The sequence below is a fragment of the Megalopta genalis genome, chromosome 8 (genome assembly GCF_051020955.1).
Source record: "Megalopta genalis isolate 19385.01 chromosome 8, iyMegGena1_principal, whole genome shotgun sequence".
Classification (NCBI taxonomy): Eukaryota; Metazoa; Arthropoda; class Insecta; order Hymenoptera; family Halictidae; genus Megalopta; species Megalopta genalis.
In genome coordinates this window covers 9415580-9702358 of record NC_135020.1, presented here as the reverse complement: position 1 = coordinate 9702358, position 286779 = coordinate 9415580, and the positions used below count along the sequence as shown (strand labels likewise).

Sequence of the window (286779 nt, the reverse complement as noted above, 5' to 3'; positions counted from 1 at the left end):
TTTTTACAAGTTTCCACCCTATCGGGGCGCGCAGTCACGGTTCGCTTCTCTCTCCGCTCGGCATCGGCCGCCGCGGCAAAGAATTACCGGTTCGGACCTCTCTTCCCGTCTTTTATCGATCTCCCTCGGCCGGATGGGATGCATAGGAAGAGAGGCCTGCGGGCTGCGATCGTGAGCGGGTCGCGATCCTTTTCACGCGGCCTGTTTTTCTCTTCCCTCCGCTGCTCCGCCCCGCCGCACCCCTCCGCCCCACCGGATCCGAGTCCCTGTGCTCTCCCTCGGCGCCCCTCGGGCCACGGCCTCGTCCGCTCGCTCGCTCGCTGCGGCCGCCGCCACGGTCCAAGAACAAAACGGACGTGGCTCTCTGGCACGGACACGGACACGGGAACACGGGGGAACACGGCCGGCGCGACCGTGTCTGTATAGTTTGGTGATCGGTCGCTCGGCCGGTCGTTCGCTCTCCTCTTCCCGTCAATAGGGTGGATAGATAGACGGATAGATAGATGTTGGGTTGGAAGGTAGGTAGGTAGGTAGGTAGGTAGGTAGGTAGGTAGGTGGGTTAGGTAGGTAGGTAGGTAGGTAGGTAGGTAGGTAGGTATCCCGCTTTCTCCGTCGCGCGAGTTAACTCCTCGGGTCGTCCGAGGCCCGCGGTCGTGGCATGGCGTGGCGTGGCGTGGCATAGCGTGGCGTGCAGCTATGTATTTACACCGTCCAGGGTAGCTCTCCTCTCTCTCTCTCTCTCTCTCTCTCTCTCTCTCTGCTCTGCCGTATTCTCTTCTGTCAGTCCCTGCACCCCCGATGGTCACCTCCTCGCCCGGTTTCCGTTGGTTCGCTCGCTAGCACGCTTGCTCGCCGCTATCTAGTACATAGGGCCGAAGTAGTCGGTCGGTCGGTCGGTCGTTCGCGTTCTCGCTGGCTGCCCTTCCAACACGCGGTTTCGCCTCTCTCCTTCTCGGGCCGGTTGCCGGTTCGCGCACGTGGTCTCTGTCTCCCGTGGGTCGTGTGTAGGGTGGCTCTCTCGCCAGAGGAGAACGCGATGGGAACGCGGCGGCGAACGAAGAGGACAGGAGAGGCAAGGGTGCGCGCGGGGGTATCGGCAGAGGAGAGAGAGAGAGAGAGAGAGAGAGCAGCACAGAGCACAAGCCGAGCCGAGGCGAGGCGAAGCGAACCGCGGCGCGCTAGCGAGGCGAGGCGAGCGAACCGGCGCAGGGATGGTGAGATAGAGGTTGGGGGAGAGGGGTTTAGGAGACAGCTGCAGGCCATGCGAGGGTCCGTCGACCAGGCCTGGCCGTTTACCGCGGAACACACAGCGAAGCGAGAGAAACCGGCGACGAGAGAGGGACGGGGCGATCGGTCGGCGAAACGAGGGGGAGCGAGACGACCTACTTCGCCGTTCCCCGCGACCCGCGACCCGTCGCCGCTACTCGCCCCCCGGTCGCCTCCGGTCTCCCTCCCTGCGCCGCTACCCGCGAACCCTCGTCCACGGTTCTCTTCGCTCACCCTGCCTCCCCCCCGCGCCTCTCCTCGCCGACAAGCTTCTCTCTCGCCACGATCCCTCGAGCGACCCTCGCCGCGCGCGTACACCGCCGCGCTCGCTCTCTCTCTCTCTCTCTCTCTCTCTCTCTCTCTCTCGCCCCCCTTGCCAACGACCGCACCACACCACCCGCCGTTTCGCCCCGCTCTTCTCCGCGCTCTTCGCCTTCTCGCTCTGTCCTCTCTCTCTCTCTTTCGCGCTCTCTGTCTCCGTCGACCCGCAGTCTCGATCCTCCGTCTTCATCCCTCGGCCGTTTCTGTCTCCCTCCATCGCGCCTCATCCCTCTCACCCCAGGATACCTCCGCCATCCGGCGACGGACCCGAACCCTTGGCGCCCCTTTGCTCTTAGCCGCGGATGCGAAAGCCGCGGTGTATATATACGGGGGCGAACGAGCGAGCCAGCGAACGAACCGACGATGCTATAGCGTGCCGCTGCTACGTAGCTTGAAGCAGCTACGGCCAAGTTCCCGTAACTCGCGCTCCGGTAAATTTCCACGGAGACCCTCCCCCTCCCCCTCCTCCTCCACTTCGTCCTCCTCCCGCCGCCGCCGCCTCCTCTGCCCCGTCCTCTCCTCCTCTTCCTTCCTCCACCTTCCTCCGCACCTTTGGTCTTGCTCGCTCGCCCGTGTCCGTTCTAATATCTCCTCTCCTCGCTCTCTCCCGAGGCCGTTCTCTCTTTCTCTCTCTCTCCCTTTCCGTCTATCCGTCTTGCATCACCCGCCACCCTCTTTATTCCACCTTGCCCCCTCCTCCCGCCCGCTTTTGTGCCGACACGGGGTGAAACCACCACCGGCACCGATCTTCGCGATTCTCTGCTGTTCTCGATGGTCTCTTCGACGTCTTCTTCGCTTCTCTCTGCTTCCTCTGCTTCGTATTCTGCTTCATATTCCGCTTCTTCTGCCTCGTATTTTGCTTCATATTCTGCTTCGTATTCTTCTTCGTATTCTGCTTCGTATTCTGCGTCCTCTTTCGCTTCATATTCTGCTTCTTCTTCCTCTTCTTCTGCTCCATATTCTGCTTCTTCCTCCGCATCCTCTCCCTCTTCTCCTGCTTCATATTCTGCTTCTTCCTCCTCTTCTTCTGCTTCATATTCTGCTTCATCTTCCTCTTTTTCCGCTCCATATTCTGCTTCTTCCTCCGCATATTCTTCCTCTTCTCCTGCTTCATATTCTGCTTCTTCCTCCTCCTCCTCCTCTTTTGCCTCCTTTTCTGCTTCTTCTTCCTCTTCTTCTGCTTTGTTACGGCGACTTGAAACTGCCCCGTTGCAAGCAACTCCTTGAAAAATAGTGGAAGATAGGGGTTGCCAAGGAAGCGTGTTACCAACAGACAAAATCGAGCAGTCGAGATCGGACACCGTCGAACGAGCAACATTTCAAATTGAAAGATCCGAAATATAATTGTACTGAGTTGTATTATACTGTATAGATATGTATTATACTGTATTAGATTATATTATATATTCTATTACTGTAAATAAAATGCCGCGACGCGAGACAAACGGACCGATTCGCAACAGCTTCATATTCTGCTTCTTCTTCCTCTTCTTCTGCCTCCTTTTCTGCTTCATATTCTGCTCCTTCTTCTGCTGCTTCTTCTTCCTCTCCCTCGTCTTCTTCTTCCCCGATTTTCGATCGCTCGCTGATTCGCTCCGCCGTTCGCTGCGCCGTTCGCTCGGCCATTCGTCCGTTCGTTCGTTCGTTCGTCCGACAACCCCTTTCCCTGTCTTCCTTTTCCAGCAGGCGTCCTCGAGCAGCCGCTACCAGGATTTCCACTTCGTTGGCGATTACGTGGGTGTCCAGGTAGGTGTGAGATCGCAAAGATACGCGCGCGGGTGGAGTGCACGCGGCAACAGCCGCGTGGGTGTTCGCCAGAAGGGTGGCTCTCTCTCTCTCTCTCCCTCTTTCGCTTTTTCCGTCCCGGTCCCCATAGGCTTGCTCCCTTTCGCCCCCCCCTCTCTCTCTCTTATTCTCTGTGGGGCTATCGATTTTCCTTTTTGAGCAAAAATTTCGAAGGCCCGCGTTTCACGCGGACAAAAGGGGTGGCCGGCGGCGATCGTTGCAGGCCGCCGCTCCGCGCCGTAGAGAAAAGGGACCCAGGTATGCGGGCCCAGGTAGCCGCGCGGCGGCCCAACGGTCGCGCCGCAACCCCGGGGCCCGCTAATTCGGCGCGCAAACACGCCCCTACCGTTCCACGGCGCGACCCTCCGCAACGGGGCGGCGATGTATCTTTCGTGTTACCGTGGAGTTGCCGCGGCGAAACCGATTCGAAGTTTTCAAGAACACCACCGGAACAAAGTTCACGGGAAGTATGCGGGACGCCGGGATACAGCAGCGGCTGCGGGGGAGGGGGAAGCGGCGAGAAGGGTGGCGAGGGTGCGACGCGGAACGGCAGAGCGAGGGGCGCAAGAAGAAGCAGCAGGACGTTCCCGGGATTACTTTCCTGTCCGATTCGAGGAATCCGGTCGCAATTAAAACGCTCCGAACCCCGGCCCACAGTAATTAATACGATTTCGCGCGGGCGGAGGGGGATGGAAATGCGCGCCGGAGGCGTCGGCGCGCGAAAAATTGCGAAAACCCGTGCCCTCGGCACGTTCCTACCCCCCTCCCTCCCCGCTGGTCGTCTATTAGCGAGTCCGGGAAGAAGTCCCGGCCGAAATCGCGGCGACTCCGTCGACGTCGACGACGACGGCGTTCTCGCCCCGCGGCGGGATCCGTTCGCTCGATGACAATTTATTTAAATTAAGCTCCTCGGCGCGGGCTTCCGATCGTAAATCTACTCACGGCGAACCCTTGGCAACGTATTAAGCACCGGCACTCTCGAGGAACACGGTTAAATGGAAACTCGTGACAACGGAACCATCCACACACCACGTGGGGTAAAGGTGGCAAGGGCGTGCGCGCGGGCGCGGGCGCGCGCGCTTCCGCGCGCATTCGCGTGGGAGAGCGAGAGGGAACGGCGAACGAAAGAGAGACATCGGGGGAGAGATACATTTATGAATTGCCCCATTCACGGAATGCGAATTCTCGCTCGGCAAACTTTAGGGGTCAACGGGTCGGGAACTGTTAGGTAGTTCTCTCCCCCATTGGCCGTACATGCGCTCTCCCGGCCTCGTGCCTCCGTCTCGCTCCCGCCCCGATACAGCTCTCCTCGCCGACCCCCCGCGCCCCACCCCCTCTGCCACCCGCCGCCGCGCCGCAGCCGATATATCGACACTCTTTCGAAACTTCCGCCCACACGGCCTGTGCAATAACCCCCGGATCGTATTAAACGAGCGAGTTAAGAACTCTCCGGCTCGACTTTCCCCCGTCGGAACTTTCACCCCCGTCCGATTCGTGTTCGCCACCCGTCCTCCTCACGGATCCCCCCCGGTGCACCCGAGAGATGACCCTCGACCGCGCGTGGGAGGGTTGGAAGTTTATCACGGCGGATCTTTTACGGTTGCACCGGCGATAAGGAGGCCACCGAGAGGGAGGGGGTGGGCGAGGGGGCAGGGGATAATCGTCGTTCAGAAGTCGCAGAGAACGCCGGCTGGGCCGGCCAGCCACGCTCTGCCATGCGGCGCGGGGGAGGGAGGGAGAGAGAGAGAGAGAAACGCGGGCATTATTCACTTTGCGGGAGCCGAGTCGCTTCTCGCGGCTGTAATAATTTTCTTTTTTATGAATGAACTTCGCTCGCCGCTCCGCGCTGTCTCTTTTTCTCTCTACGGTACTCGTTGTTTCTACCTCCCCCCTATTTCTCTCTCCCTTTTCTCTCGCTCTCTCTGCTTCTAGCATTTTTCTTCGTCTCTCTTTCCGCTCGCATCGTTCTCCTCTCTGTGCTCGTGCTACGCGTCTCGCGGCGCGCCGCACAATGGCCTGCCGGAGCAGCGATCCACGGTCAAAAGTCAATTTTGCCTATTTCGTGTTTCTGCTTTCGCATTAACGATTTTATGCGAGTTTCATTCTGACGGGTTTGCGAGCACCAAGGAGGAGCTTTGAAATCATATATAATTATATATAATTATATTATATATATATATAATTATAAAAATAATTATATTATATATATATATATATAATTATAAAAATAATTATATATTCGTTCACCGAGACACAGTTCTGTAGTAAGATGTAACGTTTGGGAAAAACAGGTGACGAAAATTTAAATTGAGGATTGGAAAGTTAAATTGAACATTTCATTGAAAATTTAGATTGTAAATTGAAAATTAAGTTGAACATTTCGTTGAAAGTACAAAATTGAAGATTGAAAATTGAATCGAACATTTCATTGAAAATTCAAAATTTAAACTGAGAAACTGAAATTCAAAATGTGGAACTAATTTTTCGAATTATTTATCGGACAGTATCGCGGTGTTTGTTAAGTTCGTATCGTGTTATTATGGTAGCGAGTCGGTTATATTTTTGTTATTTATGTATTGTGTATACATTTTTTTTATTGTACGTACAAACATTGCGACGCGCAAAACGGTTTAAATTTTGGAAAGGCGTACGGGGAAACCGTTGAAACCGCTTTTGTAAAATTAGATTTATTTTATATGAAAACTGATTCAATTTTTATTAAGGACGCGTCGATTTCAAGCGCAGCCCCCCCCCCCCTCTTCACCCCGCACTCCACGGCTCAATGGTATTTGAAAAATAAAGCTCGAGGTGGGCAGAATATTCTTCTTAATTGGCGCTCAGCTTGTGCACACAAAAATGAACAATTTGGGAAGAGGAGATACGATTTTACTATTTATTGTTATTTTATAATAGATTTAATATTTATTGTTATTTTATAGTAGATTTACTGTTTATTGTTATTTTATAATAGATTTACTATTTATAGTTATTTTACAGTAGATGTACTATCTATAGTTATTTTATATTCGATTCACTATTTATAGTTATTTTATAGTAGACTTACTATCTATAGTTATTTTATAATAGATTTACTATCTATAGTTATTTTATAATAGATTTACTATTTATAGTTATTTTACAGTAGATGTACTATTTATAGTTATTTTATATTAGATTCACTATCTATACTTATTTTATAATAGATTTACTATCCATAGTTATTTTATAATAGATTTACTATTTATAATCATTTTACAGTAGACTTACCATTTATAGTCACCAATTGTCGACAACTACAAAAACGAGCCGCAAGGCTCGAACAATCGTTACATAACCTAAGTTCACTGAATTTCGACGCCTGGGCAAGTAGTCAAGCGATAAACGCGCTCGTCACGCAATGCTCGTATCCGTTCGAAAGCGAAGCACGATTTTTCAGACGTTTCCGATAACCATGCAAAAAAATGTCGCCCGTGAAAATTCCTCGGTATTCATTTGTCTACAAATTAAAATATAAAAACTTACAGAAAGTTCTCTTTTCATAAAAAACGCCGATCGCCTCGACTTTTCGAATATCAACCCATATTTTTGACTCGGTAATATCCTAACTGGTGTCGCGACGAATTCGACGAGCTGCTACGCCATAACCTTAAGCGTTGAAAAAGAAATGTCGCCCGCGAAAGTTGCTCCATATTCATTTTTCTACGAATTAAAATAGAAAAACTTACGGAAAATTCTCTTTTCATAAAAGACGCCGATCGCCTCTATTTTACGAATATCAACCCATATATTTGTCTCGAGAATATTCTAGCCGGTGTCGCGACGAACTCGACGACTATACCATAACCTTAGACGTTGAAACAACGCTCGAACAATTTTGGCCGCGGATCGCTGCTTCGCCGGGCCGCGCCGTGCGCCGCATCGACTGCGCGGGACGCGAACATTCGTCTTCGTCAAAGCTAGAGGTCCGGGGGTCTCTCTAACGGCTGGCGTGCGCGTTCTTGCCCCGCGATTTCTTTTCCACGATTTTCCGACGGTCGATTCGATCGCACGCCCGGGATGAGTCACGCCTTAATTTCGGCGCTGTTCGTCGGAAGCCGATCGGGAACAATGTCCCCCCACAGCGAAGGGGTTCGCTGCGCAGAAATTGATCCGATTCTGCCCGGAAAAGAGTCCCACGATTCTGCGGCTCTCGCTGCAGCATGATCGCATAGCAGCATGTCTGTTAATTATTTCTTTCGTACCGTTGTAATTTGATTTCTTTACTGTCACGTTCAATGGGATATTCCGATGCGGAACCGACAATTTTAAGCGACTTTTACGGTAACGAATGGTTTGGATTTTATTCGTCGAGCGTTTTAACATTTTGAATCTGTACGTTTGGTTATATTTCAAGAGTTTGACCTTTTTTTTGGAAAATCAGACAACTTCATAGTTGTCTTTAAAAGTCTTTGAGTTGTGAAGAAGTTGTCTTTGCTATTGTTAACGTTTATGTGTAATTATCTTGTGAACTAGGCTGATGCGGAAAAAAATGTTTAACTGAGGCTTTTGCAGAAAAACTAGTCGCATAAAAATTATGCCACTTAATCTTTAAAAAATAGCCAAATATCTACACAGAATTTTGGAAATATTTGACCAATGAAAACTAAAGTATACTTTATCTCGAAGATCGTTCGAAATGGACGGCAATAATTATCCAATAATTATCAAATAATTATCCAATAATTATCCAATAATTATCAAATAATTTGGCAATAATTATCAAATAATTAGGCAATAATTATCCAATAAATAGGCAATAATTATCCAATAAATAGGCAATAATTATCCAATAATTATCCAATAATTAGACAATAATTAGACAATAATTATCCAATTAGCCAATAATTATCACTGAAATCGATACAACTCGAACAACAATAAAGGTTTCATGCTGAAATTTTTACTAGTTTTCGTTCACGGTGTTTAAGAGAATTGGATACGGTTTTTTTCGATCCGATTCTTTTTTCAAGATAAGACAAATTTTCTATTAACAAAACAATTAGTTGGCAAAATAATTTTCTCATCATTCGATGAGAATGATCGTCCATTATTAAGGCCATTCCGAGTCCATTTTTCAATTAGGGAGAATTTATTGTATATATAATGTCGCTAACCGTCCGCTTGCGACGATTATTCAACAACCCCCCAAAAAATTGCACCGCTCGATCGCCGCGTCCGCGGCGCAATAACGGAGTCAGCAACGACCTCGACAATAAATAAACGCTATTTTTTCTCTCCTTTCCGTATCTTCGATTCCAAATTTCCCTCGCGCCCTCTCAGGAAACCGAAAAACTATGCCACCCCCGCGAACAAAATATCACGAAGCTCGAATCATATCAGCCCGTGATTCGCCAAAAAGACCAACACCTGTTGACATCCTCCCGAAACAATACAAACCGCCTTAAAGCTCAGAGTAATCGGTGCAAGAAGCCGCGCGGGGTTAAAAACGCGCTGGAAAGCTGCGTCGATAGAACGCCGCGAAGTTTCCGCGAGAAATGCGACCGGTTGCCGGATTCCGTGGATTATAAACGCAGCCGAACGGGAATCGCGGATCTCCGCGACTGACACCGAGAGAGGATAATCGAATGCGTGTCCGAGTGGCGGATTCCACGAGCTTCAGCTCTGTTTGTCCCCGGGTTCATATATAGTATTGGGTTGGCAACTAAGTAATTGCCGATTTGTTCAATGAAATAAAAAATTCTTTTTCACTTGGAACGAAGTTTAATCTGTATTGTAGGCGTAGCACTAGCACAGCTAAATTCGCAGCGACCCGAAATTTCGCATTTCCGGGAGAGATTACTGGCTTCGAAAATTTAAATAATAGCAATTAAATGATATTTAAATAACTCTGAACGATCGAATACATGATAATATACGATAAACATTATAGCAACTTGCGCAGATTCAACGAGAATTGTTAAATTTCCTCGCGAAATTTCCGCTTCTCTTCCGCCCTTCGACAAACGTTCAAACAAACAATATTAAATTCAATTCCAAATACGATAATGTCTCCCTTACTGACGCTCAGATTGTCCACTGAAATGGACAATTTGAAGGAGACACGATTGTTCGTGCTTTACGGCTCGTTCTTATAATTGTGGACAATTTACAACAATAAAAATAAACCGCAAAGCTCGAACAATCGCATCTCCTCTCCCCAAATTGTCCATTTCTCTGGTCAATCTGGTCGTCAATTAGAGAGACATTACCGTAGAGACTCCACCGATACGAGAAACTATTGGGTTGGCAACTAAGTAATTGCCGATTTGTTCAATGAAATAAAAAATTCTTTTTCACTTGGAACGAAGTTTAATCTGTAATGTATTTTCCATTTTGTTCGATGACCTTTTGCCATCTCTCTGACAGCTTGAAAATTCCACGCTCGTAGAAAGTCTGATCGTTTTCGGCCAAAAACTGAGTTAAGTGAGATTTTACAGCGTCGTCATCGTTAAAAGTTTTACCACGAAGGGAGTTGTCCAGGGATCGAAATAAGTGGTAATCCGATGGCGCGAGATCAGGGCTATACGGTGGGTGTAACATTAATTCCCAACCAATATCCATCAATTTTTGCCGAGTGGACAAAGACGTGTGCGGCCTAGCATTGTCCTGCTGGAAAATGACACCTTTACGATTGACCAATTCTGGTCGCTTTTCCTTGACCGCTGCATTCAATTTGTCCAGTTGCTAACATTCACGGATAATAAAAAATAACATAATAATAATAATAATAATAATAATTTTATAACATAATATTTACGGATATCATAAAAATGTGGAGTGAGAGACATCTATAACTGAAATCGGTAATTAGTTAGTTGCCAACCCAATATATATAATACTATATAATACTATACTATATAATACTATACTGTACAATACTATATATAATATATCTCTCTCTGAGCAGCGGTGTTGTCGTCATTGTCGTTGTTGTTATTATAAACGCGGCTTCTCGTTTGCATTCGGTGCGCGACCGGCCGCGCCGATTAGGACAATGGGGGACGGGGGACACCTGCGAATGCGGCGCAAGGTAGCTCCGTGCCGGCCGGGGCATTGTAAATTTTTCTATGGAGACTTGGCCCAGGTCAAAAACACCTTTCAATTCGTTCACGAAGCCGGCCAGCGTTGTTCGCCGTTCGACGGACAAGTTAATCCCGCACCTTCGCCGGCCCACACACACAACGTCGGTCCCCTTCCCCCGCCCCTACGCGGGCTGCTGCATCTACCGGCCACCCTAACCGATCGTAGGGTCGTAAAGCGAAACAAAGAAAGCGAACGGTACTCGAGCGAATGATTTAAGAGCTCTATGGAATTATTAATTGCGCCCTCGGCCCGCCCAGTCGCAAAATGCCATAAAACGGCCGCGTAATCGTACACCGTTCCTCTCGCCCTCTCTCTCTTTCTCTCGCTCTTATACATACATACAAATTCACCGGCCCTATCTTTGTCTCTATTTCTCCGGTTCTCCGTGTAATGACACGGCCTATTAGCATTTTACAGTAATGTCTTCTTAAGTGACGCTCAGATTGCCATTTACTAAAATGGATAATTTGGGAAGAGGAGAAACGATTGTTCGAGCCTCGCGGCTCGTTTTTATATTTCTTGACGATTCGTAACTGTGAAAACGAACCGCAAGCTTCGAATTAATCGCATCATCTTTTCCCAAATTGTCCATTTTTCTGGACAATCTGAGCGTCAATTAGAGAGACATTACTGCACAGTAATGTCTCCCTTACTGACGCTCGGATTGTCAGATACGATTACTCGAGCCTTGCGGTTTATTTTTAGAATTATAAATTGTCCACAATTATAATCGTATCTCCTCTTCCCAAATTATCCATTTGACAATTTGAGCGACAATTATCGATACAATAATGTCTCCCTTACTGACGCTCAGATTGTCAGATGCGATTATTCGAGCCTCGCGGCTCACTTTTATAATCGATGACAATTTATAACTATAAAAACAAACCGAAAGGCTCGAATAATCGTATCTTCTCTTCCCAAATTGTCCAGTCGACAATCTGAGCGTCAATTATCGATGCAATAATGTCTCCCTTACTGACGCTCAGATTGTCAGATGCGATTATTCGAGCCTCGCGGCTCACTTTTATAATCGTTGACAATTTATAACTATAAAAACAAACCGCAAGTCTCGAGTAATCGCATCTCCTCTTACCAAATTGTCCATTTGACAATCTGAGCGTCAATTATCGATACAATAATGTCTCCCTTACTGACGCTCAGATTGTCAGATGCGATTATTCGAGCCTCGCGGCTCACTTTTATAATCGTGGACAATTTATAACTATAAAAACAAACCGAAAGGCTCGAACAATCGTATCTCCTCTTCCCAAATTGTCCATTCGACAATCCGGGCGTCGATTAGAGGGACATTACCATAGCCGGTGTCTTTTCACCCTCTTAACCAGTGAAATCCATCACTGGGGCCACCTAACCGTATCGCCTCCGGGCAAACAAATTATTCGTACAATTAGAGGGGGAGGGTGGTGGTGGGGGTTGTGGGGGGAGCTCCCGTGCTGGCTGTTTATTTGTTCCGAATTCCCGATTCCCCGTTCCATTGTTTACGCGCATTGCCACGTGCGTTAAACAGCGGATATCGGGAAAGGGTTGAACGAAATCACGCGGTAATTCGGCGGCGCGTATATCGAGCCGAACTATCCGGAACACCTGTTAGTTCGGCGGAATATAAATTTGCCGTAGGTATAATTATTAGAGTCGCCGCCGCCGCCGCCGTCCGGCTCGCTCGTCCGCGCCGGTCCCCGCGCCCTTCCTGGGCCCCCCGCGGAGAGGGGGCGGGGGAGCGAGAGAGAGGGACGGGGCCGCGGAGTGGAAACGCGGGGCGGGAGGGTGGGGGGTTGACCCGCGGTGTCGCCGGCCAAATCCTGGCCGCCGTCGTCTCGCTGTTCGCAAAGTCTCTCGGACAACGGAAAATCCGGGCGCGCGATTCCCGTCGTAAATAACCGGGCCGGAGCCCGTGTTCCCTCGGCGGAGACCTCGTTCCACGCTCGCAAATGAGTCCGAACAGGATCGTTGAACGTTTCGCGCCGGGGGACGATTGCGAAGTTGGCGCCAACTTCTACGGGCTTCGCTTCGGGAGACGCGGCGTAACCCCTTAGCCGGCTCCTCGCTAACAAGTACACACAACCGTCGCCAGGCCCCCTCCCGCCTTCGAGTTACAACCACCTTTGATATAGCACAGCCGATGCCATTTAACTAATTACAATGCCCGGCGACTCGCGATCGCTACAGTTAGTGGACGAACGTCTTGGGGTGGATCGATGATCGAGCGAAGCTACGAGCGAATCGCGATGCTTTTTTCAGTCGGTTTTGTCGAGGTTTGTTTTTGTTGTTCTTTTTTGGCTCGTTTCTGCTGTTTTATAGTCGATGCCTGTTAACAATTTAATAATAATTCAACTCTTTGGGGCCAAAAATGACCCACGGCACCGTTTGAGTCCCAGTCTATGACAATAAATTGAATTGAATTGAATTGTTATTTTGTTGTTGTTGTTGTTAATTATTATTTTTATGTTCATGCGATTGCTTCGTTAATAATAATGTAGCAATTTCGTTTAATTTAAAACGAGATACAATTTCTGTGCACCCGAGCCTATTTTATTTTGTGAAATCCTGCGCCCCGAAGAGTTGAATATGTAATACGATATAATCGATATAAATCAGAGTTGAATAATACGATATAATCGATATAAATGTAAATACAAATCTAAATAAAAATACGATATATATTTCTCCAATGTGATATGAACCGTTTATTTTGAAAGTGAGTCTATTTTCAAAGAAAAGTGAGATATCGCATAATTTGCGATTAATTCGGTGTAACCTTTTTATTTGTAACTAGAAATTGCGCAGCGATCGATTATTAGTGCAAGACATATTTCGATACTTAATTTTTCCTAATTGGAATTAAACGATTTTTACAATCGATATAATTATGAAAATGATGTAAGTCTATTTACAGCCCGCGAATGTATGTTATTTTAGTTAAATTCGCCTAAAAGAAATTTGCACGATCACATGTGCACAATTGCATATCGATAAATTAGTAGAAACATTTGCCAGACTCGACACAATTAATTTGTATCTCTAAACTGGCCGATATGCTAACCTTAAATGTTCTCGAAGCGACAAAATATGTACTTTGCACCACCGAAATAAACGGTCCGTATAAAAACTAGAATCTCGCGGGCAGACAGTTCGGCAGCCGAAAGGATTGCGGGCGATATAAAAATTCCGTTAAATCCGTAACGAGATGTTCATTGCATAAAAGCAGAAAATCAGCGGTTCGGCGGCGCGAATCGATGCGATGCCCAGACGATTAAATTGGAAACTTGGGATAAGATAAAATTAACTGACAAACGTCTAAAACCGAACGAGTTCAATGGCCGGACTATTTTGTGGCCATCGGAGTCCAAATAAATATCAATCCAGAGTATTTATACGATAGAGTAAGAGAGAGAGAGAGAGAGAGAGAGAGAGAGAGAATGAGAGAGAGAGAGAGAATGAGAGAGAGAGAGAGAGAATGAGAGAGAGAGAGAGAGAGAGAGAGAGTAAAAAAGCGCGAGTGTAAAAGCGCGAGAGTAAAAAAGCGCGAGAGAGAGAGGAGAGAGAGAGAGAGAGAGAGAGAGAATGAGAGAGAGAGAGAGAGAGAATGAGAGAGAGAGAGAGAGAGAGAGAGAGAGAGAGTAAAAAAGCGCGAGTGTAAAAGCGCGAGAGTAAAAAAGCGCGAGAGAGAGAGGAGAGAGAGAGAGAGAGAGAGAATGAGAGAGAGAGAGAGAGCGAGAGTAAAAAAGCGCGAGTGTAAAAGCACGAGAGAGAGAGGAGAGAGAGAGAGGAGAGAGAGAGAGAGAGAGAGAGAGAGAGAGAGAGAGAGAGAGCATCCATGCAAAACTACAAACAACCGCATTCGCAGGTACGCGTTCAAGTAATTTGTGCAAACGTGAATCATTGAACGGCGACAATTTTTGACAACTGTACAATCGTCGATGCTTCGGATCGCTCTCGGCTTTCAATAGCAATCTTTTGGGTTTAGGGTAGTAAAGATAAAAAAAGGAAGGGTAACAATAGAATAGAGTAGTGAAAAGATTTTCGGATTTTAAGCAATAAATACTGAATCATTACCAATCGAACAAACAAGTTTGTACCGCTAATCATTCTATTTTTTTCACCCTCTTTACAGGATACATCATTTCGTTAACATCATCAACGATGAGTCAGACGTATTTGCAGCCGACGTTTCAAAATTAATGTCTTCGGAAATTGATTGCATAATTTACTGATTCTTCGTCATTAGAAGTAGGCTACATTTTTGTTCTGTTGTTATCAAAATGAGCGGTTAACCGTATATTTAAATTAATTAAATTGAATAAAATTGAATTGAACTGAATAAAATTGAATTGAACTGAATTGAACTGAATTGAACTGAATTGAACTGAATTGAATTTAACCGTATATTTAAATTAATTAAACTGAATAAAATTGAATTGAATTGAACTGAACTGAACTGAATTGAAGTGAACTGAATAGAACTGAATTGAACTAAATTGAACTAAATTGAACTAAATTGAATTGAATTGAATTAAACTGAACTGAACGGAATTTAATTTAATTAAATTAAATTAAATTGAACTGAACGGAATTTAATTTAATTAAATTAAATTAAATTGAACTGAACTGAATTGAACTGAATTGAACTGAATTGAACTAAATTGAACTGAATTGAACTGAATTGAACTAAATTGAACTGAATTGAACTGAATATAACCTGAATTGAATCGAATCGAATTAAACTGACCTAAACTGAACTGAATAAAATTGAATTCAATATTAAATCGAACAGAACTGAATTCAATCGAATTAACCCCTAACCATACTGCAACGAGTACATCGACATCGAGAATACATATTATTCTATCCTTTAAAATTCTAATAAAATTCTAATCTCTGAATATTTAAACATTCAAGTAAATCTAGTCGCACAACAAGCACATCGATTTTCTTTCCCTTCTAAAAAAATCGTCGCGATCGAAAAATCTCTAATCACAGTAAAACTGCGAAGAAAAATCATTTACCAAGCGGGGTTAAATTAAAATAATATAATAATAATAATAATTTATATACATTTATATTTTATTTATATTTTTATAATAATTTTCAATATAATTAAAATTTTTTATTTTATCAAAAATCACAACAATATATCCTCCCTCCCCGCGATAACAACTACCCCCGCTCTGCGTGATATTCGATTAAACATCGACGAATCTACAGAAAGTACAGACATATATATATATATATAATATATATAATAATAATATAATTATTATATAATATACATATTATATAATAATAATAATAATTTATATATATATTTATATTTTATTTATATTTTTATAATAATTTTCAATACAATTAAAATTTTTTATTTTATCAAAAATCACAACAATATATCCCCCCTCCCCGCGGTAACAACTATCCCCGCTCTGCGTGACATTCGATTAAACATCGACGAATCTACAGAAAGTACAGACACAACGTCGAGAGAAACTGCGAGTGAAAAATCGTTTACGCGGAGACGTTAACTTCGAAAGGTTCAAGGGTCCGAGGGATCGGAGACCTACCCCCTAGTTTAACGGTACACGGCGCGGCCGGTCCCGGCGCGGTTTTTACAACCGTGGAGAAATTGAAAGATGTCTCGGGTTTCCCGGACGCTAACGACGCGACGGGACTAGTTCGAACGTCGGGTCGGGTCTAGCGGGGTCCGGGGACCCCGCGGGCCCGAAAGAAGCGTCGTAAAAGCCGCCGGCCGATAATAAGCCGCGCAGAGAGGACGGTCGCCCGGGTAAATCCGTGCACGGATAAACCGATAGTCGATTCCGTTCGGCTAATCCCTCGGAACACGGCGGTCTAAGACCGCGGCGAACGGTACTCGTCATTTCCCTCTGTCCGGTAAACACAACCGTTCCCGAAGGTCTACTCCGGTGTCCATTGTTCCATCGAACTGTCCCGACAATTATGCCCGGGTATAATCCCCGGCAATTAATAGACCCGCGATAATGTACCCCACGGTGTGCCCACGGGCTCCGTACGTTTATTGCCTCCTTTCGCCGGAATCGGCCGAGTTAGAGTGCGAATTTTACAACCTCTTCCCTACACTCGCCCCTTCCCCACGCCCCTACAAGGCCCTATTGTCGCGCTACGGAATTGACATCGACGACTGTCGGCTTTCTATTATGCACAAGCAGCCGGGCCCGGTCCACTCGGCGGGCGAGAAAAAGAACGCGCAGCCCCTTCCCCTCTCCCCCACTTTGTCACGTTTCTCCCTTTGGTTCTATGAAAGTTGAACCGGCACTTTCACGGTGTACCTTTAAGCCGGAAAGTTCGTGTTAAAGGAAACGAGCTGGAATCGAATCCAACTGTACTTCGACTCACCCCCACTCACCCCACTCCCCCTTCGACCGCTGTCTGCTTGCTTCATCTCTGCTCGCAGTTCTCGATCGCATGATAGCGATCCGTTAGAGTTGCCGAAAATCTGCCTGTGGATTTTGTTCTTTGTTTAAACAAGAAAATTAATGGGATTCTAATTAAGCTTCGGCGCTCTAGTGATGACTCCGAGGCGACGATAAAAATTGGTATATTATTTGTATACTGTTGGTATATTATTTAGCATCAGGCTCTTTTATATTTTTTAAAAATTGTTAAAATTGCATTGTAATCGCCGCTAGGCGATTAATTATTGCGCATAAATCGCAATAAAATGGACGAATAAAATAGCAATTAGTATACTATTTGCATACTATTGGTATATACTATTTAGCATCAGGCTCGTTCATATTTTTAAAAAATTATTAAAATTGCATTGTAATCGCCGCTAGGCGATTAATTATTGCGCATAAATCGCAATAAAATAGATAAATAAAATAGCAATACTGTAGATCAGAGATCACGTTTTGCATTTCGAATTCGAACAGCTTCGACTGCAAAGGATTTTATCTTATAGGGTGATCTTGCAGAATTCTTGCAGAATTTAACCCCTTGGGCACATTTGACTGAGACTCGTCGTGCACTTATTTTGTCTAAGTTACGGAGGACTAGCCTAATTTATTTATTCTGATTATAATTCAAACTGATCATTCGAACTTCTAATTATTATGTATATATATAATATTATAAATCATAAATATAATATTATAATAATATTATAAATCATAAATATAATATTATAATAATATTATATATATAATGTATATATATATATATATATATATATATATATATATATATATATTATATCGCTCAAGTAAATTAATTCTCACACAAAAGCGACTGTTTTTACATGCTAATCAGCGCGTCAGAAAATTGAATCCGTTCCAAAAGCAATGATTTTTCGAATAAATCTGTACCCAAGCGGTTAACGCATGCGTCTAAGGCGAGGCTTTCCGGATAATTTGTTCCGTTCTTCGATAAAGTTGTGCCGCGTGACGCAATTTCTATTTCGACGCTGATATTCGACCATGATCGAAGCAGCTACCGAACAATTTGTTAGGCGCGAACGACAACGCGATACCAATATATTAGCGAGACAGCAGAAACTTTCATGCGTGACGTCGATAATATTCGCGAAAGATCGATCCCAGCTGCCCTAAGATTTTGTTTATCGCATCTGCTTGTCGCCGAAATTATCTGAATGTATTTAAGCTGTTGGATCGCTGAATGGAACCTAAAGATAAACGAAACGAAATCCAGGTAGCCCGGTCGTGCTACCTTCACGCTTAAAAAAGGTCCGTTGTCCTTTAAATTTTCTCTACGGCATCGATATTCGGAAGCAATCGACGGTGCAATTAAACAATAAACTAATTTGAAAGCCCCGCGACCCTAAAAAGAAAGAGGCGGATGCATTAAAAATTCGAAATTGCAAAATTCAGAAGTATTGGTTTCCCGGCAAGATAAACTATCGGCATATAAACTATATCTAGAGAACAAATTATTATTATGCAAAACAATAATAATTCCGATTTGGATCTATATTTGGAGCTGTGCAGCTTTTTTTATACTATAATATTATTATATAATATATATATATAATAATATAATAATATTATTAGTATAATATCATATAATATAATAATATTATTAATACAATATTATATGATATAATAATATTATTAATACAATATTATATAATAGAATAATATTATTAATACACAATATATTATATACTATAATAATATTATTAATACAATATTATGTACTATGATAATATTATTAATACAATATTATATAATATAATAATATTATTAATTACTATTACTACTAAATATTATCCAATAACGTTTAAACTTAATATCATCCGCGACAGCAGCAGGAAGCAATTCGCCAAACTCGTCGGCCCCATAAATCCGCACACTAAATCGCTTACCAAGTAAGTGGGCAACAGGAGACTAAAAGGAAAATGGCCAATTGGCCTTGAAAAAGGTTTCAAGGGTTCTTAACGGGGAAAACCTCATTACGCTCTATGCATCTGGGCTACAGGTAAAAGCCTATGTACATCGTTTAGCCCATTGAACTCATGGTTAAGCCTGCAGATTTATACAAAGAGCAAAAAGAAATAAATAAAGAAAGAAAGATCGACCGTGTAATATCGAAAATTTCAAGAAAAATCAGACCGACGTACGGTGCGCTGGCTGGTCGGCGACTTATCGCCGGTATCGATCAAAGCGGAGACCGGAGCGCTCGATTCCGGGCGATACGTCGCGAAATTAGTCCAGGCCGTTTTCTCCGGTCTCATCCGGCACACGCGTGTCTTTTTCGCGGAACGACGGCGACCGTTAAGTCCGAGACTGCGAGCGTCACGTAGCGAACGCACGCACGCACGCACGCACGCACGCACACGCGCGCATACGCGGCCGCGTCCGCGGCGGTGTGCGTGCACACGTAGGCACGGACACACGCGGCGGCTCGCGCGCCTCGCGCATGAAACGCGCGCTCGCGCGTGCACGGTCTCCCGTCCTCGTCGGTGTTCCGCCGGTCGTGTTCGCTCGGTCGCGCACATCCTTCCGCGAAAGGCCGAGCCGCGAGGGAAGCAGGTGAAAATTAATTGTACGGGTTACCGGCTCGAGTGGCGAAGGAGCACACGGCTCTGGCTTCGTCTTGTCGGTGCGCGGCGCGCAAAGTGCGCCTCGCCGCGTACCGGAGGACGTGTCGATCGATTTTGCCCTCTCTCTCTCTCCCCCCCGGCCGCCGCCGCCACCGCGTCCTTTACCGTCCTCTTCGCCGCTCGCCTCGCTCCCTCTATCTCTCTCTCTCGCTCGCTCCTTTCTCTTTCACGCCTTCGTCCTTTCCCCTTTGCGCGACTCTCCGTTCGTTAATCGGCCGCCGTACGTCCGACCGCGTCTCGAGTCTCGAGCAGCGGCAGAGGCAGCAGCCGCACCGATATCGAGATCGATAAGGTGTATCCGGTGACGTCCGCGCTCCTCCGCCCCGCTATCTTCTCGATCTCGTGCGCGCTCGAAATATTTTCGTAACGTTGTTCCTCCGATAATACGCCGGCGATGCTCTCTCTTTCCCTCTCCATCTCTCTCTCTCTCTCTCTTTCTTCCTCGCTCTTTCTTCCTCTCTCTCTCTTTCTCTCTCTCTCTCTGGTCCTCCGCCGCGGTCTATCTCCTATCGCCGGGTACGAATTTATCGATAAACAGCCGATTCCAGTAATAACGGCGCGCAAACATACGCGGACCAAAATCACCCGACTCGGTTATTCAGTAATAACAACGGCGAGCGATAACCGTGCAACACCGCGGCGCGTCGCCCTTCCCCACGATCGACTCGTCATCGATGCCGAGTCAATCCCGAAAGTCGGAGTGCCAGGCGGCCGGTGGCCGCGGCCCGATCGATTCGAAGTCGATCGCCGCACGGAGCGGCGGACGTTCGTCGTTGCCCCCCCCCCCCCCCCGGTTACATAAAACCACGAGCGCGCCCGGCTTTTTCCCGTACGGTGGTTCTACCGGCCCCGGTATACGACGTACTCTCTCTCGTTCGTTCGTTCGGCTCGTTCCCCTTTAACCGTTCGGTTAGAAACCAGGGAGAGCCCGATATTTCGGGGCACGATTATTTCTGGAACGACCGAAAAATCCGTAGCATTCGTGGCATTCGTCCGCGTCCCCGTGGGCCGCGCGCAGGTAATATAATGTCGCCCGTTGTCGTCGTCGTCGCCGCCGCTACGCGCCGCGCCGCGCCGCGTCGCGCGCCACGGTGTTCGAAGCTTCTCGCGTAGCCCCGTCTATATCGCCGACGTCGCCGCCGTCGTCGTTCCGGTAAAGTGGGACTCCCGAGAAGGCCGAAGGCTGGCGCTCACGGCCGACCAACCGAACGAGCGATAATTATCGGGCCAGGGTAGGGCGAGAGACTCGACCGTCCGTCCGTCCGTTCGTTCGTACGCTGGCTAGCTAGCCGATGCGACCGTTCGCCACGGGAAAAAGAAATCGACGATTATAGGCGACGTCGGTCGCGGCTGCGGTGTCCGCGCGCGTATTTACGAGAGTAAATACGCTCGGTCGCCGTTGCCGCCGCCGCCGCCGGCGACGGTAGTCGCTGCCGCCCAGCGGCCTGGTAAATTTATCCGCGAATTACCGCGACGTTCCTTACTCCGCAACTTCGTACGGCCGCGTTCGCTCGCGTACGGATTTTAGGCCGCGCTCATAAATCCAGCTCTCCCCCTTGGGGCCGCGCGCGACGTTGCCGGGGGTAGGAGGGTCGGATTTAAGGGTTTTGCCACGGGTTCGCCGTCCCTCCCCCCCGTCGCCCGTCCCACCGCCGCCCACCCCACCCACCCCCGGTCCACCCTCCGTGCAGCTCCCGGCGCGGCTCCTCTATATTTCAGAGGAGAGAGAGCAGAGGTTGGAAAAACGGCGAGCCCCGGAGAGAGATCCCGGAATCGCGGGGAAATTAAACGAGCGTTCGGGTACGCGCGAAAAAATCGCGTCGCTCGTAAATTTCCGACGACCGGCTTTCCTCTCCTCTTCCATCCCATCGTTTCCTGTGTCCGATTCTATCTCGTTCCTTCTCGCTTCCTTTCTCTCTCTCGCTCTCGCTCGCTCGCTCTCGCGCGCGCGTCTTTTCTGGCTCTATCATCGGCCGTCGCTCTCGTCGTCACGGTCGCGGACCGGAAACTCGGACACGGAGGCGTCCCTCGGAACTATCGCCGAGGGAAAGGACAAAGAAACCGACGCCGCTGGCGACGGCGGCGGTGGCAACTTTCGGGATAGAAAGAAGGAGAGCCGACCGGAGAGGCTCGCGGACCAAGGATATACAATTCTGTTATAGGGATCCTATGGAGGAAGGGTATGCCGCGCGAAGGGTTGCCTCGTGTGCTCCGGTGTCACCTTGGTAAGGACGAGAAGCGGAAGACGACCGGTAGCGGACGACGTCGACGTCAACGTCATCGTCGGTGTCTAGCGACGTGAACAAGGAGGAGATGGAGGAGGACGACGACGTCGACGAGGACGACGAGGAGGAGGACGAGGACGAGGAGGAGGACGACGACGACGACGACGACGACGACGGTTGAGAAGAGAGAAGAGGCCGAGAGAGGGTCGTGGACTGAAGAGGGGTTTTAGTGGATAAGGGCGCAGAGGGGTAAAGAACGAGAGAAGCGCGCGTTCGACAGCGCGAAGGAAGACCGAGGGACAGGAACGGAAGAGGACGAGGTGAACCTGTGGGGAAAGGCTAGGGGCGGAGGAGGGTTGGGTCAGGGAGGGACGGATAGGTAGCGTAGAATAGCCGGGGGTATAGGCAAGACGAGGCGGGGACGAGGTAAAGCAAGACGCGCGGCGCGGCGCGGTTCGGCTCCGCGCGGCATGGCAAAGCATGGCAAGGCAAGCCAAGGCATGGCATGGCAAGGCGAGGCGCAAGCTGGGCTGCGGCGGAGGATCGGCGAGGGAGAGGGGGAGGGGAGGGCCGAATGGCGCGGTGCCGCATGGCAAGGGGAAGTCCGGGCGGTGGGAAGCCGGAGAGGGAAGGGGGGGCCGGGCTAACGACGGTGGGGCGAAACGGAGAAAGAGAGGGAGAGAGTGGGAGAAAGAGCGAGCCATCGCGACAGAGAGTGGGGGGGAGAAAACGGCGTCGCGAGTCCGCGGAAAGCCGGCGACCACCGCCGCAGTTGAGCGTCGCGATTCGTCGCGAGAACATCGTGCGTTGGTAGCCGTGCGCTGGTAGTCGTGCGCCCCGACGTGTAGTACCGCCGTGTGCGCGCACACAACGGAACAGTTAGCTGCGAGACGTAGAACCGGGCGGATCAACTGATCGCCGATCAGGTTCGACGGTCGAGAGGGAAGCGAACGAACCAGCAACGGGGTGCGGTACGGTGCGGTGCGGTGCGGTTCGGTGTAGTGTGCAGCGCGACTCTCGAGGCGACACAACACGCGCCCCGAAACCAGTAAACGCGGTGAACGCATACACCGCCGGTTCAGTCGAGGTCGATCCACCGTCAGGTGATGATCGCCGGTGTCACGGTCTCGTTTGTACCGTAAGCTGTACGCGTCTCTGTTAAATCGCGATTGACTGTCGTTCATATATTTCGTGCATGTATACACACATTCGGGCTGTTTGTATATATACTGAAATATATATATAGTGTTACGATACGCGCATATATATATACATATATATATATATATATATGTATATATATATATATATATAAAATCGAGCCGATGTTCAACGAGTTCACAATCACAATCTAGTCGGTTTAGTCGCGGGCTTATTTATCGCCGAGTGAAGGAAATAGTGAAGACTTGTGATTGTTGTGTGCTGTAACCACCGGCGATCGATGATCGTTGTTCTCTGGTGATATATGGAACGGGATACGTCGAGCGACACGATCCACTGATATACCCACACGTTCGCGTGAACCTGGAAGATTCGCCGTTTCCCGTGAATTGGTGCGCGCTGCAGCCCGCGTTTGTCCTTGACGGACGTCCTTTCGTCGAGCCGTTGCGTCGAGAGACACACACTGTGCGTGCTTTTTTTTTGCCCTTTCGGTCTGGCAACGGGCTCTGTCGCTCGGTTGTCTCGATTGTCGCTGGCTGGGAACGCGACCGCCGCCTAAGCAGCCGCACAGAAAGAGATAGATAGAGAGAGCAAGCACAACGGTCGGTTGTTAGTCGGACGAACATCATCGGATCGGCGGCCAGCAGTGTGTCGGTGTAACGGAGAAGAAGGAACAGCCGAGAGAAGAATTAATCGAACCGCGACGACCGGGGACGACGCATCGTCGGGAAGCGCGGCGGGACCCCCGAAGCGGATAACGCGACGGCGAGAACCGATCTGACTGGGAAGCCGGCGGCGCGACCTCAACGGCCGAACCCGTGTGTGTCTATCACCGTCTTTGTTTCGCCCGATTCTATATCTTTCCCCGGACGGTCTCCTTCCAACCAGAGTCGCCGCTATTCCTCGTGGTACAGCAATAATATCGTTTCCCGCGCGGACTGCGGATTGGCTGATATACCAACGAACGAAGAGCACCGGTGCAGCGAAGCAACGTGCCCCGTTTTACTCGCGCTAGCGCCGAGGACGTGTACAAAGGAGAGACGAAAGGAAGATAGAGAGAGAAAGATAGAGAGAGAGAGACAGAAAGAAAGAGAAGCCACGAGAGCGCGGAGTGCGCCAGAGTGGCAAAACTGTGGCAGACAGACAGAGAGAGGGAGAGAGAGAGAAAAAGACAGAGAGAACGAGAGTAGCAAAGGAGGGGAGTGGGCGGCAGACGAGGAGGGGAACCGCCCGACCGAGTTGTTTCATTCATAAAAAAGTTCTTTATTACTCTCTGTGAGCGCATGTGCTATTCCACGGAGGAGGACCTCCCCCGACCGGCGTAACCACGTTTACACACGGTATTATTTACTACTGCGCGAGATACGAATCGCTGCCACACGCCGTGGCAACGGTACGGCGTACGGATCTCTCTGGTGGCTCGCGCGTCGCGCGCGTTTACGTGTTCCGATTTTGTTCACCGATCGGTCGGCTTTTCGGTATTCGTTGCCCAGTGTGACATCGTGGGCCCTGACGTGTGTTTATCCGCGCGTGTGTTTACTAAACTACTGGTGTATCAAATATATATATACATACACATATATATATATATAATACGTGTGTGACCACCGCTGTCGTCGACGACTACGCGCGCCTAATTAGGAACAGTTTCTTATCGGACGTTCATCGAATCGGTCTCTCGCCGATTCGCCGAAGAGGAGGACAGACGTGAAAAAGAAGAGAAGAAGGACTCTGTTCGGTGTGCCATCGAGTGGGGTGTCCCGCGAAGAAGACCAGCTCTCTGCCTGCCACCGTTCGCTCCCGTCTCTCTCTTGCTCCCGTTTTCTTTCGCCGGAGCAAGGAACACCGCCACCGCGTACGCGCGCCTCTGTCCCATCGGAACAGACACTCGTCTCGATTGCGGACGAGCAATTGGAATTCCTCGCGTGTCCACACGCAGGCCCGATATAGTCGGATGGTGCGATCTGGAACGTGAACGTCGATCGATCGCCTTCTCGCGCGCGTCACAAGACCCGCTCGAGGCTCGACCGAAGGTTCGCGCGCGCTAACACACAGGGACTACCAACCGCCAGGAGGAGTTCACCGGTGGAGAGAGACAGAGACAGAGATAGAGAGTGTGTACATGTGCGTGTATTCAGTGTCTGTCGGCTGTGCGTGAACAAAGAGGAACAACAGGGGGGACGAACCGTTGAAAAAAACGAAGACGGTCCTCTCGTCTCTTCTCGCTCGAAGCGATCGGCAAGTGCGACGAGAAAGTGAGAACAAGATTGCAACGGCGTTGCCGAATCGGGCGACGGGCCCCCGCGCGGCACCAGAGAAGAAGAGGGTGGTTCGGTTGTACAGACAGTTGCCATTGAAATCGTTCAACCTGGATCTAAGAACGACGAACCTGGACGTTTACGTCGACGACCCTGATCGGTTGTTGGACGTCCGCGACAAATCGCGGGCCCGCGACCGCAGCAAAGCGGCCAAGATAGATCAGAAGACGCTGATCATAGACGAGACGATCGCGACGACGGAGGACAACGGTTACGAGGATCGTTTGCGTGAAGGCGCGAAGGACCGTCTCGCCGGGATGAGGGGCGAGTCGGCGAGGCCGGGGAAGCGGCCCTTAAGGGCGCTCTCCGCGTCGGAGAAGATGGACGCTATACAGAGGGTGCACGAGGGCGAGAGCAAGGCCTCGGTGGCCCGTGACATCGGCGTGCCCGAGTCGACGCTACGCGGCTGGTGCAAGTCCGAGCACAAGATCCGCGGCATGGCGAGAAACTCGTCGACGCCGGACAGCGAGGCGCATTCGCCGGCGTCGTCGTCGGGCGCCAACATGACCGGCACGGGCAATTTGGCCGGCGGCTCGGCGAATCTGTCCAGCGAGGACGAGGGCGGTCCTTGCTCGAAGAAGTCGAAGATGGATCAGCAAACGTCGGTGGTGGTGACCAGCGCCGGTACATCGTTCGTGGGCGACGTGTGCACCGACGTGGACGGCAAGCAGGTCGACAACCAGGCGCAGATCGATTACGTTAGTTTGATGACCAGCATGGCGGGCATGAGACCCGAGAACAGTTCGTTGCTGTTGCAGCAGTTGGGCCTGCTGACCGGCGCCACCGGAAACCTGGCCAAGAATCTGTTGAGCATGGCGCCGGCGTTGACGCACGGCAGCGCTGTCGGGCTCGTCGAGAACGGACTGCAGTACACGAAGAGCAGCACCGGCAATCCCGGTTGCCTGGTGAACGCAACGTTGAACGGCGGCAGCGGGAAACGGCACAGCATCTCGGTGATCGCGCCCGCGCAAATGGACTCGGTGGTCGCGAAATCCTGCACGAGGAAGAGCCTGCCGGCCGCCGCGGAAGCGCCGTCGACGCCGGTCCCGGCGTCGCCGCGGAAGACCAACGAGAACCCCGGGATCCAACGGTCCGGCAAGTCGAAGAAAGACGGAAACGTGAGCGGGACCAACAAGAAGGTGGACGAGGCGCTCTGGCTATGGCTGACGCAGCAGCAACAGATGCTCGGCCAACAGTCGGCCACCTTCAATCCGAGCATCAATCAGCAGGACGGCTCGTGGTTCTGGCAATGGTACAAGCAGTGCAGCTTCCCGCTGATAACGTCGACGCCGACGCCGGCCCAGCTATCGCACGCGCCGGTCGCCAAGAGGTCGCCCAGCAAGGCGAGAGCGATGCTCGACAACGTTCTCTGCAACAACAACAACGAGAATGTGAAACGGGCCCTGAACATGATCGAGGTCGTCCAGGACGACGAGGACATGGACGCGGCGGCCGCGGACGTGCCCTGCACATCGGAGGAGGCGATCGAGCACGGCGAGAAGTTCTTCAAATGGTTGGACAAATGCTCGGACCCGGCGGTCACCCGGCTCCAGATCATACAGTTCAAATACCTATTGGACAATCTGAAGGCGTGTAGGAAGAAGTCGTCGTCCAGCTCGAAACAGAGCAGAAAGTAGGCGAGAGATAGAGACAGAAGAGCTGCTGTGATGCTAAATATATATCTTAGGAAAGAGTGCGGTTCGAGCGCGTGCCGCGTCGAACGCCGAGGACAGTGGATTGAAAACGAGAGATAGGTAGAGCGAGAGAGAGAGAGAGAGAGAGAGAGTATGTATGTATGCATGGGAATTTAACGTGCGCGTGTACATGAGGGAGAGATAGAATGATGACGGACGGTAGTAGTAAATCAGAGGCTCGTCTTCTCGTGCTAACGCGACATGGAGTCATACGATCTCCTTAATTTTTCTTTTATTTTTCGTTTCTTTTATTTGTCGATTCGCGACCGTAATCATTTCGCCCGTCGCGAAACGCGTTTTTCCTAGAACGTTCGCGATTTTCTTCTTTTTTTTCCTTAGTGTTTTTAATTTTAAGCCTCGCGCACCTCGTTTGTATATATATATATATATATATGAGAGTTTTGTCGCACAGGGAGAGAAATTAGACAGGCGGGGGGGGGGGGGAGGGGGGATAGAGAGGGGGGAGGATGAAAGAGATAGAGAGAAGGAAAAAGCGAGAGAGAGAGAGACAAAGAATATGAACGAACAAACGATCGTATCATGACCCATCCACTCACTATAACACCGGCTCCTCGAGTTTTAGTAATCTTTTGAGAAACGTGTTTCCTTTTCTTTTTTTTTTTATTGTTCGATATTTGTCTCCGATCACAATTCGGTTGGTTCAATTCTTATTTCGAAACGGTTTTACCCCGAAGAGAGTCGGATCGAATCAAAAAAAGAAAAAAGAATAAAAAGGATAGAGAGAGAAGTGTTGGCAAGCGCGATCTTTTGCTTGTCAATAAAGCTTGTGCGTGAAGAGGATATACCAAATTCGTGAGTGGACCGTTGTAATTATAATGCGAGCGAGAGAGAGAGTTGAGATATCTTTAGGAGAGTTAATTAATTAATATCGACTACTCAATCATTCGTTAGCATTTAAGGTTCGCGCGGGAAGAGGAACGTCCACGGGCCGATTCGGGCGACGCCGCGATAGCGTCACCGATTAACTAAACATCCGACCGATGGAGAAACCGCGATTTAACCAAGAAGACATCGCGAAGATCCGCGTTTTTTCATCCACGGTCGGGGGAAAAAGGGGGTGTGGGGGAATATCTACCATCTTTTTAATTCTTTAATTCCTTTTTTTTTCCTTCTTCTTTTTTCGTTTCGTGTTTAGTTAGGCATACGTTATCACGGTTTAGTTATTCGCGCGACGTATTACATATAGATATATAGATATATAGATATATTATTATATTTAATGAAACGAAAGAATGTCGTTCCGTTCATTCTGGACTGCGCTTTTTCCCCAAACAGTTCTACCTCTCGTGTTCTGTTAGTGAGTTATTTACGTAAGGTAAATAAGTAGTAAGGTTGTGTGTGTGTCGTGTGTGTGTGTGTCCGCGCGCGCGCGCGCGTGCGTGTGTGATTGCGTATACGGGTGGACGCGCGCGCGCGCGCGCGCCTGATAATATGTATGTGTGTGCGCGTGTATGTATCGACACCGCGACTCGCATGAAACTAAATGGTCCAAAAAACGAAGAACACAACAAAAAATGAAATAGATCCAATAGAACGGTGTAAAGACGCGCGCGATGGTTTGTTATATATCGATGAGAAGATACAAATTTAAGGACCTTCGTCGCTTAGCTTTACAAAGAGAGAGACAGACGCTCGAACGAGACACGTTTGTTCGATCGAGTGTAACACGCGTTCGTTCGTTCGCGGGACTACTCACTATGCTGAATGGCTTGTCCAACGGCACATAGTCGATATAGTCGCTGACGAATTTTCCGCACCCCTGCCATGTGTACAGTTCTGGATACGGCAGCGTACTTCGTCTGATAGTCGTAGACACAAACTTCTGCACACCACACACCACGTGACACATACAACAAACAAAAAGAGCGATTATAGCGATTGTTCAAAAAGAACACACGGATGTACACACATACGCGCGCGCGCTCGCGCACATCAGACACACACGCATACACGCATATCCTTTTCTATCTCGCGTTTTTCTGTTTTCTTTTTTTTCCATCGCCCTTTGACACGACGCTTTGCTATCGTAAGAGATCCGTTCCGCGAAGTGTTAGCATTCTTCGTCGAATAATTTATTCTCCTTGGTCCCTGCGATCGTTTTCTTTTCGGTGTTCCGAAACGAATCAGGTTTTCCGTTCGAGCAAACGTCCACGCCAGCAAACCGTGTGTGTTGATCAATGATACCCTGTCGAAGCATTTAAAAGCCATTATTTTTCATGTTCTCTCGCCGTTGATTCATCAAGTGTGTTTGTATGTGTGTGCGTGTATATATATATAATTATATTATTATTATTATTATTATTAAATATAATTATATATAATTATATAATTATATTTATATATATAAGAACCTTTATCATATTATCGTTATATTTAATAATATAATTATATAATTATATATATATATATATATATATATATATAATATGTACGTGTAAATATATGGGAGCTCGTTGGGCCCCGAGTGTGAAAAACGTTTGTCGTCGAGTCTCGTCGTTCCTAATCCATGCCCGAATTGTACTTCGAAGGGAAGCCGCCCCCTCCTTCATCTTGACGGTAGCAAAGCGTATTTATATAAAAACGGACACACCATTGACACCATAGAGATACAGAGATATACAGACACATTACATAAATACACACGCGCGCGCGTGCGCGCGCGCACACACAACAGAAAACCAAAGTGAAGAAAGTGCTGTCGAGTGTTTGACAGCGCGTGTAAATAAGACTGTGAACCCGCGCACTTGCACGCGAAATGTGCATACCATGTATTGTAGAATGTTTGAAGCATGTACGAATAAATGTATAGCGAAGTTTATTTTTATTATTTAGATCGTAGAAGAGGGACGGTTCGAGTGCATTAGAAAAATTCCTATTATGCAATTATATTTCCATTAGTCGTGATTTTAATGGAAAGAGAAAGATGGCGGCGGAGAAGAAGTTTTAGAATTTATTCGCAAGACGACATTCCTCGTTACCTTTTAGATAAACAACAACAAAAACGATAAGGGAGAGAGAGAGAGAGAGAGAGAGAGAGAGAGAAAGAAAGAGAGAGAGCGAGCGAGAGAGAAATTGAGAGAGAGTGAGAAACACACATACATACACACGTGAACCTTTAACGAAAGGAACGACTCAAGAAAAGAAAAAAAAATTTTTAACGATATAATATGTCGACATAATTTTATTTATAACACGGTTTAATTTTTATATGAGAGACGAATAACAAACATGCCTTTGTATATTGAGTCGAAAGTATTTATCGAGAGAATACACTGGAAAAAAATAATAAAACACGAACTTATTCGTATATTTCTTCACACTCTTATTCCTTTTTAACGAACACTGATTTCATCGTAGGAGCGACCAAATAATTAAGGGAGTAACGAGAAATGTGGATGTAACATATTTCCTTTTTTTCTTTTGCGAGAAAAAAAATTCGGCGGTGCAACAGAGGTGTGGGGAGACGGTTGCGAAATTCAAAAATCCGCTCGCCGCATCGAATTATCCGGGAGGAACTGCGAGTCCGAACGTGTGTTTGTTTCTTTTCGAATCGATCGGTGTCCGTTGTTCCGATTTTTCGTGAAGGTTAGCTTTTTTTTTCGTTCCGACGTTTTAGGCAAAGGGACGAGCGCGGCGGCTCGCCTTGTCCGATTGTGCGGAGAAAAAAGTGTGTAAATATAAATATCCAAATGTTACGTACAAAAAGTTCAAAGAACCACTTGAGAACCGTTACGAACGCCGCATTCGAGTTCGATAGCACGCGAAAAAGTTTCCACCGTTCTAAGCTCTCTCGACATCTTGAACGACCAACGAAAAATGATCGGCGGCGGCGGTGGCGGTGGTGGGAGGTTGGAGAACTCTTGATGCGGTACTACGTAACTAAACAACTACTGTCGGTAACCGATTCGAACGACACGACACCTTTGATTGTTCGGACAGTTGTTATATGAAAATCGAGAAATTTCTATGCGTTTCATCGGAGAGCGAGAGAGATAACCTGCTCTCCTCGACTTCGCAAATTAGACACGGAGGAAGAGATATGCGAGATTCTGTAAAGTTGATTAGTGAAACTAGGTAGAGCGCGAAAGAAACGATAAATCGGGCTTCATTGTCCGAGTCTTTCGATTCTGATATCTCTAATTTAATATTTAAAAAGGTTCGTTTGAAAGGAAAGCAGAAATAAATAAAAAGTATTATTTAAACTGAACTTGCAGTCTTGCAGTTACGTGTGTGTGTGTCTCTCTATGCATCACCATTATCCACATCTTATTTTTCCAGTTAATTATCTGACTTACTAGCTTCGCGCATGCAACGATTGCTCGATCATCGGGGACAACACGTCCTGGGTGACACAACAACAACAACAACGACAACAACACGGAACAGAGAGAGAGAAAACGCGATTCGTTTATGACACGGAACACATATTTGCATCGATTCGTCGTTTGGTTAGCGCGCGGTAGATTCGCGCGTTTAAACTTACTTGCACGCCGCACTCGTTCTCGCATACAAGCAGAAGCGGCTTTCGATCCGGATATCTCGTGTGAAATTGTCGTCGAAAGTTTTCGGCGTACCACGCGGCCACCTTCTCCTTATCGCTGACGGTACGGTAACCGCGCGGAAGCGTTCTCAGGTAAACATCTTCCCTCGGGTCGGTCTCCGGCCAGCACAATTTAATCATACCAAGTTCTTGTTGGGCCTCTTTTATAAGTCCAGGCGTAATTTCAGTGTAACTGATAACAGTTCTGGACAGTTTATCGGTGTCATGCTCCGCGTCCGTCTCCGTGAAAGTTGTTCGACTCTCGCCGCTGCCAAATTCAACTTCTTCATTGTTGTTGGACATGCTTGATCGCGACGATTAATTAAATAACTCTGCACGCGTGGGAAGCCGGCGGAACGCGACTTTGCTCGATACGGGTAGCTCGTCGGTGCGACAGGATGTCAGAATTTAAATCGAAGTACTTCGATGAACGATTGTTTGTTGTCATAGCGATCGCATGTACTTGGTATTTAAAATGCTGGCCAGAGGGCAGCACCGATCGAGCGAATCGATCGCCCGTTGTTTCGTCTTTGTTATTTCGATATACATTAATTGAGAACAGCTTTTGACGCGATATTAGTACTAAGAATAATTAATGAATTACCTTTAGAAACGACTTTTCATGATTGCGATATTTTCGAAACAGTGTTTACATCGATCTCGTGTAATTATGTAACAAAACGGTTGATAGCATGCGAGCTATCAAACATTTTCAAACAACTTCATCGAACGGCTCAAGATGGCGTATTATAACGGAATTTCTTGTTGCGCCACCTTTTATCGCGGACGGAAATTGCAGGCGAGATACGATTAACAACGACAGGTAAGTTCTTACTTATTATCAAGTATAAATTTAGTAACATAAACACTATTCAAAATCGGTAGTTCTGTGTGCTAGAAGTATATCGAATGAAACAATAAAAATTGATCAAGTAGTAAATGCGCAAAATAAATATCTACAGAGATTGAACTTCGTAAAGCGAAACCATATAAATCGGTACCTAACGAACAAGCCTGTACTTACACCTTGTCGATAAGTACACGCTATACAGGGTGTCCCAAAAATGTCTTGCAACCCGAAAGTGGCGGGTTCCTCAGGTCATTTGAAGCAACTTCTTCCTTTACAAAAATGCAATCCGCGGCTTCGTTTACGAGTTATTAACGAAAAACCGTGACCAATCAGAGGCGAGATCATTTGGCGCGATACGGCCGAGCCAATGAACGGAACTGGGCTCCGCGCACTCGTTGGCTGGGCCGCCGCGCGCCAACCGAGCTCGCCTCTTATTGGTCAGTGTTTTTCGTTAATAACTCGTAAACGAAGCCTCGGAGAAAATTTTCGCAAAGAAAAAAGTTGCTAATGAGAGGCGAACTCAGCTGGCGCGAGGCGACCGAGCGGAACTGGGCGTCGTGCGCTGGATGGCTGAGCCGTACTCGATTCTTATTTGTCACTGTTTTTCATTAATAACTCGTTAACGGCGCCTCGGAGAAAATTTTTGTAAACGAAGAAGTTGCTTCAAATGATCCGAGGAACCCGCCATTTCCGGATTACGAGACATTTTTTGGACACCCTGTATTTACAGTTTTATGTAGAAAGTGGCACATCATAATAAGCGTTATAATTTTATTAATAAAAGTCTTCAGATACATATCACTGGTATAAAACATACGCATCGTCGGAACAAATATACATACAAGCTGCGAGAATAACATTTCACGATAATATATAGTTTTATTCATAAACTATATATAACAAATCGAGTTGATCTCTTCGTAATATATTATATGTATAATATAAAACAAAAATTAATGGAACTGAAAGATAGTTACACGAATCTTGCATTGCTTATTTGCATAATCTTGCAAAAATCTCTTAATAAAATTTATGCGTTTAGGTCTAAGGTTCATTTTATTCGCGTGTCATCATGTCAATTGACTTTCCCGTATTGTATGTTTCATGTTTCGCGGATTCACACTCGCGTTTCCTTGTGATTTCACGTCATGGATTCAATATATTACAGAGGTCATGAAAAACAACTGCCCGGGCACTTGGCGCAGACCGGCAAACATCAATTCTCCTCGTTCGAATCTTGCCGCCATTTCTGAGCCGCTTCCCATCTCGCGTCAGGTACCAGTTGCGACTGCATACCACCTAAAACGTTACTAGTGGCTTCGGTGGCCAAAATAATCGGCTTCACGACCGTCGATGGTATTTGCCGTAGAACACCGCCAACGGCGCCAGAAACACCCTTCTGTTCGTGTTCTTCGCTGGCTACACGGACTAACTGATTTGCTGTTTCTCCCAAACCCTAAAAAAAATACACCTTCAATGTTAGCGATTAGCATGACAAAATATTCGTTCTGTTTACAACATTAATCGGATGATTTTGTAATCGTCAATATGCACTGCACACCAATTAAAGATCTACAACAATTTATCTTACAAGCGATAGAATTAACATTTAATTTATTTTGCTACCAATGCTATGACATAGTTTAATGCAAGATTTTATAGATGAATAAATAGAGACTAAGAATCGGTTGAAGATACAGCGAAAAAGTATATCCGACATTCTGAGTGAAAGATTCATGTTAAATTATTTTTTTTTTTTTAGTAAATTCCTTTTGTATGTCAGCAAATCTCTATTAAAATTTGTACTGTGGGACCCAAAAAGATTTGACCATTTTCAAGATTCACCTCTTTCACTAGCATATAGGCGTTATTCATTCCTTCTCGAATGTCCAACGGTTGACTATATCTCTTCCGACGTCCTTTCTGCCCTTTCGGTTTTCGTCTAACACTGGGCCCAGGACTGACCATGTCGTAAGCTGTTTCAGCGGTGCTTTGTATAGCATGTATTAATCTAGAAGTTAATTCTAATGCTGCCATTGTCGTGGACGTGGTGAAACTGTTTGCACCCCGTTGCAGGCCCCTAATGATTCTTCCATCTTTCTGGTACTGTTCAATGGGCAACCAAAAGAGATCTCTTATCCCTTGAACTACAACACCATAAGGAGCATTCAATTTGAATATTTAATGTAGTGTATTATGCAGTGAATATAGTATAATATCTAAACTGATATTTTTGCTCACATAATTGTACCAGCGAGTGTATAGGACCTACACCGCCAAGCAAACTTGGGAGTTGATTTTTTTTAATATCCTGCAACCACTCGGAGAGTAAAAATGTGATGAGTTTATCGAATCCCAGAAGTCCATGTCGATGTGTCAATCTTTTCAGTCTTAATTCAGAACAGTTCAACTGAGCCAGTCCCATTAGGAGGCCCGCTAATGATCCGTGAGTGAGATCTACACGCTTCCCATGATAATCTAATCTAACAAGGACTTCGGGGGAAAATATTACACTCCTGGCGCAAAAAAGAGACAACAACTTAATTATATTATAGGATAAATCTTACTGTCACAGTATCGTTACCTAAAATATATCGGTTGACAATCTTCGTGAACTTCTTGCGTTGCTTTCGCTTTCGTCTTCTTCTCTTTGATCATCAGCTCGTCTTCCAGCAATATCAACAGATTCGGATTTAGAGTATCATTTTCCGACGTATTCGTTGGTGATGGAGCATTAGGCGCAGTGTCGTTCACGCTCATGACCGGTGGGTGGTGAGTTAGCGACCCTTGCTTGGACACCGGAGGAGTTTGAGGATTGCTAGATGCATTAGAATTCTCGGTTGTCTGCTTTGATTCACCGCTCAATTCGTTGAAGAACTCTATCAAGAACAATAGGCTGTCTTGGTCTATGTTTAGACGCAATGGCAGTAGGCTGAGCTTTAAACAACATTCTTGAGCACTTAATCTTGGATCCGGCCTGACGTGGACCGCTTTCATAGCAAACATGTTCGCATGGGACTGTTTGGGTTTCGATTCGCTACTATATTGGTATAAGAATTTGTTGATCTGCGAAGATGCTAGCCTGTCCCGAATTTCAATATCACTTATTAGCAATATTTGTCTGGCCGCTTCAACAGTATTGTCCGGATAGACCTCGTGTTGAAAGCGCACTTTATTCAACTGGAGTTCCATCAGGACATCGTGCTGCCGACCCGGGCCTCCTACTGCTTGCCATTCTGTAACTTCTTTAACCTTTCCTCGCGGCGAATTTGGCACGCTACCGAAATGTACCTCGTTAGGATTGGATTTATTGAAAGTGACACCGTCGCACCAAGGAGATCTGCATATATATATATATGATCATAATTTTATGATATATTCAAGATTTTCGTTGATATATAATATACATACCGTTCTTGAGTCGCTGTGTTCGGGCGAATTATATTATCATTAATAGTAACTTGTTTTTTGATCGGTGGCGAGGTATCGAAATCCTTTCCTCCGTACATGTGCCAAACCAGCGTCATTTCACAGAGGGTATACCTTAAAATGGGAACAGGAAAATGCCTAGGCGCTTTCAGTAAATCCGTTTTACCGAGCGGAACCGAAAAGTGGTTGTCTATTATCCTTAGAGATTCTAAACACAGCCACCGAACTTCCGGCACGCCGTGCCTAGGCATGATTCCTGTGCCAGCCTCTTCTCCTAATATACAAAAATCCTCGTTAGAGTCATCAGCCTCCATATTACATTCCGGCTTGACACATTGCTCGGGGCCTTTACACATTTCAGGTACTATTTGCGACGTTGCGTGGGGTTCGTCGGGAAAAAAGAACACCTCTACACGATTTTCGGCTACCATCGTGTTATCGTCCACATTTATATCCTTTCCTAAATGGTAACGATACCATTACTCGTGAGAAGATGAAAAATAAGAATTGAGTTTAAAATGTTCCACCGTATCGTTTAAAATTACCTTTCACGGTCTCCTCCATCGCTTCCTCCATTAAACTATTTATACGTTCTTCTTGACTCTTAGTTAACATATTTATACTTTCGTCCCCGAGAAGACTCTCCTCGTCTCCAGAACTTGGTACCGTGATACTCTCCATGCTTTCTGTATTCGATGCTAAGTCCCCATCACTGGCAAAGTATTTCAACAGTTGAATAAGAGCACGACCGGAATCCGAACACGTTCGAATATGGAGAACATTATTGCTAGCTCTCAGATCTATTCTGGGCCCTCCGCCGCACATTTTATCATTTAATCTCAAAGACAGCTCGAACAGGCCTACATCCATAACGCACACATAATCCCGCTTTATGTCGATCGTTTTCCCTAATTTGTTGGAGATAAATAAAGCAATATCCTCCGCTATAAAGCGTAACGTCGAGGTGTTCGTCTGTCCGGCTATGTTACTAGAGACGCTGAAATTGCCGAGGGTCACCATTGCTCTGAGTGGCAAATATAATGGCCTAAAATTGAGGAAACGTTCCATTAGCTGTTCATTGTGTGAACTTTGTCTTTTGAATTGATCTGAGTAAAAACCTATAATCGATTGCACAATTCCAAAGATGCAAATGCAGCTCCGTTAATATCCCGGGAGGACAATATCCAGCGACCGGATGATCAGCTACATCCAAGCAATCTTTCAGCTGCGAGAACCATGACGTAGCACTAGTGCACACTCTATGCCTGAGTGTTGCATTCGATATGCCTACTGCCACTCTGAATGTCTGTAAAAAAGAAACACGAAGAATATACAAACAATCGGACTGACTACAATAATTCGTTGCATTTAAGAAAAAACATACTTTTATACGATGAGTCTGATGAGCCGTTTGTATCCGAATAGCGAGCATCACCATATCTTTATCATTATTGCTTGTTTCTGTTACATTCGCGCCTGGCACAGTTTTATATATAACCTTCTGACAATGTCGCGGTGTAACGCTGCTAATGGGTCTCAGTGGAGGTGGTTCCGATGGAGTGGTCATTAATCCGTAATGATCCAAAGACACTTCTTTTATCATGGCACACACGTAACCCAAATTTGAATTCCCTTTGTAGGTAGGTACTGAAAATATCGTCGCATCTTCCACCCTTATTATCAATTCCCCCTGTTGCCCGGGTATTACATTGCGCAACGAATCGCGAACCGGGGTAAACATACAGAGGAGACCTTGATCTATACTCAAAATTAGTGCTAAGTTACTCTGACCGTTTCTTGACGACTTATTCTGATGTTGTCTGTAACTTTTATCGGCTGCAGATTGAAATATGCCGTCCGAGTCCGACTCAGTGTCGGAATTGTATTGAATACCACTTTTACACGTGCTGAATCTAAAACGCGCAAACATATTTTACGGTTATCGCTAAACAACTATTTTATTCTTGTTGAAACCCGTTACCTGGGATAAGCTGACTCCTGCAACAGGGTGGATGCCAAATTAAGTCCAATATAACTCTCCATATGTGTACCATACTTCGGCCTCGGTGCTGATGGTTCCCATAAAAACAGGTCAGTATTTAACCTATTAAACAACAATTCATAAAGATGCTTAGATGGTATCTGAACAGAAACACATGGAAAGTTGATCTCCACTTGAATCCTAGAACCTCGAATGCCTTCATCCATAAATTCTAGCATTTCTTCACGACTACCTGGTATGATTAACTCCTCCCCTTCTCTATTAACAAAATTTGAAATCTTTTATTCTATAGGAATTCGAAATCTCTCCAAACATTCTGATAGACCAACCTTTGTTCTGTATCGTCTCTGTCGCCTTGTCCATGGGGTCTAGAATGGGGTGTATCGGATTCATGAATCACCCGTTTGGAACTGAATGGCGATGGTTGGTGCTTAGGAGTCTTCTTTAAAGTTTCGTCCAGGCTGGAATCCGTTTCACCATCGGAACTGTCCTCTAGTTGGCTGCTCAAGCGTTGCGGATATATCGTAATAACCACTCTGGCCCAGTCGAAGCCTTCGTTGACTTGATCACAGGATCCATTGTCTTTGTCGTCAGTTGTAACTTTGCCTATATTTATTGGATTGTCCGTCTCCGTTTCCGCGTACGAAAGAAGCATCTTTTGGAATTGAACCTCGTACTTCACCACAGACTGAGGATGATTCTTCATGGTGCAAATTATTTGCGCATCTTTCAGTTTCAAAACCATGTAATCCATTCTTACTGATCGTTTCCACCATGGCGCCCGATTCATGTCGTGCAGTGGTCTTAAATCTGGTATTGGAAACCTATTTTTAAATTATTGACCATTTAAATGTGTAACGTGTAAAAGATACTCATATGCTTTCACTTTTGTACTCGCATATTACCTTAGTTTTATTGCACACTGTGTTGCAGACACATTTATAGCAGCTGCAAAGTTTGATAAAGTTGAATGTTCTACAGCTTGGTAAAATAACGTTTGTTGAGTCTGGAAAAGACATAATTTGAATAATAAAAAGAGCTTAAATTATAATAGAGTGCAATATTTCCTCCGTAGCGTCGCCACTCTTTTCACGTCACGTTTCCATTGCTAACATCTCGTAGCACAACTAATTGTAAGAGAAAATAGTTTTCTTTGTTCGCGAATGTGTCACTTGATTTCGAGTTACGCGACATTATAAAGGAAATGTTATACATCGATATGAAATAATGCTAGTAAAACTCACGGTATTCTTGTTTTTCGAGGCTGCATTACAAACGCATATTGGCTGTGGATTAAGTAAAGCACATATCCTATCTACAATAGTTATATCCACTTCGCTGTTGCATGGCCCCAATTCAATGCTACGCAAACATTGACGTAGGTTTAATTACAGCAGCTCAAGTTTATTTTATAAATATAGATTAAAATTTGCTCAACTTACTCGATTTCTGTACAAGGATGCGTGGATTTCATTAATTGGGCATGCCGAGCACTATGAGCGTCTTCCACATACTTAAATTTCATTTTAAAATTTGTTTTATTACTAATACCGTGTTTCGTCGAATTCTTCTTTACGAAAGCAAGCAGTTCTACAAATTCCACTGGCGGTGTTCCATTCACATTGGAACTGTTCGAATCGATTAAACATTCTACAATTTCTAAGCTGGCTAAAGTCAACGTTCCAGATATTACTGAAGACAATGTAATAGTCTTTTCCCTCCCTTCCATCACTAAAGGTGCAGCAAGCAACCTGCAATAAATTCAAAACGATTGATTATAAAATTTAGATTGTTTTAATTCAATGTAGTAATTTATTTGCGCACACCTAATGTGACTCAAGTGGCAAGCATCTAAAAGCAATTTAGACGCCTTGTCAAAATCTTTATTTCCATATCCGCCAACTGCAAACAATCCCAATTGCTTAAAAAATTCATCTGCTGAATTTTTCATTTGCTGTATACTGGAGCATGTTAGACCACCACCATCCACACATGTCGTCAATATATCTTCGTGTAACAAGATTACAGCTATAGAAGACACTCTCACGCGAAAATGAAACGTATCGGCAGAGGAACCATTGTCCACGCTATGTCTGTGTTTGCGCTGTTTCGTTATATTTGTAATCGAAGATTTCAAGTTAATACTACTGGCGGATATACTTTCATCCATGCTAGTATTATTGCTTATAATAGAATCGCTCATCGAAGAAGATCCCGGTAATTGCATTGGTAAAAACTCATCTTCATTATCTGACTCATCCAAAGATGCTGTAGACCAACCTTGTGTGTGCCTTAAATCCTACAATTTTATATTTATGACTTATTTATTGAAGACTTTTAAATATTTAATGATATATTTATACCGTTGTACGCATTCCTTGTATTGGACGTATTTGATGAATAAGTTCTCGTTCTACGCGATTAAAGTCGCTACCGGCCATTGGTTTCTCAGTGCATGTTCTTGGTACAACGTTACTAATGTCTTCCAAATCTGGAGATGCTAGTCCATGTTCCAGTTCCATTAAAACATGCACTTGCCGAGGGCTCAAGAACGAAGTAAAAGAGCCCAAAGTTACTTCTAATTCTACCTAAAGTAATTAATTCCTCCTTTATTTCGGGCGACGTTCATTAAAATATGGTGTCAGCATGTAAAGAAATTTGTTATTTAATTTCAATCACTTGACTTTACCTTTGGCCCTGAAACACCTTCTCCTTGTTTCAACATCAATCTTATTTCTTGTCTGCCTGCCAACTTAGCAAACATTATAGGATTCGATCCATTTAAATTATTAAGAATATTTCCCTCTGGAGGAGTTTGGATATTTTGAACAGAAGATATTTGTGCTGAAGAAAATTGACCGTCTGAATTCTGGAGCAAAAATATTCCACAAAATTTTTCTCTAGATTTCTAATTTTATTCATTTTCTCACTAAATCTCAGAAAAAAATATTACTTTAGAATCTGGCGTGGAACCCCTACTCGTTGTTATTAAACTCCTAGAGAAAGTTCTTGCTCGAGATGGAAATTCATCTGTATAAAACGTCACACCCTCTAGATAGAAGCGTTTTGTAGTGAACGCTGACACAATGTAACTCTTTGTTGCCTGGTTCGGATCTAATGATGTACTACTCGGATCCAAGCCTGCTTCGTCTGAATATTCCAGGTTTTTTATACACATCTCTATTGCAACTCCAGTGGAAGAGTCTAGCGGCACATGTTCCAAACGTATTATGGTATCTATGAATCTCACTTTTACCCTGCATAAAACTGAAAATAAATTTTTTGCATTACAACACATTTATTCCTAAACTTTATATGTTACATCCAAATTCATACTTGAGTCTATTGTTTGTGCAAACAGTTCTATTCCTTCCAACGGCTGATTATTCCCAGCATTACTAGCATCTTCTTGTAAACATTCTTGTGCAAGCTGCATACTAGATGTCATGGAACTCCACATAGACTCGAACATTGACGTCCCGCTTTGTGTTCTCTGTCTAGGTTGAACGGTCAATCTGAGACGGGTTACTTCCACGTACGTGGCTTCGCTCAACAAAGCAGACCAAGGTATACTAATGGACATCTCCGCTATAAAACCATCAACGAATTCCAATGGGAGATTTTGTTGTTCTCCCATTTCGTTGAGCGCCTATTAAAAAGAAAACAATAAAATCTTTCTCTCTCCTTAAATGTCATATTCGATAAAAGAGGATCCCTTCGGACAAACAAGGTGAATCACACCTGTCAATTCTTTTATCTTTGTCATTACTAAACAAAGACCAACAAAGATGAATGAAACAAAGAAAATGACAATACCTGCACATCAAGGCTGACATTGGTTACACGACCAGTTCCATTATAAAGATCTACAGTAAGCTGATCCAATGTCAACTTCTCCTCGAAAAATTGACCAAGATATCGTTGTAGGAGATATCTGCAGGCCCGTTTTTTGATCCCCTGTGACCAGGGTAAACATCCCAACCAGGACATTGTGTCTTTACGTTTGACAGTCCAAATCTAAGAAAGACAGGATTTTCGAAGGTCTGTCTCCCGTCATACGTCTTATGTTAGGCCTGTTATTCGGGCACGGTGCATAAAAAAAACAATTTATCTATGTGAATTACATCTTTCTAGCACGTGTCCAACTTGGTACAATGATCCTTAACATAATACGACAATTCGGATGTAACACGGGGGTTCTAGCTGCGTAATGTTTTCCTTCGGACACACTACAAACATTTACACACACACATGCTGACGCGCGGGTACAGTCGCGCCTGACTATCGGACAACACTGTGAAACGATACACTCATTGACTAAAATCATCTGACTTTCGAGAGAGACGCGCACCGATACTCGGATTTTCTAATATGTATTGCTCCGTCACATTTGTATTAATGCCATTTCAACATCATTTCAATAACGCATACATCGTTTCTATCACGAGTGATACAGCAGTTCCGTTACGCTCGCTTATGAATCTATTCTTTTCTGTTTATCGTTGAGAATTATTCATTCTGTTTCTCTGACGAGCAAAACCAGCACGGAAACTTATAACTTGTAACTTCAAACGAATTTATTTGTATCGTACCGCATCATTGGTTATCAGTTTTCTTGTAATTTAATAACAAATTTATTCTTCTATGTATTGCTTTTCCATGAAAAATGTAGCGATATGGATAGATAGTGTGATAGCAATTAATTTTATTATACCCTATCATTTGTTCCATATATGTGCGTATTGTATATGTATATGTAAAATACGTATTTGAATCAGTGTAAAGAGTATAAATGATTCATATTACGTATGTATCTGTAGAAATATTAAATGTGTTCCTTATTCGAATACGATTTGCATGTCAATACGAAAAAAGTTAGTGTGTACACAATGTCACATTTATAATATTCTTTGCATTGCATATCATTTTTTGCATAAATACATATGCGTAATTGTTGCATACTTAATGCATATTGTGAAAGAATAATTTATCACTCTAGGATTTTCATATTGAACCGATAATGACGTTTCGATATTTGTTTCAAGTTTTAATCTATTCGCCCTTATGCAATTATTTGGCGTTCAGTAATTTCAAATTTATTTAATAAACATGTAAATGAAGAAGATGTTTTGCAAAGTTTACCAGACTGATCGCGCCCTCGTTCATACTAGATTTTTGATAAGTTCCGATTTCCGATGCATGTGTCATGTATTTACATACATACATACATACATATTGGATTGGATCGCGCTGTCATAGAAATTATTCGGAAGTTTACCAGAAGTTCATTAAAACGCAATTTATTTTTACAAACGTGTTACAGACGAACAATTATTTCTACCGATTAAGAAAATGGCTCTAACCAATATTTTGCTGCTTAGTCAAATATCTGGATATATTGTAGCCTTCATTTTATCACTTTGCATTATCATACCTATGGGTTTGCATCAAGATGAATTTAGGTATTTACAGCATCAAGTGAAACAATTAACAATTAATTATAATTTTTATGTGTGACATGCTGTCACTGTAATTTTCTTTTTCAGGGGTCATTGTCTACTATTCTCGACAGGAACATGGCAAGAATCAGATGGGCAATTTGTTGTAAATTGGGCCTCGCAGGCTTATTGTAATTATACAATATTTGTTGGTTTGCTGTTGCTTTTAACATCTGCTGTACAAATCTATAGATTATCTGTATTGATGTATCACGGTGAAGACAGCTCTTTCTTATCAGCATTCATAGATGTTGTTAGTTCAATAGTATTTACAGCAATAACTTTAATTGCTGCAATTATTGTCACGCTTGGATTTATGACTTGGTGTCAAAATATGACAAAGAGATTTCCTTCGTGTGAATTGGCAGCTGGAAATGACATTGATAAAGCTGATGGAATAGACACATCTGGTTTTCACATAGAGTTAGGTGCTGCTCAGTTTGGAACATGGACTAGTTTATCTATTTGGGTTGGTTTGTCAGTTTTTGCAGTCTTAAAGTTGCTACGATATCATCAATTGGAAAATATGAAAGTTTCGATGTACAGAGAAAGGCAAAGATTGATAGAAGCAGCTAGAAGTAACGAAATACAAGAAGTAAATTAGGAGAATATATATATATTGTAAGAATCTAAAAAATGCCAATGTTTCAATTATATTATTGAAACTCTGTAAAGAAATGTTTGTACACTAAAAAAAATCAGTTTTGCAAGCATGCAGTTTCCATTTCATATAATTAAAACAATATAAATTGATTCGAAACGATTTTCTATCAAAAGGTATGGAACAAGAAAGAAAAGTTATGAACTTATGAAGTTTTTCGAGATTAAAGGGCAGAATCTTAAAATAAGTTTTTCTTTGTTCAAATTTTAATATGTTATATAGTTTTTAAATTTTACACATATCACAAGACTGGATAAAATAGTTACTTATATGCTTTATAATTAATACATACTCTATTAATATATACTCTAATAGAAGATTTGTGATTTTTATTTTAACTAATTTTCTTTACCTTAAACAAGTGTTACATGTAAAGAATTTTTATTGTATTATAATCTGCCATTTGTATATACAGTACATAAGAGTAGGAAAGACATAATACAACATAGTTATGTATTGCAATTAATATAGTCATCTTTAATAGAGAAAGTTAGTATTACATATTTTATAAGTATATATATATTCAATGTATATAATGTACGTTATGTTAAAATAACACCACTTAAATATATTTTGTAAGTATATATGTAACATATTGTAATAATATATGAGTAATATATAAACGTGCATAGAAATTTATTATTCTAAGAAATGTGTAAATGACAATTCAAGAAATAATACGTTAAGGCTTCAATACATCTCTACATATTCCAAGAGTATTTCTACGTGTTCCTATAGGACACCGTCTTGGAGGTGGATCCACTATTATAAATTGTTCAACATCTGCTGGTGCACATTCTATCTCAAAAGTAGTTTCATTTATAGTCAATACTCCTTTGGGAGCACATGGACCACCTATAGTTCGCAGAGGATAACACTCATTATTATACTGTACCAAACCATCTTCGGAGCATGGATTTTTTACACATTGTGGTGTTGCCTCATTTTTAGGCAATACTACATAATTTTTAGGGGGACAAGGTCCTTGTCTATAAGCTGCATAACAACTGTCATTCAAAGGAAAATATAAAAATGTAGGTTTGCAATCACATATCCATGCACTTTTATTTCCATATCCGGGATAAATATACATATTTTCAGGGCATTGACCTGTTGCATCTAATGGTACCCGTTCTGTTACCTAAAAAAAAACAATTATATCAATTACTTTTTATTATTACGTAATGTCATTAAATTATTGTTCAAATATTAAGTAATTACCATTCCTATGCTGCTACTAATAGGAGGTATATCATCTTCTGTTGGAAATACAATGTCTTGACCAGATATTATATGATTCCATATAACCAATGTAGCACAAAAAATAGTCCACTTCATTTTATGTATACAATGTTATTTAACTGTTCAAATATTAAATTTTTAACAATGTTTTACAATAAGTGCAAATACTAGATTGTGAAAAATATTTATCTCTGATAAAAGCTGATTATGTAAGCTTTAATTTAATATGAATATCAACTTACATTATTGAATATGACTATCTTGCTGGAGATGCACAGAACCTATGTATGTACATATATATATATATATATATATATGTAGTATATATATATACATATATACTTTTCATTGAATGACCTGACTGCCCCTGAGATTTCAAGGTCAGCCATAATTCAAAATAAGAGAAATAAAAACATTAACCAATCACTAGTGAGTATTAAAATCATTAGCCAATCACTGTTTCCAACTACTGTTGCATGTATTATTACATATAATTAAATGTAAGAGATTCCACAAATATAAAAATACTTTTCTAGATTTATAATAACAAATTATATTTTTTACATAATTAAAGTTCATATTAATATATTTTCAATAAAAAACAACAAGTTTTCCAGTCTCAGAATCAATTATTTAGTAATGATGGTTTTGTGATTTTCTTCTTCTGCTGCTAAATAATTATCATACATGGACTTAACATCAGCTACATTTGATGTATATATGCTTTCTTTAAATTCTGGCCAAGAACGAAATTCTAAATAAAGATCTTGTATTTGTTTAATGCTCAAATCATTGTACTGAGTAAACACATTCATATTTAAAGCTATTAGTCGCACACCACAACCTCGTATTAATTTCCTGAAAAAATTAATTAGTTTTACATTTAATAATTTAATATGTACCTAATATTTATCGCAATTGTGGACACATAATTACTTACTCCATTGAAGGTATCACTCGCATACTTGGTTTATATAAATTATGTCGAACAAAATACCAAAAATATAACAAATCCTCTTTTCCATAGTGAAATACTGGAATTTCACGTTTTGGTTCAATTTTGACGACATATAGATAGGGTAGTACATCTTTATTACATTTACTATTTATCAATGTCATGGGTGGATCTTTTTGTACAAGTTGAGCTAATTTTTTTCTTAATTCTGCTCTGGTCCATTGTACATATGCTTTTCTATCTACTTCTCCAAAAACATGATAATCAAATATTGTTTGAAACATAATATTACTCGATGTTATTGCTGTACCAGTGAATTTCTAAAAATTAAGCATTATTAGTTAAAAATATCATATCTATACAATATGATGCATCACAGTGTATATGGAATAATATACTTTTGAAATTTTTTTAACAAGCATTTATACTAACATCCCATATAGATGGTGGTACAACCAGATAAAATATTGGTCGTCCATATGCCATAAAACATGTTCGAAATACTGCGCTTAATATTAAATGTCTTAGAAATGAATCCTTATTTGTTGCACCAATTATTTGCATACAACTTTCCTCATTCCATTGTTTTTGTTGCACATGTTTCAATAGATTATATGCATTCTGAATGCTTTTGTTGGTAGTATTTATATGCATCGATTTTGATAAATTAAAAAGATTTGAATTTTGCAGACTTAATTTATTAGGAAATTTATTATGTAACTTGGTTAATATATCGATGAATTTAATTTCCCTTTCATACATATGAACAAATGGGATACCTATCTCGAGCAACTGCTGAGTTATAAAACCCAGACCAGGATTTAATTCTATTACATGTGATGCATTTTTTTTTATATCAACTTGAATTAACGAGATAAATTGCTTAGCTACAACCTCATTTATAAGATACATGTCTGTTACATTTGTACTCACTAATTTATACCATCGTGGAATGTTATGTTTCAGTTTTATGTTGATCTTTCCCATATCTTTCTGGAGATTATTTTGTTTATATACGACATTTGCACTCATATAACGTACTACTTGTTTTACATTTGCTTTTAAAGTAAATCTAGTTAAATTAAATAAATTAAATAAATTACCATTATTAAATTTTTGTAATTCTAACGTAAAATTAAGTCTAAATAATAAATTTTTCCACATCATCCTCGTTACGAAGATTCTTTTTCTATACTAGACATACATAGTATTTACTTAGTACAACTGATAAATGAATTTAAGGTTAGATTAGTAAACGTTTGGTAGCAAGTAATTTAACAAGTGTATTTCGAACGGATTTTTAGTAAGTATCTCACTATGTATATCATTTAAACATTTTCATTAGCCGATTGTTTTTTAACATGTACTCTACGCGTATATATGTATAATATCTTTTACATGAAATTGTGTCACTACCACAGATAACGTACATATGTATGAATGAAACATTAATATTGTTCTTGAAATATTATTTCATTATATTTCATTGATCGTATGGAATGAAACAATCTCCATAATAAATTACGTGGGACGTGTATACTTCACCTATGTATTTTTTTTTCCTATAACAATGTACGTACTTATGTACTTTATATACTTATTGATACGTTGAGCGTGATTACATTACTATGTATATATGTACTTTGAAGTATTCTCTCTTCTATGTGTACATATTTTTGTTGAACAATTTTTAGTACATAAATGGTTTGTACATAAAATATTTTACTTTCATGAACAATTATTTAAATTAATAAATACTTTTGGTACTACATATTTAGTAGTACATTGATAATGTTAATGCTACAATCATAAAAATATGACATAACGTTTTAAAAAAATTGTTTAATTGCAATACATTTTTTGTGTGTGTATGATTTTTTCTTTATTTGAAATATGTATTAATTATACAGATTATAATGCATGAAGATGAAATCATTTTTAATTGTGCTTCATTTACAATTTTCAATAAATAATCTATTTAAACTAGAATTACAGACACTAGTAATTAATCTTTATCATTTTACTTATTGCAATAATAAATCATTAAAATAATACTATGGAACTTGGAAAGTATTTATATACATAGGCACTAAAAATCATATTGCAAACTTGTAAAACTTTCTTGCATGCGTTACTTAATATAGCCTTGAGAAATGATTGTATCATTTTTAACCTTTTTATTACAATGTTTTTGTACCTAGAACCAGAATGACTATGTATGCAACAAATTGAAAGTATTCACACAAGGTATAGTTTCTCTGATCTCTAAACATCGGTGTCGATATCTGCTGCTATTAACAGTTAAATTTTAGATATGGCTCAGACTGCATCCATAGTATCACGCATAGTGGCATCTTCTATATCTGCTACTGTGAGAGCAGGTAAAATTATAAGAGATGTTATGAGTTATGGAGATCTAAATATAGTAGAAAAAGGCAAGAATGATTTACAAACTGAAGCTGATCGTTGTGCTCAACGGTGTATTATTGCTTCGCTAAGTTCTCAATTTCCAAATATTACTATTATTGGTGAAGAAGGATCGACAAACTGTGATGTACCACCTGATTGGATGGTGACAGAGCTAGATCAAGAAATATTAAAATTAAAATTACCAGCACATCTGGAAAATATTGATCCTAAGGATGTATGTGTTTGGATAGATCCATTAGATGGTACGTATTTATTTCAATTGACATAAATAAAAGTAAAAATACTTTCGTTTGTTACATATATAAAAAAGAAAATATATTGTTTCAGGAACATCAGAATATACGCAAGGACTTGTAGAACATGTTACAGTTTTAGTAGGAGTGGCAGTTGGGCAAAGAGCAGTTGGAGGAGTAATACATCAACCATATTATAAAAATATTGATAGTGGTATATTGGGACGAACTATTTGGGGCATAAGTGGTGTAGGATTTGGTGGTTTCTCACCAACAATACCTGTGGGTGGAAAAAGAATAATCACAACTACACGGTAAATTTTGATTTCACTATCGTTACAGTTATAATTCGTTGTGTTTAATATTAAGAAATATTACCCACCTTTTCAGTTCACATTCAGATAGTAATGTTCAAGCAGCTATAAATGCTTTACATCCTGATGAAATTTTACGCGTTGGTGGTGCAGGGTATAAGGTAATTATACTTGCAATTAATAGATTCAAATTCATCAGAATGGTTACTTTAACTTTAATAGTTACTTTTATCGTAGGTAATACTTTTATTGGAGGGAAAAGCCCATGCTTATGTATTTGCTAGTAAAGGTTCCAAAAGATGGGACACCTGTGCACCTGAGGCTATTCTTAGCGCTGTTGGTGGCACTTTAACCGATTTCTATGGAGAATTTTATTCATATAATGCAAAAACTTCATTTGCAAATGTAAAGGGTGTATTAGCTACTGCTCCTGGTGAAAATCATCAATGGTATTTAAATCAAATACCAGACAAAGTAAAAGAAAAGTTGAAACAGTAATGTATATAGTCCGTTTTCAATTGAAAGATTTATCTTATGCATTTATGCTCTTTTTCTCAATACAAAATATTTCAAACACGAGATTAGGGGAGAATGATTCTGAAATTGTGTTTTAAAATCTTTTAAGTTCTACATAATTGAAGACAAATTAAAGTCTTTCACGTTTCAATGTTTTAAAATGAATACAAAAATAAAGCAACAAAAGATTTAAAGCTTGTAATATTTCTACTAAATATCGAAATTTTACAGTTTTGATTTAAATGTATCTCGTAATGCTCGGCGTAGAATTTTTCCCGATGCTGTTTTAGGTATACTATCAACAAATTTGATGCCACCCCGAAGTCGTTTGTGACTCGATACACGATCTGTAATAATTTTTATTAACAGATAATAAATATATTAATTTGTCTGATTTTCAAGACTCACCATTTACAAATTTAACAATGTCCTCTATTGTTATGTCAAATCCATCTTGTTTAACTATAAAAGCAGCTGGTAATTCACCTGCTTCTTCATGTGGTATTCCAATAACTGCTACATCTTTAACTCCAGGACATGTTAACAATAATGCTTCTAATTCAGCTGGTGGAACTTGATATCCTTTGTACTTAATAAGTTCTTTTAAACGATCTACTATATAGAAATAATACTGTTCGTCATAATATCCTATATCTCCTGAATGTAACCAGCTATCTTTATCGATTGTGGCTGTTGTAGCTTTCTCATCATTGTAGTATCCTTTCATTATTAAATCTCCCTTGAAACATAATTCTCCAATCTCGTTTGGTCCTAGAGGTTCACTCGATTCATTCCCATTTATTGGTATTACCTTTGCTGAATAGAAATACAATAGTATCAAAACGATATTATGAAAAGAGCATATCGATTGTGTTACCTGAAATTCCAGGGACTAGTATGCCTACACTTCCATAATTTGTACTATTACTTGGTGATATAAGTACAGCCAGAGCAGTTTCTGTTAATCCATACCCTTGTTTAATATTTGTTATGTTTAATCTTTTCGCAACTATTTTTGCAATATTTTCTGACAAATGTGCTGCACCACACCTAATCGAACAAAAGTAATTAAGTCATTATTGAAATTTAATGATGGAACTTAATGTTAGAAACAGAGGCTTACCAAATATCCTTCACACTGGATAAGTTGTATTTATCTACAATAGGGTGCTTCGCCAAAAATACCATAAGAGGTGGTACAAGAGTTATGTATTCAATTCTATACTTTTCTATAGTTCGTAGAAACATATTTTCTTCAAAACGTGGCAAAATGACACTCTTATTTCCAAATGCAAGTCTTACAAGAAGTACAGAGAAAGAATATGCATGGAAAAATGGTAACAAAGCTAATGTTGTTACATTAGTATTCAAAATTTCAGGTGTTAAAACTGCAAGACCCCTTATTACTGCTAATAAATTTTTATTCGTTAACATCACTCCTTTTGGTAGACCTGTTGTGCCACTGGAGTATGGAATGACTGCTATATGATCATTATCCACAGAACAAGCGTTGAAGGTACTACCAACAATTACATCTAACATCAAATCCTTCATACTGGGAAACTTATTATTTTCTGATTCTCTTAACATTATCAGCTGTGGCGACCAGAATAACTGAGGATGAATTTTGAGCATGTTAATCGCTCCAACTGTTGATACAAAAATGTATTTTGGTTTTGTGATGTTTAAAGCATATGTTAATTCCCTCTCTGAATAGAGTGGATTTAACGGACTAAGGGTAACACCTAGATAAAATGCAGCACACATTGGTATACAAAATTCTGCATTATTCTCACTGCATATAGCGATACAATCATGTTTCTTTAATCCCTGTTTTTTAAGTGAAATTGCTAGCTTCCGACTGTCATCCAAAATTTCTTTAAATGTTTGTTCCTTTCCCGTATAAGCATCTATCTAAAAACATTTCCATTGTTTAATAAAAATATGAAATTACTTGTACGAACAGTAGAGAGGATATTTAAATTATTTACTTGTGCAACCCAATATTTATGAATGTTTAGTTGTTGTAAAAGTAATTGTCCAATGGACAAATTTTTAAATTGTGGAATAGTATCAGCTGGACCATGTAAAATATTTTTCTGTTGCATTTTAAAAATATTTTATTGCACAGCTCACTGGAAAAAAAACACGTAATTTTCCATCTTTGGTGTAGAAGGTACTAAATATATAAATAATATATTAAACTAACTGTTATTTTCTGTATAGAATTAGTTATTAATTAGTACAATAGTTATTAGAGTAAAAGGGTGGCAGTTCTGAAAAATTATTGGTGTATTTACGTAAACACAATTCTGTTTCTTTTTTAAAATGGATAAAAATAAATTATTCTTTTAAAACCAACGTACCGTATCAACTTACTCTTAATTATGGGTGCGGTATAATAATACAGTGGAATACACGCATGCTACTCACATGTGTACATGCGTATAGCATGTATGGAAGACCGGCAAATTAATGGGGGAGTGTTTCATAAAGTACACAACGTAAATTTTGTCAACTTATAATTATATCTAACACTGTCTTTACAGTAGCCAGTACAAAATATATCTTTTCCAATTTATTGGTAATGCTATATTTACTTTTATCTTACACCATCATGATTTATATAATTTTTTATTCAAAAATTTCAAATGTCGATATGTTAGTTATACATGAAACACTACAAAAGCCAATGGTGGCAGCACCATGCCAGACGTTTCATATTCCGTCAGAGTTTGTACAATCTGAGTTTATGTTGTTGTAGATCAGGTCTAATGTGCAACGTTGGCCAGTCGCTGAAGCTGAAGCTCTGAAGTTGTAAATTTGCTACCAGCAATCTATTATTCTATAGAGTGTCATTCTCGCAAGCTGAGGTTCGTCTCTCTACCGTCGACGGCGCTGGGTTAGAAATTCTTTAAATCTTACAACACTGGCCTAGGTTTGTCGTTGTTCTGTGTAGGCGTATATGTGATGTGAGTAAACGGTGGAAACAGTTCGAGATCACTTAATTTACAAACAAATATTTTGGGAAACGATCAACAAAATAACTGTAAACTGCATCAAAAGAGAACGACGAGGTGTGAAAGATGGGTGTACCGGCTTTTTTTCGATGGTTGAGTAAAAAGTACCCTTCTGTGATTGTCAAATGCACCGAACAAAAGGTAGGTTAGATTGTTTGTTTGTGCGATGAATGATTAATTATACAGATATCGGTTGCATAGGCAAAGTTTATGATTCTTACAAAGTGTTCGTGATTTTTTTCTATATTATGTAATAACTTCAATGGCTTGTGACGTGTTTTTCATGTTTTTGGATACGTTTATTGACAGTTGTATTTGCACTACTGTGCTGTGATAAAAATGTAGTAATGATATGAAGAGTTGTCATTATATAATTCAGTGTTGAGCTTGAAAATAAGTATACACTGATTTTTGAAATAGTATGTTTGTGTTGTAACTAATAGGAATTAATGATTTGCAGGGACCTATAAATTCAGAAGATCCAAACCCGAATGGCGTAGAATTTGATAATCTATATCTTGACATGAATGGTATTATTCATCCTTGTACACATCCAGAGGATAAGTAAATATTCATTTAATTAATTAGCAATGTAAAGTTTTCTGTGCTTGAAAATGTTTTACATGATCAGTAATATTATCGCAGACCAGCTCCAAAAAATGAAGAGGAAATGATGGAAGCTATCTTTGAATGCATCGACCGTCTATTTTGTATTGTGAGACCTCGGAAGTTGCTTTACATGGCCATTGATGGAGTTGTAAGTTTTACATTTAAGAGAAAACGTTAGTAACTTTATGTCAACAATATGTTTGTACATTAAAATAATATTCATAGGCACCTAGAGCCAAAATGAATCAACAGAGATCAAGAAGATTCAGAGCGTCGAAGGAGACAGTTGAGAGAATTAATGAAATTAAAAGGTTACGCGATATATTGATATCAAGAGGTGCAATATTGCCACCAGAAAAGCCAAAGGAGGAACATTTTGACAGCAATTGTATTACACCGGTTAGTAGAATCGGTTTATTTTGTATTAAGGTGTTCAAGGAAACAGTTTTCAAGTGACTATATTGATTATAGGGTACACCTTTCATGGCTAGATTATCGAAATGTTTGCATTACTATATTCATGCTCGTATGAATAATGACCCTGGTTGGAGTAAGATAAAAGTAATTTTAAGTGATGCAAATGTACCAGGCGAAGGAGAACACAAGATAATGGATTTTATACGTAAACAGAGAGGTAAATAAATATTTAGTTTCCAAAGTTATTATACAAAAATACAATTTTCATCCTTCCGCACATATATTAAATGGTTTTTTTTTTTATATAACAGCACAACCCGATCATGATCCCAATACGCAACACGTTTTGTGCGGAGCAGATGCTGATTTAATTATGTTAGGACTTGCAACGCATGAAATGAATTTTACAATTATTCGTGAAGAGTTCAAACCAAATAAACCGAGACCGTGTGACATATGCGGTCAATTAGGTCATGATATGAAGGAATGTACGGGTGCGGAAGCAGACGACGAAGAAGAAGAGATTCCTTTGGAAACTGAAACCTTGTTTATATTTGTGCGTTTAAACGTACTCAGGGAATACTTAGCGAGAGAATTGGAAATGCCTGATCTACCATTTAAGTACGATTTTGAACGAGCCATCGACGACTGGGTATTCATGTGTTTTTTCGTAGGAAATGATTTCTTACCACACCTCCCATCATTAGAGATTAGAGAGGGGGCAATCGATAGGCTCGTTAAGTTGTATAAATCAGCAGTGTATAAAACAGGAGTGCGTAATATTTATTCAACGCAACCATATTATTTGAGGACAATACTTGTTAAATAATAATATTATCGATGATAATAATTGTTATTACAGGGTTTTTTGACAGAGAGCGGAGATGTGAATTTAGATAGAGTTCAACTGATCATGTCCGAGCTCGGCGATGTTGAGGACGTAATTTTTAAGAAGAGGCAGGAGAATGAATTATTATTCATAGAGCGTGAAAAGCAAAAGAAGAAAAATCGAATGCACGGAATCGGTAATAGCAAGCCGAAGTGGATTCCTACTGGACAATTTGCTCCTATGGTATACATTATCGTAGCAAGCTATTAGCAATAATGTTCTTTTAATATCAGTGATCATGTTAACAAAATATCTATTTGATAACAGCCATTAGGTGAACGAGTTAAGCCGGTACAAAACGCCCGTTACGAAGCTTATCAGATGCGTGTCCAAGGTAGAAATTATAACACAGGAGGAGGTCATAATAAAGCTCTAGAGAGCATGATGCAACCAGAGGTATGACTGTGTAGTTCAATCTACATTTATTAGTGATTTTATATTCTACAAGTGTGTTTCAAATATGTTGTAGGAATCAACTGATAAGAAGAGGAAACTATCCCCCGAAGAAGATATAGTGGATGAACAAGCGCATGACGAAGTACGATTGTGGGAAGATGGTTTTAAAGATCGTTATTATGAATCGAAATTTGATATTACATCTGATAACTTGCAATTTAGGTAATAACATTGTAATGCGTTATGATTTACAAACAACATGATCAGTCATTTATAGGTAAAAAATTTTGCATTGTTTATACAGAAACAATATAGCTTTGCAATACGTACGTGGTCTGTGTTGGGTTCTACGTTATTATTATCAAGGTTGCGCGTCGTGGAAATGGTATTTTCCTTATCACTATGCTCCCTTCGCTAGTGATTTCATTAATATTGGCGGTTTATCGACAGAATTTGAAAAAGGAACAGAACCTGTAAGCTAAAATAAATCTACTAAACGTGTACAGGAGCAATTCATATTTAATAGACAATTAATATTTCAATTGTTGCAGTTCCGTCCGTTAGAGCAGTTGATGAGCGTATTTCCAGCTGCTAGTAGCAGTCACGTTCCTGCTCCGTGGGCGAAGTTAATGAGCGATCCTGTAAGTTTAATAGAGTGTTATATTTAAAAAAGAAGAATTGAACATTTATTGCGATATTTAATTAATTCTCATAAAATCATTTGCAGAGGTCGCTAATTATAGATTTTTATCCTGAAGACTTTAAAATAGACCTGAATGGCAGAAGGTTGGCTTGGCAAGGAGTTGCTTTGCTTCCATTCGTGGATGAGAAAAGACTTTTCAAGACATTGAAACCATATTACGAGCTTCTAACAGAAGCAGAGAGTATGAAATTAATTTTGCCAATCTTTCTAAACGTACAGTTTTCCTCCGTGTTACGCAATTAGTGATATAACACGACACGGTAGAAAAACAATTGCAAATTCGTCGTCGGAGGCAAAGTAGAGTAGTATATTCGATGGATGAGAAAATTTTCGCACGAAATTTTCCCGTTTTTCTCGTTCATCGCCTCTTCTTTCGGAGGTCTACATATTGGCGGACGTGTCATGAGATAATAGCGAGGATAATAATATGCCTTCAGAAGACCGCCAAAATGTGATGCTAGAGGGAAACTGTATGTTATATTCGATTCCAAGAGCACAATTGCATCCGTTATAATTTTTTTTCGTAGTAAAACGAAATACCAAGGGGAACGACCGATTGTATGTTGGAATGGAAAACAGCGGTTACAATTTTATCAAAGGATTGTACATGAACAATGTTGAATCGGACGTAGAAACTTCTATATCTATAGATGGGATGCGCGGCGCTGTGATGCTGTCAGAAGATTGTGTTGGGGATGGTGCCACTTTATCCTCCCCTATATACGGGCGTCCCGTTAAAAATAATAAAATATATTGGTACGCACGATCGGTATACATTTTTAATCGTGTGTTCATTGTAACTCGGCTTATATTTATTTTCGTTTCGTATTCTTGTTATAGCATTCGATTCAAAGATCCGCAATACAGCAGTAATTTTATTTTCCCCGCAAAGAGGTTGAAGGACGCCAGAGAACCACCGAAAGTATTAAAACCGGTAGATTTTGAACGGATGAAGCGTAGCAATGACAAGGTCTTTAAACCTCAGATCGGTTTCACCCCTGCAACTCAAACTGCGTCTTTGACCGACGCTGGACGTAGGATGCTTGGGTAATTTATGTCAATATTGTGTATTTTCTTTATTTAGATATACTATTTAGGTTTTCTTAATTTCTAAATAATAATTTTCTCAATAACTTCTCTTAGATCTTTTCCAATTTGTTGCAAGCACATTTTTGTGCTAATAGAATCAGCTGCTAACTTGAACTAACTATCACGAGCCTTAAGTATAGACTTAAACTCTATCGTCTCATGATTAATACAGTCATTAATATTTACCAAATCTGTTTGCTCGCAGGCATTATACAAACCATAATAGAGCACAATCTCCGTATACTTCCGTGTCTGGACCACCAAGTCTATATCCAGATAATCAGCACGGTGAGTTATTGCATGCATTTTATTTTATTGAAACCGTGCGATCATTTAAATTTAAAAGAAAAACGATTTGGAAGTTGAAAAAGAGATTGGGACTCGAATTGAAAGGGGAAAGAAGTTCTTATCTTTAAATCAGCTCGGTACTCTCCGTTTTTCAAACAATAACATAGTTTACGAGAGCCAAATTAGAGCGCACGCGACTCTTCGCCATCAACGGCAGTACCGAAAAAAAAATCACGCAGGGGTGTTTATTGTTTTTCCCATCACGATGGAGGTCGCGTGGCCGACCCACCCCATGGTTCGCATACTTGTTTCGTATTTTGCTCGTCGATCGGTTGAAGGCGTTTTCAGAGTGCCCTTTAGTTTATCGATTGTACGCATTACAATCCATTCTTACATTTATCTTCTGCTTTATTGTAACTACGTATCTGTACAAATTCCATTGAGAGATCTCGCTTCGAACAAGCGCCGAATTTCTTATAAACATGAATACCTGCAGCGTGCAAAGGAAATTGCGGTCTGATACCGACGGATTATACGCTTTCTCATTGGCGAAAATATGTTACAAAATTTCATGCGATTAAAAAGCATGTGGCACCTTTTAAAATGGTATGACTTCTTTAAAACTGGTCGAAGTGACTTGAATTTTTTGGTAAATGTTAGAGGCACTAGTTCACTGTACAATGATTAAAATACTTTCTTCCTTTTCTTTTTTTAAATTTTGCTATTACTTGGAATAGAAAAAATGTAAGAATTGATAATTGATGTAACTTATATAACTGAAAATTTCATTGAAAAATTCTAGTCACTTCGATTAATTTTAAAAAGTTATACTCTTTTAAAAGATGCGTGGACACTTTTGCTCCTCGCTCTATACATCGTTTATGATGCAATATAAAATTTATTTAAGTCATTCAATAAGACTAAATATACCACTGCAGAATTATAAAATATATCAGCTTCGAATGGAGTTAAAATATTCCAAGCCAACAAAAAGTAATGTGATACAGTCGAAAAAAAAGTTTTGATAGATTTCGTATAATTGTTTTCTTTCAACATACATGATCTGCATGTGCTGTTATTTATTTTTATTAATTACCCCAACTGCAAGTACCGTTACTTACATCCAGTACACTGCGGATTGCCTAAGGTACAACCAATAATTCCAGCCTCGTTACAACAGTCTGTTTAACAAACTCTTCTAAGCAATTTACTTTATGCTGGAACAGAATAAATCTCGCAATAGGGCTAAACAAATCTTCGTTCGATTCACGTGACCAGAAATGAAGCTACGATTAAGCCAGATGCGATTTTCAATCTTGATTTAAAAAAATAACACCTACACGTTTACACGTGTGATCATCCGAGGCCCCGTTTATCAACGATTCCGTCTAATTCGATCAGGCTCGACAGCGTCAAAAATTGATTCCGCTTTCCTAGAATCTTGGCGGTGCTTGTCCGAGTAGGGTGTGGATGAAGGGGCGTGAAGGGGGGCAGAGTCGGGTCTCGTGGGGGTCAGAGACAGTGACGGGAGCCACGAGCCCGTCGCGGCAGGGGGCGGGCGAGCTGCTAGAACCGAGGGGTTCCGGTGTTCGGATTAGCTGCGAGGGTAGTTCGTCACGTAGAGCGTGACTCCGGCCGTTTCGTTGTTTGGCACGTCGAGGCTAGGAACTGTTCCACGGGCTTCGCCCAATTATAAAACAAACGCGGCGCACTCCGTAATTATCCAATTAGCGGATGTTCCACCTCCCGAGCTTTCACGTATATCGTCTGTCTGTCTGCCTGTCCCACACCCCTGCGCGATCTCCGGCGTGTCTGCTCTGAATCACAAAGGCGAACGGCGCGCGACTCTATCGCTTTGTGCCAGCGCGATTCTCGTTACACCGTCGTTGCGCCGTTGTTTTTTTTAACCCCTCCCGCCGGCGTGCGGCCGTCAAACCGAACAAACTCGTCTCTCGTTTTACGGAACGCCGTCGAACGACCGCCGGATGATTTCGAAACTCTCTCGGAGGTCAGCCGCCCCCGAACCGTCCCGACATCCGGAAAGATGAATTACGGTTTCAGACGGACGCGACGCCGTAGTAAACGACGCCTTTCGCTCCGCTGCGGGAGGCGTGACCGGCGTACGCGACCAAGGAGCCCGGACACGACGCGACGGACCCGTAAAAACAACGCGTCCGCGCGCACGGACCGTGGCGTGTGATTGATTTACCGAGGGGCGTAAACGCCAGGCACACACGCGTTGCACCACACGACTACCGAGATCCGCTTGCGACGATCGACGTCGCCGACCGTTGCCCGACGTTTTATCGGTCGATGTGGTGATCCACGCGAGAATTTCTAACCGATGAGTCTATCGGTAAGGATATACAGTATCGTTCGCTTAAGTGTCGCTAGATGGTGTCACCGCGACACTCATCCGGAGAGGTAATAGGTACTCTAGACAATCGCTCGAATTGCTTCTCGTCGCTTTGTTCACTGGTTTTGCGCAACGAAGGCTGGTGAAATACAGTAAATTCTCGCTAATTCACGTTCTGAGTGTGCACAGAAATGGACGATTTGGGAAGAGGAGATACGATTATTTATATATATTAATATATACAGGGTGTCCCGAAAATGTCTCGCAATCCGGAAATGGCGGGTTCCTCGGATCATTTGAAGCAGCTTCTTCCTTTACAAAAATGTTCTCCGAGACACCGTTAACGAGTTATTAACGAGAAACAGTGATCAATAAGAATCGAGCACGGCTGATGCGAGGCGGCCCAGCCAACCAGCGCGCGAAGCCCAGTTCCGCTCATTGGCTCGGTCGCCTCGCGCCAGCTGAGCTCGTCTCTCATTGGTCACTGTTTTTCGTTAATAACTCGTTAACGGTGGCTCGGAGAAAATTTTTGTAAAGGAAAAAGTTGCTTCAAATGACCCGAGGAGTATTTATTTATAGTTGTCGACAGTCCGGTAACTACCGAAACGAGCCGTAAGGCTTGAACAATCGTGTTTCCTCTCGCCGAATTGTCCATTTTCGTGCACAATCTTCGATTAGGGAGAAGTTACTGTACACTGTTTCCTGTTTCGAAGCATCGAAGCATCGAAGCGGTTCCACTTATCGGCGAGGATAATTCTGCGACATTCGAGCGGGAGAAGAACTGTGACGCTCGAGTGGACGATACTGTATAAGGTTATCTGGGTCCAGTTAAGTATGACGTGGGCCCGGTCAAGCCTTGATCGGAATCGGTGAAAATCGAAGGCAACAGTTCGAGTTGAACCGCGTCGACGTTCGTGTACGAAGATTCTAATGAATTCTGACAATGTGCAAACGAAGCAAAGCAAACTGTTTTCGCGTTTTACCGCGTCCACAATCGCACCGCTTATGCAAGAGTTTTAGAATAGAGGTTACCTCGATCGCCCGCGCTACGATTTCCTTCACGACTGCGCTGATCGATACAATTTTCGTTTTTGTCGCGTCTTCGTTTATTTTCGTCCTCGGACATCGACGACGGAATGATCAAATTTTGTTTCCATTTACTGGAAATCTACTAAACATAAATGTTAATTATTAGTAAATTATGTGTGAAATATTTCATACGACGGAATCCGTACCTTTCGGTTTTGGATGACTTCCGGCCACAACTGTCGTTTAACAATTAACGATACTAAAACTTAATATGGACCAGCTGTTGTAGTGCATTAATTTCGGTTTAATCACGAAATGATCGAATTTTGTTTCCATTTACTGGAAATCTACTAAACATTAATGTTAATTATTAGTAAATCATGTGTAAAATATTTCATACGGCGGAATCCGTACCTTCCGGTTTTGGATGACATCCGGCCGCAACATAACCTTAACGATTAGCAATACTAAAATTTAACACTACGCCGTCCGGTGGCACCACGCTGGTGCCATGCAGAAACTGAGCCGTTTATTTTGAAAGTGGCATAAGTCACTTTACCGTAATGAAAAGTGGTGATTTTTTAATGTTTATCCGAAATTATTTATACTGAGAAAAATATCAGTATCCTGAGATAACAAATACAAGTAAATCTTCTCGAAAGTTAGCATCCATATTTTTAAACGTGTTAAAACGCAAACTCTTAAATATATCGACTTGAAAATAAAGTGACTTATGCCACTTTCAAAATAAACGTCTCAACTATCTGTTGTATGCCGGTGGTACCACTTTGGTGGCATTTTAAAAAACTGAAATAACATTTGAACTATATTTCATCGGCGTTAAAAGGCAGCAAACTAACTATAGCATTGCGCTTATTTAACTAAGAATTAAGTACGAAAATTCTTGGACGACCCATCTTAATTTTAGGAATTTATATTACCACCATCTTCGAATTTTTCTTTTAAATCCAAAATTTCCAAGCTATTGTGCCAGCGTCAAACAAAAGAATCATATCTAAGATCTGCGGACGGCATAGCGTTAACATAACCTAGACTAGCTGTCGTAGTGCATTAATTTCGTCGCAACCATGACGGGGGGGAGGGGGGCTACTCGTGGCGGCGCGTATAGTATAGAGTTAATGTAACCTAGACTAGCTGTCGTAGTGCATTAATTTCGTCGCTACTCGTGGCGGCGCGTAAAAACAACGGGCGTGGACAAGAGTGAAAACTGACCCAGCTTTTTCGACACGCTGTTGACAACGTTGAATCGCGAGCCGGTCCTAGACCCGATCTCTGTTGACTGGAATCTCGCGAAGGCTCCCCTAGGAACGGGTCAAACACACGTCATAGGGGAAAGCTAACCTGTCGATCGGCGAGTAAGCAAGCAAACGTTCCTCGGACCGAAGGGGGTTGAAGCCGGGGAGGAAGAGGAAGAGGAGGGCGAAGGAAGGAGGACTGCGAGAGCGGAAAGAGGAGAGAGAGAGAGAGAGAGGGTTTGGCCTACGTCTGTTCGTATCTCCGTCCAGATGACAGGTGCAGAGGCCCCTCGTTAGACAAATTAAGCTTCGTTCCTGGCCTCCCGCCTCGACCGATGTCTCTCCGGCCGTCTCTCCACGGCTTTGTCCAGCCGTCTCTGTTCCCGGGCCGGCTCTCCCTCTTCCTCGTGCTTGCGAGCTCGTTCGGGACTGGTTTCGAGTGGACTGCAAACACTCGTGCAGCGGTAGCAACGCCGACGGAGGCTCGAATCGTGCAGAAACCGGGCGCAAGACGAATGGAGGCTGCTCGAATCGCTATCTAACCCGGCTACCGGTGATACCGAGATATCTCCTACGCTCTCTGTCCGTCCGGCGCGCTTTCGCGATCATGGGTGCCGCAAATTAGAGCCGGCCAACGCGACCGCTTTTTTTTGTTGTTTCGCGACGAAATCGGACGAACTTTCTTGCAGTACAGTGACCCACAAAAGTGTTCGTTCGCGTTCTAAAACGTTGTAAGCTTTTTAAAACTCAATTAAATGAGTGCATTTCTTTTTTTTGATGATTTAGACTAGTTTGCTGGACGATTACTAAGGTGCCTTTTTTAATTTTGCTAGCACTTGGGATGACATAAAAATGTAAACTCTCGTTTCTTAGGTCTTTTTATCTGGGAATACAACAAAAATTTAGAAAATACCTTTCGTAGAACCCGGTGACTTATATATTATACAGTATTATATTATTATTATACATTATATATTATACTATAAATTTGATTGAAAATAGATTATTATCGAAATATATTATACTAAATTTAATCGAATTCGGTTAACGCAGAGTCGAGCTCTACAGGCGTCGAAAGATTTAAAAAACTGAAGGTTATGTCAAGGTTATGTCAAAATTAAAAAAAAAAATGGTTATCGTCCAGTAGACTAATCCCAGTATCGTCTAAACAAAAATTCAAGTCACTCGGTCCAGCCTTGACAAAGTTATTGCGCTTGAAATATCACTTTTATAAAGAATAATTTCATTACATTTTTATAAGTCAATAAATAATTTTATAGTGGTGTACGAACACTTTTGTGGGCCATTGTTGACGACTTGACGGATTTGTCTCCCGGATTCGCTTATCGGCGCAGAGATCCGACTTTTGTTAAATTGTTTAGGCTATTTAGTTAAGTTGTTTAAACTATTTATCCAGCGAACGGCGAAGTTTAACGCAACAACGCGGTTGAGTAAATTTCGAAACGGACTTCGCTGTTTCTTATTTCTCGTGCAGGATCGTTAGACATCTCATTGCCCGATGCTCTAACCTCAAATCACATTGTTCAAAATATGAACTATAAACAAATGCGTCAACTCGGAACACCTGTCTAAATGATTGCAGACATCTTCCTTGGAAACCGTAGCGTTTCGTTCGAGCAGATCCCGCTATACAACGGGCCGAAAATCGTCGGCAGGACGCGTAGTTTCGCGAGCGCAACGAACGATAGAATTCTCTATACAGGGTGTCCCGAAAATGTCTCGCAATCCGGAAATGGGAGGTTCCTGAGATCATTTGAAGCAACTTTTTCCTTTGCGAAAATTTTCTCCGAGGCTTCGTTTACGAGTTATTAACGTAAAACACTGACCAATGAGAGGCGAGCTCGGCTGGCGCGCGGCGGCCCAGCCGACGAGCGCACGGAGCCCGGTTCCGCTCATTGGCACGGCCGTCTCGTGCCAAATGATCTCGCCTCTGATTGGCGCACTGTTTTTCGTTAATAACTCGTAAACGAAGCCGCGGATCGCATTTTCGCTAAGGAAAAAGTTGCTTCAAATCACCTCAGGAATCCCCTACTTTCGGATTGCGAGACATTTTTGGGACACCCTGTAGAATTGTGCGCGAGTGCCTTGAGAACAAGATGACCGCAGAAGAGAATGTCGAGGCTTGCCGGGGGAAGGCCGTTGAAGGATCCTAGAAGAGACCGATCCGGCCGGCAGAAGAAGCGGATTGCGATAATAAAATAGTTTTTTTTCCTCTCTCTCTCTCTCTCTCTCTCTCTCTCTCTCTCTCTCCCCTCGGGTCCGTTTGGTGGACGCTTTGAAGTTCCAGGGCGAAAAGGAATCCACCGCGAGCCATCGAGAGTGCCTGAAGAGATCGCGAGGACAAACTCACCTACGCTCTCGAAGATGAATGGGATCCTATGGATTAATGGGGGTGGAGGCTGTATCGCAGGTAGACATACGCGGGATGAATAGGCGAGGGTGAACGAGCATTTAAAGAAGAGAATCCTCTGTCCGTTCTTCTGTCTCTCCCCTCCTACCGCGACCGCTTTGTTCCGGCTCGTCTTCGGGATCGAAGGTTTTTCCATGGAAAACACGTGTCCTCGTTACCCGTTCCGATCGTAATTACCGGGACGACGGGACTCCTGTCTTCCACGGGGATAGAGCCACGGATCGCGCTTCCGGCCGTTCCGACGAAAACGACGACAACGAATTTAAACCTTTTCGAGCGGACATTTTGCGGATACTCGAGCACCGTTGGGAACAGAGTGCGCCGACAAAGCTTGGGCAATCTATTGCAATGATTGCATAAATAATGCGGATTAGCGATTTCTTCTCTCTGACTGTAGGTGGCGAGAACGGTGGTATAGCACTGCAATTTATAATAATTAATTTTAAAATGCTGTTTCAGTCTAACGCGATAAGAATATTGCGAATACTTTTGTACGATATTGTACTTCTACAGCACTGGCTAGCGTGATCTTTGTTTAATATATTTGAACGCTAAAGTGTCTTGAAATAACGACGGGAAGGAACAACGAACTATAATTATTATAATTATATAAATATAATTATTATAATATTATAATATTATATATATATTATTACATATTAATATAATAATATTATACATATTATAATATATAAATATATAATTATAATTATTATGTAATTATTATAATTAAGCGTATACAGGATGTCCCAAAATTATGGTACACCCGGGAAATTAGAGATTCCTGAGGTGATTCGAAGCAACTTTTTCCTTTGCAAAAATTTTCCCCGAGACATCGTTAACGAGTTATTAACGAAAAACGCTGGCCAATGAGAGGCGAGCTCGGCGGCCAAGCCAACGAGCGCGCGAGGCCCAGTTCCGCTTATTCGCTCGGACGTCTAGCGTTAAGCATGCTCGCCTCTCATTGGTCAGCGTTTTTCGTTAATAATTCGTTAACGAAGCGTCGGAGAACATTTTTGTAAAGGAAAAAGTTGCTTCGAATCGCCTCAGGAATCTAACATTACCCGGAAATACCATAATTTTGGGACACTTTGGGACACTTCCGCTGCGAAAAGCCGAAGATTCAAAAGGGAGCCGCGAAATTGTCTGTCGTCGTACCGTGAAATCTATGATGACCCTGTAAGAGCCAGAAAACAAACCAAAATAACAGATCTTTTTTGAAGAGGATGGAAGGTGCAAAAAATCTGAACGAAGAAGAAGGTTCAGAAAGTGAAAGTGATATCGTTTCACCGAAAAAAAACGTTCTCGTTTGATTGCACTGAGCAGTGACGAGGGAGAAATTTATTGAATTTTAAGGTTACACTAGATGAAAATAATATTTTTTGTTTTCCTTTTTTTTTCGTTTTATGTTATACGTATGTTTATATCTTTAATAAAAGTTAACTTGCTTGTATAGAATTACAAAAAATATTTGTTTTTAATATTATTACTCTGGGTCTCATATAACACGGTACTATTATTATTATTATTATTACTCTTATTATTACTATTATTATTATTACTATTATTATTACTATTATTATTACTCTTATTATTACTATTATTACTATTATTATTATTACTATTAATATTACTATTATTATTACTATTACTATTACTATTATTATTATTATTACTATTGTTACTACTATTATTATTACTATTATTATTATTATTACTATAATTACCGTATTATAGGAGGGCTACCCATATTCCTTTTAACGATATCGTCTAGTTCGAAACATTCGCGCGCCTCGAACGCGCGAAAATTGCAAGCTAAACGTCCCCACTCGAAGCACCGCGAAAACGAAGCGAAAATTCGTGCCGCTCGGGTGTCATCGGCATTTCAAAGCGCGACGCCGAACGCCGTCTGCGCGACATATTGCTCGCGGGTAGCACCGAGGGACGGCAAGAAAGCAATAGAGAACGAAGTTGCCAGCGATCCGAGAGCAGAAACGGCGCACAAAGAGCCCTGTGCAAGCACGGAGAGGAGAGATCTATTATTCCCCTGGATTTTATTGAAATCAGCCGTGGAACGGGTCTGCGGCGCGGCGTCCTTCGCCTGTTGTATCGGGCTGTGTCTCGCTTCTCGAATGTCTCTCCGTCGTCACCAGAAAGTCGAAGGTTTTCGCGAGGCGAGGCGAGGCGAGGTTTCCCGTTCGCCCCTTTCTCGAAACGGCCGACGAAGAAGAGGATGAAGAGGATGAGAAGGGCGAAGGAGGGAGGTGGGGGGGACCCGCGCAGGCCGTTCCGCGGTGGCGAACCGTGCAACCGTTCTTCTTTCGAGGCGTCCACGGACCCGTGGAAAACGACTAATGGATGGATAATGACCCGTAATGGATGCGCCGCGGACATTACAGGTAATATCTCGTGAAAGCGGCTGGAATTTCTCGCGGTGGCAGCGTGGGATGGCCCGGCAGGAAAAAAGAAGAAGACCGTGGAGAAAGGGGGGGAGGAGGGGGGAGAGTACCCGCGGCACCGTAAATAGGCGCACACCTCGGTGACGATGGATGGCGGATGGGACGAGAGGTAATTTCTAACGGCGGATCCATACCGACGAAGAAGCACCGCCGCAGCAGCCTTTCAGCGGACAACACGTTTCCGTGTGTGCACTCTTGCCACGCGGAATCCGGGAAACCGTTTTCTGGACTGACATTCGGATTCCTTTGCTCGGTCATCGCCGACCCGACGTTTCTATCGCGAGAAATCGGATTTTAATTAACGGTCTGTCGCGAGTCCGAGAACGCTCGCTTTTGGCGCCGAGTGTACATATAAGATGCGTAGCTTTCTAGCTTTTTGTTTTGGTACATGATCTTTTTCGATTAACGATATTGTAAACTCGATTAAGCGCGATTCGAGGCTGTCGTTATTATTGACGACTATAAGGACGAGTTGCGAGGCGTCTCTTCTTCCCAAACTGTTCGTTTTTGGGCATAATCCGAGCGTCAGTATGGGAGACGCTACTGAATTTACAAATACGGCAATGTCTCCCTTACCGACGCGCCGAGATCGCGCAGAAAAATGGGCAATTTGGGAAAAGGAGATACGATTATAATACGATTATTCGAGCTTCAAGGTGTACATATTCCGTAAGATGCGTAGCTTACTAGCTTTTTGTTTGGTACATGATCTTTTTCGATTAACGATATTGTAAACTCGATTAAGCGCGATTCGAGGCTGTCGTTATTATTGACGACTATAAGGACGAGTTGCGAGGCGTCTCTTCTTCCCAAACTGTTCGTTTTTGGGCATAATCCGAGCGTCAGTATGGGAGACGCTACTGAATTTACAAATACGGCAATGTCTCCCTTACCGACGCGCCGAGATCGCGCAGAAAAATTGGCAATTTGGGAAAAGGAGATACGATTATAATACGATTATTCGAGCTTCAAGGTGTACATATTCCGTAAGATGCGTAGCTTACTAGCTTTTTGTTTGGTACATGATCTTTTTCGATTAACGATATTGTAAACTCGATTAAGCGCGATTCGAGGCTGTCGTTATTATTGACGACTGTAAGGACGAGTTGCGAGGCTCGAATAATCGCGTCTCTTCTTCCCAAACTGTTCGTTTTTGGGCATAATCCGAGCGTCAGTATGGGAGACGCTACTGAATTTACAAATACGGCAATGTCTCCCTTACCGACGCGCCGAGATCGCGCAGAAAAATGGGCAATTTGGGAAGAGGAGATGCGATTATTCGAGCTTCACGGTTTGTTTTTACAGTCAGGAATTGTCAATGATTGTAAAAACGTGGTACAAGCCTCGAATAACAAAGCCGAAGACAACAAAAGATTCTAACTTTAACAAAAGAATGACAATGCGAACATAACGCTGTCTATTGTTACAAGCCGAAGTTACTTACTCGCTAATCCAATACAATCTGCAATGACGGACGTCATCGGAAGAAGCTTCGTGAATAATAATATTACTTATAATAATATTTATATAATAATAAGATATAATAATAATATTTCTCGATCGTTCACGACGTGAATTAGGAATTAATGGCCATTAACACGTTCCCTGCCGCGTGGGGCGTATACGCCCCACGCTGAACTTTCCGTTCAAGCCATTTGGTATTATCATTGTAAAATGAAGAATTTTTTAAAAATTCATTATGCAGTTAATTATGGACATCTTAATACTATTGCTGATGCCCTCATTTAATCGTGGGGCGTATACGCCCCACGCGGCGTGATGGGCAATTTTTCTTTACTGTAACTTGTTTTAACTGCATTTCTCTTATTCCGATCAGTCATTTATTCGCGTGTCGTTGACACAATACTTACTGCTTCACTGAAGCTGGGATTGATTTATAGTTCTATAGTACTGTAAAAGTTGTTACATTCTGCGATAGTTGTGTGGATAAACCACACTTATGTTTGCCATGTTTTAACAAAGTTCATCGTAACATCCCTTTGTAATCGCATACAAACTTGAATTTAACTAAAATGTTATATTTTAAACTAATATAGGCATGATAAAAAAAATTATATGTGAGGATGCAACTCGCTTGGCATAACAATGATCAGCCAGGTATTTGTTAAAGTAATTCCTAGAAAAATAAACTTATTGGTTTGCTGTGTTATGCATGTTAAACTATACAACCTTTCCTTGATAATTATGATTTTTGCACTATTTTAATTATTGTAAAGCATACGCCAGAAACAAAATAATACAAATGTAAAGCGTGGGGCGCATACGCCCCACGCGGCTTGAACGGAAAGTCTTCAAAAAACGGTCTGGCAGGGAACGTGTTAAAAGCGGGAGGAGTCCTCTGTCTCTGATTCGATTTAACGGGTAATAATAAAATGATGACAAATTAAGGGTCAATCAGTTCGGCTGGACAGAAAGTTATAGAGTGAACGAGGGGCGGGGGAGTGGGGGGAGTGGGAGTTAGGGACCAATTCGAACGTTATAGAACCCGATGCCCTACGGGCACGTTAAATGGGTTTCGATCGGCGTACAGAGAGCGATCTGGTGTAGGTTGCCGGTTGCGGTTTCAGGGGGGTGGGTTTCCGAAGGCGGGAAGGCCGATTTAGAGTACAATGCGGCTCAATGCCGAGGAAATTAGCCACGGCGCTGTCGGTGACGCCCGTCAGCCCCACACCATGGAAAACAGACCGTATCTATCCCAGCGGCGAACCATGGGAGCATTATCGTTTCGGTTCTCGACTGGCCGCTCCTCTCTCTCTCTCTCTCTCTCTCTCTCTCTCTCTCTCTCTCTCTCTCTCTCTCTCTCTCTCTGTATTCTCGTCGACCGTCCCCGAAAACTTGCGAAACATTTACCTTGTTCGCGAAATTTCAAGGGCAACGTGCGAGCGAACTGTTTCGCAATTGAATAGTATAATTTTACATTTTTAACGCTAGATTTACGGACCCCCAAAAAACAGCTGTTTCATGTGAGTTTGCAAAGGCAACGATAAGACATTTATTCTGATTTTGAACAAGTGTTATTGTAACATCTGCTGCAAGGAGACATATAAATTGAATAAATAACTCGTGGATGCATCTTTACGATGTGGATAATATTGAATTAAAAAATTAGTGACCCGTTGTTCTGACGGGTTCCGTAAATCTAGTGTTAAGAATATTTATGGTGTATTATATTAACACGTTATATAGTATATTAACGTAGTATATTAACACGTTATATCCAAATTGTCCATTTTCATTCGCAATCCAAGCGCGAATTAGGGAAAATTTAACCATAGTCCGTTTACGGTAATCAGTAGACCGCGGATCTTCGTGCAAAGTAAAAATGATCCTAGTAAACTGCAACGAACATGATTCAAAAACAGTGTTCTTTAACCTATTGCTCTATAATTTACAATTTCATAATTGCCGACAATCGGCGACTATAAAAACTGACCGCAACGCTCGAACAATCGTATCTCCTCTTCCCAAAATTATCCATTTTCGTGCGCAATCTGAGCGCGAATTAGGGAGACATTACGCTCGTCCTATTCGAAGAGTTATTATCGAGCGTCGTACATATTTGACACACACACACACGCGCACACACACCGCGAGAAAAACTTGTCTTTCGCGGCCGGTTTCCGAAAAGAAAAGGATCTTCAAAAGTCCGCGGAAACGGTTCATCGTTCCGAGCTGTTATTTTTCTTATTCTCGCTTCGAATAAAATCTGCGCCGCGACTTGGTCTTGATGCGTCGAGTATCCGCGTCCGCCGGACGCGGTTTTCTTCGAGGAAGAAAGCGTGAAAACCGCTGCGCGGAGAAAAAAGACGCGGCGAATCGGAAGAAAGCAGAGGAAGACGACGACGTCGACGACGACGACGAAGAAGAAGAAGAAAGAGAGGAAGAAGAAGAAGAAGGAAGAAAGGAAAGAAGGAAGGAAGAAAGGAAGGAATTAAGAAGAAGGAGAAGAAGAAAAAGAAGAGGGAGAAGAAGAATAAAGAAGGAAGGAAAAAAGTAAGGAAAGAAGGAAGGAAGGAAGGAATTAAGAAGAAGGAGAAGAAGAAAAAGAAGAAGGAAGGAAGGAAAAAAGGAAGGAAAGAAGGAAGAAAGGAAGGAAGGAAGGAATTAAGAAGAAGGAGAAGAAGAAAAAGAAGAAGAAGGAAGGAAAAAAGGAAGGAAAGAAGGAAGGAAGGAAGGAAGGAATTAAGAAGAAGGAGAAGAAGAAAAAGAAGAAGAAGGAAGGAAGGAATTAAAAAGAAGGAGAAGAAGAAAAAGATGAAGAGGGAGAAGAAGAAGGAAGGAAGGAAAGAAGGAAGGAAGGAAGGAATTAAGGTTCTCGCGAGCGCTAGATTTAATCGCGGTATTTTTTTCGCGGAGAGTCACGGACCGGGAGAGCCAGCCTCCACCCGGCTGAGAGTCGTGAATTTCCGAGGTGTCAGCGAGGCACGGCTCCTTCTCCGCGCCGCGCCGGTAAGAAATCGTGAAACGGGTTGAGGATGCGTAGAGTGGCGAGGGTGAGAGGGCGACTCGACGTCGAGAGGGATCCGCCCTCCTGGTGAAGGGTCCAGCCGGGTAGACAGTCTCACTAATTACGCCGCGCCTCATTAGCGTGGAAGCCTGGCAGTCGCTTAAGGACACGTACGACGACTCTTCTTCGGCTTCGTCAAAGATACGAATTTTTCTTTCCTCCTCTTTTTGTCAGCGCGCGTCTCTCTTGCCTCCTCTCTCGGCCGCTCGTTCCTTCGTCCCCCTCTCTCTCTCTCTCTCTCTCTCTCTCTCTCTTTCTCTCTCTTTTCTCCTTTCTTTCTCTCTTCGTCGCTTTCTCTCTTGTCCGAAGAACACGGAGCGAAATAAGGGGTGGCCTTTGCGCGACTCCTCTCGCTGCGCGGAATAGAAAAAAGAAAATATTAGCAATGAGGAGGAATCCTCTTCTGGCGTACGAGAGCACCGCGAGGAGTGCCAGCGTGTACAGCCCGTTGATACACCCTTAAAACCGGGGACGTTTTTTCGGGCAACGGATTCTGGCGCGGGGCGATCGGCTCGCCGACGAAATCCTGGCCGACGGTGGAACTTTTCTGGACGGAAATGTAACTCCGAGAGTGGTCGATCGGTTAGCTGCGTTCGACGAGTATACTCGTCACGGAGAAATGGCAATATTTTATGTGAAGACGAGTATACTCGTCGCGCGGAAAAAGTAGCGATTTCCTTTCAAGATTGGGAGTTCGCTTAACCAGTTAGCTGTGTTCGACGAGTATACTCGTCAAGGAGAAATGACAGTATTTTATATCACGACGAGTATACTCGTCACGGAGAAGCAGCAGTATTTTATGTCACGACGAATATACTCGTCGCGCTTGAAAAGCATACTCGTCACGGAGAAGCGGCAGTTTTTTTGTGTCACGACGAGTATACTCGTCGCGCGGAAAATGTAACGAGCTCCCTTCAAAATAGGGAGTTCCCTTTAACCAGTCAGCTGTGTTCGACGAGTATACTCGTCAAAAGCTTGATATCCGAGCAACAATTTTTGGTATCTCCGGGTCCGATTGATAAAAAAAATATCATTAACTCTTTCATTTGAACCTGGGACGAAAATATAAAAAAAATGCTAAAAATTTCATCGAAATTGGCCGACGTTGTTACGAGCTCCGAGCAATTGAAGATCGTGAAAAGCCGCGGTTCTTTTTACGCATTTAAACCAAAAACGGGCAATTTTTCCATCTGTTAGTGGCTGTACCTTGACTATGCGCGTCAACGGATTTCAATAAAATGTTCGGTTTGCATATAAAGTTACCGAGACGTGCAAAACGTGCAGTTAAGAATTAAGTGTTTTTTTTTAACCTTTGTTGTCATTTTATGTAATGGCAGAATTGAAAAAAAGTACGCTAGTCACGTTGCACCGTGAACTAGTCTTTTTAACATTTAAACAAAGATTCGAGTCACTTATACCACTTTGAAAAAACTTATCGCGTTTTAAAAGGTGATCGAATAACTTTTTGCCAGAGGTTCTATATACCGGGTGAGCCACGTAACTTGCACACCTCAAATAATCTTGACTCAAAGTATTGTACATGTATATGTAACATAATATACATGTACATATGCATGTACCTGTATATCATGTATAATATAATATACTCTATATAATATACTGGGTATCCAAAAATGTCTCGCAATCCGGAAATGGCGGGTTCCTCGGATCATTTGAAGCAGCTTCTTCCTTTACAAAAATGTTCTCCGAGGCACCGTTAACGAGTTATTAACGAAAAACAGTGACCAATAAGAATCGAGTACGGCTGACGCGCGGCGGCCCAACCAACCAGCGCGCGAAGCCCGGTTCCGTTCATTGGCTCGGTCGCCTCGCGCCAGCCGAGCTCGTCTCTCATTGGTCACTGTTTTTCGTTAATAACTCGTTAACGGTGCCTCGGAGAAAATTTTTGTAAAGGAAAAAGTTGCTTCGAATCACCTGAGGAACCCGCCACTTTCGGATTGCGAGACATTTTTGGGACACCCTGAACATAATCATGCCGTTGCACTCGTCAACATTTCGCTTCGATCTCGCCAAATAAATGGTCTCGAATCTAAAGAGTCGATCACCGAACACGATGAAACAAACTGAAAAATCGCACGTCACTTTAGATGCGGCAACGCGTTCTTGCTATTGTTTTAAGCGGCACGCCGTGCACGTTTATCGGCCGCCGATCGAATCGAAGCAAGTGGGCTCGTCAAGGGAGCCGGGGATCGCTTTGATTATCAATTCCTCGGTTGACCAGGTCGCGAGGAATCTCTATCAACCCCTGACTCGAGCGTGGAACTCCATTAGAAGCGGGCAGCCGCGCCGCGCCGGTCTCCCGTTCCGATTTGTCTCGGCGAAGGGTTCGCGCGATTTCTAGTGGCTAATAGAAAGCCGCTCTTGCCCTCGGGCCACCATCGGGCCACCCGGGGGGAGCCAAGGGCTCGTTCGTTTGGACTTTTACTTAAAGCCAAACCAACCCCCTCGACCCTTCACGGTCGGAGATCGATATTATCGGGCCATCGGTTTCCTTCCCACTCCCCTTTTTAATTGGAATCTTGATGTCTGGCTAGGTGGCCTTTGATACTACTCGAGGAATGCTGTTAACACTTTCGCGGTTGTACTTTTGCTCCCTTTTACCGGGAGAACTGCGAGACACGGGCCGTCCTCGCAACGACAAAGCAATTCGGTCTTCGGGGACGAGTATTAAATTAATCGCAAATAATAAATTAATTTATCTTGGCGCATGGATAGGGTTATCTCATATGGATCGTTCATTTTGAAAGGGGTGTAAATCCATCTTTTTTTAAATACTAGATTTGTGGAACGCGTCAAAATGGCGGGTCACTAATTTCTAAATTTATTTATGTGTTTATTTGATTAATACGTTACTTACGGTAAATTTTACAATAACACTGGTTAAAAATTAGAATGAATGTCTTATTGTCATTTTTATAAGCTAATATAAAATAGCTTTTGTGCTCTGTAAATCTAGCGTTAAACTGAGACATCGCATAATTTCTGATTAATTAGCGAATATTAAATTAATCGCAAATAATAAATTAATTTATCTTGGCGCATGGATAGGGTTATCTCATGTAGATCGTTTATTTTGAAAGGGGTGTATAAGTGTATTTTTTTTAATACTAGATTTACGGAACGCGTCAAAATGGCGAGTCACTAATTTTTTCATTTATTTATATATTTATTTGATTAATGTGTTACTTACGGAAAATGTTACAATAACACTGGTTAAAAATTAGAGTAAACGTCTTATTGTTACTTTTATAAGCTAATATAAAACAACTGCTTTTTTGTGCTCCGTAAATCTAGCCTTAAACCGAGACATCGCATAATTTCTGATTAATTTGGTGTTACCTTTTTATTTATAGCTAGTTAATATTTAATACGTGGTATATTATATCTAATAATATCACTATTATACTAATATTATAGTATACTAATAATATACTAATAATATTACATCACTGAAATTGTTATACCACTTTCCAAGATAATTTTTATACGAGAGAGTCCAATAAAAAGATCTACAAAATGCAATTCGAAAACGGGCACGGAAAGATACTCGAAAGAGTAATAATATTATAAAGGGTAAGCTAATACTAGAAAGGGTAAACCGTCTGAAAATATGTTTTACGAGGTTTTGCAAAAGTGCTCTATTTTTCGCTAACAACTCGCAAACGAAGCCTCGGATTGCATTTTCGCCGAGGAAAAAGTTGCTTCAAAAGACCTCAGCAACCCCCCATTTCCGGATTGCGAGACGATTTTCAGGACACCCTGTACAGTCCGGCACCCTACAGTCCGGCATTATTTGTCAGCATCCGCGACAAAACGCATTCGTTCTCATTTCACAAATTATTCGGCGATGAATAAAAAAAAAAAAATGAAACGGTAAACGCGCCAAGGGCGGTTGAAACACGGGGTGCATTCCGAGCCACCAGAAGCGTTCCCTTCGCTTCCTTTAAACTCTTGTTACGCGATCCTCCATGACTTCCGGGCTAGTTTCGAAGTCGAGGACCGCGCCGCGTCTGTTTCAATTACATCCCCATGAACTAACCCGAGACGAAGGGCGGAGGGCGAAGGGCGCGGCCGCTAACGAAATTTCCCTTTCTTGGTCCGGCGTTCAGGGACCTCTCTCACCTGAATACGAGGCCGTCCCTTCGCGGCTCTTTCACGTAAACGCCGCATAAAAGTAAATGGTGCGCATATCCTAGCCGCGGCGGCCGACCCTTCGCTAGAGAAGACCGTCGTATTCTGTGTTCGCCGGGTGGGATCATCGATGATACACCTGTGCGGCCGGCCTTTAATTTTCTTCCCCCGAACGACCCCTCGGCTGCAACCCTCGGCGCCCCTATCCCACCCCACGCACCCCGATGTTTACTCGAAAGTGTAGACCAGGAATGTTCTGGGGGTGCCTTCTTTGAAGCGTGTACCACATCTTTCAATCTTTCGTGTTCTTTGCCATCTGTTCATCGGTTTTGCTAAACGATCGACGTCTTATAGTATAGGCGATTGTGCACGAATAACACGAGATTTCGAGTAACGTGGCCGCAGAGATAATGGTCGCCGCTTCTTCTTTCGAGCGAGATTCGAGCGATTTTTAATATCATATTTGGGGGATGATTTGCTTTCGATGGATTTGTTTAGTCGTTTGTGGATCAATTTGCTGGACTTTTCGGTGAGAAGAAATGTGCTAAATGAAGACACGCGAACAAGTAGTGAATATGTAATAATAATACGTTAAGCAATACGCTTCGATTTGGTAATTTTATGGTTGTCGTCTTAATCGGTGCGCAACAAACTGTTTTGTATATTTTTGAATTTATTATATTAATATAATATTATATATATGCAATATTATTAATGTAATATTAATGTTAATTAATTTATATTATTTGAACCTAATAATATCAACTAGATCTAATTAATTAATATTGTTAGGATTAGAAAATATTAATTGATTGAAATTAATATTATTAGGATTAAATAATATTGTATTGATAATGTTATATATATAATAATATTACATTGAATGACATAACCTTGACATAATATTATATTGATAATAATATTATATTGATAATATTATTTATAATAATATGATATTAATATTATATATTAATTTTAATTGATATTATTTAAATCTTACAATACCGATTAGACTTAATTAATTAATATTGATTTAAGTCATATTATTAGGCTTAGATAATATCAATTAATTAAAATCAATATTATATTATTATATTAACAATATTATAGATTCAAAAGCATATAAAGCAGTTCGATGCGCACAGATTTATATGACAACCATGAAATTGCCACATCGAAGCACAATTTCTTAGCCCGTTTCACATATTTACTATTTTATTCACTATTATTATACTAATTTAATTAATAATAATCAATATCAGGCCTGATACGAACACAACTAAAAATTTCGGCTGACTACTAAAAGATACGCATCGTAAATCTTCGTTGTTGTTCGCGAAGAATCTTTACATTCGCGAAATTATTATATACAATATTATCAATAGAATATTAATTTTATTTAATTAACATTATTTAAGCTTGAAATTAACGGTACAAAAATTGATGTTAACCAGTACGAAAGATTCAATTTATAACAATGAATTCTCAACGTTTAACAATAATTCTTACCCAGACGACTGAAAAAAGAGATAGATATTCAATATAATATAATCGATATTATATTATTATTATTATATTATTATATTATTATATAATTGAATATAATATAATCGATATTATATTGAATTATATAATATATTATATAATATATATATATAATAATAATATCTATCTAATATCTATCTCTTTTTTCAGTCGTTTGGGTAAGAATTATTGTTACACGTTGAGAATTCATTGTTATAAATTGAATCTTTTGTACTGGTTAACTTCAATTTTTGTACCGTTAATTTCAAGCTTAAATAATATTAATTATATAAAATTAATATTGTATTGATAATGTAATAATATAATATTATAAATATTGAATTATATAATATATATATATATATATATTATATAATATATTATATAATTCAATATAATATCGATTATATTATATTATTATTATTATATTATTATATATTATATAATTGAATATAATATAATCGATATTATATTGAATTATATAATAAGAAACACAGAGTAAAGAGAATGCTCGGTAACCGCGGCGAGAAATGTCGTTGTTGTCCCATCGTCGATCTCTCTTCAATCTCGAGATCTTGCCACGGTGTTTCCGCGCTTAGTAGGAGCGCCGTCGTCGTAGTCGTCATCGCGGGCCGACAGGCTCGTATACGCACGCCACTGTAAATCCATCGTATAATCGTGCGTGCAGGCAAAAGCGGGCGGGTGGGGGGGGGGGGGTGAGAGAGGCAAGAGAGCCTCGTCGTCATTTCTGAATTAATCTCATTCGACTGCCCCCTTTATGCTCGGCCGGGTCTCCCTCGCATCCTGCGGCGAGCGCTGCTTCTCCCGTCGCTTCAAGGTTAATTGGAACGAAAGCGAAGAAAGGAGAAAAGGAGCGCGGTGAGCCGCGCGGCGGAGTGAGGGCACCGGATAGAATCCCACGGAGTTTCCTTAGGCCCCGTCACTTTAACCAACCAGATTTAGCCACCGAGTGAGCGAGCCGGCGAGTCGAATAATGGCGGCCGCCGCCAGCACAGAGAGAGAGAGAGGGAGAGAGAGAGAAAGGCGATGAAATTTTCTGTCACTGCGCGCCGCCTCGCCGACGGAAAATATTCGATCGTTTACGATATTCGTAATTCGGGAAAGCAAGGCGAACGACGAAAGCAAGTCGCAGTTCTTTCTTCCAGTTTCTTTCAGTTTCTTTTTCTCTGGGCCGCGCTTTTTTCTTCGGCTTTGTCCAAACGAGAGTTCAAGCATCCGTTTTACGCTTTTCTCAATGGAAATGTTTATCTGCCGTTCTGCTGCGTTCTTTTTGCTCGAGATCCAAGGATCAAATTCTGTGGAAAAGAGACCCGACACTCGAACGAGAGACGGAAATTGCGCAGCGCGGTGTGGTAATCTTTTCGTAATTAGTGCGATCAGATTGCGCACGAATTTGTCAATATAATATGTATATATAAATAATATTATCAATATAATATATATATATATATATATATATATATATATAAATAATATTATCAATATAATATTATATATATAACATTATCAATATATTATATTATCAATATATTATTATTAATATAATATTATCAATATTAATATATATTATTATTAATATAATATTATCAATATAATATTATTATTATATATATATGATATTATCAATATTAATATATATTATTATTAATATAATATTATCAATATAATATTATTATTATATATATATATAATATTATCAATATTAATATATATTATTCTATATATAATATTAATTGAGTTTTGAAACTGAAACGTATTTCGCCAGCATCGCATAACACAACACCAACCCCGAATACATCGACAACCCCTAAAATCCTTAAAACCACCTAAAAAAAAGAAAATTGGTCCACAATTAAGGTTCGTTTCCACAGTGAAATAAAAGCCTGTTTTAGAAGAGCGCGCGGATTTAAGAACGTTCGAACGAAGGGTTGAAGCGTGTCCGGTGCTCGAAACTTTGAAGCCGCTCTCTCTCTCCGAAGCGCCGCTCCTGAGCGAAGCGAAGAAGATTTTCCGCGCAAATATTTCCACGTTCCGTTCCGGAAACAATACATATTAAATATAAACCGTGCGGCAACGAAGGATCGCGTGTCGTAAATATTCCGCGCCGAAATGGAAACATTCGAAAACACCAGCCGCGGCCGGGCGCTCTCGCGATGCAACGCCGATGCAACGCGGATGCAACGCGACCGACGTGCCGGTTTTTTCGCCGCACAAATTTTTGTGCCTTAGAAAAATATGTAATATTATAAATAGCGCTTTTACACTCGCGCTCTTTTACTCTCGCGCTCTCTTACTCTCGCGCTCTTTTACTCTCGCGCTCTCTTACTCTCGCTCTCTCTCTTTCTCACTCTCTCTCGCGCTCTCTTACTCTCGCTCTCTCTCTTTCTCACTCTCTCTCGCGCTCTCTTACTCTCGCTCTCTCGCTCTCTCTCTCGCGCTCTCTCTCTCTCTCTCTCACTTATTTTCTCATTCAATTTTTGGCCTTAGAAAAAATTCCGTTCGCCGGAAATGCGCGCGCGCGCGTCTAGTTAAACGGATTTCATTTTCCGTTCTCGAGCCGACGGATTTCTCTGTTTATCAGTCGCCTAGATCCTCGACCCTCGTCGCGCGGAAACTTCCCGGCTCGAGCGGACCATTATCTCTATTTATCGTTCGCCGATTTCTCTCTCTCTCTCTCGCTCTCGCGCACTCTCGTCACTCGTAATTTACACTTTCTGGGTCACACGATTAACCGAGAATTCTAAGGGTTGCGAGGGACGCGTTCTCCGAAAAATCCTTAGAATAAAAATGTTTTTTTTTTCGCGTTCCAACCCTCTTGTTCCCCGATATGTTCCCGGCGCCGCGAGCACGCTTTTCCTCTCGTTTTTATTTTTTCCATTTTCTCTCTCTCTCTTTTTCTGTTTTTTTTTCTTTCTCGTTCGCTCTTCCGTCGATTCTCCGCGCGCGGTTTCCCACCCCTCGCTCTCCTCCCCCCCCCCCCCCCCTGCTGCAGACCCGACACGAATTTCTTCGCGCTCGGCTGCGCCCCGAGAAACCAGGTCCGCGCGTGCTGCCAGCGATAATATCAAGAAAACGCGGGAGCGCCCAACGTCCGCTCGCCAGGAAAACGCAAAGGAGAGGAGAGGGTGCGGTTTTCCGGCTCATTTCCGCCCGCGGATTCGGGGGGAGAAGAACGCTTCCACCGGGAGAATTTTGGGTTCGCCCCATCGAGCTACCTTCGGCCTCCTCTCCCTCCCTCTCTCTCTCTCTCTCTCTCTTATTTTCCCTTTCTCTCTCTCTCTCTTATTTTCTCATTATCTCTCTCTCTCGCTCTCTTGGTCTCTCTCTTGCTCTTTCTCTCTCTCTTTCTCTCTCTTTCACGCTCTCTTGCGCGCTCTCTCTCTCTCTTATTTTCTCATTCTCTCTTTCTCTTATTTTTTTTCTCATTTTATCTTTCTCTCTCTCTCTCTCTCTCTCTCTCTCTCTCTTTCTCTCTTATTTTCTTTCTCATTTTATCTTTCTTTCTCTGTCTTTCTCCCTCTCTCATTTTCTTTCTCATTTTATCTTTCTCTCTCTCTCTCTCTCTCTCTCTCTCGAGCCGTTCTATCCTCCATTGTGCCCTCCCATAATGGTCGGCGAGGATCATCCGTCGAATCGGATTTTAGCAGGCGCCTGGCCTGCTTTCTTCCCTTTTTTCTTTTTTTGGGGGGGCGTCCCGCGGCTTTCTAGAGAGGCCGCGATCGTGGTGAACACTTTTTCGCCGAGCAACGGGCTCGCGGCGTTTGACCGGAACGCCTGTGTGACCGTCGTCGAATCGAAACAAAGTTGCGGAATGTTTCCGAAAAATTGCACTGCGCCTTTTTGGGGGGCGCGGAGGAGGATCGTGCTCGCTTTTTCGATAGGAGACGGGCAATTATTTTTATTTAACGAAGTCGGGGGGCGCCTTTGTTCGAGACTTTGGTTTTGTTGTTTTTCTAGTTTTGTCGGAGAGTGTATTGGTTGTGTTTTTTGGATGGAGAGTGTACAGGAGAGAATACAGTTGCTTACAAAATTGAGGAAACATCTCGAAAGGCAACGACTTATTTAGAACTGGACAAAGGGAAATGAATTGTTTTTTTCTTAGGTGATAGGGGAATGAAATCGCTAGACGATGACTGAAACGCCTTTTTTTAATTTTTTTATTACTTGGAATAACAAAAATATATATAAAAATTCAGGTACCTTGAACCAATTTTAAAAAAGTTATTCCGATTGAAAAGACGTTAAGATACTTTATATATGTATAAAGTATAAAGTGTAAAGTATAAAAAGTATAAAGTATAAGTAGCATAAAAAGTATAAAGTATAAGTAGTATAACAAGTATAAAGTATAAGTAGTATAAAAAGTATAAAGTGTAAAGTATGAAAAGTATAAAATATAAATAGTATAAAAAATATAAAGTATAAAGTATAAAAAGTATAAATTATAAAATTTAAAGTATGAAACATAAAGCATAAAGTATAAAGCATAAAATATAAAGCATAAAGTATAAAGCATAAAATATAAAGCATAAATCACAAAGCATAAAGCATAAAATATAAAACATAAAGTATAAATAAAAATAAAAAATAATACATAATAATCAATAAAAACTAAACGATCTAAAACGATCGTTAAACGACCACGTACTCTTTTACCTGCTATTATACGATAGAAACTGTTCGTTTCCCCGGAAGAGAGACGGCACAGCGTCCCTCCGGCCGCTCGAAAATCATCTTCAGCAGCAATTAGGTTGAAAGGCCTCGCGAACCAGGAACCACCATTTCCATCGGAGCGTCGAAAAGCGTTGACAGTCTTTGCCGGCGGGGGCTGTCCGTCTGTCCGTCCGTCCAGTGGGTCAGCGCGAAAGGGCAGAAGAAACGAAACGCATCGGGGGTCAAGTGGCTCGCGCGCGTCGCTCTCTTCCTTTTCATTCCCGATCCGGGAGAGTGCGAACATCTATGCCGCCGTGTGGGGGGCTAAGTGGCCCCCGGATCCATGACACGTTTTGATTCCTCCGGAACGTATCGGGTTTCGGGAGCAACGGTTCTACAACCATCGTGCACCGGGCGGCGATCCCGTTTTTGGCCGTGCCGACTTGTTGACCCATCTTCCCCGCCCCGCCCGCCCCCCCCCCCTCCCTACCCAACAGGATCCGATTTCACTGGTCTCGAGGACTCGCGACACCGGCAGCTCGGCACCGAGAGTCCACCTCGTGGAATCCTCTTCACCGACTCCTGCGGAATGTCCACTCGTTCCCGGCTCGAATTTCGCGGTCAAGCCGGAAATTTGGGTATCGCCGTGTCCGATTCTGTTTGCCCGATTAGAATCCATTTCCTGGATCGGTTTCTTCCGGACGCGCGCGATAAAAGTTCCGTTTGGCTTCTCTTCGCCGAGGACGATTCTCCGCGATTGTCTTTGTTTTTTAAGCGTTTGTTAACGCTGAGGCGAGAGTACAGCGAATTCTTTCTAATTTTCTTTCGGCTTGCAAGGTTATTGTTACTATATCATATTGTTATTATGTCGATATTATTTTATCATTATATCATATTATTTTTATTATATCAATATTGTTATATCATTATATCATATTATTTTTATATCAGTATTATTAATCATTATATCATATTATTATTATTATATAAATATTGTTATATCATTATACAATATTATTTTTATATCAGTATTATTAATCATTATATCATATTATTATTATTATATTATATTATTATTATTATATCAATATTGTTATATCACTATACAATACTATTTTTACATTAGTATTATTATACCATTATATCATATTATTATATCAATATTATTGCGTCATTATATTATCAAGTTATTAACGAAAAACGTTGACCAATGAGAGGCGAGATCATCCGAGCGCGACACGGCCGAGCCAATGAGCGCGCGAAGCCCAGGTCCGCGCCCAGCGCTAGGCGGCCGAGCCAATCAGCGCAACTGGGCTTCGGCCGCTCGTTGGCTCGGCCGCCGCGCGTCAGTCGCGCTTGCCAGCCGAGCTCGCCTCTCATTGGTCAACTGTTTTTCGCTAATAACTCGTAAACGAAGCCGCGTAGCGCATTTTCGTAAAGGAAGAAGTTACTTCAAATTGCCTCAGGAATCCCCCATTTCCGGCTGTTAACATAATTATGGGACATCCTGTATACTGTACGATAGAAAACGTGCAACCATACCATACGACTGACTGACTTGCTCGCATCGTCCATATAAAAGTAATAAGACACGCATATACATACGTATCTTACGTTACAAATACAATAAGAGTTGTCGCGATTACATACGTTGGTATTTGTTGGTATTTCCGTTCCGACAAACCTCCGATTCCCAAAAATGGCGTTTTTAAGGTCTCCAACCGAACAGAGAAATTGAAAGAGAAAAAAGACCGCAGAATGAAAAATTTGTTGGAATCTCGCCGGCTTTAAAAATGAGAAAGACTGCAAACTCGAGGGAATCCATGCGGTGTTCCACATTGAGCTCCGCGATCGATCTATCGATAGTTTGCCAGGAGCCATCGAATCCGGGCGCGAGCGCTGGAAGCCGCGAGGGTGGCGGGGCGGATTCTCGCGCGCTGCGTCGCGTTCTCTCTCTCTCTCTCTCTGTTAACTCCTCGCTTCCTTTTTCTCTTTTTCTCTCTCTCTGTTAACTCCTCGCTTCCTTTTTCTCTTTTTCTCTCTCTCTCTGTTAACTCCTCTTGCTTCCTTTTTCTCTCTCTCTCTTCCACTCTCTCTCTGCTTATCCCTCTCGCTTCCGTTCTCTCTCTCCTCTCTCTCTCTCTGCTTACGCCTCTCTCTCTCTCTCTCTCTCTCTCTCCCCCTCCCCCCCTCCTCTCCATCTACTCCAGAGCCCTCGAAGAGCCCTTGATTTCGCAATCCGTACGAAAGTCTTGCGGCACACAGGACGCGACAGAGAAGAGATTCGAGGGGGAGAATGAACACCGTAGAAACGGAAAGAGTGACTGAGAGAGACCGTCACAGAGAGCGGGCGCGCGAGAGAGAGATATGAAGATGGGCATACTCAAAGGCAAAGAGAGACAGAGCGGAAGAGATGAGAAAGAACAGAGCGGACCGGAGAGATCGAACACGAAAGGAATAAAGAAAGAGTGAAACAGTGAGTCGGACGGGTGAGTTGCTAGAGGGAGAGGATAGGAGGGGCAAGGGGGGACGATATCCCTCTTGGTGTAGCATTTGAAGGAGACGACGGTTCCCTTTGCAAGAGTAGATCCTGATGGGACACGCGGTAAAGAAGAACGGGGAAGGGAGCGGGCCATATTTACAAGGAGAGGAGAGCGGCGACGCAAGGACGACGAAAAGAAGAGATGACATATCACAGACTGAGATCGAGAGAGAGAGAGAGAGAAAGAGAGACAGAGTGAGAGAGAAAGAAAAGACGGAGCGAAAGAAGGAAAGAGATAAAGAGAGCGAGAGAGAGAGGGAGAGAGAGAAGTCGGAGCAAAAGAAGCAAAGAGATAGAGGGAGCGAGAGAGAGAGGGAGAGAGAGAAAAGTCAAAGCGAAAGAAGCAGAGATAGAGAGAGCGAGAGAGAGAGAGAGAGAGAAAAGTCAAAGCGAAAGAAGCAAAGAGAGAGGAAGCGATAGAGCAAGAGAGAGAGAGAGAGAAGTCGGAGCGAAAGAAGCAAAGAGATAGAGAGAACGAGAGAGCGAAGGAAAGAAAGAGAGAAAGAAGCAAACAGATAGTGAAAGCGAGAGAGCGAGAGAAAATGAGGGAGAGAGAGAGAGGAAGAGAAAAGTCGGAGCGAAAGAAGCAAAGAGATAGAGAGAGAGAGAGAGAGCGAGAGAAAGAGAAAGAGTGAGAGACAGTGAGGGGGGAAAAGTCAGAGCGAAAGAAGCAAATAGATAGAGAGAGCGAGAGAGAGATTGAGAGAGAGCGAGAGAGGGTAAGGAAGGGGACAAGGGAGGATCGAAGAGCACGAGGAAGACGATGGGAGTGAAGGATCCTCGACAGTTCTAGGATACTCCTTGCCGGGTATCCTGGGGTCCTCGGTGCACAAGGGCCATCCTCTTCCTCTTCCTCTTCTTCCTGCCGCGCACTCTTTTCTCCGGCTTCTCCTTCTTCTTTCCTCCGGCGATTCGCGTGTCGCCGCGCTGGCCCCTCCCCACCCGCACCACCCCTCGCAACCCTCCTCGTCGGGCCGACCCGCCATTTTTCTACGTTCTCTCCGGTTCCGCAGACGGTTTCCGCGGTTATGCGCGCTCTCCCGCCTCTTTCCACGGTTCTCCTCGTCTTCTTAACTCCGTTACAAAGCCGAGTAGCCACCTTTTCACCGCTCTTCTCGCTTTTCACGATCTCTCCGTCCCCGTGTCGTTGCTCGCGAGATCTCTTCACTCCTCCTCCACCGCCTCCCCCCCCCTCCCCCCTCGACCACCGTGCTCTCTCGCGTGCTCTCCGACCGCCTCCTCCATCACGAGGACCGTCTACTTGGTCCTCAAGCGATCGTGTATACCCTTCGAGATTACCTAATCACGGCCGCAACGCCGCGCCGCGCCGCGGGGATCGCTTTTTTTCGCCCGCGGCGCCCCGACTCCTTCCGGTTTCCCATAGAAGCTCACGCGGCGGAGCTTCTTCCTACGTGTCTTCGCGACGACTGCAGGCGTCGACTCTGAATCGTGCTGTGGCGGCGAACATGATCTTGAGATCGATGTTAGGTTTACGGAAATAGTTGGCAGCAGAAATTTTGTTTGATGTCGCTTCGTAAAAATGATAATCAATTTTATCTGTTATTCGGTAATGGCCCAGTTTTGGGACGCTTCTTCAACGTTTCTTCCGCTTAAAAACTGCCACTTCCGAAGAAAATGCTGGCATTAATTAATAAATGCAGTCATTGTTCACCGATGTCCCATTTTTGGAGCACTTTTGTCACAATTTTACAAATTTGTGACTCATGTAACAGAGTTACATTTTTAATTTAGGTTTCTTAAATCGAAACTTCGATGATAAAATAATCATAGAAATAATATAATAATAATGACAATACAAATTATCTTGGAACGTGATATAACCGCCACTCGAGTGCAAAGGGTTGATATTTATTATCTAATGTTTATTTTTAATTTAAACTTATTTTTGGCTTTAAATTACTACTTTTTCTTATGATTAAGAGCATAAATGAGTCAAAGCATGAATAGCATAAATAATAGTTGTAAAGTCGTAATAGTAAAGTCATAGCATAAATAGTCATATTTCTGCTCTAGACTGTACTTGCTCTTAATATTAAAAATCCTATTTCCGATCAGCCTTCCATCGAATATTTTTCGAGCTCGAGCAATTGGAGAAAATATTTATTTTATTACCGCATACACGTCTATTAATTTACGTATTTTTATATTTTTAATTTCTTTTTTTGTTTCATTGTCTTTCCTAGTTTATTCGTATCTCTCGTAATGTCGACTGGTTACATCACCGGTATATAATAAAAAAATAAATAACGTAACGTGGATGATGGTATCTCTCGGAGGTTATGCTCGCGAAGTGGTAAAAAAATTGTTTAAACAGTTTCCCAAAAGCTTCGCTTTAATGAAAGATGCTCGAGGATATTTTCGAATGAAAGCTTCGTTGAAATGGCAAAGAGAGATTTTTGATAATCCTTCAATTCAACGTAGTTGATTTAGAATCGCGTTAATTAATTCCCGTGCTCGATAAATATTTTCATTTTTACCGATAACAGCCGCGCGCGCGCGCGCGCGCGCGTGCGTGTGTGTGTGTGTGTGTGTGTTTCTCATAAAACGTTCAAAAGTTTTCGATAAAAATACTCGGCTTTAAATTTGAACAACAGTGTCCCGATTTAAATTCGAAAAATTAACAAAACTGTATTATTATATTTTACGGTCGCGTGAAACTCTCAGTTTTGGTCTTCGCGTAGATTACATTTGTAATTTAACGATTCAATGACATTTATTACAATGACATTTAAATATTTATTATATTTTTATTATTTATATATTATATATTATTATACTATATTATTTATATATAATATATTTATAGTATATTATTTATACTATAAATATTTATGGTATGTTATTTATACTGTAAATATTTATAGTATATTATTTATACTATAAATATTTATGGTATATTATTTATACTGTAAATATTTATAGTATATTATTTATACTACAAATATTTATGGTATGTTATTTATACTGTAAATATTTATAGTATATTATTTATACTATAAATATTTATGGTATATTATTTATACTATAAATATTTATGGTATATTATTTATACTGTAAATATTTATAGTATATTATTTATACTACAAATATTTATGGTATATTATTTATACTATAAATATTTATGGAATATTATTTATCCTATAAATATTTATGGTATATTATTCATACTATAAATATTTATGGTATATTATTTATACTATAAATATATTAGTAGTATATTATTTATACTATAGTACATTAGTATAATATTTTCTATACTAATAGTATAATACTATAGTATAATAGTATATTATTTATACTATAAATATTTATGGTATATTATTTATATCCCAAAAATTTTCTTCAAGAAATCGTTACGTCCAAATTCGACCAAATTCAGCCTAAGATCATTGAGAACGATGCAATCGCAAGATTACCGACGACAGGGAAAACCAGTTAATTCTTGTGTGTGCAACCAAAATGGCCGCAATATTCGACAATCGGTTGGTTGTTCGAAACGAATTTCAGGCAAATTTTTCCTACACGAATTGGACGAAGAACGGGAATACGAAACGATTCCCGCGACATTGCACAGGAATCGGAATTTCCGCGGTGTTCGCGTTACAACATGTGACCAGGAGAGAGAATGCGTTGTCGGTTGGGTGCGGGGGGATAGCTTAATTGGTTAAAGCAGTCGCCCGGCAAGCGAAAGATCCGGGTTCGAGTCCCGGTTCCCCCGATCTATCCGATCGACCGACTGACTCGATTTATATCCAACAACGTTGCGCCAAAAGCTACGATGAAATTATCGAAGAAATGTGATTACAAATGGACGACACCCAGTTGTACACACAAGGATTTTAATCGCTTGGCATAACGTTTCTTTTCGCAGTTGTTGCGATTAGAAATTTTCGAATCGCAGTAATTTCTTAAAAGGGAAAGAGAATTGATGATTATTCTGTGTTTAAATTTACTTGAATGCTTAAATATTGTGATGACAAGAGATTCAAATTTTGTTGCAATTCTTTTTAAAGGACAGAATATCATGAATAAATTATTACTAGAAATTTTCGTGACCAGTTGGACTCGTTAAAGTACGGCAAGGGGTTAATTCAATTCAATTCTATTCAATTCATTTCAGTTTTATTCAATTTTGTTCAATTTTTTTCAATTTTGTTCAAATTTGTACAATTTTATTAAATTTTATTCAATTTTGTTCAGTTTTATTCAGTTTTATTTAATTTTATTCAGTTTTATTCAGTTTTATTTAATTGTATTCAATTTTGTTCAATTTTGTTCAATTTTGTTCAATTTTATTTTATTTAATTCAATTTTGTTCAATTTTGTTCAATTTGGTTCAATTTAATTCAATTAATTCAATTTTATTCAGTTTTATTCAGTTTTATTCAATTTCATCTAATTTTATTCAATTTTGTTCAATTTAATTCAATTTTATTAAATTGTATTCAGTCTCGTTCAATTTTGTTCAATTTAATGCAATTTTATTAAATTGTATTCAGTTTTGTTCGATTTTATTCAATTTTATTCAATTTTATTAAATTGTATTCAATTTCATTCAATTTCATTCAATTTCATTCAATTTCATTCAGTTTTATTCAATTTTATTCAATTTTATTCAATTTCATTCAATTTTATTCAATTTTATTCAATTTTATTCAATTTTATTCAATTTCATTCAATTTTATTCAGTTTTATTCAATTTCATTCAATTTACGTCAATTTAATTGAATTTTATTCAAGTTAATCAATTTATATATACGATCAAACACCCACATTTATAATAACAGAACAAAAACCAGCCTACTTTGAACGACAAAGAATCAGTAAATTATGCAATCAAGTTACCGGAAGACCGGATTTTAATTTCGAAACGTTGGCTGCGAATACGTCAAGATATTATGTCAAGGTTATATATGCGGATTATTACAGAATGACATTTATGCTTGATAATCTATCACCGCGTCTCGTTTCCACGACGAGTCGTACTCGTCGAAGTACGGCGAGGGATTAAAACGCGAGTTAAAAGTTAAAAAAAGAAAAAGAGCAAAAAAAAACCAGCCCGTCGATTTCGATCGAGAAGCGTGGATGGAAATCACGATTCCCGAAAAAAAAGAAAAAAGAAAAAAAGATAAAGAGAAAACGAGCGATCCAAATTTCCTAATCGCGTCGATGTTTCGGTCCCTCGACTCAGCGATCGTAAATACACCGGCGAGAGCATTCCAGAAGAGGGAGAGAAGGTCACGTGAATGTAAACGCGGCATAGACGTCGACATCGATGTCGACGTCGACGACGCGAGCACCGGAGGTAATGCGCCGGCTGAGGCAAGGGTCCTTGCTTTGACTCCAAACTCACCAGTATAACTGAATGCCTCTCTATAGGCCGAGTACGTGCTTCTAAGTGCATCCTGATTTTTCGAAGCTCTTTGATTATACTCTCTGCGTCTCCGCGCCCCGCCGCGCGGTCCCTCGCCAGCCCGGCACTTAATCCCTTTCTTCCGTCGTCTTTCCCCAATTTCTCCGCGCCGGTCGATCCGCACGACGATTAAGAACTCGCGCCGATTCGCCAAGCCGTCCACAATCGTCGAATCGCGCGGGTTGCGTCGCGAAGATTTTATTAGAGCATCGAATTCGTTTTCTTTTATACGAATGTGTTCGTTTCTATCGATTATCACGTCCGAGAGACGTGGTAAAAGATCGGGTTAAAAATGATTATCACGTCTGAGAGACGTGGTCGAAAAGTCGGACTAAAAGTAACTGTCACGTGTGAGAGACGTGGTCAAAAAATCGGGCCAAAAATGATTACCACGTCTGAGAGACGTGCTTATAAGATCGGGCAAGAAATGATCATCGCGTTTGGGAGACGTGCTCAAAAAATGAGGCCAGAAATGATCATCACGTCTGAGAGACGTGGTTAAAAAGTCGAATAAAAAATGATTATCACGTTTGAGAGACGTGGTTAAAAAGTCGAATAAAAAATGATTACAACGTCTGAGAGACGTGGTCATAAGATTGAGTCAAAAATGATTATCACGTCTGCGGGACGTGGTAAAAAAGTCGAGCCGAAAATGATTATGACGTCTGAGAGACGTGGCCAGAAATGATTGTCACGTCTGAGAGACGTGGTGAGAAAATCGTGCCAGAAATGATTATCACGTCTTGGAGACGTGGTCAAAGTTGGGCGAGAAATGATTATCACGTCTGAGAGACGTGGTAAAAAAATCGGGTCATTAATCATTAATCACGTCTGAGAGACGTGGTAAAAAGATCGGCTCAGCAATCATTATCACGTCTGAGAAACGTGGTCAAAAATCGGGCCAGAAACGATTATCACGTCCGGGAGACGTGGTACACGTTATTGAAACTTAAATCGTAGAGCAATCTTGCCGACTCTGAGTTTATTTATAAAACACGGACCTCTGAATTCTACTGCATTTTTTATCCTCCTTCGCGGAAACAAATTTGCTTATTCTCAGGAATTTTCGATCATTATTTATTTATTATCAGTATATTCAATTTTACAATAAACTGATCGAATTCGTGTTATCCTCTAGATTTCGTTCCACGGATACCAATTATTTCAACGCATAAATAACGTTCTCGTTGCATCGTACACTCGTCGTTGTCATTTGTTCATCTTTCTTTCCCCCCCCCCCCCTCCCCCCGTTGTTTCCTTCGAGATCTTGTTCTTCGACGTCCTGACGTCAATCTTGACTCCACACTCGAGAAATCGATTTACGGATTGCCACGGGCTTTTGGACGGCACGGGCCGACCGCAGCTGAATCTCTTCACAGGTGCACAAGTAGCTGTGTTGATTTATTTGATAAATGAGTAGTGGATAGGGCTTTAAGCGGGCGAGAGAGAGGGAGAGGCTCTCCACCCGGAGAGTCCTACAACGCCGAGCGCACTACTCTTTCGCTCTTCTGCCCCCGGTACCCTTCCGCCGCCGCCCTCCCTTCCTTTTTTTCCCGCCCCTCTGGCTCCATCGAATCAACCGTGGAACCAGTTGAACCGACATAAGTTCCGACGAGTGCGATTCGAACACTCGTTGCCTCGTTACTCGTTACCTTTCATCTTGACAAGGCTCGTCCCATCATCGGTTTCTCTTCGTTTCGTTTCGTTTCGTTTCGTTGTTTCTTTCGAAATTACTCTTGAAATTTCCACCGCCCCACTGTTCTCCATTTCTTCTTTTTCCGTTCTGTCAATCCGCTTTATAAAACTTCGTAGATGTAACTTCAACACTTTTAACACTCCCGTGGCGGAGCGTGGGTCAATTTATACCCGGAGCGAAAATATTGTTATTCGATTTTCTACTTTTATTATTTCTTGTTATCTTTTTGTATATATATTATACAATAAATATTACGTAATTGTTATATATAAATATATAAAATATTATACAATAAATATTATGTAATTGTTACATATAAATATGTATAATATTATAAAATAAATATTATATAATTGTTATATATAAAAATATATAATATTGTACAATAAATATTATATAATTGTTATATGTAAATATATGTAATATTATACAATAAATATTATATAATTGTTATATATAAATATATGTAATATTATACAATAAATATTGTATAATTGTTATATATAAATATATATAATATTATAGAATAAATATTATATAATTGTTACATATAAATATATATAATATTATACAATAAATATTATATAATTGCTATATATAAATATATATAATATTGTACAACAAATATTATATAATTGTTATGTATAATTATTATATTACATAAATATTATATAATACAGTATATATAATAATATATTACATAATATTTCTATTATTATCTATTATCTAGTTTTAGCATTTCTTATTTTATTGTTTTCTACGTTAACGCTTTTTCAAACAGAATAACTTTTTAAAAATTGTTTCAAAGCACTCGAACTCTTTCTCGAGATGACAGACCGACCGAGTTTTCCATGGAATCAGTGTACAACAAGTTCTTTTTTTAGATTGCAAACTATACCCGCCCCTGAAATGTCACAGTGCTCTCGTCGAGAATGATTTCGTTGCGTACTGCTTCTTATTAAAAAAAAAAAGAAAAAGGAAAATACATCCATTGACATGTATATCGAGTTCGGCATGGACTAATAACGGCGCACGTGGCGGGCGGTGTGTATTAATTTGCATGGGGAAAGATCCGCAATAAACACGATATAATCTCTGGAGCTTTGGCGGAAGCTTAAACACGAAAATAGGATTTAAGGGGGTTGCATTCTTGCTTCTTACCTATTGTTTATGCAAATATTTATTATTACGTGCGTACAGTTAAATCATGTCGCTATAGTGATCGGACTTGAAACGAAAAGCTATTCTGTGAATATTATTATACGAAACGTTAACGCTCAAAATGGCGGAGTAAATTTTTGACATAAAATTTGACCGACTATTTTTAGGTAATTCCTCTAGATGCGTAAATTTTTCTATAAACCTCAACAAAGCACTTAATTGTTAAGATATTGTTTCTTAATTTTTTTTGTATATACATTTTATTATATGATATTATATTATATAAATATTTATTAATATTATATTACAATATTTTATTATATGATATTTATTATATGATAATATCTATCAACATTATATTATAATATTCTATTAATACCACTTTATTAACACCAAAATAATCCCATAAAATTTCATTAAAAAGTCGCGTTAATTCAACAAAACCGCGACGCGTTAAAACCGTGCAAACACGTTTATTTAATTCTCTTAAAAAAATGCCCGGAAACCTGTCAGCAAGACAGAGAAAAAAAGCAACCCCTCCGTAAAGTATTAAGGATTAAATTTGCGATAGTCTTGATCGCAGTGAACTATGGTTGTTAATGGTACACGGTGACATAAGATAACGCGATTCAGATCGCGAGATCGTGGATCGAACGTGCATCCACAACACGGTCAAGAAATAATCATCACTCCCGTAAAGAGCGCGCGCGCGCGCGCGAGCGAGAGATAGAGAGAGAGAGACGCGATTCGAGAGTGGAATCCGATAAGGCCGCGGCGATGTAGCGGTGAAGTGACAGAGAAAGAGGGAGTAAGAAAGAAATATGCAGAAGCACTCGTGTCAGAGGCGACCAATAAATTTATCGAGCGGGTGTTGGCATGGAGACTGCCGGACAGAGCTCGGTTGGATGGCCCAGAGGGCGATGAGAGGGCACTCGAGAATCCTCCAGGAGCCCGTCACGGGGAAATTGGAGGCAGCCACGGCGGCGGCGGCGGCGGCGGCGGCGGCAGCAGCGGCGGCGGCGACGGCGGCCAGGAGGAGGAACAGAAAGGAGGAGGAGGGAGGTGGCGCGTAACCCCCCCGAAGAACGACGGAGAGACGGCCAGCTGGAACGAAGGAGGAAGGGCGGCGGGCGGGCGGGCGATACGGCGCGGGGGTACGGGGGGCGGGTGGATGGCGGAAGAGAAGGATAGCGGGCCGTGATATCGATTTCTCGCGGTGATCCAATCAACGATGGTGCCTTATCTGACGCCTTTGCCACACCGGCTTTCGACAGAGACCCGTTGTGTCCCTTGGACCGGCAGAGATTCGCGCGCGGGCCGACCTTTTCTTTCTTTTCCCGGTCGTTCGTTAAATATCGACCGTCCCTGCGCTCGCGACCGGTCTCTACATCGTGCAATCTTTTCGGCCCGGTCTTTGCCAGTTCGCCGGTGCAATCGATGCCACCATCTCGAGGTACAGTCACGATTGTCAGGTACAGGGGATCGTCGGGCTTTGTCTCGATCATTTTTATTTTTACACGGCCGTGTCAACCACTCGAGATACGAGTGAAACGGAATTTCACGCGTTCGGCGAAAATACTGTTTAATCCATTGCACCAGGGCGGCGACGCTGGGGCACCGCTGAAATTTGTTGGGTCACGGTCTAAGGTTATTTTTGTATATTGAGGTTATTTTTAAGGTTATTTTTATACCAGTGGCGACGCTGAGGCACAGCTAGAATTATTGTGTCGCGTTCGATCAACGAAGTTTATAGATTTAAGAAATTGTTAGAATTATTAACACTGTATATTATATAACACAATATTATATATGTATATTATATACACTATATGTATATTATATACACTATATATAATATAACACTTGTATATTTACGGTTAAAATGGCTTCGAGTGGAAAGGGTTAACAGAGTTCAGATTTAAAAGATTGTTAAAATTGTAAGCGTTGCGTTGGTCGCAAGACTCGATTTCACACGCGTAAAGTGCACCGTAAATACATGTAAAATGAGAATACTACGAGTCGGAAAAATGATTATAGATTTACGGTTGAAATAGCTTAGAGCGCAAAGGGTTAATTTAACCTCGACCGAACAGTTCTCAGCGTGCTGAGAAAAAGAATGTTTTCTAATTTGGTAAAGTCGAGGCAAGCTTCGCCTCGGCACAGGTTTACACTAGATAATAGATAATAATAGAAATATTATTAATATATTATTATATATACTATATTATATAATATTTATGTAATATACTATATTATATAATATTTATGTAATATAATAATTATATAATATTTATTGTATAATAATTTATTACACTATATTTATTAGATTAATTGAATTAGCTAATTTAGTAAAGTCGAGCGAGCTTCGCCTCGGCACAGATTTACACTTTTCTTTTCCCTTTACGCTCCGAGAGGGTTCGCGACGCGGAGAATATGCCAGTCGTGATATCCAGTTTTTTCAAACTGGACTCGAATATTTTTCAGACGACAGAGGGACTGGTATACCGGACAATAACCGAAATGATTTTCTCAAATTTTGCTGTTACTTGGAACGACGAAATAAAGATAGAAACGATCCGAATAGCATTCGTCCGTATAATAAACGTAGACGTTTCTTCTACTATACTTTTTTATGTCAGTCAGCGCCGAGAGAGTCGAAGGCTGTGAAACGTTTTACGCACCGTTGGAGTAAAACAACCGAATGAAAAGTGGTAAACGCGTATAAATGAGAGCTCGAGAATGCATCACGCGCGTCTTCTTCGTAAGATTCTAGAATACGGACGTAGCAAAGTTAAAAAATGACGTCACGGTCGCGCGTCGAAGTAACCTCGACAATCGGAGAGAATTCACCGTATTTGTGCTCGCGTCGTATGTATTCGTATTATAAATCACGTACAAAGATCATGCTGGATCACGTTCTTCGTTCAGAGGGTTAAAAATTATATTTTCACACCCTTTCGGAGCGTTTCGAAGGACGCGTAAGCTCGAGTTCACCGATTTCGATGATCTTCAACCGCGCCAGAAAGGTCCGCGTCTTAACTAATTTCTCCATAAACTTTGCTTCTAAACGTAAACTTGAATATAAAAATATTTATAAACACAAACGAGGCCCGAATCATCGCGTCTCCTCTCCCCAAATCGTCCATTTCTGTGCGCGATCCGACCGCGAATTCGAAAGTATATAAAACCGCATCGTTATCGTCGCATCCTCGCCACGCTTCTCTATGCCCGCGGCTCAACGATCAGCTGACATCCGGTTATAGCATAATAGAAACGACGATGCACGGCGGTGCATCCGTAGGATTCTACGAGATCGATAACGCGTCGCGGATGCAGCCGAAGACGACGCAGCCAATATTTAACGAGCTTGCGAGCTGCTCGCCGGCTCCTCTCCTCTCCCCTCTCCTCTCATCTCCTCTCCTCTCGAGGCTTTCTTTAACGTCTGACGATCTTTAATTCATTAACGGCCCATTAATTATTCATCGCCGATAACGATGGAATCGCTGATCGTCCCTCCGGCTTGGCGGCCCAGGTCCGTAGGAAACGGGAACGTGAAGCGAGCGAGCAAGAGAGAGAGAGAGAGAGAGAGAGAGAGAGAGAGAGAGAGAGAGACGCCGCGTGGGGTGAGAGTTCCGATCCAGCGGACGGGCTTCTTCTTTTTTATTGCCCCCGTGATTTCTCTTGGATAAATCGTGTATCCGGCGCAATTGCGGCTCAACGGAGACAGAGAGAGAGAGAGAGAGAGAGAGAGAGAGAGAGAGAGAGAGAGAGAGAGAGAGAGAGAGAGAGAGTCGGCCGTCGTATCGCCCCGTCGGACCTTGTGTACGGACTGGCTAATCTCTCTGACATTGTTTCGAAACAATACGACATCCGCCCCTAATTTGTACTGCCTTCTCGTAACGCTGCGCCGCGCCGCGCGCCACGCTGGCTGGCTGGCTTCCTCTGCCCTAAGAGCGTCGGCAGGCGCGCGGCTGACAGAGTCAATATTTTCGCTGTCTGCTGCGTGCCGCGCGGAGACGGAGACGGAATATCGGCAGAAATTCACTAAACCGAAGAGACCGGCTGAGCGCGGCGAGCGTGGCGGAGGGGGGAGGGGGTGGGAGAGGAACGTTCACCGACGCTCTGGAAAAGAGAAGAAAAACGCCGCGGATTTCTGCATAGCTTGCTCCGCTCCGGTGACTCGCTTGCTTGCTCGCTTGCTTGCTTGCTCGCTCGCTCGCTCGCTTGCTCGCTTGCTTACTCAGCCGTTTCGGATTAACCCGAGTCTCGCGTATATATTCGCCCTTTCCGCGTTCCGTTTTCTCTTGGCGCTCGTCTTCCCGGGAAACCGATCGTCCCCGACGGTTTCGCTCGCCGTCGCTGCCGTCAGGCCGACCGGAAGTTTTTCCGCTGCTTCGCTAATTAATTAATTAATATATATATTATATTATATATTATTATATTATATTATATATATTATATATATTATATTATATTACATATTTGAATTTATATATGTGCTTGAATTTATGATTTATATTATTATATATTATAATTATAATTTATACAGTATTTTGAATATATATTTTTACTGAATTTACTGTACATTGAATGCCGGTGAAATAAAAAAATATATTCTAAATAGTTAATATTCTAAATTAGTTACAATATAAATATATGCTATAAATATAATATAATATAATATTATATATAATTATATATATATATATAATTTTCCTTCATTTATTATTATTATTATTGTATATATTATTATATTATATTTATATTTATATTTATTACATATATGTTTATAAAAAAATATATATTCTAAATACCGTATAAATTAGTTACAATATAAAGATAAATATAATATAATATAATATACAACATATACAATAATAATAATAATAAATGGAGGAAAATTATATATATAATTTTCCTTCTTCTCCATGTAAATTCGCAGATTCGAGAAATGAGTTATTTTCTTTTCCTTTTCGCCCTTCTTCGCGCATTAAAAAAGAAATTCGTTTCTTTGGCATAAATTGAACGCACTGTATGTATACAGTGGTATGTATGAAAATAATTATACAGTCACCATATTCAAGATACTTGTATAATTGGACTCCTTGGAAAACTTTTCGCAATGTATTTTACATATATTGTTGCCCACGGCGCTAAACAATGGCGCCGAAAACGCGGACGAAACAATGAAAGACGCGAGTTTAATGCGCAACAAAGAAGTGTCGTCGTTGCGACACACGGGGCATGAGGGAAATAAGTTAGGGTCTCGTATTAGGAGAGGTCCTCGTATCGGGCAACTTTATCCAAGTGTTAACCCTTTATTCCCTTTGTAACCCTGTATTCGTGTCAAAGTGGCACACCTCTGTTTAACTATCATTATTATACTGTATTTTATGATCATAATTATAATTTTATAATTATAGTTTTATAGTTATAATTTTATAATCATAATTTTGTAGTTATAATTTTATAATTACTGTTCTATAATTATAATTTTATAATCACAATTTTATAGTTATAATTTTCATAATTACAATTTTACAATTATACCGTTATAATCATAATTTTATAATTATAACTTTATAATTATAATAATTATTATTATACTGTAAGGTAACCACGTAAACTGCACAATTAAAAAGGACAAGATCTTTCATTAAAAACTCTATTAAAGCTCCTATAAAAAATTTTCGAGCAGCATAACGATTTTTCGTTCAATTCGATTCTGTATAACGAAATCTCAATCCTCGCAAAATCTGTTCCGAGAGCCAAAGGTTTAACCCGTTCCCTGAGAAACGTATCAATCGACCGTTGCGATCGCGAATTTCTCGAATCCGAAACGCCGGCACGCGGCCGCCATTCGCGGCGGTCCGTCAAAAATTCGACATCGCTGCAAACACCGGTACGCGAGTCGTTGGAAAACCGCGGCGAACAAAATCCGGCGGCTCCGAGCCCGATCGGCCCGATTCAGCCCGTGTCCAAAGACGATCGGCCCGAGGAAACGCTCCCTTAATTACCATCGAACAGCGTCGCCTAGGCACGCGGTGCGCCGGGGTGGGGATCGCAATTAAACGCCTAGCGAATTACAGTGGAGCGTAGGCTACTCCGGGCCCGGTATTGGATCCCGGGGGCTCGCGGGGTGGCGGCGGGTTTGGAGGGCAGGAGTAAGGCTCGAATCAATCCGGCTCCCCTTCGCGAAATTGTAAATAAATTAGGAGCTGCACGATCGCGAGAGTCAACACGTTGCTCGCCGCGCGACCTGCCCGTCCCCCTCCCCCTCCTCCCTATATCATTCCCAGCGACGGCCGACTGTGTGCGTTCGCTGCGTGGCGCCGCGCACATTTTCGCCCGGCTTCGCCGCCGTACCGCGCATGCGCGCGCCGACGGAGAAGCCGGATTCCGGTGGGCGTGCGTCCCGCGGTACGGAGCGAGAGAGAGAGAGAGCGAGTGAGCGAGCGGGACGCGCGCGAGGCAGAACCCGACGGCGCTGGTGAAGCCGAGGGCCGGGGCGCCGGCGAGAGGACGGGGGTAGGGGGCCGCGCACGGAGGGCTGCTCCGCGAGAGAAAGGGCGCGGGAGGAGGGCACACGGACGGGGGACCAACACAGCCGCGTTGCGTTTATTAACGCACGTTGCACGGTGGGGTTTGCTGGCACAGCATCGGCTGTGCGGCAACCAGCCAGGCAGGGTCAAGTGCCCTCGCTCCGTCCTTCTCCGATCCCAGCCGCTCCTTCCGCCACCCCCGCGGCCGCCCCGTCAACCCCCGTTCGCCGACCACCGCTCCTGTGTCCCACCTTCCCGTGCAACCTAACCACCCCCGCGCGCGCCCGCTACAAACCGCCCAGCACCGCTGCGAGCCGGGAATACCTACCAGCCGGAGAACGAACGCCACGCGCACGCCACCGATTTTATTTCCCCGGCAATTGTTAATTCGAATGTTAGGCCTTTTCTGGATTGCCCTCGCGCGCCGATCGATCTCCTTCCGGCATTTCGTCGGCAGACCTCCCAGCTGTTTACGGACGGCTGTTTCGCGGAGGTCTCAGCGTTTCGAACTTTTCGGATCGACGCTGGCTTCCGGTTGGACCCCGCCGTTACTCGCCGGCGAACGATCGCCGCTTTTTTTCATGCGATTGCGAGAAGAATGAGCAGACGAAACGCGGAATAATAGGAATATTTTATGAATTTAATGCCGCTGCTTTGGTAGGCTTAATTTAATTAATATTTTGGGAACACTAAATAATATTTTAGTTATTAAGATTTTATTTTCGGCCGTCCGCATCGCCCTAATGTTACCGATGCTGCAAATTCTTGTTTCATACAATTGTAAGAAAAATCCTAATGACTAAAATATTATTTATTGTTTTCAAAATATACCAAAAATATATATAATATATATAAAAATAAATAAAAAAAAGATATATATATATATATAATAATATATATAAATTTTGTCCACCCCGTGTCTACGGGGTCTCGTGCGCGCCCCATAACAACGAAAATCCCGAAGAGCATTTCGATGATGAATTTGCAGTCGGGGCCGCGCGCCACAAAATATCTGGAAACCGAACCGCCGCGCCGGGTTCGTTAATGATCGGAATAACCGTTGATTTTCTGAAATAAATTGACGCAGACGTGGTCAGAGGGCTGGACAATTTTCGTTCCGGGCGGGGGGTATAGCACGCATGCACGAGCCGGTCGAATACATATACATACATATATAACGTTTTCGACGCGGACGCTTTAAATTCTAAATAATCTTCGTGCGGGAATTCCGATTCGAACGAGAATCGGCGAATAAAATTGACAGTCGGCCGAGGAGGACATTCGATAACACCCGTATAATCGATATTTAAACAGTAGTGCAGACCCGTTGTGTCGTCGCAAGAGCAATGTTTTCGCTTCGTGGTCCTCGTACCGGCTAAAATATACTCGACAAATCTGTGCTTCGATAACTATTGGGTTGGCAACTAAGTAATTGCCGATTTCAGTTATAGATGTCTCTCACTCCCATTATTATGATATCCGTAAATGTTATATTATAAAATTATTATTATTATTATTATTATTATTATGTTATTTTTTATTATCCGTGAATGTTAGCAACTGGACAAATTGAATGCAGCGGTCAAGGAAAAGCGACCAGAATTGATCAATCGTAAAGGTGTCATTTTCCAGCAGGACAATGCTAGGCCGCACACGTCTTTGTCCACTCGGCAAAAATTGATGGATATTGGTTGGGAATCGATGTTACACCCACCGTATAGCCCTGATCTCGCGCCATCGGATTGCCACTTATTTCGATCCCCGGACAACTCCCTTCGTGGTAAAACTTTTAACGATGATGACGCTGTAAAATCTCGCTTAACTCAGTTTTTGGCCGAAAACGATCAGACTTTCTACGAGCGTGGAATTTTCAAGTTGTCGGAGAGATGGCGAAAGGTCATCGAACAAAATGGAAAATACATTACAGATTAAACTTCGTTCCAAGTAAAAAAGAATTTTTTATTTCATTGAACAAATCGGCAATTACTTAGTTGCCAACCCAATATATCGAGACTATGAAGTCGATGGATTCTCTGTTCCCGTTCCGTTGCTCGACGATAATTACCCACTGGTGATTACCCAAGATCGCCGCGTCGTGACGAGAACGACGATTAAAAAAAAAATGGAAATCGGAGTTTCCGTATGCAATGGCGTTATACAGGGTGTCCCGAAGATGTCTCGCGATCTGGAAATGGAGGGAAATGGAGTTAATAATTTGATAATAATAATATAATGATATAATGATACTGATATATTAATAATAATAATAATAATAATAATAATAATAATATATAATATAATAATAGTGAGCTTGACATAACTCGTAAACGAAGACGCGGGTCGCATTTTCGCTGAGGAAAAAATTATTTCAAATATAAATATTGGGAACCCCTCATTTCCCATAGTTATTATTATTATTATTATCGTTATTATTAATATAAATAATATAATAATATAAGTAATAATAATAATATAATATAATATAAAACAATATATTATATTATATATATATTTATATTATTTAATAATATTGATATGATAATAATATATGATATAATAATAATAATATTGACATAACCTCGACATAACTCAGAAACAAAGCCGCGGCTCTTATTCTCGCTGAGGAAGAATGTATTTAAAATCACCTCAGCAACCGCAACATACAATCGACGAACAAACAGAGAATCCAGCAAATAACACAGAAACGCATTCGCGATCGATAAGAACCTAACCAAAAAAAATCTCTCCACTCTCCATCCGCGCCAATTGCCTTCGCGAGCAGCCTTAACATTTCCGCGCCGGCAAAGAAAACCGCGGCGCGGTGTTCTCAACCACCCGGAATTCGATCTCCCGCGAACGAATAAATTTCCAAATCGCCGCGCCGTGAAATTAAGAGCTCGGAACCGCTGCCTCTCTCCTACCCCCCCCCCCACTCCGCGATCCTCGCGAAGGTTCCGCGGCGCGGTAAAAATCGCGCGACGCCGCGCCGTCGTCTCCCGAGTCAAAATAATCTCGCGGATTTATTCGTTCCTGTTAATCCCGTTATTCGAAATAAAATCTCTGGGCGGCGGCAGCGCGGCGGTGGCCTGGTCTCTGTGACGGCGGCGTCAACGTCGACGTCGACGTCGACGGTGGCGCAAGCGGGCTCGCATTTTCCTCTCGAGCGAATCACCGGGGGAAGGACGGCGGAAACAGGGAAACAGAGCGGCGGCGGCGGCGGCGGCGGCGGCGGCTCGGAGAGAGGGATGAAGAAAGTAAAAATCGCCGGGGGTAAACGTGTCTCGTCTCTCGTTTCGTTTCGTTTCGTTCCGTTCCGTTTCGTTTCGTTTCGTCGGCTGGCTCGTCGAGGCGCTAGAAGGGCCGGCTTCGAGGGCCTCCATTACCGGCGACTAAAAAGAGGAACAGGAAAGCGCCGCGGCGAAGAGAAAGAGAGCTGCGAACCGGCGAGAAAAAGAGAACCGGGAATAAAGAAAGAAAGGAAGAGGGAAAGAGGAATGGAGTGAAGGAGATAGAGAAAAAGAGAGAAAATAGAGAGAGAGAGAGAGAGAGAGAGAGAATGAGAGAGAGAGAGAGAAAAATAGAAAGAGAGGGAGCGAGAGAGGAAAAGAGAGAAAAATAGGAAGAGAGAGAGCGAGAGAGAAAAATAGAGAGAGCGAGAGAGAGAGAGAAAAAGAGAGAAAAATAGAAAGAGAGGGAGCGAGAGAGAGAGAAAAGAAGAGAGAAAAATAAAAAGAGAGAGAGAGAGAAAGAGAGAATAATAGAAAGAGAGAGAGTGAGAGAGAAAAAGAGAGAAAAATAAAAAGAGAGAGAGCGAGAGAGAAAAAGAGAGAAAAATAGAAAGAGAGAGAGCGAGCGAGCGAGAGAGAGAGAGAGAGAGAAAGAGAGAAAAATAGAGAGAGAGAGCGCGCGAGACAAAAAGAGAGAGAGAGGGAACAGTGGCAGGGGTGGGGGCCGCGGGGGGGGTTGGAAATCTTGAGCTGCACCTGGCTCGTTTCTTCTTCTCGGTGGCGCAAAGGCGCGAATGAATGCCGGCAAAGAACGCGAAGAAAGGGCGGAAGGACGCGAGGAGAACGGCGCGGAGGAAGTTTTGAAGCGCGGCGAAGACGAAGACGGCGACGGTAGCGGCGACAGCGACGGTGACGGCGGCGGTGGCGGTGGTGGGGGGAGAAGAAAGACGAAGAAAGTCGTGGAGCGCGAGAATGCTCTCGCGCGCGTCGTTGATGACGACGGGGCGGGGGGAGGGGGGAGTCCCGTGGAGGAGGAATTACCGGTTCGTTGGCTAACTGGCTTCATAGAAGAAAAACCTCTTTATATCTCGCGCTCGCGCTCGCCCACGCACCCAGCCAGCCAGCCAGCCAGCGAGCCGGAGGCAGGCCTCTACCCGTTGGCGGCTGAAAAACGCGCCTTTAAGCCTCGAGTTTCATCGAATACACCCCTGAGTGCACGAGTGGCGCGCGGAACAAAGCCACCGGAAATCGCCCGAGTGGTACTCCGGCTTACTGGCGCCATCTTGTACGGACTGCGGCAGCCTCCTCCTCCTCCTCCTCCACCTCCTCCTCCTTCTGCTTCTCCTCCTGCTCCTCCTCGATGGGGAACGCACACTCATTGTTCTTTTCGTCAGGTACTTGCGCCACATTTTCGGCGGAACAACCCCTTCTCGACGCTTTACCGGCTCTCTGATGTCTTTCGCGCCGCGCCGGCCTCGAGATGACGATCAGGTTTTCGGAATTTTCGTCGCCGCTGGTCGCGGCGATAATAATACGTTCTTCCTAATTGCACGGAATTAGCTAGGTTTGCGCACGGAAAAATTGACAATTTTGGGGGGAGGGCAGGTTTTTATGGTTGCTGAGAATCGGTAATCGGCAATCGAGAAGACCGCGAGAGACCGGAAGCTCCCTGTGTGCCCGGGAGCATCGGTTTATCTATCGTGAATCGTTCGTACTTTCGTTCGTTCGGAGACGCTGCTCTTCAGCGGCGCATTGTCCCGTCGGTTTTATCATTCCTTTTTGCGCGCGCGCGCGCGCGGTTTGTACCGCAAGGGATTCGGAATGATCGGTGGACAGATCCGACCAGTGTATTATTCCTTCGAGCACAGAAATGTTCGTACTCGCGATCATGTTAATGCTCCGAGCTATGTTTTTACCTTGACGATAGAACTAACGACGATTTACGCGTGCCTATTTCTAGCAGAGGGGTCGAAACGACTTGTTTTTTGAATTGATAAGTCGTCGAAGAGAAGACACGGCAATTTTTACGTTTTCATGTATTTTCCTATTTTACGAGCGAAAATTGAATGTAAACCGAATAACAGTGATAACGCGATAACAATGACACCAGAATTTTGTACCGAACTTATTCGACTTGCATGGCGTGTACCGCGTGAATCTACGCGCGGCTTTGGTCGGGAATAATTGTTCGTCAACTGTAACGGCGGCTCCTGATTTGTAACGCATTCGGCGGTTTTCGGTGAATTTATTCCACGCTTCTGAAACCAATGCAAATTTATCCGTTCGCGATCGGCGGCCTCTTTTATTTTTCTCAGCGAAACGAGTTAGCCGAAGAATCTCGGCGAATTTATCCGGGCTCGTTATTTTAGAGAGAAATTCGGGACCCCGTTTTTCGGGCCATGAATACGAGAGTTTTAGGTTGTTTTGCTTCGCATGTCCCACGGGCATGTAAAATTGCTACAAATGCGTTCGACTCTGCCAACGATCGAGTCCGGTCGTTGTCTAGAATTCGACTGGCTTCTGCTTCGGTGCAAGTTTTTATGCGTCTCGCAACGCTGTTGCAGAGTATCGAAGAAAACGCTGTTCTTACGCTGCCTTTCGTGACGCGTCGTTTCGCATATGCCACCGGTAAACTTCGTATCTTGGTAACGCCGCGATTCATCGAGAACACGAAACACCCCGAGTGAATTGAATTTGACTTTAACGATTATGGAGGATCGCGCGTTTCTTCTCTTGTCGCCCTCGGGCCCGTCCTCTGTGTACATTCGGGACGTCTCTTTAACCGGTTAGCTGTCCTCGACGAGTATACTCGTCGCGATACAAAATGTTGCCATTTGTGCAACGGCTAAACTGGTTAAGAACGATGTACACCTCGATGTTCTTTATCGAACGATATGTATTTTATAAAAATATTGCGTTTAGACAAAACATGAACAGCCATTCCTTGCCAACATACCTTGCCAACCCAATAGTAACAAATTGTGTCGAAAATGTTCACTTTTGCACTCCGTGTTAAAATTGACAGCAAACTATCAACTACACGGAATTTGTTTCTACAGTAACCTAAACGTGTCAACTACCAAAGCTGAAGACAAAAAGAAATTCTCACCTCAACAAAAGAATGTGCAAACATAACGCTACTTCTTAGTGCAAACAGGGATTCAACAGGGCGACTTAACGACAACAAAGACTCATAAACACGTTCAGTGCCGACAATCGACCGCTAAAATTCCCACGAAGTCGATGCAAATTTAATTAATCGAACCGAAACCAGAAACATGAAATTTATCATAGCGAATGACATCGCCATAAGAGCCCTTTCGCATCGAAAGCATCTCAGCGAAATTAATTCAGTTCGATCGAATATATTACAATAAAAAAATGAATTTTCAAAATTCCAGAGAAATTAGTGTCACTCCATATATTCGACCGACGCAGTGCTGAACGTGTTATTAACGCGACAAGAAATTAGTAATTAGCCTGCTCGGCCGGCCGCGTCAGTGTCGCTTTTAATTCAGCCGGCGAGCGAGTGTCCCAATCGATTCGAAGCCACCTCGGCGCATTAAACTAAAAATATTCCGTCGACGTCAGCCGCGTTCGAAAGTCGGCAATGCGTCAACCTTGATCCCGGCCCGCCTCCGCCGTCACCTTTCTTTTTTAAATATCGAAATCGCTATCCGTTCTTCTTGCGCAAACATTATTCCTCTCGAGCAGTCCCTCCAATCTTACATGCTTAGGTGGGTGTACGTAAACATTGTACGGCGCGTGTAAGTAAAAGGCAAGCTAAATAAGCGTTCTCTCCTTTCTCTCCTTTCTCTCTCTTTCTATCATCCGCTCGTTCGGCTTTCGCCCTCTCTCTCTCGCTCTCGCGCTTTTGGACCCGCTCTCTCTCTCTCTCTCTCTCGCTTTTGGACTCGCTCTCTCTCTTTCTCTCGCACTTTCTCATACTCGCGCGCTCACTCTCTCTCGCCCTCTCTCTCTCTCGCGATCTTTCTCTCGTGCTCTCTCTACCGCGATCTCTCTCTCGTGCTCTCTCTCTCGCGTTCTCTTTCTCTCTCGTGCTCTCTCTCTCTCGCGATCTCCCTCTCGCTCTCTCTCTCTCTCTCACGATCTCTCTTTCGCGCTCTCTTTCTCTCTCTCACGATCTCTCTTTCGCGCTCTCTTTCTCTCTCTCGCGCTCTCTCTCGCTTGCTCTCTCTCACTCTCTCGCTTGCTCTCTCTCTCTCTCGCTTGCTCTCTCTCACTCTCTCGCTTGCTCTCTCTCTCTCTCGCTTGCTCTCTCTCACTCTCTCACTTGCTCTCTCTGACTCTCTCTCTCTCTCTCTCGCTTGCTCTCTCTCGCACTCCTTCTCTCTCTCGCGCTCTCTCTCTCGCTGTCGCTCCTCCGTCGCTCTCCGTTTCTTTTTTTCCCTCGTGCTCGGATACACGCCAGCAGGAGCGTGTACGAAGTGTCTCTTACCAGGCACCGGTGCCTTTTCATTCGAGTTAGTCGGTTGGTCCCGCCTCTCTCGAGGAAAACGGAGCCAAAGGGTTTCGATTTCCGTGTGTCGCGCGGCCGCCGGAAGTCCTTTTCACCCTTTCCGCGCCGGGCGAAATTCATTTCTCGAAAAGCCGCGCCGCCCCGTTCGTTCGCTTCCGATCCCCCGAGCTCGAAAAACACGTCTTCCGCGAAAATCGCCCTCCCCTCCCCCGCCACCCTGCCCCAACTTCAGCGTCCTACCCGCGGGCGGGGCACTCTCGCGGCTTCGAAGAGTCTCCTCGGCATTGGCAGCAATTAAAACGTCATCCCGACGATCTTCCGCAACGAACGTCGTTCCACGGCCGAATTATTATCGTTGGGAAGAAGAGCTTGCATTCTTTCGTGCGCCGTTGAAACGGGCGAAACACCGCTTTGGTGCACCGAATTTGTGGGACAGTTTACGTCAACGTCGATTTTTGCATTTTTCTATTAAAAAAGATAAACATATAAGATCTTAGGGGAGTCGAATAATTCTCCATATTTTTTTAGAATTAAAATTAATCAATTTCATTCGAAGAATGTCGAATAATTCCCGCGTTTTGATAAAAAGGGATGAAATAATCGTCGGATTAGCGACCGTTCGGTGACGTTTAAATAAACAATCGCTAATACCTGTCGCTATAGTACTATCAACATAGACCTACAAGCTCTTGGACGATTCGAATAATTTTCGAAATTTCTTCCGAATTAAAATTAATCAAATTCGAAGAATCTCGAATAATTCTCGCGCTTTAATCAAGAAAAAATGAAGCACGCGTGGCGGGAAAATTCTTCGCGGATGCAATAATCGACGGATTAGCGACCTCTCGGCGACGTTTAAATAAACAATCGCTAATACCTGTCACGGCAGTATTATCAAAATAAATCTACAAGACTTTGGGGGACTCGAATAATTCTCGATATTTTCCCCGAATTAAAATTAATCAAATTCGAAGGATTTCGAATAATTCTCGTCTTTTTAATAAAAAAAGAACGAAGCACGCGTCGCCTTAAAACTCATCGCGAACGAAATAATCGACGGATTAGCGACCGCTCGGCGACGTTTAAATAAACAATCGCGAATATCTGTCGCGGTGGTAGTGTCGAGACCTGAATTTCCCGTTGGGCGGAGCGGGGGACGATGGGTGGGAGGGGGTGGCGCAGCTCGATAACAACTGGGGCGTGTTTAATTGGAAAGTCTCGCGGCGGGTTCGAAAGGAAAAAAATGATTTGCCCGGTGTTTAAATGGCGGATAATTAATTACAAAATGAAAGCTCTGGCTGGCAGACGCGGACCTGTGAAATTGTATTGGGGAAAGGAGAGACGGGAGATCGGCGGGGCGGCCGCGAGCAGCCGCGCCGGGGCGTGAGAGAGAGAGAGAGAGAGAGAGAGAGAGAGAACGAGAGAGGAGAGAAAGAGAGAAATTCGTTCATATGTAGGTGGTATATGTGCTGTGTGTTGCCTCTCCGCCGCGGGTATTGGATTGGATTGGATCGCCGCGTCAGCAATACAAACACTCGAAGCCTCGATGTGGGTCGGCCTCTCCCGTTCCTGTTTCAAACTGAAATTACACTTTCCCGGCCCCCTCCCCGGCCCCTCGACCGGCCCCGTTTTTCCCCGCGCGTTGTCATTTTTCGACCGTCTTCGAGGGTCGAAGATTTCTACGGCGCTCGCCGCGGAGCTCCGGGTTAAATTTGCGAGACGTTCTAGGGGGGAGGAACCGTGCAGAATGCTCTTGGTTCCTCGATTTCTTGTTCCTTGACAAGAATTTTCCTGTTAGACGACTGAGAAGCGGCTGATTTTGCAAAGGGGGGCGATTTTTTGTGGGGCGATCGAGGATATTCGACGGAAAGAGTCTCGAATTATTCTGGGTATTTACAGTGATTGCTCCCTAATTCGCGCTCGGATTGCGCACAAAAGTGGACAATTTGGGGAGAGGAGACGCGATTATTCGGGCCTCGTTTATATTTATAAACATTTCTATATTCAAATACTTTCGAATTCGCGCTCGGATTGCGCACAGGAATGGACGATTTGGGGAGAGGAGACGCGATTATGCGGGTCTCGTTTATGTTTATAAATATTCCTATATTCAAGTTTATGTTTAGAAGCAAAGTTTATGGAGAAATTAGTTAAGACGCGGACCTTTCTGGCGCGGTTCAAGATCATCGAAATCGGTGAACTCGAGCTTTCGCGTCCTTCGAAACGCTCCGAAAGGGTGTGAAAATATAATTTTTAACCCTCTGAACGAAGAACGTGATCCAGCATGATCTTTATACGTGATTTATAATACGAATACATACGACGCGAGCACAAATACGGTGAATTCTCTCCGATTGTCGAGGTTACTTCGACGCGCGACCGTGACGTCATTTTTTAACTTTGCTACGTCCGTATCCTGGAATCTTACGAAGAAGACGCGCGTGATGCATTCTCGAGCTCTCATTTATACGCATTTACCACTTTTCATTCGGTTGTTTTATTCCAACGGTGCGTAAAACGTTTCACAGCCTTCGACTCTCTCGGCGCTGACTGACATAAAAAAGTATAGTAGAAAAAACGTCTACGTTTATTATACGGACGAATGCTATTCGGATCGTTTCTATCTTTATTTCGTCGTTCCAAGTAACAGCAAAATTTGAGAAAGTCATTTCGGTTATTGTCCGGTATACCAGTCCCTCTGTCGTCTGAAAAATATTCGAGTCCAGTTTGAAAAAACTGGATATCACGGCTGGCATATTCTCTGCGTCGCGAACCCTCTCCGAGCGTAAAGGGAAAAGAAAAGTGTAAACCTGTGCCGAGGCGAAGCTCGCTCGACTTTAGCAAATTAGCTAATTTAATTAATCTAATAAAATGAATAATCTAATAGATAGTTTAATAAATATAGTGTAATAAATATAATCTAATAAATATAATCCAATAAATATAGTCTAATAAATATAGTGTAATCTATATATATATATAATCTAATAAATATAATCCAATAAATATAGTCTAATAAATATAGTGTAATAAATACAATCTAATAAATATAATCAAATAAATATAATCCAATAAATATAATCTAATAAATATAATCCAATAAATATAATCTAATAAATATAATCCAATAAATATAGTCTAACAAATAATCTAATAAATACAATCTAATAATTTACCTAATCTAAATACGAGCAATCAACCCCTTGTTAACAAGGTAACCGCGGAGGCGCGCACAGTTTCCCGGTGTGGGGGGGTATAATTCCTCGGTCCAGCATGCAAGCCGAAGATGTTCGCATAAAAAGCAGAAATTAATGCGCGCAGTTGGTCGGGGCCATCTAATTAAATACCTGAGCGTGGTAACGCTTCAGGACCCCTTTTCGCGATGGGGTTGAAGCGGTCAGCCGTGGGCTGGCATGCGCGCCGCTCGGGGTGGCCGTGCTATTATCATAAACGCAACAATAACGAGGGATGATCCGACGTGTAAACTGCTAACCCCCGTGTGCACCCTCCCCCCCTCTCCCGTACGCCCGACCCTCCTCCTCGTGGGCCCTTTTTTCGGCAAGGGCGAGGATTACCGTGGGGGCGCCCCCCTCCCCATCCGTTCGAAAACCGTTCCGGGGTTGGAAATCCACGGGGGATGTTATTGTTGCCGCAAGAGAGCGAGACGAGAAGCGGTCGTGGGCGCGCTGCTCTTGGAACAGAGGCAACAGCAGCAGCAGCAGCCGGACTCTCTATGTTATAGCTGGTAGACCGGAGGTCCACGGGACCACCCCTTCGACCCTCGATAATATTGACGGTGTTTGCCGCCTCCCATTACGAGCTCGATTGAACCGAACTATACGATTATCATGCGTCACTGATAGTCTCTCTATGCTCGTTCGAGCCCCGGCAATCTTCCAGGGCTCTCTCCCTGCCTGCAACCTTTTAAACGATTGCTCTGCTCCTTGGGTACATAGAAGACGCGCGCGCCCCCCTGCCTTCTCGTCGCCGGGGGTGGGCCCTGTTGAATAGTATTTATGAAATCAAGGATTTTAATTCGGTGAGAGATTCTTTTCTTTTCTTTCTTCACACTGCCGAAGTGTGGAACGCGATATTTCTCACGGATGCGTCGTTGATGCGACCCTCTTGGAGCTTCGTGAACTATTCTGCAAGTCATATTTATAAAATGTAATATAATATAATATAAAATATAATATATATAAAATAAATATGACTATATATATAATATATATATAAAACTATAAGACTAATAAAATATAATATAATATAATATAAAATATAATATATATAAAATAAATATGACTATATATAATATATACAGTACATATATTACTCTATAAGAGTATATATAATATATATAAAATATATATTTATTTTACATATATATATATATATATATATATATATTATATAAATTCTATATTTATTTTGCATATTATTGTTCATATTTGTTACCATTTCGTGTCTAGTAGACTTTAGTCGCTTTTGTACATGGCACTTTTATTTAATCAGTTTTCCCGAGGGTTGCACAATTCTTCTTATTATGTCTACTTCTTAACGCAACATAACCTAACGCGTAGTTTCTTTTATATTTAATTTACTCTTTCTTAACCCCTTGCCATTTAACCGATTTAACCAATTTAACTTTGACACGAGTCCGACACGTGATGGAGATTTTTAGTAATAATCTGTTAAGTATGAAAATGATATTCCATTGTTTTTAGTCTGAATGAAATTGTGATTTCTTGTCATCGGTATTTAAATATTTGAGTAAACGTAGACACACTATGATTATAAATGATCTTTTTTCCTCTTAGAAATTATTAGAATCGAAAAACTTCTAATTATTATTGTAACTATGAAGAAAATGGTACGGCAAGGGGTTGACACTAGATCTACCAAGGGGCGTCAAAATGACTTGTTTGGCATTTCTTATATATATTATATATTATTAATATATTATTATATATATTATCTATATTATTATACATTATTATATATATTATATACTATATATTATATATTATATATATATATTATATTCATTTTCAGTACATTTTTCATCGTTTTGATATAAAATTTTATACAGATGAGTCATTTGTGATTTTCCAAGTACAATTAACAATATAATACGAAACCGAAGCCCCTGGGCATTACTAACCCTTCAACGAGTAAATCCGAGACGGATCATCGGAGATTTCAGTTTCAATCTATTACGAACGGTTAAACCAGCCCACACTCGATTCCACGAGGCCCGCGATTCCAGGGAATCTGTTTGCCCGTGCGCGACGACATTTTCACCGGGCCGCGTTACGATACATACTACTAGACTTCTAGGATCTCTTCATTAGAATATTCACGGAGAATTCGGTCGACCCGCGCTATTTACCCCCCCCCCCCCCCACCCGCAAGGACGTACGCGTGGTGCCCCGGGACGAGTGTAACTAGATCGTTATAGATCATGCGGTTATAGATCATCTCTCTCGCTCTCTCCCGCTCTCTCTCTTGGTCTCTCTCGCTCTTTTCCGCTCTCTCTTGGTCTCTCTCATATTCTCTCTTGCTCTCTTCCGCTCTCTCTTGGTCTCTCTCATATTCTCTCTCGCTCTCTCTCATATCCTTTCTCGCTCTCTCTTGCTCTCTCTCGCTCTCTCTTAATCTCTCTCGCTCTCTCTCATATTCTCTCTCGTTCTCTCTTGATCTCTCTCGCTCTCTCTCTCATATTCTCTCTCGCTATCTCTTGATCTCTCTCGCCCTTTCTCTCTCTCTCTCTCTCTCTCTCTCTACTATCTTTCTCTCTCTAACTCTCTCTCTCGCACTCTCTCTTTCTCTCTCTCTCTCTCTCACTCCCGTTGCAACCGTGTTCGCCACATTGGAAAGAGGCGGGCGCCTAGATATCGCGGCGAATAAAGAAACGGGCCAGCATCGAACGTCGGCGATCCCGACACGCCGAGCGATTCCGAACAATTTTTCCTCGGCACGAAGAGTGGATCGATGGTCTCTTGGAAGACGAACACACCGTCCGGGGAACAAGAGGCTTGCACGCGGAATACATGAATACGAGATATCCAGCAGCCCTCTCCCCTCCTCCCATCATCCGAGGGTTCATTACGATTTCCGCGAAGCGTATCCGAGGCATCGTGCGCGACTCTCTGCATCTGCTCGTCCTCTCTCTCCTCGGCACACAGGTAGCTTATGATCGATTCAATTAAAATTGATTTCCACTCGTCAGGATACATCAAACAGTACCGATCTCTCCGCGGCCCCCTCCTTCCCCCCCGCTCTCTTCGCCAGCGCCGACTCAGGGGGTCGTCCCTCAATGCGCCTCTTGTTTCGTACTTTTTTTCCCCCTTGACTTCGGTAAAAAGCATGATTCCGCGATTCGAAACCGAGTTATAAATATTCAACGGTAGTCAAAGACGAGAGCGTCGTTGCAGACTCACGGCGCTACAGAGGGGGCCGGGGGCGGCCCGCCCCTCGCCTAACCAGTTTTGTTCTTTTGTCAGCGTCGTCATTATATTTCCCGCCTCCAATTTCTCTCCCGTCCCATTTCTGTATCTGCCGCCCGATTCTGTTCGCATTTGCGCGGCCGTGTGGCATCCACGCGTAACGACTTCGTTCCCTCTCTCTCTCTCTCTCTCACTTTCTCTCGCTCTCAGTCGCCCTATCTCTAACTCTCTCTCTCCCACTCTCTCTCTCTCACTTTCTCTCGCTCTCAGTCGCCCTATCTCTAACTCTCTCTAACTGTCTGTCTAACTCTCTCTCTCTCTCTAACTCTCTCTAATTTTCTCTCTAACTGTCTCTCTCTCTCTCTCTCTCTCTCTCTCTCTCTACACTCTCGTAGTCTAACTCTCCCTCTCTCCATCTTCTCCTCTTCGTCTCCTTTTAATCCTTGATCCTTCTCTCTCTCTCGTTCTCTCTCTCTCTCTCTCTCTCTCACGGTCTCTCTCTCTTACTCGCTATCTTCTCTCTCTAACTCTCTCTCTAACTCTCACTCTCTAATTCTCTTTAACTCTCTTTCTTCAACTCTCTCTCTCTCTCTTTTTCCCTCTCTCTTTTCTTCTTCGTCTTTATCTTTACCTCCTTTCAATCCTTACCTCTTCTCTCTCCTCTCTTTAACTCTCTCTTTTACTCTTTGTCTCTATCTCTGCCTCCTTTCAATCCTTGATGTTTCTCTCTCTTTCTCTCTCTTTAACTCTCTCTCTGTTTTCCTCTTTGTCTTTATTCCTTTGCTCTTTATTTTATGTTATTGTCCTTTTATTGTCCTATTGTCCTTTATTTTATGTTATATTATTTTATTTTATTATTATTATATTATATATTATTGTCCCTTTATTCCTTTATCCTTTTGTCTTCTTTCAATCCTTGATCCTATCTCTCTCTCTCTCTCCCTGTCTTTAACTCTCTCTCTTTTTCTCTTTGTCTTTATTTCTGTCCTCTTTCAATCCTTGATCCTTCTCTCTCTCTCTCTCTCTCTCTTTTCCTTCCTCTTCGTCTGTATCTCTCTCTCTCTCTTTCTCTCTGTTTCTCTCTCCCTCTATTTCGACCGCGCGCGCTCGCGCGATTCCGGCACGCGGCCTTTCGAAAATCTGTTATTAGCATCGAGACACCGCCATTATGACGTCTCGCGATTCCTGACAAACACTCCGTCTTCGGTCCGAGCCGCACGCGCGTTTACATATTATTCGAGGGTGCAACGGTGGCACACGCGCCGCCACGCTCCCTTTCACCGCCCATTCACCCACGCGTACGTGTCCCTACACCCTGTCTGCTGCGCCGCTTCTATCCTTTCCTGTCGCCCGTCGATCCTGATTTCCTCAAACGACGAGGTAAACGACCCTATTCGATTGCCTCGCGCAACTATTATTGTTTCGTAGTACCGATTCCTGTCAACACTCGCATGGCGGGCCACGGGTCCGTTCGGACCCAAAGGATAAATGTCATTAAGCAATTGCTGTACTTTCTATACTATACATATTACTAATGTTCGCATTCTTGTGGCAAAATGTCTAAATACAAAATACATTTTGAAGATTCGCTTCGGTTAGGGTGTCCCAAAATTATCGTACTTCCGTGAAGTGAGGGGTTCCTGAGGTCATTTGAAGCAACTTTTTCCTTTGCGAAAATGCGATCCGCGGCTTCGTTTACGAGTTATTAATGAAAAACAGTGACGCCCCGCCCTCGCTACCACTGCCGCCGCGTCAGACGGCCAGTGCGACGCGGCATTGGCCGCGAGGCCGAAGCGCCGGCCGTGCTCGCCGCTTATTGGTCACTGTTTCTCGCTAATAACTCGTAAACGGAGCCGCGGAGAAAATTTTTGTAAAAGAAAAAGTTGCTTCAAATGACTTCAGCAAGCCCCCATTTCGCATTGCGAGAAATTTTTGCGTGTTTATCTGTTTCTATGCTCACGACGTTACCTAAACTGACGAGTCGTCCGTCTGATTTTCCAGGCTTCCAGAGGGGATACTATCAAGGGGGATACGAGAGCTCCAGACCAGTCCAGGCCATGCCGTCCATGCCGATCCCAGGACCATGGGCCAGCGGTTGCATTCCCAATAACTACCAGCGTTACCAGCATCAGGACTATCAGCAATGGAATAACTACAGCACTCAGCCGTACGGGCGAAACAATTACCAGAGTATGCAGTACAATAGCTACCCTCAGCAGCAATGGGTAAGATTCTCATACTTTATATTCAATGGCAGCAATCAGCGGATCGTCCCTGTTCGCCGGTTAAATGTGTGCCGCGAAACGCTCCGCGCTCACGTCGATAGATGGGACATTTGAATATTTATCAGTTGTTCTCTCTTTGACGGCGGTGACTTGCAGCCACTCGACAGTGCAGACCTGAAAAGTCGGCCGTATATGTTACAACGTTGTTCGATTGCCGATTCGTGAAAGTCCGTAAAGGGTGTACAGTTACTCGCGAAAAGTCAGGGGTACGCTTTTTAAAACCTTTGTAACCTTTTCGAAACTGGACTGAGCGACTTGAATTGTTCTTTTAGATGATCGAAGCTCTTGTTTTTTAACCGTTTTAACTAAGCCTATAACACACGTTTAAAAAATGCGTTTCGCGGATCTCGATAACTTATATGCGTGCTGAAATTTTATATATATATATATATGTTATATTATATATAATATAATATATTATCATTATATATTATACAAAATAAATATTATAAAATAATATATTATAATAATAATTATATTATAATTATATACTATAATAATAATATATAATAATATATAATGATAATATATTATATTATATATAATATACAATATAAAAAATTATTTAAGTTTCTCTCTCTCTCTCTCTGTTTATATATATAATAAAATAAAATAAAATAGTAAATTGATCAAATTGACTCGCTCCGGTAATCTAGTGTTAAAACAATATATGCATATCCTTTAATAGTCGGAACGCGGACGGTCGAAAAGCAGTGTCGAGTCATATTCGACCCAACCTAAAAATTAGCGTACCCCAGACATCATGAAATAAAATATGGAAGATTTCGTTGTCAGAAACGTTGTCAGTCGCCGCTGGCGAACTGTTAAATATCGGTCAAGGATATATAGACGACTACGAGAGGACGTGCGTCAACTTTCTTTTTCATTGGTTAAATTAAGACTCCACAAGTTGCGCATCGTTGAATGATTCAATTGAAAACAAATAATTGTGTAGTCGACACTGGACTCTATATCACAAGTTGCTGAAAATCATTAAATATTCAGTTTTACCGTGCAATTGTTTATTTCTATACTTTCAATGTAATATCATATCGTGATATTTCGTGTATTATATAATATAAAATGTCACTTACGTTTCCACGTGACACCCGTATCGACTGAAATACTTATCGTATCGTGGCACTGTTATTGTCCATTGAAACGAATTCATCACCATTTGAAATTCATTTACTTAGTTCAATATATTACAGACGATGAACCCTTTGCAGAAGTCAGTTGCAAACAAAACTACACGGAATTTGCTTCCATAGCAACCTCAACGTGTCAACTACCAAAACTGAAAACAATAGAATTATAACCTTAACAAAAGAACGACAATGCGAACGTAACGCTATCTATCGGTGCAAACCGAAATTACTTTCTTGCCAACCCAATACAATCTGCAATGACGATCGTCATAGAAAGAAGCTTCGTGAACAATATTTCTCGACGATTAAAAGCGGATACATTAAAAGCGGAAGGAGTTCTCTGTCTCTGATTCGATTTAATAGATAATAACAAAATGGTGACAAATTAAGGTTGACGATCAGTCAACCTAATGTAATATTCACAAACAGGCAGAAACGCCTGACGAATCGTTTTCAGGAATTAATCTCGGGACGATCTCCCACTGTTTCAGAACTATTCTTCGAATTACCAAGGCAATGGTAGCGGCAGCGGTAGCGGTAGCGGCATCGCCAGAATCGGCGGCATCGACAATGGTAGCGGCCTTGTCAGTGGGATCAACAGAGGCATGGCCAGCGGTATCGGCAGTGGCAGCGGCATGGGCGGCGGTAGCGGCATCAGCAGAAGCAGCGGCATCAGCAGAAACAGCGGCACAGGCATCGGCAGAAACAGCGGTATCGGTAATGGCGGTGGCAACAACAGAAGCAGTGGTATCGGCAGAACCAGTGGCATGGTCGGTGGCATGGGCAACGGCATCGGCATCGGCAGCGGAAACGGTAGCAGGACTGGTCACAGGAGGGGCGGAGGAGGCGGCGGAGGGAGTGGTGGGGGAAGTAGCGGCGGCGGTGGCGGCGGCGGCGGCGGGTACAGGCGGTAAACGTAGAAGAGGTATCCCGATCGTTCTCGACTGAGCACGTCGTCGATCGCCGGATTGAGATAAGGTATATATATGGGGAATAAATTGGATCGCAAGAAAATCTGACGCTAGGACCAGAGATAATTGTCTCGTTGCGAGCAACAAATGGCCGTAACCCGCTCAAACCGTATAGCCCGAGCCTGACCAGATCGCTGGAATACGATCGTTTCCGTTTGCAAAATGAACGACGTTCACGATCTTCTTCTTCCGCTCTCGGTTGAATCGCGAGAAAAACAAAACAAAACAAAAAAAAGAGAAAAAGAAAGAAATAAAGAAAGAAATAGGAGGCAACAACAATTTCGGCGACCAAAAATTGTGCATAATGTAATGTTATTTCCGCGTAATGGACACCGTAGAAGAGTGATCAACGTCCATCAAATAATCAATTAATCATCGCAATCTTTGAAATAAACGCGTACCTGTTCAAAGGAGAAGCTTAGTAAATTAGTTACGTAAGTTTTCGGCTGATATAGCTGGAGCGAAGATCGTTCAGAGCCACCGATGTTTATCCGACGACGATGCATAATATTTACAAATCGGTCGAATTATCCTGATTCGCGTTCTTTTACTTTTTATGGTGCGTTGTGTAAATAGTACCCCCCCCCCCTCCCCCGACTCTCTGGACCGTGGACCCGGATCGTTAGAGATTTCAACGAGTTTTTTCGACTACGACGTAAGTTACAGTGATTCACAAAAGTGTTCGTGCACATTTTAAAACGCAATAATCGTTTTTATACTGAACTATATGACTCGAGTTTTTTTTTTGGTGACAGAGGGACTAGTTTTGTCACCGGACGATGATTGAAATCATTTTTTTTTCTTTTTTTTCTTAAATTTTGCTATCGCTTGGAACGACGAAAAAGTAAAAGTCTATCGTTTTTTTAACTTTTTTTTTAGTCGAGCCTGTAACGAAAATTTATCAAATGTCTTTCGTGGATCTCGAGTAGCTTGTTGAACGCATGTTGAAGGTTTTCCCGAAAAAAAAATCGGCGGTTTTTAAAATCGTCCAACGTAACTCGATTCTAACCTAATTCTAATGTGATTCTAATAACCTCGATTCTGATTTCGATGAAATTTTCAACACGCGCACAGGTCACCGAGATCTGCGAAAGGCATTTTTTTTTAATTTTCGTTACAGGCTCGGCTAAAAAAAAAACATAAAAATCGAGGGTTCTCAACTTTTTCTTTTCACTCCAATTAATAACAAAATTAAAAAGAAGCTTTTTAGTCGTCGTCTAGAGTGAACCAGTCTCTCTTATCCAAAATTAAAAATTATCCCCAAAAAAATTCAAGTCATTTAATTCAATCTTGACAAAATTATCGCGTTTTAAAAAGTGGGCAACTTTTTTGGGCCACTGTGTCTCTGTGATCTAAAAAAGGTGTACCGCGATTGTAGGTAAAACTACGAGGGTCCCGCTCCCCCCCTTCGCCCCTCCGTGTCTCGTTCTCATCAGTGAAACTGTGAAATGAACAGAAATGCGTCGGGTAAGCGTATTCACTCGATAATTATAAGCGTGAACCGTAATCAAAGCCACTTCTATTAGACGTAGGCGTGAACGCGTTCACTCCGAGCATATATTTTTCTACAATTTCACTGGTCTTCGCGACGTTTCGAGCATTTAGCGACACAAAAAAAAGAAAGAAGAAAAAAATGAAAAAAAGAAGAGGGAAAAATACTTGTGCCTGAGGTAGGTGAAGAAAAAAAAAAGGAAAAGAGAAACGAGAAGAAACATTGTCTTAGAACATTATACAGAGCGTGTGTATTTATAAAAAATTATATATAATTAAAAATTGTATATTTGCGTGCGCTGAATAATTTGTCGCGGTCGAAGTCGCGCGCGATCTTGAGGATGTCGTTGAAACGCGGGTCAAGGTGGCATTGAATAGTCGTGGACAATTTCGCTCTAACTATGGCTCCGTAGTTTTCGGAATTCCGGGAGAGGACGGCCACGCGCGTTCTCGCGCCATTTTAAACAACAAAAAAGAAAAGAAAAAAAAAAGTGATGAGAACTTATATAATCGACGAAGATTTTTTTGATATTCCACGCCCGAGTGGAAGTCTCTTATACGACACTGGTAATCGCAGTACCATTTTTGTTTTCCATTTCTATTCTACCGAATCGATGTTCTATTCGATGGACTCTCGTCGCCGGGCCGCGGACGTTCGCGCGAGTTCGCGTCTCTTCGCGCTCTTTTTTTCGTCCTCGACGAAAGTTTGAAAATGGGAAGCGACCTTGGAGAATTCTAGAAAATTCCTTACGATGAACGTGCTGGAACGATGCGATTAGTTTTCTCGTTGATACGCACCGTTTGATCGCATTCGAAGTACAGTAGCCGTAGAAAGTATTCGTGCACCATCTAAAGCGGAACAATTTTTTTACAATTCGGCCGAGCGGTCTGAATTTTTTTGGGACGATAATGGGACCGGTATGCTGGACAATGGCTGAAAAGTTATTTTAAAAAATTGCAATTTGTTGAAACGATAAAAGAACGAAGAAATGATGTTTCCTCGACTTTTCTTTTCCTCGTCCGAGCCTGGAACGAAAATTTAAAAAATACAGATTAAAAAGTACAGATCTCGGTGAGAAGTATGCTGAAAGTTTCGTCGAAATCGGTTGACCCTGACACGAATGGTAAGCAATGAAAGATCGCGAATATTGCAGCTTTTCACGAATTTCAAAATCGCGAGAGCAAATCATTTTTACATCTTTCTCAGCGACTGTACCTTGACTATGGATTCTGACGAAATTTTCAGCGTCGCGCACACAAGTCACCGAGATCCACAAAATGCATTTTTTTTCTTAAATGTTCGTTATATAGCCTCAGATAAAAAGGTCGAAGAAACATCGTTTCCTTTTCATTATTTTTTTTTACTTTTATCACGCCAACAAATCGCAATCTTTTAGTCCTTATAATCTTTTTTAGCCCTTGTCTAATAAACTAGTAACACTGCAACACCCCCCCCCCCAAAAAAAAAAATTGGCCGCGTCGCGCTAACCGCGAGGGCTGAGCGCCTTTTATTGGTCACTGTTTTTTCGCTAATAACTCGTAAATGTTGTTACCTTTTAAAAACTGTGCACGAATACTTTCTACGGGCACTGTACCTTCTACGGCCACGTTCGCCGTAAAAAAACGCGCGAAGCTCCGCGGCCCGATAATCACTATGCCGCACGGATACTGAATTTCTACCTATTATTTATAGTACGTTAGTATTCTCGTACGGATATATGTAATCGTTGATTTTTGTAAGACGCAATCGAGGCCGGCGCGGCCGGAAAGCCGACGCGTTTCGGGAAACGGTTCCGGAATTTAGCGCTTGTTAACGAGACTGGAGAACGCCGTCGCCGACGTCTGCTCTTTTTTTTTTCCTCTCTTTCCGGTTCGTGAGCAGCTCCGTCGCGCGGCCTCGATTGCACAAATTGTTTATATACACTGTCAGTGGCACAGTCGGCTGTGGGGAAACCGTACGATATACATGCATACGTATGCATCCCTGCGGACGGTACATGCGGCACACGTGGACATTTTTGTACTGTATGTACTTGAGACAAATATAGTTTAATTGGTTCTAGATCCAAAGCGTTCGCTGTATAATTCTGCTTCGTCGTACGCAGACTCCCGAAACAACGTCCGGCGACCCTCGACCGATCGGCGTACAGTGGCCCACAAAAGTGTGGGCGGTACACATTTTTAAAAGCGCGATTACTTTTTGTGAACTGAACTGGATGGCTTGAATTTTTTTTTTAATTGATACAGGGTTAAATTAAATAGTCTACCGGACGATGACTGAAATGCTTTTTTCTTTTTAATTTTGCTATCACTTGGAGCGGCAAAAAAGATAAAAAAATATAAAATGTTCTTTTAACTTTTTTTTATCCAGACTTTTGTGGACCACTGTACGTTAACGCGTCGAATTAAATATTTTCCTAAATTAATCTTTAATCTTTAGAGATTGAAGATTTTAGAAAGAAAGACTTTCGAGTCTTTAAATATTTTTCTAAATCGACTCCATTAAGTTCCCGCTTTAAAAAAAAATTTCAGTCATTTGAAAGCCTCTCGCGAATCGCAGAAAACATCTGGAGTGATCGGAGGTAAGTAGAACACCCTGGATTTAAAAACTACAATAACAGGTGTTACAACACTTTTGTAACTATTGGTAATGTTATACAGGATGTCCCGAAAATGTCTCGCAATTTAGACAATGACATGTGGAACAAAAATACACGTTCAAAATTCCGAGATCGTTTTCTTGACTCTCCCTTTTAAGAATGCTGGGTTGAATACAAGGTGTCATAAAAATGTCTCGTAATCAGGAAACGAAGGGTTCCTGAGGTGATTTGAAGCAACTTTTTCCTTAGCGAAAATGCGCTACGCGGCTTCGTTTACGAGTTATTTGCGAAAAAGACAGTGACCAACGAGAGATCGCGTCCGGCTGACGCCTCGCCCTCGCGGCCAATGCCGCGTCGCGCTGACCGCGAGGGCGGAGCGCCTTTTGTTGGTCACTGTTTTTCGCCAATAACTCGTAAACGAAGGCGTGGAAAAAATTCTTGCAAAGGAAAATGTTACTTCAAATGACCTCAGGAACCCTCCATTACAAAAAAGAAAATAAAAACGCATATTTTCTTTCATCCCTTTGCAGTCGTATTAACAGCTGCCAAACAATATGTCAAACAATTAACATAGGTGTCAAGATTAGTTTTCATCGAACGATAAAAAATCTCTGATGGCTGAGAGAGCAGGCAGACGTCCGCAAAGGGTTAACAATTTCAACGAATAATCGAGAATAATTCCGACAACAATTCCGAGACTCCTCCGCCGTGATTACGCGTCGGTCCGAATTTTATAATATTTATCCATTATTTTGCCGTAAATCCGCGAAGCCTCTGCAGTCTAGTTATAGTAACCCAGAGTGAAAATAAAATTCCGCCGGGCAATTTTCGTCCGAGCGAGGCGGATCCATTGGTTTCAATTGTAAACGCTTTTGTCCCGCGGCCGAACAATGTGAACATTTTGGGAAATTGGAAAGCGTAATCGCCACGAACGGCGTGGCACGGTATCACGGTTGAAACCAGGCGGTCGGGTACATCTGGTACCGGTCTACCAGAGCGGGCGAGCATTGAACCAGCGAGTACCACTCGAGAAAACAATAGCGAGCAGCGCTCTTGTTCTGCCCCTCGCTCTCGCCCCCTTCCCCCTCTCTCTCTCTCTCTCTCTGTCTCTCTGCTCCCTTAGCCTCTCCTCTATCGTCACCCTGAAATCTGGATCCTACGCTGTAGAACCGTTCGTCGGGAGAGCCGGGCTCTGGGTTCCTTTGGCTGGGCAAACTCTGTAGCACCCCTCTTAAGATAATTATAAACTATTCATACACACCACTGGCCGAAAGTTCGCATCCACTTCCGGCAACCGGTATAATTACATATCGCATGGCGAATACGTTTCGATCGTCTGACACGTTCGTTCGTCGCTGGACGAGACGACCGTCGCTCTTTTATATAAATTAACCCTTCGCACTCGAATGGCGACTATCGGGCGCCGCTGAAAGTTGTCGCGTCATTTTCGAGAATTATTTTGACGGTGTCAGAGATTCGTTTACACTTAGAAAAACTCTCGATTCGTACGCACGAATCGCAATAAATCGTATAAAACGCGGATACAGCAGTGTCTCCCTTACTGACGCTCAGATTGTCCACTAAAATGTAATAATATAATAAATAATATAATATTGCAACGTAGTCGCAGCTGTTTGAGTGTGCAATTATCTTAAATATTATTAAATAACAGAGTAAATAATATTGTTCAGATTATCGAAGCGTTACCGAGTTCCCAGTTACAGTGGGAATTACAAGCGCAGAAAAGTGGGTAATTTGGGAAGAGGAGATACGATTATTCGAGCCTTGCGGCTCGTTTTTATAATTGTGGATAATTTATAACTATACAAATATAACCGCAAGGCTCTCGAATAATCGTTATCTCCTCTTCCGAAATTGTCCATTTTTGTGCGCAATCTGGGCGTCAATTAGAGAGACATTATTGTACCTTCGATCGGAGAACATGTTTCGGATTTCGAATTTAACCCTTTGTACTCGAATGACGACTCTGAGGCGCCGCTAAAAATTGGTGTACCATTTTTCAAAATCATTCTAAGAGCATCGGACTCGTTTATACTTGAAAAGAAACTATTAAAATTGCATTGCACTTGTCAATAGGCTCGATTTCATATGCATAAGTCGCAATAAATTATATAAAATACAAATACTGTAGAAATAGAAATACTGATATATAGAAATATATAGAAATACTATATAGAAATACTAAATACTATATAAAAATACTGTACTGATATATAGAAATACTGTACTTTTGGATTTCCAATTCAAGTAGCTTCGACTGCAAAGGGTTAAATATCTTCGACCGCGAAGATATTTATTGTTGATGCAATTATATACTCGCACAGTTAAGATTATTCACTTATCGAGCACAATTTCTCGTGAACGAAAGACGTCCGAGTCTTTAGGCCTAATTTCTCAATTTCTCGAGAATTTCTCAAAGGTCTGAAAGTCGCTTAGCCGAGCGAGCAGCAAATTTGTTTAGTTTTATAAATCGAGTTAATAGGCGCAACTCAATAAAACGCAACGGAAATTCGTCGTTCGAGTATTCGTCTTTCAGTTTCGTTTGTTTTTACGCTTCGCGGAACCAACGACCGCGAGAAAATCTGTTCGACGATGGAGATCTTGCGGTTGTTATCGGTGCGTATTGTGTTCCATACGGTCCATTTAATTTGCATTGCCCGCATAAAACTATCCGGACTCTCTCTCGCTCGGCGATCCAAGCCGATATTTCCGATAGCCCGCATGGGTAAGTGTAAACAACCCCTCCGCTGCCCCGCTCTTCTCGCACTGTTCTTGCTATTCTTGCTTCCATTATAACCGGTCTGATGGAAGTCGTCGTTTCCGTGACATTTTTCAAGTGAGGAACTGCTGGAACATTGTACCTTTTATTAAACAAGATAAATTAAACAAGAATCGAAGATTATTGGACTAAATTAGTGGACTGCGGATTTCATGCATTTATGGCAAACTTTACGCTTTAACGAATCGATCGTTGATCGCGTACCGCGATCGTCACGAAACTGTATCCCGATCTTGCGGATTGCGTTTGAAGCTTTAGGCGGATCCGAATGTTTTTACGCCGATGTATATTCGTCGCGGTAATCGACAGATAGGTAAGTTTATTTGCACTGTTTTAATTTCAAGGGATACATTATGCGTGCATTCGTTTCTACTTTGTATTAAAAATGCGGTCGATCTCTCCCGTAATTCTGGTACAGACCGATCGCGCCGATCCGGGAGAGTTCGACCGCGTTAATTGTTCCGTCCGTCGACGAAATTTGTATTCTTCCTCTATCCGGTTTTCTTCGAAGCGAATTCGCTCTCTTTTCGAGTTGCGAACAGCTTAATTTCCAAAGAATTCCGTTTGGCTCAGCGAGACGATGCCCGTGTTTCCACAAACGGGTGCAACCGTCGTGGTCAGAAAACGACGCAGGCAACTTGCAAACCTTGTAAATAGTTCGGAGAACGTTGAGACAAAGAGGAACGAGGGAACTATAAAGAAACATGGGAATGTTTCGATTAAAAGGGGGAAGGATGCAAAAAAACGTTGAAAACAATTGGAACGATCGTTCGACTCGAGCAGAGATAATCGAGTTTTACAAGAAAGCGACGCGTCGTTGGAAGAATGGAACCGAAATGAATGCGCGAGATGCAGAGAGGACTACTTCGAAACCACAAAAAGTGACGACTGGCTTGAACGCGCGAGCTGTGGTCGTTGGTATCGCGAGAAATGCTCCAAATATGAGAATTTTTGCGATTTATCTGGGAAGCCGAAGAAAAGATAACGTAAGAATTATCTTCTTCGTTTATAATACTTTTTGTAAGCTACAGTCAAGGCTATTTTTCGAGGTCGCTCTCACTCGTAGTAAATGGACGCTCTAACCCGTTGATGCGGATGAGATCGTCCACTTACAGTATTTTTGCTTTTGTATATAATATATCGAACACCCCCGACCTTATCTTAATACAAAAGCGGTGACCGCTGCAGCAAAGCTCTCCTCCGCCATCCGCGCGCGTATTTTAACGTTCCTCCTTTCGTCGGAAACATTCAGCGAACACATCGAATTTGTATGGACTCCCCGAGAGCTTTTAACCGTGGCGAACGTATTCGCGAAAGAACAAGCAGTGCCAGTAGCTACTTGGTCGTCCGACGCATAATTCCCAAGTGTTCGCGAGCCTCCTGATTTCTTTGCGCCACAAAGAAGTCGTCTTTTCCGGTGTGCTTCTCTTTGAGAAACTCGCGTGCATTCTCGAGCACGGTTATTGCGTCTGCACACGATTATGGACGATCGAGCGGGTGCGTGCGTGCCGCGCATACTCCTCCATCCGAAGTGCTCCTTTCTGTGAAGCATGCGGCGTTATCTCGGCTTCCTTGTTGTCCCTTTGATGAAATAAAGCACTATCCGCGGCGAGATCTACCCCTGCATCAGTAGTTGCGCCCTCTCTCCCCTCCGCTCCCCGTGTACACGCGATCTCTGTGTATATACTTTCGCCTTCTCTCTCTCTCTCTCTGTTTCTTTTTTTCTCTGCTTCTCTGCTTCTGTCTTTTTCTTCTTCTCGTGCGCTCTGTCTCTCGCCTTCTCTCTTTCTCTACTTCTCTGCTTCTGTCTTTTTCTTCTTCTCGCGCGCTCTGTCTCTCGCCTTCTCTCTTTCTCTACTTCTCTGCTTCTCGCGCGCTCTCTCTCGCCTTCTCTCTTTCTCTTTTTCTCCTTCTCGCGCGCTCTCTCTCTCTCTCTCTCTCTGGCCTTCTCTCTTTCTTTTTTTCTCTGCTTCTGTCTTTTTCTCCTTCTCGCGCTCTCTCTCTCTCTCTCTCTCTCTCTCTGGTCTTCTCTCTTTCTTTTTTTCTCTGCTTCTGTCTTTCTCTCTCTCTCTCTCTCTCTCCCCACGGTCTCGAGTTCTCTCGACGGTGCAGGACACAATGCGGCCCTTACATCTTCATCGAGTACGAGTCGTCGCTTGCGTGTAATGCGTTCACTCTGGTTTCCATACGGGCACCGAGCCCCGAGCATTTCCTACCGCAGACTGGGTTTCGGTTCCAGACACTTCCAATATACTACTGTTTTCTCAAACTTACGCGCTAACGAAAGCGAGAGCGCGAACCCTTTGACGGTGTCCCGCGGCTTTTCATTGTGGAATCCGCGACAATCGACCGCGCGGACGTTGTTGTCGTCGCCTGAAAACTCTCGCACGCGGAATCCGCGGACGCAGACGTATGCGTGTACTTGTTGCTGAGAAACGATCGTCCTCGCCTGCCATCGTTCGCCCTTGCGAAGAGAGATCTGCAATTTTGCGAGAAGAATGTTAAAGTCGTTTTTTGTCCACGTTTTCACGCGTATCGGATGCCTGGAAAGGATTTTCCAAATTTATTCGAATTCCGTTGCTATACCTGTGATCCTGTTGTTTCTCTCGAGTACATATTTTTGAATTAGGTGTTTTCTGAAATCTACTTCCAAATGTAGAAGAGAGGGTCGTGCGATGTGCGTCGAACAATCTGTAATCACAAGAGCAAATATATCAACCCTTTGCACTCGAAGCTATTTTAACTGTAAATCTAAAATAATTTTTCTGACCTATAGTATCTTCATTTTATACGACAAAGCGCATTTTATGCTTGCGAAATCGAGTCTTGCGACTTACAGAACGGTTACACTTTTCACAATTTTTTTAAATCCGACTTTGCTAATGTAATAATTATCTTAGAACGTGATGTAACAAATTTCGGAGGTGCCTCAGAGTCACCACTCGAGTGCAAAGGGTTAATAAAATTATATCAATTTATAAAATATAATGTTATCTCGACCACGTTGTTCGGGAATATTTCCGTAGTACATTAAAAATACGAACCTTGTTTTATTTGTGGAATCGGAAATCACGAAATCACGGTTATGCGATGTCGGTCGATAGCAGGCTGGTCGAGATAAGTCACGCATACGTGACGCCGATCGAACAGTTAACACCTTGAGCGTTTCGTACAAGTACCGTTTGTTTAACGTTTATCCATTGTTGTTGGTCCATTGAGATCGCTGACACTACGATCCGCGAGAATTGCATTTTAAACAAGGTAATATATACTCGAATACGGATACACATAGTTCGCAATTAATCCCCTCGAGACCGCAAGTTTAACCACGGTCGAATGTAACGTTGTTTCTCTACGTGCCAGATTTCATCATAAGTGTGAGTATTATTATGGACGCCCAAAATACTGCAGCATTTTGTAAAAGTAATAAAATCGAACATTTTACAGTGTGCAATGTTCTAAAAATGAATCTCATAATTTGTTGTATGTTCAATATTAATAATTTATGACGTACGAGTGACAACAATCGCAGTATTAATTCGTTTATTGACTCACGATATTCAGAAGGTTATGGAAACGTCGAGTCTTACGAAATACTCGTAACGGCATCTGTGTGATCGCTGATTCGAAAGGCATTTATATTCTGATAATTAATAATGACGTTATTAATAAAACGCTATTCGTTTTAGCGTTATTTTTAGATAAAGTAATCGTTACTTACTATAAACGATCTACGTACACTATCATCTATCCTCAAATATTATTTACTGACGAAGTACTTGGCGTACAGTTTTTTTACTATGCGTGTACACATTACCGCGGTGCTTTACCGAACCGCGTACCTTAACCTAAACAGCACAGTTCTCGTTGAGCCGGCGCGAACACGCTCGATCGCAGAGTACCGATGCCTAATTTGTAAAGTGCTGCAGTGAGAATACCTTGATCCTAGGAATTGCAACTGTGCGTGTACATTTAAAAGAAAATGGGTTATGTCAACCTTGACGCGCAGTAATCGGAACGTCCGCGGTATTTGGCTCGCAGTGACAGATACATAACCGCGGTGATATATGCACGCGTATGATTTCTTTACGTTACGCTTTTTAATCTCTTAGGTACGATGCGTCACTATAGTGGCTTTCGCGATTGTCGTCTTATTTACGACGCGCCACTATAGTGGCTCGCTCTACTGACTCTTTCGCTCATTGTTCGAACTAAACGATCGTTTTCATTTGTCTTCCTTCACACCTTTCTGCCCTTGCAACGTTTTACAACAGTGTCAATAATATACAGACAGAATGTATAGTCTTTGTTTACGATGCGCCGGTGTCGCGCATTGCAGTGCAGTATCGTTTACGCGTAATTCGCGTGAAACTCTGCCGTACAGAGTAACAGCCCGCGTGAAATTCAGCCGTGCCTAAGAGGTTAACGAAATCCGTGCTTTCGGAGATCCAATATTTTACAGTAAAGTAAGTCACGATAAAGTTATATCGGTTATAATACGTTATATCAAAAGTAAACACTCAAGTTAAAGAATAATATTTATAGCTCGAGTCGTCGATTTATCGTCGCGAAAAGTCTTCTTTTCTCGGTCAAAGTTCGCCTTCGCTAAGAAACCGCAGGAATATCTACAGTTGCCCTAGTCATCGGCAGAAATAACGCAACTCCGAGCGGAACCAATGACACGACGATGCCGGGGTTCAACAAGTACACTCGGTCAGCGTAAGATACGCGGCCTCGTTGTAAAACTCCCGAAATCCCCCGATATTTTCGTCCGCGGGTTCGGGTTCACGGTTCTGTATTTGCTTTCAGCCGGCGATAATGGGTTTCGCCGTTTTGTAACAGCTCGCCGTCGCTCGGTCGGCCGCTGTAATCTCTGAATTCGGATCAAGGATGCTTGAAAAAACGGTGACACAGAAAAAAATCCGGCGCTTTTTTCCGATCGCTATTTTTCCACTGTTTTCGACACGGCGGCCGGGCGCGCACCGGTATCCGCGTCTTCCTTCTGCTCTATTTTTTTTCCGACTCTCTTTTTTGATTTTTTTACAACTGCAGAGTCGATGTAAAACGTGCTCGGTGTCGACGGCGGCGGCGGCGGCAGCAGCCGCGGCGGATTCCAATGGTACGTACGCACTCCTGCGAATCTACGCGCGGCTGCGGGGCTGAAAATAAAAAAGAAAAAGAGAAAAAAAAAAAGACAAAGAGAAAAGAGAAATGCGGCGAGGGAGCCGCAGGGGAGGGCGAAAAGGGCCGAAAACAGAGAAAGAAGAAACTTTGGCGCACGGTAACTGGAGGCAGTCCGTTGGGTGGTTGAATCGTGGAGTGGAAGGCAGTGAGAGCCCTTGTACGCCCATGGAGATGAAGGTCCAGGTGCGCCCTCACCTCACACGACTCTGCTCCACGGCACATCCGAGTTCTCTTCTTTCCCCCCTTCGTTCCTCACCGTCTTCGTCTTTCCTACTCCCTCCTCGTCATCGTCGTCGACGTCTTCTTCTTCTTCTTCTTCTTCTTCTTCTTCTCCTCCTCCTTCCTCGTCTCTTTCTTTCCCCCATTCTTCTAGCTCGCCACTTCTCTCTCACGCACTCACGGCCCACGGAAGCTACGCATTGCTCCGTCACGTAAAAACTCGTGCCGACTCGTGTTAATGTACGTGGCCGGCCGGCCTGCCCGCGCGCCTCTGTGTGTGCGCGCCATCGTTTCCACGTGTCGGCGGGCTACGCTCGCGAGCGCGAATATCCGTACATGGGTGCAGGCACCTAAAGGTAAAGAATAGGGGCTGAAGTACCAGCGTGCAAAATGGATGGCGGATGTAAATGTCAAGTAGCCAAGTGTACGCAACTCTCTCTCTCTCTCCCGCTCTCTTGCTCTTTCTCTCTCTTTTTTGCGCTCTCCCTCTCGCGCTTTTACACCGCGTTCTTTACTTTCGCGCTCTCTCTCGCTCTCTCTCCCTCTCTCTCGCGCTTTTACTTTCGCGCTCTCTCTCTCGTTCTCTCTTCCTCTCTTGCCCTCTCTCTCTGGCGCGCTTTTGCACTCGCGCTCTCTCCCTCTCTCTCCATCTCTCTCTTTATTTCTCTCTCCCTCTCTTTCTTATCTCTCTCTCTATCTTTATTTCTCTTCTCCGGTTTCGTCTCCCGCTTCGTTTCTCTCGCGATTTACTTCTCTCCCTCTCCTTCCCTCCTCCTCTCTCATTCGTTGTCTCCGTCGCCTCGTGCTTCCCGTTTCGAGGTTAGGCCGCCTGCGTCTGATAAGCACGCCATTGGCCGAGTGTCTGGCGTCGCTCGTACGGCGCGAAACCACGCGGAAAGATCAAGCAGCTGCCGGCGAATTTTCGGAACGGAAGTTGCTCGACCAAGGATCCCTCGAGTTTCGCCGTGTACGGGGTGTCCCCTAATTGGACGGCTTCCTTAAGCTCCGCTGGCGATACGTGGGCGCCCCGCTCCGGGGAAACAGCGAGGCTCCGGTTTAATTGTTACTAATTTTGGAAACGAGACTTCGGTGTAAATGCGATTGTACAGCGCGAAGATGGCGCTAAGATAGCGTGGTTTTACGCGAATTTACGCTGTTACGATATCGAGATGGTTTTATATTCGCACTCGACGGTTTTCGGAGGCGAAATCGTCGGTGAAGCGACCTGTTTACGCGTCGGGTGTGACAAAAAGAACGGCGACGGTCAATATTTAACACTAGATTTATGGAACCCGTCAAAATGACGGGTCATTAATTCTTTATTTTATGATTATTCATATCGTTAAGATTTATTTGTGAGCTATTTACTCAATTTATATGTTATAACCTTCAATTTATATGTTTATTACCTTGCAATAACTTTTGTTAAAAATCAGAATAAATGTCTTATTGTTGTTTTTGTAAACTGATATAAAGCAGCTGCTTTTTGTGCTTTGTAAATCTAGTGTTAAATCATGAGAGAGAGAGAGAGAGAGAGAGAGAGAGAGAGAGAGAGAGAGAGGAAGAGAGAAACAGAGTTTCGGGAGGATCACGTGATCCGACCTGCGATCGTGTCGAATTATAAGCTTCCTTCCATAAAGTAATTGACAGTTTTCATCATTTGAATGTATGTACTTCCTTGATCGCGTTCATCGTCGATAACGATAAATATGTTTATAATTTTTTTTCTTTTTTTATTATAAAGAAATCTCTTGTGAGATTTATTACAACATACTAGCGAGGACGTTAATAATATTTTGGAAACGAACGGCTCTTGGTGGGGGGGGGAGGTACGTTGGTTACAACTATTAAAAAAGGTTATGTTTGTAAAATAAAATAATATTTATAATTACATTTATAAATGAATATGAATAAAATATGTTTATAATTGAATCAGTCTTTTGAAAGATTGAAATAATCTTTTTTAAACGCGCATCACCGTATTGAAACGCGTATCAGTCGATAAAGCAAGAAACCCGTGAATCGGTGAAATTTAAATATTTCGAGAAGCTGTGATTAACACTCCGGCAGTTCGCGATCGCTTCGCTCTCCTAAAACCGAGTGCCGCTCGAGGGTTACGTAGCACCGTAACTCCCCGGTACTGTTCGATATCGATTATAAGATTTGTCCTAAAATATAGTACCCGCGACTACCTGTTATTTCGATCGGAACCAAAAATTCCGGTATCGTATAAAATTGCGTAATTCGATTGCAGTAAATTCTCCATAATTTCCTTCAGCTTGTAAACAAAAATGGACAATTTGGAAAGAGTCGACAGTTGTAAAAACGAGGTGCAAGGCTCGAATTATCGTATCTCTTTTTCTGAAATTGTCCATTTTTATTTACAAGCTGAAGGAAAATTAGGGAGAATTTACTGACCGATGAGCAATTAAGTTGCTGAAAAGAAACTGAAAGCTGAACTGTTACTGAGGTAAAACGAGGTTTAACTCTCCCTCCTCTTCCTTTCTCACTCTCTCTCTCTCTCTCTCTCTCTCTCCCTCTCTCTCTCTCTCTCTCTCTTTCTCATGTGACCTAAAATTACTCAACAGCTTTACAGTGTAAAACGAGGTGTCGAAATTCCAAGTGTAACAAGATTAAAATCAAGTTTCTAAGTAATTCATCCATATGTACAGGTACATTTAAAGTTAAAAGCTTCAATATTTGCGCCATTGGTATGAACATAGAAAAGACTATGAAGCCAAAGCAACATTTCGCAGCTCAATAATTTTCATTTCCCATTTTCTTAATACTTTATTTACTAGAAGCCTGTTCATAGGTTTATTATCTATTGATTAACACTTCACCGGAATTTCATTAACAAATTAGCTGTTTTTGAACACGCTCTAATCTCAACATTTTCTATTTTATCACGAGTATACACCCGTCAAAAACAGCCAACTGTTTCAATCAAATGAACAACAGACCTATCACTGAGCCGCATGTAAAAAAGTCCAATAATTTTATCATAACTAACAATTTCAGAGAAAGTCGTTGCATCACGCCGACTAAAACAAATTGCCAAATTACAACCGCAATTATTGTCGCTTTTGAACAATGTTCTACGAAACTCTCAACCGTCGATCTTCGACTTCGAAAGGTCCATTAGAAAGAGATAAATACACAGGGTGTCCCAAAAATGTCTCGCAATCCGAGAATGGTAGGTTCCCGAGGTAATTTGAAGTAAGTATGTCCTTGGCGAAAATGCGATCCACGGCTTTGTTTGCGAGTTATTAACGAAAAGAGTGACCAATGAGAGGCGAGCTCAGCTGGCGCGAGTCGGCCGAGCCAACGAGCGAAGCTGGGCTTCGTGCGCTCATTGGCTCGGCCGCCAAGCGAGCTCGCCTCTCATTGGCCAGTGTTTTTCGTTAACAATCCGTAAACAAACCCACAGGTTGTATTTTCGCCAAGGGAAAAGTTACTTCAAATGATCCCAGGAACTTCTCATTTCCGGTTTGCGAGAAATTTTTGGGACACCGTGTAGACAACTAAAGCGCGTCGACCAAGAAACCGCGATCGGACGTTCGAAAGTCGTACAATATCGAACGCGAATACAAATTTCTAACATAACTAGGAGAGAAAACAAAAATCTGTGTCCGTACGAAGATGCACAATCTGGTTGCGCGGCGTTTCGCAAAGGCCGTTGGAGCGTGTCCGATATTTATCTCCAATTAACGGGAGAAACGGTGCCGCGAATAATCTGCGAAACGATCGGCGGATAGGCGTCCCGCGAGGTAACGCGATATCTCGGCCGGCCGTGGCGTCCTCGGATATCGGTGGGTGGTCGGTTTCGGTGGCGGGTCGACGGGTCGCGGGAAGGTAAGCCCTCCTCGGATCGACGTGCACCTCGTTACCGCGTCGGTGGAGACGGGCTCAGACACCGGGATGACGCAGCACCGGCTCCTGGTTACCTCTAGCCCATTGTTCTCCCCGCATTTCTTTCGAGCTCGTGCTCAAGTGCTCGATCGCTACCCTCCCACGGTGCCCGGATCCCTCGCCGGGCTTTCAGCCCTGCGCCGCGCGTACGTCTTTCGTGTCTAAACGAGATCGTAATTTTACTCGGTGCGCGCGTCAATAAAGACGCTGCTGCGTCGTTGCTTTGACCGGGCACGAACCGACCCGACCGGTCGAGTGGGACCGCCGGCCCCGGGGTGTTACGGGGGCCCAATTTGACCGTGATCTTTCGCGAGCCGGCCGCGGCGTAGGCGCGCCGAAACGCTGTGAAGCGTTGTTCCACCCGAGAAGCGGTGAACTTTGACGATGCAGCATCGCCGGCGTCGATAAGCCACGATTCAATGAGCCCGCTGGGTTCCCGCGACGTGCTGCTATCAGTGGGAACATAGATGTTGGATCCAACGATTCCATTGAGTTGCGTATTCACTGTCCTATCGCATTGTTTGCGCTGCATTCCTGGGTCAAGATAGGGCCAAGATTCTCGTAGAATTAAGTGCTGAAAGCGAATACAAAACTGTGAACTAGCGAACGAAAATATCAGGGATTTCGGGAGTTTTGCAACGAGGCCGTGTATCTTACGCTGATCGAGTGTACTTGTTGAACAGCGCCATCGTCGTGTCATTGGTTCCGCTTGGAGTCGCGTTATTTTTGCCGATGACTATGGTAACTGTAGATATTCCTGCGGTTTCTCAGCGAAGGCGAACTTTGACCGAGAAAAGAAGATTTTTCGCGACGATAAATCGACGACTCGAGCTGTAAATATTATTCTTTAACTTGAGTGTTTACTTTTGATATAACTTATTATAACCGATATAACTTTATGGTGACTTACTTTACTGTAAAATATTGGATCTCCGAAAGCACGGATTTCGTTAACCTCTTAGGCACGGCTGAATTTCGCGCGGGCTGTCACTCTGTACGGCAGAGTTTCACGCGAATTACGCGTAAACGATACTGCACTGCAATGTGCGACACTGACGTATCATAAACAAAGACTATATATTCTGTCTGTATATTATTGATACTGTTGCAAAACGTTGCGAGGGCAGAAAGGTGTGAAGCAAGCCAAATGAAAACGATTGTTTAGTTCGAACAATGAGCGAAAGAGTCAGCAGAGCGAGCCACTATAGTGGCGCGTCGTAAATAAGACGACATTCGCGAAAGCCACTATAGTGACGCATCGTACCTAAGAGATTAAAAAGTGTAACGTAAAGAAACCATACGCGTGCATATATTACCGCGGTTATGTATCTATCACTGCGAGCCAAATACCGCGGACGTTCCGATTACTGCGCGTCAAGGTTGACATAAACCATTTTCTTTTAAATGTACACGCACAGTTGCAATTCCTAGGATCAAGATATTCTCACTGCAGCACTTTACAAATTAGGCATCGGTACTCTGCGATCGAGCGTGTTCGCGCCGGCTCATCGAGAACTGCGCTGTATAGGTTAAGGTAAGCAGTTCGGTAAAGCATCGCGGTAATGTACACGCATAGTAAAAAACTATGCGGCGAATACTGTGTTAGTAAATAATATTTGTGGATAAATGATAGTGACAATGTACGTCGATGTACATCTGCAACTAGGCTTCATTGAGCTAACCAGCAAATTTGATGAATTAAACATTTGACTTGCATGTCTTAAACGTTTCGCAGCGTTACTGCTAACATTATTTGTGATGTTCCTTTTGGCTGTTTACATAAATGGAGCTTTTGTAATCCACAGTGTTTTCTAACCCCTATTTTGAAATTTTTGCTATAAAATTATATCATTCAATTGTATTTTCACATGGCACTTTAACGTTTCATAGCGCGATCTCCGAGTGACCTTGAACCGAGAAATGCACCCGGTGTGATCGATAAAAGTACGTAAAAAAATCGATATCAAAAACAAATCGACGCAGCTAAAAGTGGTTAACTACGCTTGTCAAAAACATAAAAGAAAATTAGCGTTATTTATAGAATGACCCGATACGTTAACCCATTGGTATAATAATAATAAAAGGTACAATGGTACAACTAAATTGGTATAAATAAAAAAAAATATGCCTTGTCTTTTCTCCAGTATACATAGATCGCAAAATAATCTACACATATTTGAATTCTCAAACGTGCATCTGCTTTCGATAAAGGCGTTTTCTCGATCGAAAAAGAGCCACGATTAAAAGAAAAACGGGCCCCGCGTTAGAGGCAGCATCGGCTGACTGGCTCGGTGGGTCTCGTGTTAAGAAGCTGATCGGATCGGAAGATTTCTGCCCGTCGAGTAGTCGAGAGTGAGCAATCAGAGCCTAGGAAAAGGGCGAGAGGTGACGAGCTGTGGCCCCCCGCGAGGTTTCCCGCGCGGGGCACCCGCCTGTCGATAATGTCCCGCGGCCGGCTACCGACAAGGGCATCGGCTGAGCGTCGCGAAGGACCCCGCGGCTGGCCCCCCGTGCGAATCGGGCCCCCTGCCCTCGGCACGTCGACTCCTTGACTCCGGCTGTCCGGTCTCGCGGAAATAACGATACGCTCGCCCGGAAAGAGAAGAAAAAGGAACGGCGGCCCACTGGTGGCATGCACTCGTCACCCTAGTCCCGGGGGCCCGCAACAACGTCGCCGCGAGAACCGGCCGTACGAGTCGCCCCTGGTGGCCTCGCCGTGTGTGGGAACCTACGGATCTCGCGATTTTCCTTCGCCGCTCGAACAGAGCCTCTCGAGAATTCATCGAATCGAGGCACCGGTTGGCTGGCGCGCCGCGGTTCTTGCCGTGCAAAATGCTCGCTCGCTCGCTCGCTAGCTAAGCTAGCCGGCTTGCGTGCGCGCGCGAGCGCACGGCCATCGCTCTTCACAAAAGCTCTGCACCCTGTGTCTACCTTCTGCTCGATAAACAATATACCATCGTGTACGCGCCAACGGATCTACGAGTGCTCTCTCCCCCCTCCCCCTGCGCGCCACCATGCCGCCTCTTTTCTTTTTTTCCGGTGCACAATGCACCATCTTATGACATTTTTCGTGTTCGACCGTTGTCGTCGAGTGCTTAAGTGCTCGTTATGTGCGCGCCGCGTCAAGCTTTTGTGCTCCGTACCGTCGCAGCAACTGTTTTTCGGGCGTCGGTTAAGTGTGTCCGCGGCCCGAACGCCGCGCACCGAGCGGCCCGTTGTTCCCGCTCGCGGCGAATTAGAATAACGGCGTGTAACCGGCGTGCAATCGCGCGCGGCTCGGCTCGGCTCGGCTGTTCCGTCGCCGCCGATCCGCGCGCCGCGCCGCGCCGCCGAGTTTCGTCGATCGAGCCCGGCCTAACCGCGCGCCGCGCGCGTCGTGCGTCGAGACAACGGGGCAGGGGGGGAGGAAAAGTATTGTCCAATCGCGAGCCCCGGCTGCGAGGGTGCCGCGCGCGAGCCGCTCGCCGAGCGAGATTAAACGCCTCTTTTTTAAATTAATTTTCGCCCGTCCGACGCTGCGAATTAAACCGGCTGCTGCGGAAATCCGATATGAACGGCGCGCGGCCGCGTCCGTTCGCTCTCGCTGCGGAAAAATCTGTTAACCACGGCTGGACGAGTAACCCTTTCGCGGATTGGTTTTCGGCGTCGGTGGCGATTAGGATAGTTGAAGGGAATAGTCGAGGTTATTCATTATTTTAAGTCGAGGTTATTTTAAAGCCAATCGTTGTGGAAGTAACTCGTCTGCGTTCTCTCTCTCTCTCTCTCTCTCTCTCTCTCTCTCTCTCTCTATTTTATACAAAAATTGCAATATTTAATTTATTTAGATTTTTACGAATTTTTATATTGACCCCTTGCCTTACGATTTAATTTACAATAGCGCGCGCCGTAAACAATAACAAGATCGTATAGATTTCGTGGGTCAGAGTTGATTAGAAAAGCTGAAGAAAATAGTCAAGATTAGTTAAGATTATTTATTGACAAGATTAATGCCAATCGTTGAAAGTGTTGTCACCTTTCTCTCTCTCTCTCTCTCTCCCTCTCCCTCTCTCTCTCTCTCTCTCTTATACAAAAATTGCAATATTTAATTTACTTAGATTTTTTTCATTTTTTAATATTAACCACTTCCCTTACGATGTAATTTACAACAGCACGCGCCATAAACAATAACAAGGTCGGCCACTCGTTGGCCGAGCGTTAAAAGTTCCGCAAATCGCAGACGTCTCACGATTTGTACATACATGTGAACGGTACAATTCACTTTAACGTTGCAACATGTCTGATAAATAATTACGATCAATTAATTAACACCAGATTTACGGAGCACAAAAAACAGCTGTTTTATATTAGTTTATAAAAGCAACAGTAAGACACTTATTCTTTATTTTTAACAAGTTTTATATTGCAACATTTAAGTAACCTATAAATTGAACAAATAACCCATAAATGTATCCTTACGATACGAATAATCGTAAATGAGAAAATTAATAACCCGTCATTTTGACGGGTTCCATAAATCCAGCGTTAACGAACAAGACAAATTTATTGTCTCAAAGCGGATAATACACTAACAACAGTTTCATTCGTCATTTCCGAGCGAGCGTCGTGTTTGTAACCCGATCGGCTCTGCAACGTCTCCGAGACCTTTTATTTACATTTGGCAAGGCCGACCGTAACGCCTCTGACGTGTCTTGTTGATGTTTTGCCGGTCAGTGCAGCGCGTCTATGAAGCGACTTGTTTACGTTTGGCCCGGTCGAATTTTACCGCGTCTCTGACGCAACATTGCAAGCTAATGAGTTAACCCTTTGCACTCGAGTGGTAACACTGAGACACCACTAAAATTTGTGATATCACCTTTTAAGTTAATCTTGATATTAACAAAGTTTAGATTTGAAAAAATTATTGAGAGCGTAACTGTTGCGCGAGTCCCAAGAATCAATTTCATACGCATAAAATGTATTTTGTCATATAAAATAGAAATTAGTTAGAAAAATGATATTGTATGTACAGTTAAATTAGTTTCGAGTGCAAAGGGTTAATATATGCTGGGACGAATAAATTTATTGAACAGTTTCTGGTCCATGTATTTTTATAATTTCCATAATTGTGAAATAATAATCGTCGAACCGGTCGTTCGACCGGAGATTTTACGCGGTTAGCGTCGACGCGAATCTTAATGTCCGTGCGAATCTCGACCGCAGGTCCTGTTCTCACGATATAAGGTCCGTTTCACAACGAATTCTTCGGAGATCCGTTCTCGAATAGACGCACCGCGCACACGGGATCGGAAGACGGCCTATTAAACGGCGAGTAACCAGCGACTCGGGCGACGGCTGATTTTCTCTCGAAACTTTTTCTGAACGGATTAGTCGAAATGGGAACGGCAGAGAGAGCGAGAGAGAGAGAGAGAGAGAGAGAGAGAGAGAGCGAAAAAGAAAGTCTCGGTCAGTAGGTGCCGCGTAGAAGTATTTTCCATCGTCTTCGAGCGATTTATTTCTGGAGGTCAGGCTCACCCACGCAAGGAGCCGGCGGGACGGGCGGGCCGGTGGGCGTGGCCCGGCGGCGGTAGGGTCGCCCGGAGGCGGAGTCACCCCCTCGCTCCGTGCAGCCAGCGATTTTTCCTCCCAGACGGCTACCCACACGCATGTCCTAGCGGTGGCGCGCGCGCGCGAGCTCGCGCGTGCGTGCGTGTGCGTCTCTGTGCGTGCACGCGACTTCTGCCGGCCGCTGTAACGTGTGCGTTACACCGTGACGTCGCAGGCTTGGATACGGGTCAGAGACAGTAGGCTTCGCCAGGTTTTCTTCGGCCGATCTCCGCGCGGAGTTAAACGATTTTTCTCATGATCGCGACATTGGGGCGGTGTGTTCGCAGTACAAGATTGACTTGTTCCTAGACCGTAGAACGAGCCGCGGCGGGTGACGTCATCAACATTCGGCGAGACGCTCCTGTGATTTTCTCTAGCTTCGCTTCGTTCTTGATATATCGTAAGTGACCCGCGGAACATTCGATCCGCACCGTTCTCTCAAATCCGTTTCCATCGACTTTCTTTCTTTCTTTGTCCAAGCATGCATGTTCGTCTTTCTGCACGAGTTTCGGCGAGATCACCGGCAAATTCGAGATCCCGAGATCGGGATTCGAGAGGTTCGAGGACAGGAAGGTGCTCGGACGAACAAAAATACGTGGGAGATATTGGATACGTCGATTGTAGGTTATGTTGTGAAACAATTACGGTAGTTCGTATTTTATTAGATCGATCGAAGAACAATTTTCGTTTTAACAGAGAATTAGACCGATTGATTTTTTGATATTGTTTTTAAATGCATCTTTTCGTTTAGGTGGGATATCCTGTTGGCAGTGTACAAAAATGTTTAACGCTCGGACGAGCAACTACGACTAAGGTCGTGGGGTTCAAGCACAGAAATGTGTACAAATCTGGATCCGTGGCTAGCATTGTTACTAGTTTCGTCGAGGATTTGAAAACTCGCTATTACTCGCGTTCTTGTTTAATTAATCGGCCGATGAACTATGATCGGTATTTTGGAAGCGGATAGATATCAGGGTAAGTTCGGAAGAGTTTGACAACTTTTTGAAAATAGAATCGTATTGCTGCGATTTTTCAGAATTTTATTGTATTCGTTAGATTACAGCAATGTCTAAATAATTAAACATATATATAAACAGTATTTTGCGTCGAATTAAAATATATGCTACCATTTTCAAGTAAAAAGCAAAAATACTGTAGGTGGACGATTTCACCAGCATCACTGGGTTAGAGCGACCACGAAAAATAACCTTGACTATAGCCTAAAAAAAGTATTATAAATAAAGAAAGTAATTCTTACGTTATCTTTTCTTTAGCTTCCCACATAAATCGTAAAAATTCTCATATTTGGAGCGTCCCTCGCGATACCAACGACCACACCTCGCGCATTCAAGCCAGTCGTCACTTTTTCTGGTTTCGAAGTAGTCCTCTCTGCATCTCGCGCATTCATTTCGGTTCCATTCTTCCAACGACGCGTCGCTTCCTTGTAAAACTGGATTATCTCTGCTCGAGTCAAACGATCGTTCCAATTGTTTTCTACGTTTCTTTGCATCCTTCCCCCTTTTAATCGAAACATTCCCATGTTTCTTTATAGTTCCCTCGTTCCTCTTTGTCTCAACGTTCTCCGAACTGTTTACAACGTTTGCGAGTTGCCTGCAGCGTTTTCTGACCACGACGGTTGCACCCGTTTGTGGAAACACGGGCATCGTCTCGCTGAGCCAAACGGAATTCTTTGGAAATTAAGCTGTTCGCAACTCGAAAAGGAAGCGAATTCGCTTCGAAAAAAACCGGATAGAGGAAGAATACAAATTTCGTCGACGGACGGAACAATTAACGCGGTCGTACTCTCCCGGATCGGCACGATCGGTCTATACCAGAATTACGGGAGAGATCGACCGCATTTTTAATACAAAGTAGAAACGAATGCGCGCGCGCTGTCGAGGTTATACGGTAGTTTCACGCATAATGTATCCCTCGAAATTAAAACAGTGCAAATAAACTTACCTATCTGTCGATTACCGCGAAGAATATATGTACATCGGCGAAAAAACTTTCGGATCCGCCTAAAGCTTCAAACGCAATCCGCAAGATCGGGATACAGTTTCGCGACGATCGCGATACGCGATCAACGATCGATTCGTTAAAGCGTCTTCCGACTTTTAGCGCGACGTCATATGGCGTCGTCGTTTCGAGATATTCACTGCGGCCGAACTTCTCCCGGACTCACCCTATATATTTGATGTTCGAAACCGATTCACGATTTCCGTATTTCGAGCACGATAACGTTAACAGCGTCTCCCTACAAGACGAAATATTTCGCAACGAATTTCACCGAAAAGCAATTCGGTATCCCGATAAATTACGAATTCGTAAACGAGCACCAACGAAGAAGCTCCTTCGATCCCGTACCATTATCTTCGCAGTCGCTATAATTCGAATATTTTCGATCGTAATAATTTCTTAGATGAACATTTATCGCGCGTCAAGTTCGTTTCGACTGAACTAGACTTCATTGCTAGAAATCTCCGTCGCCGGTCATACTCGTCGAAGCACGACAAGGGGTGAAGTCGAAACTATTGTCACTTAGACTGTAATAGTATAATAGACTATAATAGAACTATAATATATAATATAGACTATAATAGACTATAATATATAATATATATTATAGAGACTATAACAGACTGTAATATATAATATATATTATAGACTATAATAGACTATAATAGAACTATAATATATAATATACAATATAATAGACTATAATAGAACTATAATATATAATATACAATATAATAGACTATAATAGAACTATAATATATAATATAGACTATAATAGACTATATTATATAATATATAATATAGACTATAATAGACTATAATATATAATATATATTATAGAGACTATAATAGACTGTAATATATAATATATATTATAGACTATATAGACTATAATAGAACTATAATATATAATATGCAATATAATAGACTATAATAGAACTATAATATATAATACAGACTATAATAGACTATATTATATAATATATAATATAGACTATAATAGACTATAATATATAATATATATTATAGAGACTATAATAGACTATAATAGACTATAATAGAACTATAATATATAATATACAATATAATAGACTATAATAGAACTATAATATATAATATAGACTATAATAGACTATATTATATAATATATAATATATAGACTATAATAGACTATAATATATAATATATATTATAGAGACTATAATAGACTGTAATATATAATATATATTATAGACTATAATAGACTATAATAGAACTATAATATATAATATATAATATAATAGACTATAATAGAACTATAATATATAATATAGACTATAATAGACTATAATATATAATATATAATATAATAGACTATAATAATATATAGACTATAATACACGGTCCCCAGAAAAATCATTGGCGTAGCAAGCAAGAACACAAACAGTTCGAATCGACGGCGATCATCCCCCACGATTCAATTCGAACGCTTCAATTTTCGAAAAAAAGTCACACTCGTAAACGAGGATTCGAATCTCTAAACTCGGCCACGCGTAGAAAAAGACGATCCTGTCGGAAAGTAACCCTATCGAAGATATCGAAAGTAATCGCAGATAATGCCGTTGGCTTTAATTTCGCTTTAATTTCGAAACGATCAGCCAGCGATCAGTTACGCGTGAATCCACCTCGATTCGGTCTCGAACGGGATACGTAGCTTTTAGATCGCGATCAGGATATTGAATAACGATTGAACGACGGGGACAACTATTGCTACCAACCAAGCGCTACCGGCGCCAGATCGTTGCGCGCACAGGTATCTTACGTATGACGTGTGTGCAAGCGAATATCGCGAATTCCGTCACGGTATGGATGGCAAAGGCAGCCCAGCCCGGCGCTGCAATTACCTGCAGGGCGAGGGAGTCAAGTAGCAATATCTGGACCCGTTATCCAGTTCGGTTATCCCGGCTGGAATGCTTTGTGTCGCCCCGGCAATCTGCATTTCCCTACCTATCCGAATGGAGGTCTATGAGACCTCCGCGGCATGATTTCAAATGAAATCGACTCTTTGTCCCCGGCCCGGAAATTTCCAATTCAATAACGGCCGCGCGTGAGCGGCGGCCGGGGGGGGGGTGGTGGTGCGGGCGACCGGCAATTGTCGATGCGGATTGAACGTCTCGCGGAAAAAGTTTCTCGCCCCGAACCTCCCCCTTCCCCACCTCTTCCCCGCCCCCTCTCGCCGCCGTACCGGAAGCTTAAAACAACCGTTCGGAAAGGTTTGCGCGCGTTTGACCGAGATATTTTAGCTTCGAGATCTCGTTTAACGAGATGCCGGCGCGCGACTCTTCCGCGTTCGCGGCGACCGAAACGGCTGGAAATACGGCGATGTCTGTCTAACCGACGCGAGAATTGCGCAGAAAAATATATAATAATGTAATAAATAATATAATATTGTGTCGTAGTTCGGGCGTGCAATTATCTTAAATGTTATTAAATAATACGGTCTTAGAATTTGAGAACGTTACAGTGATTTCTCTCTAATTCGCGCTCGGATTGCGCACAGAAATGGACAATTTCGGAAGAGGAGACACGATATTATTCGAGCCTTGCGGCTCGTTTTTATAGTTGTTGACAATTCGTGGATATATTAAAATATAATAGATATAATTATATAAATAATATATATGTAAGATGTCCCAAAAATGTCTCGTAATCTGGAAATGGCGGGTTCCTCGGATCGTTTGAAGCAACTTCTTCCTTTACAAAAATTTTCTCCGAGGCACCGTTAACGAGTTATCAACGAAAAACAGTGACCAATAAGAATCGAGTACGGCTGACGCGAGGCGGCCCAGCCAACCGGCGCGCGAAGCCCAGTTCCGCTCGTTGGCTCGGTCGCCTCGCGCCAGCCGAGCTCGCCTCTCATTGGTCACTGTTTTTCGTTGATAACTCGTTAACGGTGCCTCGGAGAACATTTTTGTAAAGGAAAAAGTTGCTTCGAATGACCCGAGGAACCCGCCACTTTCGGATTGCGAGATATTTTTGGGACATCTTCTATATATATATAAATAATATAATAATAGATATAATATCTATAAAAATGAACCGCAAGGATCGAATAATCGTATCTCCTCTCCCCAAATTGTCCATTTTCGTGGACAATCTGAGCGTCAATTAGAGAGTCATTACTGTACGGAGCTTCCTGGCGCTTCCTCGAGCTTCCCGAGAACTCCGGCTCGACGACGAACCTCCGCAGGATGAACGCAGCAACGATGCTTCAAATCTGGACACGGTTTTATAAGGCGTCTATCGTTCGCGTAGGGGCACGGTATTGGTTTATGCATTCGCTTGTAGGCGGCATCGATTGAAACGCTCGGTCATGAATGACGAATGCCAGGTACTCCCCGCTCCGACAACCCTTTGCAATGCATTAGGACAGGAGCAGCAGCCGTCAAGGGAACGCCGCGCGGAAGACGGGCATTAGCATCCAGGCGGAGGGCAACCGTGCCGCGGCGGTCGCGTCTTAGATCGAAACAGCCCCCATGTTTTCACCGTGGGCCGGGTATATTCATGAACGGGGTCGCCGCGTAGGGCGTTTCGACTTCCTTTTCCTTCATGAATTTACAATCGACCGGAGGACTCGCGGAGACGACAGGCCTGCGCGTGCCATTCCGCCGCACCGAACACCTCGAACCGGAGAAAATGGGACGCGTCGGGCGGACCGCGCGTCGCGGAAACAACTTCTTGTTAACGCGATCGCGACCGACTTTTATGCGGAGAAGCGGGTATCTTGCGGTATTTTGATTCGCGTGCGACGATGTTATCGCTAGGCTGCGGATTTGATGCGGATTTGAACCTAATCTCGACGCGTTTCCGCACTTCCCCTGTCCACGAATCCGACATTTTCGGCTGAAAAAATATTAGATCGACGCGTATTTCATGTCGGATTTTTAAGCGAATATATAAAACCGCGTATCTTTTGTTCAAAAGCTGTTCATTCGATCGAAATACGCTTCGTTCGCTTCGATACGCTTCTCCCAACGAGATTTTAACGCACAGATGACTGTCTCGAGGAAATTCCGATCTTTCGAATCGACAAACTCTGACATGGAATTTTTCGGGCCGTCTTCATTTGCGTGCCGTTTAGCCCGTGAAGACTGTTCTAAATGTTTAAAAAATATGAAAGTCGGTCGGCGAAAGATCCGGCGAACGAGCCGGGTGCTGCGAAATTTCATACTTTAATTCGTTCGATTTTGCAATCTTTTTGTACGACGTACGCGGCCGAGTGTCGTCGCGGAGAAGTTATCGGGCCGTGCCGATTAACGAGCGACGGGCGTATAATTTGCAATTTTTCACGCGTCTCGTCGATGCACCGGCTGCACTTTTCGGCTGCGATCGTCTCCCCGGTTCGAAGGAACGAGCAGCGAATCACTCCGGTCGCGTTCGTTTCCACCGACGCTTTCGGAGCATCGTTTTTCGCAGACGGTTCCGGGCCTTCCGCGCGGTTCATTTTCTAGGGAAAAATCGGCGGACCGAAAATTTTCAAACCGACGCCGCACTTCTCGATCGTTAACAGTGTTCTCCCCGAACGCCTGGTTTGTATCGCGCGCAACTTTCGCAGCGTTGTTGCCAAGTTTATACTCGTATAACAAAAATTACACGAACATCGGTCGAATTCGTATCCTCGCGAAATTCGAAACGAATAACAAAATGGAACGCTTTCGAGAAAATCTTCTTCGTTGAATCGTGACTCTGGCGATGGACGGTACGACTATAAACGAGGTTAAACCAAAAACAAAAGCATTATGAAGAAAGGGTGGCAAATGTTCGCGTGTAAAGAAAATCCGACATTTCATATGCACTGAGCTAATAGTTGTCTGGGTCTGTTTGACTTCAACTCAGCACGATTGATATAGAGTCGATTTGACTTCAAGTTGCTATTAATTGATACAAAGTCAATTTGACTTCAAGTCACCATTAATTGACACAGAGTCAATTTTACTTCAAGTCTCCATTAATTGATACAGAGTCAATTTGACTTGAAGTCACCATTAATTGACTCAGAGTCAATTTGACTTGAAGTCACCATTAATTGACTCAGAGTCAATTTGACTTGAAGTCACTATTAATTGACTCAGAGTCAATTTGACTTGAAGTCATCATTCATTGATACAGAGTCAATTTGACTTGAAATCTCCATTAACTGACAGACAGTCAATTTGACTTCAAGTCTCCATTAATTGATCAGAATCAATTTGACTTGAAGTCACAATTAATTGACACAGAGGCGACTTGACTTTAAGTCACCATTAATTGATACAAAGTCAATTTGACTTCAAATTGCCATTAATTGTCACAGAGTCAATTTGACTTCAAGTCACCATTAATTGAAAGACTCAATTTAACTCCACAAGTCACCATTAATTGACAGAGATTCAATCTAACTTCAAGTCACCATTAATTGACAGAGAGTCAATTTCACTTCAAATCATCATTAACTAACCCAGAATCAATTTGACTTCAAGTCACCGCAACTCAAATCAAAAAACAGCGTCGGCAACAAAAACAAAACAAAGATTCCTAAGAAGAAAACAAAGAAAAATCCCACGAAAAAGAAACAAACACAAACGCAAGTCGCGCACGCGCATTCTTCCCGGACAACAGAAATCGATGATTCCGACGAACGATCAAAGAAGCTCCCACAGGAAGCTAATTAGAGCGTCCTAATAAAGTCCGAATAAAGGAATACAGTGGTCGCGGGGCATCGGCGAGGGCGCACAAAGGTGATCGCGAAAACTGGGAAGAAATTGTTGCCAGATACTGGAACGATCCGAGTCGGCCGTCGAGATCACAGAGATCAGAGATCGGATCACAGGGAAGCGGTGCAATTATCGTGGAAATGCCGCAAAGACGAACGAGCATTTGCGGTCCGCGAATGGATCCGAGCGCTAATTCCCGTCCGGATGGTATTGTACAATGCGGAATCCGAAATCGTCGGCGGACCGTCGTAGACCGTCGGAAACAATCGGCCACCGGTAATCGTATCAAACGGCAGCAACAAATCCTCGGGTCCGTGTAATAAGGGCGCGAAGGGTGCCGGTGGCGGCTAGGGTCAACGGAGGGCGGGGAGGGGAGGGGGTAGAGCGCGGACGGCGCGCGAGAGGGGAAATAAAGAGAAAGAGAGAGTATCGGCGAGCGTGCGAGGGTGGCCGGGGGGTGGGGGTGGGGAGACGGTGCCACGTGCTGCTGTCACTGGCACAGATTATATTATATAGGAATGGCAGCGAATAGGTGTAGATATAAGCGTCGAGCGGCAGTTAATAAATATGATAATGGCGGCCGAGCCGGGTGAAAGAGAGGGGCGAGTGGGGCGCGATATGGGATACCAGTGTATAAGAGTGACCACCAGAAGCGGAGGGCTGTCACCGTCAGGACCTCTCGTATGTCATGCGACGCACGCACACGCTCGCACACACGCTCGCAACGCGGGGACAGACGGACGAGCGCGCGCGCGCGGCCGTTCGACACGCGCCGGCCTCGGCGAGCGTGAAACTCTCGTGCGACTTTATTTTGCCGTGATGCTTTTTTTCTTTTTTTTTCACGGTTTTACCCCGCGAGCCCGGAGACGGCGTTGCTCGATCGACGCCGATCCGGCGTCGAACGCGATGAATTGTTTTCCCTAATTCGCGCGAAGATCGCGCGTCAAAGTGGAGATTTCGGGGAAAGGAGACGCGATTTTTGTTCGAGAATTTTTAGAGCGCTTTCAGAGGCGACGAATTGTTAACGACTTGCTTTTTGGTGCACTGTAATGCGTGCTGGGATATTTTTTATAGACACCCAGAGATACGCATAACCTCGAAATATTGTAAATTTAATAAATTATTTTAATAATAATGATTTTAAAAATAAATTTAATATTGTAAATTTTCACGTACTGTAATAACAAATTGAACTGAATTATTATTATTATTATTATTTTTGTATGCTTTTATATTGTGCGATTCCTTTGTTAATAACAATTTAATTTATGTTTCAATTTGAAATGTTTAATTTGAGACGCAATAGTTCGACTTTCGATTTAAATTTTCCGATTTGAGACACAATAATCTGAATTTCAATTGAAAATTTTTAATTTAAATAGCAATAATTGAAATTTCAACTTGAAATTTTTATTTTAAAACGCAGTAGTTTAAATTTCTATCTAAAATTTTCAATTTAAGACGCAACAATTTAAATTCCAATTTGATTCAAGATTTTTATTTCGATTTCAATTTAAGATTTTTAATTTAGAACGCAATAATTGAAGTTTCAATTAAAAATTTTTAATTTAGAACGCAATAATTGAAGTTCCAATTTTATATTTTTAATTTAGAACGCAATAATTGAAGTTCCAATTTAATATTTATAATCGAGTACGGCTGACGCGCGGCGGCCCAGCCAACCAGCGCGCGAAACCCAGTTCCGCTTCTTGGCTCGATCGCCTCCTCGCGCCAGCCGAGCTCGCCTCTCATTGGTCACTGTTTTTCGTTGATAACTCGTTAACGGTGCCTCGGAGAAAATTTGTGTAAAGGAAAAAGTTGCTTGAAATGGCCCGAGGAACCCGCCACTATCGGATTGCGAGACGTTTTTGGGACACCCTGTATACACAGTATCAGACTCTGTACAGTACATATCAGACTCTGCCGTCCAGAGAAATAGCCTCGCGCAGAATTCAGCCGTACCTAAAAGGTTAATCTCGCTTCCGCGCGGAAGTCTGGAACAGTTTCCCGCCTCCGCTCCGCTCCGCTCTGCGCCGATGATTCCCGGTTGTCCCGGGGAATTGCGATCTCCCGTTCGCGTGTCTCGTGCCGGCCGTACCTGCTCTCCCGCTTCCCGGAGCAATTAGTCACGGTGCTCTTGATAAATCGCTGGAATCCTGACCTCCCCTCGCCAAGGGGGGGTTTAAGTCCTCGTGCTGCGGACCCTCCGCAAATATCCAATAAACAGGCGGCCCCCGACTCCTGATGGCTTGATGGCTTCTCCTCTCTACCTGCGCCGTCGGGCATTAACCTTCACCTATCGAGGAGATCGGCTTACCTTAATAATCGTAGCGGTACCCGGCGTCGCCGTTCGAAGGGGGTTAGGACGGTACGGGGCCAGGAACACGCGGCCTGGATCAGAGAGAGTATGAGGGGTGTTTCCATGGCGCTGCGCGCCCGAGAACGTTCGTCACGCATGAGAAAAACCCGACGGATCTGAGCCCGCCGAGAGATGTAATGAAACATTCTTAGCCGTTCCCGCGACGTTCCTGCGCCAGCGATATCCTATTTTTTTTTCTTTTTTTCATCATTCGATCTCAGCTTTGATCATTAGACACGGTGCAGGGGGTGCGTGCCCCGATAATGTCGCGAAATTCGGAATTGGGGTTCCTCGGGTGATTCGAAGCAACTTTTTCCTTTGCGAAAATGCGATCCGAGGCTTCGTTTGCGAGTTATCGGCGAGAAACGCTGACCAATCAGAGGCGACGGCCGGCCGTCGCGCCGCGCGGCCGAGCCAACGGGCGGGCGAAGCCCGGTCGCGCCGAATGGCTCGGCCGCCTAGCGCTAGGTCACTGCTCGCCGCTCATTGGTCACCGTTTTTCGTTGATAACTCGCGAACGAAGCCGCAGATCGCATTTTCGCAAAGGAAAAAGTTTCTTAGAACCATCTCGGGAATCCTGTTTCCGGACTGCGAGACACTTTTGGGACACCACGTATTTCTACCGGGGAACTGCAACTTTCTTTTAGTGAGGACCCTTCGAATTGGGCTTCGACTTTATACTGGGACTAACGGGCCTTAAATGCGACAGATGTGTTTATACTATTTTATAACAATGGCAATATTGGACGTCAAGCTTCGCACAATTTCTGTTACAATATACGCTCGAATAAAGAAGCTGATCCGAAAATTTCACATGGAAACATTATAAATTCTCAGGAATCATAAAAGAAAAAATTTGAAATCAGTGACATTTTGACTCGTCGGAATATGACAATGGATTAACAGTACAAATTTTACAGTCCTTTTCATCTCTTTTTTGAAACTAAATCGAACAAAAATTTCCCAATAACTTTAATAACTTTTCCAATTAATGGTGGTAGAACAAAAATTTCCCAATAACTTTTAATAACTTTTTCAATTAATGGTGGTCGAACAAAAATTTCCCAATAACTTTAATAACTTTTCCAATTAATTTAATAACTTTTCACGACTTACCAATAATTTCAAAAGCGATTATATATTGCTCAAAGCACAGGAACGCATCGAGATGCAACGAACGCACATTTCCAGCCGGAAATGTACAAGGTGGAAAGGAGGATTCGATGGAGGAGCACCGAATAAATCGGCGACGAAGGTTAAAAATGAAAGCCCGACCGTTCGGTCGCAGGCGTTCCTTCGAATAAGTATCATTTTATTAATATCTCTGTCGTTATTTACAAAACTTTGTAATAATCTCTAAATTTCTTCACCGTCACACGCTACTCTCTATTCGTCAATCTATTATACTTTGACGCTCGTATATGTGTACACGTGTATCCATGTCGCTGTGTGTGCGCGCGGGCGTGCGCGTCGCGCGCGCGCCTGTATGCGTGTGTGTAATCAGATGCGTTACATTAATGTCGATAATGCTCGAGTTTCCATTTCTCTCCTTTCTAAATCGTTTACAGTTGAACGGGAAAACGCCGTGCTCGGTCCGGGCCGAGCGACAAGAATTCCGCTTCCGTACGGCGTTTTCGTTCGTCGCTGATACAACTTTTACAACCCCTGCTCTGCTATCCCCACCACGTTCTCTGTCGCTCTTTATCGCTCCCTCTCTCTCACTCTTTCACACTCTCACTCTCGCGCTTTTGGACTCGCGCTTTTAGACTCGCGCTCTCGCTATCGCGGTTTCGCTATCGCGCTCTCTTACTCCCGCGCTCTCTCTTTCTCTCGCGCTCACTCTCTCTCTCACACGCTTTTGCATTCGCGCTCTCTCACTCTCGCGTTCTCTCTCTCTTGATTTTGCACTCAAGCTCACTCTCTCTCTCTCGACTTCTCTCTAAATCTTTCTTTCTCTGTCTCTCTCTTGATTTCTCTCCCTCTCTCTCTCTCTTTCAATTTCTCTCTCTCTCTCTCTTTCTCTCTCTCTCGACTTCTCTCTAAATCTTTCTCTCTCTGTCTCTCTCTCGATTTCTCTCCCTCTCTCTCTCTCTTTCAATTTCTCTCTCTCTCTCTCTCTCTCTCGACTTCTCTCTCTACATCTTGCTCTCTCTCTCAATCTTTCTCTCTCTCTCTCTCGACTTCTCTCTCTCTCTCTCTTTCAATCTTTCTCTCTCTGTCTCTCTCTCGATTTCTCTCCCTCTCTCTCAATCTCTCTCTACATCTCGCTCTCTCTCAATCTTTCTCTCTCTCTCTCTCTCTCGATTTCTCTCTCTCAATCTTTCTCTCTCTCTCTCTCGCTCTTTCTCTCTCTCGGGATTTTGCACTCGTGCTCTCTCTCTCTCTCTCTCGCTCTCTCTGTCGCGCTTTTGCACTCGTGCTCTCTTACTCTCGCTTTCTCTCTCTTGCGCTCTCTCTCTCGCGATCTCTCACTCTCACGTTCTCTCTCGCGCTCTCGCTCTCGCGTTTTTGCACTTGTACTTGCTCTCTCTCTCGCGCGCTCTGGCTATCGCTCTCTCGCGCTCTCACTCTCCCTCTCTCTCTCTCTCTCCCGTTCTTTTTCGCTCGCTCTCCCTCTCTCCCTCTCTCTCTCCCACTCTTTTTCGCTCACTCTCTCTCTCTCTCTCTCTCGCTCTCGACCACCGCAAGCACCCCTTATTTCCCTGATCGGGCAAACGTCTGTATAGACCACCGCGCACATTATTCTTATTTACATCATCGGGATTCATGGCTGTGACCTCGTTATCACCGCGCGCCGGGATACACGCTTTTCTCTCTTGGCTTTCCGACCGGGAGGGCCTCCTCTTTCCGCACGCCCTCCCCTCCCCTCCCCATCCCGCGCCACTCACCTACACCGCACCGCAAGAAGAGAAGATCGATTCTGTTCTTGCGCGTCACAATTTCGAGCGGAACGGCCGCGATATGTACACCCCACCTACCCCCCTGGCCCACGCCCGCCCCCTCCCCCCTCTCCCTGTTCTCGGCTATGTACACACGTGAGCGTGTCGCGGCTCGCGGTAGGTTGAAAACGCGCGACACGATTTCCGCGCGGCGCGCAGCGGCGCCGCGAGAATTTTCTATGGAACGAGCCAGTTCCGACGCCCGATTAATCCGTTTCGACTGTTCCTCCTCGGCGCCCCGTTCCTCATTTTCGTCCCGTTTCGTCGCCTTTCCTCGACGACGTCCTCCCCCTTTCGCTTCCTTCCTTCCTTCCTCCCTTTCTCTCTTTCTTCCTTCCTTCCGCCGGAGAACATAAACGCAGGCGCTCCTCGTCGCCTCGCCGTTCCAACCCTTTCGGCGGCCGATTCGACGATCTTTCGTTTTCTTTCTTTTTCTTTTATTTTTCGACGCTGACGCGCTGCGCTGCTCAGCCGAATCTGGCTCGGTTTCGTTGTATACGCGAGTTCTGGTCGGCTCGTCTAGGAATTTTTTGGCTTTGCCGGGCTTGGTCGTCGCGGGCACAGTGCTCGCAAGCGTACGGGGCATGATTCGCGGATCGTTATTGCTACGGCTGTACCTCGTTGCCGGGTGCTTTCGCTTCGTTTGCGTCGAGATCGTCGCTTGGTTTCGACCGATCTCCGGTCACCGGGTGACCCCGGGATCGGTGAACAAACCTCGTCGCGTCGCATTCTGCACCCTCTAAGAAGGAGAAAAGCATTGGAGTTCGTTCACTTATTTCGGGGACACCCGGTGCACCACCGTCGTCGACGTTCGAAGAAGAAAGAGATTGATAAGGCAGTTGCGAACGAATTTCATTTGACGAATGTCTATTCGGTTTTCCGCGTTAAATAGTGCTTCTCTCGGTAGACGGGTCGAGTCGTGTTTTGACAATGCTGAAAGTACAGGGTGTCCTATAATTATGTTAAGAATTGAGACGAGGCGATAGCCGAGGTGATTCGAAGCAACTTTTTCCTTTACGAAAATCTTCCCCGAGGCTTCGTTCGCGAGTTATCAACGAAAAACGGTGACCAATGAGCGGCGTGCAGTGACCTAGCGCTAGGCGGCCGAGCCGATCGGCGCGACCGGGCTACGCCCGCCCGCTGGCTCGGCCGCGCGGCGCCACGGCCGGCCGTCGCCTCTGATTGGCCAGCGTTTTTCGCCGATAACTCGCGAACGAAGCCGCGGATCGCATTTTCGCTAAGGAAAAAGTTGCTTGAAATCGCCTCGCGAATCTTCTCGCCCCAGTTGTCAACGTAATTACCGGGCACCGTGTACACGCTCGCCGAGGTTCCACGTGGCTTTCGTAGCCCGAACAATCGTGAAATAACATATTCAAAATGATTTTGATCTGGCCGATACTGTGCTAGGATCGGAAAGCAACCGATAGAGCTGTATACATATACATATATTATTGTAAAATGTGTGTGCGTGTGTGTGTGTGTGGTCGAAACGTGGTCTCTGTTGCGATTGTTCAGCGTGAACATTTGTAAGCGGTGTCGCGACGTAGTCCTTCGAACTAACGATATCGCTTCGGTAAATAACATAGAATAGACGTGCAAAGGCATTTTCAATGCCTCTGTGGCAGCGCGTCGGAGCACGACAGAAAAATCTTCACGTTCCGCCGCGAGCTTTCCAAGGTCCGTTCAGACAAAACCGCTGGTTCGCGCGGTCGACGCTTTTACTGAACTGATCGCGCAGATCGCGTTTAGATGTTTTGGCAGTTCGCGATGAAACTCGATAGATCGACGCGGCGGCGGCGGCGACGGCGGCGGCGGCGAGAGAACAGTGTTGAGTCTGATTTCGTGTCTCGAGGAAACGGAGTTTCAAGGGACCACCCGGACGCTTCTCTCGTGGTCGTTAAAAAAACATTGGTCTTCCGGGGATTTCGACGTAGTTTCCGGACGATCGTCGATGCATGAGGAATCGGGGAATGGACTCGGTGCTGAAATGCGACGCGGGCAATGATCAGATATATCGGTTATTGCAACGGAACAATTAATGCGCTGATAATTATGCGCGGCTAATTAATGCGCTGATAATTAACGTGCTGATAATTATGGGCTGATAATTGTGCGCTGATTATTGATGCGCCGATAATTATGCGCTGGTAATGAACGCGTTGATAATTAATGCGCTGATAATTAGCGTGCTGATAATTAAGGCGCTGTTAATCAACGCGCTGATAATTAATGCGCTGATAATTAACGCATTGATAATTATGCGCCGATAATTAGGCACTGATAATTATCGCGCTGATAATTAAGCGCTGCTAATTATTGCACCGATAATTATGCGCCGATATTTATGCGCTGATTATCGATGCACTGGTAATTATGCGTTGATAATTAACGCGCTGATAATTGTGCGCTGGTAATTAACGCGCTAATAATTAATGCGCTGATTATTAACGCGCTGATATTTAACGCGCTGATAATCAACGCGCTGACAATTAACGCGCTGATAATTAATGCACTGATAATTAATGCGCTGATAATTAACGTGCTGGTGATTACTGCGCTGATTATTGATACACCGGTAATTACGCCTCGATAATTAACGCGCCGATAATTATGCGCTTTTAATTAACGCGCTGATAATTATTGCACGATAAGGGGACCCTGGCATTCATCGACGACGCCAACTGGAAACCATATATCCCTATGAAACGATCGCCTCCCTGGTTACATAATTAATTTCTTAAATTAGTGAGATCAAGCGTTTTGCTTCCTCTACTCTCAGCTAGAATTCGCTAAGTGTATCGTAATCTGTGCACCTCCGAGTCCCGGTCCAATAATTCCCATGCATCCGAACAATTTTTCTGACCTAATCTCGCGGTGCGACCATCCTGATTCATTCGTAGACTTCAAAGATTATGGCAGCGGCGTCGGCGACTGCGGCGACGGTTTTAACCCTTCGCACTCGAAGCTACATTAACCGAAAATATAAAATCATTTTTCTAACTTATAACATTTCCACTTTATGCGACAAAATGCATATTAATTGCATATGAGCCGTTTATTTCGAAAGTGGCATAAGCACTTTTTTTTTTTAAATGAAAAGATACCGTTCAATTGTAATTAGTGTTACCATTATCTCGATTTTTTTGAAAAAGTGACTTGTGCCATTTTCAAAATAAACGGCTCATATGAAATTGACTTTTCGGATTCACGCAACAGTTACGCTCTCGACAATCTTTTTAAATCTGCACTTCGTTAATATCAAAATAATGTTAAAAGATGATATAACAAATTTCAGCGGTGCTTCAGAGTCACCGCTCGAGCGCAAAGGGTTAATTTCCGCGGCGAACAGCTGTCCGCTCCGATCCGCGACAGATCTCGCGCAAGAAGGCAACCGAAGCCTCCAACAGGTTCGCGTGGGCTCGTTTGCCCACGAAACTCGATTCCTTTTCAACCCCCTTGGGGAGGGAGGGGGGCGGTTGCGCGACAAACTCGCGCGGAACGCGGCCTGTTACAACACTGTCGCCGATGCGCGGGTCTCGTGTGACGCGGTAGGTTCGTGATAGGCCGAACGACGCGATCAAACGGCCCCGAGGGGGTGTACGGTTTCTCGCAATTGGAATCGGCGCGTTTCGAGTGGAACCCGGGAACAGATTATTCGCGCGGCCCGCTTCGCCGTTCCATTGTGCTGCCGCATCCGGCTGTGCACACGCCGCTATCACAGGTGCGACGGGAACCGCCTGCGCTCGTTCGTCGCCGACACGCTTCTCTCGTCCTCCAGCGACCGGCGAACCCCTAATTCGACGCGTCTCCCTCGGACCCCGAAATCCTCTTCCGCGTACAAAATTTCGCCGTTCAAATCGACAACGTTGTTCCATAGGGTACAGTGAATTCTTCCTAATTGACGGTTTTTTGTGCGATGCGATTATTCGAGGCTTTTTGTATTGTTTTTTCGGTGCGTACGGAATGGCGGATTTTTAAGAGAATATATGGAATCGTGGGACTTTTTGCGGAAATGTTTGTTTAAGCGAAATATGCTTCGTTTGGTTCGATGTACTTTTATCAACGAGATTTTAACGCGTAGGTGACTGGCTGAAAGAAATTGTGATTTGTAGAATTGATAAGGAGTCAATTTGAATTCAAGTTGTTATTAATTGGTACAGAGTCAATTTGACTTTGAGTCGACGTTAATTGATGCAGAGTCAATTTGACTTTGAGTCGACGTTAACTGATGCAGAGTCAATTTGACTTCAAGTCGATGTTAACTGATGCAGTGTCAATTTGACTTCAAGTCACCATTAATTGACACAGAGTCAATTTGACTTCAAGTCACCATTAATTGTCACAGAGTCAATTTGACTTCGAGTCACCATTAATTGATACAAAGTCAATTTGATTTCAACTCATCACGATTAATATAAAGTCAATTTGACTTGAAGTCACCAATAATTGTCACAGAATCAATTTGACTTCAAGCCACCATTAATTGTCACAGAGTCAGTTCGACTTCGAGTCACCATTAATTGATACAAAGTCAATTTGACTTCAACTCATCACGATTAATATAGAGTCAATTTGACTTGAAGTCCCCAATAATTGTCACAGAATCAATTTGACTTCAAGCCACCATTAATTGTCACAGAGTCAGTTCGACTTCGAGTCACCATTAATTGATACAAAGTCAATTTGATTTCAACTTATCACGATTAATATAAAGTGAATTTGATTGCAAGTCTCCATTAACTGACTTGAAGTCACCAATAATTGTCACGGAATCAATTTGACTTCAAGCCACCATTAATTGTCACAGAGTCAGTTCGACTTCGAGTCACCATTAATTGATACAAAGTCAATTTTACTTCAACTCATCACGATTAATATAGAGTCAATTTGACTTGAAGTCACCAATAATTGTCACAGAATCAATTTGACTTCAAGCCACCATTAATTGTCACAGAGTCAGTTTGACTTCGAGTCACCATTAATTGATACAAAGTCAATTTGACTTCAACTCATCACGATTAATATAGAGTCAATTTGACTGCAAGTCTCCATTAACTGACTCAAAGTCAATTTGACTTGATGTCACCAATAATTGTCACGGAATCAATTTGACTTCAAGCTACCATTGATTGTCACAGAGTCAGTTCGACTTCGAGTCACCATTAATTGATACAAAGTCAATTTGATTTCAACTTATCACGATTAATATAAAGTCAATTTGATTGCAAGTCTCCATTAACTGACTCAGAGTCAATTAGACTTGAAGTCACCATTAATTGTCACAGAATCAATTTGACTTCAAGTCACCAATAATTGTCACAGAATCAATTTGACTTCAAGTCTCCATTAATTGTCACAGAGTCAATTTGACTTCAAATCATCATTAACTAACACAGAGTCAATTTGACTTCAAGTAACCACTTCTGATACGAAATAATACTAATTTTTATAGTCGCCGACTATCCACAACTATAAAACCAAGCCGCGAGGCTCGAATAATCGAATCTCCTCTCCCCAAACTATCCATTTTTGCAATCATCACAATCCAAGCGTCAATTAGGGAAAAATTTACTGCATTTACAATATCGAACGATCCAGTCAATTCGCAAAAATCGGAATCAGAATTTTGTCCACCGCACCGGAGGAGATATACAGGGTGGTCGATAAATAGTAATTAAATAAGTCGACAATTTAACCTTGAAATAACCCGGGAGTGAAACGATTCAACGTAGAAAAATGTAGAACAATATTTCATCGTTCAAGCCTTCGCTTTCGAGAGAAATTCGGTTGAAAAAACAATTCCATTGAATAAAAATCAAGCGACGCCACGACGAATGCAATGGCGTACCAATTCAATCTCCAGTCAAGCTACAAACCGCGCGAACTTTCAAGCCATCTTTCAACCCAGTTTCCTCGAAAATACAATCTTAAATAAAAAAAAATACTCCTCTCTCCACTATCCGACTTATTTTTCCACATTGAAAATCCCCTCTCCTGATCTCGTCGCAAGTTAACGACCGCCCCGTACATTCAAGTTCAACAATAAAGTTCACAGTGTTTCCCGTTCGTTCACAAAGTCATCTATTTTCATCAGAAATCAAAGTCGATCTTAATCTTCTGCAGAATACAGTAATATCTCTCTAATTGTCGCTCAGATCGCGCACAATACTGTACAATTTGAGAAGAGGAGATACGATTGTTCGAGCTTCGTAGCTCATTGTTATGGTTTTAGACAATTCATAACTACAAAAACGAACCGCAAGCTTCGAATTAATCTTATCTCCTCTTCCAAAATTGTCCATTCTTGTGGACAACCTGAGCGTCAATTAGAGAGACACCACTGTACAACAATATCATCATGGTCATTTCTGACGTGAAACACAATTCATTTCCATCTCGCACGCGAAACATAATGCAAAACGCGATCGCAAAGAAACGAACGAATCGCGAGACGAACTTCTCCCAAAAGAAATGGTCGAAGAAACGCAGGAAGAAACGGAAGAAACGCGTTACAATCGATTCGACACGATCCATTGGATCCCCACGCCGTCGTCGCGTCCGTAAAATCGCGTAGCCAGCTCGCAAAACCGACTTCGAATCGCGAACTCTGATAAATTACAATCTCCGACAATAATCGAAGATCCGAGTATTCCTTGAGCTCGAACTCGCTCGAATCCGCTCGAACCCTTGAGTCGCCAATCGCCCGGTTCCACAGCTCCTCCGTCGTCGGACAAGAAGAAGAAACGTCGTCGGTCGTTTCCGCGGCGAAGGTGTCCTCCTCCCTGGCGTCGCAGTTTCGAGGGCGAAGGTTCGCGAGCACGCGGATCGATCGGCGCGCGAGGACTCGCCAGGAGCCGGGCGGAGCTGCTGGCCGGCGGCCGCGCGGAGGACGAGCCTCGTGCAGCTAATTGCGAGCTCCGGATCTCCCCTGTCCCGGCAAATTGCCGGCGAGCTCTCTGTTTACTCCGTCGCGGTTTTGCGCCGCGAGACGAGCTCGTCTCTCGGCCGGCTCGAGCCGCTGGAAGAAACGCACCCCGCGAGCGCTCGAAGAGTCCGCGTTCGTCGCGGCGCCGTGGCGACGCCGTCGGTCCCTGAAGAGCTGGGGCCCTGGGAGGTCGTTCGACGGGCCGAGAAGGGAACACCGGGAACGAGGTAAGTACTTCGGTATCGGCTTGATCGTGTCCGGTGCCTCTAAAGAGAGAGAGGGAGAGAGAGAGAGAGAGAGAGAGGGACACCTTTGGCTCGAGCGGCCGACTCCGTGTCTCGATTCGCGTGTCGGAATCCGTGCGGGCCGACACCGAGAGCGATTCCGGGCCTTGTAACGAACGCGGGCCGCACGCGAAGAATCCTCGAGAGCGCGGATCATCATCACTGTCTCCAATTTAACCGTCCCGCGGTCTCTGCATCGTGGACGACGGGCTCCGCGAGCCTGGAATTCCTTCGCGTCACTTCGTCATCGTCGTCGACAGTCCCTCGGCGAGGACACTAACGACACAACAGGGGCCCCCGTCCGCGGTCCCACAATGTCCCGGGCGGACAGGCGCCCCAGCGCCCCCCACCCCCACGCTTTTTCACCCGAAGGGTCCACGGACGCCGGCAAGGATGAGGCCGTACGCGTCCTCGGCGTCGAACAGACCCGCCGCTCGTCGATCCGGCGAGCCGGCGGACGGCCACGACGCGGCCGGTCCCCGTCGACGCTGTCGTCTTCTCTTCTAAGGGCTGTCCTCTGTCGGGTACCAGGCAGCTGGACCTGCGGCGGACGGGTTGGTGACCGCCGCGGATGGCATGTACTACCAGGCCCGACTTTGGAACGGCAGGTACCCGCCGCACTGCGGCTGTTGCTGCTGCTGCATGCTCTGCTGCGCCCCGGCCCTCGTGTACGAACAGTGCTGCAGGCTCTGGCTGGACGACATCACGTGGCTCACGCCGACCACAGAGTGATGGGAGACCGAGGAGGCCGCGTGATGGGAACCGTGGGGACTCGAGGCGGCGGTCAGGTGCGGGGCCGGGCTGGCCAGGGCCGCGCTGGGACCGCCGCGGCTGCCCTCGTTACCGCCGCCGCCGCCGCTTCCGCAGGGCTTGCCGTCCTTCACCAGGACCGGGACCGCCACACGTCGCGGCGAACTCGCGCTCTGCAAAAAAGAAGAATAGCAAACGGTTAATTAATAAACTAATTCGGTTTTGTTGTTGTTTTTTTTTGGTATGGGAGCCTTTCGTTGTGAGAGCGGAAGGCGCTATTTAACGCGGGGAGGTGATAATACAGGGTGTCCCAAAAATGCCTCGCAATCCGAAAGTAGGGGCTTCCTGAGGTGATTTGAAGCATCTTTTTCCTTAGCGAAAATGCAATCCGCGGCTTCGTTCACGAGTTATTAGCGAAAAACGGTGGCCAATCGGAGGCGAGCTCGCCTGGCGCGCGGCGGCGCGCCGCGGCGGAGCCAATGAGTGGAACTAGGCTTCGCGCACTCGTTGGCTCGACCGCCTCGCGCCTCAGCCGAGCTCGCCTCTCATTGGCCACCGTTTTTCGCCAATAACTCGTAAACGAAGCCTCGGAGAACATTTTCGCAAAGGAAAAAGTTGCTTCAAATGAGCTCAGCTATCTCTCGTTTCTCGCTTGTACAATAATTCCGGGACACATTGCTCTCTGCTGTACCAGTGTTCCAGATTCACTACGGGAGAAATCGAAGCTCTCTCAGAGCTTGCCACGGCGATGAATAGTCATCTATTTTTCGAGCTTCTATTCTCATTCTTGTCTCGATTCTTCGACGCGATCGACGACGGTGCTTTCTTCAGCGGTCGCTCCGCGATTTCCGAGTCGCGTTAGGAACGCAATTAGGCACATTCTGGCACACTCAGTATACTATACAGAGGTCTTTCATCGACACGAGTCTTGGCCCAGTCCTCGCGATCGGGGCACGGAATGCTCCGATGCACGCGTTGCTCTATGGTAAACCGGTCGAGACGACAACGTCGACGACGACGACGACGACGACGACGACGTGGGACGAGGAGTACGGTTTCATTGGGACGAGGAGGAGAGAGGAGGGGGGGGGGGTCTGTGTTCCGAGCAAACACGTGGGCTCGACGATGGGCACAGGTACTTAACCCGCGCGATACCTCGTGATCACCGTTCGAGCGCGCGGTCGTCCCCGACAGTCTCTCCCTCTCTCATTACGAATAAACAGTACCAGCTACTGTGGACCGGGTCCCGGAGCTCTGTCAGCCACGTCAACATCGGGCTGCCGTCCGTCCGACCGACCGACCGACCGCCCCCCTCCCCACCGTCCGCCCCGCGCGCCTGTCTTTCTCGTCGGGGATTCAGTACGGCGAGCGGGACCCCACGGCATGCCAAACAGAAGCCGAAGCAAGCCGGCCGAGTACCTGCCGGGACGACCACTCAGCTGTATCAACATTCGGTACACGACATTCCTCTTCGATCTCCGCGGCTGTGATGCTTTAATAATATAATCGCGCTCGGGAATAACGCCTCGACGGATCCGACTTTCTCGTTCCACTCGGACAAGAAGACGGTAGCCCAGCCGCGTGTGTACCTGTCGCTGGCGGGCACAGGCCGTGGGACAGGCCGCGGAGAAAACCGGAGAAATTCTGGCGAGCGAGATGGCGCGGCGGTGCGCGCGCGCCCGTACGATCGGCAGAAAATGGACGAGTTAGAGGATCGACGGATACAAAAAAAAGATATGTGGCTCGTTTCGGACATCGAGCCGCGCGTCGTAGAATTTTCTCCGATTTTTCAGCGGCAATCTGTGGTTATGAAAAATGAAAAAGTGAAAGAGAAATTGAAAAATTGCAGATTTCTCGGAAACAAAGAATTACGCTTCTTTCATATTAATTTCCTGGCAAGGTACTATTGCAAGCGATGCGCTGAATTTTTCTCAGATTTTTCACTCGACTGCGCCATTTCCAAAAAAAATGGAAACTGAATTCGTCGCAACGTTTTTGTTGCGAACAAGAAAGTTACTTACTCGTTAGGCTTACCGCGAGCGTAGATTAGGTTATGTCAAACGTCGTTACATCGAAACGCGCAATTTTTCAACCTGAAAAATGCGATTTCAAAGAACGAAGAAAAGTCACACGACGAAAGCATTAATTTCCACGGCGAGGAACGAGGAATCGGCGAGCGGGAGGATCGCGTTCGCGCTGGACGCTGTTCGCGGAAAAATGGCGGCGGGAGATAAGACGGCGCGCGGATAGGTGGCGCGGATGACGTAATGGAGCGTTTTGTAATGCTGTTTGTTGGAATCGGATTGCGTCCGTTCGGTGTGGACGAGGCTTAGCCCCTCAACGCGACATTTTCTTCGCGGTTGCCTGCTACTGGAAATTTTTCCATCGCGACGATCTCCTCGAAGGTGAAGGGAATTGATGCTTTCGTCGTGTGACTTTTATTCCTTCTTCGAAATCACATTTTATAGGTTGAAAAATTGCGCGTTTCGATGTAATAACGTTTGAAATAACCTAATCTACGCTCGCGGTAAGCCTAACAAGTAACTTTCTTGTTCGTAACAAAAATATCGACGAATTCGGTTTTCATTTTTTTTGGAAATGGCGCAGTTGAATGAAAAATCTGAGAAAAATTTAGCGTACTGCTTGTGATGGTACCTTGTCAGTAAATTAATATAAAAGAAGCACAATTCTATGTTTTCGAGAAATCTTTAATTTTCCAATTTTCTTTTTTACTTTTTCATTTTTGATAACCACAGATTGCGACCGAAAAATCTGAGAAAATTCTATGACGTGCGGCTTGATTTCCGAAAGAAGTCACATTTTTTTCGAAATATTAGAAAGCCGACGAAGGAGAGAAGTGGGCGGAAAGGCGCGCAATCTAGTTTAACCTGTAACTACCCCCACGGACAAGTTACAGGGTTGCAATTTTGCACAGATATATTGTTCGATATAACATAAATAATAAAACTTAACAATACGATATATTGTTAAGTTTTCGCTCGAATATCAGTAACAATGTAAAAGTTACTTTGAGTCTATAATTGTGCACACTGCTGTATATATCACGAAGAAATAAATAGAGTAAAAGAAAGCGTTCACAAAATGTCAGAAAATACTTCGAACAGCGACGGTTAGTTCCAAGGAAACTGAATCATGAAACAAACAGAGGGGTTGCGATCCGTAAGCTGTAGTCCTACGGGGATAATCTCCGGCCGATGGAACACTAACCCCTTACACTATAATAACGAGTCAGACAGAGAGATCTCGTACGTGATCTATAATACTATATATGCGAATGCTACTCGTTTCTTCATAACTTGAAACAGCTTCGTAAACGTAGAAGTGAAAGAAAATTACTATCGAATAATCTTCCCAAATTTGCCCATGGACCGTTAATTTGGATGCGCTAATTGCGAATCACTCGACCGTGTCGTCGACGCTTCGACTTCCTCGTTTTGTTGCTTCGCGAGCTCGCCCTTAAGAATTGTTTCGCCGACGGCGGTAATTGAAGCTTGCTTTCGTCGACGGCCACGCGAACCACCCTGCGTCATGAAAATGGACAATTCGAGAAGCGGAGATACGATTGTTCGAGCCTCGCGGCTCGTTTTCGTAGTTAACGATTGTCAACGGCTATAAAAAACGAGCCGCGAGGCTCGAACGATCGTATCTCCTTTTCCCGAATTGTCCATTTTCGTGCGCGATCCGAGCGTCGATTAGGCGAGGACCGAACCGCGGATCTTTACGCGAAATAAAAATGTTCGTCGTTTCTTATATCGAACGGAAATTAGATGAAAATGTATTTCTCCCTTTAACGATGTTAATACGGTGAAAGCAATGTCGCGGCATTTTTTAATTTTTCTTTCGTCTTCGCTGTTCCGCGTTCGATTTAGTCATTTACGCTACGTGCGCGTAAAATCCGTTGTCCACCGACGACAATTTGTCGAGGAAACGGATTTTATACCATCGCGAATTAACGCTTTCCGATATCCAAACCGTTGAGACGTACAGCGACTCCCATTAATATTCGCACCGCTTTCAAAACGCGACAGCTTCTTTGAAACCGGACCAAACGATTTCAATTTCTTTTTAGATGACAGAGGGACCAGTGTACTAGACAATGACTATACTACTTTGTTACGATTTCGCCATTGCTTGGAGCGACGAAACAAAATATAACAAATTTACCGTATACCTGCTAAAGACGAATATTATTCGTTTCTTCCAAGTCGAAGCAGAATTTGTTTCGTCTGCTATCAAAATCTAGAAACGAAAGTAAACGAAGGCATACGAGAAACGACAATTGCCTCGCCGATTAGAGAAATTTTTTAAGAGCGGAGAAGTGCCGATCAACGTGGATCCGCAAGAAATCGCGAAGGGTTGACGGCAAATATCCGCTCTATATAACAATCGTCGTTTCAATTTATTTCACAAAATCTATTCGATAGCAGGTATGCTATGTTCTCGATAACAATCTCGAACGCGAGCTTATTTCATTCCCACGCCTATGTCTCGATCTACTCTCAGGGATTAACGGGAATTCATGGGAATTCGCTGCGGTAATTAAGGGAGTTCCCTGCGCAATCGGGGATATCTTAACGTTTCGTTATCGTCTACCCAAGAGCATGCTGACAGAATTAGACCGATAATAATAAAACCGTATCGCTCCATTTTGTACATTTATGTACAAATACACTTTTCGATCTTGACACTAGAACCGCGAGCGTAATATCGTTTTTATAACAATATCAAAATTCGATTTATCTAAACTTCGTTCGATCTTTATCATAAATATATATAAACAAGTTCGCCTAAAAATTCCTCTCGGGAACAATTTTGTAATATCAAGAATTGCAAAAGAGAAACAGTCGGGGAGCAATCATTTTGATTGTTTGGTGATTTCAGCATGCTGGCATAATTAGACCGATAATAATAATAATGATAATAATAATAATAATAATAATACTGTATCTCCCCTTCCCAAATCGTCCATTTATATACGCAAACCGAGCGTCGATTAGAGAGAATTTACTGCACTTTTCTATTATCGCTACCATTAGTGCGCCGTCAAGCACTATAATTTATCGCCAGCGCGACGCATCGTTTAGAACATGATTTTTCGCAAAGAACATGATTTTCTGGTTTTCGTGACCCGTTCGCGATACAGCGTCAGCTTAGGGTGGGGGGGAGGGTGGGTCAGGAAGCCCCGGTATAGTAACGATTCGAATCGAGTGGCCGAGCACGGACTTACGTGCGCGTTGCGGCCGCGAACATAAGTGCAGGGCATGCCGTGCACTTCACGCTGACAAAGTGACGATTACGCTAAACGCATGACGGTCGGCGCGCGCGTCACGCGTCACGCCACTTTAGCCACTTCAACGCGCGTTAAGCGATTTCCGGCGAAAACGGCCGTGCTCAGGAACGGAGTAGTACGTGTTTATGAGCGGCGACCACCGACGCGTAATGAGGCTCAATGCCTGCCCGTGATTGGATTCTCGGGAAACACGTTAGCCCGCCGGTTTCACCCTCGGCCGGCTCGTTACGGGCCGCCATATTTTTCCTTGGAAGAGAACATTGTTGAACGCGCGGCCAGCTGGCTTTTTGGGTCGAGGACTCCGCGACGGCTACGATCATATCGAGGTTTTTCTCTGTTTTTTCCTTTTTTCTTTTTTCTTTTTCCCTTTTTTCGAAACTCGAACCGTTCCGACCGAATCGAAGGGAACAGATCGCCGTCGATTCGAACAGTTTATTAACGTTCTTGCTAGCCGCGCGAATGATTTTTCTAGGAACCGGCGGAAGTGATTGTGGCTTCGACTTTAACCCCTTGTTGTCGTGCTTCGACGAGTCTGACCAGCGGCGGAGATTTCTAGCAATGAAGTCTACCGTGTATTATAGTCTATATTATATATTATAGTGTATATTATAGTCTATATTATATATTATATATTATAGTGTATTATAGTCTATATTATATATTATATATTATAGTGTATTATAGTCTATATTATATATTATATATTATAGTGTATTATAGTCTATATTATATATTATATATTATAGTCTATTATAGTCTATATTATATATTATATATTATAGTGTATTATAGTCTATATTATATATTATATATTATAGTCTATTATAGTCTATATTATATATTATATATTAAATATTATAGTTTATTATAATCTATATTATATATTATATATTATAGTCTATTATAGTCTATTATACTATTGGGAGAGTTCGACCGCGTTAATTGTTCCGTCCGTCAACGAAATTTTTATTCTTCCTCTATCCGGTTTTCTTCGAAGCGAATTCGCTCTCTTTTCGAGTTGCGAACAGCTTAATTTCCAAAGAATTCCGTTTGGCTCAGCGAGACGATGCCCGTGTTTCCATAAACGGGTGCAACCGTCGTGGTCAGAAAACGCTGCAGGCAACTCGCAAACGTTGTAAACAGTTCGGAGAACGTTGAGACAAAGAGGAACGAGGGAACTATAAAGAAACATGGGAATGTTTCGATTAAAAGGAGGAAGGATGCAAAGAAACGTTGAAAACAATTGGAACGATCGTTCGACTCGAGCAGAGATAATCGAGTTTTACAAGAAAGCGACGCGTCGTTGGAAGAATGGAACCGAAATGAATGCGCGAGATGCAGAGAGGACTACTTCGAAACCAGAAAAAGTGACGACTGGCTTGAATGCGCGAGGTGTGGTCGTTGGTATCGCGAGGGACGCTCCAAATATGAGAATTTTTGCGATTTATGTGGCAAGCCGAAGAAAAGATAACGTAAGAATTACTTCCTTCGTTTATAATACTTTTTGTAAGCTACAGTCAAGGTTATCTTTCGAGGTCGCTCTCAGTCGTAGCAAGTGGACGCTCTAACCCGATGATGCGGATGAGATCGTCCACTTACAGTATTTTTGCTTTTCGCTAGAAAATGGTTGTATATATTTTAATAATACAGTAATGTCTCTCTAATTGACGCTGAGACTGTCCACAAAAATGGACAATTTAGGATGTGGAGATACGATTATTCGAGCCTTGCGGATCGTTTTTATAGTCACGAATTGTCAACAATTATAAAAGCGAGCCGCAAGGCTCGAATAATCGTATCCACTCTTCTCGAATTGTCCACTTTTGTGCGCAATCTGAGCGTCAGTTAAAAGACATTACTGTATATATTATTATATTATATTAGTAGTTTATATTTATTTTCTATTATATTAGTTAGTTATTATATTATATTACACAGTAATGTCTCAACTAATATAATATAATATAATATAAATATATATATATATATATAATATATAATATATAAAATAATATAATAATATAATAATATAAAATAAAATAATAGGGCGTGCAAGAAACCAAAATTGCCTCGCCCTATCAGCGCACATATCAAGAACGAAGAACGTCGCAACGAACGATGCAAAGACGTTGCATCAAAGTGCAAAGGGTTGTAATGTTTCTCAACGCGGAACCCTCTCTCGCGTTCAAGAAACGCATTCGCTTCCTTTTCACGGTTATCCCGTAGGTATAAAAAATCGTCGGGATAAATTAATCCTCTCGAGCTGTTTGCTGTTAAAAACGTAATGGCCGTGATTGAAGCGGACGGTGCTCGACTTGGAAAAATCGGAGGATCCCAAGGTAGAAGAACAATATATATCAAGCAGAAAATCGCGTGGCCCGCGATCGGCGGTCCAATTTTTTTTCCCGGTGGTTTTCTTGAGGCGCGCGCGCGCGAGAGAGAGAGAGTGCCGTTTCGCCGGTTATCGAAAGAAAAAGGCTGCGAGAGGGACAGAGAGAAAAGGGCGCAGGGGGGTGAGAGACAGAGAGAGAGAGAGAGAGAGAGAGAGAGAGAGAGAGAGAGAGGGTGGGCGCGCCTAATGTAATTACACTCGCGGTGAAAACATCGGTTATTAGATTGAAAAAACCCACTTCCCCGTTTACCGGAGCCCATTGAATTCCATTCGTCGCGGAAACGAGAGGTCCCGGCAGAAATCTTTTAAATATCTCCTCCCGCGGTCTTTGTTCGGCCGAGGCTTCTGTAAAGAACGAGACGCAGAGCGTCGCGGGGGCGTTCTGTGGGCGCCGCGGCGACGCCGCGCCGCAGCAGCGCGCCGCCGGAAGGCCAGCTTTTTAGTTAATTACATCAATCCCGGTCGGCACCGCGACGAGTGTTTTTTTTTTCCAACGGGAGACGACGCATCCGCGCGGAACTCGCCGCATTTTAGATATCCGCGATCCGTAACCTCAAGTACAATTTATATTTCGCGAATATTAAAGCCCTCGGGGGTTCGCCGTCGCCGGTATACACCGACCGCGGACGGGGGGGGGGGGGGGGAGAGGGGGAGGCGGAACCGTGGCGGCCCCGCTTTTCTGCAGACTTTTCAGATTTTTGGACTTTGAAAGGATCGTGTTCGGTAAAAAGGTGCACGCCGCGGGGCAGCATGGCGAATAACAAACTTCCCGTATAGAACAGGAATTAATATCGTCTGTGCGCGCGCGCACGAATATTTTTCAGACGACAGAGGGACTAGTATCTTTTACATTATATTTATTAGATTATATTTATTACACCATATTTATTAGATTATATTTATTACATTATATTTATTCGATTATATTTATTACACCATATTTATTAGATTATATTTATTACATTATATTTATTAGATTACATTTATTAGATTATATTTATTAGATTATATTTATTACATTACATTTATTAGATTATATTTATTAGATTATATTTATTACATTATATTTATTAGATTACATTTATTAGATTATATTTATTACATTATATTTATTACATTATATTTATTACATTATATTTATTGGATTATATTTATTACACTATATTTATTAGATTATATTTATTAGACTATTCGTTAGATTATTTATCAAACTATCTATTAGATTATTTATTTTATTAGACTCATTAAATTAGCTAATTTGCTAAAGTCGAGCGAGCTTCGCCTCGGCACAGGTTTACACTGTTCTTTTCCCTTTACGCTCCGAGAGGGTTCGCGACGCAGAGAATATTCCAGCCGTGATATCCAGTTTTTTCAAACTGGACTCGAATATTTTTCAGACGACAGAGGGACTGGTATACCGGACAATAACCGAAATGACTTTCTCAAATTTTGCTGTTACTTGGAACGACGAAATAAAGATAGAAACGATCCGAATAGCATTCGTCCGTATAATAAACGTAGACGTTTCTTCTACTATACTTTTTTATGTCAGTCAGCGCCGAGAGAGTCGAAGGCTGTGAAACGTTTTACGCACCGTTGGAATAAAACAACCGAATGAAAAGTGGTAAACGCGTATAAATGAGAGCTCGAGAATGCATCACGCGCGTCTTCTTCGTAAGATTCCAGGATACGGACGTAGCAAAGTTAAAAAATGACGTTACGGTCGCGCGTCGAAGTAACCTCGACAATCGGAGAGAATTCACCGTATTTGTGCTCGCGTCGTATGTATTCGTATTAAAAATCACGTACAAAGATCATGCTGGACCACGTTCTTCGTTCAGAGGGTTAAAAATTATATTTTTACACCCTTTTGGAGCGTTTCGAAGGGTGCGAAAGCTCGAGTTCACCGATTTCGATGATCTTCAACCGCGCCAGAAAGGTCCGCGTCTTAACTAATTTCTCCATAAACTTTGCTTCTAAACGTAAACTTGAATATAAAAACATCTATAAATATAAACGAGGCCCGAGTAATCGCGTCTCCTCTCCCCAAATTGTCCATTTCTGTGCGCAATCCAAGCGCGAATTAGGGAGAAATTACTGTAAATACCCAGAATAATTCGAGACTTTCCGTCGAATATCGAGGATATACGACGGAATATTTATAGATATAAACGAGGTCCCAATGATCGTATCTACTCTCCCCAAATTGTCCAGTTTCGTGCGCGATCCGAGCGCGAATTAGGGAGAAATCACTGTAACTGGGAAAATCCGAGCGCGAATTGGGGAGAAATCACTGTAACTTCTCAAATTCTAATACTGTATTATTTAATAATACTTCAGATAATTGCACACTCGAACAGCTGCAACTACGACACAATACTACATTATTTATCGTATTATAATATATTATTTCACAAGAAAATGCGCGAAATTTTCGCGCAAGACGCGCGCAGAAGCTAGAACGACGACAGAAACGAGTGGCGGTTCTCTCAAAAGTTCTTCGTGTCGTTAAAAAATTTCAAAGACGAAGATCGACTCTGAAATTAAAGCGGCAACACGGCGAAGCGATTGGATCCTAAAGAACTTCGCTCGGAATTACTACATTCGCCGAGCGAAAAAAAAAGTCTCCGGGGCGCGTTCGCGGGAACCTCGTTCCACTTTCGCGAAGTTGCAGCGGGACAAGAAGACAATCCCAATTAAAAACTCGGAGCGTACCAATTAGCAATCCATCGTTTTAATTACATTTTCTCAGGATGCGGGGGGGGGGGGGGGAGGGGGTGATGGGTGGGACCCCGGCGAAGATTAAAAAACCACGACCGTCTCGATTCCATTTACAACGATATCCCCCGTTCCGATTTTCGGAACGTTCGTTCTCTCCCGACGGCGGCCGCCCCGAGGACCACCCCCGGCCCCCCGTTAATTACTTTGGCTCGTAACGCGCGCGCGTACCGTGCGTGTTTGCGAACTGGTTTCTCATAATTAATTCGCGAGAGCGCGATATTAACGAAAATAGAAATGCTAGAAAACCTGCTCCCGTTTCCGCGGCCGTGTCTCTCCGACGCGGGGCGACATTTTCGAGGCCTCTTCAACATCCAAGATGGCGGCCCCACCCCAAACCACCCCACCCCACCTCCCCGCCCGGACTGCGATGCGCGGATTCGCGAAGACAATGTCGCGGTCACGACGAAGCGCCGTGCCGAACGTTTTATTCGGAAGATCGACGTCCCCCGCGTCTCGGAAGAGGGAGGTTAATCGATATCAATGCGAGTATTGGTAACCCGGATTCGCGTCCAGGTGTTTTGTGCTTGACTGTACCCATGGCAAGATGGCGACCGGTCCTCGAGCACCCGTTTCCGCGCTCCCCTGCAGGATACTTCCCTCTCTCTTCTCTTCTCTCTCTCTCTCTCTCTCTCTCTTACTCTCTTCTCTCTCTCTCAATCTCTCTTCTCTCTCTCTTACTCTCTTCTCTCAATCTCTCTTCTCTCTCTCTCTTACTCTCTTCTCTCTCTCTCTCTCTCTCTCTCTCAATCTCTCTTCTCTCTCTTCTCTCTCTCTCTCTCTCTCTCTCTCTCTCTCTGCGCCTGTGTCTCTTTCCCACTGGTTCACCCTACCAGCTTCCTTCTGTCTCCATCCTTTTCCCGTGTTCGCTCGCTCGCGCTGCCACTTGAAATTTTTTACCGCCGCGAGGGGAGGAAATGGAATAAAACGAAAGAACGGAGGAAAAAAAAAGGGAAAAAATCGGAGCTCCGGCTGCCAACCCGTCGTCGTCGGCGACGGCGACGGCGACGCGGTCGGCTTCCCGTCGTTCGGGATTTCTGCTCGCCAGACGATTAATTCTGTTCGAACTGTTTTGGCCGTCGCGCGACTGCTTGCACAGTAATTCGGACAGTCGCGAATTCGACGAAGCCCGTCGCGTGTCGTCGCGACGCCCGATGGTCTGTCTCTATCAACTAGGATCGCTTCGCGGAAGCGCAAGATTTCGGCGGGCATCGCGACGGCTACATTGTACACGCGGTTTCGAATGAGGAATTCTAGTGGTCCAGGAATGTTTGCGAAAACTCTGCGTTTCTGCTAAGTGAACGCATATATTGGATTGTCTAGCCAGTTGGAAGGTGTCTGTAGAAGTTCGTCGAAGAACCACAGTTTGGACGTCGAAATTATTGCGTTGCAGAAACGTTACTGTACGTTCTTTCTTTCGCTTTTTTCTTTTTTTTGTTAAAAGGAAATGTGTCGCGAGAATTATTACAGCGTACTAAGTTATAGAATATTACAGAGTATAATGGATGGCCCTTGGGCACGTAGGTTACTGGTATTGACCCTTTGCGCTACACCACGTCTGAGAGACGTGGTCGAAATATCGGGATAGAAATGATTATCATGTCTACGAGATGCGGTTAGAAAATCAGGTCAGAAATGACTATCACGTCTGAGAGACGTGGTCAAAAAATCGGAGCGGAGTCATTATCATGTCTGAGAGACGTGGTCATAAGATCGGGATAGAAATGATTACCACGTCTGAGAGACGAGGTCAATGAAATGATTATCACGTGTGAGAGACGTGGTCAATGAAAAGATTATCACGTGTGAGAGTCGTGGTGAAAAGGTCGAACTAGAAATGTTTATCACGTCTGAGAGACGTGGTCATAAGATCGGGATAGAAATGATTACCACGTCTGAGAGACGTGGTTTAATATAAATCGGGCCAGAAATGTTTATCACGTCTGAGAGTCGTGGTGAAAAAGTCGAACTAGAAATGTTAATGTCACGTCTGAGAGACGTGGTCATAAGATCGTGCTAGAAATGATTATCACGTCTGCGAGAGAGAGAGAGAGAGAGAGAGAAAGAGAGAGAGAGAGTCTTAATCCGTTCGTTTATAGAACACAAACATTTCGTAGCGACGTTGATTCCGGTAACTACGACAAAACTACAGTAAATTCTCCCTAATTGACTCTCAGATCGAGCACAAAACTGGACAATTTGGGAAAAGGAGATTCGATTATTCTCATATGATTATTCTATACAAGTCCTGCGACTCGTTCTCATACTTACCGATTGTCAACAGCTATAAAAACGAGCCGCAAGGCTCGAATAATCGTGTCTTCCCAAATAATCCATTTTTGTACGCGATCTGAGCATCAATTAGGAAGAAACGCACTCAAGTCGAGAAAATTTAGGATTCAATATACTGTAATAATTCGTCAGGCCTTCGATCCCAGCGATTTCCAAGGAACTCTCGGTGACACAAAGAATCGAGACACCGAGGATAAGCGATTTTCCGACCCGCGGGCAAAACACCGGAACGAATCCCATAGCCTTCTCTCTCTCTCTCTCTCTCTTTCTCTCTCTTTCACTCTCTGCGAACCTGTCTCGTTCCGAGTTTTCCATTGTGCTCGACAGCATTCGCAACAACTACCACGCCCGTCGCGGCCGTTTTCTCGTTGTGGTGCGTGCACGCGGGGCTCCGGCCACGCAAATTACACGTATCGGTGAGCAGATCGAGATAATGGGAACGGTGGTCCTGCGCGAGCCCGGCCGGGGAGGAATGGTAAACAAGCCACGGAATTGAAATCGAGACTGTGGGTGGAAGCAGGACCCGTGGTCTCCGTTAGGAGGAAACGAGAGAGTGAGAGAAAGAGAGAGAGAGAGAGACTGAGTTAGGAAAAGATAGAGAGAGTAAGTAAGAGAGAGAGAGAAAGAGAGAGGGTGGAAAACAGAAAGAGAGAGAGCGAGAGAGGGAGCGCGAGAGTGAGAGAGCGCGAAAGAGAGCGCGCGAGAGAGAGAGCGGGAGTAAGAGAGCGCGAGAGAGTGAACGAGAGTAAGAGAGCGCGAGAGAGAGCGCGGGAGAAAGAGAGAGAGTAAGAGAGCGCGAGAGAGAGCGCGGGAGAAAGAGAGAGAGAGTAAGAGAGCGCGAGAGAGAAAGAGAGAGAGAGTAAGAGAGCGCGAGAGAGAAAGCGCGAGAGAGAGGGCGCGAGAGTGAAAGCGCGAGAGAGAGGACGCGAGAGTGAAAGCGCGAGAGAGAGAGCAAGAGTAAGAGGGCGCGAGAGTGAGAGAGCGAGAGAGGGCGCGAGAGTAAGAGAGCGCGAGAGAGAGAGAGAGCGAGAGTAAGAGAGCGCGAGAGAGAGAGCGCGAAAGAGAGAGAGAGAGAGTGCGATAGCGATAGCGCGCGAGAGAGAGAGCGAATCCAAAAGCGCGAGCTAGAGAGAGAGAGAGAGAGAGAGAGAGAGAGAGAGAGAGATCGAAAGCCGAACGAGCAGGAGAGTCAGAGAAAGAGAGAGAGAGAGAGAGAGAGAGCAAAAGCCAAACGAGCGGGAGAAAGAAAGAGTGAGATCGCGAAAGCCAAACAAGCAGGAGAGAGACAGTCAGAGAAAGGGAGGAGAGCAAGAGAGGATGAATGGGAGTCCACCGGGGGCCACGAAAAACTAACGAGTAAATTATAGGGCGGCTGCTCGTCCTGGCGTGGACGAATCGCGAGGGGCGAGGACGGTTTACAGATCGGGCCGCCGGATAACTTTCAGCACCATTAATGTTCTATGGGTGTTTACGAGCCGCCGCGCCGCGCCGCTTGTCGACGACAATGCCGAGATTCGCCGTGAGATGATCGATCGCGATCTTGTGAACTCGTCCGCCGACCCCGTAAAAGACACGTCGCTCTGTAACAGTTTTCTGATAGACCGATCGAAATTGGGAACGGCTGGCTCGCATTTTTTATGGGATCGAAATCGCAGGTACCATCTAGATAGCGCGTTTGAAACGGAATGAACGACTTGAATTTTCGTGCGTTCGTGGCGAAAGTAGATGCGATCGAAAATATTTAAACGATTATTAGCAGGGATTTAAAGATTGTTCGCGTGTTATTTTTAATCTGTTATTGGAGGAGGAAAGAATTTGCTGTTCGATTTGTAATTCTTTTGCAATCGATGCAGGCACTCTTTTTTATTTTTCATATAATTCTGTGATCTGATCGCGTCGCGCACACTTTAATAATACTATGAGATTCTGCGTGTAAACTGTTAGGTATGTGGTGCATTTGTGTGCATTTAAAATATTGATGGTTGTCGCTGTTCTGTACCTATTTAGTTATTTATGTGTATTAGTATATTATTATATAATAATAATTATTATTATATTATTATATCTATTACTATTATTATTATATTATTATATATATTACTATTATTATTATTATATTATTATATGTATTACTATTATTATTATTATATTATTATATGTATTACTATTATTATTATTATATTATTATATGTATTACTATTATTATTATTGTATTATTATATGTATTTCTTTTCCATTTTCTTTTCTTTTTTATTCGTTTCTTTTTCTTAGTGCTTATACTCTGCTACGCTATGCACTATATAAGAAAATTAGATATTTAAAACGATTCAGAAATTACTTAACTCAGTTCATTTAGTTTGATTTTAGTCTTAGTAAGCGAAAGAACAGCCACGTGTTGAGAACTGAGAATTCCAAGACTGTACTGTACCTAATAATGTAATGTATATTATATTATTATTATATTATGCATAGTGTATATATATATATATATATATATGTATATATATTATACATATATAATATATATAATATATGTGTTTTATGTGCAATATTAACGCGGAACGTATGCCAACACATTGCTTCAGTTTCTCGGTCGACACGACAATATAACATACTTTCGCATCTCGATCACCTTCGTTATTATTCCGACGCATGTTGCATTTGCATACGCATGCACACAGATGACTCACGGGGCGAGCGAGCGGTCGTGAGGCAATAATTCTTTGCTTAATGGAACACATATTGCGTTATCATCGGAAGACTAGAATCTGTCGAGCGCCAAGCTCGAGTCACCACGCGCCTCCTTCCAAACACAATAATGTCTCCCTAATTGACGCTCAGATTGTCCACTAAAATGGACAATTTGGCAAGCGGAGGTACGATTATTCGATTATTATGCAGCTCGTTTTTATAGTTGTCGACAATTTGTAACAGTCTACAGGGTGTCCCAAAAATGTCTCGTAATTCGAGAGTGGCGGGTTCCTCAGGCCATTCGAAGCAACTTTTTCCTTTACAAAAATGTTCTCCGAGGCACCGTTAACGAGTTATGAACGAAAAACGGTGACCAATGAGAGGCGAGCTCGGCTGGCGCGAGGCGACCGAGCCAATGAGCGGAACTGGGCTTCGCGCGCTGGTTGGCTGGGCCGCCTCGCGTCAGCCGTACTCGATTCTTATTGGCGCACTGTTTTTCGTTGATAACTCGTTAACGGTGCCTCGGAGAACATTTTTGTAAAGGAAGAAGTTGCTTCAAATGATCCGAGGAACCCGCCATTTCCGGATTGCGAGACATTTTTGGGACACCCTGTAGACTGTTGTAAATCGATGCGAAGACAAAAGAAGTGTGAAACAATGCATATGAAGACGATTGTTTGGTTCCAACGATGAGCGAGTGAGCTACTAGAGCAAAGCCACTATAGTGGCGCGTCGTGCCTAAAAGGTTAAAACCTGGGACACCCTGTATATATTAGAAAAATTGTAGCAACGTCGAATCGTCGAATCCAATTTTGTCTTCGACGAAATTTTTGTTCGCACGCCGACCGTTTCGCAGGGACGACGCATCGCTACATAATCTCTCTCTCGATACTCGTCGAATCGAAAATGCGCTCTGAAACCGGCGTCGTTCGACCGGCGTTTTTTTTATTTATTTATTAACCGCCTAGGCGTGTTCCATGTTAAAGACTCCCCCCCCCCCCCACCCCCCTCGTTCGAGGACGCGCGTTCGAAATCGCGCCGATAAAAAGATGATGAAGCAGAATTTCGGTTGAATCTGATGTTGCGTTCGCGATTGCAGCGCGCGTTCGCGGCGTTGAATAAAAAAATAGAGACGGAGGGGAGCGGGGGGCCCCAGGGTAAATGACTTGGATCAGCGAGCCGCGAAAAACCAGCTTCGCCCCCCCCCCCCCCCGGGGTAACCGTTGAAACGCGCGCGCGTTTTCATCGAATTTCGATGGCACGCGCGGAAAAACGCGCGCTGCCGCCGCCGGATCCGCTTAGAACGTCGGAAACGCGACGGGATCCTCTGTCGAGTGTCGCGCGTATTTCGCGGAAATATTCACCGGCAAGAATCGAGTGGGAGAGAGAGACGAAGAATATACTCGCGCACGCACTCACAGAGAGAGAGAGAGAGAGAGAGAGAGAGAGAGAGAGAGAGTGTAAAAGCGCGAGAAAGAGAGCGCGACAGTGAGAGAGCAAAAGTGAGATAGAGAGCGAGAGGGAGAATGCGAGAGTGAGAGGGAGAGCGCGAGAGTGAGAGCGCGAGTGCAAAAGACCGAGAGAGAGAGCGCGCGAGAGTGAGAGAGCAAAAGTGAGAGAGAGAGAGAGAGAGAGAGAGGGAGAGTGCGAGAGTGAGAGAGCAAAAGTGATAGAGAGAGCGAGAGGGAGAGCGCGAGAGTGAGAGAGCAAAAGTGAGAGAGAGCGAAAGAGAGAGCGCGAGAGAGTGAGAGCGCGAGAGAGTGAGAGCGCGAGAGAGAGCGTGAAAGTTAGAATATATATATATATATATATATATATATATATATATATATATATATAGAGAGAGAGAGAGAGAGAGAGACGCGCAAAGAAGCGAGCGAACGCCCAAAAAATCGAACAGAGAAAAGCGACAACGAAGTGAAGCCGGATTTCGAAAAACATTTCCGAGAATCGTCGCTCGCCGACGGAACGGCGCGACATTTTCTGCGCAAGAAGCCGGCGACGAGCAAATAAGTCGTCGGAGGTATTGACACGGGAGAGGAATGATTTTTAATGTCATTCGCGCGACCTCCGGACGCCGATGAATTGTTAAACATTGCCCAGATTTAATGGAAGGATTGTTGTTCCTGCGGCGATCCGTGGATCGGAAGCGGGCAAATCCGAAGCGCGGGATTGATTGATGCGCGGTCGCGTATGGTAAGTAAGCATTATCGTGAGGGCAGATTAGATTTCCGAGCCGGGGTTTAACAAGTTGATCTTTTAGTAAGCCGATTGTTGTGCGAGTTCAAGGATTCGGTTGATTTTCGGCCGCGTTTTGCTGCGAGGATCGGATAATTGCTTTGCAGACTGCGCGGATTTGTTGACGTTGCGCGAACGTACGAGTCTCGTTCGTCACATCGTGGATTTTGTACGTTTGCAAGAAAAAGGACTAAACGAAGTGCAAAAACTATGACGAGAGTCGATAGAGGAATTTAGATATTTTTTTATAGAAGGCGCTTTAACGAATCGATCGTTGATCGCGTATCGCGATCGTCGCGAAACTGTATCCCGATCTTGCGGATTGCGTTTAAAGCTTTAGGCGGATCCGAAAGTTTTTTCGCCGATGTATATTCTTCGCGGTAATCGACAGATAGGTAAGTTTATTTGCACTGTTTTAATTTCGAGGGATACATTATGCGTGAAACTACCGTATAACCTCGACAGCGCGCGCGCATTCGTTTCTACTTTGTATTAAAAATGCGGTCGATCTCTCCCGTAATTCTGGTATAGACCGATCGCGCCGATCCGGGAGAGTTCGACCGCGTTAATTGTTCCGTCCGTCGACGAAATTTGTATTCTTCCTCTATCCGGTTTTCTTCGAAGCGAATTCGCTCTCTTTTCGAGCTGCGAACAGCTTAATTTCCAAAGAATTCCGTTTGGCTCAGCGAGACGATGCCCGTGTTTCCACAAACGGGTGCAACCGTCGTGGTCAGAAAACGCTGCAGGCAACTCGCAAACGTTGTAAACAGTTCGGAGAACGTTGAGACAAAGAGGAACGAGGGAACTATAAAGAAACATGGGAATGTTTCGATTAAAAGGGGGAAGGATGCAAAGAAACGTTGAAAACAATTGGAACGATCGTTCGACTCGAGCAGAGATAATCGAGTTTTACAAGAAAGCGACGCGTCGTTGGAAGAATGGAACCGAAATGAATGCGCGAGATGCAGAGAGGACTACTTCGAAACCAGAAAAAGTGACGACTGGCTTGAATGCGCGAGATGTGTTCGTTGGTATCGCGAGGGACGCTCCAAATATGAGAATTTTTGCGATTTATGTGGCAAACCGAAGAAAAGATAACGTAAGAATTACTTTCTTGGTATATAATACTTTTTGTAAGCTACAGTCAAGGTTGTCTTTCGAGGTCGCTCTCAGTCGTAGCAAGTGGACGCTCTAAGCCGTTGATGCAGATGAGATCGTCCACTTACAGTATTTTTGCTTTTCACTAGAAAATGGTAGCGTATATTTTAAATTGACGCGAAATATTGTTTATATATATATATATATATATTAAATTACTTAGTCATTGCTGTAACTTGGTGAACACAATAAAACTCTGAAAAGCCACTCTTTTCAAAAAGTGATCTGATTCTCCCGGATTTTCCCTGCTTCCCCCATTGTCGGTAAATCATACGTTGGACTCTTTCCTTAATAATTTCAGTAGATCGAAAGCAATACATCAACATAATAAAATATTTTTAATCCTCCAATCTCTTCCAATTTGAAAGGCTATTCGACGCTACGTACACTCGACGCAAAGAATATTCGGCCGGCAGGAAAATCGAGCGTAGCCGGCTCGAGGCGAGCCCGGAAAACGATCGCACGCGCGCCGCCCGAAGTGGCAAAAACGGATCCGACAGACGGCACAGCAGATAAGAATCCCGAAAGCAGGGAATGCCGGTCGGCCGCGAATCGAGCGATTTGTCGCCTAATGCATGCCGGGGCATCCGTGATCCCGCATACTCCGCGCACATTCCGTAATGTATTCAGAGAAGCGAGCGGTAGAATCAGCGTGTATCAGGACGATCGCCGGTATTCTGACGTCTCTTTTGAATGTTATTCTTCGGCAAGGGGTGTGGAAGGGGGAGGGGGGAGGGGAGGGTGCCGTCGAGAAGAGCTGGAGGACCGATTCGTATTCGCCGGTGCGTGCGACGAGATCGAGACAGGGCACGTTTCGAGCCCGCAATTACGATATCTACGGGAATCTGGCGTGTCATTATTAGAACCGATGAAATGCAAGAGGAAGAGAAGAGAAGAAGAGAAAGAAGGTAGCGAGGGGTCGACGGGAACGTGGAGGAACGTGGCCCCACGTGGCCCCGAGGCGCCACAAAGTGAAGCTTGACTCGATTTCGTTCCGACGAACCGAATCGTCGTCGGTGGAAAATTCATCGGTGGCTCTTTAATCGGGCCAGCTTCGCTGACTTCCGCCGGGGACGCGTTAAAAGCCTGATATTCAACCCATAATTGCAGACATTGCCGCGCGATCCGCCCGGAAATCAAAGGAAACCGGGGAATCTCTTTCATTGCTCCGCGGAGTTTCTGCGCGACGATCTTCGACGCCCTCGCATCGATGACGCGATTATTTTCTTCGGTCTGGGGAAATTCCTTTTCCCGAGCCGTTCCCTTTCCCGACCCGTCGAATTTTCCGAAAGCAAAAGAGATCCGCGAAACGCCGGAAAAACCGCGAAAAACCGATTGCTGAAAAACTGCGAATCGTTTTCCGTTCTTAATTCCGACCGATAAATTGCGTCGATTCTCCGAAGCTTCTGTAATTATTTATATGTATTTATATTTATTTATATTTATTTATTATATATATTTATATATTTTACGAGAAAAAAGTGTCGATCGGAGAGATATTTTTAGGAAAAGAGAAATAAGAAGAAAAATAGAAGGTCGACGTCGAAGTTTCCTGTCTTCCCTGTCTCTCAAAATTCTTATATCCTCCGTTTGTTGTTTTAACTTAACAAAGACTTCGAGGCAGAAATCGAATGAAAATTCAAGTACACATGCGTAAGTAAGTACAGTGACCCGCAAAAGTGTTGGTACGCATTTTAAAACGCAATAATTATTTTTAAAACTGGACTAAGGGACCTGAATTTTTTTTGTGAGACTAGTTTACTAAATGATGACCAAAATGCCGTTTTTTTTCTTTTCAACTTTGCTATTACTTGGAGCGACAAAGAAATAAAATACCCTCGTTTTTGAACCTTTTTATCTGAGCCTATAACGAAAATTTGAAAAATGTCTTTCACAGATCTTGGGGCATGTCCTTATATGTATGTTGCAAAATTTTATCGAAATCGGTTGACGTTGTTACGAGTTGCAATAAATTAAAGATGGCAAAAATCTCAGTTTTATTTAAATCTTCCTATTTTTTTAAATCTTTCTTTGGGTTAACCAATTTCGGTCAAATTTTCAGCACACATATAAGTTACCAAAATCGACAAATCTATTTTTCAAATTTTCGTTATAGGCTCAGATAAAAAAATTAAAAATAATAATAACTGTTTCTTTTCATCCTAACTAATAGCAAAATTAAAAAAAGAAAGGCATTTCAGCCATCGTCTAGTAGAGTACCTTCTCTATAGTCCCTCAATCGCCTAAAAAAAAAATTCATGTCACTTAGTTCAGTTCGAAAGAAGTTATAACATTTTAAAAGGTATACGAACGCACTTTTGCGCGCCACTGTACACGGAACGCAGGCTTCAAAATGAACACCGGCGGTCCGATTTTTATTTACCACCGATCTAGCCGCATCATCGTTTGTTCGTAGACTGCCACAGAATCTCAGGGACAATATTTTTTGCTCAGACAGTGACGCGATGATCCTCCAGGCGACGCGGTAGCTGCCGGTCGCCATCTTGAATTAGTTGAAGTTCTGCGTGGGACACTCTTCTATATGCGACATTGATATTCTCGTTTCCGATTCGAACACGCCGAAGGACCCGGCCACGCAAAGAAATAAGGAATATTCAGAATCTTATCTCGCACAGCAAACACTTAACGAGCGAGACGCCTGTACGATTCGCTTCTGCCTCCGTGCGCCGTCGGTCCCCGTTAAACGCTGACGAAACTCAAATAAAATTCCGCTCGGCCGCGGATAAACGATCGCGGAGAATATAGAATAACAAAATCGATGGAAAAAGAATTTAGAGGGCGAGAGCGAGAGAGAGGGAAAGAGAGAGAGGGAGGGAGAGAGAGAGAGAGAGAGCGAGAGAGAGCGAGAGTGAGAGAGCGCGAGAGAGAGCGCGAGAGTGAGAAAGCGCGAGTGCAAAAACGCGCGAGAGAGAGCGCGAGAAAGAGAGCGCGAAGGAGAGAGAGAGCGCGAGCGAGAGCGAGAGTGGGAGAGTGCGAGAGAGAGAGCGCGAGAAAGAGAGCGCGAGAGAGAGAGCGCGAGAAAGAGAGCGCGAGGGAGAGAGAGAGAGAGCGAGAGAGAGAGCGAGAGAGAGAGTGCGCGAGAGAGGGAGAGAGCGAGAGAGAGAGCGCGAGAGAGACAGCGCGAGAGAGAGAGAAAGATGGAGAGAGAGAGAGAGAGAGAGAGAGAGAGGAGAAAGACGTAATTACGTGTTTTACGCGGTAGAGACTATTCCCCGCGTTCCTGCGGACCACTATCCCGGTAAAAATTTTGGATAGAATAACGAAATGAATGCAGAATCGCTTCGAGCCGGTCGAGTGGCCCACTCGAAACGAAATACGATGTGGATGCGAGGATCCGCGCGCGAGAGAGAAAGATAGAAGCGAGAGAGAGAGAGAAAGAGAGAGAAATATAGAAGCGAGTGAGAGAAAGAGAGAGAAACATAGAAGCGAGAGAGAAAGAGAGAGAGAGAGAAATATAGAAGCAAGAGAGAAAGAGAGAGAGAAATAAAAGCGCGAGAGAGAGAGAGAGAGAAAGAGCGAGTCTGTCCCCCAACCACCGCCGCCGCCCGCCCTCGGAACATTTTTCATTTAAAAGCATTTCATTTCGAAACGTTCGATATTTTGTCGTGCGTGTCTCGACTTTTCGAAATCCTCTCGCAAAAATCCGATCTATCGGGCTCGGGGTATTATTGTAGAAGAGAAAGACACAGAGAAAGGGAGAGAAAGACAGAGGGGGAGAGAGAGAGAGAGAGAGAGAGAGAAAGTGGTGAACGACAGAATTTAATTGAAACGCGAAGTTGTTTGTTCCTCCTCGGGTTCTTTCGAACTTTCCGAGTGTTTTTTTCTTTTTTGTTTCGTTTTTTTGCTCTTTTTGCACATTGTTCGTACGATTTTAGGTGGATAGTTACCTGATTCTGAGCGTTTTGTTCCGCCATTGCCTTCTCCTTCTGTTGCCTTTTGCACTTGTACCGGTGGTTTTGAAACCATATCTTCACCTGCAACGAAAAGCGACAGTTTAGTGACGTTGTTGTTTCGCTTTCTGTTTCGATACGACGGCTGTCGAGACAGATTATTATTTCATTACAGTTCGTACTTGCTACCTTGATTTTTTTTAGTCTCTGAGAGACAAATTACATGCTCGCTAAATACAGTAAATTCTCTGTAATTTTCCTTCAGCTACTAAAAAATTGTTTAATTTTGGGAGAGGAGATACGATTATTCGAGCCTTGCACATCGTTTTTACAGTTACCGATTGTCAATAATTGTAAAAACGAGGCGCCAACGCTCGAATAATCGCATCTTTTCTTCCCAAATTGTCCATTTTTGTCTACAAGCATAAAGATAAATTAGGGAGAATTTATTATAGCTTCCACTTTGCTCTTAAGTCTAACGGAACACTTGACATAACCTCGTAAACGCGTTCGACAATTAATTGTTGCACACGCATCGAAATCGTTACTGCATTTTCTTTACCAAAGATGCACAGAATCATTGTAAATACATGGAGTCCCACAAATGTCTCGCAATCCGCAAATGAAAGGTTCCTAGTGTCATTTGAAGCAACTTTTTCCTCGGCGAAAATGCGACCGCGGCTTTGTTTACGAGTTATTAACGACGAAACAGTGACCAATGAGAGGCGAGCTCGCCTGGCGCGCGGCGGAGCCAATGAGCGGAGCTTGGCTTCGCGCGCTCATTGGCTGCGCCGCGTTGCGGCAGCCGAGCTCGCCTCTTTTCGGTCCTCGTATCACGCGAATAAATTACTTCCATTTCGCGAAACATTTACAATCGTAGGAGTTTTGTTCAGAGCATAGTTACAAAGGTCAGATCGCCGTGCAAAATTCTAGACACTGGCGTAGGCATCGGCGGGTCTCCGTTACCGAAATTACGCGCAACGGATGACAGTCGAAATAAAAAATTCGCCGGGTTCTCAGATTGAACCGCGCAGAGGGCGTCCAATCGAATTTCCCTCTCTCTCTCTCTCTCCCTCACTCTCTCCCTCCATTTCTCCCGTTATGGTCGACCAAGCGTTTTCGTGCACGTGAACTGTCGTCAGGTAGGAACTCAAATATTTTTCCAAGAGGGGCGAGCGCAAGCCTTTTGTCGCGTGTATACGTTTCGAGCAACCTGGAACTATCCACGGCCTCCTAAATCCATAATCCACAGTTATTATAAGTCTGTTATTTCTTCGAGAGGGATTTAACGCCTCGTTCAGTTTCGCCCAAACGCTCGTAGGCCGATTTCTCTTTTTTTGCGACTCTTAACCTATCTCTTTTATTTTTTTGTCCTTGTTGATTCTCTGCTTTCGTCGCCCCTTCTGCATTTTTATCGATCTCAATGCGATCGTACGAAAATCTGCTCTTTCCGACGGACAATCGTCGTTCACGATTTGCGCGCAAGATTTTAAGTCTCGTTTCGTTTCGCTCGCAACGTTAAGGTTATTTTCTCGTCGCTCGTGAGAGTTCTAATCGATTTAAAAAAAAAAACGGAATGAAGAGAGAGAGTTTTCAGTTTGTCATAATCTCGTCGTTGGAAACGAGAAACGGTTGAACCGTACGAAAACGATTCTCGATTATCGAACAATATTTTTTCCTTCGTAATTTTATCGAGGCACCGTTTTTTTTTGTACTATTTTTTTCATGCTACTGTGCAATATTTATCGTTCCACGGTAGATTTCAAGATTTCTGTGCAAGATACGCGTATATCACGTGCTCACGAAACACGTGTCAACGGAAATGTTGAGGTTAAATAGGACACTGTTCTTTCGTTGAGTAAAACTGTTTCCATGGCCGGATGAAGCAAGAACGTAGGATAATTGTATCGTCGCTGGACCGCGTATTTTATGCGTTTATAACAAAAACGACTAGGTTAAGTATTATTGCGGACACCACAAATTGTACTGCGGCATTTTATAAACGTATAATAAAATCTAACATTTTATACTGTGTAATTTTATAAAAATGAATCTCATAACTTTTAATACGTTTAATATTGATACAATTAATAGATACATAACCTCAGTGTATATGCATATATTGTGGTTTATTTACATTACGCTTTTTAACGAAATTTGTGCTTTCAGAGATGCGATATTTCGAGAAAAGTAAATACATGCAAGTTAAGGGATAGTAGACATAGCTCGAGTTGTCAATTTATTGGCGTGTAAGGTCTTCTTTTCTCAGTCAAAGACTGAGGTCTCAGGCACATAACCTTAATTGAGAAACCATAGCAATACCTATACTTATCCTAAGAAGAAACATCAGAAGCATATAAGGTTACTGGTCAACGGAAACAATCATTTTCTACTTAATCCTTGCAGCCGATACAGACAATTCTTATTTACAGAATCCACGGTCCGATCGGCTCGCACAATAGAGAAAACGCATTGTCGCGCGTCACGAAGATAAAGCGGCAAGGAAGGGCTCTTCAGAATATCTTCGTCGCGGATCCACAGAAGGATCTACTCGACGGCGTAAAAATTACTTCACTCCGAAAATACGTGATGTTGAAAGGGCGCGCTGTTTCCGCGACGCTCGATTGGCGGTGTATTTGATTAAATTGTCAAGAAAATGTCAAATATTTCCAAGAACAAGCAACAAACGTTTGCGCCGGCGAACCCGAGTGGGTTCTCGAGAAGAAATCCTCGGGGATCCGAGTGTAAGCAAAGGAAACCAAGATCGTTGAAGAAAACCCGCGAGTGTGTAACACTTTGCAGTGTTACTTCAGGAGAATAAACGTTACACGCTGAAGAATAGCCTCAAAGAACCTGCGGCTGGGAGCGCAGTGGCGTAAACCGCCTTTCACAATTTAGAAATCATTATATTCGAGGCTCCGGAACGCCGGAGCTTAGAAACAATGCGTTCTCAGGTTGTACGAATACATTCCGCGTTGTTATTCCGTGGCGTTCGGCGCTGAGATAAATTGACAAACGTGAGATTCAAATTTATTTTGACTTATACAAAATTTATTTCGCTGCCTTAGACATTTTCTGAAATATTATGCAAGTTATTACGAATATTGTTAGGAAAATAGTGCTTTTACAGTCAAAATTCAACGGTTCAGAATTTTTTTTTAAATAATTCAACGAAATTAGTTGGATCTAGGTAATGTAACAACTTCTTTTGGAATTGTTGTTTGGAAGAAAATTGTTGAGCAACTCTTTTGCTTGTAATTCAGTCTCTTATTGATAAATAGACGTCCAGTAAGTAAAGAGTTAGCAAAATATGCTTAGTTCTGCAACGAAAATCTATTTTATATGTTCTACATGAGCAATTATATGAGCAATTATGCAAGCAAATACAAGCGATTTTGAGACTCCGGGAAAATTCATAACAACGATTGTAACTTCGTCGAACCTCGCAAGGTGAGTCTATACAATGCACCCGAATTAATAATACGCGTTCGATTGTTAAACTATAATTAATTTTTCTTCGGCAGGAGAATGCTATCCAGCATTTTGAAAACGATGGTCGACAGGCAGAGAACCGTGTTCCCTTTCTATACAGGGTAGCGAAAAGGAAAACGTGGTTTTATGAGGTTCCGTCGGTAGGAAGCAACGCTCGAGACCGCTTTTACGGCAATTGAACGCGATTAGGGAAGTCGGCCGTGAGGCGCGCGGGATCGAGATCGGCATCTGCTTATGACAGGAGCGCGTTATAATCCGTATTGTGCATAATGCGGTGTTCAGAGGGGCGCGAATCCTGATCGCGGCGCATTGTCGCCCGCGGCCGAAGACAATGGACCCCGTTCTGTCCGATTTAATCCTTAACGCGGATTTGCTAGCCGGAATATTGCCGGCGGTGCTAACATCGCCACGTTTCGAGTGGCTAATACCTTTCACTACCAGAGGAATGGGACTTTTGAAATTTAAACAGCGCCTTTTTCAACGTTCAACGCGATTAATTCGACCGGAGATGTTCCGCGCAGGGATTAAACATTTTACTACGTTTGGCAGATCGATGTTAATGAATGTTAATAATTGTTTTTATCGATGGTCTAAATAATTACAGTAAGTTCTCTCAGATTGTCTCCTTTAGTTTGTAAACAGAAGCGGACAATTTGGTGATACGCTTATAGTAAATTTTCCCTAATTGAAGATAAAACTTTGTTTCTGTTTATAGGAAAATATTCTGTTCGATGATGAACGATTTGATTCGACAATGATGCTGCACTCTTGCTTTGTTCCTTGACACAGTACAACGTTGCCGCTAACCTCGGAAACAGACTAATTCATCCTGATAGAAATGAACAACATTATTGAAACTTGTTTCTATTAAATCACATTATTTTAAATTATTATTTTTATTATTATTTTAAATTATTACTGTTTCAAATTAATTAGTTTAAATTCACATTATTTTCAACCTTTCAGGGCTATCAAAAGAAGAAACACATTTACATCGTGTTTGTTGCAACTCTTTCCTTAGCATAAAAACAATCCGCGGCTTCGTTTACGAGTTATTAACGAAAACCAGTGGCCAATAAGCGACGAGCCTGGCCGTCGCTCCTCGCGGCCAATGGCGCGTCGCGCTGGCCGTCTGACTTAGCGGCAGGGCGGGGCGTCAGCCGAGCTCGCCTCTCATTGGTCATCGTTTTCCCTTAATAACTCGTAAACGAAACCTCCGATCGCATTTTCGCTGAGGAAAAGGTTGTTTCAAATCACCCGAGGAACCTTCCGTTACCGGATTTCGAGACACTTTCGGGACACCCTGTAGTTCGAGGAAGATCTCGAGGGAAACGGAAGATGTAGCAGGAAATCCTGTCGGATTCCGGGGTCAGATAGGCGATTGGTATTCGAGCGGCGCGAGGCGGCGACCGCGAAGGGTGAAGAAAGAATTTTCGAGGGTGGCCGATCCCGCTAATATTCAAAGAATTAGACAGACGGTGTCGGGCACTCGAGACACGGTCCGCTGCACGGGGACCCCTTAAAGTGCTTTCGTTGCATTCTCGGCGCGCATAACATCGACAATGGGGGCCGCGGAGGGCTGCCGGGGGACTGCACCGGGTTACAGCCCACTCGAGTAGGAGGTTACAGGCGAGCAACATATAGGTCGGCCCGCGCTTTTGATTCCAGCGATAAGAATCGAGCTTAGCCGTACCTTTCACACATCCCTCTAATTTTACCCTTTGTCCGCCGCCCGGAATCGCCCGATCTGCCCGCCCCTTTTCTCGGCTTCTTCTTTTTAACTGGCGAAGATTTGCTCGATCACCGGCACGTACTTTCGCTATTTCATTGTCGAAGATTATTTGTACGTCTTGGCAATCTGTCGCGCACATTCGAGGGCGACATTCAATCATTAGGCGACAAATAATCGTTTTGGAGGCCGCGGATCTTTTGCTTGCGGTTTATCAGAATTGGAGCGAGTGGATCGTCGCATTCTGCGATTAATTTAATTAATTTGATTCTTTTTAAGTTAAGTTTAGGTTAATTCTTCCAAATTGTTTTTTGGCTTGTAGACAAGAATGGACAACTTGGGAGGAGGGATGATGTCAAGGTTATTTAGGATTATTTATGATTATGCGAGCCTTGCTTATGTATAAGTGCGCAGCGACGGGCTGGCAAGCGCAATGCGTGAGTCTATAAATATAAATATAATTAAATTTAATAATTATATTAATATAAATATATATTTATTATTTATAGTATATTATTCTATAGTTAAAAAGTTTCTTAATGACTATATATTTATATATACGTATATATATATATATATATATATATTATTTTATATATATATATTTATTATAATTATATATATATATTTATATATATATATATATATATATATATATATATATATATATATATATAATTATAATTATTATTATCATTAACCCCTAGCCATACTTTATATATATATAATATACGTATTAAAGTACGGCAAGGGGTTAATTTGTACAATAGCGAACATACATTTAAGACCACATAAAAAACGGTATAATTTCTCTAAAACTGTACTAAACGACTCGAATTTTTTTTTATATGATAGAGGGATCAGTCTACTAGACAATGACTCTAATATTTTCCTTAAATTTTACTATTACTTAGAATGACAAAAAAATTAAAAATTAAAAAATGTCATTAAATGAACAACGAAATGTTCAGCGTGCATCTAACTTACCAAGATCTACAAAATGCTTCTCTTTGTTAATTTTCATTATACAGTCAGATCAAGAAGTTGAAAGACACGAGTTTTTTACTTCACTTTTCTCATTCCAAGTAATAGCAAAATTTAAGAAATGTAATTAGAATCATTGACCAGTAGACTGATCCCACTGGCATCTAAAAGAAATTCAAGCGATTTGGTCCAGTTTAAAAGAAAAAGTTACACCGTTTTTCAAATGGTCTTAAATACATACATGTCCGTTACTATTTTGCACATGAACGAAAATTGTATAACAATATCTGCGCCAAAGCGACCCGCCGGACCGCAAATCCGCGATGTATAAATAATAATAAATATCCAACGGTGTATTCGACGGGAGCGTCTCGCGATCGCTCGCGCGATTCGTCCGACAGCTCTCCGCCGACAATTCCTCCTCGAAGATTTCGCAGCCTCTGCGCGTTCGAAGCACCGGTGAATTCGCGGAATCGGTGGCCGTAGGCGTGAATCAACAACGATCCCAGCGAGGAAGAAGCAAGAACGAGAGAGAGAGAGAGAGCAAGAACGAGAAAGAGAGAGAGAGAGAGAGAAAGAGTGAGCGAGAAGAGAGGGGAAAAAAGGAAACGCTTTGAATCCGGGGCCCTTGATCGCGCGAGTTCCGCGTGTGTTTTGTGCCGCGGCGGCCGATGCGTAGGGCTGAGAGACCTTATCTAAAAGCCACGAAGAGCCACTAGACGAGGGAAGTACTCTCTCGCCGCTCCCGTTCGTTAATTCCTTTTCCACCGATAATCCACTCGTCGAAGCCGACGGAGTTTCGGGCGTGCGGCGACTTCGAGAGGTCTACAAACAGCCTGCTCGGTTCCACGCGTTCCTTCTTGCCTTCTCCGCTGTGAAACTCTTTCGCGTGTCGCGCCGTTCGCTTCTGCCCGCTCGTCTTCGCCGGCCGCCACGAGCACTTTGTATCGTCCGGCTAGGTGGCCAGGTGTCGAATCGAACGGTCCTTACTTAAACGCGACGCGAAATTTCTTTTAGATTTATTTTCTTTTTGTTGTTTTCTTTTTTTGGTCTTGTGTAAATAAATTGGCGAGAGAATAATGCGAAAATAATGCAAAATTTCGGACGACCTGCTCGGTTGTGTGGATAATGTACAGGCATTATGCGTCACTCGCGAAAATGTATGCGGTAGACATTTTGATTTGCCGTCGCATGGCGGCGCGTGACACGGAATCCGACGGAGAGGAAAATACAGTAAATTGCCCGTAATTATTTATGGGGCAATTATTTTTTATAATATTATAGGGAAATATTTATTTATATAACGATCATTCGAGCCTTGCGACTCGTTTTTATAGTCGAGGTTATGTCAACGATTACAAAAACGAGTCGCAAGGCTCGCATAATCGTTATATAAATAAACATTGCTCTATAATATTATGAAAAATAATTGCCCCATAAATGATTAGGGACAATTTACTGTATTTATGGAGCAATTATTTTTTATAATATTATAGGGCAATGTTTATTTATATAACGATTATTCGAGCCTTGCGACTCGTTTTTATAGTCAAGGTTATGTCAACGATTACAAAAGCGAGTCGCAAGGCTCGCATAATCGTTATATAAATAAACATTGCTCTATAATATTATGAAAAATAATTGCCCCATAAATAATTAGGGACAACTTACTGTATTTATGGGGCAATTATTTTTTATAACATTATAGGGCAATATTTATTTATAAAACGATCATTCGAGCCTTGCGACTCGTTTTTATAGTCAAGGTTATGTCAACGATTACAAAAACGAGTCGCAAGGCTCGCATAATCGTTATAGAAATAAATGTTGCCCTATAATGTTATAAAAAATAATTGTCCCATAAATGATTAGGAACAATTTACTGTATCTTCCTCTTCGTCAGATGCTCGAATAATTGAACTTCCTCTTCCCAAATCGTTAACTTTTGTGTGCAAGCTGATTAGAGAGGATTTTGGATTTTAAATCGAATTTGGTCGCGCCGATTTCGATGAAATTTTGCAGCGATCGAAGAAATATTTCGAACGTACTTTTTTATTGTCGGGCATCGTCTACGTTGAAGAGGAGAAAACGTCCCTTAAATGCACTTTTCATTTCTAACTTTAAGGGCTGTTTTAAGGCTCGAAATTTCGGACCGGCTCGCGAAAGTTGTTGAAACGCTTCAAAACGGAATAAACTTTTTACAATCGAACCGAATTAATTTTGTCGGGATGCTAGGGGAACTGGTTTACTAGATAACGTAAATAAGTAATAGTGAACAATTTTTTTTCTCAAAAATTGCAATCGGCTGAAATGACAAAAAGAAAAATTAAAAGACTCGCGTTTCTAACTCTTTTATTAAATTTCAGAACAAAAAGTCGTCGTTTCAAGAATCATGATTACCAGACTGCGGATTTGAAAATTGACGGACTGACAGGATAAAGTGGCATTTTGTTTTTTAAATTGATTAATAACGAGAACTAGATGATAAAAGTGAGCGGAATGGCAAATGAAGGGGTTCAATTCTCCGGATGGTGAAGCAAAGATTTGCGTCATGAGAAAGCGATGCTGGTACCCTCACGTCCAATAGGTACTTGAAACACAAAATATACTTGCAACCAAACCTCAGATTAGTATGAGACAATGCCAACTACATCAGAGAATCAAATATGGTTCTAAATGAACACCGAGTGCTGTTTGTCGTTTTTAATTGAAGTCAATCGAAACGATCAATTTTATAGGGCAAATGTGGGTGTTACTGTAGACGTCCCAAATACTGCGGTAATTTATAAAGGTAACCAAATCTAACATTTTATAGCGTATAATTTTCCAAGAATGAATCTCACAATTTTATATACATTTAATATTGATAACTTATGCAGTTCTCGATGAGCCGTCGCGAACATGCTCGATCGCAGAGTACCGATGCCTAATTTGTAAAGTGCTGCAGTGAGAATATCTTGATCCTAGGAATTGCAGCTGTGCGTGTACATTTAAAAGAAAATGGGTTATGTCAACCTTGACGCGCAGTAATCGGAACGTCCGCGGTATTTGGCTCGCAGTGACAGATACATAACCGCGGTAATATATGCACGCGTATGGTTTCTTTACGTTACGCTTTTTAATCTCTTAGGTACGATGCGCCACTATAGTGGCTTTCGCGAATGACGTCTTATTTACGACGCGCCACTATAGTGACTCGCTCTACTGACTCTTTCGCTCATTGTTCGAACTAAACGATCGTTTTCATTTGTCTTGCTTCACACCTTCCTGCCCTCGCAACGTTTTGCAACAGTGTCAATAATATACAGACAGAATATATAGTCTTTGTTTATGATACGCCAGTGTCGCACATTGCAGTGCAGTATCTTTTACGCATAATTCGCGTGAAACTCTGCCGTACAGAGTAAACAGCCCGCGCAAAATTCAGCCGTGCCTAGGAGGTTAACGAAATTCGTGCTTTCAGAGATCCAATATTTTATAGTAAAGTAAGTTACGATAAAGTTATATCAGTTGTGATAAGTTACATTAAAAGTAAATATTCAAGTTAAAGAATAATAGTTATAGCTCGAGTTGTCGATTTATTGGCGCGAAAGATCTTATTTTCTCTGTCACAAAGTTCTCCGTCATTGAGAAACCGTACTGATACCTGCATTTACCGTAAATACGAATACAATTTGGAAATATCGAAATCCAACTTTAGATCCCGTTGTTTCAGGTTCGATGGTGAATTGTTCTATCGAAACGTGAAACGAACGGAAAGTACCAGGGAGCAACGATCGGCAGGATTGTCCGCGGAGTGTACCGCTTCCAGCGAACAATGGCGATTTCCATCGATACCTGAATCATCTGAATCAGTAGGGAGCAACGTGCTCGATGAAGCCGGGATGAATCGTTGGAGGGAATTGTTATTTCAAGGGAACGGACCGACCCGACCCGTCCGTCCGTCATTCCGCTCGTCCATCGCTCCCGCAACGCGGCGCGGTATGTAAACAGAGAGAAAGTCGAACGAGATAGGGATGTAACCGATGTGCCGGCTAAGGGAGGAAAAAAGAAATTTCAGGCGTGCTCTTCGGATTACAATCGCAAGACGACAATGTTAGTCTCGTAAACGTATAATTTCATTGTTTCGAAATTTTACGTACTCGAACCGAAATCCTGATTCCTGGATCTGTTTTGATCCAGATTTCTATTAAAAAACGCTAAGGTTTTCATTTTGCAATTGTGGTCAGAATAATAAAGATCTGAATATTCACACGTCATAAATTACCAATATTAAACATATAAAAGATTATGAACTTCAGTTTTAGAAGATTGCAAACTATAAGATGTTAGATTTTATTACTTTTATAAAATACCGCAGTATTCGGGGCGTCCGTAGTAATACCCACACTTCATAACAATATACTACAATAATAAATAGTAATAATATACAATATATTACAATAATATACAGCAATAAATAACTGAATATTCACACGTCATAAATCACCGATATTAAACATATAAAAAATTACGAGCTTCATTTTCAGAAGATTGCACACTGTAAGTCGTCAGATTTTTTTACTTTTATAAAATGCCGCAGTATCTGGGACATTCGCAGTAATACCCACGCTTATCCTTGTTATAGGTGGATCGATTCCCGGCAGCTACGCTTCGAGATGCTTCTACCGCGGCCGAAGACCGTTCAGGTACCTCGCGGGCCCTGTTTACCTTCGACTCGGTCACGACCGAGCCACGCAAAAAAGGCAACGGGCCCGCGGGGGTCCGGGCCAAGTTTGCTCAACACCGGGACAACGGGGCGTGTAGGGCGGTTCGTTTTAACTTCCGATTAGCACGGGGTTAACTCCAGGTAAATGAAACGCCTCCGGCAAGCGTTCATTCGAGTCCGTTCGCCGTGGACGTTTTTCTCCTCGTGAAAAGCTCGGAGGATTGGCCGACAGGTTCCCGGGGCTAATTGCCAGAAGGAGAAGCTTTCACGGCCCGTTTAAGGCCCGACGTGATGAACGTCAAATTGACGGTAATATTGACTCTTGGATTACTATACCATCTCCTTTGTAAACAAATAATTCGGGACTTTCTGTTCTTTAAGATAATCCTTCTCGATACTGTACGTACGAACACTGTTTTAGTAAATTTAATAAATTCTTTTTATTTTTACTTACGTCGTTTAGCGGTTAAATTGAAAAATTGCTTTACGAAAATGTGTTCTTCTTTTCGAAATAAACTGTATTTCTTTTTTTGTTTATTTGTTTAGGCTGCAACACCTTGCAGGATTATCGGCGCAATTATACAAAGGTAATTTACGTTATTTTTATAGTTTGCATTGAGTCGTGTAGGAGGTCTAATGAGTTTCATATACAGGGTGTCCCTTATTACATATACTAGTTATGTACACATACAGTTTTCCTCTATCTACCATCTATGGGTTTAACGATTATATTTAATATATTAATATTAATATTTTATATTATATATTTATATTATATGTTTATATTTATATTAATATTTAATATATATTAATATAGCTTTAATGATTATATTTAAATCTCTAAACAATCACAAGCTTTATTTGTAATATCATCTTCACTATACAGGATGTCCCATAATTATGTCAGCACCCAGAAAGGAGTGATTCCTAAGGTCATTCGAAGTAACTTTTCCCTTAGCAAACTTATTCCTTTGTTTGCGAGTTATTGACGAAAAACACTGACCAACTCGTCTCATTATTGGTCAATGTTTTCCGATAATAACTCATAAACGAAGCAGCGGATCGCATTGACGCTAAGGAAACAGTTACTTCAAGTGACCCTAGAAATCATCCCTTTCCGGATGTTGACATAATTATGGGACACTCTGTATAATGAAAACTATATTACAAATAAAGCTTGTGTCTTTTTTAGAGATTTAAATATACTCGTTAAAGCTATATTAATATATCCATTAAATATTAATACAAATATAGAATATAAATATACCTATATAATATAAATGTAAATATATGATATCAATATATAATATCAATATATAATATAATATATATTAATATATATTAAATATAATCATTACACCTACAGATAGTTGTTAGAGAAAATCTTCAATTATGCATGGTGAAGCGTGACCTTTAGTTCTGTAACCATGTCCAATCTACCAGAATCATCGCCACCCAGTCTCAGCATTTCTAAACATTTTTAAACCTTTCCACAGTTCAAGACAAAGTGCCGAGAATCCGCAGCCCACCCATCCACGTGACCGGCGCGTCGCAACACAGCGTTTAACGCGTCAAAGAGAAGAAAAATGATGTCCGGGGGCGTCCAAAAGCAGTTCCTCGGCCGGCCACGCAACGCGCACGGCCACCGGCTCCGTACATCACGTCGGCGACATTAATTAGTGTATCGAATAGCGATAAATCCGTGGAGGGCCAGTCCATCAAAGCGGACGCGGGACATTCGGTAGTAACATCGAGTACCTGTTCGGCCTATGCTCGACCAGAGGCGAGGTTCGTACATCCGGTGGGCGGCGGTTAAAGTGGACGATTGATCAAGTTAGCGTTAACGTCATTACGCGGGGAACCGTGAATCGAGGGGTTGACGTAAAACCACCACCACCACCATCATCACCACCGCCGCCGCCGGTAGCTCCGTGATCGCCACCCTTTACGCGACTATTCTCGCCGACTTCCTCGGGCAATTTCATCCGACACCAACTTCCCGCAGGATTATCCGGCGGAAACCCCGGTGACAGCCTCCGGGCTGCTATCGGCTACCCAGCCGCGCTCTCCCTCGGAAAGAAAGACGCGTGTAATCGACGGGAATTGCCACTCGAGGTGTTCCGAAACGCCTGGCCTCCGGGGCCAGCTTTGCCACCCCTCGCGATCCCGGCTCCTGCGGCTCCTAGATCGTGAACCGTTCCGGCAAGTGGCTTTTGTCTCGCCCGTTCCGTTTCCATTCCGTCGGCATGCGATCGCCCGGTTCCATTGTTCCTACCCGGTGGCTTGTGTTTCGCTCCGCGGGCCCGCCGATCTCGCAATTCAACCCTTAAGATAAATAGTTGCCGCAGCCGGGAGGCTCCGGTGGCTGGCTGCTGGATGCGGACACTCCATTTTCGACGGTCGAGTCTCGTTGTGCAAGATTACGTTCGATTAAATCCTTCACGTTGTCATTTTCTGAGCAATTGCTGCGGTTTGAAGATTGTCGATCGCGATAATTTTTTAGTAGAGGGGAGGAAAATTGATGCTTATTGCTTGCTTAAATTTACTAAATGTACTTTGATGTTGATGCGAAGAGATTAGAATTTTATTGCAATTCTTAAAGGGCAGAGTAACATCTGTACTCGATAAGTTTTCAGCAATATATTATATGTAATATTATAAAATGATATAACATATATAATAGAAAATAGTAAAGCATGTAATAGAAAATAGAAAATAGAAAATAAAAGATAGAAACTAGAAAATAATATAACATATGATATAATAGAAAATAGAAAACAGGAAACAGAAAATAGAAACTAAGACATAGAAAATAGAAAATAGAAGATAGAAACTAGAAAATAATATAACATGTAATGTAATAGAAGACAGAAACTAGAAAATAATATAATAGAAAATAGAGAACAGAAAATAGAAAATTCGATGGAAAATGTAATAGACTTCCCTACTTCTCGCGGGGCGAAATGACCGCATAATGTAAAATCAAGATTACCGAGTCAAAGGCAACAGGAACGGGATAATAACGAAAAATACGGAAGATCGAAGGAGCCGGCCGACCGGTAATTCTACGTCGAGCAAGACGGCTCAATAAACGAGGTACGAATTGGTTCGTAGCAGCTCGTTAGGGCGAAACTGGAAAGTCATTTCTATTTGCCCCGGAGCTTCGGGTTTTCAGACGTCCCGGCTGGTAATCGGTAAGTCATCCCCGGCCGATGGTATTGAGTTAAAACAACAAAAGGGAGGCGGGAATCGTGTTTGCCCACGGGCCACCACTCAGGAGGGTCAACACGGGACAATTAACAGCCCTAATCATAATTTGACGTTGCCTGATCCCGGTGTACGCAGGCCTCGTCCCTTGCACTTTCCGACGGAACATCTGCGGACGAAGACGAGGCCCCGCAAATGTAATCTCTTTTACCGCGATTCACGCCTATCTTCGATTCTTTCCGCCAACAGCCATGATTATTTAAGGCTGCCGATACCCTCCGTTACGTTTTCGTAGACGATTCCCGCCGATGCTCTACGAATCTCGCTTCGTTTCTCCCACGCTGGCCCATTAATTGACGATACTTAAGCGAGAAACGATATTATTTTTGAAAAATCGTAATAGCAATTGATAACGAGAATTTTTGTTCGCTTACTTTGTCTTTGTAACAGCTAGTGTTAACAAAAATGTAAAAGTTTAGAAGTCGAAGCGAGAAACGATATTATTTTAAAAAATCGTAATAACAATTAATAATTAGAATAATATAACAGCTCGTACAATTCCTGAAGACCGAGTAATCGGAGCGACTTTAAATAAAATCTGGGAGAAAATACTAGTAATTTTCGAAACTGGTAACTGAAAACCAAAATTTAGAAGATTAATTTCAGTGAAATTAAAATTTTAATCAACTTGTAATTAATTTCAAAAAATTAATTTCAATGTTGCGGCCACGAAAAATGGTGCTAGAAACGTGTTTCTTTCAATAACAAATATATTATCTAAATATAATACAATAATAATATTATATAGACATAGATATATGTATATTGATTATTATATCAATAACATAGATATTAACATAGATATTGTTGGACCTTTCTCTCGACCGTTATCAACCCGTTGATCGCACTTCACGTCTCCTCTAATTTTTCCGGCGTTTCCCGTCGGGGATGATCCAATAGAGAAGGGGACAGGAATGTTTGCGATTGAAATGTATGCACCCTCGCGAGCATTCTCCTTCCGAAACTGCAACGGGATCGCAAAGAACGGCGCACCGCCACCTTCGTTCTACAGGGCGAAGCATAAAAAGAAATTGGGCGGCGTATTACGCGACTGTCGCCGTTCGAGTGTATTTACAGTACACTCGTGAGCTGTCTCTACGTCGCAATAATTGACGCAAACATAATGAAAAATGCACAACTACTCCAGGCGCGGCTGTATCGTTTCTTCATTAATACTTCATTAATAATAATAATAATAATATGCGGGCAAACGATCTTTAGCAATTTATTTTTCAAACGACAATTTGATTTATCAGGAAAATGTTGCTTCCATTCGTTGGAAACGCATTTAAGTGTTCGAACGTTTTATCGGCTTGTGGAACGTTGTTGCCAGCGGGCCGTTTTTTTTTGGAACGATTTATTTCGTTATCAAATGTTCGACACAGATTGTGAGAGATTTATCGGAATTATTTATCTCTTCTATTTTTACATTCGTTTTTATATATAATATTAGATAATTGTATTATATGGATAATATTGGTAGGATAATATTCTATTTTTATATGTTTTGTCACTAGCGAATCTTCGACACAGATTGCCACAGATTTTCTCTGAATTCGTCTTTATATATAATATATTCTATAATTGTATTATATGGATAATATTAGTAGGATAATATTTTATTTTTATATGTTTTTTCACTAGCGAATCTTCGACACGGATTGCCACAGATTTTCTCTGAATTCGTCTTTATATATAATATATTCTATAATTGTATTATATGAATAATATCAATAGGATAATATTCTATTTTTATACGTCGTTTCGCTAGCGAATCTTCGACACAGATTGCCACAGATTTCCTCTGAATTCGTCTACATTTTTATTCGATACGCGCATTGCAACTCCTCACTTGGCCGTCAAATCTTTTACACTTGAACAAATGTTTCCCGATTCACCTGTTTTTCCTTACTTTGATAAAAGATCGACGTACACTGTCACTGTGATCTATCCTCAAATATTATTTACTAACACATTATTCGACGCAATACTTGTTTACTATGCGTGTACATTACTACGGTGCTTTACCGAACTGCATACCACAACCTGTGCAGGGTTGACCTACCTACACCTACTTTGTAAAGTGCTACAGTGAGAATATCTTGATCCTAGGAATTGCAGCTGTGCGTGTACGTTTAAAAGAAAATGGGTTGTGTCAACCTTGGCAAGCAGTAATCGAAACGTCCACGGTATTCGGCTCGCAGTAACAGATACATAACCGCGGTAATATATGCACACGTATGGTTTCTTTACACTTTTTAACCTCTCAGGTACGATGCGCCGCTAAAGTGGCTTTCGCGGATGTCATATTATTTACGACGCGCCACTGCAGTGGCTCACTCTACAGACTCATCCGCTCACCGTCTGAACTAAACGATCGTTTTCATTTGTCTTGCTTCACACCTCTTTGCCCTCGCAACGTTTTACAACAGTGTTAATAATATACAGACAGAATATATAGTCTTTGTTTATGATACGCCAGTGTCGCACATTGCAATGCAGTATCGTTTACGTGTAATTCACGTAAAATACTGCCGTACAGAGTAAACAGCCCGCGCAAAATTCAGCCGTGCCTAAGAGGTTAACGAAATTCGTGCTTTCAGAGATCCAATATTTTATAGTAAAGTAAGTTACGATAAAGTTATATCAGTTGTGATAAGTTACATTAAAAGTAAATATTCAAGTTAAAGAATAATAGTTATAGCTCGAGTTGTCGGTTTATTGGCGCGAAAGATCTTATTTTCTCTGTCACAAAGTTTTCCTTCATTGAGAAACCGTACTGATACCTACATTTACCGTAAATACGAATACAATTTGGAAATATCGAAATACAACTTTAGATCCCGTTGTTTCAGGTTCGATGGTGAATTGTTCTATCGAAACGTGAAACGAACGGAAAGTACCAGGGAGCAACGATCGGCAGGATTGTCCGCGGAGTGTACCGCTTCCAGCGAACAATGGCGATTTCCATCGATACCTGAATCATCTGAATCAGTGGGGAGCAACGTGCTCGATGAAGCCGGGATGAATCGTTGGAGGGAATTGTAAAGTAAATATTCAAGTTATTAGGTATAGTTAATAGGTATAGCTCAGGTCGTCAATTTATTGGTCTGATTGTTATCAATATTGGTATCAAAGATTTTATTTTCTCTGTCAAAGTGCACCTTCGTTGAGAAACCGCAGCTTACCCCAGTGGATCGACGATATTTGAAACGACCTGTAGTCGCAGCGGTCGCGCCCCGGAGCCGAGGAAACAGGAGAGGAACGCAATTACGTGGGCCACACACTGCCGTGTGCGGCAGAGCGGTACGGTGACGACCGCAAAAGCCGTCGACATATTCATGCGTGCGTTATTATGCGAGGGAGCCGTGAGTGCACTCGAGAGATACGCGCACGCGTTCCACGACGTCCAATTAACCGCACGCATTTCGACACCCGAGGAATTTCGCGCCGCGACTTTTGGCGACATCGATGGCCGCGTGATCTCCTCGACGTGGCCGAAAATTTGGTCGTTCATCTTTCACGATTGGGACCATTGTTTACGGAAATATATTCGCTTTCCACGGTAAATTCTACAAAATTGTTTCTCAGCCTGTAAACAAAAACGGACAATCCTGGAAGAGGAGATACGGTTATGCGAGCCTCGCGGCGCGATTTTATAGTTGTTTATATGTCGTTTTAAAATTAATAAAGTAGTAGTAACTGTAGTAACTATACCAGTAATTATAAAAAAGGCTGGAATATTTATTGGATCTTTTATTCTCGAATTGTCAATTTTTGTGCACAATCTGAGCGTCGATTAGGGAAAATTTATTATACTCTGACTGCAAACGAGATCATACGTCACGATTTCAAACAATTAACCCTTTGCAGTCGGAGCTATTTTAATTAGAAATCCAAAAGATGCTTTCCGGTCTACAGTATTTTTATTTTACATTATTCAATGCAGTTTATGCATCTGAAACTGTGCCTATCGGCAAGTAAAATAGCTGCAATTTTAACAGTTTTGTAAATACAACAAATCTGATGCTGTTACAATTATTGAATGAAAAACGGTATAACAATTCTTAGTTCAGACTTAGTTCAGACTCGCCGCTCGAGTGCAAAGGGTTAATTTCGAGCTTCCGCGTTCGCATAATCTACACAAGTTATTTAAACTAAAAATTGCGTTTCACGCTTTCTGTTCAGGCCCGCTGAAAGCAGTCTGCGGAGGCGTTGTATCGCCGCGAAAAATCGTAGGAAACGCGTCGAGCTCGGCTTCCCGGTTCGACAACAAGGATCGTCTTGCCAATTACACGTGATTCACGGACTGTGAAGGGTTCGCGTTAGGAGTTTAATGACCATGGTCGACCTCGATTGCGCCAAAAATCGAAATAGACGTCCGGTCGGCCTCGAGACGAGTGGCTCGATGGCGATCATCGAATCCCGATACCGATCGACCGTCCGAAATTTTGAGACCGTGGAAAAAGGGTGATATCCAAGCTGAGCCCAAGAGAGACAGACAGATGGAGAGAGGAAGAGAGAGAGAGAGAGAGAGAGAGAGAGAGAGAAGCAGAGAGACAGAGAGGGGAGAGAGAGAGTGAGACGGCGAGGAGGCGGGCCAGAGAGGGAGTGTAATTTGCCTCTAATGCGGCACTCGACGGAGCAGCTGGCTCTCCTCTTCTCCATTCGCCGGTCGGCCGCAACCGGTAACAGTAGCGATAATAATAACAATACCGGCAACAATGCCAGGAGTGGCCAGCCATTGTAACAATGGGGAGAGAGACTGCACTTGGAGTAACAATGCGAGCGCAAAATGGAGGGACGCATCTGTGTGTCCCGTGCCAAAAGGGACACCGGGCAGCGGCGAGGGATGCGACGGGGCGAGGAACGGCAGACAGCTAGTCGGGGACCAAGGACGCACATTGGCGCGCGCGCACACAGAGCCGCAGGAAAAGCGTGAAACTCACCGGATAAAAGCGATTCCGACGCCGATCCCTTGGGGTGGCTAACCCCTCCCCTCCCCTCCCCTCGCCCCTGCCCCTCGAATTATGAGACGCAAATTTTCGTCGAATCCTCCTGTCGAAACGGACACGTGCTGCAGATTTTGTTGCCGGTTGTTGACACTTCAGCGACGTGTTCCTGAAGCGATATCTAGTTCGAGTTTGTTGGGAAACGATATGATCGCGGTATGCGTTCCGTTTATTAGCATTAATGTCTGCTTCGCATCGAACTCGGTTGAACTGTTGCGGAATTTGTGATTCCATTGTCGGTTTTGTTTTCTGCTAGGGAGTTTGTTCGACTTTTTTTTAGTACATTGCAATGAGTGATCATATTTATGGAACGATAAGATTGAAAGTTCTGTAGAAATTAATATAGTTTTTAGTTATATACGTAGCTGTTGCTAGAGAAATGAAAATAAATGTTCTCGTTTAAGAAGAACGGTGATCAGTGCTGAGATAATACAATATTTAATTCGCATAATTTTTCAGAATTGCGAGTTCAAAGTGCTTAAAGCGTCGCCTGATTACTCAACTTCTGGCAATTAAATAAAATAAATTGTTATACATATATAGCCATTGTTAGAGAAATAAAAATAGAAGTTCTCAGTAAACAATGGAAACTAATTAAGAACGGTGATCAATGTTGAGATAATATAATATTTAATTCGCACAATTTTTCAGAATTTCGAGTTCAGAGTGTTTAAAGCGTCGCTTAATTACTCAACTTTTAACAGTGAAATTAAATAAATTACCGTTACACTAGGAACAACGGAAAAGCTAATAGATCTACAAAAAGTATCATCAAAAACATGTTTGCATAACTAATTGATAAAGTTGAGAATGTTCAATGAGTATTATCAATTCTGCAGTTTATGAGAATGGTTCAACGATCAGCGATTATGTACCATCTTTTGGCACTGTAATTATAAAATCAAATCTCATAGTTCTCCCTTTATTTCTCTGCTTTCTGTAATCGCACGAACGAGTATCATCTTGCGCGCAGAACTTCATTTATTAATCCGTAGCAAGTTGATAATGAAAGTTTTCCTCAACATCGTGAAATATTGTGCATAATGTTAAATTAAAGAGGCTCTCGAGACGAACGCATTCGACGACGCTGGATCGCAAACCGGGCCGCGAGAAATTGCACCGCGACGGATAGACGTTCGACGGACCTTAAAATCACATTAGAAAGATCGCGCGGACAATATCTAGTTGGCTGAACGAAGGCGTTAATCATTATTGTTCTATTCGAGAACAATGGCGGAAAAAGCCGCGAGTTGTTTCTTCTCGGGGCTGGCACTTGACCGGGAGTCGTTGCGCTTCGGTGATTTTCGTTAATCGCGATCCCGCCCGAACCTCCGGGCTTTCTATTAATTATTTGACTTTTGATCAAGCCCGCCGGGCGCGTTTCCACATTAATTAATGTCTCTCCCTTCCCACCCCCCATTCGCTGCCTCCTCCCTCGGCCCGCGTTCCAGTCTAAATTCCCCTTGATATATTTTTTGTTTTTTCTTTCTTTTTATTTTGCTTCCTTTTCCGTCACGTTCGTTTTCCCTCCCTTCTTTCTAATTAACCCCCGACTCTGTCTCTCTCTCACTTTCTCTCTCTCTCTCTCTCTCTCTCTCTCTCTCTCTCTCTCTCTCTCTCTCTCACGAGCACGCCCGCACGCTCCGAGTCCCCGGCCTTTCGCAGCTTTTAACGAGCTTTGAACGCGTTGTAACTCGCCGGGCATAATTTACCGCGAGACGGTTTCTCGCCGATTAAATTGTTGCGATCGATTTCGAGCCCCAAATGGCTCGTTTAATTCGTCCACCCTCGCGCGAGCCATTAATTATGGATGCAGACGCCGATTTAGCCGTAGCCGCGGCTCGCGTAAGAACGATCTCGCGTTCCCATTTCCTCGGGGAAATTCGGATCGCGAGCACGGCGAGCCGTCGGACCCGTGTTCCCGGCACTTCTTAATTCTTCTTTAACGCTACGAGGCGAAACTGCGCCGCCGAAAGTAACCGTAACATTGATCGCATTGTCGCATTAATAATTACTAATTTTGCCTCGTTGCTATAAAATTGAACGCGATCGCCGTCGCGTCGAAGGTCGCGAATATTTGTAATTGTCATTGAAATACTATGAAAGTGCGCTATTCAACGGTTAGAGATTTTAATTAGGTGTGTTTGTATATATTATCGTATTATATTTTATTGTATATTTACTTATTTATTATATCGCGTATTTTATTAGAGGAACTAAGTAATCGTGAATATAATACATAGTTATAATATATTTATAATAAAATTAATATTAATCGTAGAGTGTCTATATTAAGAGAATATATGTGCTTTGTTATTATACAGAGAATCCCAAAATTGTTACTCCGCGAAATGAAGGGTTCCTGAGGTCATTTGAAACAACTTTTTCCTTAGCGAAAATGCGATCCGCCGCTTCGTTTACGAGATATCAACGAAAATCACTGACCAATGAGAGGCGAGGTCGGCTGGCGCGACGCGGCGGAGCCAATGAGCGGAACGGAGCTTCGACCGCTCGGAGGCTCGCCCGCCTCGCGTCAGCCTCGCCTCGCCTCTCATTGGTCAATGTTTTTCGTTAATAACTCGAAAACGGAGCCGCGGATCGCATTTTCGCTAAGGAAACAGTTACTCCAAATGACCCCAGGAACACGCTATTTCCGGATTACGAGATATTTTTGGGATTAAAGATTATTGGGATGAAAGATTAAAGATTGATAAAATAATTTTATAGAAAGTTTCAAGATTAATGAAATAATTTTAGAGAAAGATTAAGGTTAAGATTTTAGTTTTAAGGGGGATGATGCTTCGAGAGAAGAATGAATTTATCTCTGCATCTTCGAACAAAAACCGGTAACGATCGAAGGGTGACTTAGACGGGTGTCGAACAATCCCGGAATCGCGTCGGGGATCTTTTATAGAATTCCGGCTGCTTCTCTTCCGCCCCCCCCCTTCTTTTCAGAGCGTCGATCGGCGGGCGGAATCGGGTATCCAAATCGCGTCAGCGCACTGAAAACGATCGGGGGATCGAATTTGATTGCGTTCATCGAAATCTATAGACGCATATTTGCACGGAATTGACCTACCACGCCGCCTTCCAGCACCCTTCCCTCTCATTTTGGCGCAGCGTGAGGTCGGAAAGGGTGATTCCGGTGGTAAGCAAACCCATTATTACGATCACTCCTCCATCCCCCTACCCCTCCCCGAATCCCGGGACACGCGTTTTTAACTTGACGCGTTTCCTTCCGATATTCCCTCCCTCCCTCCCTCTTTCCGCCCCCCTCGCTAAACGTCTTCGCTCCCTGCGCGATTTCTTTCAATGCAGGAGTCACCCCCTGCCTCATCGATCTACATTTTTTTCTTTTCTAAACGACTTTGTCACTTGAGTAGAAGATAATGTAAATTGTTTGAAACATTTCCACGAGATTTTGGTGGACGAAATCGTTTAAACGCGAAATGTGAACATAAATGTACGGTAAATTCTCCTTGATTTTTCGTCAGCTTGCCAACAAAAATGGACAATTTGGAAAGAGCTGATACGATTATTATTATTATTATTACATTATTATTGCAATCTCGTTGGGAAAATTGTATCGAAGCGAACGGAGCATATTTCGAAGATACGCAGTTTTATATGAAAAATTTTTTGATATGAAATCTATTAACCCTTTGCACTCGAAGCCATTTTAATTGAAAATCTAAATTAACTATTCTGACTTTATAGTACTTCCATTTTATATAATAAAAGTTCATTTCATGCATATGAAATTGAGTCTTGTGACTCATAGAACAGTTAGACTTTTAACCCTTTGCACTCGAAGTCATTTCAATTGTAAATCTAAATTAACTATTCTGACTTTATAGTACTTCCATTTTACATAATAAAATTCATTTCATGCTTATGAAATTGAGTCTTGTGACTCATAGAACAGTTAGACTTTTAACCCTTTGCACTCGAAGTCATTTCAATTGTAAATCTAAATTAACTATTCTGACTTTATAGTACTTCCACTTTACATAATAAAATTCATTTCATGCTTATGAAATTGAGTCTTGTGACTCATAGAACAGTTAGACTTTAACCCTTCGCACTCGAAGCCATTTTAATTGTAAATCTAAATTAACTATTCTGACTTTATAGTACTTCCATTTTACATAATAAAATTCATTTCATGCATATGAAATCGAGTCTTGTGCCTCGTACATCAGTTAGACATTTAACAATCTTTTTACATCCAAGCACGAATAATATAAATATTATCTTGGAACGTGATGTAACAATTTCAGTGGTGCCTCAGAGTCGCCACTCGAGTGCAAAGGGTTATAAAAATCCGACATTTCATTACGCGTCGATCTGATAATATCGCGCGTCGATTCGCTCGTGTCGCGAAGCGTTTCACCAAACCGTGGCCAGTTTCGTTTGTCCTTCGACGAGCGCAAATTTGCCTGTTGTTCAAATAAAACCGCGGCAATTAATTTCCCGATGATCGGTCACCGACGGTCACGGATACACCAAACGGCCAACGGTGGAGGCGTGTTGACAATCGGCGCTCGGTAGGACAAAGGAAAGGAAAGGAGAGGAAGAATATTTTCAAAGAAGTCTTCTCCGCAAACTTTGCTCGCTATTACACGATACCGGTAGGCCAATGCGTTTATCTTCGAGTAGCCTGCACAAACATTCTACGCTCGGCCCTTAGACCACCGGGGTAATATTAGGTGGTTCAATATGCACGCTCAAAGGGGTGGAGATCCCGGGCATCCGAGCGAAGCTCGCAACAAATTTGTTCGCCGAACGTGGGAGGGAGGTGGAACAGGTCTAATGCCGTGTTTGCCGAAGGCCCGCCGCGTTTAAGGGATTTTATCTTGTCCTTGTGCAAATTGTTTCTCGCCGATCCTGAAGTCGATTGGTGCTCGCGCGGCATTATCTCGGGATTAATCGAACGCGTCCGCCTAATGAAACGTTGCGGCGAGCCGGAGCTTCGGTGAAAATGCATATTATTATAGCAATTTTGCTTGCACAACTTGCTTTAAACAACACGACAATAATAATAATAATAATAATAATAATAATAATAATAATAATAATAATAATAATGTACAACGCATATCCTCGTATATTTTGTAACATTACTGACTAATTTATTGACTTAAAAACTTCTTATTAAGATTATTTTGTTCAAGTATTTCCTTATTTTACATTTTGTAAAAAGAAATTAATTAATCCATAACTATCACGTCACATTTGTATGCCACACTAACGCTAAAAACACCAAAAAATCAGAATGATTGGTCCCCGACTGTTTCCTTTTGCAATTCTTGATATTACAAAATTGTTCCCGGGAGAAATTTTTAGGCGAACTTGTTTATATATATTTATGATAAAGATCGAACGAAGTTTAGATAAATCGAATTTCGATATTGTTATAAAAACGATATTACGCTCGCGGTTCTAGTGTCAAGATCGAAAAGTGTATTTGTACATAAATGTACAAAATGGAGCGATACGGTGTTATTATTATCGGTCTAATTCTGTCAGCATGTTCTTGGGTAGACGATAACGAAACGTTAAGATATCCCCGATTGCGCAGGGCGCTTCCTTAATTACCGCAGCGAATTCCCATGAATTCCCGTTAATCCCTGAGAGTAGATCGAGACATAGGCGTGGGAATGAAATAAGCTCGCGTTCGAAATTGTTATCGAGAACATAGCATACCTGCTATCGAATAGATTTTGTGAAATAAATTGAAACGACGATTGTTATACAGAGCGGATATTTGCCGTCAACCCTTCGCGATTTCTTGCGGATCCACGTTGATCGGCACTTCTCCGCCCTCAACAAATTTCTCTAATCGGCGAGGCAATTGTCGTTTCTCGTATGCCTTCGTTTACTTTCGTTTCTAGATTTTGATAGCAGACGAAACAAATTCTGCTTCGACTTGGAAGAAACGAATAATATTCGTCTTTAGCAGGTATACGGTAAATTTGTTATATTTTGTTTCGTCGCTCCAAGCAATGGCGAAATCGTAACAAAGTAGTTTAGTCATTGTCTAGTACACTGGTCCCTCTGTCATCTAAAAAAAAATTGGAATCGTTTGGTCCGGTTTCAAAGAAGCTGACGCGTTTTGAAAGGGGCGCGAATATTAATTGGAGTCGCTGTACGTCTCAACGGTTTGGATATCGGAAAGCGTTAATTCGCGATGGTATAAAATCCGTTTCCTCGACAAATTGTCGTCGGTGGACAACGGATTTTACGCGCACGTAGCGTAAATGACTAAATCGAACGCGGAACAGCGAAGACGAAAGAAAAATGAAAAAATGCCGCGGCATTGCTTTCACCGTATCAACACCGTTAAAGGGAGAAATACATTTTCATCTAATTTCCGTTCGATATAAGAAACGACGAACATTTTTATTTCGCGTATTAGATCCGCGGTTCGGTCCTCGCCTAATCGACGCTCGGATCTCGCACGAAAATGGACAATTCGGGAAGAGGAGATACGATCGTTCGAGCCTCGCGGCTCGTTTTTTATAGCCGTTGACAATCGTTAACTACGAAAACGAGCCGCGAGGCTCGAACAATCGTATCTCCGCGTCTCGAATTGTCCATTTTCGGGGCGCAGGGTGGTTCGCGTGGCCGTCGACGAAATCAAGCTTCAATTACCGCCGTCGGGGAAACAATTCTTAAGGGCGAGCTCGCGAAGCAACAAAACGAGGAGGTCGAAGCGTCGACGACACGGTCGAGTGATTCGCAATTAGAGCATCCAAATTAACGGTCCATGGAAAACACCGCCGGGATCCGCGGATTTTTCTACTAAACGACCATTAATTGACGTTCTCGAGCCACTTGCGGTTCTCTCCGTCGAACAATCGAAGAATCACGGAGATAGCGGAGGACGCGGTTAATCCGCGCCGACAGAAAATCGGCGGCACCGGAGCTTCGCGGATATTTTGATCGCGGCGAGGGAATCGCGTCATCATCCATCATCGGCCTCGACGAGCCAGAAAGAAATCGGTGCCTATCGATACGCCGGCGGCGCGATTCGAGAGGTCTCGTTACCCGAATCGGGGTCGATTTTGCGTGACGTTCACCCGGAAACGGTCGATGCAGCAGCACTTTGCCTCGATCCGATCAGCCGAAACGATAGACGGAAAATTCTTTTTTTTACCCGCCCCGCCCCGCCGAGTCGCCCGACCCCCGGCCCTTCCACGCCGACCGCCCCCCCCCCCGCCCCTCGCTCGGTCCCCGATTTCTTCTCTTTTTTTTCGGGCGTCTCTCGATCCTTTACAAGCCCTCGAAAGAGCGCTCGCGTCGAACTCGAAGCCTCGAGTGTCTTGGAGAGCGCCGATCGGTGTATCTTCTCTCTCTCTCTCTCTCTCGCTCTCTGTCTCTCTCGCGGAGTAGTTACGTCGTACGACTCGTTAATTCAGTATCGATTCTCGATCGTACCGCGTCCTGTCCCCGCCCCTCCCCTCGCCGCGCCCCCAAAGATTTTTCCTCGAGGACCGTCGAGCCCGCAACAGCCTTTTCCCGCGATCGAAAAACCCCCTCCTCTGCCCCCCCCCCCTCCCTCCGCGTTTAATGGAAGCCCTCGATCGCAACATCCGATCCGTTCGTCCGCGCGTTTTTCTTCGCGGATCCTCGTTCCCCCACTCCCGCTCCTTCGCCGGCCCCCCCCCCCACTTTCACTCCGCCGAACTCCTCGCGAGAACGCTCCCGTTGGCGTTTTCACCTCCCCCCTCCCCTACTCCTGTACCCGCCGCGCCGGCCCGCGAGGAACATCCGCGGCTGATTGCGATCGTTTCTCCCGAGACGGACGTGAAATCGATTCGCGTATCAATTAATGAGGAAACGACTCGAGGAGCTCGGTTCACTTGAACGCTGCTCCTTTCCGGTACTACTCCGACGACCATTTTTATTCGGCGGATGAGCAACTTTTAACGGAAGTGCATGAACTATGCGGGGAAATCGGATAGACGCGATTGAGCACTCAAGAATCGAGAAGACTGCGAGAGACCGGGAGCTACCTGTGTGCCCGGGAGCATCGGTTTATCTTTCGTGGATCGTTCGTTCGTTCGTTCGTTCGGAGACGCTGCTCTTCAGCGGCGCATTGTCCCGTCGGTTTTATCATTTCTTTTTGCGCGCGCGCGCGGTTTGTACCGCAAGGGATTCGGAATGATCGGTGGACAGATCCGACCAGTGTATTATTCCTTCGAGCACAGAAATGTTCGTACTCGCGATCATGTTAATGCTCCGAGCTATGTTTTTACCTTGACGATAGAACTAACGACGATTTACGCGTGCCTATTTCTAGCAGAGGGGTCGAAACGACTTGTTTTTTGAATTGATAAGTCGTCGAAGAGAAGACACGGCAATTTTTACGTTTTCATGTATTTTCCTATTTTACGAGCGAAAACTGAATGTAAACCGAATAACAATGATAACGCGATAACAATGACACCAGAATTTTGTGCCGAACTTATTCGGCTTGCATGGCGTGTACCGCGTGAATCTACGCGCGGCTTTGGTCGGGAATAATTGTTCGTCAACTGTAACGGCGGCTCCTGATTTGTAACGCATTCGGCGGTTTTCGGTGAATTTATTTCACGCTTCTGAAACCAATGCAAATTTATCCGTTCGCGATCGGCGGCCTCTTTCATTTTTCTCAGCGAAACGAGTTAGCCGAAGAATCTCGGCGAATTTATCCGGGCTCGTTGTTTTAGAAAAAAATTCGGGACCCCGTTTTTCGGGCCATGAATACGAGAGTTTTAGGTTGTTTTGCTTCGCATGTCCCACGGGCATGTAAAATTGCTACAAATGCGTTCGACTCTGCCAACGATCGAGTCCGGTCGTTGTCTAGAATTCGACGGGCTTCTGCTTCGGTGCAAGTTTTTATGCGTCTCGTAACGCTGTTGCAGAGTATCGAAGAAAACGCTGTTCTTACGCTGCCTTTCGTGACGCGTCGTTTCGCATATGCCACTGGTAAACTTCGTATCTTGGTAATGCCGCGATTCATCGAGAACACGAAACACCCCGAGTGAATTGAATTTGACTTTAACGATTATGGAGGATCGCGCGTTTCTTCTCTTGTCGCCCTCGGGCTCGTCCTCTGTGTACATTCGGGACGTCTCTTTAACCGGTTAGCTGTCCTCGACGAGTATACTCGTCGCGATACAAAATGTTGCCATTTGTGCAACGGCTAAACTGGTTAAGAACGATGTACACCTCGATGTTCTTTATCGAACAATATGTATTTTATAAAAATATTGCGTTTTGACAAATTATGAAGAGGATCGAACGTGTACGGTATAATTACAGTAACTTGCACGCTTTCCAAGGTAATTGTAACAGCTAACTGGTCAACGATGCGTTAACCGACTAACGACACTGGCAAACGTAACGCTGTCTATTGTTGCAAACCGAAATTACTTTCTTGCCAACCTAATAGTAAAATGTGTCGAAAATATTCATTTTTGCACTCCGTGTTAAGATTGACAGCAAACTATCAGTTGTAAACAAAACTGCACGGAATTTGTTTCTACAGTAACCTAATCTCAACTCAGTGCCAACTATGAACGTTGAAGACAAAGAAAATTATAACCTTGACAAAAGAACGACGATGCAAATGTAACGCTGTCTATTGTTGCGAACCGAAATTACTTTCTTGCCAACCCGATAGAAAGTCCGTGCTCGATTGCCGGAGCTCGTCGGGATTTAGAGCCGACGTTTCGCGAGACAAGGGCACGAGGAAGGGGCGAAGGGTCCGGGAAGGGAAGGACCGGTTCGAAGCGGAAGACGGCGTATCTCGCCGGTTCCCTAAACCGGAAGTCGTCGCTCCCTCGTCTCGGGGGCATCTCGGGTGGGCGTCGGAGCTGGGCGCGGAAGTCCGCAAAGAGGTCTGATTGCAATCAGCCGCGGATTTTCGCGGTGGCTCGCCAGGGGCGAGCGTGCGGAGGCGGCACATAAGTTTCGATAACGAGTTTCAGGCTCGATGGCACTCGGGAGCCGTGAATGCCGGCCACGAAGGCCGGGCTTCGGAAGCGGGACGCGGAAAAGAGAGGTTTCGGGGGCGAGAAATGGAGAAAGGGAGATGCATATACACGCGCGCGCGCACACACACACGTACGACCGATCCGGCATGGCAGTTGATCGTTCCGTGCACGTTCATGGGAGAGGCGCGCGGGTGTGCGCCGCGGACTCTTGAACTTCTGGGGACAAATAGAGACCAAACGAGCTCCCCGGGCACGATGCTGCACGCGCGTCTGTGTCCCCACGTGACTTTGCGCCTGTGTTCGGGACTCGCGAGCACAACGCCACCCTGCTGCGGTACCATCCACTTAGGACCACTCGAAGCCTCCGCACGAAGTCGTGCTCTCCGGCCAGCCCCGCGACGGCCGGTCTACAGGGTGTCCCGAAAATGTCTCGCAATCCGGAAATGGGAGGTTCCTGAGGTGATTTGAAGCAACTTCTTCCTTTGCGAAAATGTTCTCCGAGGCTTCGTTTACGAGTTATTAACGAAAAACAGTTGACCAATGAGAGGCGAGCTCGGCTGGCGCGCGGCGGCCCAGTCAACGAGCGCACGGAGCCCGGTTCCGCTCGTTGGCTCGGCCGTCTCGCGCCAAATGATCTCGCCGACTGATTGGTCACTGTTTTTCGTTGATAACTCGCGAACGAAGCCGCGAATTGCATTTCCGCTAAGGAAAAAGTTGCTTCGAATGAACTCAGGAATCCCCTACTTTCGGATTGCGAGACATTTTTGGGACACCCTGTATATTAATATATAATATTGTATGTAATATGATATGTAATAATAATTGTATAATAATACGTAATATAATATTAATTATATATACACTATAATATATATTAATATAATAATATATAATATTATATGTAATAATAATTGTATAATAATACATAATATAATATTAATTATATATACACTATAATATATATTAATATAATAATATATAATATTGTATGTAATATTATATATAATATAATATTATATTAATTACACATATATATTGTAAGTATATTAACATAATAATATAATATATATTATTATTACATAGCATTTATTATTAAAGAAAAGATCCAGTGACCTTATGGAGTAAATTCTGTAAATCCCTCTCAATTAAAACTGTATCGTCTCGCGTTCAACCTCGCCTTTTACCAAAATCTTTTCAAGTGATTTCCATTCGGACCCACGGGGAACGGAAATTCGCGTGCAATTTCGCGGGACGCGAATTTCCAAACGACGCGTAAAGGACAGTTAGCGGGAAACGTTATTACCGCGCAGCGCGGCGAAACTATTCCACGTTCGCGGCTCTCGCTGGCGAAAATAGTGCGCGGCGGAATCGTAATAGCCAAGGGGTGGGGGGACGCGCGGAGGAGCGAGGAGGAGTGCCGGGGGCTCTCCTTTGGCCGTGCCTCGAGACGCGTCGCTAGCGTGGCCGTGCGTAACGACGGCGACGACGGACGGAGGCCGCGTATTCGAAACGGCGCGCATTATTCGCCGAGCGAATTGCGAACGAAACTAGATGCGCGCCGGCCGGGCCGGATTGAGCGGGAGAGACGCCGTTGCAGACGGGACGGCAGACTGAACGAGGGGACGAGCGACCAGGATGCGACCAATGAGCCGGCGTAACAATTATTTATTGTTGCCAGACTGCAGCGTCCACAGCCGGCAGACCTGTCTGCCCGATGAAGATTGCTCGTTAAAATCTGATTCTGGCCGGACCGTTTTTTTAAATGGCCACCGCCGAAACGTTTTCGGCTCGCTCGTATCGACCGAAACCGAACGCGACGCCGCAATGAAAATCCGACTAATGGAAAAAAAAAGAAGAAATGAAAAAAAGCGGTGTATCGGCCCAATCGCAGCGCGCGATTGCAAATATTCATCCGCACGATCGATGAACGCTGCCTTTCACGAAACGATTCGACGAATAATATTCGATCGTCGACACGGCGCAAATCTTATCGGACTTTTTGTATCGTTTTCGCTGGTTTTCCGCGCGGTTCACTCGGGGAAAATAATTTGTCGACATTTCAATTAAGCGATCGCAATCGTGTTCTCTGTTGTTTAGAGAGCTGCGCGATTTTTTATCCTTTGATCTAATGTTTTCTGCGCAGTTTCTGCGATTAGGAATTTTTCGGAATAATTTCTTGGAAGGGGGGAGAAAATTGATGCTTATTGCGTGGCTAAAATAATGTTAAAATAATGCCGAAATAATGCTAAAATATTGAGGATAGAGATTAGAATTTTATTTTGTTAAGTTATTACTAGGAATTTGCTTGAATATGCTTGAATATGATTAAATATTGCTGACAAGAGATTAGAATTTTATTGCAATTTTAAGGGACAGTTAAGTTACTACTAGAAATTTACTTAAATAATCTTAAATATGATTAAATATTGCTGACAAGAGATTAGAATTTTATTGCAATTTTAAGGGACAGTTAAGTTACTACTAGAAATTTACTATAAGCTTAAATGTGCTTAAATATTGATAACAAGAGATTAGAATTTTATTCCAATTTTAAAAGACAGTTAAGTTATTACTAGAAAATTGCTTAAATAAGCTTAAATGTGCTTAAATATTGATAACAAGAGATTAGAATTTTATTTCAATTTTAAAAGACAGTTAAATTATTACTAGAAATTTACTTAAATTTACTTAAGTAAGCTTAAATATGCTTAAATATTTCTGACAAGAGATTAGAATTTAATTCCAATTTTAAAGGAGAACTAAATTATTACTAGAAATTTCCATAAATAAGCTTAAATATGCTTAACTATTAATAACAAGAGATCAGAATTTAATTCCAATATTAAAGAACAATCAAGTTATCGCCGGAAATTTTCATCGCGAGTCGAACTCGTCATATTCCGGTAAAGGGTTAAATAAACAAATCTTCCGATAAAAATATTAAGTTGCTAACAGCCACAGTGCTCGTAGAAATACATCCGGCATTTGAACTTCCACAGCCACAAGGTACTCGTTATCGAACAGTCCCAAAACTTGATATTTCAATTTCTCTTGCGAATACCCTACTGTTTTTCTTTTTTTAATAAAAACGAGAATAAAATTCGTAATGCAAACAGACACGGCGCACTTGTTTTCCGAGTAAATCGTGTAACATTTAGTGCGTTAAATCTACCCCGTCGCTCGAAACGACTCGATTCCGCGTGTTTTTAGTTAAAAATTATTGAAATTATAAAGCGTCTTTTCGCATGGGACGATTGTATACATTTTTTAATTCGAGCACAGATCGCGATAAAAACAGCGAGATGAACCGAATAAATTCAGTGTGAATTAAATAAAAATTCTAAATATTCAGACAACTAAATTCATTCGATTTAACTCTTATAATAATATTATTTAATAATAATATTATTTAATAATAATATTATTTAATAATAATATTATTTAATAATAATATTATTTAATAATAATATTATTTAATAATTATTATTATTTAATAATTAATAATTAATAACATTTATTATTTAATAATTAATATAATATTATTTAATTGTATTACTATTTCATATAATTTTGACTAATTTTTACTATGTAATATAATTTGTATTTTGCGCGGACTATAGCCTCATATTATTGTTATTCTTGCTCTAGTCGCAATTTGATAGCTGTCGCGCTATAATTCTTGTCCACGCTTCTCTGCCTCGTGTTCGTCGCGATTGGAATTCTCGGACAGCGGCGTGAAAGCTAAAAGGATCGCTCGATCGTCGCAAGAAGCCAATTTGCCTCCAGCCGTTACGGCGGCGTTCGTTCGATCGTTCTCGACGGAAACGCCGAAGAATTTCGGCGGGTTGTTGAAATAATATTTGCGCGTCGCTCGGCCGGAACGGCGCGGCCGATTCGACGACGCGCGCGTCCCACCTGGCCGAATTCCGTCTATCGTGTCTCGAACAAACATAGACCCTCGAGGGCTATTCCTAACGCAATGGACATCGCGTTCCGCGATTTGCTCAACACTTTCGGCGCTAGCCGGCCTCGAGCACGTGTCAGATTGTGCGGTCGCCGAAAATGGCACGCGACACTTAGCGCGACGCTTTCAGTCGGGGGACCGAAAAAAGCGAAGCGGAGCTTATTCCCGCGACAACGGCGAATTTTCAAGAAAATCGCGGAAGTCTGAATCGACGTTCCAAATTGGATTTTAGAATTCCTCTCTCTGAAGCGCTGAGAAGTGCCGGGAAAAATTCTGGCACGATCGGAATTCGGGAAAGTTTCACCCTCACGTCTGAGAGACGTGGTCAGAAAATCGGGCTAAAAATGACTATCGCGTTCGAGAGACGTGGTCGGAAAATCGGGGCAGAAATGATTGTCACGTCTGAGAGACGTGGTCGAAAAATCAGGGCAGAAATTATTATCACGTGCGAGAGATGTGGTTCAAACTCGAGCCAAAAATGATTATCACGTGTGAGAGACATGGTATAAACTCGGGCTAAAAATGATTATCACGTGTGGGAGACGTGGTGCAAACTCGGGCCAAAATTGATTATCACGTTTAAGAAACGTGGTCGAAGATCGAGGTGATTATGATGATTATCACGTGTGAGAGACGTGGTACAAACTCGAGCCAAGGAAGACTATCACGTCTGAGAGACGTGGTCAAAGAATCAGGCCAGAAACGATTGTCACGTCTAAGAAACGTGAAAAGTTCGGGTCAGAAATGACTGACCCAAAAGATCGGGTCAGAAATGATTATCACGTCTGAGAGACGTGTTCAAAAGATCGGGTCAGAAATGATTATCACGTCTCAGAGACGTGATACAAACCCGGACCAAAAATGATTATCACGTCCGAGAGACGTGGTCAAAAGACCGAACCATAAATGATTACCACGTCTGGGAGACGTGTTAGAAAATCGACTAAGAAATGCTTATCACGAGTAGTCGCGTAGTCGAAAAATCGTGGCAAAAATGATCATCACGTCCGAGGTACGGATAATCGGGCGAAAAACGATAATCACGTCTCAGAGACGTGGTAAGAAGATCGGGCCAGAGAAATGGAAGCCGTGGAAAAGTGTCCGAATATTAACTAAAATCGCGGTATTTACCATTCCGTAAGAAATTCGCGATTGTCACAATTTCGTGCGTTTCTCTCGCATAACCGTGAGAAAGACAACGTCGGCTCGTGGCCGGCCTTGTCGTTGTTTATGCGTGCGCACGTTCTTGAAATATAAATCGTCTCGGGCAATGCGGTGAATATTATTGAAAATCTCGCGTTCACGGCGATAATCGAAGGTCTACCCGTCGACATTGCCGGCTAACAACTCCGAGGCAACCAACGCCCCTGAGGTCGATCGATCCGATTGGCCGAGAGACGTAGATACACCCACGCGTACCCACCCACCACCTGCTCCCTGCAATTAATCTCCTCTCAGCAATTAATCCTCGTCATGCACGGCCGTGTCCGTGTGCGGTCCCGGCCGCCCTGTGTTGGTACGTTCGCGTTCGCGTTCGCGCACAATCTCGAGCACCGTGTTTCCTTCGCAGCCGGAGCAAACGGCCCCGACCGACCGATCCGAGCGATCCGCCGTCGCTGGCTGCACGACGATTACGATTAAGCCGTTGCTACCTTGTAATTAGCCCGGCTACCCCCGTCTAGCCGGGCCCTTTTCATCCTCGGGAGTATCGAGCGAAGAAATATCGACAATTGAAGAATAAATCGGCTCGTCCGACTCGATTTTCATATGCAACTGCCATTCCGATGCGTTAACGCGCCAAGCGTTGCAGCTGCGATCGGTGCATAATCCTAGTTTATAGGTAGCGAGACTTCGCGGATTCGTAGAACGAAAAGACACGTGAAATGTGCCTAAAGAGTACTATAGTACAATAGCAAATGGTCGATCATTGCGATCGATCGAAGTTATCATTGCTAAAGAACTTGAACATTTAACCATGCTTTGCACTCGAAGCTATTTTAATTATATTTTGAACTGATTTTCTGATCCACAATGTTTCTGTTTTAAGTGATTTTAATTATATTTTAAACATATTTTCTGATCCACAATGTTTCTGTTTTATGCGATTTGTTGCGATTCATGCGTATGCAAGCTTATTGGCAAGTAAAGGACTTGCAATTTTAACAGTCTTTTAGATAGAAACGAGTCCGATACTGTTGCAGTTATTTTGAAAAATAGTGTAGCAATTTTTAGTGGCGCCCCAGAGTCGCCACTCGAGTGCAAAGGGTTAATATATAGATCGCCTTTTTTATCGTGGATTTTTTTTGAAACGCGATGACTATTTTAAAACTGAACTAATTCGCTTGAATTTTTCTTTTTTTTAGATGATAGAAGGATTAGTCTACTAAAGGATGACTGAAATGATTTTTTTTTTGTAATTTTGCTATTACTTGAAATGGCAGAAAAAGTAAAAATCTCACGTTTATTTAACTTTTTAGGGGTTTAAGGGTTTCTAATCTTTTTCTCCTCATTCCAAGTAACAGCAAAATCACAAAAAAAAAGAGCTTTTCAGCCATCGTCTAATCCCTCTATTACCTAAAAAAGAGAAAATTCAAGTCGTTTAGGTCAGTTTTGAAAAATTTATTGCGCTTTAAAAGATGTACAAACACTTTTGTGGGCCACCGTAGTAATTTCTCCCGGAAAAATGCCAAATTTCTGGTTTCTGTGAATTTCCCCGTGCTAGTCCCACGCCTATGTAGTTTATTCCTACTACGTCGATGCCAAGAATCTTCGGAGTCAAGTAAGAAAAACTGATACGCGGCCTCCGAATTGCCTTCGAACGAAAAAATTAGAAAGAAAGAAGTTCATTCATCGTTTTTTTCTTTTTTCTAATTGAGACTCAGATTGTGCACAAAGATGGACAATCTGGGGAAGATGAGATACCATTATTCGAGCCTTGCAACTCGTTTTTACAGTTGTCGACAATTGATAACCATAAAAAAACGAGCCACGAGGCTCGAACAATCGTATCTCCTTTTCCAAAATTGTCCATTTTCGTGGACAATCTTAGCGTCAATTAGAGAGACATTACTGTATTCATACTTTCGGGCCGCAAAAGGCTCAAAAAATCGCGAATTAATGTCTTCAAATCAGCCGATTTCAATTCCGACCTCCGAATATTTTTAATAAAAATTATTCGACCGATCTTAGCTTAGTTCTCAACCTCCATCCCCTATGGGAACCGGTTGCGAAAACATCCCCGCGTCCTCGCGCACGATAACCCCTTCAGACCTTTAAATTTTAGGGCCCCACGCGTGTCGCGGAAGTTCATTCTCACCCCCATAAGCTCCTCGGAGCCTCGTCAGCGATTCCCCCATAGAGAATTCGATTGCGAAACCGATTCCCCCATAGCGATCTGTTCGAATCGAAAGATCGTAGATCTCGTAGATCTCGTAGATCTCGTAGATCTCGTAGATCTGCGTCGCGTCTGCGAACGGGATCTATACAAAGGTATAGGCAACATTTAAACATCATACCTGAGTGGGCGTGAGGTGTATCAGGGAGGCTAGGTGTTCCCGTTCAGGCGCGCTCAGGTATTTCTGCTGCTTGAACCGCCTCTCGAGCTCGTGAACCTGCTGCTGGGTGAACAGAACGCGACGCTTTCGTCTCTGGGGAAGGTGGGGGAATTGCATCGCGCCGACGCCCATGCCGACACCGACGCCGACGCCGACGCCCATTCCCATGCCCGACGATTTCGTCACGTCGCCCATTGACTGGCCCACCGAACAGCCGGCCATGTTGGTCCCGGCGCCCGCCCCCGCGGCGGTCATCAGCCGCGTAACTGCAAAACATATTGGACACACGTAAATTAGTACAATCTCCTTGTTGCCACGCTCCGCGGAGCCGTCGTTTTTTCGTCCTTTTCGGCCGACGGGCTTCTTCAGTTCGTCGTTGCGCGACGGACCACGCGACACGATATGTGTACTTTCAAATTGCTTTTTAACCCTTTGTAATAGAAGCCATTTTTAGCTGTAAATTTGAATTAATTTTTCTGACTTATATTATGTATTATATTATTATATTATTATATATAATATAATACATAATATAAGTCAGAAAAGTTAATTCAAATATACAGTTAAAAATGGTTTCTATTACAAAGGGTTAAAAATATATAATATAATAATAATAATAATATAATATAATAATATAATAATAATATAATATATAGTATAAGTAAATAATAATATAATATTATGTTATATTATTATTTACTTATATATTATTATTATTATATGTTATATATTTCCATTTTATGCATGTGAAATTGAGTCTTGTGACTCATAGAACGGTTAGGCTTTTAACAATTTTTTATATCTACGCTTTGATCATGTAAAACTCATCTTGAAACATGGTGTAACAATTTTAGCGGTGCGTCAGAGCCACCGCTCGAGTGCAAAGGATTAACTATGATTTAAGCGCACTTTGTATGTATGAAATCGAATTATTGCGACTCGTGAAACAATTACGCTTTGAACAGTTCTTGAAATACAAATTCGACAATGTTAAAATTGTTTTGCAACGTTATATAACAATTTTAAGCGATGAGTCGGGGTCGTCGGACGAGTGCAAAGGGTTGATTAATGAAATCGAAACTAGGAAGTTAAGTTTTACCACTGGAAATATTACGTTTGACTCTGTTACATGGCACAGATCCTAGTAACATTCGGCTTGTTCAATATATTACAATGATAATAAATTTAGAAATCTAGTTAAAAATTAGTGTCACACATACAAGACTCACACAGTAATCAATGTGTTAAACGAACGATATTCGCGCGTCTTGTTGTTATTATTACTATTGCCACTACTATTATTACTAGTATCAATTAGTATTAATAATTAGTATTACTATTATTATTATTATGCTATCATTATAATATACTCTCTCTATCATTATACCATCATTATTATACTATCATTATTACTCCGCGGTCTTATTTCGTCGCTCGCGCATTTATTATTATTACTCTTACTACTATTATTATTACTAGTATCAATTAGTATTACTAATTAGTATTATTATTACTATTATTATTATTATTATTATTACTATACTATCATTATTACTCCACGGTCTTATTTCGTCGCTCGCGCATCTTGTTATTATTATTACTATTACTACTATTATTATTACTAGTATCAATTAGTATTACTAATTAGTATTACTATTACTATTACTATTATTATTATTATTTATTACCATACTATCATCATTACTCCGCGGTCTTATGTCATCGCGCCCTGTACATTCTCGATGACACAAAAGATTGTCAACACAAAAACAATTTATTATTTATCCATACACTATACGATCTATATCACCGCCTAATTTGCTTCCTTAAAACCACAAAACTTCGTCCATCCGTATTAAATAACCCGTGAATACCTATGAATACATAATCGTAACGCCCTCATCCATCTCATTTCCCCATTCCCCCCCAAAAAAGAAAAGAAAGCATCATTCGATTTGCCACCGCGAAGGTGTCCCGGAGTCCCGCAATACGGCCTCGACAACAACGAAAGGAATCCTCAGACCTTCGAGTAATTGAAGAGCAACCCTTTCGACCGGGGGAATCGCATCCCCGGGCGCATGTCTCGCACAGTCATTTGCCGCAACTCGACTGTGACTGTTATCATCCGCGTTCCCGAAGACGCATTCCTGGTCTCCCGGTTCTCTCGAAATCATTCACCGTGAGGGTTCTCGAACAAGTCGGACAGAGGGCGAGAAAGGAGGAGGAACGAGGAACGAGGAGAACGACCAAGAAGAGGAACGAACAAGAAGAGGACAACGGAGCGAAGTGGAATCAGCGATCCAAGAGCAAGAGGCGAGACGAAAGGCGAGGAAAGCGGGAGGAAGGGAGGGCCGAAAATCGAGGCCTCCGTATTTGAGCTACTGAAACCCGGCTAGCGAAGAGAACGAGCGAGCAAGAGAGAGACAGAGAGAGAGAGAGAGAGAGAGAGAGAGAGAGGCGCGAGAGTGAGAGCGCGAGTGCACAAAGCGCGAGTGCAAAAGCGCGAGAAAGAGGTCGCGAGAGTGAGAAAGCGCGAGAGAGAGAGAGCGCGCGAGTGCAAAAGCGCGAGAGTGAGAGCGCGAGTGCAAAAGCGCGAGGAAGAGAGCGCGAGAGTGAGAGCGCGAGTGCAAAAGCGCGAGTGCAAAAGCGCGAGAGTGAGAGCGCGCGAGAGAGAGCGCAAGAGTAAAAGCGCGAGAGAGAGAGCGCGAGTGCAAAAGCGCGAGAGAGAGTGAGAGAGCGCAAGAGTAAAAGCGCGAGAGTGAGAGAGCGCGAGTGCAAAAGCGCGAGAGCGAGAGCGCGAGTGCAAAAGCGCGCGAGAGAGAGCGCGCGAGAATAAGAGAGCGAGAGTAAGAGAGCGAGAGTGAGAGAGCGCGACCGAGAGAGAGAGCAGAGGTCCATCCCTTGTCAGTTGGCGAAGGGCTGTCAAGAACGGACGCCGTCGTATCCGGACAAAAGGAGCGATTTAGCCGCGGCGAACTGCTACGTCATCGTGCACGGGAGGTCCCGATGATGATGTTCCGAATTATTATTATGTCTGTGAGAACGTGACCGCTCCTGCCGTGGCCCCGGAGGAGTCCGTCAGGCAGCTCCCTACGCGAGAAAGACACACCACTCGAGACACCGGGAGCAAACACCGCCCCGAATTTGCTTACCACCGTTCGTTCGTTCATTCGTTCGTTCGGGATATTCCACGGAAAATCGATCGTAATTCTTTCGAACTCTTCTTCTCTAGCCAGAACCACCCGGGACCACCCGGACGAACCGTTTGGAGAACATTGGGAACGAGGGATACGATTGTTTGCGGACGAACCGTTTCGTACCGATCGCTCTTTTCCTCGGATAGATGACGGGCTCCGACGGACTTTCGAATGATTTTTCGACTGGTTTCTGATGGCGAATGATTCTTGAACCAGATGTACCACTTGGATGCAAATGCTTAGCGAAGGGTTGAATGGGTGGTAGATTTTTGTTACTGATGTTTAGGCGGCTAGGAAGTAATTGGATCGACGAGGACTTTGGATGTTATTCTGGATTTTTAATTTAGAGGGTTATTCGTTGCTATATTTAGGGGTCTAGGAAATAATTGAATTATGAAGACTTTGAATGTTATTCTAGATTTTCAATTTAGAGGTTTATTTGCTGTATTTAGGGGTCTAAGCAATAATTAGATTAACGAGGAGTTTGGATGTTATTCTGGATTTTCAATTTAGAGGGTTATTTTCTACCGATTCTTATAGATCTAGAAAATAATTAGATTAACGAGGACTTTGTATGTTATTCAAGATTTTCAATTTAGAGGGTTATTTTCTACCGATTCTTATAGATCTAGAAAATAATTAGATTAACGAGGACTTTGTATGTTATTCAAGATTTTCAATTTAGAGGGTTATTTTCTACCCCGATTCTTATAGATCTAGAAAATAATTAGATTAACGAGGACTTTGGATGTTATTCAAGATTTTCAATTTAGAGGGTTATTTTCTACCGATTCTTATAGATCTAGAAAATAATTAGATTAACGAGGACTTTGGATGTTATTCAAGATTTTCAATTTAGAGGGTTATTTTCTACCCCGATTCTTATAGATCTAGAAAATAATTAGATTAACGAGGACTTTGGATGTTATTCAAGATTTTCAATTTAGAGGGTTATTTTCTACCGATTCTTATAGATCTAGAAAATAATTAGAAAACAAGGAGTTTGGATGTTATTCTAGATTTTCAGTTTAAGAGAGTTATTTGCTACCGATACTTGCGGATCTAGAAAATAATTAGGTTAACGAGGACTTTGAATATTATCCAAAACTTTCAATTTAGAGAGTTCTTTGCAACCGATACTCACGGATCTAGAAAATAATTAGGTTAACGAGGACTTCGAATGTTATTCTAGATTTTCAATTTAGAAAGTTCTTTGCAACCGATACTCGCGGATCAAAAAAACAATTAGATCAAGAAGAACTTCGAATATTATCCAAGATTTTCAATTTAGAAAGTGATCTGCTACCGATCTAATCGACTGGATAATACCCAAAGTCTTCGTTGACCGAATTATTTTCTAGACAAATAACTTACTTATCCAGAAAACAATTAGATTAACGCGAACTCTGAATATTATCAAAAATTTTCAATTCAGAAAGTTACTCGCCACCGACGCTTGCTTATCCAGAAAATAATCAGATCATCGAAAACTCCCGAAATCATCCGAAATGTTCAAATCCAAAGGATCGCGCGAAGCTCTCAGAAAACGCGTCCCGCCGCCATTCCGCAAACGCTACTCATTTCTTCCGTTCGCATCAGGAACAATGGGCATCGTTCGAACGGTTCCGGGGCGCTGCTTACCAACAAATACCTCAATCAAATCTTTCACCGAACAGGTGACGAGATCCGAAAAGATCCCCGTGGCCGGCCCCTGCCGTCCCCCTCATCAATGAAATCTATCCTTGGACAACGTTTCAATCTCCGCGATCTCCGCCATGAAGCCGTGGTCCGGGACAATGGAGCAGTTGACGGGAGGACTGACGGGTTTCGGATGTTCGAAGCGACTTCTGCGAAGCGCGAGACACGGGCCGCGTCGGGCCCGGGCCCGGGCCCGGCTCGCGTGCAGAGGTCTCATTAAGGAAATTGACGTTCGTAAAAGACGTCTACCTGGCCACCGGCGTCGAATCCCCGCGTTACCAAAGCACCGTGCAATCCTCGTCAACCGGATAATTACACGGTATCGCGGGTGATAGACAAACTGCTTTATTCTGTTCATCTTCTGTCCATTCGCGACACGGCAGAATGTCTTTTCGTTTCTTTTCGTTTCTTTATTTTCTTTTCGTTCTTTTTCCGTTTCGTTCTTTTTCTCTCGTTTCGTTCGTCTTCATTCGAGCCACGAGAGAGGGGGTTAAGGGGGTGAAAAAAGAACGCGTTCTCGCGTCCGAGGCGAACGAGTAACGGATCCTCCGCGCCCCGTGTTCGATCCAGGCGAGTCTCCTGTCTGTGCCCGAGCACCGCGCGGCAGAAATTGAATTTCGGGGAAGCCGGAATACGTTGAATACAGCTCCAGTTAAGCTGCAGAGCGGCGAGGGTCCGCCGTGTCCGGCGAGGGTTTATTTGTTTAACTAAAATCTCCGACGGTGTCCGGCGGCCACGCATTTCTCCGAGGCCCCCGAGGATCGATACAGGTTTCGCCGACGGTGGACCCGAGTGGCGCGTGCGGCCGACAGAAATCCAAGGAAACGTACGCGGCGCGACGCGATGCGGCGCGGCGCGGTGCGGCGCGACGGGTCCTGACGTGTTGACACAAGTCCGAAGGACGAGGGCTCCGTCGGCCCGCAAGCGTTTCGCGGCGGCCCGGACCTAGCGAATCCGCGCCGCCCGGCCGCCGACGGCTTCTCGAGGAAGAATTCGACGGCGGCCGAGCGAATTAAGGTTACATTCGTGCTCGCCGACGCGAGCCGAGCGTGTCGGCAGTGTTAACCCTTCGCACTCGGAGCCAAATTAACGCAAAATTTAATGTAGCTCTTCTGATCCACTGCATTTCCGTTTTATATAACCTAACTTTTTTACGTTATTTTATACGTATGAAATTGAATTTTGTGACGGATGCAACAGTTATCATTTCAACAGCTTTTCAAGTATCAACGAATTTGATTGATAAAATTATTCTGAAACGTGACGAAACAATTTTTAATGGCGCCTTGACGTCGCCGTTCGAGTGGAAAGGGTTAAATGTCGTTGCGACGGCGTGGATTCGCGTGTTCAGAGATAATGATTAAATGTTATCGATGCGTTCCTGCTCGTGTTCATGCACGTGTTTGACTCGTTGGTCAGTGTAGATGGATCTTTAATTGCGCGATTTAACCCTTTGCACTCGGAAGCCATTTTAACTGTAAATCTAAATTAAGATTTCTTATACGAAAATGCGAATTGATGAGAAACTGATATGCGATCTATCGTCGAACGAAAGGAACGGAGAACTGGCAAATCGAAAGGCAATTGTTTGTTGTTGTTGCTGCGCTGATGATCCAAAATCTCCTCGACGGTTGTGAAATAGACTTCGATTCACTGCGTTCGACCTGTTTCCGGTTTCGCGACAGTGAATTCGGTGGAATTTCAGTCGAATTTCCGAAAGTTTTCTTCGTATCAGGTCTGTGCATATGAAATGTCGGATTTTCTTTACACGCGAACGTTCGCCTCCCTGTTTTCGTTATGCTATCGTTTTTGGCATAATCTCGTTTATAGTCGCACCGTTCATCACCAGAGTCGCGTTTCAACGATGAAGATTTTCTCGAAAGCGTTCCATTTTGTTATTACGAATTCGACCGATGTTCGTGTAATTTTTGTTACACGAGTATAAACTTGGCAACAACCCTGCGAAAGCTGCGCGCGATACAAACCAGGCGTTCGGGGAGAACACTGATAACGATCGAGAAGTGCGGCGTCGGTTTGAAAATTTTCGGTCCGCCGATTTTTCCCTAGAAAATGAACCGCACGGAAGGCCCGGAACCGTCTGCGAAAAACGATGCTCCGAAAGCGTCGGTGGAAACGAACGCGACCGGAGTGATTCGCTGCTCGTTCCTTCGAACCGAGGAGACGATCGCAGCCGAAAAATGCAGCCGGTGCATCGACGAGACGCGTGAAAAATTGCAAATTATACGCCCGTCGCTCGTTAATCGGCGCGGCCCGATAACTTCTCCGCGACGACGCTCGGCCGCGTACGTCGTACAAAACGATTGCGAAATCGAACGAATTAAAGTATGAAATTTCGCAGCACCCGGCTCGTTCGCCGGATCTTTCGCCGACCGACTTTCATATTTTTTAAACATTTAGAACAGTTTTCACGGGCTAAACGGCACGCAAATGAAGACGGCCCGAAAAATTCCATGTCAGAGTTCGTCGATTCGAAAGATAGGAATTTCTTCGAGACAGTCATCTGTGCGTTAAAATCTCGTAGGGAGAAACGTATCGAAGCGAACGAAGCGTATTTCGATCGAATAAACAGCTTCCGAACAAAAAGATACGCGGTTTTATACGTTCGCTTAAAAATCCTACATTTCATACGCATCGACCTAATATTTTTTCAGCCGAAAATGTCGGATTCGCGGACAGGGGAAGTGCAGAAACGCGTCGAGATTAGGTTCGCATGTAGCACCGGGAAGATTCATGCGTCAAGTTGGCCAGCGCTCGTACAGCTTGTATCGCGGACGGTGTCGTGGATTTTGAAACACGAGCCCCCGTCGCATCATCGATACCTAAATGGACCTAAGCAACGGATATTCTGCGAGTGGAAGGCGGCCGAAAGGGGGACAAACGTGCCTCGTCGAAGACGAAAGGGATGATCTGTCGGAGAGTATTTGCTAGGCGCGTCAAGGCGCTACTTTCTCTAGTCTAGCTGAACCGTCAGAGCAGGCCTTTCTCTCGTTTCATCACCGACCACCGGTTGTGAATATTCTCATCGACGATTAAGAAGCTAACCGACGGCAATTTAACTTTTGAACGTCGAGACGGACGACGGCTGGCGGATGCCGCATTTGTCTGGTTTCAAGGCACGTTTTATACTCTAACTCTATTCTTTCCAGATATTTCAATGCGTTGAGAGCGTTTATTGGGTTGACAACTAAGTAATTGCCGATTTCAGTTATAGGCGTCTCTCACTCCCATTTTTATGATATTCGTAAATGTTATATTATAAAATTATTATTATTATTATTATTATGTTATTTTTTATTATCCGTGAATGTTAGCAACTGGACAAATTGAATGCAGCGGTCAAGGAAAAGCGGCCAGAATTGGTCAATCGTAAAGGTGTCATTTTCCAGCAGGACAATGCTAGGCCGCACACGTCTTTGTCCACTCGGCAAAAATTGATGGATATTGGTTGGGAATCGATGTTACACCCACCGTATAGCCCTGATCTCGCGCCATCGGATTACCACTTATTTCGATCCCTAGACAACTCCCTTCGTGGTAAAACTTTTAACGATGATGACGCTGTAAAATCTCGCTTAACTCAGTTTTTGGCCGAAAACGATCAGACTTTCTACGAGCGTGGAATTTTCAAGTTGTCGGAGAGATGGCAAAAGGTCATCGAACAAAATGGAAAATACATTACAGATTAAACTTCGTTCCAAGTAAAAAAGAATTTTTTATTTCATTGAACAAATCGGCAATTACTTAGTTGCCAACCCAATAGATTAAGAGAAGAGCGTGAAAGCGCGTTCTCTAGTGACCGAACAAGCAAATTTCACCCCTCGCGGTCGAATATCGACGGACGAATCAACCCCGTCGCTTCTTGCGGAGCTTCGTACGCGCGCGTAAAGTCCAAAAATCTTTAGGAAATCCTGTTAAACATCGTGCAGGAGGATATTGGAACTTCCCTTGACATTAGATTCACGGGTCCCGTCAAAATGACGGGTTATTAATTTTTTCATTCACGATTATTCCTATCGTAAAGATACATTTACGAGTCATTCGTTCAATTTATACGTTACAATATCAATTTATATGTTGTAACATATCAATTGAACGAATAACTCGTAATTTATATGTTGCAATAACGGCTGCTAAAAATCGGTATAAACGTCTTATCGTTACTTTTATAAACTAATAATATTCCGGTTTTATTCCGATTTTTAGCAGGCGTTATTGCAATATCAATTTATATGTTGCAATAACGGCTGCTAAAAATCGGAATAAACGTCTTATCGTTACTCTTATAAATTAATAATAAAACAGCTGTTTTTTCTGCTCCCTAAATCCAGCATTAATCCCAATTTTTACGGTCTACGCGAGGGATGACCAAAGCGTCGCCCGCGCGCGCGCGGTCGACCGCGTAACTTTAATTCCAAGTCGCCCGCCAGTCCGATATCATCAATATTTATTCCAAAATTCAAGCTTACTCTTGCCTTTAAATTGTTACATTTTTCACGGCCACTTAACGCATACGCCAGACCTTCGGCTTCGTAATGTCAAAAAACCAGGTCGCCGATAGCGATCGAAAGTTAGGCCACCCTTGGGATCCGCGCGTTCGTCGCCGCTTTCAGCGGGTCGACTTCCCTCCGTTCGACCATCGTCGAACGTAGGACGGGTCCCGCGAGCGGCCCGGCCCGATCTCGTCCGCGAGATAAGGTCTCGCGATCGGGCTCCCGATCGAAAACTCGACGCGCCGCGTCGGACTAAAATCACAATACTCACTGGTGAATCGGGGGTCGTTGGTTGCCGGCGGGGCCGGCGCGTACCACGGATGATGGGAGCGCATCGGGTCGGTCGCGGTTGCTCCACCGGCGACCGCTGGCCCCGCGTGATGATACGGCGACAATTCCGCCGCGCAGTACTGATATTGGGAGGTGAGCTGCATGGTGGCGTAAGGATTGCCCATGGCGGTCATGCCGGCCGCTGCGGCGCTGCTGCCTCCAGCGGCGGCGTCGTTTGCACCGGAAACCGGTCCGGGAGTGCCGCCACCGGGCGTCGATCCTCCGTGAAGCGGCGGACTGCCGCTGCTCGCGCTCGAGCTACCGGTATTGCCGCCCACTCGGCCGCCGCACGCGTTCCCGTAAGGCGAGACTTGAGGATGCGTGACCACGCCGACGCCGATCGCCAGCTCCAGCTTCCGGTACGATTCGTCGATGGGGGACAGGATGTCGGTGACACTGAACGGTGTCGTGTGAGCGCCGCCAGCCGCTTGTACGTGGGACGAGTGCTGTTTAGGCGACAGGCTCATCGCCAGGTCGATCCCATTCAAATCTGGCAGCAAGCTAGCCTGCTCCAGCTGTGTCTGTTGTTGTTGCTGTTGCTGTTGTTGTTGCTGCTGTTGCTGTTGTTGTTGCTGTTGCTGTTGTTGATGCTGGTGGTAACTGGTTGTGTTGCCGTTCCCTTGATTCCCGGCGCTGTTTCCGCCGCCGCCGCCGCTGCCACCGCTCATCTCGGCGAGGCCAGCGCCGTCGAAATACTTGAAGCTCGCGCTTCGCGGAATCCTGAGGCCGGCGCTAACCGCTAGATAACGACATGACGGCCCTGCCACCACGGACGACGAACAAGGAATCCCGGACGACGTTGCTTCGGACAGCTCGACGAGCAGCTCGTCTATAGCCCGCGAGGCAGGCCCCTCGTACGATTTAATGGTTGTATCTTGTAACGGGAACAGTCTGTCGTCGAATCGGAACGATTCATCTATTGTTCCCTGCTACGGCCGGGTATCATCGGTCACCGCCGCGGCACTGTATTATTATTATTGTCTGTTTCACGGTCACGCGCGTCGGGTACATTTTATACTACTCTCGTTCAGACACTGATTAATATAATCCTCTCCGGGGTTAGAAACTCCACGATATATCACACTTCGGTCGCACTGTGCTCGCGCGAGCATTCACCGCGGGACGATTTCGTTTCGATCGATCCTGTCCTGTCGCAGGATCGCCCGGCCGACATGGCAGAGTCAGCAAGCCGCGGTGTCGATCGTCGCGGTGCCTGACGGCCCGACTGGACAAGTCCAGCGACGTGACCGCGCGATCCGTCGCATCTCTGTCTCAGGTGCACACACGCGGGTAGAGTCGGTCGGGCTGCGATGGACAAACCGGGTCAAAGACGCGGACCGCCTGGCTAGGGCCACGGCACTGAATCCCGGTGTACCACGGTCAAGGACAACAACGCGGGCAACACGGACTGTACGCTCGGCCCGGCGCCGCCGCTGCCGCCGCCGCAGGCCGCCGCCACCACTGGACAACGCGGCCGGGATCGCAGAGTAACCGGCTGACGCACCGCACACCTCGGCTCCGCGAGACAGGCTCCTCTGCTGCCACTTTTCGTCACCGTGGCGTGAACGAAGCCGCGTGGCACGCGCGACACGACACGACCGCCGCGAGACACAACAACGACACCCTTTGACGGCGACGGCAATGAGAACGACGGTGACGACGGTGACGACGACGACGACGACGACAACAACAACACCGCGAACACGACGGAACAGTTGGCACACACGTGGTCGAGGATAGTGGCCGGCCAGAGCCGGCCGGCGGCCGACTGAAATCAGCCGGGGGGTCTTCGAGTCCTTGGACTCTGCCGATAGAGAGACGATGGTAGATGTACCACTCTACGGGTTCGCCTCCACCTTCGTCGAGGATACACTCTCTCTCCGTGGGAGAGGAGAGAGTGTCTATGGATGGTTGGCTGGCCTCTCTGGCTGGCTCTCCGGGCTGGCTGGATAGATGGATGGATGGATGGATGTATGGATGGATGGATGGCTGGATGGATGGATGGATGGTTGGTTGGATGGATGGATAGATGGATGGATGGCTGAATGAATGGAGAGAGAGAGAGGACTGTCGGGTACTCCTGGAGAGGTCCTCACGGCCGCTTAGACCCACTCGACCAGCGGTCGCTCGCGCTCGCTCGCTCGGGCTTGGGCCCCACAGCCTCTCGCGGAGAACCCGTACGACGACACGATGAGTGGAGTGCCCACTACGGAGAAGTGCCTGCTACCAAGAGTCGTGATGAGATGTCCCCTTTTGCGTGTGAGAGAACGCCTAGCTTAGAGGGGGTTGCGGGGCTACCCGAGCCGACCCCTCCGGCCGGATCTAGTCTACCCGAGCCGGCCTGCTATTGGCCGGCGCCGGCCAATCGGACGCCGGCTCGCTCCTTATTGGCCGGCCAGCCTGCCAGCTCCCTAGTCCGTTGGGGTCGCTCCGTGCACAGCGGCGCGACGCCGTTGGCGGGGGACGCGAGCCCGACTAACCGCGTCCGCCTATCCCGCGTCGTTTCCTGGGTCGCTCGCAGGGGAAAACGACCGCATCGTCCTACCCGCCTCATGGCCACCGTGCCTGGACCAGCCCATTCTATCCTTCCCACCACTCCGCGTCTCCCCACCATTCCGCGGCGTCGTAGCCTCGTCTCTCTTCATCTCTCTCTCTCTCCCTCTTTCCTTTCTTACTCCCTCCCACTCTCTCGGTATCTGAACTACTCGGTACACGCTAAACGATCCTCTCCCCGTTGGCACACGCGCTCTGGCGACTCGCCGCGCAGTCTCCCTCGTCGACCTCCTACCGACCACCTCACCGGGCTCCCATCTTAGATCGCAGCCGCGTCGACGCCGACCACCGATCACCAATCCCGCGGACTCTCTCTCTCTCCGCTATTCTATCGTAACGCAACGTGACGCCGAATGACCCGCCGCGCCGCCGCGAGACCACCGTTTCTCTTTTCCTTTTGATAGGGACGACGCTGCTGGGACGTCGCGCGTGTTCTTACTCTCCGTGGTACAAGCATAGTGACTTTCCTACGAACCTTCGAAGTGGTCCTGTAAGCGATAGGGGATTCTGGTGCGGGGACAAAGGGTTACGGTTTCTCACTGCGCGGGGAGAGATCGGTCTGTCGCTTGCAGGACCGAACGGCTCGGTCGTGGACCCGCGGACCTTTCGCACCTGTATTTTACAATCACTACTCTCGTCCTATATCGCTTGCCCGTCGAACGTGCTCTGAAACAAAGAAGATCCTTGCGACTTGTTACACACCGCATACCATGAAATATTATGGAGAAACTGGCGAACTCGTTCGGAAAACATTAGACATTAAATATTTGTGAATTGTATTGTACACGAAGCCGAAAGCTTTGCCATAATGTTTCATCGATATTGGTGTGCAACGTGATCTCTCGTAAGGAATAATGTTCCGCCTTGCTGCGACGCTGTGAATCTTCGGTACACAAAAGTGCTCAAATGATTTATTTATCGAGGAATCGTAATAGAAATGAGAGTAATATAATCGAACTGCTGCTGTGGCCGTATTGAATAGTATATGTAAGTTTAGTCAGAGCCACTATTTTCAAAGGACATGTAATACTAGATGTTTAAATAAAATAGAGAAACGTATATGTACAGATATATGCAGCTCTTACCACTTCGACTATGTTAACCTGTACAATATGTTCGAACGGATGTTAAAGCTCTACTTTACCTACTTGTTGCTCCCTGTTTTACCGATTCTCGTTGAATTTCTATCTCAAGTTTCGCTTTTATCAACTGATCTCCCTGTTGCTTGCAATGATCGTCCTTTCATTTTTCAAACTACATTTCCTGGCTCCCTGAAATTTTCTTTGCGTTAGTAATAATTAGATACGACTTGATTTAAATTTGAGCCATCGAACATTTTTATTTCCTCTGTATTATCGGTTGACATTTATCATTGTTTTTCTTTTCTTTTCGTATGATTTCAAATTTTTTGATAATCCTAAATGGATCTAACATAATGCGCGATGTTCCTAGCTTTAATTTGTGCCTCGTGGAGTCTGAAAATTATCACGGCACTTGATGCAACTATAGGCTAGGTATCGGAGTAAACTGTACTAGACATCGCATGCAACGCCTTTTTCTGTCTCAGGATCTGAATTACCGACTCTGTAGAAAATGCTGTGCTACGGTAGCTAAATAGAACGGTCAGCCAGCGAACTACGTGCGAATGCAACAGAGAAAAGTGTGTATCTGAGCTAGCTAAATTTACAGCATTTTCAGTTTTTGAATGTACATTGTTGCCGCGTTGTATCCCTACGCAAATTATTGATTTTTGCGACGAAAGCGTTCAAAGCGATTTGAATCGCTTGCATATGTTTTCCCCATGAAAATAAGCCCGAGCATGGCAGTTGTCTCGCTCTCAGATGATAAACAGTCCGTCTGGTAATCTCGATTCTTGTACTGTGTTAAATTTGCCACGTGTTGAACCTTGTCAATAATATAGAACACACAATTTGAGTAAATTAGTCTTTTACTCTAATGATGAATTCTTCCGAAATTTGAATAGAAAAAATAAAAAATAATTCATTATACTTATTGTCTTGTGTAAATATTGTCAATCTGTATTTTCAAGTAATGTTATCGAAAGCGGTAGGCTTAAATAAATAAGAATTATTTTAAGTAAGGTTAGACTATATCTTATATAATAGATATGTACATTTTCGTACATGCAACCAGAATCCAGATCACGGATAATTATTATACAGTAATGCGTCCTACTTCTGCACACTTCCGGGTCGCTGCTTTATTCGTTAATGAGGGTCGATATAGAAATTTTCTTTGCTCTCATTGACTGACGATTCGCTGTTGAGACAGCATCCACTGCGGATTGGAAACGTAGTAAAATGGTGGAGGATGCGCGCCAACTTAGGGAGTAAGAGAAGTGTGCAGGATTAGGTCCCATTATTGTACCATAACGGATTTAGAAGTTTTGCATTGCAGAATTCAAGTTTGCAATCTAAATTTTTGCAAAATTCTCGGCCACAGCGCGCTCCGTTAGCGAGAATAGAACTAGAAAATACTTTGTTCTGATTGGCTGACGATTCGACACTAAGACAGGATTCACTGCGGATTGGATGCTCATTAAAATGTTGAGGATACTTGCGAAAGCTAAGGAAGGTAGAAAAATCACGCAAACCGCATAATATTATTCGAGTAATCGTTTATAATTTAAAAATGCAGCTGAAATCGCGATTTTTCTATTCTTGATTTTCGTCTTGTATTATTCTGAAGAATTAAAAGACGGTGTTATCAAAAATATTAATATTTTTACTATACATAATTTCGCGAGGCAAAAGTGGCGCGAAGTGTGGCTGCATGACATTTATGCGAATAGAGAACACACTTTTGCATTGATTAACCTATGAATGTATACAAAATTGCATTGTTTGAAAAAAATCTAATTCTTCAAGACTTATTACTAATTAATTATCGTTTTGAGAAATTAGTGATAAATAAAATATAAAGGAACGCGCAAATAAATTATTAAGACAGCGAATGCTGAATAAAAATTCATGGTGGACATTGAATATTGTTATCTATTACGATGTTGACGTATGGTTGAAAGAATGTGTACATTATTTACTCCTTTGTGCCATGACAATTAATTTTTCGTAACATGTCAGAACCAGCGGAGGTGTTACAAATAAATAAATGTGTCTTATCAAAATTGTGGTACACTTCTCTTATCCTTTACCAAGAAATTAATAGCGATCAATTTCTTTCCCATCAAAGTGATACTGAATCGTTGATCGAAAACTTAATGTAAGTATGATAAATAGCAAGCTAAATTAATGAACTGCTAAATTAATATTTAATAAAAGATACAGCATCATTTATTACATTTCTTTCAGTTATGCTAAAAGTAAAAGTCAACAATGGATTATTCAAATATTGTTGCAAAAGTTTATTGGCAATGTCGCCTCAAACATTATAAATGTAAGGAATTATCACAATTATATGGAAATGCTACAGGCTTTGCATTTATGTCAACATTTGACGACGCACATAGAGGTATTGTAACAATGTATATTGCAATCAATATAATTTTCATCATATTATTAATACATTACTAATACATTTTACTGTATGTACTTTGTAGAAATTGTTGATGGTATACGAAATGAATTCAAAGCTGACAACTGCGGAAGTACTTGAAATGCTACACAATGAATGTTTTGCATTTTTGAAACAAAATGCTGACAGTAATCCAAATGTTGTATGTTGGATCATTAATGAATTATTATCATTATATTTTGATATATCGCCCACTGTTGTTCATAATTTGGAAGATTTTTATGTGTCACTTGTAAGTGAATTATTAGAAAGAGAATCATCGAAACAACAATTAACCGATAATCTTCTTGGTTGCACATTATGCATTCTGTCGAAAGTGAATATAATTGAATCTAATAGAATTGAATGGTTCAAATTGTGTTTTCCTACATTGTTGAAAGTATGTAACATCCAAGATATTGAACTTGCATTATATTCAAGAGTAGAGAGGACACCTTTTAACGCATGGCGTACCTTTTTCAATGAAACATGTGCACATTCTAGAGTTATTGAAAGTCTGGACGATGCATTAAAAATTCAAGAAGTATTATTTGATTGTACTTCTACCGATGTACTAGTTGTAAATAAAAATAATCTTATAGAAAGAGTAGTTAATACAAAACTACACTGGACAACAGACATTTTGGTAAGTAGTAAAAAAAAAAGAAGTATTATACAACTTGTATCTGATATAATATTTCTTGCAGGATATTTGTTATATTTTAATGACGAATGGAAAGTACGACAATGTTTCATCAATATTAAACTCTAAAATATTCTATAATTTTTGGCCAGTTTTGTTATTTAAAGTTTTAGATGCTTCTACAAACGAAAAAATTATTTCAAGTGAAAATCAAGAACATCATACAGTTATATGTGAAACAATTAAATACTTAAGATTAAAATGTGATTTTGATCGATTTCATGATACCAGTTTACAAAAATTTAATATGGCATTAAAAAAATGTATTAAAGTTATGGAATACATTATTAATCAGACAAAAGATATTTCCAACTTTAATAATGATAATCAAATTCTAGAGTCAGTTAAACAGAGAATTTCTGTAAAGCAGATATTAGAGCTTCTATTGCAGTTTAATTGTTTATTAGTACTGAAGACTACAACAAATATTCATGAGCAACAACACAATGCAATAAAAAACTTATTGGAAGATCTTTCCGAACCTATGGATACTTTACATGCGTACTATAGCATATTCAGTGCTCTGAAGGCACTTTTATTATGCGATACTTATGATACAAAGCAAAATGTCATTACGTGCCATTTCACAGACATGACATATTACGTACAAAGTATATATCCGCTTAATATACGGATAGATGTAATAAAGAATATATTTTCGTTATTGTTTTTAAGACATGAATACTTTGATCAGCCGCAAAAGAATTATGATACTGATGACACAAGTATCTTATGTGAACAAACAAAATTTGAGAATAAGTTATCGGAACAAAATTCTACAGGGTTCTTTTGTAACAAATATGCCGTAAGAGATATGTTATTCCATTTGAAAGAAATCATGTTAGTCACAGAAAGGGAATTCACAAATGTAAAACATGAAAATGGCTGTACAGACGCAGATCAAATTCAAAAAGACATCTCATTTATCAATGCAGCAATCGTGGACGCTGAGTGGAGATTAGAACTTTATACAAATTCACAATTTGTGGAGAACATCAATATATGTAAAGATGTGAACAAACATTCTTATGCTAAACTTAAAGTTCAATTAGATGGAAAACTGATTTCAAATCGTTTTAAACAACATGTATTTTTTCATCAAAAAGATAGCACATCTAACAGTATAAAAATTGGATCTGATAGTAGCTCAGAATCAGAACCAATACACAATAGATGGAGGAAACGATCTAAAAATACACTACAACCAATGGATGTTACAACAACCAAAGATACAGCATACAAACAATTATTTGTAAACTTTATGCTAGCAACTAAAGGAAGCCTGGTTATTCAATGTTTATGGAAAAACGATTATGACAAAGCAAAGGAAATTATAGAGGTAAATCACTTATGCGAAAAATATTTTTATATATTCCTTATTGCAGACTCAAACCGTTCAAATGCCTCTTCTTCAAATTCAGAAGGTTCATATGTAAGAACTTGTTGTTCTTTGTCTTTCTTCTTAATCTCTTTAACTAAAGTACCTGGAGGATTAATTGCATAATACTGTTTCGCAAATAAGATCCTTTTATTAGGAAAGCAAAACTTGCAACGAAAACAGCAGCAACACCAACCTGTAAATTAATATATAGCTTGTACAAATTCTTCCCATTACTGTGTTAAAGTTAAAAGTGATACTGTAAATTACCTTTTTGACACCAACAAGGAATTGCAAGACATATGTAAATTAGGAACCAAATTTTAATAATTAGCCATGTTTTCTGCACAGACTTCTTTATTTCAGGTGGTTCGTGTTCATACTTATACAGCAAACAATCTATAGCTTTGATACCCAATTTTTTTGATGCTTCTGTACAATTTTTGAAATCTAGCAATTTTTCTAGTGTTTCTTCAGGATATTTTTCCGATTGTTTTTCATCAGTATAATTTGACAGCAAGCTCTCAGTCGTATATTTTCCCATGAGTTCCTCGTATTCTCTTTTAAAGTTTTCATAGTCATATTCTTCTTCGAATGGTTCCACTTCTTTGGTATGCGCAGTAATAGCTTTCATTTTAATAGGTGTATATTTTTTAAGACCATCCGTAGTTCCATCATAATCATCGGTATTAAGAATATGTTCTGTCGTTACTAATGATGAAAGATCGATAGGTTTCATCTGAAAGAAGTCTTCTTTCTCCTCGGGACTAGTTTGATACTGATCATTCTCACGTTTCGCTTTAATTACTTCTTTGAACGAGGTTTTTATCTTTTATAATCTGGAAGTAGATATACATTAGAAGGACACTTTAATCACTTAGAAATTGTCGTGAATTAATTTTTAAACACTTTATCTAAGTCTTCTTTAAAGCCAGCAACAAATGATTCATCATTGTTCTCAACGTTAGAATTTTCCCATACAATTGGTTCGAATAGATTAAGCACATTAATATGTGCAGTATTAAGATTATTACGTTTGTTATAGTTGTCCACTAAAGAATGCAATGGTTTGTATCTACTCTCATCTTCCATGTAAAGTTTCAGGGTAGCGAGATCCGCAGGCTGAATCATTTCATTCTCATTTTGCTCATTGTAATCTTTAGTATCGGATGCAATCTCGAATGTATTTGTATCCTGAAAATTAGTCTATCTGGTTAATTACATAAGTTAAGTTAACAATAGTTAAGGAAATAGTATTATTCGATGATACTCAGCTTTATATAACGACACTGAATTAGCAGAGATAAATGAAAGTAGTAATCCAATTAAAGATTTTTGAAATAACATATTTGAATGTATGTAACGTTTTTCTTTATACCACAGGCATCTGACTTGAAAAATACTGAGCTGAATGGAGAACTGCAATTTTCAAAAGCACTGTGCATATTTAGAGAAAACATTTGTAAACAAACAAATACATTACAAGATAAAGATGTATCTAAACAGAACTTACAATCTGCTACATTAGAGGTATATTCCACATTAGTTAACATTAATTTTAAGAAACGTATTAAGAAATTATATTTTTTACAGAATTTAAGACAAGTTGTACAAGAAGGAATACTTTCTTCTAGACAAACTAGTCAACTTGAAACTTTTTTAGCATCCCAAGAAATTAATTTGCGAATGTTGAGCATGGATCTTCTTAGTAGCAACGAAATATTTGCAATATGTGTGTTAGATCTTGCTTTAACTATGAGTCAGACTTATTCCATCTCAAGCAATCTTTGTGATGTCGCATTGAAATATTTGAAACTATCTAAAACATTCGACAATACAGAATACGAGCATTTCTTTCTTAAGATTTATCAATTGTTACACGAAAACAAAGAAGAGTTTACTGTAGAAAATATACTTTGTGATGCAAAAGTTTTATTAAGCACGAAGGAGTTCAAAGCGAAAGAAGACTTCTGGACTGATATAGCAATTAAACATCAAGAGTTTAAAGAATCACAAACGAATAAAGATACAATTAGTAAAGTCCTAAAGAATAGTAATTATTTATCAGGTTTAAAAATTCTGGGCAAGATAGTTGTCTCTCCCAGCGATACTCGTAAATATGTACAAATTATTTATTCTCATTTAAAACTTTTACATGCAATTATTCCGAATGATCATCAGATACTCACAGTTTCCGATTTATTAAGAAATCCGCTGCATTATTACTTTGGTTATCAAATTTTTGATCTTAAAATTGAACTAGATAAACTCGAATCAATTGCACATAATTTGCAAGTTAATTTAGTATACAGCATTCTTAAAAATGCTTGTTCTATACAATTGTGTGAAAAAAATATTAAAAAGCCTGTCAAGACTAAAGAAAATGGATATATTATATTGAATAAGGAATTAAGTGAAACGGTAAGTAAGAATTTTTCAAAAATAATGTTTAATAATACTGAATAATATAGAATATTACTATTTTAGGATTTAGATCATAATACACAAGGTCCAAATGAATGCGTTTCAGAGATACTAACAGAACTTTTGGAAATCTTTCAAAGTATGAATGTGGACCAATTTTCCTTGAATGACAACGTTTGTGAATCAATTTTGAAGCATCCAAATATTCGAAATGTATTGAGTAAAACATCTCGTCTTGTGAGACTAGATCTAAGTGAATTATCCATGGGAGATGAAACATTGACGTTTCTTTTGAATACATGGAATCTTATGTTTCTTCATGCTAGCTTAACTATCTGGGCATATAATCCTCCCTTCAATAATTTACAACAAGCAGTTTCATTGATGTCAATTGGTTATTTAATCGGAGATTTGGGTTTAGTAACACTTGCCGCACTCAGATCAAAATTACTTAACAACGTTATGTTGAATAATAAATTTTTCATGGAACTTGAAGAACTTAACGAACCAATATGGCAAGATCTAGACATTACTCATGATCCAAAACTGATTTTCATAATGATCAGTGAATTTTATGGAACACCTTGTGTCCGAGTAAGTTGATCTCTTATTTTTATTATTTCCTATTTATTATTACAATATGCTTTGTTAATGAGTTTGTATGGCCTAGGTTTTTCATCCAAGAATGATAAATGAAAGTTTGAAGACAGCTCCCCAGGAATATCTCGATTATTATTCATCGAGATTTGAAGAGACTGAACAAAATATGGAAAAGAAAACAACAATCTTTCTGCCTGATATTGTAAAACAATATCAAAATATTATTTCTAATAATATGAAGAATGATACACACAATATTCACGATAGCGAAAATTTATTAATTGATGATTATTTTAAGCATTTAAAAAAAAATGCAATAATTCAATATATACCACCTTCGAATTCGTACAATGTAATATTAAACTACACATATTTATCCTATACACATACTGAAAGAAATGCTAATCCGGAGAAGAACATGCAGAAAGCTGACTCTTTACGAACAAGTTTGCTACAATATTTAGAGAGTTATTGTTGGGTTATATCTTATCTTGTACGAAGAATATATAACGAGAATCCGACTATTTTGGAAAGCAACTGTGATCATTTAAAACGGACTGCTTGTCTTGAAAACTTGTTGAATTCGTCTTGGGTCAAAGATATGAAATCTCTTTTTGAAAATAATGAAGCTCTAGCAGCTATTATTGAAATAGTACCGACACAAAATTTGTGGTCGCATTTTGAAACAACTTTAGAAGAAAATGAATGGCAGAATTGCTTGAAACTTCTAAATGCTTTGCCAGACAATCTGATCACAAGTACAGAATTACAATATTTTAAAGATAAAATTCTCAGCTATATTGCCTCCAAAGAAGACACCAAAATATTGCAATGCATATATCAAATTAAAGATATCTATATTTTAAGTCAAACAGTATTACATAATATCAATAAATGGAACGTGAATGTTTGTGTAGATGCTTTACTACATTCGGTGCATCATGTGGACACTTACAAATTGCCTGCACACTGTAAATTGCAATTAAAAGAAATCTTACATAGAATACTTATACTTCACAGAATACTTCCATATTGTACATCAAAGTCGGATAGCACTTGTTACAATATTGCTTATTGTACAGATGAGATCAATTCATTTCAAATTATTAAATCATTAATAAGTGCAAATAAATTCGAATTATGTTTGGAATGGTTAGAAAGCCAAGCATTCTCTTTAGAAATAGATCTTTCTATGGAGCAAGACTTTTTGATAGGCCTCCTAAAAAGTGAATCTCTAAACTTCAAACAAACATCAAAGGTAAAATAGAATCAATTATTATGAGTTATTTTATATAATTAATCTAATTAATGCTGTTCTTTCTTTCAGTTTCTTCAAGCTTTACCTTTGAAACAGTCGGTTAAATTATGCGAGACAATATTAAAGAAACTAGACTCTATCGAGCCAATGCAATTTATTTGCAATTATTTGTTAGAGCATTGCAAAGCAACTGAGACCGTCAAATATAGAAAAACCTTAATAGGGATTGAAATTTTACATATGTTAGAGACTCAGGAAAGAGCCTCGCATATTCATCTTATAAGTGAACCATTAATAATGTTAGAACAATTATTAATGAATTGTAAATTTGAAAGTGTTCAGAAAATACTAAACAAAATTACAAATAAATTGGCGCAAGTGGACATTTCGAGGGACGATTTCGATAAGATTATAAGATTTTATGCTCAGAAATCATTGGATTGTCGTGTTTCTTTGCAATGTGATTCTGTTGATGGCAAATTGAAACAGGCACAGAATTTAGAAATGGAAAATAACGAATTCGTTATGCCTATTCTTGTTCCTACTAAAGAAGAATGGATACCTAATGACAAAGTATATAATCCAAGTTTGTTGTCTTGCATATTTATAATATAACGATGAGGTTTTTTTATTCTTAATTTCTTTCATTTCTCCAACAGGCTAGAAAATGCAGTTGTTGCAAGACTGTTATATTTTCCATGTTCAACAGACGACATCATTGTCGTAGATGCGGTCGTGTTATTTGTGGTCAATGTTCTCAGCATCGAATGCAAGTGTCTAGTTATCCGCCTTCCGTATTAGTACGTGTTTGTAATGATTGCAAACGACTGACAGTGCTACAAATGCGAGCACAACAAGGGTCACCATCTACTACTAGTAGCGAAACCTTTGATTGTTGGAAATTGACGACTGACAAGAAGCATAATGAATCTATTAAAGAAGAATTTTCATTTGAGTATGCGCCGAACATTTCTTTGTGTCTAGCCATACTTAATTTACATTCTGATCATAAAACGTACACCAGGTAACTGTTGTATCTATATATTATTATAAATTTATTACATAGGGTAAAAGTTTCTACATGACTTTCTAATAATACTTACAAGGGAACGTAATTTCGAGTGAAAGCAATTCTTATGAAAACATCCGACTTTATCTATCGACATTCATTTGAAAGATGATTCTTTATTTTAAAAAATTTATAGGAAAATATATATATATGCGTTGAATAATTTTCGGAATTATCCGTTACCAAAGTTACATAAAAATTAAGAAGTATCACTTCAATATATTCCCTTATTAGTAATATAATACAATTATTATTACAGTTTCTTGTTCGATCGCTGTGACGAGATGAAACATCTTTTACAACCTGTTACCGGAGGAAAAGTAAATCCAGAAGTAGATCATACTGTTATCATCAAAATGATACGTTCCCTCTTAGTTGCTGCTAAGGTTAAATGTGCCAAACTTGGTCTCAATAGCGGACTTATACACTGTGATCGTTTTCTGTCACAGGTAGATCTCATTGCCAGTTTAGTACAGTTCGACTGTCTGCATTTCATACCTTCGGACAATTTGCATGGGCATGCCTTGAGAAAACTCAGAGATCTACTAATCGAAAAAGAACAATGGGTCCTCGCATTAGATGTAAGTACCAAAGCAGGATTGGACACTCAAGGCGTCTGGGCAACTTGGGGTAAAACATGCTTAAAAGTAGGATACTTCGATGAGGCTAGAGAGAAGTTCGCCCACTGTCTTGATAAAATTCAACACGAAGAATTCGACGATTGGGTAATCCTATCATATTCAAAAGATTCAATGACTGAAATCAGAAGAAGAGATCAGGAGTCAATAGCTGCAAATAGAATTGATGAGGATATAGAAATTACAATGGACGAGTTAAACGTAAGAAAAACGGAAATCTCCAAAAATCGTCCGTTAAAAGATCCGCCACTACTAACAGAGATTCAACAAATATTGGACAATTTGAGTACATACAAGCAATATGTACAATATCCCCATCAGTACAAATCTAATGCTCCGCAAGAAATATCAATTGCCTTCGGATATCTTAAAGTGACAAATCAAGGACAAACAACTCCCAAAAATGCATTTTCAGCCATGCAACAGTTTTATTACTACGAGAGTCTTTATTATCTCTTAATGTATGGAAGTCTGAATTCAATTTTGGAATTCTTTTTAAAACACAATCAATTTCACGAATGCTTAACGTTTACTTTAAAAAATGACGTAGAACCCGATTTATTTTTCAATGGAATCTATTTATACTGTTTAAAGACCGGAGACACTGAAAAACTTCACGAAGCAATGAAAAATCAAGATTCCAGCCTGCTAATTTGGAAAAAATATTTAATACACGTCTGTTACAGCTTAGAAAAGAAACAATATCTACATATTTTGTATCAATTGCAGCTGTTTATGAAAGACTCTATACGCGCCGCAATGACATGCATCCGATTTTACCGCAATGAAGTAACTAACTATTCAGATTTATGCGCTAAAGGGCACTTTTTGCTTGAGGCTCAGAAACACTTGGAGTCTGAGCTGCAAATTGAAAGTTTAAACAGGAAAAGGAAAAAAAGTACAAGTTCCATACACAGTAATCAGGGGATTTTAACAATGGAAATGCAACCTCCCGAGATAGATAAACATATAAATACCATCTCTAGACAAATGGAAATTGCAAAATTTTTAGCAACCTGCGAGAAAGAGGGAAGAACGCCTGTTCAGTTTTTGAATTTGTTTCCGAATACAGATTCTGACAATGGTATAGCTACTGAACTACCAACTCTATTTGGCAATCAGCAGCAGAAAATAGACCTGGCTGTTCTAGCCATTCTCTGTGGGCGCAACATTGAAGAAGGATTTGGGATTGCATTCAGAATAATGCAAGGTTTGCAACAATTACACACTATATAAATACCTTTTGATATACTATAGCGTATTCATTCATATTAATGATGTATATACATAATATGATAAATACATATATGTATTTATTTCAGATTACAATCTACCACAACGGAAAGTGTATTCTTTAGCTGGTCATATCTTGACACTGAAATGCGATATTCCTGGAATAGAGCAATTGATTAAATGTTGTCATACTTCTGGAGTATCAAACTCATACTTCATTTCAGATTATGTTCTGACACACTGTGTAAAATTATTGTTGAACCGAGAGCATGGTGAAATGGAATCAGCTGTTAAAAATGATGTTCATATCCTAATCAGATTGATAACCGATATAGAACTCAAAGTAGTATTACATGTTATGGCATTTTAATTCTGTACAGTTCATCACGGTGACTTTATTTGTTTATTCTGTAAATTTTGTGATTGTAGATAAATGCATATATTGAGTGCAAGCACTTGAAGACTGCATATTTATTGGCTGTTAATCATTCAAGAGCTCAAGATATAAGAAAAATTTTGAAAGAATCTGATAGACTTGGACAAACTACCGTTAAAGCGATATGCATAAAATGGCTTCAGCAAGAACCAAAATCATGACTCTAGACTATTTCGTAAAAGTAAGTAATATATACTTATGTTCCTTTATTATATTAGTCTTTGAAAATTTAAAAAAAAGAACATTATGTAATTATACTTTAAGTAATTCCAAATATCGAGTAAGAAAAGTCCTATTGCATTCCATAAATGTTTGTAATCATAATAAATTAATTGTAATATAAAAAGTGCAATAACTACAGTGTTTAAACAAAATTTATTTAAGTATATGTATAATAAATAACAATGGAATAATTAATAAAGTATGTCTATTTTCATAAGCAGAATAATACATCTTTCTAATGATTTATAATTATAGTGCTTATAAAAATATGTTAAAAATTGTCCTCTTTCCTCACTCTCATTTATGCAAGAAGTCTCTACTAAAAAATGAATATTATGGAATAAAGCTGGAATGTGTGTATTCGTATCGGTAATTCTATGTTATAAACAAATTTTACAATGCATATAAACAATTTCAATTATCCTTTACATAGATTGCATGAAAATTCGAGACGGTTGTAATTATGTAGATAAAGATGAGAGAATCTATTATACTCTGATAACAGACCTTCTCAATTCAAACATAAAACTATGTTACAATATGATAGAGTAGCAATTATTCTGCGATGTTTATTTATGATTTTTTATCTTCACTCACTAGAGACGACAGTTTCTCTTCGTACTTCTCTGCAAATGCAGGGTCTGTATTTTTAATTGATGAAAGTAAAGAATCCTTTTCTTGTTGAGACCAGTTATTGCTCCATTCTCGAAACAGTTTTACTCTACATTGAAATATACTCGGAGGTCTGTCGGATCCTTCAGCACATCCTAGAGTTTCCATTCTGGGGACTAATCCATTCACAAGACCAGCAGGCCCGCACTGTTCCAGAAGTATACTTAAAAAATCACTTCTTTGCATTTCTGACCATTCTTGAAACCATTCTATTACATAGCGCAACTGAGCCTCATTTGATAGCAGAGCAGACATACTTTATCTTTTAAAAAAAGAAAGAACAGTAGTCAATTATTTAGTAATGCATAAATAATTAATTAGCAATTAATTAACTATGAAATATTATATTTAGCACAAAATTGACGATTAGCAGAAATTTTATAAGATAAAAATTAACAAATCAAAACAAACAAGAAAAAATAAATAGTGAAGTATTATTAGAAACTCATAGACATGAAACAATTTTTCAATAATTCATAATTGTAACATATTAAACTACATGAAACAGAAAATTTTTCACTTCGTCAAAATTATGCTGTAAAAGAAACGATTGTTTACCGGTCACGTTTTCCTTTACCGGTGATGTAACTTTCGTTCTCTTATAATCGATTTATCGCTTTCCAGCATCACAAAACTTGCAGGGCAAGATACTTGTTAACACGGTTGCAACGACAAATCCATCACATCGTATGAAAACGAACTACTGTGTACTATTTTCAAGTGCCATACAAAAAAATCTACAACAACAAATGCAATAAACAATTATGATATACTGTTAATCGATCAATTTGCATTTCTTAGGGTTAACTTCGATCTCCTCTTCAAAATCCGACTCGCTTTCCGATGTTAGCCGATCTAAAATTGATAAAAATTTATTAGTTTTCACGAACAAATCTATTAGACGAGCATATCACTTCTAGATTTATTTACTTTCGGCATTGACGGAACTGTCTTGTTTTTCTATTAAGTTAGTCAAGAAATGATTAATTTTTATCTGAGTTTGTTTAAAACACGAAATTAATACGCTCAAATTATTTTCATTCAGTTCGACGCTGCTATTATCTTCATAAATACACTCATTATTTTCATTAATTTTTACACACACTGTCATATCAGTCATCGTGACTTACTGTTTATTATTTTATATTCATTCAGTTGAAATATTTACACTGATAAGTACATATGCAACTTTTATACAGTAATGGGTCCTACACCTCAAGGCCGCAGCTTGATCCATTAGCGAGGGTCGATGTAAAAATTCTTTTTGCTCTAATTGGCTGATAATTCATCGCTGAGACAGAATCCACTGCGGATTGGATGCGCAGTAAAATGGTGGGGATATGCGCGCCAGCTTAGGGAGTAAGAAAAGCGTGCAAGAGTAGGTCCCATTACTGTATCGCTAAAGGTTTGAACCATGTACATATTTGTAAGGAACATGTGATCTTTTTCATATGTAATATGTGATCATTCAAATAATAACTTTAAACAATAATAATTAAATCCACTATATCGTTAAAGACTTTTTATACAGTAATATTAGAATGATAATATTTCTAATCATTTTAACAGTTGAATTAGATTTTTAAGTTATAAATATTCGTATATAAAAATATGACGATGCATGCGAACGCTCCATAATAAGTTGTATGATATCTACGTATGTATGTAATATATAATGTAGCAAAATGATGTGTTCCTGACAAGACATATCGACAATCAAACAGGCCCACATTTCTTCCAGTTTATGTACACTTTCATTTATGTACATATTGAATCGCATGAGAAGGCATGTACGTATCACCTGAAAATGAATTGATGAATATGTAAAAATAAAAATGCTGAAGATTCGTTTTTGATTAAATCTTCTCTGTGTAGCTATATACGTATATATATGTATGTAATTTATGAACATACAGAACAATCCTATATACGCATGCGCACTAGAAATTGGTTCTCGAAACACGCAGTGGTCAACAGTGGTTTCGTATGTACATATTGTAGGTACATCTGCGCTAATCTCTTATGTTTTAAAGGCATCTATCAAGATTAGCAAAATGGTTTTGCTGGAAAATGAAGCGGTAATTTTTGGATTTCGGAACACTATTTATTTGTGCGCTTTATATTAATTTTAATTTTAGTTTCTAGTCGAGCTAACACGACTATTCGATAAATCCCGTTTTTCTGGTTCAGTAGTACTCACTATTAAACGATGTAAGTACGTGTGTTATTACCTTTTCAAACAGCTTTAATATTTCATATTTTCTACAAAATATCACTACTGTCTATCTAGTTAATGGACACAATAAGCCAGTACCCAGGAAAGGAAGGCCGCCTCTACCCACACCAAATGAATTTTTTTGTTTAGTGAGAGCTACTTTAAAAACCAAAAAAATATCTACTGTTGTATGTATCACTTTTTAATGCAATTTTCATAAATATTAGGTTAGACAAAGCAAAAATTACCTATATTGATTTTCAGATTCATTCCAAGGATGTAAATAAGTTTCAACAAGCGTACTGGAATTTATTAAAATCAAAAGTTAATGGTCTCAAGAAGTTAAAAAAAGTGAAATCTGCGAAGCGTAAGATTCATTGACATTATAATACAGACTGTTATAATATATAAATATATACATATATAATAATTAAAATTTTTGTATAACACGATACATGTTTTTCTAATGTATTATATTTATGATACTGCCTACAAAATATATTACATTTTGTGTAAATAGTACCAAACAAATGAATTGATTTATTTTGTATCTAACGTAATTTTGGTTCGTTTTTTTATGAATATGTTATAAAGCAGACATTTGTCAGAATTGTGCTACTTTTGGAACACCTTATAGAAAATACAAACGCGTCGATTTACCAATCATTAATCAATGAAAAACAGAGACAATTATAATTATATTTTTAATTTCTCATTTTATGAATGTTTCGCTAATTACGGAAAAATGTATGACTAATTTAATATTTAATTGCGAAACAGTTCCTATTTAAGCAACTTCAATGATAATTCACTAACAGTTACGTATGTATTCGATGACATTACCGAAGTATCAAAATCCTGTTGGTTAATAAAAATAACAGCAAAAGTTTATTTTAAGAGCATAAGTTGATTTTAAAAACTATACATTCCAATATATGGCACGTGTTTAATGAAAATGAACGGCTATCTACGAGAAAATGTATAATGTAGGTTGGACAAAACAGCAGAAGGCGTGCCCCTTGACGTAGGCCATTTTGTTATGCGTTCAGGCTTACAGGGATTATCCCTCCAGGGGCAATTGGAAGTGATCGAAACAAGTTTCGAATGGTAATGGTAGTATAAAAGTGTCACTGGATTATCGGAAATGGTGATCCTACTTTTGTTCCTTTCGTAAAGTGACAATTTGTTTATTAAAAAAATAGTTATTCAGCTATGAATATAGTTGTTATATATGCATTATAATTGATTTGCATGCCTCGTGATTTCGAACTGTGATTACTCGAGTACGTTTAGCTCTCGAAAAAGTTGGACAATCTCTTGTTGTCCTTAATTGTAAAGAACAAGAGCGATGGAAGAAGTAATGGGTATTTAAATTTCTTCTTCAATTAAAAGTGTTATGTTTTATGTATTAGGTAATGCGTGGCGTATTAAAGTTTGTATAATTTTTGTTATAGAAATTGTGAAAGTCGAAGATATATTACCGATTAAAGATACATCTTCGATGGACAATTTGTTTGGTAAATTTTGCACACTATATATATATATATATATTACCTGTATGTTCATAATAATAGTTCCAAAATTAATTTTTAGTTATTTACAGTTACAGATAATATAGGAGAGGGTATTGTAATATCAAGTGAAGCAGAACCCAATATGAAAGGTATAAATAAATGAACATTATTTTTTCTTAGTGTTATGTAAAAAGAATGCTTTTATGTTACTTGCTTCTTTTATTTTATTTATCACAGTATTTTTTTTTTATTATACTTTTACAGTTATTACTGACGGTGATCAAATTATACAAATTATAACGGATTATGAATGTGTAACATGCCGCAGAGTCTTTAGGTCTCAGGATGTAAGCTTTACATATTTTATTTGATAGAACATAAAAATGTTAATTATTACTCTATCGACAACAGTATAACATAAGCAGCTGTATTTTATAGAATGCTTTTAACAAAGTTTCCAATTAATTTTGTAGATGTTGACAGAACATTTGGATACATGTAGAGAAGAAGATGATTCTATGACTCTTATAGAACTCAGGAATATAGATCAATATGATTCGGAAGACGATAAAGACGACGACAATTCAGAATATGTCGATGATATTAACAACGAAGGTATATTATACAATGTGAACATAATTTGCTTTTTAGTTGCCTCAGTATTCTTGTTTAACATGTAAAATGATTATTGTAGATTCAAATTCTAACAGCCAAAAAAATAATAACCACAGACCAGTAATTATGCCTGTACCTGAAACCCAATGCCATTGTTGTGCTGAAGACTTAAATACTGCTCATACTGGTGGTGAACATAAGTGTTCAGAATGTGATCTCTCGTTCAAAAAGAAATCGTCTCTGGACAGACACATTGTTGTTATTCACTGGCATTACGATAATTGCATTTGTAAAGAGTGTGGACATTCCTTCAATAGTAGGAAAGCCTTGAATAAACATCGTTACACTACTCATGGAGATCATAAAATTTTTAGGTAAGTATACTTGCATTAGAAACTAAAACACAGGATACGCTTATATTAAATATATGTATTACTTGAAACTAACAAAGTAACAAATAATTATATGGAATTATTAATTCAACTCTAGATGCGAACCTTGTGATACTTATTTTTCACGAAGCTATCATTTAAATCGGCACTTAATGCAATCTGGTTGTCATGGTAACATTCTTAACACGTTTAATTGTCAAGTGAGTATTTTTATTTATTATCCGAAATCTTGGCTAGGAAAGGTATTTGATTTGTATAATTAATAATTATATATACCTGAATAGGTCTGCCAAAAAGGTTTTACACGTAAGGATAATTTACGCGAACATTTACGTACACACGCCGGAGAACTTCAGAGGCCGAAAAAGTCATGTAAATATTGTCCTAAGGAATTTCATACTACTCAACAATTAGTAATTCATGAACGTGTACACACAGGAGAACGACCAGTTCAATGCGACTTATGCCCAAAGACGTTTTTGTCAACACTTGCATTAAGAAAGCATAGACGTGTGCATACAGGAGAAAAACCATTCGAATGTCACTATGTAAGTATTATCTTCGTAAATGAAAACTAACTTTTATGGATAACAATTTATTTCTCCTATAAAAAATGCGATATTAGTTCTTAATCCTTTAAGTAATAATTTTCTTGCGTAATTTGATTGCAAGCGAACGTTGTGGGCAGGGAATATTGTGTAAGTTTTAGCAGTTCCACAATATTGAATATTTTTAATTCTGTCGTTACAATTCTATTCTATACAATATAAATATTTCCATGTTCCTAGATAATTCCACTATTTCTGCCTATTATAGCGTGTTTTTTGAATTATTTTAGTGCCAGAAGAAGTTCGCCGCTCGCGAGACCTTAAATCGACACGAGAGAACCCACACTGGCGAGAAACCACATGTTTGTCAGTATTGCAATAAATCATTCATTCAAGCTGCTCAGTTGAGGGCACACGTGTTTCACCATACTGGTGAAAATGGTTTTTATTGTGATGTATGTGGGAAAGCTTTCAATCGAAAGGCTCGTTTGAATGTTCATAAAAAATTTGTTCACGAAGGAGCAACACCATTCACGTGTGAAGTTTGTGAGAAAAGATTTATAAGGAGAGAAGATCTTGTTAAACACTCATTGCTTCATACTGGCATTAAACGTAAGCTGCAGTATCTCAAACTTCGATATTATAATTTTACAGTATTGTGGAAAATAATTTAACGATTTATTCAATGCAGCATTCAAATGTGATAAATGCGAGAAAGCATTTTCCACCAAATCCTCCTTACAAGCTCACTCAAATACTCATAGAAGGGAACCACCTCAGTCTTGTCTTGAATGCAATAGAGTGTTCATTCGGCAAGACTGTTTGATGAGGCACATAAAGTCTAAGCATCGTGAATTATTGGAGGACGTGATGAACGAAGTGGAAAAGAAACATTTACAAACACAGTTATATAATATTGCTACACTTGCTGCCGAAAAGACAAAAAATGGAGAATCTAGAGAACTTTCAACTGATGAACTATTAACAGCTATATCGGATTTGTTAAAGATACTAATTGATGATGAAACTCTACAGGTACATATATTATGATTAAAAAATCACTTTTAATCATAATAGAATATATAATAATATTTCATTCATTTTAATGCTTCAGCTGTTTGGTTGGCCTGAAGCTCCTATTCAAGATATCCTAGAAGCCGTGATTAGAAGGTGTGGACATTCGCCGGTAACATCGGATACTAATTTTTATTTTACCGAGCGGTTGAGAGAAAATGTGAAACTTTTATTTAGTGTTGTTATAGAGGATGATCCAGTGAAATCCCTTTTAACAACGAAAACCGTAGATGATGTCATTTTACACGTTTTACAACTTTCAAAACAATACACATCAAGTTCGTAATTTTATTAAAAAAAGGTAAAAGTTTACTTTTATCTTTTCTTATTATTATTATGAAGAAAATTCAATTGTCTTTTAACAAAATGTTCCAACGAGTGTGAAAGAAAAATGATACCAATAGAACTTGAAAGTACATAGTATAATTTACTCCATATTATTGTTACGGTGTATTATATAATGTTATTGATTATTAAAAGATTGCAAATATTTAGGATATTTACTTGATGTATTTTTTATACGAGTATATTTACTTTTCTGGTTTTATTTAGACTATTTTGGATCGTTATCTTGAAGTATGTCTCATGTCATAGTTACATTTGCTAAGGCATTTTATATAAGAGTAATCTATTTTCACACCTATTTGAATGATATACAAGTGGAATTTTAATCTTTATTTGTATTTAATTATTCCACAGTTTTCACTGTTAATAAACATGTTTAAAACTTTGTAATCATGAAATACCTCTATAATCATTCACATAATAGGAAATTTTCTGCAGTGTCGATAATGCTAAACCACAGTCAGAAAATTGCATTGCATTATACGTCTGTATGAATTGTAAGTATGGACAAGATATCTGTTGTAGACGAATAAAAGTGTAATATAAGATCATGGGTTGGATTTTGGACATGGTATATACATATAGTCCCTTCCGATCCCTTACAAAATACAATACATCATATTTGATTTAGAAACAATTCGTTTTATTGAAAACAATGACAATTTTGGCTAAAATTCGATCTTTTGTTCACTCGTGAGGTAGTCATATGACTTAGTGCATTTTATGCATATGAAATTGAGTCTTATGACTCGTACAACTCTTACACTTCTAATAGTTTTTTAAATATAAAAAAATTTAATTATACAAAAATCATTTTAGAATGTTATGTAATAATTTTTAATGGTGCCTCACAGATTCACCATTTAAGTACAAAGTGTTAACATTTAATATCTTTTCGCGCGTTGCCTAATCTTTAAAAATTCGAAAGTTTTATTATAATTTCTGTTAGTACTGGATAATGTTTTTACTATGAGAATTAAAATTAGACAAATTTGAGGTTGGTTTAACGTTCCATAATATTTACATCCATCACAAAAAGAGACCTAAAGAACTAGGTAATCTATGTAATTATAAAATGCTGTAATAGTAAAGAGAAGTTTAATAACTTTTTGCCGAGTATGTACACATATTGGTAACTTCGCCGTACTATTTGTAGTCATATAAATAATAAGATGTTACATTAATCTTGATCCTCTGTTGGTTGCTCTCTCTTCTTTTTCCATCTCAGAACTCTTGCTTCTGGATATTTTTCTGTAAGGAAGCTGCAAATATCTCCATATTCAGCCTTTAATCTAATTCTTACATTGTCATGATCTCTTCTTCGTTCCATCTTGCGTAAGTGATTTTCGTAAGAAGGTAATTTTGTGTAAAACGGTGGAGGGCGTTTCTTTTTCAGGACCATTTTCCCACCCATTATGTATGAATTAAACTTTATGACTTCATGCGACCGAATCTCTGATCTTGGATTTTCTGGTGAAGCAATTACTTTAGGAAAATAATCACTTTCTTTTTTAAATTCAACTAAATGCAATTGCTTTTCATCTGCCAATTGTTGATATGTTTTCTGAAAGTGTATTTAATTACTTTTATTTATTTAATTTGTTAATGATAATAGTAGTATGAGACAATACCTGTTTTAACAAGCCAATAAAAAAAGCTTTTATTATATATTGAGGATTTAAAGATCCTTCAATATTAGCATGTATATTTTTTATACCCACTGCCTCGCAGATCACTCTAATGATTCTGTGAGCCTTAATTCCATAACCTTCAGGCATTTGTTTAACAAATATTTTTGTCCTGTGAAATTGTGTATAGAAATCATAAAGTACTGAAACAGAAATAATTTTAATGTTGTCAGCCGTTAGAATTGATGTCAGTTGTAAGAAAATATTATTCACCTGTATGATTATTGTATCTTTCAAGGTAGGTTAGTCTTTGTCCAGCTCTATTTTTAGCTCGTTTAATAGTTGCTTTAGCATCAGCTCCTGTTACTGATGAAAAACCAACAAGTCCATTCCCATTTCCAGTTACAACTGAAATCCGGTACCGTTTTGTACGACCAAAATGACTAGTCATGATGTTCACCGTTTTAGATGTCATTATCCAACTTTCAAAACCTTCAAAAGATTCTGAAATAATAAAAAATATGATAATATCAGCAAATTTTGTGTGTGTGTGTGTGTGTGTGTGCGCGCGTGTGTGTGTGTGTGTGTGTGTGTGTTGAAATATTGTAACCACAAAGTTATTAATTATAACCACAAACCATTATCAATAGGATCTGGTGGTCCTATCTTTCTGCCCGCTATACTGGCACTAGTCCAACCACGCTTCAAAGCATGAACTTTATATCGTTTAAAATTACTGTGATTTTGTAATGTAATTAATGCCTTTTCCCTCTCAGGATCATCAGGAAGTGGTTCCCGTGTAACATATGAGTTACCTCTAGAAAGTGGAGAATTTAGACCTGGGAACACTATTCCAATCTTTCCAACTCCTATTTTTTGACCTCTGTTCAAGTTTTTTATCCTTGGTAAACCTTTTCCTCTGCCCCGTCGTCTTCCTGCATTACTAACGCTGGTAACAGCCTTCCATAATAATGATACTGGTTCTAAATTAAACAAACATCATTATGTTAATGAGAATTCCACTTTGATTTCGTTAATAAGTTCAAGGTAATAATAAGTGTACATACTTTTATTAAAGAAGTTGGTAATTTCCCTGACATTTTGTATTAAGGGAATATTTGTATTTAACAGACCAAGAGCTGAAGCTGTAAATAATTTAATAATTTATTGAATTTAATAAAACGATTATTAATTACTTTATTAACCTCTTCGTCGACTGGTTATACTTTGTCGAACGAACGTACTTGGTAGATGTTGATAATAATATCAAAGAGACTAAAAAGTGTCGATATAATTATAAAGTTATCTTGTGAACGTTTTACCATTGCTTTTAATGTTGTTAATTTTTACGGCATTTGAGATTAATCCATGAATTCGAAGAATCCGATTTGCCATTTTGAAAAATCGTAATAGAAAATATAATTAATGTTAATTGATGTGTTCTTCCTGTATGTATTCTATAATTCTATGATTTTATGCGATTCTACATCATCGTGGTTATCCACTGCATGGATCTGATTAGTGATGGACGATGTTGTATCGATTCTTAGATAGTCGATGCTTTATTTCGTGAACATCGATAATTCCACTCGATGTTTTAAGATATCGATTAATCAAGGAATCGATGTTTTCTTAACTCCATGTTGGGATCATTAACACATACTTCTCACTAGAGATGAGCACGGTCAGTCATTAACCGTGATTTATCACTGTTCAACACAGGATAGGATTACGTCGTGATTCAACTTCATTCACGATTAGACCTCCCCAGCATTCTGACCGTTCGGAATCTGCTCTAAGTGGCGGCGAGGAGACCCCACAAATGCGATTGGACGATTCCAATAGATTGCCAATGGAAATTCGTTGGCATCATCTAATCCCATTTGTGATGGGTAATTCTCCCACTCCTGCTTTCCTGGAAGAAAGTCGTGAAGCGGTCAGGATGCTGGGAGGTCTGTTCACGACTGTGATCGTCAGTGATCATGGTTATATAACTGAATTTTGATTGATAAAATATTTGTTTTAAATTGCTTCAATATATAGTTTATATGAAAACCCGCATGTAATAAAATACATTTAAATTAAAAATGAAAGGTAACCGAATTTTGCTTGGAATTAAATGCACGTCTCACTCACTCATGGTCAGTGTACTGGAAAAGTCACTACGCAAGGAGTGGGGTGATGACGCATGCGCTGGTAGTTCCGCACAGCGGCGCGTCTACCGGGTGAACATTATAATTTTGAACTACGATCGGACAAAGGCATTACGTCGCGTCGCAACAAGGCGTCATCCTAAGTCCGTGTTCCCTACAATCAAAAGCTCGGCTGCCTCCGATCAGGGTTCTTGAATATAGGGACTATCGTAGTTGGTAATATAAACTTTATCTGCTTGCTCATACACACACACACTCGCTATTTCTTCTCTTTGTCATTGACTATGAGGGCAGCACTGTTCCTTCCCTATGCAGAAGCACAGTGAAGCACACGGCTGCTCCCGGTCAAGCACAGTCAAGGTGTTTGTGTGTGTTGGGATTAATGTATATACATATACGATTTCCTTCCGAAAAGCAGACTTCAGGCTGCTAGTGTCATTGACACTGCGTTTTTCGTTGTAGATGTTATGTATATTTATTGTTATTTAATTAGTAGAAATGACACGAATTACGTTTTTGCATCCGGACCTTGGAATTGGAGGAGCTGAACGATTGGTAGTTGATGCTGCGTTAGCTTTAAAAAAAGGGGGTTATGATGTCAATTTCGTGACAACTCATCACGATCCAGAGCATTGTTTCTCTGAGACTAAAGATGGGACAATTCCTGTTACAGTTGTGGGAAGCTGGATACCCAGGCATATTTTGGGTAGATTTTTTGCACTTTTCGCTTACATCCGGATGGTGAGCCAATTTATTTTATATATTGAATACTCGATTTATTTTAACATATTAAAGACATTTTATCTTATTTTATTTGTATTAAAGATGCGATTAGCAACAAGATACAAAATTTTATTCAAGTAATGCTTTCGACACCGATCCATCTTGTAAACAGCTTTATTTTTTTTTTTGTATCTTTTCAGATATATGCTGCAATTTATATAATTTTATGTGAACATCAACCAGAAATTGTATTTTGTGATTTAGTCTCTGCGTGCATTCCTATTCTTCGTTTAAGAATTCAATATATAATGTATTATTGTCATTATCCAGACCAGTTACTTTCACAACCGGAAGGCATTATTAAACAATTATATCGTGTACCACTCAACTACTTGGAAGAAATTACAACAGGGATGGCACATAAAATATTTGTGAATAGTTCGTATACATGTGAAGTATTTAAAGATACTTTTAAAAGATTACAAGTTGAACCTGAAGTCTTATATCCTTCCATTAACACAGAATTTTTTGACAGAACTAGAATTTTGTCTTTAGAAAGAGTATTAGATAAGAAATTACCAGCAGACAGTGTTATACTATTATCAATTAACAGATACGAGCGCAAAAAGAATTTAGGAATTGCTATGCAAGCATTGGCAGAACTAAAAAATTACTTATCTGATGAAGAATATAAAAAAGTATATTTAATTATGGCTGGTGGATATGACAAAAGAGTTGAAGAAAATGTAGAATATTATTTAGAGTTAATAGGTTCTGCTGATGAATTGCATATTAGTGATAAAGTAATATTTCTTCGTTCACCCTCGGATATTGATAAAGTATCTATTTTAAATCATTGCACGATTTTAATATACACACCACCAAATGAACATTTTGGTATTGTTCCTCTTGAAGCAATGTATACAAATAAACCAGTAATTGCTCATAATTCTGGAGGCCCAAAAGAATCTGTTGTTTCTGGAGTAACTGGATATTTAGTTGATTTATCTGGCGATGCATTTGCAACTAAAATAGCTGATTTAATTAAAAATCCAAGTGATATACAAAAATTTGGTAATGCGGGTAAAGATAGATTTAGGCAAACCTTTAGTTTCACTGCATTCAGTGCTCAATTACAAGAAGCAATTGAAGTCTTAATTAGCAGCAAGAAAGAAGAATGAAGATATAACAGTTAAAGTTTTATATATTTCAAATATTTTTAAATTATATTTTGTATATTGAACAAATATATGGTGACTGTGAATGAAGCATACAAAAATTATATATGAACCTACACAACAAACTATAATATTATAACTGTGATTTATTACATTTTTAATATTAAGAAAATTATATGTTCCTTCTTTCTTCTTTATTCATTTATTTATTTTGGAGATAGAAATTATTTTATATATAATTGTTTATATTTATCATACACAAAATCTCAACATATCTAAGTTAAGCTATGTTAAACTAGTGTATTAAGTAGTATTGAAATGAAGTATATCTGATCATGTTTCTAATATATTTACCTTCAAGTAGATTTCTTTCATGTTAATTATAACATAGGTGTCGTACAATTTATTACATAATGGTCAACATATTAATTTAAAGCATTTCTTTTTGTATTTAATTATGTAATGTTGTTCAATAAAAAGTTAATCCATTAGTTGTAAATTATCAAGTTTTTCACTAGAATAAAAACCTGCTTTTACTTGTCTTCCTCCGAAAAAGCGTCCATTCAAATCAACAACAGCTTTAATAGCACTTTCTATCCTTTTGAACTCTACAAATATCCTAACAGCTTCTTCTGCAGCAGCTTCTGTTACTTCGTGAATAATAACACGAGCAACATCACCATATTTTGTATTACATTCATCTTTAACCTCAGGTTCAAGATCCTCATCCACTTCTCCAGGGCCAACCATATTGCGCAGTAGAACAACCTAAATAGTATATTATAGTTTCAAATAGTCGTATTAAAAATAATTTTAAAGCATTCATAACGTTCACAATTATTTCATATATTTGAATATTCACCTTGCTTGGGCATTTCATTATTTCTGTAATACTAGGTTCTTCAGAGGGCTGTAGTAATGAAGGTTGTTGTGGCGGAGGTGGAGAAACAGCAACGGGTGGTGGAGGAGGCATAAGTTGTTCTCTTTCCCCAACAATTCTTCCACCTCTTTTACTAGTTTTTTCTACTTGTAAGGCAACGGACATTCCTTGTTCTTTTTTACCAAGCCCTTGACCTTCTTTAAAACCATATTTGGCCATTATTTTTGCTGCCACAGATGATGTCGCATATCCTATATTAGTTGTTTGTCTTGGTGCTGGAGGTGGCAGATCAGAAGGTTCTTGTAAAGATGGTGGTGGTGCTATAGCTGCTCCACCTGCAATACCTCTAGATGTTGGAGTTCTTTCTTCATCTCTCTCAGGAGGTATCATTGTGTTATTTCCCGAAGAAGTCTAAAAATATACTTATGTCACTTCGTGCATACAATCTTTTTTATGCATATCATAATATACATTACTTGAGTATCTTCAAAACGTGAGCTATCGCGTCTTCTCTTACGCATCTCCGTTTCTTGATCGTGTTCCCTATCGCGTAAATCTCTCAGTTCTTTAACAACTTTATCGTATTCATTAGGCCACATAGGATCGTACTCATTTATTACATTCCAATCAAATTCACCACCGATTCCAATACTACTAACACTACTGGAGGAAAGTGGATTACTATGTGGCCCATCATCATCTCTATCAACATTTCGATTTGATTTTGATTTTAAGTCTATTACAGGTGCTAATACTGCTGTAGCTTTCCTATATTGTTCACGTTTCGGCTATGTACATAACATAACAATTTTAAAATTCTAACGTAACAATTTAAAAAATTGCTATAATTTGCTTGCTATCATACAAGAAATTTACCTGTGTAGTCGCCGCTTTTTTTAATTGTAATTGAGATTGTAATAATTTAATGCTAGAGGACCATCCAGCCACCTTTTCGGATGTTCGATGTTTGTCAAAATCATCGTACAGGGACATAATGTCTTAACCGTTATATGACAAGTTTGAATTAAAACATTACATTTAATTTTAAACAAAAACTTGTCCAGACGTAACTAATCCTAATATATTCCTTAACTTTTGACTGCAATTAAAGAAATTAGTTACTTAATTTTATATGCAACAATAATAATTTCACTATTTTGACTTTTATTGATATTCTAAAAATTGCTTTTACTTTTTCTTATTTGACAATTAGAACATTCACATTAGAGGTTAGTATATACTTGCTTACAGCGCCTATGCAATTGCAAGTATGTATGTATGTATTTACATTGTGTGTACGTATACGTAAGCAAGCATGTGTGCGTATATATGTACAATCGGACTTATGTACATATACGTATATATACATACAGAATGTACAGATTAGAAATCGTTTAAGAAAAAGTGCAACTAACTTCAAGGCATATAAAATTGACCTTAATCCTCCTCAGTGACAAGATAGATGTGGAAATTGTCCTTAATTCATGTTGAATTTCACAAGAAAGTTAGATAAAATAGAATAATATAACACACACAAAAATTTTAACTTTTAGATACATCTGTTTTATCATTTAGCATAATACAACAATTCGGATACGCCATTGCATATTCGGGGGACACAGCGAGACATTATCAAGTACATATGTATGTACATACAATTAATGTTTTATTGGTGGTTTTTTTCTGGCTAAAAACAAAAAATATAGTACCATTGGATGTGACGTGGGATAAAGATAATAAGTTAACGAAGCTGAAAAAAGGTTGAATACTTGTATTATTTTACAATATGTATTTCATTTCTCGAATCTTCAATAAAATCGTAACGTCTTAGAGCAGGGCTCGGAATTAATTGCACACGACAGAGACAGAGCATTTTCTGAGACTGCTTTGAAATGTGCTGCAGAGTGATATCATCCAATCCCATTTGTGAGATCTCTCCTGTAGCATATTTCAGAGCAGTCTCCGAAAATGCTCCGTCTCTGTTGCGTGCAGTTAATTCCGAGCCCTGTTCTAGAACATGCATACAGTTCTAATCGTAACGTACATATGTATTTACATATACGTACATATGTATTATCAAGTCACTGAACGTGAAGGCAGTCTCAATGAATCTCACTAAAGAGGGGAACCTACGAACTTATTTTTTTTTCATGTTGGTCACAAATAGTTGTGGGTAGAGGTCGCGGTGTTCGTATCCGATAGTACAGTGATTGAAGTTCACGTTTGGTGCAAGGAGGAAAGAGGAAGAGGAGAATATTACGTTTCATTTGAGGTCTGCTATATAATTTAATTAACTTAATAAAGTTTCTCCGACGGGCTCGACCATAAATCTCGAAATATTCTCATCTAAAATGGTGTTTTCATAAAACGAATTCGATGTTGTCGAGCAATTTGGAGGAAATGGTTATTGTGTGCAGCCCTCTGGTAACGAATTTGGGAGAAGACGTCGCCACAGTCGCCACAGTTGCAACGGGAGTTTGGCGGGCAACATAGCGACGATTGGCCAGTCTTCCCTCTTGTAGTCGATGGTCACCGCAATCATCCGGCTGAGTATCGGTTCGAGTTTTCCCAGGAAAACACTACTTCTCGCGGACCCATTGTCCCCGACGCGTCGGCGAAGCCCAAAGGAAGGAGGATTCATCGTGCATATACATCAAGCACTTAAGGTAAGTTGCTACACCGGCACCAAAGAACTACGTTGCATACCGCGATGATTTCGTCTCTACGGTTCTTTCCGTGTAATTCCACACGTGGTCCTCGTCTTCTTCGGTCCAATTTCTCGTTCCACGGTAAATGAATATTTCCTTCGATTCGCCAATTCTGCGGAGAAAATTCATTTTCGTCGGCCAATTCGCCTCGCCGCGTTTTCCTATGCATGTATACCTCGCCCTCGGCCAATCTTTCCTTTGGCCAGGCAAAAAAAGCGCAGTACGGCGTCAGTCTTGGATGCCATCTTCGCGCCGTGGCGTACTTGCGTACCACCACTGCAAAGTGGGGGCGATAGAGCCACGTTGTATGATGGACGGCAATTCTTTGAGGGTTTCACGGAAAAATAATATCGAGCGAATACTTATCCGTTCGTAAAATATCGTTGTGCTCGCTGAAATTTCCGAAATCGGAAATGGAGTCCATCGTATATGACGCTTACCACGGACACGTGTATTCTATGTACTCCCCGAGAATGGATGGATGCACGATGCCATTTTATCCTGTTATTCAAAATAGCATGTATTTCGTCAGATGCCTTCTCCTTATGTTAATTATATACGGACGATTTTTGGTATTTTTTTTTTTAGAGATATTAAAATGAGAGTAATTTCCACCCCGATTTGTCCGATTCTCCTAGTCGCTCTTTATAGTTCAACCGTAATATCCCGTTTTTATATTTCTTAGTCCATCTTTTTTTTTTACGAAATTTTTATTAACAAAAAAACTTTTCTCAATAATAATAGGCATACAAATCTGAACATTAAAATTTTGTATAAATATTACGTATTGTAATATTTATAATAATAGTAATCTATTTTTTTCCAATAATTAAATTATTTAATTTATTTAATTTTAACCGTATAATAACCTATTTTTGTTGAGTCAAGAATGGTTTCACCATTTTACATTCTAGTTGCCAATGGAATGTGATTATAATTGTATTATATAATAATTTAATCAGATGACTCACATATTATTCTATGTAAAAGTAATGAAAGCAGTATGTACTGTTAATGAAGCACCAAAATTTATATATACAAGCTTGTACGCAAACTGTGTACAATGGATTGGATAATTACTTTTCCAGATTTATAAAACATGAGTTCGAGCGCTTGTTACAAGTGTAACCGGATGGGTCATTATGCACGAGAGTGCCCACAAGGCGGCGGTGCTGGTGCTAGAGGTGACCGTGGACGTGACCGAGAAGGTGGATTCGTACGAGGTCGTGACAAATGCTATAAGTGTAACCAATTTGGACACTTTGCACGTGAATGCAAAGAAGATCAAGACCTTTGCTACCGTTGCAACGGTGTTGGGCATATTGCAAAAGACTGCCAACAGGTTATTAAATTTAATTTCTTTTATTATATATTTTCGTATTTGCAAATTCTTTACGTAACATAATATACAAGAAATTTTATAAGAAATATTAGTATAAAATTATTATGTTGCGCCCATACTGTATCATAATCTAGAGTACTTTGAACAGGGGCCCGAGATGAGCTGTTTCAACTGCAACAAGACTGGTCATATTGCGCGTAGCTGCCCTGAGGGTGGCAATGATTCAGGACGCTTTGCCATGCAAAGTTGCTACAATTGTAACAAGACAGGTCATATTGCCCGCAACTGTACCGAAGCTGGTGGAAAAACGTGCTACATTTGTGGCAAAACTGGTCACATAAGCCGTGATTGTGATCAGGATGACAGGAAGTAGGATATAACCGGAATCCGTGCCGCTCGCTTAACGATAAGCCGTTTACCGTCGCGCGCGCTACTACCGGGAATTGTAGCTAGGTAGGGATATGCGAACGTATGTCTCGTTGATGCGTATAATCGCTAAAAACGCGTTTCGTCATAATCGTTCGAATTTCAATCTCTCCATGCCCAACTCCCGGAAGCCCATTTTATTCCTAGTTTCTTTCCCCTCTAAACATCGTTGTTCTCTTCGCAAGGGTTTTTTCTTATGATGTCTTTGTTTTTATTGCTGTTACACTACACCATACATGCGCGCGCGCGCACAAAGTACATTTACACATAGGACACATTCAAGCATTACATGAATACACACACTATTACAATGTAATAATATTATAAACATTCGATTGAATTAGAGTAGAGACATGAATCCTCTGTCCCCTGACCTTCAAACTATCTCGTACGCGCATTATTTTGTGATGCAAGATGTATGGATTCTTAATATACTTTATGAAAAAAAAAATTCAATAAGATCAACATTTATAACGCTATATTTTGTCAGCTTAACTGACAATATCATTACGTTCGTTAGTGGTTCATATTGAAACAACAAGATGATGAAATTAACGAGACAGTTAACATTTTTTGTACCAGAGAGGGATACAATAATTAATGAGAAAAATTGTGATGAGTCAAGCAAATTATGTTCCTTTCTCACATCCACGCATCTTGTATCCGGTCCTCCCTCTCGAACTCTCTAGCAACTCAAGAAAAAAATTAAGAAATTCAGAATTAATGGGAAAGGAAATGAACATGCCGGCCCTGAATACATATAAATAAGGTTTAGTAACGCCAATTTTTTGTGTGTAAGGATGTAATTGAGGATCATTGAATCATTACTTTTATAACGAACCTAGTTTCAGATCTCAGCAAAACCTGCACAATTGTAAGATCGTCAGTGTTTACAGGTTTATATACAGTTATACTTGGTCTATATGCTAGATTCTGAAAAAAAACTAGGACATAAGCGTGCTTTTTATGTCAGATTCTCAAACTGAAAATGAATGTAAGTACTGGTATGATCTCAGTGGTTATTGCAACGTATATATGTATATATACATATAAACACAGAAGTCTATACAAGTTTGCACATTTTGTACCTAAAAATCATAATTGTTGTATTGGGCGTCACCAATGTTCATACCATTAACAATTACTACGGACTTCAAAAGGATGCAATTGCATTTTACCTTACTATATCCTTACACATGGTGAAATGTTTCGTTACTAGGTATATGTATATATATATATGCACATATGTGTATACATATATACATACATATGTGCAGGAGCTGTATTTTGTACTGTAAAAAGCTAGATATACTCTGGTCGTTGCTGGTGACTAATTCTAATAATCCTTTTATTTATACATCACAGAAAAAAACGGAGTTATATTTTCATGTATAAAGTACTGCACTAATCTTTTTTTATAAGTTCTAGAACGAAAAACTTTTAGATACGATTTCTCTAGCATTTTTTTTGTTGAACGTTTGCCGTAAATCATGAAGTGATGAAAGAAAATGAAACAAGTGTAGCGCATTTAAAAGTCTCGAATATCTTTCTCCGAATATTGTGTGGTTGTAGGAGATTATTAGGTTTACTTCAAGTACAAAGATGTGCTATGTTTTTCTAAAAAAAAAAATAGGAAAAAATAAAGATGATGGAAAAAAGAGAGGCACGAACAAGTCTAATAGGAAGCAAAATAGACTGCAACAAATTTTATGGTAACGCCGCGCTTATAAATAATGAAAGCAGTTGTTGGAGTGTAAATTAACGATGTCCCTAAATACTTTGTAACTCGTTCCACCGAGCGAGCGATTAAATTTAAATTAACAAGATCGTTCACAAGATCTTTGTTCAGTCTAGGTAGATTGAGGGTGCACACGTTATGCGTGCGCCAAGCCATGCCGCCTATTCATAATTATATTCTTTCCCATATAATTCGATAGAACATGGATTTGCGCATGCAGAACCTGTACACAGTACACTGATACTTTTACCAGCAGCGACAATGTGTATTAATGTTCAGAAGCCAGGCGTGCCTGACTTGATGGAACTGAAAGCGCCTTGCGCGTCGTATTGTGTAGTACAGGTGTCCTGCAACAATTTTATACACTTAACTGTTCGGGACTTGAACCGATCTCATACATGATTTTGGTAGTAGTAATCAGTGCGCTAGTGCGTCTGACGAGATTTGGAGGATCAAAAATTGTGTATTTCGCTAATGGACCGCAACCTTTGGTGCTCTCATTGGATGAATTCGGTCTAACGCTAAGATCAAGAATCCGTGTAAACAATTTTCCTTTGTTTCACTGACCAATATATGTTGTATAATTTCAATACACGCGTGTACATGGAGGCATGATCTGTCATGTAGAGACGATGTCTTACTGTGTAGGATATCTGAGTGGGAAAACAACATAGCTACGATGAGTACGCAATGCAGATGTGAGGTTCATTGTGGTGGCACCGGAGGTTCAGATGAGCATATAAAGAAAAAAAAATGAGTGCGATAGGGCACCTGCGCTTTTGTCTCTGCTACAAGACTTACGTACGAACATTGTAAAGAATACGACTGTTACAGTGTATGAACTAATTCGATTGGTGTATAACCGATCACAGCTCGACTTATATTAATCTATTAATACTTAAAGGAAGAAAATGAAGACGATGATGAGGAAAAAAATAAGCTACAAAGTAATAAAGGATTGCGGAGTATTTGAAGTTATGTTTTTAAACTGAATTTTTGAAATAGAATGTGTACGGAGAGGCAAAAACGAGATCTTGTTTTTTTTTTCTGTTCCCCACATGTTTATCTATTACTGGTATCTACGAATATGAAAGGTGTACGATATAAAATATACTTCATCTGTATTATTTATATTTCAGTTGGCAAAGGAGATCGATTATTAATAAAGTGTAAATGTATAGCTTTCCGTTTTAGTTGTTCATCCTTTTGTACATGTACTGTTATGTGATTTTTCTTATTTCGAACCCTTGATACATTTTTACTACAATCAAGAGATGAATTGTCTAAAAGAACGATTTTTTTTTTTAATCCAGAACTTTTGTTTTACAGAATGTTCTTGTAGTCCTTATGTATCCACTTACACATCTATCTTTGAGTAAACTATCAAAAGTAAATTTATATATGCATCGGTTGAAATTGAAAAATCTTAATATTTTGTAAAAGTTAAAACTACTTTTGTGTACGATATACATATGTTACTCATTTTATTTAAACAATTTATTTTTCGTACAATAACTTGGGATTCTATTTATCTTTCTCAATTTTCATGTTTTGCTTATGAGATAAAGTAACAAAATACACATGTTTCTAAATATTCGTAGTAATTTTCTTTTTTCTTAATAAATATATAGAAGCAATATGTACTGTAAATTTTTAGACGGTTAAGGTTGTCGAGTACACGTAACGAAACAACGAAATATAATAATTTTTAATTAACGAAAAAGAATTTCTGCGGTAATATTAATTTATTCGGTACAAAATATGTTTGTTATCATTCGTACGATAAAATGCACGTTAGTGTTACGTTTACGTGCTTATCACGACAAAATGAAACAGCGGAATCGTGGAACGGGACAAGAGGAACGTGAAACCAGCGAAACACGTAAAGGAACATGTATCCATCCGGTCCGTGTGATTTTCCCCGTGCCCTCTCCCCTTAATCTCACGTCTGTCAAATGGTCGTGAATGGTCGTGAATTCTCAGAAGATGTGAGGCTTTGGAAAGTAGGCACGCAAAGGAAACAGTGTTCAAAGTTCTCGCATAATGCTATTGCATTTAAAATATATCACGGTCGCCGATGTTCCGATATATTTACGGTAACGACGAGGAAGTATTCGACGGGGAAAGGAGTAAAGCGATCTTAAACGGTGCCTACAGCAATGGCCACGACAGACAGTGTCACGATAGAAGACCTCCGGACCGAGATCGAGAGGCTCTCACGTGAATTAGATTTAGCATCGACAGAAAAAATACAATCGGCTCAATATGGTCTAGCGTTGCTTGAGGAAAAATCTGCTTTGCAACAAAGATGCAACGATCTCGAGGCCCTCTACGAAAACACGAAACACGAATTGGAAATCACGCAAGAGGTTAGCTCAGGTTCTTTCATGTATTTCAATAGATTTCAATATGTTTTTCCTTAATTTACCGCGGTCTCTCTTCTCAAATGCGACGCTGTTCACAAACTTTTGACATTTCAACAGTCTTTGCATATTAAAATATGTTTACGATATGTTAATTACATTTCATTCGAATAATTCGATGATAAGCATAACTATTTTAACGTTTCCATTGACGTTCGCGAGAAATATTTATTGTTTTAATTAATATTCTTTTGATATCTTCCCTTCGATAGGCTTTAGCTAAGTTTCAAACAACTACGAAACTTACTACAAAGAGTGGAATAGAGCAAGAGGAGAGTCTTCTTAATGAAAGTGCTGCGAGAGAAACATCTCTTCAATCAGAAATTATTGAATTAGAAAGTGAAACAAAGCAGGTAAGTAATTTGGATAATTATGCATGAAAGGTACATCTCATTGATGTTAATAATTTTTGAATATGTTATTAGGATAAAGATTTTGAATTTTTCCCTATGTATGTTACTGCCGCTTGGTCCTTAGTGTTTTCAAAGTATTCGCAAAAAACTAAAGCTACTATTTGTTTACTGTTTCTACAAGTTCATCGTAGGCAACACTTTTAACACGTTGACTTCTGTGTCATCGGTGTATGAGTGATAGAATTATTTCTCAGAATGATATCTCAGAATGTTGAGTTTAATAACGAATTTAAATTTTATCAAAATCTTTGAGGTGCAACAAATTATACATAATTACCATAATTTCTTTTAAATGGATTTATAAAACTAATAATCTTTTCAAATTCATATATTTCTTAGTTGACATTATTATTTCTAGTTACGTCACGAATTAGAACGAGTCCAATCTGAACGTGATCATGCATTACAAGAACGAGAAGAAGTTGGCAAAGACTGTCAACAGGCAGAAACAGAGAGAAAGTCTTTACGTACTATGCTACGCGAATGTAGATTTCGCGAAGCTCGACTACTCCAAGATTATTCGGAATTGGAAGATGAAAATATCTCATTACAAAAGCAAGTATCTGGACTACGATCCAGTCAGGTAGAATTCGAAGGTGCCAAACATGAAATAAGAAGATTAACAGAAGAAGTGGAATTTCTAAATAGTCAAGTTGAAGAATTAACAAATTTAAAAAAAATTGCTGAAAAGCAGATGGAAGAAGCGCTTGAATCTTTACAAGCTGAACGCGAAGCAAAATATGCGCTTAAGAAAGAACTTGATCAAAGAATTAATAGTGAGTCCATTTATAATCTTAGTAATCTTGCACTTTCAATTAGAGGAATCACCGAAGATCAAACAATATGTAGTGATGGAGAAGATGATTCTCCAGCATTACGTAGAATTGAGGCAGACCTAAAAACTCAAGAACCAGGTACTTCGGCTACTGACAAACAAGTTGATTTGTTCTCTGAAATTCATTTGAATGAATTAAAAAAATTAGAAAAACAGTTAGAACTAGCCGAGTCTGAGAAGGCTCATCTCACACAAAATTTAAGGGAATCACAATATGCAGTTGAAAAAAGTCAGAATGAATTGCAATCCTTTGTTGCGCGCATACTACAATTAGCAGCTCATGTACAATCATTGCATCACCTTCACTCACAATTGCCCGAAAAACAAACTGAAGAAGCAACATTGGATAAATTAAATCAGGTATGAATATTACATTACAGTACAATGGCAATTTAATATAACTATTAAACCTAACATTAGCTAATTTCTGCTGTCTAGGCGATAATGCAATATCATCAATGGAGTACTATGTCTGCACGAGAAGTGAATCAACTTCAAAAAGATTTAGCTGAATTGGAAAATGGTTTAACTATATCTGATTCGACACAACAGTTACGGACGGAATTAACGAATCTTAGGAATAAGGTATATGACACCTTTTTACTTTCATATAAAATTGTTCATTTTATACAAATAAACAGTGATGTAGCAGCAAATACGAAGAACACAGATATAAGTTGTTAACTTATAAAATTTCCACTGACAATAAGTTAGTACATGAAAGTATCGAGAGTAAAATAAACTGACTCTGGCACAATGACAATTAACATTCAAAATTTAGACTTTGAATAGAAATTATGGCATTTCAGATCCCCGAGTCAGAGAAGAGCCTTCGAGAAAAGGTTGGAGCGTGTGATCCCCTTGACGTATTTACCAATTATTTAATAACAATTTGTCTTTGGCTCCTTTAATGATCCGTACAGATTGCTTTCTAATGTTCTAACAACCCATCTTGTATTGCTTTTTGATATCTTTATATTCATAACTATACATGTTGCTACAGCTATTGACGGGCAACCATGATTTCTCAAAGCGTAGACTCCTTTGTGAAAATACATGTGTACTCTACGTACCCCAGCGTATAGTATTGTTTTCACAAATGGGTTGACATGATTAGTGTCCACATGAATGTTTTTCTATCAAGTGCTCAAACAAACGTACGGATCTCAATTGCTATGCACTGTGGCTTTAAAATAGAATGTGCTTAGGAGTAAGAAATCAATCAATACTATCCTTCTATTTGTTTCACTTGCATCTAACGTAGCATGAGTCAGACTCACAGAGCCTGTTCGCACGATGTTCAAGCAGATATTCTGTATATCATCTTGTACAGTCTTGCAAAATTACTTCAACTGTCAAGCATTGTCTTCCTGAACTACAAAATCTATTTCTTATAATCAAAGTTTCAAAGCTGATATACGTACAGTATCAAAAAAAGAATGTAACAGATTACAAAAACGGCAAGGAGGTAAATGTATATCGTCAATGTAAATATCAATATTTATTGTATTTCAGCTTTTAGATACAGAACAAAGAAGCATGCAACTTGAATCTGATATTTCTACCCTATCAAAACTTGCAGTGGAAGCCGGAGGTTTCCTTGACTTTGCGCAGAACGATTTACAGAATATTTCTGACGAGCTTGCTCAACTTTATCATCACGTCTGTACGGTCAATGGAGAAACTCCATCGCGCGTGGTTCTTGATCACGAAAAGATCGTTCCCGATAAGGAAGAAGAGAACGAGAAGATAGAATGGTGTAGAACTTCGTTTAAAACTGATATTCAAATTAAGGATTTAGAAAGCTTGAGTAAAGCTAAAGAAATAGCAAAACATATAGAAACTGCTATGGATCAAATTAAACACCTCAGGAGTGCTGTGGAACATACCATTGAGCTATCCAAAGTCAAGGGAATACAGTCGAATGTTTGTAATGTGTGCGAAGGTAAGTTCACTTACTTACTCATTTTTCCTCCACTCCTGTACTAGATAGATAATTATATATGTTTCCTTTTTTATGCATTGTAGGATCAGTAAATGAGAACAAAGCAGAAGTAGCAGATCTACAAGAACAAGTGATTAGATTGAAGGCTCTGCTATCAGCTAAACGCGAACAAATCGCAACTTTGAGAACAGTACTAAAATCAAACAAAAATACTGCGGAAGGTGCCCTCACGAACTTGAAGAGCAAATATGAAAATGAGAAGAGTATCGTTAACGAGACCATGTTGAAATTGAGAAATGAGCTTAGAATGTTAAAGGAAAATGCAGCAACATTCTCAAGTGAGTATTTTCAGAAGGCACGATGAAGTTCTCGATGCACTGGTTCCTCGCCGATTTCGATGACTTTGAAATATGTTATGAAGGACGATATTCTGAACAATTTGTTCCGTTTAAGAAATAAAATGTGCTCCATTAACAATAAAGGTCTCGTGCACAGTTGCATATGCGAGGCGGCAAGAAATCTGCATTTCAGCGTAACAGCCGGCCTTCTTCGCAACCTCGCGTTCTTGATTCAGATCAACTTCATAAAAAAGTCCATGTGGATTAGCGCCTCGCATAAAGAACTGTCCACTGGACCTTCAAGCTCGTACGATCCTTGTCCGTAAACAGAAAATAAGCTGTCGACGGCGAGCAACCAATACAGACGTTTTTATAGTAGTGTTAGTAATCTGTATTATTTGCAACTATTATTTAAGATATTTAGTTTATATTGATCTCTATCTAGTCCAGTTAATTTATTCTCTTTTTTCTATTTTGTTCTACTAACATTATCGCGCTAATATACTAATGTGAAAATAATCATTGTTACTAGCATTTATGTATATGTTGCTGCTCATAACAAGTTGTGCCACAATTGACTTTGCTCTTGCATTGGGAGTTTGCCATCAACAATATTGTTCCGTTTTGTAGCAATACTATATGTATATATGCAATACTGTATGTATATGTATACATACACGGTCCTCTAACAGTTCTGGAACGGTCGATTATTTCAAAAAGGGAGCAGTTTGGAAAAAAAAATGTTTTACATATAAAAGTGTGGGAGGTATTAAACATTCTATTTAATGGTCATAGTAATCCGCAACTTTTCTGCAACACTAGTTAAACAACGATGAAAATTGTCTGAGTTGTAAGCTTTGAAAGCATGCTCAAAGGGTTATGAAAGTGCAATAGAATGTTCAATACCTCAACACTTTCATCTAAAACATTTTTTTCCGAAATGCTATATGTACTTCTGAAATAATCAATCATTTCAGGACTTTTGGGGGATGTTGTATAATATACTTTCTCAAAATATAGCATAAATATTTTTTATTGTGAATTAAAAGTCACTTGTTTAACGCGAATTAACTTCTTTAACGTACCTTTAACGTTCAAGATGACTATGGAAACGTTTTCTTAACAGTACTATATCATTATCTAATGATTATGACAAACCACGTGCCATTAATGTAATATTAATAGATGGATGCTCATGGTGTGTTCAATATTTAAAAGTTCGACACTGTTAATTGAATAATGATAGGAATGGTAAAAATACACAAAATCTTAGTGATATTTTTACTGGAACGGCGTGTATTTTTTAATTTAAAATTGGGTAATCCTAATCTGAGGATCATTACGCTTCAGATCATGCTTCATGCTTATCCATCCTCCTTGTATTTGGTGTTAATACCTGCTAACCACACTCTTCAGGTTTGCGTGCGATGTTCGCCGCTCGCTGCGAAGAATACGTGACGCAGGTGGAAGAGCTTCAACGGCAATTGGCGGTTGCCGAAGACGACAGGAAAACGTTGAATCAGCTTCTACGGCTTGCGGTGCAGCAGAAGCTTGGACTAACGATGAAATTGGAGGAGCTGGAGGTGGATCGGGAGTTGCGGAACACCCGGCGGCATGCAACCAGCGCGAACGGACGAGGTAGACCGCGATTGTCGCAACAGACGAACCGTCCTCATTTAGGCAGAGAGTTCTTCTAGAAAATGATGAAGATGTGGAGCAAAATATTCTGAGGAAAACGAGGATTTTGAACGTTTTAATTTTTTTACAGCTCGTTGACGAACCGCATAGCCATTGAAAACCGATTAGCTGCGCGCTTCCCGGACTTGCTTTCCGATGATAAGGAAATGACAGTTTAGCATTTACTCTACTTTCGAATATTTCACACACCACTCGCATAGGCGCATAGAAAGACTAGAGATTGTACAAAACCGTTTTTGTAGTACGTCATGAGAATATTTTTGCAAAATTTCGGCAGATCGAGGACCGTTTAACTCTAGAACCACGAAAGTAAAATCTTTCACGTTTTGTACTAGAGAAGGAGGAAAGAGGAGAAGGGAGGGTGCATAATCTTCGCCGATACAATATCACCGGTTTAATTATGCTCTGACAGTAAGATTCAAAAACAGTGGCACATTTCACTTCCTCTCCTTCCCCTTCGAGTGCTGGGGTTAATAGGAAGAAAAGCAAAATCTGTTCTCCTCGTTTGTAAGGAATAACTTTTCTAATGAATTGAAGGGACGCGGAGCAGAACGTTTGGGAAGCTTCAAAATGTTCACATTTTCTTGCACCGATGTTGCTCCATATCGTAGGGAGTTTTGTAGGAAGCTCTGCCTTCTGTTACCAATGTTGTTAGTAGAGATGTCTGATGACAAGCATAGAACGAATTTCTATCGCTTTTGTTTTCGCGCGACTAGCACAGAATTCTGCGGAACGTTTTGTGCTTGGACGACTCGTGCACAAGAGTGAATCGTGCAAAGATATTTCGACCTTTGACGAAATCACATTTTAAACTTTATTCGCTTTTGTTTTTAAGAAAGATAACATTAATTGTACATGTGTTTGTGTATTTTATTTTAGTCGACTATACATATATGTATGTTTTTAATTGGACTTACACACATTTAACCCAGTTTAATGTTATCTATCAGTTTATAACCACTTTGAAGAATATTCATGCATGAATGATTCGTATGGTTATAATACCTGTTAGATTGAGTCACAGATAACTTCCGCCGTTTCTCTTCGGATACCATTCTTAGTTGACACAAGCTAATAATTAATGCTTAATCGTATCGTACTCCTCCAGCGTTATGATCGGTTCAAGGATCTTTCTGCAATAAAAGTATTCCCCTCGTAGGGTCGTGCATCTCGAGAGACACAGCGAAACATTCGGGACCAGAGGAAAGTGCGACGCTACGCAGGAAATACTGAATCATAGTTGCGAAACGAATGAGTTTGTTTAAAGAAGTATGTGACACAGATAGTCAAAGTCGATTCTCAAATGATGTTAACATTACATTATTTACGACTTCGCTCACCTTGTGGCCAAAATTAGGTTGTTAGTTCCGTCCTGAACATATTAAGTTTTCTATTATCTTATCGTGTTCTTTCTAGTTTTATAATCACTAAGTATATGATTTACGGTGTGGTGCCAAAGGCTACGAGTTGACTATTCTTGCTTCGAAAGGTACATTGAACGTTTCTAAAAAGATCCACAAAAATGTAAATTTCGTTCTCTTAAGATTCTCGCCGAATATTTTGTAGCACACTGCACCATTGCGCGGCTCAATTTTCAATTTATATAACGTAACCGCACGGTGGTTGTTTTTGAAACATTATTGTTCGATTTCATTGGATGAAATTCTTGAACGTTTAGGGTGGCCTTAGAGGGTGTCGAAACGCGACGCCAAAGAGGAAGCACTGTAAACACGAATGGACCTTAATTTAAAACACAGTACGCTTCTCTTCACCTTGCTGGACGTTATGTGTGACTCAAATGAATACATGAAGACAGGTGCAAGTTCTTTCGTATTAACGGGGGTGCATGACAACAACAAAAAAAGAAAAGAAAGAGACAGAAGAAAAATGAACGTATACTGTTTTTTAAGTAGACGGACAAGGAAAACTAGAATTTTACATTGCATACCATAGAGACAATATTATTGTGCGCGACAAGTAGCGTTTATAATCAAAGTAGAATGAAATACATCGTAAATGTTTAGAGTCAAAGAATAGAGAAAAAAAAAAGAAACGTAAAGAGTAGCGAGAATAACAGAATTCTTAGGGACCCATTCTCCGAGTAGTAGAGCATGTCCAGCAAACAATACCGTTCACAACTCTGCAAAGCGAAAGAAAACTGTTGCTTCGTTGTCGACTACGTTATATTGTAAACCCGTATTTTTTTGTTCGGGGAGGGTGGGGAGGGTCGTCCATTTGTCCGGTCCAATTTTTTTATAGTTTGCGGTATTTTTTAATACGAGAGGACCCCCTTTTTTATTAACCCATCGCGATACTGTGTTCATTATTATTCGAGAAAAGGGAGCACTGTGTGTTATCATTGAAACGTAACTTGGCCTAACCAGGTTTGAATTCAATTTCCATTGAATTTGGCAGCTTCTTATTGATTGTATCGGTATCGGTACAGTCTTTTTGCTGTATTCGATATTAGACTTATTTAGTGTACTATTTTAGTTGTTGTTTATTTATGCATATATCTATTTATATGTATGGTATATCTACTTGAACGATTCGTATTGATCGAGACCAGCAGTTATACTTTTTACTTTGATATTTCTCATTGCTTAAATATATATTAACCGATCTCGTTTCGTAAGATCCGACGCAGCTATTTATGTGAAAATCCGAACCAATCGATTGAGTCTGAGTGCAATCAGAAGTGGACGCGTATTTCCCGCGTAACATACGCGGCCACATTCTGACCGATCGCTTCGTACGTGTGTACGGCTTGGTTCCCAAGTGGCGTGTGCCTGGAACGTTCCTTGTCAGTTGTGAATGTGAAAGTCTGTTTATACTTAAAATGTTAACTCTTTACAAGCAAACGTAAATCGGTTGTTCACGATCATTGGACCGCGCGTTTATTAAAATTCGAGCAGACAGCAGCTTATTTTCTTATATACGTATATATTATAATAGAAATATATTATATTAGATATATATTATAATATATACCTATATATATATATATATATATTATATTAGATATATATTGTAATATATATCTATATATAATATAATATATTATATTATGGTAGAAGTATTGAGTTTGATTCGCAATTTGTGTAAATATGAAGAGCAACGCATTGAAAAATAGAAATTAGCGACGCGAGCGTAGATCACTTGGGAACCATGCATTGTTACTCGTTTTTTACTGTCTGTTCGTTCCTTTCTTTGTCGCTCCGTTCTGTGTGAGAGAAAACAGAACGGTTGTAGAAATAAGGTAAACAGAGAAATAGACCATAAATCGGCATGTTTGTATGCGGTTGTTTACGTGCAACCAATATCCTTGCGAATTTTACTACACGTGCGTGCGTATTTTGGTAAATGTGAAATCATGCACGACGCGTTTGGTGTATCGTGGAAAAATATTTAAATTGATTGTCGATCGATCATTATATTTAAAGTCGATATTAACGATTAACGTGGAACCGTCTCTAATCAAATTTGTTATTAGCGCTAATTAGTCTTATTACCTTTATTATCTATTATTATCTATTATTATTATTATTGTCAACAATATTAAATTATACATTAATTATCGCGATACTGCTGTATAAGCTTCGTCGCGGTATCCATATGACGAGTACCTAAAGAGAATTTATCGATCGTTCATTGACTATCAATTGATTGATTAGTTGTCGCTATTATTATATTCATACCGTATTATAGTTACTCTATATTGTTGCCTGTGTCTACGATTCTAATCAACAGAGATCCTTGTTTATCGATTTATTTTTCCGACTTTCTCTTCTTTTACTTACCACTATTTAGGAACTAACAGAATAAAAAATGCAAATCAACATTTACTTTATGTATATGTTATATTTTCCGTTTACTTTTCCATTTGTTTTTGTCGGATTCAATGAAATTAACAAATTCGCTGTGGACCACGTTGTTGTGCAACGTACGTTATAATTGAAACGTGGCGACTATAAATCGTTTGCAAATTAATCAGACTAAAAATTAAAAGTGTAATTTTCTCGCGTTTCTGATTCGCGGCGAATCTGTTGATCGGTGCAATCGCGAACGTTGAAAAGGATGCGATAAACAATTGTGTATTGATTCTTTTCTTTTTTTTTTGTTTCGTTAACGATTAACCGATTGAGCGATAGACACAGGTGGTTCTAATTTATGTCCATAAACCGAGCCAGCCTCATACCACCGTCCCTTCCCCCACCCCTCGCGCCATTGCCAGAAACAAAGAGCCAGAAGAAATTCTTTCGTTTCTCTTTACGACCATTAAGTAATATTTATACACACACACAAACACACACACACACACCTTCTGACTTCGTCCTTGATGAAAAGAAATTCGTCCTCGACTTTTCGCCTTGCCGTCCGCGCTCTAACAATGGCGACTCGAAAAAATCGTTCGTATTATAAACGGGAGAAGAAAAAAAGGAAACAATCTCGAATTGTCATTCTTTCCGTAACGTTGAATTTCTCCCTCGTCGGCTACGCGAGAGATAGCCGTTGATCACGATACGTCCGATGTTGTTAACCTTAAAAAAATTCTATACGGGCAAATACACATATTCTCCGTCCCTTTACGTTGTCGCAAAGTTTCTCTCGGAACGAATTTGATAAACGGCCAACGAAACACACACGTTCGTCGACGCTACCCTTCGAGCTACGTTTGTCTGCCAAGAAAACCGATTCGTATGATCGAATGTTCGTTAAGTTCGTACACGTTTGTGTGAACACGCATTTTGTTAGAAACGAATAGAGGAGAAATAGGTTCGCGAGCCGTGTAAAAGTACGACGTACGAAATTCGGTCACCGAAGCGCCAAACCTGTTAACTTTTGCCAAAGAATATTCTGTCCTCTCGAGGGTCTAACCATACTCTTCGCGTACTTGACGTCCTTCGCAAAAACAAAGTTCCTTCGTGTTTCGAACGCGTCCCGTCGAGAATCGTTGTAACGCGTCTCTCTCTCTCCGTCAAAAGAGTCCCCAAACATGGAACCTGTTCATTCTTTGATCACGTCGCTGAGAAAGTAATGTTGTTTTTGAATTACGCTATCGTCAACAATCTGAAATAATAAATTCTTATTTAGTGTTGAAAGTCTGTTATACCAGAGTCTCGAGGCCCAGCCCCCCCCCCCCACTCCCGACGCGCGTCCCGCGGCCCAGCCCCCACCACTCCCGTCGCGCGTCGCGCTACTCGGCGGTCGCCTCCTTCGGCACGGAGCATCTCAGACGCACGCGTCCGTGTGCATGCAGCATCTAGGCGGCCATCGGGGAGCGAGACGCGCGACGGGATTCGGGAGGCGTAGCCCTCGCGATCCTCACGTTACGTGCCGGTTAATTCCGTGCCCTAATCTACGTAAATAGTCAATGTTTTATTAAATAAATTTGTTGATAAAAGCCTGCTCTTCGTTGAATTGCTCGAATTTGAATTAGGTATATATTTTTAAAAAATAGGAAAGGATGCCTCGTATTTAATTGAATCGCGAAAAAGCATTTCGAAGCATCAAAACCGACATTACATTCTCATCGAGACGATACATATGCAATTATTTGGAAGGAAAGATTAGTTGTTGTTTGTAAATGGAGATGATAATTATTAGATCTCTCGAGACTTTCCCTTCGTCCGTAAATGTTTGTTGTCTGCTCCTTCGAGCGGTGTGGGACCTTCGTGGTTTGACAATTGTTTCGCTTGTTAATTTGAAACGAACCTCGACGATCACGAGGACAACGGAAATTCGATGTAGCCCTGTCCACGTGGAAAGCTTCCGAAATTGGAAATTGCGTTCGCGCGCACAGCGTACCCGTAGCTAAGATTGGTGGCGAAAAAAAGAAAAGAAATCAATTATAAGCTACTGTTATCTTCGACAATAACATCGACGTTAAACGATTAGGCGACATTAGAAGTAAATTGTTAAGACCCTCGCGCGCCATTCTGACGATGGCTCGACGTCCATCTTTCGTCGCGTGCTCACACCGCGAAGAGTATTATAGCCAGCGTGTTTCCATCTCTATTCTTCATCGAGCTTATACGGTTAAGAGAATTAAAGATGGTCTAGAACGATATCATTTAACGTCGCGATGAATAAAAAATGTATCATTATATTTTTACATTCGCGAGAAAGAGAGAGAAAGAGATGATGAGTAATGATTATGATTATGATGATGATGATGATGATGATGATGATGATGATGATGATGGTGATGATGATGATGATGATGGTGATGATGATGATGATGATGATGATGATGATGATGTTGAAGAGAAAAGGGAACGAAAGTTATTGAGAGAATTATGGAGAAAAAGTAAACGCCAGAGTTTACCTGCTGGATGGTATATAAGAAACCCAGAGCCACGTATCTGTCAAAGGCACTCCGAGACCTTGAGGCAACAAAATTATATTTCAATTGAAAATTTTACTTTCTGTTCACCGGTTTTATAAACGATGACTTTTGCTTCTGCACATACGTTCGACAGTCCCCGGTAGGAATAAACAGGATATCCCAAAAATGTTTCGCAATTTGGAAATGGGAGGGGGGTCCCGAGGTCATTTGAAGTAATTTTTTCCTTAGCGAAAATGCGATCCGCGGCTTCGTTTAGGAGTTATTAACGAAAAACGGTAGCGACCAATGAGAGGCGAGCGCTCGGTTGGCGCTTGACGGCCGAGCCAATGAGTGGAACTGGGCTTCCAGCGCTCGTTGGCTGGGCCGCCCCGCGTCTGTCGAGCGCTCGCCTCTAATTGGTCAGTGTTTTCCGTTAATAACTCGTAAACGAAGCCGCGGATCGCATTTTCGCTAAGGAGAAAGTTACTTCAAATGACCTTAGGAACCACTTATTCACAAATTGCGAGACGTTTTTGGGACAGCCTGTATAAGTAAACGACGAAATGTGATGCAGTGATGCAGGGTTAAATTTTCTCCGAAATCCGTAGATAGATCAGGATAGAGGATGATAGAGGATTATATTTGTATTACTAGTAGATTGGATTCTTCTGATTGAAATGAGACCATGCACAACCTTAAATCGGACTATGTTTGTCGAAAATTAATTAATTAAATTAGATAATTAAATAATTATTCCTATTTTATATTAATCAATCAATCAATTAATCCTAGTAAATTAATTAATCAATCAATTACTTAATCCTAGTAAATTAATTAATCAATCGATTATTTAATCCCAGATAATTAATCAATCAATCCTGGTTAATTGATGAATCACGCAATTAATTTTCTCAGTTAATTAATTAGCCAATCGATTAATCCTGGAATAGCTTAAATTAATCCAATTTACATCGGGTCTGCACTCATATCAATCAGAAGAATCTCGGCCCATTCATTGTTGCTACAATTATCAAAATAATGCGACACATCCTTTACAAAGTTACATCACTATGCTCTATCTACTCGTTGCGCACTAATGTATACACGCTCGGCACACGAAACACCACCAAATACGGACTTCGAAGCGTCACGTAAACATCGAATCGACGTCCGAACCCGTGTTTACATTATCGAACACCGAAAAGTCTGTCGGCAGGCGCGCGACCCCCTCCAACCGGCAACCGCTTCAACGCCCTGCATCGCAAGACCTCCGCGCCGCGACGTTAGACATAACCCCGAATTAAAAACCTGGAGCACTGTCGAACGATCGCATTTTCAATTCAATCACATCTTGCGTAACACCGCGGCGATTTAACCGAGAAGAGCCATTCGTCTGTGTTTAAGTTTAAGGTGAATATAATTCACCGTGTAGCGTATAATTTCTTTGCTTGGCACGGAGCCAATGATTTTTCCCCCGATTCCGACGACGAAACCAGAATCGCGAAAGAGAACTGCCACGTCCACGTCGACCGAAACGGTTGCTCGTTGTTCCTTTGGCGTGGTGGTGGCGCAGGTGTTCGGATCAGCCGGCAGGTAGATTTGCTCAAGGCTTCCATAAAAGCTATGATTGCGTCCCAATTCTGGCTGACTTCCTGGCAATGGCGCGCCATTCGGCTTAGATCGTATTATTCACGAACGTGAAGCGTAAAGAAGAAAAAAAAAAAAGAAAAACGTGAAGCTCGGGCGTCGAGTAAGATTTTTAGCTGTAACGGCGTAGGATAAGCGATTCAATCGACTGCGTAATATCTGTGCTGGAATCATTAACCGACCGTGTGAGAAAGAAAAATCGTGCGGAGCAATGGGTTCAAGCTTAGTATAGTCGGTGGATAACGTATAACGAATTCGTAATCGTTTTTATTTTCTTCTTCTTTTCTCTTCGTTCGAGGAAACATCAGATTTTCTTCGATTTTTCTAGGCGACTTACGAGCCGATTTTACGAGTTTCCTATGCTTTCTCCACCATGTATGCTCGGTGAACACGATGCAGCGTAGTCGATGAGCCGATTCCGAATCGTGGCGCCGTTATCGCGGCCGCTTGGGCAACGGAGCGTGCAGCCATGTTTCGCGTGTTTTGCACCTCGCTCAGGGCCGTACCGACGCGCCAGATTCTGGTTTGGGAGCGAAAATACCGATTGCGATTCCTGTTGCTCCGCGCGTCCTTGGACGCTGCGGTCGATTGTCAACGATCCGCATCGCGATCACGTTACATCATTTTCCGCGGGTTATAGTAAATTCTCCCTAATTGACGCTCGGCACAAAAATGGACAATTTGGGAGGAGGACTTACCGATTGTCAACAACTAAGCGAAGCTAGAACAATTTCACCTGCGTTTTCCAAATTGTCTATTTTTGTTTCTAAGCCGAACTCTTACTAATTAGGGCGAGTTTACTGTGAATCAGGATTATTAGACTGCGGTCATCAAGAGCAAGAGCCCTTTTGCCGGAGGAACCATTATGAGCGACGATCATCATTCGAAGCAACTTTTTCCTTAGCGAAAATGCAATCCGCGGCTTCGTTTACGTGTTATTAACGAAAAACGCTGACCAATAGGAGGCGAGCGCGGCCGGCGCTCCGCTCTCGCGACCACTACCGCTCCGTCCTCGCGACCACTGCCGCCCCTCCCTCGCGACCACTGCCGCTGCGTCGGACGGCCAGCGCGACGCGGCATTGGCCGCGAGGGCGGAGCGCCGGCCGCGCTCGCCTCTTATTGGTCAGCGTTTTTCGTTAATAACTCGTAAACGAAGCCGCGTATCGCATTTTCGCTGAGGAAAAAGTTACTTCAAATGATCTCGGGAGTCTCCTATTTCTTGATTGCGAGACATTTTTGGGATACCCTGTATAATCGTATGTGATGCTTAGAGGAGCATTACAAGGTGTCTTGCTTTTGGTGGCTCTTCGGTTAAAGGCATTCCTCGACCATTACGATCGTGTATTCGTGTTCCGGGATGCGAGACGCCTTCGAGGATGTTCGCGTGTGTTTCTGCACTATTAACAGGGTCCACGTTGCATTTAGACAGGGGATCATAATCCTATCATCTGTTCTATCGATTACGATCTTTTCTACACCGATCGTTCTCCTTAATATTCCACCCTCTCGTTCACGAGTGTCCGCCAATGTCGAAGCGTCGCGTCCTGAAAGAGGCGATTTCCGAACAGTGTTCGTTCAGTTTGCCGATCTCGAGTCGAAATCTGGACGCACCTACACGCGAAAGCTTTCGAAGAATCGCGAGAATTTCGTCGATCAAGTCGAGCAATTCGAGCGAAACTTCAAGCAAGTTCGGCTCTAGTCGCACGACAAGAAATCTGCAAGGTGCCCCGAAATTATGTTACTTCCGGGAAACGGGTTCCCGAGGTCATTCGAAGTAACTTTTCCCTTTTCAGAAATCTTCTCCGAGGCGTCGTTGACGAGTTATTCACGAAAAACGGTGACCAATGAGTGATGATCTCGACCGGCACGAGGCGGCCGGGCCAACGAGCGCGCGAGTCCCAGTCCCGCTGATTGGCTCGACCGCCTCGCGCCGGCTGCTCGACGCCTCTGATTGGTCACCGTTTTTCGTCGATAACTCGTAAACGAAGCCGCGGATCGCATTTTCGCTAAGGGAAAAGTTGCTGCGAATGATCTCAGGAATCTCCTGTTCATACTTGTTTTGCAATAGTCAATCGATTATCGCTAATATTGCGTCTCCAATATTGCAGTTATTTCGCTGCTAACGAGGTGATCTTGGTGATTGAATTCGATGCAAACGTGTACCAAGTTTGATTGCCATATCACGAGCTTTTTCATTCGACAAGAATATTTGACATTTTTTAATGATAAATATAGCGAAGAATACGCGGTTCACCGATCACGCTTCGGCATTGGTCGACATTCGGCGACGCTTCTGAATCTGACAGCGTGCTCGAGCCCCATGGATCCAGAGTCATTGTATATACTGTAAATGCACTACTAGTATTACGCCATTGGAAACAATTATCGACCGTACGATAAGACTTAACACCGGATTATGCCGAAAGATTAATAATCGACGATTTATATTTCCGAGCAACTTCGTATATTTTCTCCGTAGCTGTGCGTAACTCAACTACTTATAAAACGTGTGTAGCTTAGAAGAGCCCGGGAACGGGTCAGAAACGAAAACGAAAATTAAACGAGTATTGTCCCTTGTCCTCTGTCCCTCTCCAACCGCCTCCCGCCCCCACCCCTCCCACGTTCGTTCGGACGGTAAAAGGAGAAAAAAAAGAAGAAAAGATTAGTCCAAACGGGAGAGTCAATCGTGTTAATTAGATTGATCGATAGTAGACACTAAGTAGATGTTCAACGACACTTATTTACAATGAAAGGAGAATGCGTAACGTGTGCTGATTTTCAGGCCGCATCCGCCACGGGGTGCCCGGTGTGTTATTAAACGTTATTAAACCGATGGGACATTACCCACATTAGACATTCTTTTTGTAACATAAAAGTGAAAAAAATATAATCATTTGTAACACGAACCCAGATTTTTCTCTTTCCGTAAAACCTTTAAGTCGCGTCGACGTCGTTTCTTCGTTTGCTTGTATTTACTATCTATCTTTGCAGGGGCGAACGAGGCCAACCCTTTGCACCCAAACGATTTGTACGCTGTCAAAGGATGATGAAAATTGTCCTTAGAAGTTTTTAACTAAATCATTCGTTATTATTATTTTTATTATTATTTTACCTTAAGAAGTTGTCCTTTAAAGTTTTTAAGTAAATTAGACCGCGCGCTTTTCCGCCCATTTCCCCCCTTCGGCGGCCTCTCAAAATTTTGAAAAAAATGTGCCTTATTTCGGACACCAGGACGCATGTTACAGAATTTTTTCAGATTTTTCGGCTGCAAGCTGCGGTTACCAAAAATGAAGAACCAAAAAATATATCGGGATATTGAAGATTTCTCGAAAACAATAATATGTACCTTTTTTATACTAATTCCCTGATAAGGTACTATCACAAGCAGTGCGCTCAATTTTTCTCAGATTTTTCGTCCGATTGCGTCATCGTCAAAAAAAAATGAAAAATTCGTCGATCTCTTTACTGCGAGCAAGAAAGTTACTACTTGTTCGGTTTAAAAATGAGAGGATCGCAAAAAAATGGTTTGAAAAATGCCATTCGAGACCAGAAAAATGTTATGTTAAATTACTTAATGTTAATGTTGATTGCTTAAGCAGTACATCACGGTATACATCGCATTGTACCTAAACGAATGTTATAACACTTTCAAGCTTTTAATCTTGTCTTTTTCGTCGATTCTTAACGATCGATCGAACATTTTACTGACCGACAATACATTCACATTGTTTATTATACGATCTTGTAAGTGTGTGTTTTTGGTTTAACGGTGTTGGATGTTCGCGCGCACACGACTTCATCGCGTAGATTTATCGTTAATTGCGTACGGTATTGATTTTAACAATTCATCAGGAAAATCCGAGTGGATTAATTACCGCGCCACTACAATGAAGTGACGTTAACGTGTTTCAATTAACGCAAAAATTGAATTTAAAGCAATCAATACGACCCGCGCGCGCGGTATCGCGCGGAAACAGCAGAAGTCCATTTTGTTAACATTCGAACGGTAGTTTTGTTCGCGCACCGATTAAAGCAACAAACGGGAATTGTTGCTGTTACGCTGCGCGCGCTTCTTTCTATCATTTCGATCTATCATTTTCGATGGAAACGTTTCCGCTAAATTATACTTCTCCTTCCACGCCGTAACACGATTTTATATTTTAATTTCAACCACGACACTAATTCTGTTATAAATTCAATTCGACGTCGTCGCGCGGACCGTGTTTCAAGGATCCGATTATTGAAATACTTCGGCGACGAGTGCCTAAGAGCGGAACCTTGACGTTCCATCTTTTTTCATACGTCTCGCGGAGAATTCTCGCATACTAGCAGAACCGATTACAAATTCGAATAATAATCGTGCTCTTCTGTGTGCAAGGGAGTCGTTCGTTCCATATGCTTGCGAGAGCATCGCTGTATGCTCCTTCTCCACGTTTATATTGCAAGGGTAATCACGTGATTAGAAGTCTTGCCCTAACTTGGCTGAACGCGCATATAGAGTACAGTGTGTTCGGCAACAGGTGGCAGAAACTCTCTGTTAAACTAAAAATAAAAGTGCATCGTTCCTGTCGGAATTTACCCGTCTCGTAATAATGCCTTCATTAATACTCTTTTATTAATATATTCTATAATATATATATTATATATATTATAATATATAATATATAATATATAATATATAATATATAATATATAATATATAATATATAATATATAATATATAATATATAATAATTATAATATATAATAATATAATATAAAATATATAATAATTATAATATATAATATATTCTATAATTATATATAATTATTATATTATATTATATTATTATATTATATATTATATTATTATATATTATATATTATATATTATATTATATATTATATATTATAATATATATAATATATATATTATAGAATATAATATATATAATATATATATTATAGAATATATTAATAAAAGAGTATTAATGAAGGCATTATATATATATATATATTGTTACAATGCGAGCGTGGAAATTGTACAAATCATTCAATAACGTTTTTAATTGCGTTTTTAATTGTTTTCAACATTCCAGCAATTTTTGTCGAACCCACCATCGTCATCTCACCGTCGAAACTAGAGTAGACGTCCCAATTACCGTGCCGCGAAGCCAATTTTTGCTTTGCCGAAACTCTCGTTAAACACCAGAATTTTCATTCGGCGCGCTAAAAATAGATTTCGATTTTTCAGACATTTTCGATTTCGAATATATTTTCTTGCGCGACGCAAACTAGTGATTTAATGATGTTTTTAACGAGATAAAAAGAGGCGTCTCCGCCGATAATTCCGTGCCCTTGCAGGAGCTCCGCGCACGATTCCGTGCCCCAGCTTGTTCACATTGTCCGATGAACAAAAGGCCACTTTGCGGAGCGATCTTTGTAGGAAATGATTGCCAGGGGTTGTACGATTGTAATTATTCTATAGAAATTTTATAATACTCGTACGCGATATAATAATTGGCCCGAAATG

At 41.9% G+C, this 286779-nt stretch overlaps 20 protein-coding genes, 2 long non-coding RNA genes and 1 other non-coding gene across 44 annotated transcripts; 13 read left to right on the top strand and 10 right to left on the bottom strand.

The window, feature by feature from the left end:
- Nucleotides 1-2640: 2640 nt before the first annotated feature.
- Nucleotides 2641-21900, top strand: LOC117227760 (uncharacterized; the record flags this gene model as incomplete). Its single annotated transcript, XM_076524271.1, has 5 exons — nt 2641-2802; nt 2960-2963; nt 3051-3121; nt 3271-3333; nt 21769-21900. Coding segments are annotated over 5 exons (432 nt in total), but the record flags the coding sequence as incomplete, so codon positions are not given.
- Nucleotides 21901-22589: 689 nt separating this feature from the next.
- On the top strand, nt 22590-30322 carry dan (protein distal antenna). The gene has a single exon (XM_033483305.2). The coding sequence runs from the start codon at nt 25568-25570 to the stop codon at nt 26945-26947; it is 1380 nt and encodes a 459-aa protein (XP_033339196.2). The 5' UTR covers nt 22590-25567; the 3' UTR covers nt 26948-30322.
- LOC117227790 (coiled-coil domain-containing protein lobo) lies at nt 28857-32156 on the bottom strand. Its single transcript, XM_033483306.2, has 2 exons — nt 31509-32156; nt 28857-29210 (listed from the first exon to the last, which is right to left on the bottom strand). The coding sequence occupies exons 1-2, from the start codon at nt 31866-31868 to the stop codon at nt 29076-29078; spliced, it is 495 nt and encodes a 164-aa protein (XP_033339197.2). The 5' UTR covers nt 31869-32156; the 3' UTR covers nt 28857-29075.
- A 1016-nt stretch (nt 32157-33172) lies between these two features.
- On the bottom strand, nt 33173-42400 carry Atg2 (Autophagy-related 2). Of its 3 annotated transcripts, none has more exons than XM_033483371.2 (19): nt 41663-42385; nt 41183-41495; nt 40800-41113; nt 40536-40715; nt 40210-40434; nt 39673-40145; nt 39289-39597; nt 39091-39208; nt 38752-38852; nt 38176-38670; nt 37826-37948; nt 37229-37757; nt 36963-37150; nt 36390-36889; nt 35827-36304; nt 35000-35755; nt 34657-34931; nt 34261-34562; nt 33173-33871 (listed from the first exon to the last, which is right to left on the bottom strand). In XM_033483371.2, the coding sequence occupies exons 1-19, from the start codon at nt 41834-41836 to the stop codon at nt 33632-33634; spliced, it is 6093 nt and encodes a 2030-aa protein (XP_033339262.2). In that variant the 5' UTR covers nt 41837-42385; the 3' UTR covers nt 33173-33631. The 3 variants fall into 3 exon arrangements, with proteins under 3 accessions (XP_033339262.2, XP_033339261.2, XP_076380300.1); XM_033483370.2 differs by having other exon boundaries at nt 37826-38104; nt 41663-42384; XM_076524185.1 differs by lacking the exons at nt 33173-33871; nt 34261-34562 and having other exon boundaries at nt 34766-34908; nt 37826-38104; nt 41663-42400.
- A 598-nt stretch (nt 42401-42998) lies between these two features.
- LOC117227851 (transmembrane protein 179) lies at nt 42999-44628 on the top strand. The gene is made up of 2 exons (XM_033483380.2): nt 42999-43308; nt 43393-44628. Exons 1-2 carry the CDS (start codon nt 43199-43201, stop codon nt 43946-43948), a joined length of 666 nt encoding a protein of 221 aa, XP_033339271.1. The 5' UTR covers nt 42999-43198; the 3' UTR covers nt 43949-44628.
- LOC117227852 (uncharacterized) lies at nt 44455-45643 on the bottom strand. 2 transcript variants are annotated; one of them, XM_033483382.2, is made up of 3 exons: nt 45490-45643; nt 45227-45366; nt 44455-45146 (listed from the first exon to the last, which is right to left on the bottom strand). In XM_033483382.2, exons 2-3 carry the CDS (start codon nt 45341-45343, stop codon nt 44688-44690), a joined length of 576 nt encoding a protein of 191 aa, XP_033339273.1. In that variant the 5' UTR covers nt 45344-45366; nt 45490-45643; the 3' UTR covers nt 44455-44687. The 2 variants fall into 2 exon arrangements, with proteins under 2 accessions (XP_033339273.1, XP_033339272.1); XM_033483381.2 differs by lacking the exon at nt 45490-45643 and having other exon boundaries at nt 45227-45483.
- Nucleotides 45644-45702: 59 nt separating this feature from the next.
- mtTFB2 (mitochondrial transcription factor B2) lies at nt 45703-47274 on the bottom strand. Of its 2 annotated transcripts, XM_076524187.1 has the most exons (4): nt 47136-47274; nt 46635-46830; nt 46188-46522; nt 45703-46105 (listed from the first exon to the last, which is right to left on the bottom strand). In XM_076524187.1, the coding sequence occupies exons 2-4, from the start codon at nt 46764-46766 to the stop codon at nt 45877-45879; spliced, it is 696 nt and encodes a 231-aa protein (XP_076380302.1). In that variant the 5' UTR covers nt 46767-46830; nt 47136-47274; the 3' UTR covers nt 45703-45876. The 2 variants fall into 2 exon arrangements, with proteins under 2 accessions (XP_076380302.1, XP_033339269.2); XM_033483378.2 differs by having other exon boundaries at nt 46635-47234.
- A 93-nt stretch (nt 47275-47367) lies between these two features.
- On the top strand, nt 47368-50089 carry LOC117227850 (3'(2'),5'-bisphosphate nucleotidase 1). Of its 3 annotated transcripts, none has more exons than XM_076524190.1 (6): nt 47368-47505; nt 48404-48449; nt 48515-48874; nt 48960-49179; nt 49256-49340; nt 49417-50089. In XM_076524190.1, exons 3-6 carry the CDS (start codon nt 48517-48519, stop codon nt 49675-49677), a joined length of 924 nt encoding a protein of 307 aa, XP_076380305.1. In that variant the 5' UTR covers nt 47368-47505; nt 48404-48449; nt 48515-48516; the 3' UTR covers nt 49678-50089. The 3 variants fall into 3 exon arrangements, with proteins under 3 accessions (XP_076380305.1, XP_076380304.1, XP_076380303.1); XM_076524189.1 differs by lacking the exon at nt 47368-47505 and adding an exon at nt 47637-47774; XM_076524188.1 differs by lacking the exon at nt 47368-47505 and adding an exon at nt 47767-47906.
- LOC117227848 (luciferin 4-monooxygenase) lies at nt 49879-52398 on the bottom strand. 4 transcript variants are annotated; one of them, XM_033483376.2, is made up of 6 exons: nt 52075-52398; nt 51687-51830; nt 50819-51609; nt 50573-50745; nt 50104-50511; nt 49879-50042 (listed from the first exon to the last, which is right to left on the bottom strand). In XM_033483376.2, the coding sequence occupies exons 2-6, from the start codon at nt 51801-51803 to the stop codon at nt 49921-49923; spliced, it is 1611 nt and encodes a 536-aa protein (XP_033339267.2). In that variant the 5' UTR covers nt 51804-51830; nt 52075-52398; the 3' UTR covers nt 49879-49920. The 4 variants fall into 4 exon arrangements, with proteins under 4 accessions (XP_033339267.2, XP_033339268.2, XP_033339264.2 ...); XM_033483377.2 differs by having other exon boundaries at nt 52129-52398; XM_033483373.2 differs by having other exon boundaries at nt 52062-52396.
- Nucleotides 52399-52624: 226 nt separating this feature from the next.
- On the top strand, nt 52625-121002 carry Rat1 (5'-3' exoribonuclease 2 Rat1). Its single transcript, XM_076524186.1, has 17 exons — nt 52625-52856; nt 53176-53279; nt 53361-53472; nt 53550-53723; nt 53796-53958; nt 54053-54513; nt 54604-54813; nt 54898-55026; nt 55100-55248; nt 55331-55499; nt 55578-55667; nt 55754-55910; nt 56257-56485; nt 56570-56776; nt 57024-57106; nt 115045-115268; nt 116968-121002. Exons 1-17 carry the CDS (start codon nt 52782-52784, stop codon nt 117388-117390), a joined length of 3159 nt encoding a protein of 1052 aa, XP_076380301.1. The 5' UTR covers nt 52625-52781; the 3' UTR covers nt 117391-121002.
- Nucleotides 55528-59432, bottom strand: LOC117227855 (uncharacterized). Its single transcript, XR_004492160.2, has 2 exons — nt 58447-59432; nt 55528-58323 (listed from the first exon to the last, which is right to left on the bottom strand). It is a non-coding gene; the product is annotated as an uncharacterized LOC117227855 (long non-coding RNA).
- On the top strand, nt 87724-87796 carry TRNAA-GGC (transfer RNA alanine (anticodon GGC)). Its single transcript has one exon. It is a non-coding gene; the product is annotated as a tRNA-Ala (tRNA).
- An 18292-nt stretch (nt 121003-139294) lies between the features above and the next one.
- Nucleotides 139295-140493, top strand: LOC117227810 (uncharacterized). 2 transcript variants are annotated; one of them, XR_004492144.2, is made up of 4 exons: nt 139295-139636; nt 139717-139856; nt 139988-140211; nt 140395-140493. It is a non-coding gene; the product is annotated as an uncharacterized LOC117227810 (long non-coding RNA). The 2 variants fall into 2 exon arrangements; XR_004492143.2 differs by having other exon boundaries at nt 140293-140493.
- Nucleotides 140494-155386: 14893 nt separating this feature from the next.
- On the bottom strand, nt 155387-231810 carry LOC117227808 (homeobox protein Nkx-2.4). The gene is made up of 4 exons (XM_033483334.2): nt 229386-231810; nt 219670-219974; nt 183013-183099; nt 155387-160417 (listed from the first exon to the last, which is right to left on the bottom strand). Exons 1-4 carry the CDS (start codon nt 230110-230112, stop codon nt 160076-160078), a joined length of 1461 nt encoding a protein of 486 aa, XP_033339225.1. The 5' UTR covers nt 230113-231810; the 3' UTR covers nt 155387-160075.
- Nucleotides 231811-234595: 2785 nt separating this feature from the next.
- Sptz (zinc finger FYVE-type containing 26 spastizin) lies at nt 234596-245715 on the top strand. The gene is made up of 13 exons (XM_076524306.1): nt 234596-235237; nt 235327-235486; nt 235575-236174; nt 236236-237570; nt 238993-239139; nt 239203-240030; nt 240097-240627; nt 240704-241891; nt 241961-242464; nt 242551-242915; nt 243220-244808; nt 244921-245174; nt 245261-245715. The coding sequence occupies exons 1-13, from the start codon at nt 235092-235094 to the stop codon at nt 245426-245428; spliced, it is 7815 nt and encodes a 2604-aa protein (XP_076380421.1). The 5' UTR covers nt 234596-235091; the 3' UTR covers nt 245429-245715.
- LOC117227725 (uncharacterized protein C14orf119) lies at nt 237303-247380 on the bottom strand. 4 transcript variants are annotated; one of them, XM_033483218.2, is made up of 5 exons: nt 247092-247380; nt 246720-247016; nt 246087-246423; nt 238519-238803; nt 238271-238448 (listed from the first exon to the last, which is right to left on the bottom strand). In XM_033483218.2, exons 3-5 carry the CDS (start codon nt 246414-246416, stop codon nt 238410-238412), a joined length of 654 nt encoding a protein of 217 aa, XP_033339109.1. In that variant the 5' UTR covers nt 246417-246423; nt 246720-247016; nt 247092-247380; the 3' UTR covers nt 238271-238409. The 4 variants fall into 4 exon arrangements, with proteins under 4 accessions (XP_033339108.2, XP_076380422.1, XP_033339109.1 ...); XM_033483219.2 differs by having other exon boundaries at nt 238293-238448; nt 238644-238803; nt 247092-247377; XM_033483217.2 differs by lacking the exons at nt 246087-246423; nt 246720-247016; nt 247092-247380 and adding an exon at nt 237303-237805 and having other exon boundaries at nt 237880-238448; nt 238644-238783.
- Nucleotides 247381-247800: 420 nt separating this feature from the next.
- Srp14 (signal recognition particle 14) lies at nt 247801-248828 on the top strand. Its single transcript, XM_033483221.2, has 5 exons — nt 247801-247951; nt 248037-248239; nt 248300-248372; nt 248452-248564; nt 248641-248828. Exons 2-5 carry the CDS (start codon nt 248066-248068, stop codon nt 248755-248757), a joined length of 477 nt encoding a protein of 158 aa, XP_033339112.2. The 5' UTR covers nt 247801-247951; nt 248037-248065; the 3' UTR covers nt 248758-248828.
- Nucleotides 248829-249403: 575 nt separating this feature from the next.
- On the top strand, nt 249404-253415 carry LOC117227791 (uncharacterized). 5 transcript variants are annotated; one of them, XM_033483308.2, is made up of 11 exons: nt 249404-249483; nt 249831-249893; nt 249980-250039; nt 250155-250237; nt 250364-250505; nt 250585-250879; nt 250995-251097; nt 251182-251445; nt 251736-252057; nt 252137-252480; nt 252560-253415. In XM_033483308.2, exons 2-11 carry the CDS (start codon nt 249878-249880, stop codon nt 252803-252805), a joined length of 1875 nt encoding a protein of 624 aa, XP_033339199.1. In that variant the 5' UTR covers nt 249404-249483; nt 249831-249877; the 3' UTR covers nt 252806-253415. The 5 variants fall into 5 exon arrangements, with proteins under 5 accessions (XP_033339199.1, XP_033339198.1, XP_033339200.1 ...); XM_033483307.2 differs by having other exon boundaries at nt 249409-249740; XM_033483309.2 differs by having other exon boundaries at nt 249410-249733.
- A 530-nt stretch (nt 253416-253945) lies between these two features.
- On the bottom strand, nt 253946-256323 carry mRpS5 (mitochondrial ribosomal protein S5). The gene is made up of 6 exons (XM_033483312.2): nt 255815-256323; nt 255560-255637; nt 255131-255475; nt 254766-254996; nt 254496-254695; nt 253946-254428 (listed from the first exon to the last, which is right to left on the bottom strand). The coding sequence occupies exons 1-6, from the start codon at nt 255885-255887 to the stop codon at nt 254045-254047; spliced, it is 1311 nt and encodes a 436-aa protein (XP_033339203.2). The 5' UTR covers nt 255888-256323; the 3' UTR covers nt 253946-254044.
- Nucleotides 256324-256955: 632 nt separating this feature from the next.
- On the top strand, nt 256956-258636 carry Alg2 (alpha-1,3/1,6-mannosyltransferase Alg2). 2 transcript variants are annotated; one of them, XM_076524322.1, is made up of 3 exons: nt 256957-257200; nt 257319-257386; nt 257569-258636. In XM_076524322.1, the coding sequence occupies exons 2-3, from the start codon at nt 257384-257386 to the stop codon at nt 258547-258549; spliced, it is 984 nt and encodes a 327-aa protein (XP_076380437.1). In that variant the 5' UTR covers nt 256957-257200; nt 257319-257383; the 3' UTR covers nt 258550-258636. The 2 variants fall into 2 exon arrangements, with proteins under 2 accessions (XP_033339204.2, XP_076380437.1); XM_033483313.2 differs by having other exon boundaries at nt 256956-257386.
- A 238-nt stretch (nt 258637-258874) lies between these two features.
- On the bottom strand, nt 258875-260859 carry Spf45 (splicing factor 45). Of its 2 annotated transcripts, none has more exons than XM_076524324.1 (5): nt 260842-260859; nt 260303-260525; nt 259903-260214; nt 259409-259837; nt 258875-259314 (listed from the first exon to the last, which is right to left on the bottom strand). In XM_076524324.1, exons 2-5 carry the CDS (start codon nt 260417-260419, stop codon nt 259027-259029), a joined length of 1146 nt encoding a protein of 381 aa, XP_076380439.1. In that variant the 5' UTR covers nt 260420-260525; nt 260842-260859; the 3' UTR covers nt 258875-259026. The 2 variants fall into 2 exon arrangements, with proteins under 2 accessions (XP_076380439.1, XP_033339205.1); XM_033483314.2 differs by lacking the exon at nt 260842-260859 and adding an exon at nt 260619-260735.
- Nucleotides 260860-261579: 720 nt separating this feature from the next.
- CNBP (CCHC-type zinc finger nucleic acid binding protein) lies at nt 261580-266820 on the top strand. Its single transcript, XM_033483327.2, has 4 exons — nt 261580-261698; nt 261844-262092; nt 263223-263476; nt 263625-266820. Exons 3-4 carry the CDS (start codon nt 263234-263236, stop codon nt 263847-263849), a joined length of 468 nt encoding a protein of 155 aa, XP_033339218.1. The 5' UTR covers nt 261580-261698; nt 261844-262092; nt 263223-263233; the 3' UTR covers nt 263850-266820.
- Nucleotides 266821-267532: 712 nt separating this feature from the next.
- On the top strand, nt 267533-277137 carry BicD (Microtubule-associated protein Bicaudal D). Of its 3 annotated transcripts, none has more exons than XM_033483287.2 (8): nt 267533-268009; nt 268276-268416; nt 268835-269671; nt 269750-269896; nt 270121-270153; nt 270827-271256; nt 271340-271594; nt 273011-277137. In XM_033483287.2, the coding sequence occupies exons 1-8, from the start codon at nt 267800-267802 to the stop codon at nt 273289-273291; spliced, it is 2334 nt and encodes a 777-aa protein (XP_033339178.1). In that variant the 5' UTR covers nt 267533-267799; the 3' UTR covers nt 273292-277137. The 3 variants fall into 3 exon arrangements, with proteins under 3 accessions (XP_033339178.1, XP_033339177.1, XP_033339179.1); XM_033483286.2 differs by having other exon boundaries at nt 270121-270177; XM_033483288.2 differs by lacking the exon at nt 270121-270153 and having other exon boundaries at nt 267535-268009.
- The last annotated feature ends 9642 nt before the right edge of the window (nt 277138-286779 follow it).

Bases quoted from the DNA above. Each gene is read 5' to 3' on its own strand.
- dan (XM_033483305.2), top strand. From the start codon at position 25,568: ATGAGGGGCGAGTCGGCGAGGCCGGGGAAGCGGCCCTTAAGGGCGCTC.
- LOC117227790 (XM_033483306.2), bottom strand. From the start codon at position 31,868: ATGTCCAACAACAATGAAGAAGTTGAATTTGGCAGCGGCGAGAGTCGA. The intron at 29,211-31,508 runs GTAAGTTTAAAC...ATGCTTCGACAG, and splicing joins AGAACGAGTGCGGCGTGCAA to GGTATCATTGATCAACACAC.
- Atg2 (XM_033483370.2), bottom strand. From the start codon at position 41,836: ATGTCCTGGTTGGGATGTTTACCCTGGTCACAGGGGATCAAAAAACGG. The intron at 39,598-39,672 runs GTGTGCGCAAAT...AATTTATTGCAG, and splicing joins TGCCACTTGAGTCACATTAG to GTTGCTTGCTGCACCTTTAG. The intron at 39,209-39,288 runs GTAAGTTGAGCA...ATGTTTGCGTAG, and splicing joins CATCCTTGTACAGAAATCGA to CATTGAATTGGGGCCATGCA.
- LOC117227851 (XM_033483380.2), top strand. From the start codon at position 43,199: ATGGCTCTAACCAATATTTTGCTGCTTAGTCAAATATCTGGATATATT. The intron at 43,309-43,392 runs GTATTTACAGCA...TTTCTTTTTCAG, and splicing joins TTGCATCAAGATGAATTTAG to GGGTCATTGTCTACTATTCT.
- LOC117227852 (XM_033483382.2), bottom strand. From the start codon at position 45,343: ATGAAGTGGACTATTTTTTGTGCTACATTGGTTATATGGAATCATATA. The intron at 45,147-45,226 runs GTAATTACTTAA...GTTTTTTTTTAG, and splicing joins TTAGTAGCAGCATAGGAATG to GTAACAGAACGGGTACCATT.
- mtTFB2 (XM_033483378.2), bottom strand. From the start codon at position 47,234: ATGAGTGCAAATGTCGTATATAAACAAAATAATCTCCAGAAAGATATG. The intron at 46,523-46,634 runs GTTAGTATAAAT...CTTAATTTTTAG, and splicing joins TACCACCATCTATATGGGAT to AAATTCACTGGTACAGCAAT. The intron at 46,106-46,187 runs GTAAGTAATTAT...TAATTTTTTCAG, and splicing joins CGAGTGATACCTTCAATGGA to GAAATTAATACGAGGTTGTG.
- LOC117227850 (XM_076524188.1), top strand. The intron at 48,875-48,959 runs GTACGTATTTAT...ATATTGTTTCAG, and splicing joins TTGGATAGATCCATTAGATG to GAACATCAGAATATACGCAA. The intron at 49,180-49,255 runs GTAAATTTTGAT...CCACCTTTTCAG, and splicing joins AGAATAATCACAACTACACG to TTCACATTCAGATAGTAATG.
- LOC117227848 (XM_033483376.2), bottom strand. From the start codon at position 51,803: ATGCAACAGAAAAATATTTTACATGGTCCAGCTGATACTATTCCACAA. The intron at 50,746-50,818 runs GTAAGCCTCTGT...TTGTTCGATTAG, and splicing joins TCCAGTGTGAAGGATATTTG to GTGTGGTGCAGCACATTTGT. The intron at 50,043-50,103 runs GTGAGTCTTGAA...AAATTATTACAG, and splicing joins CATTGTTAAATTTGTAAATG to ATCGTGTATCGAGTCACAAA.
- Rat1 (XM_076524186.1), top strand. From the start codon at position 52,782: ATGGGTGTACCGGCTTTTTTTCGATGGTTGAGTAAAAAGTACCCTTCT. The intron at 53,724-53,795 runs GTTAGTAGAATC...TATTGATTATAG, and splicing joins ACAGCAATTGTATTACACCG to GGTACACCTTTCATGGCTAG. The intron at 55,027-55,099 runs GTATGACTGTGT...AATATGTTGTAG, and splicing joins AGAGCATGATGCAACCAGAG to GAATCAACTGATAAGAAGAG.
- LOC117227808 (XM_033483334.2), bottom strand. From the start codon at position 230,112: ATGAGCGGTGGCAGCGGCGGCGGCGGCGGAAACAGCGCCGGGAATCAA. The intron at 183,100-219,669 runs GTATGATGTTTA...TTTTCGTTGCAG, and splicing joins TACACCTCACGCCCACTCAG to GTGAAGATATGGTTTCAAAA. The intron at 160,418-183,012 runs GTAACTATCCAC...TCTTTTTTGCAG, and splicing joins AACAAAACGCTCAGAATCAG to AGCGCGAGTTCGCCGCGACG.
- Sptz (XM_076524306.1), top strand. From the start codon at position 235,092: ATGTCAGAACCAGCGGAGGTGTTACAAATAAATAAATGTGTCTTATCA. The intron at 240,031-240,096 runs GTAAGTAAGAAT...TTACTATTTTAG, and splicing joins ATAAGGAATTAAGTGAAACG to GATTTAGATCATAATACACA. The intron at 242,916-243,219 runs GTAACTGTTGTA...TTATTATTACAG, and splicing joins GATCATAAAACGTACACCAG to TTTCTTGTTCGATCGCTGTG.
- LOC117227725 (XM_033483217.2), bottom strand. From the start codon at position 238,348: ATGAAACCTATCGATCTTTCATCATTAGTAACGACAGAACATATTCTT. The intron at 237,806-237,879 runs GTAATTTACAGT...ATTAATTTACAG, and splicing joins TCCTTGTTGGTGTCAAAAAG to GTTGGTGTTGCTGCTGTTTT.
- Srp14 (XM_033483221.2), top strand. From the start codon at position 248,066: ATGAACATACAGAACAATCCTATATACGCATGCGCACTAGAAATTGGT. The intron at 248,240-248,299 runs GTAATTTTTGGA...TTTTAATTTTAG, and splicing joins TTTTGCTGGAAAATGAAGCG to TTTCTAGTCGAGCTAACACG. The intron at 248,565-248,640 runs GTATGTATCACT...ATTGATTTTCAG, and splicing joins CCAAAAAAATATCTACTGTT to ATTCATTCCAAGGATGTAAA.
- LOC117227791 (XM_033483307.2), top strand. The intron at 250,506-250,584 runs GTATATTATACA...TGATTATTGTAG, and splicing joins CGATGATATTAACAACGAAG to ATTCAAATTCTAACAGCCAA. The intron at 252,481-252,559 runs GTACATATATTA...TTAATGCTTCAG, and splicing joins TTGATGATGAAACTCTACAG to CTGTTTGGTTGGCCTGAAGC.
- mRpS5 (XM_033483312.2), bottom strand. From the start codon at position 255,887: ATGGCAAATCGGATTCTTCGAATTCATGGATTAATCTCAAATGCCGTA. The intron at 255,638-255,814 runs GTAAAACGTTCA...AATTATTTACAG, and splicing joins TAACAACATTAAAAGCAATG to CTTCAGCTCTTGGTCTGTTA. The intron at 255,476-255,559 runs GTATGTACACTT...TGTTTAATTTAG, and splicing joins TACCAACTTCTTTAATAAAA to AACCAGTATCATTATTATGG.
- Alg2 (XM_033483313.2), top strand. From the start codon at position 257,144: ATGACACGAATTACGTTTTTGCATCCGGACCTTGGAATTGGAGGAGCT. The intron at 257,387-257,568 runs GTGAGCCAATTT...GTATCTTTTCAG, and splicing joins TTTTCGCTTACATCCGGATG to ATATATGCTGCAATTTATAT.
- Spf45 (XM_076524324.1), bottom strand. From the start codon at position 260,419: ATGTCCCTGTACGATGATTTTGACAAACATCGAACATCCGAAAAGGTG. The intron at 260,215-260,302 runs GTAAATTTCTTG...TTATGTACATAG, and splicing joins AAAAAGCGGCGACTACACAG to CCGAAACGTGAACAATATAG. The intron at 259,315-259,408 runs GTGAATATTCAA...TATACTATTTAG, and splicing joins TAATGAAATGCCCAAGCAAG to GTTGTTCTACTGCGCAATAT.
- CNBP (XM_033483327.2), top strand. From the start codon at position 263,234: ATGAGTTCGAGCGCTTGTTACAAGTGTAACCGGATGGGTCATTATGCA. The intron at 263,477-263,624 runs GTTATTAAATTT...TACTTTGAACAG, and splicing joins TTGCAAAAGACTGCCAACAG to GGGCCCGAGATGAGCTGTTT.
- BicD (XM_033483286.2), top strand. From the start codon at position 267,800: ATGGCCACGACAGACAGTGTCACGATAGAAGACCTCCGGACCGAGATC. The intron at 269,672-269,749 runs GTATGAATATTA...TCTGCTGTCTAG, and splicing joins CATTGGATAAATTAAATCAG to GCGATAATGCAATATCATCA. The intron at 271,595-273,010 runs GTGAGTATTTTC...CACACTCTTCAG, and splicing joins AAATGCAGCAACATTCTCAA to GTTTGCGTGCGATGTTCGCC.